The sequence below is a fragment of the Triturus cristatus genome, chromosome 9 (assembly GCF_964204655.1).
Source record: "Triturus cristatus chromosome 9, aTriCri1.1, whole genome shotgun sequence".
Classification (NCBI taxonomy): Eukaryota; Metazoa; Chordata; class Amphibia; order Caudata; family Salamandridae; genus Triturus; species Triturus cristatus.
The window spans coordinates 166,621,471-166,909,828 of NC_140592.1; the positions used below are offsets into that span (position 1 = coordinate 166,621,471).

Sequence of the window (288,358 nt, forward strand, 5' to 3'; positions counted from 1 at the left end):
CTTGCAGCAAACCTAACAGCCATATAAAAAAAAAATACGTCCATATGCGGTATCAGTACATTAAGGGCGTTTTTGATGTCAGGGGCCCCTAAAGTTACAAGACACACTTCGAGAGAGTTTTTCACCTTGTGATTGAAATACATAGCACAATGTGTGTTTGCCAACACTGGGGGGGGGGGGGGTGGAAATAAAATAGGATAGAAAAAAAAAAATCAACCAGAGTGCAAAAGAGGAGTTATTTGTGTGTTTTACTGTGGGAAGCACATGCTTTGTGGCTATTACACAAGACAAGGATGAGACTTTCTAATCATGTGTTCTTCCAGTAGTAGTGTAGAAATTCCATAAGACTTCAGACTGGTAAGCATTTCAGTCCTGGATGGAGTCAAAACATGTCTCTGCACACTTTGAGGGGTCCTATTTTGTGTCATGTGTTCACGTTTTTATATTCACACAAAGTAAGAGGTAAAGTGGCAGACTGCTTTTAAGTTTCAAAATCCAAACTCAATGGGCCTGAATTAAGATAGGAACAATATTCTCTAAATCCCCTGCTGCACATGCAGTTTAAGAAGCGGATCCATTTCATCATGTGAAGGAACAAGCAAGAATCCTGGGGTGGCTACACGTATTTATCACTGACAAGCACCCTCTTCCGCTCTTCCAACTCGAGGGAGAACATTTTGGAAACAGGACATCCAACTCTAGGGAAAACATTTTGGAAACAGGACATGTCTAAATTGCGCCTGCGCAAACATCTTTTCAATCCAAAACACTGCAATTATTTAGCTGGGCCTCAAGAGCTGTTTTCTGGATGAAGAAACCCCTGTATATTTACATGTTTGTTTCACAGAATTCGAAGTATGAGCACTCATTTGCTGTACATCTTAAATAGCATAATTTAAAATATTCTCAATAATTTCTTTTAAACACTAGGATAGATTCATATGCAGAATGTACATACTTTATAATCTTTCCACTTGTGGTTAACTTAAAAAGTCACTTTGGTTACCCCAAGGAACAAAAGCCACGCAGGTCTGTACTAGAATTTGCAACGCGAAAGGCAGGTAATTTGCGTTTCTTGTTTTTTCCAAACCTTATACTAATCAATTTGGGAACCCAGATTTCCTCTAAAAAATAAAAGGCTACATCGGAATCCAGTAATTTTCATTAGTAAGCGTGGGCAGCTTTGCAGAAAGTTTTGTACAGCATTGAAGCACACAGTTATAAAGGGGCTGGCCTACAAAGTCTTTACATCTTCAAATTATATTAGTTTGAGTTGTTGGCTTTTTTTTAAAAAAAAAATTTTTAAGGAAAAGCTACCTTTGCAGTTTCATTTGGAAATTCAATAGCATGCCAACCACCAACACTGCGGTACACCCATCTCCAAATATAAGGGTTTGTGTGGTCTACTGAAAAAGTTTCAGGCACGCTGCAAAACGTTTCTTTAGATGGTTAATCATATTTTCCTAGCATGGGTGCAGAGAAGAGAGAGAGGTCCTGTGTTTGATAATTCACGATCCCATTATAGAATTATTTAAAAGGTTGAGGCCTGAAATGATTTGGACTTTCTTAATGCCAAAAATTTTATATCAGTTTTTTTAGTTTAAAAAAAGTAAAACCATTTCCGGTTTTAGACAGGTTACCAAAAGTTGATATTATTTAATTCCTAATAGTTTTCTTTTTAGTAGAAAACTAAGTAATTTTCATGAAGTGGTGATACAGCCTTAGCACAGTTGTTCATTGTTAAGAAGTAGTAACATAATCACTTCAAAAACGTCTCCAGGATAATTCTTTCATGTAGACAACGAAGCATGCACAATCTGTTAAATGCTGCTATAATTCCAAAACAGCTAAAAAAAAGTCCAGATGCTAAGACTCAACATCACAAATGCAACATTGGCAAAAGATGCCAGCTCAGAACCAGTTTTCTTAGGGACCTGACAGGTGTCCATTTAACTAATCCCTATTTTAGGCATCTACACAGTAGATTTAAATCTTCATTTCTATAAAGAAAAGGTAACGTTTACTACCTACAAAAGTTATATGTGTTCGAAGAGATAACATTTATTTACAATTACGATTATCCAACGTGCAGTGGTATGAAATGTATATCCTTGCAATAAAAACTTATAAAAAAGCTGAAGTTCCAGCTTCAAGTGGCAAAGTGTTACAGTATAGTAACAGAACAGAGAAAATGAACAGATACAAAACTTTTTTTTCTTTTTTAAATAGTAAAACCATTTGGTTGAAGTAAACTATTAGGTCAGCCATGGAAATATGACGACAACAAAGTCCCATACATACACACTAGAAGGTAGGTTCCACAAAATCTGCAGAGCAAACCAACTGCATAATGAAACCAAGCCTCTGAATAAGATCTTCACTGCTTGTGTAACTGCTGAAATCGTTGACCACTGCCCATCTTGCTCAAGACATGTTCCTGATTATTAAAAATCTCAACATACTGCTTCAACATGGATAGCATGGAACATGTTACAGGACATGTTCCAAAAAGACTAATAATCTATTTTTCATAATATACAACCTCCAAGTACAAAAAGTACCCAATTCCTTTTTTCCTAATATACTCTTTCAATACAAAATAAACAATTCTGTGCATTTTTAGCATATTCATTAATTAGAACTAGAAAGAGGTTGTATGGTCTTATCACTTTCATAGATTATTGGGTATATGTGGCCAATAACAGGTGACATCTGAGAAAGTGTTGGACTGTCTGGATATTTGGTTGATAATTCTGCACTATAGAAGATTACGCTTTTAAATGCTTTTGTCAAGACTGGTAATGTACATACACCAAGCCATCTTATTTTAGCCATACCAATGTTGCGTTAATGTACATTAGCGGCTAAACGAAGACAATTTATACATTATAAAAAAGCAGTCACAAAAACCTTTTTCCATTTTTTTTTTACAAAAGTTTGCTCTATGTTTAAATAACTTGTACAAAAATATGATTCTGCAACTTCTACTTTTGATACATGTGTGTATAGCTACTTGCCACTGGATTCTTTTTTTCATACAAAGTTACCCACATAAGGCACATTGGCTATTGTTTTCCATAATTAATAGATGAAACAGATCCTTCTTAGTTGTATGGCATGAAATTTGGCACAGAACTAAGACTAAAGGTATCGGACAATTAAAAAAAGAAACACTGTTTAAAAAAAATCTGATCTGACAAATGTCCAAATTAACATTAAAACTGAGAAAATCAGATGTACATTAAATATCACTAAGATCGTCTGCCCATTAAAACATTTGATGATCCTTCATCATGAATTATGAAAAAAATTAAAGTGAATGTTTTTGTACATTCTATTTTGAAACTTGCAGTAATTTAACTAACAAAGGTTGCAATTCAGCATAGTGGTGTGTTTCTTGGCAAATGATCGTGCGCATTAATTTGCACCACTCGTCTGAGACAAGGTAAAAGTCAGCCAACTATATTGCCCAGTATGTATCAACTTCCTTGGAGTTCAGTTCCTTCAAGTAACCTGGGGAGATGTTGGCATATAGATACAAACAGAACCTGTCTGCTAAAGTGGCTATGCATGTCAAACTTGAAAGGTGTGCTATAAAGGTGCTATAGCTTGCAGTGCTTCAGGGTGGATGTGACACTGTAGTTCTGCTTTACACACATCAGGATCCAGGGATTTGCTGGAAGGGAGTACAGACAATTCTTCTTCTCCTAGAAATCAGAGGGATACACATTATAAATAAAATCTAATTACTTTGAATTCAGTTTTATATTTTGTAAACAAATCAGATATAGAAACAAACAAACAACTCTAAAATGATGACCGGTCTATTTATTCTTGACTGTTCTTAAAACATTTCTTTTACTTTACGTTTATATCAATTACGCATCAATTTGCAGATTTCTATAACTACACTTCGAACACCTAGGGTAGAGAAAAAAATATAACCACTCCTACAAAGACCCAGTATACATCAGAGGCAACGGCAAAGGGATGGCAGACGTCCGTCATTATCACTGCTGCACACAAATTAGCCAATCCTTCCACTACCACGGGTCCCACACAGGACAGGTGAAGCAAAAAGATGGGAGATGGTGGGGTGTAAAATGGCACACACTGGGATCTGTGCCATAGAGCCACTGCACCTGCTGCACCAAAGGATATAAGTCCCGGGCACACCTCCAACTCTGATGCCCGTCTTAGAAGTTGCAGCCACCAGCAGTGGGACAAAGTCGAAAGACATCATAGGTGATCTACCCTGGAAACTGGTATAGACTCCAAAAGGGTATCAGGAATGCAGGAGGGGCAAGGAGCCTCAAGAACCTTGAGATAAGGAGGCAGCAGCACTTTACCACTGCTAACCAGTAGTAAAATTCCTGTGCTCCTTCTTTAAACATGGTTGAATTGGCAAACTCCTAGTTAGAAAATTTAACTTGCCTACAAATCTCTAGTATATGGTGCAAAGGGTACCTAGGATCTGGATATTAAATGTCACTACTGGACAGCAACACCAACTGTGCCATCCATTACAGTGACAGTGCAAACATAGCTTCGGTCCCAACATTGTAGCGAGACTGTAGCAGTGTCAACATAAACCCTTATGACCGGTCAAACCCTCCATTTTAACCATAAGTAGGCCTTGTAGTCCACAAGACATGGTGCGTGGTGCATGGTATTTCAAAGGACATTTAATATTAAAATGAGCTTACAGTGAGTCACACCCAAAAGCTATGTTCACTGTTAGAAGGCTGGATGGCCCATAAAGAACCACTGGAAAGTGATATTGCATGCCAATACTGTACCTCGACAATGGTGCCAGCCAGAAAAGGAATTAAACAACTATTTAAATAGGTATTGAAAATCTAATTCAATGGTGAAGTTGGATTTTTAATAAATATTAAGGAAAACTAACTTTTAGAAAGTTACCTTTTCCCTGTCTGAAGTTCCTGGAGGCTAATTTGCATTGTTAGTCCAGCTTCTCCCAGCCAGTGATTAGCCTTGAATAGGTGTGAGAAAAGTATGAAATGTTTCTCAGGAGTAAACTATAGACACATTTGTGTGCTGTTCGACAACTAGAATCCCCATGGAACTCCCCCTCACCCCCCAAAAAAACTATGGCCCTTTCTAACTGAAGAAAGAGGAGATCCAACTGGCTGGTGCTGTTCACAATCTTGGGGTCTTATTTAATGACAAGTTATCTCTGGAGAGCCATGTCACAAAAGTTGCCAGCACTCCTACATGGTCTTAGGACGGTGCTTCTTCTACCTACTCAAGCTAAATCACTCTGTGTGTGGCATCACACTCAGTAGATTGGACTACTGTAACACCTTAATAATCGGAGCTCCCTAGTATTTGATTAATAGACTGCACAGAGTCCAAGTGGCAGCAGCTAAACTTGCTCTAAATAGACCTCACAGATCCTTGGCATCTAATGCATTGTGGGATCGGGACTGGCTGCCACTGGGGCAGAGGATTATCTTCAACACCATGTGCATTGTGCATAAGACTCTACCTGGCAAAGGTTCTGTGCTCTTGCAACGTAGACTGAAAGCTTACACTCCTTGGAGACTTCTCCACTCGAGCATTGCAAATCTTGCCTGAATGAATACATTTCACAAGAGAAAAACAAGGTGGTTGTGCTTTCACAGCTCAGGCTGCCCAACTGTGGAACAAGCTGCCACCCTCTCAGGCCAGCTACAGATCAGCTGAAATTTAGGAAAGCATTAAAGACCTGGCTCTTCCCTAAGTAACAGCCCTTCAAGTAAGTGTTTTTGTTTTTCGATGTGCAACCGTGTTGTACCTATTTCTTATGCGGTCAGTGCCAGGATACCAGCATGGTGACAGCTGCACTTTATAAATAAATAAACTGACCCAAATGGGCAGAGATGACTCCTCTGACCCCCACAGAATATGTAAGGTGGTACCTGTGGGCATCCTTTTTGATATTACAGTGTCAATTCTGCTAGACAGCTTTTTAGCCCACATGTAACAGTTGGGCCATTCTTGAAAGGGAGAGAACAGGATGCTCAGGCAATTTTTGTGTATCCACTGTCTGGCTGCTGGAGGACCCTGCTTTCTTCCTACCAGATACTGTCTCTGGTTTTATTGTGGGTAAGGTGCCTGCCTCTACCTGGATTCAAGTGCTAGATATGGAAGAAAACACACACACACACACACACACACACACACACACCCTCCCCCTACCCCGCTCAGAGCTCAAGTTGAGTGTGGTCAAAGAGTTTGCCATCTTGTATTTGCCTTGACACATTGCATTTTGGGCATGTTTGCTGGAACGCAAGCAGGAACTACTGCAAAAGTTGATAGGTCAGATCCTGGGAAGTTTTACCCCACTAGCTAGGGAGGGGGGAGGAGTCCAGAACACTTTCTGGACTTGCAGAAGATCAGAAGAGGAGTGGACCTGCTGACTGTGACCTGAGAGGAGCCCTTAAGGATTAGACCTTCTCCCATTTGTACCCAGGACAAAAAAGTGGATACCAAGAGCCATAATACTGCCTTGTGTGGCTACACAGACACAAGCTGCAATTGTACCTAGACTGGACTTGCTGTTCACCTCTGCCTGACACTTTCGGAGTCTCCAAGTGTCTCCCTTAGGTCCTGGGGGGCTTTAGAAGTATACACATGTGGTCGATTGGGAATTAAATGGCTAAATGAGAAGGGAAAATCTTTAACCAGTACAAAGTTGCTTGGTCTGTCCGACACGCACTCCATTGAAGTCAGTCGCAAAGTGTACCTAGATACCGGTATAGCGGGCAATAATTGACTATCATTGGCGCTTTGTGCTTTCTGGCACTATTTCTACTTTAAACGTAAAAAATGTATCTCTCTGGTTCTCCTTGGTTTTTTTCACTGTCATTTTGTTAATTAAATGTTACTCTCTCACTACTGTATCTGCAGCATACAATACAGATTTAACACATGCATTTGCAATCTTCTTTACCTCTTCAACCACTGCCTTCCTTCTCTTCTAAACCTCTTCTGGCAGATGCCTCACTATTTGTCCACCTAATATCTCCACTGATGGACATATCGGTTTAAAAGTACATTAAAACTGGTTATTTCCTGCTGACTGCTCATTTGTTTTTTAACTCACTGCTTCCAGCCTTTACTGTTAGTCGAGGGCTGCACCATGTGCAGACCCGGATAGTGCATTCTAGATGGGATGTTTTGTATTGTGGGCCTTGAATAACAGCTTTGTATTTATTTTCTATTGTAGGAGTTACAGCTCTTGTTGTGGTTATTTTGAGGTATACCTCCCTTTGTAGCTGGAAGATTGCCAGTAACGCTGTTAAGTGATGATACTTGCTACATTGAAGTGTTAATGTAGGAGAGTAGGGTCTGCTATCCTATGGTCACCCCAAATTTTTGCTTTTTGCTTCACTGGTTTTTGACATATTGAGGCTGTGGGCCTGCTAATCAGACCCCCAGCCTGCTGTTCTCTCTAACTAAATTGACACTATGCACCCTAGGTGCATAACCAATTGGAAGTGGATCACCCTGTGAGCCCCTGTACCAGTGTACACTAGGTACCCAGGGCATTGGTGTATCCAAGGCCTGCCAGGGGCTGAAGCATGTATTATGCCACCCCAGGCTTGGCCTAACAAATTTGACACAACTGGCTGATCACTCAGGTGGGGTAAGTTGGTGTAACCACCTCTTACTTAGGTGTAGTATACCTATACCTAACCTTAAATGGGACACATGTTAACCTATAAGTCACTCCTATGGCAGGCCTTGACAATCCTGAAGGCAGAGTGCTTGGTTCCATGTGAGATGGTGCTCTGGCATGAGCTGAGCCTGTCTGCAGTGGTCGGAACAACTTCCTTCTACCGTTTCCAGATATCGTCATACCATATACTCTTAAGTGCATTATGAACCTCGCGGTTGAATGCTATCTTTGGTTTGGCTTTATCAAAACATGTCGAGTAAGGTGTCATACGAATTGGAATACTAACCCCTCGCCAATTCTGGCGACGGGGTTAGCATTCCACCCTTCTAGAGGGACACGACATGTACAGTACCTGGAACCCGGGTAAAATCAGACATAGCCTCAGCTCCACAAAATGGATGCTGCCACCACAGACACAAGCCTGCCCTCCTGCTGCTGGGAGTCCTTCCAGCTTGGGAGACGTGGACAAAGGGTTTCCTGCCAGGGGAGGTGCGAGCACCACCCCAGACAGGATTTTGTGTATTGGTCAGGTAGGGCTTGAAAGAAACCAGACATGCCTGAGGCTCACAAGGAGCCTCGGTGCATATGCCAGTTCAAACCGGTCCTGGGGCACACCAGCCCCGGACCTGGGGCGAGCTGGACAAAGGATTGGGGGTGTAACCACCCCCCTTCCTGGTCCCACCCTTAGGGAGGGACCTAGCAGGTAGTCCGGCCCCTAGAATCCGCTTAAAGCTAGGAGCTGTGTCCTAAGACTTCAGACATCCTGGAATCAACTTACTACAAAGAAGAAGACGGGAACTTCGATGCTCTGCTGCACAGAGGACTGAAGGAAATCTCCCCTATGGTCAGGGAGTGACCATCTTGCTAACGCAAGCACCAACCAGCTATTGAACGTCTACTTTGCCGCCGCCTCCTACCGGAGCCTGAGCCCAGAGCCCGACAAGACCTGGACCTCCAGACCTCTCACCGCCCGATCCACAGTCCCTGAGAAGAAGGAACCCGTGGAGGCACCGAGACACGTGGAGCCAGCCATCTTGGAAGACCGACGACAAGCTGCAAGCGCGACAACAGAGGCTCCCTCCAAGTTGTGCTTTGGGTCCTGAGAAGCCCAACCACCGAGCAGCATCTGCACCAAAGGTGAGCCCTCCAGCATCTCCATGATCTGCGTGGGGCCCCTCTGCACTTTGCATCTTGACGCGCCTGCCCGGTCCCTGGCCCGTTGGCTAGTGGCCATTTTGGCGACCTATTTTAAAAACAACTATGCTGGTCTGGTTGCTCCAGACTGGCCCTAGCTGCTCTCCAAAAGAGCAGCCCCTCTGACCTTGCTGGTCAGAACAATCAGCTTTCTTGAACTTCCACGACTCCTGCCTTTGCCAAGGTTTGTTTGCTTCTTTCGAGTCGCCGACACCGCCGACAGCGAGAGCCTGCGTGGGACAGCTCGTGAACCGACTCCTGGACGTCGTCGACCTCCAGGGACCACGTGGCTGCGGAGACAAGCTACACCTAACCACCTGTTTGCACCCGACATCGCCTGGTACCTACCTGGTGCCACGCCAGTCACTGGCTAGTGACTGTGAACACTGACCCCTCTGCTTTCAGGTCTTCTACAACTCCGATCCACCCTTGGATCCAACACAGCTCTTCTGGACCGACCGCCTGCAGCATCTTTGTCATCAGGCTCCATTGAATCGATAGAAGAAACCCGACGCACTTCGAGACCTATGCACCCGCTTCCTGTGGGTGAGGTAAAGCTGGCACTCCGGTGCCCAAGTGTAGAGAAACATCTCTAGTGTCTGTGTTTTGAATCTTGAGATCGTAGTCCACCCAGAAGACCCTTTCTGCAGTAACTTTAACTTTTACGCACCCATTGAAAACCTATGGGAGCACGCGTGTGACTTTCCGCACTGCACACGCAACACGTGGACCTCCTGGTCACTAACTGAAGTTAGCTCCTTGTAGGCCCAGCGATTCTAGAGGCCCTAGGCCTTTTCCCTTTCCTGTTCGTGGTACTTATACCACTATTTTAGTATATGGTTTGAGTGGCCACCTGGGCCCATCCATATAAAGTGCAACTTCTGTATATTATAATGTTGTCTTGTTTAACGATTTGTGCTCCTGTGCTCATAAAGAGTCTAGGGGATACTTTGAGAAATAAATACATATATATTTTTTACATCTAGGCTGGTGGGAGGAGCAGGTACTCAAAGGGCCAAATTTGGAACATTGGTTGGAACATGTTTTGATATGGGTACAGTTCATAGACGACATCTTCGTGCTGTGGCAGGGCACGGAGAATCAAGTCGAGCGATTTATGAAAGATATAAATGACAACGCACTGAACCTAACATTCACCGGAAATTACAGCAAAACATGTATAGACTTTCTGGATATCAGGGTAAAGGTGAATAAACGGAAATTGGAGACAACAATTTTCCGTAAAACAACCGCAGGAAATACAATCTTACACGCAGATAGTGCCCATCCAGCCCCACTTATTAGGAGCATTCCTTTTGGAGAGTTCTACCGAGCTCGCCGAGCATGCAGTAATGATGAAGAATATCTAATCATTGAAGGGGAGATGACTGAAAGATTTGTACAAAGAGGGTACTTATCGAGTGTGATTAAGAAGGCCGCTCTAAAAGCTAGAAAAATAAATAGGAGAAATGCATTATTTGAAGCCTCGAAAACAAGCAGGAGAATGAACAGTAAAGATGGCACAAATAATTGTAGGTTCATAACCACGTTTAATACAAGCCATGCAGAAGTTCGGAAAATTCTGAGCAAACATTGGCATTTGATTAAATGTGACTCCGTACTAGGCCCTATGATGAAGAAACATCCAGATATCACATTTCGCAAGTCTAAGTCATTGAAGGACAGAATAGTTAACAGTGAATTCTCAGAACAAAAGAAACAGGGGCAAATAAGCTGGTTAAGTAAAGTGGGATTCTTTAAATGCTTTAAATGTAAGGCGTGTCAACACGGAGTGAATTGCACGCAATTTAAAACTAGCTTTGGTAAAATTATAAAAATCAAAAGGACATTTAACGTGTAGATCAAGTTTTGTAGTATATCAACTTCAGTGCCCTTGTAAAAAGATTTATATAGGGAGCACCACTTTACCAGTTTTTAAACGAGTCCTTCAGCATAGAAGAGCAATAGTGAATAAGGATAGAACATATCCTATTGCTAGACACTTTGAGAGATATCATCAGAGTAATCCTGAGGGACTGAAGTACAGTTGTATAGCAGAAATCCCTAAGAAGAAACGAGGAGGAGACAGGGAAAAGGAACTAAGAAAATTAGAAACCTATTATATACTGGAATTTGACTGTAAAGAGCCCTATGGACTCAATGTGGATGAGGATCTGTTCACTTGTCTCTGAGAAAGAAAAATGAAGAATGAGAAATGTAAATTGTTAAATGAATAATGAATTGATATCTACTGTAGTGAGAAGTTAGTCATTGCCTATTGAAGAAAGTGCCGTAAAAGCAAGATTCGTTTTTAATTTTTGAGAAAGGAAAGGATAGAACAGAGAAAAGTTTTTATCCATCCTTTTCTTAATAAACATTTTTTTAAAGGAAGCTCAATGAGGGACTGAGGAAAAGGAGTGGAATTAGATTATAGTTGTGGAAATAAAACTCTTTTTAAAATAAACCCCTTTTTGTTTACATAAGCACTTGCACTTTGTAGCCAGAAGGAATATAAACGATCACGTGATTGAAACGGTGGCTGTCTTAGTACTGTTTAAATTTTGAAATCTTTTACACAAGCACTTGCATAGTGTAACGATTTCAGAATACTGGCTTATATAAGCACTTGCACCTTGTAACCAAAAGACATGTGAATGGTTAAAATAAAGGTTGTTGTAGTACTGTTTGAATTCAGGAATTGTTTACATACGCACTTGCACTTTGTAACGATTATTGAAAGTTTAGTTTACAGAAGCACTTGCACTTTGTAACTAAAAGAAATATATAAAGAAGGGTTATGTGATTAAAAACAAATTGTTATAGAAATTGAGCATTCGCCCAAAAAGTTTTAATAATAGTTTTATTTCTCAACTAGCCCTTGGTTTTTTGTAAATAATGCACTTGCACTTTATAATAGAAGTAATTACGTTTTTACTACTTACAAGGGAGAGTCTGAGATAATATAAAACTAAAAGGTTTTAATTGTGTAACAAATGATTGTTGTTTAGCACTTGCATAAAACAAAACACAACATTTAAGCCACTCCAAAATGGCGCTGCATTTGATTATATAATGAAACAAAGGTGAATGCACATACCATGTAAAGCAGTCCCTTGTTGCTGTTTAAATGTTTTTTAAACCAATCACAAACGAAAAAGCAATGTCGTGAGCAAGGTAGCGTGAGGCTATCGAAACGCGTTGACAAAGCGTCTCATTGGAATAAAGGAGACCCGTTTGAAAAGAATCCTTTGGTGTGCTGCGTGATTTTTCTGGAAAGAAACAATCGGATATCTAATATATTTTGAATATATATCTGTGTGGTGTCCTTTCATTGGTATAAAGGGGGGTTACATTTGGTAAAACAGCCTGCTTAACACGCTTTAACGAGTTTAGCCTCAAAGACTGCTTAGCCTACGCTACCACTAGGGCAGCTAGTCCGAAAAGGTTGACTTACAACCACACCATAAGGGTTGCTTGGCATGGTACAAGGTGGTCACTTTAACTAGTGAACATCATATACCAGGCCAACTTCTCACAGTTAAGGTCTGTAAAAGAAAGATGGCGTCTTCCTACGCTAAATCCATTTGGACAGCTAAAATGCCAGATACCCTTTTGGTGGAATTGCGGCAAATGAAAGGTCATTTGTTGGGAAGGTTGCTTGGGTAGAGTTCAGTTTCTTCCTAAGTTGAGTCTCGCTCTACAAACTGAGTCTTCCTCATCTTTTTAATCACATTGCATCTCAGGGTCCTTGGTGCCTGAATCAACTGTTAATCCTTTCTCCATTAAGTGTTCATCCCCTGTATTCCATTCCTGTAGAAACTATTGTGGTATCATGGCATAGGTGGAGCTGTAAGACTGTCAATGTCCTTTCTTGGTCTCTTTATCCTTAAGGATCTTGGACCCTTAGAAGAAGCTAAAGCCTCCTCAAACTCCGCCTGTTTTTCATTAACTCAGCTATTTCAAAATTATATATATATATATATTCTTTTTAATTCTTCTAGGCACAACAATTCCATATGGTTCTGGGTGCTTTTTACCAGTGTTGATGGTTTATCTTTGTGTTTTCAAACTCAATCTTGTTCTGAACTCCAGTCTTTGTGTTTCCATTCCTCATTGTGCTCTGTCCTCAATGCTATTGATTTGTCTCCATTTCTAAACACGATTGTGCTCTGAAGTAGAGTTAGGGGTTTTGCTCTTTAGACTCAATCGGTCTGTGAAGTTGAGCCCAAAGAGAACTTCGGTCAGCCTCAGCGTAGTATCCTACAATGTTAACTGCTAAGCTATGAAAACTACAGAGAGGGGGGGACGGGAGTCTGGGGCGGTCGAAGACTAAGAATACTTCAGGGAAGAACTGAAATAGGATCACCCCAGAAGGCCTTTAACAGAAACTCTGCTCAGTGCAGAATTCCGTTGGTGCATTGCCAGTTCTCTTGGCTGAAGGATTTCAAAACTGGATTGGGGCTGCTCTTGATATTGCTGCTCCTTTGTCAAGTAATGCATAGTTTCTTACTTGCCGGTGTAGTTCTGCAGCTGGAAAAACTTTCTGGATTCACATGCTGTGCATTATTCCGCCATCTAGTGGTTGGGTCTGGAATGGTTGGATTTTTCCTTTTATTTTCTGTTAGTAAGTGGGTGTCGACATCCCATCATTTGGTGTTCTCCTGTGACATCGACGTGCTTCCTCCGGAAGCTCCCACCCTTAGTCGCCATCTTGGGATTTTTTTTTCATCTTCTCTCATCTTTCTTGGTGGAGGAGGGTGGGTTCTCTAGTAAATACAGAAAATTGTTTAAGGTGCAAAACTACACCGACAGGTAAGAAACTATACGTTTTGCTGCGTGAATCTTTTCTGGATTCACATGCTGGGCATAGATTTTGTAGCGGTTTGTTAGTCTTGGTGTGGCTGGGTGGAAGATGAGCATTGGTTTGTGAATAGATGTAGTAAGATCTTTTGTCCTACTTGTGCTTCCTTATTCATTTCAATGTCCACACAGTAATGTTTTGTTAACGTGTGCACTGAAGAGCATGTTGCTGCCATGCAAATGTCCTGAATTGGAGTATTGGCAAGAAAGGGGATTGTTGCCCCTTTTTTTTCTTGTTGCGTGAGCCCGCGAGGCTCCTTGTAATGTGTGTCCTGCTTGTTTGTGGCATAACTGTATGCCCTGTGCAATCTATCTTGCAATTGTGTTCTTGGTTACTGACCTTCCAAGAAAACTGTTAGCAAAAGATACAAAGAATTGCTTTGTCTTTCTGTATTCCTTTGTTTTTTCAATGTAATACAGGACTGCTCTTCTAGCGTCAAGAGTGTGCAATGCTTTCTCTGCTTGTGTCTTTGGATTTTGGAAGAAACTTGGTATTTTTATGGATTGGTTTATGTGGAATTTTGATACCACCTTTGGCATGAAATGTGGATCTGTTCTCATGACAATTCTGCCATTATGCATTTGGAAGTAGGGTTCCTGTAATGTTAGTGCTTGCAACTCATTAACTCTATGTAGTGAAGTTATCACCATTAAAAAAAGGCTCTCTACAGCATGAGCATTTGTGGAGTTGCCTTGTGTAGTGGTACAAATGGTGCCTTCATCAGCTGAGCAAGTACTACATTTAGATTCCATGTGGGTCCTAGCACGGTGTTTAGTGGGGCAATTCTCTTTGCCCCTTACCACATGAGAAGTGAAGAAGCTCTTCCCTGTGAGTCCTCTTGTATATGCTACAATTGCTGCTAAGTGAACTTACAGTGATGCGTAGGTTAGTTTACTCTGCAGTAGATCGTGCTAAGTACCTTAGAACTGTTTTTTTCTTTTGTGATTTTTTGGTAAAGACCTTCTTCGAGGCACCATAGAGAGTATCTTTTCCATTTTGCAGTGTAGCATTTTCTAGTGGTCAGCTTTCTCGCTTCCCTTAGGACTGCCATAGTACTTTCTGGTAGATTTAGGGGCGCAAATTCTATGTCCTCAGGAGCCATGCTGCGAGGCTCAGGCTTTCTAGATCTGGGTTGAGCACTCTTCCTTTGTTTTTTTTTTTATAAACTTTTTTTATTGATGAACACAGCAATGCATCTGCAATATGTCATGCAGGACATGAACATGTACCGGATCGTCATTAATTTAACAGTATTACATTAGTGACCACAATAGTAATTACAACAATTACATCACGATCCCCCGCTCAGAGGTGATCCTACTGTCAGAGAAAGCATCAGCAAATCTCAATTTATCACGTCGTAGTTCAACTGTTGGAGACACATATATATCCCCTTGGTACTTGTTCCACCCACCCCATTTGCGGTCCCACTTCTTAGGGAATCCCCTGTGTTTAAAGACATCTTTTTCGGCTATCATGGCCCTGTCAATGTCGGCAGCCCATTTACGATTAGTGGGCATCACCCCCACCCCCCATTTCCGTGCGATACTGCGTTTCGCTATGGCTCATCCCACCCAGGCCCATGATTTCTTGGTCTGTGTGAGGTCAGTGGCGTCCCATACATTAAGTAAGCAGAGTTTCGGAGTGGGCGTTAGTGTCTTACACCCAGCCCTTCACATTTGTTTGGTGATGGCGTCCCAGTACACTCTAGCCACTGGGCAGTCCCATATGATGTGAAAATTGTCCCTTCTTGGCGACATTGTCGGAGACAAAGTGGGTCTGTCCGGCTGTCCATTTTAACTAGGATGCCTGCATCTAAATGTACTCGATGGAGGATCTTCAGCTGGACCTATCGCAATCTCATGGGGATGACCACCTCTCTAGGGTAGGCCAATGCATCACGCCAATCATCCTCCTTGAGAACACCCAGGTCCACCTCACAATGTTGTCGCAGACGCCCCAGAGGGTCCGGGCGGTTATTACACTCTTCCTTCTTGCATAGTTAGTAAGTCTTGTCTGTTTGGCAATTTGTGAATTGTCCCTTGAGATATCTCCCTTATCTCTGAGAACCATGTTTGCCTCGCCCATTGTGGGGCAATAAGAATCATTGTCATGTGGCTGATCTTGCATTTGTTGATTACTTTGTTGAGTAGTGGTATCAGGGGTAAAACCGTAAGCACATCTCCCTGACCAGTTTATCCATAGTGCATTCCCTAGGGACTGATTTCAAGGTTGCCTGGACGAGAAGCATTGGCATTTTGCATTTTGGGGTGTTGCAAAGAGGTAAACCTCTGGAGTTCCCCATTTGCGAAAAATCTTGTTGAGATCGTATTGATTCATCTCCCACTCGTGGGATGACTAAGCTTGTCTGCTCAGTCTGTCCACTTCTACACTGTCCTTGCCTGGCAAGTGGATTGCTATTATGTTTATGTTCTGTGGAATCGCCCATGTCCAGAGTTACTGAGCAAGAGTCGAAAGTGTTACAGAATGTGTTCCCTTTTGTTTGTTTATGTAAAACATTGGTGGTTGTATTAGAATTGTTTTCCCGTACAACTCTTTCTGAAAGGCTAGGAACACGGTCTTTAACTCTAGGATGCTGAGGTGCTGTACAGCTTCCTGCTGTGTCCACAGTCCCCTCACTGAGGTTGTTCATATGAGCTCCCGACAATATTTGTGAGGCATCTGTTGTTATGGCCACTGTTTGAGTTGGTTGCTTGAAAGGTCTCCCTTGGGATATGTTCCGCTTGTTCCACCATGCTATTTCTTTCTATATTTTGTGTGTGACAACCACTAGATTCTCCCGACTCCCCGTTGCTTGTGACCATTGTGCTTGAAGCCATTCCTGGAATGGTCTCATGTGTAGGTGGATGTTTGGGATTAAGTGAATGCATGAAGCCATCATCCCTAGTAACTTCCTCACGGTCAGAGCTTGCCCCTTCCGGTATAGCTGTGTCTCCTTCAATAGGGCTATTGTTTGTTCTCGCTTGGGAATACTTTCCCCACTACTGTATCATGTCTTGCTCCTAAGAACATTTTGTCTTGTTCCGGCTCTGGTGAAGATTTGTCCCACTTTATTGAAAAAGCAAGGTGGATTAGTGTATCTATTACCTGGTGTATGTGCTGTTCGCAGACTTCGTACGAGTTTGCCCTTACTAACCAGTTATCTATGTACGGGTATACATGTATTCCCTGTCTTCTTAAGTGTGCAGATACTACTGCTAGACACTTATTGAACACTCTTGGTGCGGACTTTAGACCGAAAGCTAGCACTTTGAATTGGTAGTGTGTGTCGTTGACTACAAATCTTAGTAACCTTTTGTGTCTGTTGTTCATTGGGATGTGCAGATAGGCATCTTTTAAGTCTATGGTAGCCATGTAGTCTCCCTTTTGTCCCTAGGATATTACCTCTTGCATGGTCGTCATCTTGAATCTTTGTGTTTTTATGAACTTGTTGAGGAATCTGAGATCTAAGATAGGATGTAGTGTTCAGTCTATCTTTGGGATTAGGAAGTACGTAGAGTAATTTCCCCTGTGTGGTATGTGTTCTATCACTTCTTTTGCTTGTAGTTCCTGTACTTCTTGGAGAAACAAAGTAGTTTCTCCTTTGGAAAGTATTTGCCTCTTTGGTCTTGTTTGGAGGTGTTTTGACTAGTTATATGCAGTAACTGTACTGTAATATGTTTAAGATCCATTTGTTGGAAGTGATTTCTTTCCATTTTTGGTGGAAATTGTTTAGTCTGCCTCCTACTGGTGTAGAATTTTGGAGGAACGGATTTTTTGTTGTTAATGTCTTTGATTCTTTGTGTGCCCCCCCCCTCACCCCCACCCCCAGGGGTCTTTCAGGAATGTGTGCCATGTTCGCAATGCAGTCATTTAGCCTGTGTGGCTGCTCCCCCGCCCCTGCGCCTCCATTGATATGTCCTCTCCCTCACAGAAGGTCATCTCCACCATGGATTCGGCCTGCTTTTTCTGCCCAACACAGACTGCACCATACTCACTTTTGCCCAGTGCGGCAAGATAATTTTCTCTCCATTAACTAGTCTTAGGCCTGAAAGACAAGCAAGCATTACAAACCTCTGAAGTACAGCCTGTTGGGAGGAGTAATCTACATACCAGATGTTCATCCTTTATGGTGCACTTGCAGTTAAGGCAGAATTTAAAGAGTATGCTCATAATATAAAATTGTGTTGAGGAGACTGCAAGACAAGACCCCTCCTTGTATAAATTCTCTGTTCCAGTCGAAGCAGCACGTGCAAAAACAAAAATACTGTTGCCTCGATCGAGTGATGCCAGATGTCTCCCAGTTCCATCAAGTTGTTCCTGACTTTTTCAACAGAATCTTTTCCTCTGGAACTTGCCATGTATACCTCTGAGCCCACCAGAAGTTTAAAAAAAAAAAACATCTACGATGCAAGCTACATTTGGGTGCATTGTGGGTCTACAGTCAAAGTCAGAGAGAGTCATACGACTCCACCCAAATCAACGCCAAGTAAAAAAAGAACACATTTTCAGACAGCATGTGAATCTAGAAGATTTCAAGCTGCAAAATGCGCAGTGTCCACCATGTAAAGTGCTACTGCCATTCAAGACACTCATAGGGCCCAGGTATATAAAGCCCCATTTCAGTAATCCACATTGGAACCAGCATGAAAAGCACCAGTTGCATGCAATGATCCACAGAGCACCTAGCATATAGTGCACAGTTGCTATCGTAGAAGTAAGAGCATGGATTCAGGGTGGTTGATTCCTCAGCCCTCCACCCAGTGTTGAACTCTCAACTTCTGTCTTCACATATCAGGCAAGGAATAGCAAAGGCTACTGCTTGTTCACGCCATATCATTTTTGTTTGGGAGTCCACCACTGCCTGCTATCTTCTGCTGAGCTTTGATGGCCATCAAAGCTATTCTCCACCAGTTGCCAGACAGAGATGGTTTACACTGCAAAGCATGTCACTGTTTGCAGGGTTTGGTAGTGCACAAAGAGCAACATGCCCCACCCATCCCCTCTACCCCAAAATCTGGAACATTTCACAAATCAGCTATAACTTGGATCCCTACACTTCTCTGGACTGTGCAAGGAGCGCTGGTGCTCCTCTACCCCAGTGAGCCATTCCCATTGCACGTGCTACATTCCGGCAACCTAGACAATTGTTCCCACTGAACCCGTGCTGACTCTACATTCAAGTAAACTGTTCCCCCTGCAGTTCTTAAAACTGCATGTGCACACGGTGCACCTATAGCACTAGGTATCACGCTCACCCACCGATCACAGGTAGACCGCCCTTGCCCCACCAAGCCACACAGGGTGCAGCCCTCTGGCTCTTGGCACAGAGGCAGCCTTCCTCCGCGTACCACATGCACAGAAAATAAAGCAAAAATGCAGGCCTGTAAAGCTGCTGACGCAACACATGCGTAAAAGCAGCAACACCATGAATTATGTATTTTTCTTATTACAGGCCAGCCACAAAGTGCTCACACTATATTGACTGCCACGGATGCAAAAATATGACAATAGCCTCATAAAGAAAGGAACAATCATACTTTACCTAATCCAGAGGATGAGGAGACACTCTCTGTGATAGAAGAAGTTTCTATGTGGTCTTGCAAAAGCCCGTCCATTAAGGGAAGGGAAATTTCTGATGACGGAACAGAAGAATCGTATATTCCGGAATCTCGTGGCATATCTGGAGGATTGGTCACTTTCACCACATGCAACAAAGGCTGAAGCAGCACACCTTCTGCTACCATGTCCTGAGAATCACATTCACTCATGTTCAAGTGTTGAATTAAAGATCGCGAGTTTGAACTAATAGCATTGACCACAACGCCATCTGAATCACCTTCAGGAAACTGTTGGCTTGTTACATCATTTAAAACCAGGCCAGAGTCAAACTTTACCATCACGGGCTCGTGCGAAGGAAGAGGTGGCGAAGATGATACTGGGGTCAATTGCTTTTCAAACCAGTCAGGCTCTTGGTCGATATACTGGTGCATGTTGCAGATTGCAACATAAAGGGCGCGACCAGACTTGCTTCTAAAGTAGTTCCTCTTGCTTATGTTGGCCGGAAACTGCTCGGGGTCCTGCAAACTCTGGTCCTTGGAGTGTAGACGAGAGTAGAGCTGAGGGAGATGATCCATAAGCTTGAACTTGGTAGTCATATCCAGGACATTCGGAATGTCGCTCTCGCAGGAGAAATCAAAGTACACGGAAATAAACCTGCAAAGCTCTTCTGAGTTCTGCTTCATCTGACGCAGCTTCTCAGCCATCATTGACATAGCAAGTACAAAAAGATCTTCCTTCTCAGGTTCTCTCTTTGGGCCTTTCTCTAGCTTCTTCATCCTCTTTTCCACAAAGTACTTCATGCCTTTGGAACACACGATGATGAAGTAGTGGCATTCTTTCATTTTGCGCTTCAGCCAGTCCTTCTGGCCACTTTTACGGATTTTGATGTGCTCCCACATATCCAGGGTGACCTAAAAAAAAACAAAAAATACAATAAAATAGTTTATCCAATATTCAATGGTATATGCTCCATATCTAATGGGGTTGTGTTAGCAGAGAATATAATAAATCTATGCATATCTTTCTATGAGAGATAGAGATATATAAATGAAAATAAATATATGTATGTGCAATTGTAAGTATAACAAGTTATTCATGGCAGATGTCCTCATAAATGCACATTAACACATTTGTCACTGTGCACAGGTCAAAACTGAGTTTACCACAGTACAGCAATCCGTGAGGCAGTAAAACAATTACTTCACACAAGGAGATCACTCTCCCAATAGCCATAAGGTCTTTTCACTTGGGGTTGTACCATAATAAACACCATGGTTGTGGATCTTTTGATACAACAAGTATGCATGAGAAAATACGGCACTAGCCATATAAGCAGATGTGCAGACTATAATTAATACGCGACTTGGCTCTTTCTCCGAAGTGTGTAGTATTTGCAACATTTGATCGAGTCACAGACAAACTCCCAAGTACCTCTGGAGCAGATGATGAACACCTACAGATCAGGTTTTGTCAAGGTCCAGATCCTGGCAAGGATTCATAAAGCTTGCTCGCTATCATCCAAGAATCGAGGCGTTACAATTAAATTATCAATCAAAAACTGAGCTGATTAGCATTGGAAGCAAAGCCAGATGAACACTCTCTACTCTTGATATTCTCAATGTATGCGGTCCATGCCCTGAGCTTGCAGGTAAGCAAAAGAAAAAAACTTGGGATTTTTACTATAACCCTCTCTCATACATATTAGAAGTGCCAAGAAGTTATTTCCAAATTAAGCACTTTGGTAGGAATGAGGGGCACGAGCCCCAGGCACAACCTTGTTTTAGCTGCAAATGGTGATGTACTAATCAGCTGTACTTTGTGCGGTAAAGCCAGTGCCACTGAAATTGAGATTCTGCGTCCGCTGCTTTTTTTTTTGCATAAATATAGATCTGCGGCATTTGCCACATTATCCATCATCTGCTCCATAATCTGCAGGTTTTAACCAAAAATCAGTTGTTTCTAGCTCAGACAGATCAAAAGTTACCACGAAAGTGGTGAGGTGTTTGCATACAGTGAAAGGCCCTTCGCAAAGTTTATCTGGTCATCTTTCGGTTGCTTATTTATTTCTGCATCTGGTTGTTTAACTGGTAATGATGAGGTGACATTTTGCCCAGCCAGCATTACCATGTGTTAAAAACGACAAAATAATAATGAAATGCTATCAAATAACGTGATGCATCATGTTATATAACTTGTTTTCATACCGCATAATTTAGCCAACCCTGTAATAAAATGTGGTGCTCGTCCACCGCATAATTCCAGTGGCCATGGGTAAAGCCATCCACACAATAAAGAAACTTAGGTTAAAATGTTCTAACCCCCACCCCTCCTCCGGCCGGTCCGAGGTAATTGACAGGGCTGGTTTGCATTCCCAGTCGGCCATGCCCACAGTGTCATCACACGATTCACCCCTCCCCCCGTCCAACCTCTGACCCTCTGCTTACTTGCAGCTGAGGGACTACCTAGCGGGCCTGCTACGAGTGTAAACAAGACACTCAGCCCTCTCCTAGCCCATCACATCCACCAGCACTTGAGCTCTCTGAAACAGGCACACCTACCGGCGGGTTAAGCACTATTTGAAACAAAAAACTCAATTTAAGTCTGGAGCCACGTTAGCAGGGATACTTTACAAATATGAATAAAGTGTAGTGTTTAAAAATGGGAACAGATAAATCTAAAGGTAGATCACAGAGTTAAACTTTATCAGTCAACAGCACGCGCTCCTTATTTCTGCACAGAAGTAGGAATGGCTAAAGTGATCTCTGAACACTAGGTGTCGCCCTTGCCGCATTTATACAACGCTGTAGAATGTATTGTCTCCATCTTGCGAAACGCGTTCACGAAAGGGGAATCAGCACGAAACACGCAGGCGGCGTTATAGTAGCAACAATTACAAGCTTTCCTAGATCATGGGCAAAAATTGCCTTTTAAGCAGATGTACACACTATGTCTGAGCATAAACAGTTTCGGAAATCAAACAATACAGCTCAGGGCCGCTGCATTAAAACATAATTTAGAAAGATATCAGTACTCTATACATTGCTTTATTCCATTTATATTATTTTTCGTGAAAGGAACGTTTACCCAAGCTAGTACATGCCAAACGGGCAATTTTCTAAAAAAATATGTAAAATGTGCTTTTAATGGCTAGCCCCTTATGTAGTTGCTACTAGGATTAAAATAAATGCCCGATCCTAAGTGCCATTTCTGTTTGAGCATGATTTGGACAAACGTTCCACTGCGGCAAACTGCACACCGAGTAATAATGTAGCTACCTCACAACCGCAGAAGTCCTGCAGAAAGGACGCGAAGCACTGGATGACGTTGACGTGCTTGGGGCAGTCTCGGCTGGAATAGCAAATGAACACTTTGGGCCGGTGTCGGGGCCTCTCCGCTGGCAGCGCCGCCGAGTACGCCGAGGATTCGGAGCTTTCTTCGTCCAAGTGCGAATAAATGTTTTCTACAATGGAAAGGGAGAACATATTAACTATTCAAGCTCTTGTAGAGAAATACTACACGATTGGCTGAGGTCCTTTTTGGCGGGAAATTACTGGTGGGACAGCACTGTTAAGCCTTGTATAGACCTAAAATGGGGAACCCTGGCCTGGAACAGGTGACCTGTGCGGGAACGGTCACTTTCCCCGAGAAGAATTTCCCTATTAAGGCTGTTGCGCTACCTTTACAGCAAACGTGTTTATAGCGCCAACGTTATTACATCACTAAACTCATTAGTACAACGCTTGATGCAACTCACCTTCACCGGCAGGAAACTGAGCTCGAAGATAATGGGGAGAAAAGTCTTCTTTAGTACAAATTAAATTTCATATACACAGTTTGAAAAGCTGCAAATGATGCAGTGGAACTTTCAGAATAAGATCGATCACAGTGCCAATCTTGCATTTCTCTGTTGCCCGTTTGGCATCTTGTCCTTTTTAGGTCGAGCCTAGAGCCGGCGCGCATGCTCTCCTCTTGGAGACTTGTTGTAGTAGAGTATGTACTTTAAGCCCCGTCCACTCTCCGCCCATATTTTTCATTGGCTTGTGTCATTGTCCTTCGGAAATGCTGGCTTCTGATTTGTTAAATAGACTTGTTTGTAACCTCCCATGGCGACTGGCCCTTTTACTTCGGTTGTTACAGGGTATGTGTTCCTAAGTCAGTAAGCACTACTTTTATTGAGTTTGTCTTACACATGGGCGCCCGCTTTCAATAAGAACAAGGGCGCCCACTTTAACACGGGCGCCCAGCACCTTCTCTGTCACCTCCTCTTCCACCCTCCTTCCTCGCCCCACTTTAGCAGAAGCCGCGGGGTGTGGGGACATTCACACTAGCATCTGATGGCACCAGGGTGCAGTTCCTCACCTCCCACGCCCCGGGGTGGGCTGTGCTCAATTAGCGCCAGCCTACCATGGCACAGCCCTCCCGCAGCGAGGGGGTGGATTATGGAACGGAACATCTAATGAAGGCCTGGTGCTGAACCGGAGGCCGGGGATGAGGTCTGTCTGCTTCTATTTGTGTCCGGCACGTTAAGTCTGGGCATGACCTTTCATCATCTGCTTTTGTCAGGCCCTCCCTGTACCTCAGCCATCTGCTATCGGCTATCTTCGCCACAGTCCCTGGACATCCATTCTTTAGAGTCCCGCAAATGGCCTTGAGCGGCCAGTTAATAGCAGCAGAGGGCAAGCTTCGATAAATGATTGGTGGGGTGTGTTATGTTATGTGAGCCGCAGGGCATATGATCAGTTCCGAGGGGAATCTGTATGTGGGGCAGAGGCCCTCACGCACTAGCATAATAATCCATGCAAAACACATTGACTTAAAGACCTCACCCTAACTCGAGAACAATAACAAGCATTTGCAATGCAATAGGTCTCGCATTTACACAAGTTTGAGCTATTGGCATTGTTAATAACAATGCCTTTTATTTATGCTTTGGTTCTTAAAACATAAATAAAAGGGATTGTCATTTACAATGCTAATCGCTTAAACTATCGCAAATGCAAGACCTATTGCATTGCAAATGCTTGTTCAGGTCTGCTGAAGTTTCATTACTAATTATATATATGGCCCAAAACCGAGTCACACAGGGGAGAAGCAGACAGAGCACGGTTGTGGGCACGGACTTCTTCCTTGCTGCCAGCAAGCACTAGTACCTACAAATATATTTTGTTTCTGAGCATCTGCTGTGTCTGGTGTGTTTCTTTCATTGCTCCTGGGAGGGTGTAAAAGTATTTCACTAACACTACCTAATTGTGGGGGGGAAAATACATGAAGACCACCAGCCTGAAGACTCCAGTCTGGTGAAACTCTATTTCAATGACATTTTCAAGATGAGGAAAAACCCCTTTGGCTGGAAACATTTGAGAAAATTGAACAAGACCAGAAAAAGAGCAACAAGAAAACAGCAGAAGGAAACAAGTGATGGAGAAAAAGGAGCAGAAATAAGAGTAAATGGGGCAGAAGTTCTGGTGTAGAGGCATGGGAAGAAGCACCAGGGCCTGGGCAATGTCCGAGGTTCGTGGCTAGAGGTACTAGGGTATAGGCAGAGTAGAACTTTAGGGGCACAGGTAGACAGGTCATACCTAGGGGTAGAGGTTCTGGGGTGTACACAGAGGGGTATAGAGCTGATCTAGTATAAGCAGGAGTAGAGGAACTAGGCACAGGTAGGAGTAAAGGTACCGGTAGAGGTCCCAAGGTGTAGATGAGTATGATGTTAGGCTATAAGAAGTAGCAGAAGTAGTAAAGTATAGGTGTGGATAGATAATTAGGGTTAAGAAACAAAACATTTGAGGGTGCAAGGGGACAGGAAGGAGTGAATAGAAAGGAGGGGGATGGGTGTCAACATCCTGCCATACCGTTCCCAAACAAGGCGAGAGCAAAAAAGAAGGCGGAAGTATGGACGGGGTAGTCCCCATGTAAAAGGGAAGCAAATGATCCGAGAGACACTGGAATAAAGACTGCAGGTAGTTTTTTGCAAGAAGGGCTTTCACCAAGATGAATTCCACATCTTGAGAATGGTATTCGTTTGGAAATTTTCGAGGAAGAAGGCTAGGGGAGAAAGCTTCCAGAACTGGCTGTTTTTTTTCTACAATAGGTCGGTTTTATATGCATTTATTTGCACTCCAGTCCGTGAATGGTCCACCAAAGGTTCCGGTGTAAACATTATTTAACCCTTGGTTGGCTAGCTTCCTCAAAAGGTCAATAAGCAGCTTCTAAAATATTTGTCAGAGAAATATATATGTTACTCTGAACTCTACACCAGAAACCCAAGAGAAAGCAAAGGCAAAGATCACAGAGGGGTGACAAAACCTATTCCTAAGACTGCCTTCATTTGTGGCAAGTAAGGCTATGACTGATCACTCATTGGAAAAAATCAAAAACTGATCACATGAAAGCCACAGGGTTTTAAAATGTTGATAGTATGGCAGTATTAAAGTCTCTGCAGAGGATGTGTAGGCAAAACATTCAGCAATGGTTACCGACTGTACATCTGTCTGCCTTTGGGACCAGCACAAAAACAATGAAGATTATGTTGCCAGGGATTGTCCAATATTGGTCCAAAATGGCAAAATCAGTGCCAGATTTTCAGAACAACCACACAATACATTTACATGAAAGCGTATTAAGGAAACGGTGGATAAGGTAATAATTGGGCAAGGGTCGATCACTCGCAGACTAACACTGGACACTCATGGAGAAATCCTCTTTAAATATACAGCAGAGCACAATTAAAACCTCCTTGTGAACGGCAACCTCTGCAGCTTGCTATGTACCTTCACTTAAAAAAAAAAAAAAAAAGACAGCTTGTTACAGACGGTGAACGATAGGTTATTACACAAGAAAGCCGACAGCTGTACTGTAACCTTTTTTTAAATGCACCTTAGGTAGTGAAGATATAGTACAAACACAAGACGAAGAATATGTACTACCTTGTTGCTTTTTCCGGCACATCACAGTGAAGAGTGTTGCAAATGCGGATATTAGCACCAGCGGGACCGTGATGGCAATCGCCCGTATTGGACCAGCCCAGGGGGAATGCACTGCCAACAAGGAACATAGTTAGCAATACATATAGGTATGGTTCATCACAGATTATTAAAGGTACATCAACGCTACTGGAATTATGCAATTGTGCGGCCGGTGCGATGTTCCCATAATTATACATTTGCCGCATTAGCCACATAACCCATCATCTGGCACATAAATGCAGATTTTAACCAAAAAACAATTTTGTTTCTGGCTGAAACTGTTCAAAAGTTACTAAAAATACAGCGAAACGTAGCAGGGCATAGGAAGGCCCTTTTCAAAACTTGACTGGTCCGCTTTCTGTTGCTTATTGCTACATTTGGGCATTAAACTGGTACGAATTGGGTGCAACCAATGCCCAGACAGCGTTACTAAGTTTAAAAAAGACGAAATAATGAAGTGATACTATTACAAAATGTTCCGCATTATTTGCCTTTTCTTGCTGCATAATTTAATCAACCCTGCCGCATTATTTGGCCCTTTCCTGCCGCATAATTCCAGTGGCCCTGGGTATAAATACTAAAAAAGTTGAGCAACAGAAATCAGTTCGCATGCCAATAAAAACATGTGCATATCTAAGAGTTAAAATGCAATAATAAGAAACATAATACTGAGAAATTCTCAAGGGGTCAGGCTGAGCCAGCCGTCCAAGTGTTTTTCCAGGCTCCTTTTAAGCAAACTCTGAATGAGAAGATAGTTAAAGCTTGAACTACAGAACGTGACAGGGCTGGGCCACAACACCCTTTTTGTAGATGTGGCCGTTTCCACCATGATGAGCTGCGCGCAGCAGTGCGCGAGCCAAAACGGAACCTAATCCGCTCCAACACTTTCAAATCTCAAATAATCAACTATTTTTCCATGCTGTGCAAATCTCGAACAAGGAGGAGTCCTCAAAACGTGACTGGGCTTTGGCCCAAGACCTGGTAACAGATATCCTTTCCCAAAGTCTCCTTGCGCCTACAAAGCAGAAGCCTGCTTGACACTTTGCTGTGGTGGAGAGACAGAAAAGAGTCAGGCATTCAACAAGTAAAACTCTGAACTGATGTGCCATGAAGTTTGTGTGCAAAATACGAAACGGCTGATCAAACTATCGACAAATAAACAAGAAGTTCCCGCAGGAACAAAATTCCAAAAAGAGAACAAACACCACAAACCAAACAATGAAACAAAATAGTCTCCGAAAAATGAAAAAAAAATGTTTCGAACCCAAGCACCTCAAAGGGGTACAATCTACCTCAGAATCAGATGAAAGAAAAAAGGGGTGCAATTGAGAGAATCCAACTGCAAGCCTACCACGCTAGCCACAAAGGCCTGCACCAGATCTAGAGTTCCCCACCGATGCAGCGGGGCTTTTTGGTTCAGGGGTGGATTAGGGAGAAGAAACTGCTTCTAACTCCTGGCATGGCCCCACCTTACATGCCCCCCACTATAGCATGGATCGCTACCCCCTCTGCATCACGGAGATTCTGCTCCTTTTCCGCAGGCACCCTGGAGGTCTTGGAAATGTACCCCATACTTGGGGGTATGCTTCCAGGACTCTCATTCAAAATGCAGATGATCCACACTGCGTCAGGCACATTTCTTCAGATTTCTACGCAAGACCACCATGGTCTTGTACAGAACAAACACCAGTGCAAATGACATTCAATGGACCATCCTCAACTGGGCAGTTCATCCGATACTACATCAGCTGTCCTGGTAGTTGTAAAATGGGTGTCCTCTATGGAGTCAACTGCTACTGCTCCATGGAGAACACTGGCTCAACCGGTCTTCCAAAAAGAGCAGCAAAACAAGGGGGAGGGACTATGTCCTGTTACCATTCACCTTTAAATGAAGACCAAAGTCAACGACCCAGTAACTGTCAGTGGCGCGGAGTGGAAATGTCGCTCAATAATTCACCATCAGTCTGAACAACTACTAAAGCTCCTATATAAAGGTACCAACATTCTCTTCTGCTTACAGAGATAACTAGTGTGCTACGCAAACAAATGACGGACGGAATGCTGAATAAATCATACATCCACCCCCAGGCAAGAGATCTGGGTTAAATCCATCGTTCTTTTGCTCACTATGCCACCCCTGTTTAGACCCAGCCATATGCAAATCAGTCTTGACCCTGTGCCTCATGGGAACAGTCCAGACCGAACTGCCAAGCCAGGTCCTCCCTGGACCGGAAACAACCATCCCAGGACCGATTTCTGGGTATTACCCTTCATCAGCCAGGTTATCTTGATTCCAGTGGCACAGTGAGCAAGGGACCCACATCCGGGCATATAACCATCCCACTTAGGGTGAAAAGTACTATTGGCCTGGCAGTTCGGGCTGGACTGTTCCCATTGGGCGCAGGGTCAAGACTGATTTGCATATGGCTGGGTCCAAACTGGAATGGCATGGTGAGCAAAAATACAATGGATTTAGGCCCAGATCTCTGTACTGGGGTAAATGTATGCCATTGTTCTGCATTATATCCTTCAACTGTTTTTGCATTTGTCACCCCGAGTGGGACGGGTGTGCCCAGACGCGAGTCCCGTGCTCTCCATGCCACTGGATTCAAGCTATCCTGGCTGATGAGGGCTAAAAGCCCGAAACTGGTCCTAGGATGCTCGTTTCCAGTCCAGGGAGGACCTGGCCTGGCAGTTCGGGCTGGACTGTTTCCATTGGGCGCAGGGTCAAGACCGATTTGCATATGGCTGGGTCCAAATTGGAATGGCATGGCGAGCAAAAAACGATGGATTTAGGCCCAGATCTCTGTACTGGGGTGAATGTATGACATAGTTCTGCATTCGGTCCATCAATTCTTGTTTTTGCATACAGAGATAACTATGGATGCTTGGAAGCAACTAAGCAGTGCATACCTCGCAACAGTACAGGCATGAATGTCGGTAGATGAAATATGAGAGCTTACACAACATGCAGGTATTTATAAAACTACAGTGGGAGCATTTAAAGGTGGTGGTGAAAGCATGGGATTTCAGGCAGGTGGTCTTCGAAGGTGAGGAGGAGGGCTTTGAGAGCAGCGTTCAATGCGGGTTAGGAGGTTGAACCTCATATTGCATAGGGGAGGGCGTGCGAGCGATGGGGACCTAAAAAGGTCAAAGGACTGAAAATGAGAGGAAACAGGGTTCTGAACCAAAGGCTGATGTGGAATGACCAAAATGTGCCTGGAGTTGGGTGTCGATAAAAATGCAAAGATGGTAGAGAGAAGACCAGAGAACATCGCTTGCAAAGGTCTTCCATGGCACAAACCCCACTCTGTGCTTCTGCCTCACTCAAACGAGCCTTGTTATCTTCAAGTAAGGGGCCGGTGCAAGACCATCATTTGCAATAGTACAATAAAGCAGTCAACTGGTTATAGAATATCCATCTTCATAGCCCAGCTCTTGACCATTGTGAATTATAAATATCTGAAATATGAAGTAGATAACCTTTCTCACAAATAAAACCTAAACCTGCCCTGCCATTAACCTCTCAAAAGGATTCCTTTCTGTAATGGTTCTACTAATCATCCGCCTCTTGTGAAAACCCTGGCAAGTGATCTCAGTTCACAAGGCAGAGCTTGGAATTGATAATGGTTGCCCAGGCCACAAAGAGCAAATGCTTCTTGTGCTTCAAGCTGGTGGTCACCATAAACATGCCAGCAAAGCAGTATAATTACATCACCCAGTATGTCTTCAGATATCTGTTGAATGGGGTCAACGACCACTATTAGCTGAAGCATCCCATCTCAACTGGGAATCGTTTTCTATTGAATCTAGTCTTACTTACTTCTTTAGTGTTTAAGGAGAAATTTCATCTAGTTTGCACCTTTGCTAATATTAGAAGGCGGGGACCATGTTTGTGGGTCTGTGCGTTGGGGGTTGATTTTTTTACTTGTGTATAAAATCTGTGCAGTGTCCAAGTGTTATGATCACATCACCCCACTGTGGGAGCAATAAGCACAGTATTTCCTCTGCTGGGTGTGCTGAAGGATGCCAGGGTATCAAGTATAACTGCATACTAGATTGTTCCTTCACTGTGAAAGGAGCTCTGAATGCTTTTGTGCCCAAGCTCATTGTGGAGTATTGCCTCCAAGATTTGATTGCGGTGGCTGCTGCTTTTGGAAAGGAAATGGGTGTATTGTCTTAGGTGCCCCTGCCCTGCGCAAAACACACAGCTGCAGCAGTCCCTTCCGTTTGGCACTTTTGGCAACCTCAACTTTCTCCCACGTCTCACCTCCTGCCTGTCCATAAAGATAGGATCCTTAAAAATCCTTATTCTGCACCTGTGGTTTTACCTCTATTCAGACCCCCATCAGGGACGAATGGAGCCAGAGCACCAGCCCCGTCATCATCGGCCAGCGGAGCCTCCCTTATTCAGAGGTTTGAGGTCACCTTCCCCTGTTTAACTGTACCGTCTGCCCACCGCTGATGAACGTCCAGATGATGCCCAACGAGGACCTCCACTCTCACTACAGTCTAGTGTAACAAGTTAAAATCCTGTGAAGTAACAATTTGCCAAACCATATCTTCTCCGCTCCCAAATTTCCTACCTGCAGCATCCATTCTCTTACGTTTTCTATCTTGGGATGGGAATTAGGTAGGCCTACTTTACAAGCAATCTTTACTACAACAACTAAATAAAGTGCAAGGAAAATTAACGTCTTCAAATAACAAATCAGTTTATCCATTTGAAATGATCACCGTTATCTGAGTTGATAATGAATCCAGTAGATCCTGGTGCTATGACGACGTATCTTTCTACAATAACGCATAACGGGGTATTTTTAAAAAAGATGCTTCTTACCTGGTTTCAGGGTGTAAATCATCATTTTCCTTGTGGTGTTTGTATCATCAACAAGCTTGAAATAAAAAAATATATATATTAAAAAATAAACATAGCAGTGACGGAACAATTACTCGATTATGTGAATTTGTACCAAATTACTTGTTAATTTTGTTTCAACATTTGTCAGTGAAGTTAACAAAAAAAATATTAAAGCCAACATTCTTTCTGCCATGGATCTCAGTAACCAAAGAAGCTTGGTTTTGGTGTATGAAACTGTTAACCACCATTCATCCTGCATAGGAAGAAATACAAAGATCCCGAGCTAAACCTCTTGCTTTTGAATCCGTCCACTACTGAAGAGAGGACATATTGCCTAGTCCTCAATATCAAGCCCCTCTTCAGGATAGGAAAACCTAGATCTAAATCTACAAATCACGCAAAGCTGTAAAAACACAGACATAATTAGAACCACGTGGCTAAAAAGGAGAACAGTAAGTACAGCAAAGAAAATAATCTGGGCGAAATAAACAAAAATGGAAAAAATTACAAGAGCAGCATTTTCAATTTCTGCTGTTTAATAATGTACTAAAACTAATCTAATTATCTGACGCATATCTTGTTCAGCTTCAAGTAGAATTTAGTCGCTGCCTAAGTGCCCCTATTTTATTAGACAACAAAATTGAATAAGGTAAAAGTGCTGAAAACATTGAAACATTTTGATTCAGCCTTAATTATAAGAATGGTAATTTTTTTGCAAATACTTTTAGGGAGAAAAAAAGGCCATTCTTAACATGGCTACTGAGTTCATTCATTTTTACCTCTATCACATAGTCACCAGGTGAAACATTCTGCAGAATACAGTTTGTCACTTCTACATTGTGGTCCTGAGGAAGAAGAATAACAAGTATTTATTAGTACTTAGATGCATACATCACAGCAAGGACAATGACATTACAAAAGTCTTTAATGACAGGGACTCTACTTTCCTGACTTCTGCTATCTTAAGAACGTGACAGATGACAAGATTCTGATTAGCCAGATACCCTGATCTCAACAAATATGGAAATGGCTTCTTTAGAATTTTAGTAAAAATATTGAGCATGGTAGATTTGGGCCAGCATTACACAAAATCTGTTTGTTGTGCAGCCTCTTCTGAAGCACACACTGCATAGACACAAAGGTAGAAACCACACAAAGGAAACTGTTTCCTCCCTTGCGTAGGTACATACTCCATGACTTTGCACATGTACCTTTACCATACGTGCATGATCAAAAAGATCTCTCTCTGCACCCTGAGGGACGCATTGGTTGCTATCCACTCAGGAGTTAGAGGAGCGGCCTTGTACCCCTTCATAGTGCACTTTAGGAGGGGTACCAAAATGCAAAATATATATATGTCATTCATTATATGGGTTTTGATTACAAGAATATATATATTACCTCGTGGCACACACCACTAGATAGTCGTAGTTAGGTCTGCTTTTCCATAGAAAGATAGTTTTTTGGTTTGCTAATAACTTTAGCCCTGTTTGCTGAATCTTCACAAAACTTTCCCAAAACAAAGTTCATCTACCTCAGTGCCTTCCTAGAAAGTTTGGGTGTGATCAGTCTAGCAGGGGGTGAGATAAAAAGGGGGTCTCAAAATGCTAAATCCCCATGCGTTTTCCATAGACTGCCTTAGACAAGGCTAGAGCTTAACAGAACTACACCAAATTTGGCAGGAAGCTAGCTCTTGGTCCGCAGAGTGTTCTTTTTGTGATTTAGTGTACATCCATTCAGTAGTTTGAGAAATTAAGGGACTAAACTAATTGTGCATCAGGAGAGTTGGGTCCGCAAGCATCAATTTAAAAATTAGAGTGTTCTAATTGGCCCAGGGATCTTTATTTTCCTTGGACCATCTCACCTCCGCTGGAGTCAGACTCCAGCAGGAGTGAGAGCTCTGATCTGCGGCCAGCAACATGAGAAAAATTTAGCTGGCAGCCATTATAGGATCAGGGACATAGTCCTCTGTCCTGAAGTAAAAAACAAAATGAAGTTGTTAGCAAAAATGAACCCCCTAGGCTCCATTGTGTTGGGGGGGGGGCAGAGGAAACCCAATGGGGGGACCCAGAGGACATTCCATGGTGGGGACCCAGAGGACATCCCATGGGGAGGGGAGGGGGGGGGGGCAACCCAGAAGACGCCCCATGGGGCCAGAACACGCCCCATGGGGGGGTCATGGGGAAACCCAGTGGATGCCACATGGGGGGAGGAACAGGGAACCCAGAGGACGCCACATGGGGAGGGGAGGGGGGTGTAAACCCAGAGGATGCCCCATGGGGCCAAAAACAAAAAGAGCAAAAAATGCTACAATCGTACGAGATCAAAAGAAATGTGTCAGCCAGGTCACATTTAGTAACCTTATGACCTAGGGAGTCCACTCTCAGGCTGTGTTCATAAAGGGGAGGGGATCTTTGTGGTCCCCCTCCCCAATCAGGAGAGGCCCCGGGGAACCCACCCTTGGGTCCAAAAATAGTTTATATGGGAGGGGCAGCCGCACGTCCCCCCCCAGTCCTCAAGCCTCCAGAAGACCCGGGGTGCTCAACCCCAGGGCGGAAATGTCTTTATATTGGGAGGAGGATTGTGCAGCCCTGAACTTTTAGCGGCCCTGAGGAGCCCCATCCCATAGTCGATTACTTTAAGCAATGGGGTACCACGTGGACACCCTCCCAGTGCCATTAATGGCATAGGGGAACTCCATCCCCTGGGTCATGCTCGCAAGCTATGTCCCAGAGAGCCCACCCCCTGGACATAGCGGTTTTGCTGCCTGCACTGATGAGGGCAGGAAAACCTGCATTTGCTTTCACTTGGTTGCAGCATTTTTAAATTTCCCGAAAGTGGGAGCATAAACCAAGTCCACTCCCAGCGGGCCAGGGCTTCAAAAATGCTCCCATCCAGCTGGGAGCGGATTTTTGATCTGTTTACCTGCCCGCACTGAAGCGGGCAAGGAAAAGGATAAAAACATTACTCCCACCTGGATGGAGCAGCATAAGGAGCTGTTCCCTCCAGGCGGGAGCAATGCCAGCTCCCGCTGTTTGTGGGGAGCTAATGGGGGCCTTGGTGGCCTAGGGGCTCCACTGAGGTAGCCAAATGACAGTATGATGAGTGCCCTGGGTGTTCACCAGGGCACCCACTACACTGACCGGGGCCCCGGGTGATGGGGTCCCAGGGACGAAATCGGCCCAAGGAGGGAGGCTGTGTCACCTCCTTCAGAATGATGCCGAACCCTGGGGATGGAGTCTCTGGGGCCAAAATTGGCGTGGGGGAACCTCGAGCCCCCCTCCCCTTTATTTAAAAAAAGTGTCTCTGGGGGATGGGGTCCCCTAGGGTGAGCCTAACAAGGCTCAGGGAAGTGGGGTGAACCACGCGTCCCCCTTTACCCCCTTTTAAAAAATAAAAAAGTAATTGGCCCCAGGGGATTCAGTCACCTGGGCTGTAAACTGCTTGGAGCTGGGACTCCTTCCCTTAAAGAAAATACACAGCCCTGGGGAGATGGGGCACCCAGGGCTTAAAGAGGCTCCGGGAGGAGGGCTGCAAGGCCCCCTTCCCTTTTATTCAATTAAATGGCACCAGGTTCACTGGGTTCATACCAGCTCGGGGGGGATTCTGTGTGCCCCCCTCTTATTTCTGGAAATGACCCTGGGACATTGGGTCCCTACGGCCTTGAAAGGTTCGGGGAGTGGGGGCCCACGCAGCCCCCCTCCCCTTTTAACTTGTATGTCCAGCCCTGGGGGATGGGGCCCACAGGGCCTAACGAAGCTGGGGGGGTGGGGGATTCAGCCAACCTCCCCTTTAATAATACAAAAGAAAGTCCTTCGTAATGGTGTCCCCAGGATCAGGCTATATGGCCAACCCCCTGCCACGCACAGCCGAAGGCCATGTTCAGTGTGGAACTGGCTGACTTTGGGGGAGAGTGTAAGGGGGCCGAATAGAGGGGGGGTTCATTTACTTATGGTTATTAAATATTACTTTACATTTTTTTTAAACGATAAAATCACTGAAAAAGACAATGGTTAAAGTATGGCTATAGTTAGGTGAACTTGTCAATGATGATAGTAACGTTTTGAACTAAAAAAATAAAATAAAAAAAAAGACACACAATTACCAGTTTTAGTTAGGAGAGCTAACTATAACTTACTCCCCCACCATGCACAGCTTATAACTTCTTATATGATATTACTCATTACATATTCTAGGACATCATTTAGGACATCATTTATGACATCACTGATGGCACCCCAAATGATTCTTACCGGTCTGCAGGTCTTTTGTTTAAACGGACCCTCATGCTTCAGCTTGTAATGAAGATAATACGACTTGAATCCATAGGTATAAGGGGCGTGGTCAAATGACACGTGCATGTTGAACCCTTGCTGGCTCACACTGAGGTTCTTTGGCTTCCAATCTGAAAAAAATAGAGAATTCTTTTTTAAGCTACAACCTTAACACCATAGTATTTTCATAATGTTTGTAAAACCACGACTATACTCACAAGGTCTGCAGATCAGACTGTCGGGCTGTAACAGCATTTCACAAGCTGGAATGACACAAGTATAGATAGATCATAACTTTTGCAGCATCACTTAACAATGCGAAACATGAAGAAATCAGAGGCAATCCTTTATTGTCACTCGTTATTTCGAGCAACTGTACAAATAAAGACACACTCACATCACTACAGTGCAAATGTCAAAATCATATTTATAACCATAGTAAATCAAAAGTGACATGAAAAAAACACTTTATTGCCTCAAAGACGGCATGTAACAAATACTTTTCACATGGAAACAACTCTCCAAATAATCACAATATCTCTCCTGTGTGGTTTTATTTGCCCTCAAAACTTGATGAACCCTTTTCATCATGAACTTGGTTAAATATCTTTTGTTAAAACAAGTGCACATGAAAAAAAAAATACGGTGTCATAAACCTTATCTGCAGATGTGTATGCAAAAGGGAGTCATGGCACCGCCACACATTAAAAAAATGGTAATAATTACACTCTGTACAACAGCATATTTAACTTATATAAATACATATAGACAGATACACACATACGTCGAGTTTCGCTGATACTCCTGTTCTTATGAACAGATGCATGTGTACTTATGCAAGGAGATCAAGAAAATTTTCAAAAACATTAAATTAATGATATTTCTAACATAGGAATAGTGTATTTGAAGTGGAAAGGAGCAACCAAGTGAGAGAATGGCGAAAAAACACCAGATCAAACTGCCCGAGGTCTTTGGTAATTTTAGATAAACATAAATTAAAAATATAAATTAAACAAAAGGAATTTAAAAAAAAATGATATTAAATTCCTTTCAGGCTGATTACAATATAATACTTACAAAGCCATGTAGATGGATGGTGCTAAAAGCCATGCAGAGAAAAGGTGCAAAAAGGCAATAGATAGAGAAGGGGCAAAAAGCCCATACGGTTGGCATATATGTAAAAGACCTACCAGACTGAAGATGGAAATAATACCATTCAGTTTTAAGGCAATGAAAATGTCACCCAAAAACAGCAAAAGGTAGCATAAATAGGGGACATAAAGGACAAACAAATCGCACAGATCAAAATGATACACATTTTTATAAAGTGATAGAAGAAAGGTGTAAGGAATAAACATTCAGAAACATAACAGAACACTGAAATGTGTGAGAAAATGGACAGGAAAGACTAAGAAAGGTAAAAAAACAAAAAAAAACGGGGGTGGGATGGGGGTTGGGAGAGACTAGTAATAAAAAATATATGAAGAAAGAGCAGTTGAACCAAGGAGAGTATAGTAAGATGTTAGGGAAGGGAGCATAAGGAAAGTGAGTTGCAAGGGTAAAAAAAACCGCAGAACTTGTGAAAGTAGACAGGAAAACTGAAAAGCCTGAAGACTAAGTGGATTAGATGAAGTAGGAAGAGTACTAGAGAAATAATAAAAAAACAATGGGGACTGTTCATGAAGGGTGGGGAGAGAGGAGAATACGGGAAAAGGAGAAGTAGAGAGATAGAGAGGAGTAACAGAAGAGAGAGAGGGAGGGAACATAGAAAGGGATAAAGGATAATGTGGATAGAATGGAACCAATAATGAAAGAATACATTAGGACACGAAAATTGAGACATGAAAATTGAGATGAGAAAATGGAGAATAAGAACATTTAGTAGGATGGAGAAAAATTATGAATTTGAGGAGAACTGGATTAAGGGAATTTTGGAGTACTGAAAAATCTGGAACACAAAGAAATTATAGGGCAAACAGAAATTATGGAAAAGCAAAGAACTTTAAGCCTGCAAATCCAAAAACATGAAAATGGCACATCGCAATATCTGCTGCCTTAGCGACAGTGCCCTAAGGCAGAACCACGTCATAAAGAGTTGCAAAAACATTCCCGAAGAGTTACACTTACTTCGACTTCGGAAAAAGAACGGGTGGTAGTTGCTCTCATTTTTAACAGAAGGAAAAGGAATAACCTTTACAAAATAATCGGTTTCGAATTTCAGGTTTAAAAATGGCTGAGATTCCATCACCTAAAAAAAGAGCAAAAAGACACATTTTTTCAAACTTCAAGCCATTTAACAATAGCTTTGCACAATCAATATCAAACATATCACAACAATGCTCGCCACATCAGTTCATAACATCTACTTTTCCACTTTTATGCCAATGTGCAGCACCACAAAAAGGGAGTAGAACAAACTTAAAATGCAATATCTGATGCCCGATGCACAGATGAGAACACAAATTACAAATGCTGTGGCAATATCCTGGAGCAGTAGTCTATTGGAAAAGATCGGTGCTGCATCTTCAGGTATAACGTGAGAGGAACACACAATTTAGAACTACTTTTGCACCTGTAACTGGACTTCAATAACAGTTCTCCCATGAGCCCTTTGCTTCATGACATTTAAAGAACACACATAACAAATACATATATAGATCGATATATAGATAGATAGATATATATCCTTCCCTTGCCATGATGACTCACATCAGTAGGCATTTCATAAATTCTCATGACAAATACTCTCCCGCCTAAAATTCTAAAAAATAGAAGACAATCATTTTCTCCTAAACTTTGTAAAGTAGGTTTTTATGTTCCCATGTGTGAATACAAGAAGCCCACAGCCATATGAAGAACTACAGAAGATGCTATCACAAAAGTTTTTGTGTGTGTTTTTTTTTAAATCTGATAGTGTGTATGAAGACAACTCCATTGCTGTATCTTCTTTCACAAGCCGATTTCCTGTAGTAGATGGTGTCCGATTCTTACCTTTTGTATTTCACTTTTGGTGGTAGAGGGCAAAAAAAACTTTGTTGATTCAAAACCAATGCCACAATCTACTTACCGATTTATTGAAGCTAGCATTGAGCTGCTTTGGATCTTTTAAAACCATTTGCTGGCATAGTCTCCCTTCGGACTTCAGCTCCTCCAGGATTACACGAAATCCCTTCAGAAATTCCAAACCTAAGAAGTAGAAAACCCATTACAGGTGGGAGACAATATGCAGGCACTTGTGAACCTTTCAGTAAGAAGGCATTAAAGGCTAGGCAGGTAAGTATTACCGGAGTCCAGTTTGTCTCACAAAGTCCATTCGATAGGGTCTCCGGATAAGGTTGTATATCGGATATATGAGACAAAAATCCGCGACATGCCAAAATATTGACTACTAATAGAACCTTGTTAAAGTTAGTATACATAGCTAAGTATAGCTCAACTATTATTAACCATGCATTTATTTAACTTAAATACATTGAGAAAGAGAGTGTGTCAAGGTACATACATGTGGAGTTGAGAATAGTAAATCTAGACTTGCTTAATGATAGTCTAGTAGTCGATATAATGGCCATGTTTTGTTTTTTTGCATGTGTGTATTTCGGTGGGAATATTCTAGTAGTAAAACCTGGATACATTTCTTTAATATTCAATGCTCCTCCATCAGTAAGCTTTCCTGACCACTTTAGTTTTGAAGTTCAGAGAAGGTCAAAATACAATACAAATATATTTCATATTAACTATATGGTTTTAAGATCTTACAGATATGTTCAAATTCAATTTGAAATAGTAGGGAACAATAATTGCAATAAATCGATTTAGGAAGGGACAGATGATGTAGTGCTAGGATGTGAATTTGACCTTGGAAAATTAAACTAACAAATAAATAATAGTGGGTACGATACTGGGTGGACCTCATAAGTCTTCTCATTGTCCATTAGACTCTGAATAGGGTCTTTTTTGGTATTTGAACTTATTCCATCCTAACCAAGAACAATGGTCTGAGATACCACATTCTCATATCTTTAATGATCTTTTAGTGGTATGAGTCGTAATGATGTGTCCGTAACTTAAAAGCCAGTTATTAACCTGCATTTCTTATGGAACCAAATTAAAGTTGAGACAACTCAAAGGTCTCTAACCAATGAGCTACATTTAAATAGAAGTATACATAAGAACAAAAGTCCTAAACTTCTTGAGATCTACACCTGTGGATCCTATTTTCGAAAGAATCGGGCCTGGTGGCGCAAAGATATCCCAGAGGACATAGTCCTCACTGAATTATGGATTTGTATCTGTAGCAGTTACACGCTGTGTCTCGGTTACATCCTTTCAGCTTCAGACATTGATCTATATTCCTTCTCGGCCTCTTTGATTAAAGCTGAGAGAAATGTAAGTCGACTCACTAATTTAATGACAGAGGTTTCATCTGTCAACAACTGGATTCGCACTCATCTGGCAGACAAGTCCTCATATCGGGTAGATGTCTTACTTTGGTTCACAAAGGTTTTATTTTCTTAAGAGCATGAGTAAGTCATTGAAGGGGGGTTCTCAGTGGCGAGAATGGCAGCAGAAATTAACAAGCATTGGCAAAACCAAGAGGTCTGGTTTAATGCCCTCATTCAGAATGAATTTACGGGAGGAAGTCAACAGGAGCAGACAGAGGGCTATAGTAGTAAAGTAAGCCCTCATGCAGTTTAATGCAAGTGCTCTACTAGAAGCAGAAGCATACACCCAAACAAGCCAAGACCATTACATGAGAGATGAACACTCTACTGGGCTGAGCCAAGACAGGATAGAGAAAGTCACAAGCTAATGGCTGGAAGAGGCTTGCCCAAGACAGTCATTCATTGATTAGTTGAAAGGGGTATTTTGCTTAACAAATGTGGTGGGTTAATGGGGTTGAACAAGGAAACACTACATGAGCTTATCCGCGATAAGAATGGATGCAAGAGAAGCCAAATCTATGATTATTTGAGTGGCTTTATGTTTGACGATCTCGAGAAGCAGCCTTATAAGTGACAGAATAGGCTAGAGACTAAAGACAACAGTTCCTTGCTTCACTTGAACTTAGTCGTACTCTATTTTATCAGCGGGGCTCCAGATGCAACACTAGAAGACTTTTTAATTTATACTGCACGCCGCCAAAACTAGCGAGCTGGGGGAGGAGTGCAGGTGTTTGTTGTCCGCACTCTCAAAGCAGAGAGACTGATCTGGCAACCATGCTTTGCACCAGGCCTGGGTGTAGTTCGCGGAGTGCAGTGCGAACTGCAGTCAGTGCTGGTATTCCTGCCGCTCGGGTAGAAATTCTACCCGAGCGGCAGCGTGCAAACTTACAGTTCGCGAGCGGGGAAAAAAACTCCGCTGCACATGGAGTTTTCTGCACTCCGCGGACTCAGCGGAGTGCAGAAAACTCCACGAACGAAGCAAAGTTCACCGCCTAGGCCTACTTTGCACTTGCCCAGCGCTTGACTCACTTAAGCAACAGATATCTAGCTTTCTAAAGGAAAAGGGGGCTGCACAACAATGCAGGTGGTATCACTGGGCAGCAGTTTGTTTCTGTAGCTATGACAGTATCTCATTTTCGCACTGCCGTGGCTTTACATCAACAGAAAGGCAAAAAAGCCAAAAAATTAAGAAAACTGATTTTGGCCCCTCTGCAGGGGTAGTTAGAAGGGAGGGTCTGTAACCATGTGCCACTTGTATAATTTGGACATGTGCGAGCGGACATAAATCTCTCATGGATTTATTTTTATGATTTTTTTTTTTTACATATATAAATGGATTTATGTGTAGACCCACCATAAGTGTGCATATGTATCCATATGAGTTTGGAACTCTGTATTTAATCTAAATCTAACACGGAGTGATGGAGTCTTGGCTTTGAGGCAACTTTCGGTCAAGTGATTTACGTCGGTGCTGAACGGTGTAATTCTGATCTTGTTTATTATGTGATTTAACATGGTCCTCACAGGAAAAATTTATAAAAATATTTAAAGAGAAAAAAAAATAAAAGATCGAACTAAAGCCCTCATTATTTTTTGTTAGTGACAGGTTGCTCGTCAAAACACAGACCTATGAAGGTATAGAAGATTATTGCTAATGCAGCGGTCCTCCAATATCTCATGTCTAGCGATAGAGTTGGCAGTAAAGTACTTGGAAGGCTATGTTACCAAACCCTGTACCAATCAGTGAACTTGCACTTAGAATTAACAGCAAACTGTACCAACATGGAGCTTAGACGATTAAGGTTCACCCAATGCTTGATTTTTTATATAATAAGTGCAAGTGTTTAAATTATTTCTCAGAAGCCCATAGTCCGCGCTGGCCAGTATTGGAATTGCTGGATGCCAAACCAGCGTAGTTTTGAGTCCACCTTATGCCTCTTTCTTCCCCCGCCAGACACACCCTGCTCCATTATTTCACTCTTGCAGGTTCGTTTTCATCACTGCTTACGCCCTTTGTCACTATTATTCAGTCTTCCTCTTCTCCTCCTTTACTCCTGTATTTTCCTTGCTCTGGGTTAAAGTCTGATGAGGAAAAGTGAGTGCTGGTCTCCAAAAAAAAGAGTACTGTGGGCTTCACCTGAAACCACCAGCTCAAAATAAGCACTGAGTTCACCCCAATAATCACGTAGAAGGATGAGATTTTGACAGAGAAACGTACTTCAACTTTTTATGAGAAACATTTCAAAACGTTGTGAACTTATGTGAATACCCAAAGGTTATCCTGGGTCATAGCATCATCGTAAGGATTTTGGGGGCCGCTGTACAGAAGAAATTTGAATTTTATTACCCATTTCAAGCCCACATGATGAAAACTAAATTATGTTAAATGTTAACAGTCACAAAGACAGTTGAAATATGTCTTGCCAAAAATCTTTAAAATTTGAGAGAGAGAGAGCGCGAGAGAGAGAGAGAGAGAGAGAGAGAGAGAGAGAGAGAGAGAGAGAGAGAGAGAGAGAGAGAGAGAGAGAGAGAGAGAGAGCGAGAGCGCGAGAGAGAGAGCGCGAGAGAGAGAGCGCGAGAGAGAGAGCGCGAGAGAGAGAGAGCGCGAGAGAGAGAGAGCGCGAGAGAGAGAGAGCGCGAGAGAGAGAGAGCGCGAGAGAGAGAGAGCGCGAGAGAGAGAGAGAGTGCGAGAGAGAGAGAGCGCGAGAGAGAGAGAGCGCGCGAGAGAGAGTGCGAGAGAGAGAGAGCGCGAGAGAGAGAGCGCGAGAGAGAGAGCGCGAGAGAGAGAGCGCGAGAGAGAGAGCGCGAGAGAGAGAGCGCGAGAGAGAGAGCGCGAGAGAGAGAGCGCGAGAGAGAGAGCGCGAGAGAGAGCGCGAGAGAGAGAGCGCGAGAGAGAGAGAGCGCGAGAGAGAGAGAGCGCGAGAGAGAGAGCGCGAGAGAGAGAGAGCGCGAGAGAGAGAGCGCGAGAGAGAGAGCGCGAGAGAGAGAGCGCGAGAGAGAGAGCGCGAGAGAGAGAGCGCGAGAGAGAGCGCGAGAGAGAGAGCGCGAGAGAGAGCGCGAGAGAGAGCGCGAGAGAGAGCGCGAGAGAGCGAGAGAGTGAGAGAGAGAGAGCGCGAGAGAGAGAGAGAGAGCGAGAGAGAGAGCGCGAGAGAGAGAGCACGAGAGAGAGAGCGCGCGAGAGAGAGAGCGCGAGAGAGAGAGCGCGAGAGAGAGAGCGCGAGAGAGAGAGCGCGAGAGAGAGAGCGCGAGAGAGAGCGTGAGAGAGAGAGCGCGAGAGAGAGCGCGAGAGAGAGAGCGCGAGAGAGAGAGCGCGCGAGAGAGAGCGTGCGAGCGAGAATGGATATAAGTCAAATAGAGTGAGTTCAGTTCACCAGGCGAACCTTGGAAGGTGGGGGCCCTGTGCAATTGCTTTAAAATGTCTCTGCAGGGCCACCCATTCCCTCCCCTAATCCTAAACACATAATCCAGCATTTTCCAAACCTGCAGGTAATGGTGGCAGTGACTTTCATCTCAAAACGTAACCTCAGATGGGTTTTTCCACGAACCCTAGAAGTACTTTGACACACAAAACTTTTGGAATGGGCCTTTAATGTTCAAGAGCCTAAATACTTATAAGCAAATTACATACATCCTTATGATTCCAATTGGTGCGGCCACTAAACGGGAATATCCCAATCAGTGCTGGAATGTTGGGGGAACGGGCAGTATTCCTGTTCCCCAAGGGATTATTGCTCGGGAACCAGGTTCTTGGCTGGTGTCAGCAGCTTCTCCCAGCTCTGTCCCATTAGGGAGATGCAGGCTGTCCTTGGCAAATACCGCAGCCTCACACACACTGTGTGGGTCTTGCGGAGCAGCTGCCTGCACAGAGTTGATGAGGCCATTTTCCTCCTCTTCGTGGTGGTGAGCTGCATTGTTAACTAAAGCAAAAAGAACAATCTACAGACAGAATGCAGAACAATATCATACATTCACCCTAGTACAGAAATCTGGGCCTAAATCCATCGTTTTTTTGCTCCCCGTGGAAATCCAGTTTGAACGCAGCCATATGCACATCAGTCCAGCCCGAACTGCCAGGCCAGGTCCTCCCTGGACTGGAAACAAGTATCATAGAGCTGGTTTTGGGGTATCACCCCATATCAGCTAGGCTAGCTTGACTCGAGTGGCATGGAGAGCAAAAGAACGATAAATGTAACCCAGATCAATTGACTGGGGAGAATGCTCTGCATTCCGTCCATCATCTGTGTGTCTTTTGCTTTCTCGCCATAAGTGCACCAGGTAGTCCAGACGTGGGTGCCGGGCACACTGTCACTGAATTCAAGCAAGCCTGGCTGATGAGGGGTGATGCCCCGAAACCAGTCCCAGGATACTTGTTTCTAGTCCAGCAAGGACCTGGCTTGGCAGTTAGGTCTGGACTGTTTGGACCTAGCTTGGCAGTTTGGTCTGGACTGTTCCCATGAGGCACAGGGTCAAGACTGATTTGCATATGGCTGGATCTAAACTGGGGTGGCATGGTGAGCAAAAGAACGATCGATTTAACCCGATCTATTGACTGGGGGAGAATGGTTGATTTGCTCAGCATTCCATCCATCATCTGTGTATCCTTTGCTTTCTCACCCTAAGTGCGCTGGTTATGCCCAGACGTGGGTCCCGGGCCCCCTGAGCCACTGGATTCAGGCTAACCTGGCTGATGAGGATGAATGCCCCAAAACTGGTCCAGGATGCTTATTTCCGGTCCAGGGAGGTACTGGCTTGGCAGTATTGTCTGGAATGTTCCCAAGAGGCACAGGGTCAAGACTGATTTGCATATGGCTGGGTGTAAACTGAGGTGGAATGGTGAGCAAAAGAAATGGATTCAACCCATATCTATGGACTGGGGGAGAATGGTTGATTTACTCTGCATTCGTCCATCATCTCGGTCTCTTTTGCATTGTTAATTAAAGGCACCAATATTGAAAGAGGTTTCCTTTCCTTTCAATCTGGCCTGGGCTCTCCACATCTGTGTAGTTGGCAGGCAATTAATTCCTTTTCAATAGGTTGTCTCTGGGCTTGGCACAGGTACGGCATTTCATATCTACAGATGGAGCAGCGGATTAGAGGTACAATGAGGCAGTTTATCAGGTAATCTGCTGAGAGATAAACTTATGTTTTAGCGTAGTGGCTTTTTCTTTTTTTTTTACTTTTGGTCGTTTGCATCTGTATTCACGTTTATTTATGTCCGCCATGAATATTTATGTTAAGCAAAGTGATGGAGGTTGTAAAACGCAGTCTATATGAGGCAAATAAAATATGTCACTACAACTTTAATATTGCTTCTTTAATTGTCAATTCCTTTTGGTGCAGAGTTTATATTAATTAGGCATATGTATGGATGGGACCCTAGTGGCTGGGGATTAGACGGGCTGGTTTCTTACACTTGCATTTACAATGTGTTCCCGTGCTGGCACCGACTGTAATGGTGTTGGGCAGAATGTTTAATTTGATACACGATTGCTCTTGCATATCGCTGATGCATAATAGATAAAAAGGGTGCATGTTGCGCGGAACTGTCGAATTCGGTTTGTTGTTTCATGCATAAACCACAGAATGCATATCTTTCGATTCCGTCTTGCTGGACTCCGCCCCCCTTTAATCCTACCTCTGCAGCGTCCCTAGTTTAGCATTTCCAGAGTTATGTTTTTTCCAATTCCAGTGCTGATCACAAGACATTGATCCCATGTCAGAAGCGCGTTCTAGGGTGAAGATCACTGTAGCTGGAACTTATCAGCAATGCACCAGTGTGGGTAGAAGCATTTTAGTAAATTTTGATCAGTTGGAGTTCAATTCAATTTTCTTTTTTTTTTTTTTTTAAACTAAACCAGTAGAACACAACCGAACAGCATGTGTGTTCAAACCATGCGTTGTGTCTCGATTCTAGTGTGAAAAGTGTTAAAAGCGGGAGTGGGTTGGAGTTGGCCTAACGGCTAGGGCGGTCGACCTCAAATCTGGGGAACCGGGTTTGAGTCTCGGCAAGTACTAGCAACATCCTGTGATACTGGGCAAATCATTTAATCTCCCCGTGCCTAACAAAAATGAATGTGTCCTCATGTAACGCAACTGGTGCCCGTGTAAAGCGCTCCGATACCTCATTCCCTCGGGTCACGTTTGCGCTATATAAATCTTCGTTAAAAAAATGACGCATATTCAATTTTCTGAGCAGAGGGAAATGCATCTTTCACTCGCGCCAATACACATGCTTCTGTTCAGCAACTTTGCGCTGCACATCCACCACGTAATTAAAATGCATATAGTTCAGCATGTTGCATGTAAGCTGAAAGACTCCAAAGGATGTCCATAGACCCAATGTACATGGGAGCGCTTCACAACCTTGCCCTGGGTATTAAGCACTATATACAAGTAATGCAACCAGAACTAAAAAAAAAAAACATGCTTCGGGGGTATGACAAGGACTATATAAATAACAGAATATAAATCAATTTGGTAGCTAAATGATGTCTTCAAGATCCCATTAAGAGCCTGGTCGAGGTCTCAGAAAGCAGCTATTCTATTCTATTAACCAAACTCTGCTTTTCGAGCAAATTACATTTACTTCCCAGGTTCTCTCCTGCTGGTTTAAGCAGCTCTGAATGGGCGCTGCCGCTGCCTTTGTAAGGTCTATCAGGTTGCACGGAGGGCCCCGGTGAACAATTGGTTATTAACATTCTGAGGAACAAAGGCCCTGCTTGTGAGGCCCGGCGGACCGTGAAAGGGCGGAGTCGGATCTCTGGGACACCTGAGAGGCCTCAGCTGCGGCCCTGCTCCGTCCTTTCTGAAGGATTAACCTCTGAATGAACGCCAAGCTTTGTATCCCAGGGAGAGCTCATTCAGGCCTGGCTGCAACCTTAGCGCGCCAGGTTCGGAACTCCAGTGCTACAGAAGGCCTCCCCTATCGATTGCACATTCCTTCCTAATACCGGCGAGCACGCCACTTGCATTCGTTTTTTCTGCTCATTTTTAAACCCAAAGGGGGTAATTACAGATGGAGTCGTTTTTACCTGGATGATACTGAACAATGGTTTCCAGGAGAAAACTATACATTGGTTGCTGAGCCTTACAGAGGTGCGTTAAGGCCAAAGCTTGCACCACTTGGGCGACAAATGCTTCGCTTTTCTGACTGCAATCCTTTTATCCTGCGGGGATGTTTAATGGGCAAACCTACCCTCACCGACCCATTTATCCAGCTTACACAGTGGTGTCGCTACTGTTGGGTTATAGTTAGGTCAGAATTTCCATAGAAAGAGCGTTTTTGTTTTGCTAATATATTTGGCACCAATTGACCATTTTTTAAATTTTTTTTAACTTTTTATTGACATTTTCAAAACATAGGCAAAAATCACAGGCATTGCATATAATGAGATTCGATCCGATGACAAATATACGGACATTTTGCACACGATATAATATTTCGGTGACATTATTCTTGCATTGGACCCCACCCTAAGCCAGAGTCCCGCCACACATACTCAAATTGTGTAATATCATACATTCCAGTCCATTGGTCACATCAGTCGCTTACTTCTGATTCTGAATCTTCCCTCGGGGGCTCGAACACATTCCCTCGATAGGCATTCCACCCTCCCCATAGCAGAGACCAGTTTTTGGGGTATCCTCTATGAATGTATACTGTCTTTTCAACAATCATTGCATTGTCCATAGCCTCACTCCATTGGGGAAGGGTAGGAGTTTGTCGGGATCCCTATTTCTGTGCTATATTTCGCTTCGCCAGCATCATGCTCAGTGTTACCCAAGATTGTGCTGTGCGGTTCAGATCTGTAGGCTCCTATATGTTAAGGAGGCATCTCCTTGGTTCTGGGAGAATCGTGATCTTCGTAACCTGCGAGAGGGTGCGCATGACTGCCTTCCAGTAACGGACAATTGCGGGACATAGCCAGAGGGTGTGAAAGAGAGTCCCCTCTTCGCCTCATTGTCGGAGGCAGAGCGGTGAGTCTGTCCGATGAAGTTTATGTAGGAGTGTTCGGGTGTAATAAGTACGGTGTAGGATTTTTATTTGTATCTGCTTTAGTTTTGATGGTATCGCTACTGTTTTAGGGGATGAAAGCGCGTCTTGCCAATCTGCGTCATCTAATTCTCCCATCTCTAATTCTCATTTTGATTTAAGGGCTTTTAGGGGGTCCGGCTGGTTATTTATTATTTTCCGATATGTTTGAGATATGGCTTTTTTGTTGAGATGCTCTGTGAGAAGTCTATCTTCTAGCGGTGAGGCTTCCGCAAGCTGTGTGCCCAGTGTGATTGCGGCCATGAGAGCGTGTCGGATCTGTAGGTAGCGATATTTTTCAGTATTCGCCAGTCCATATGTAGCCTGTAAGTGGGCAAACAGGACTACTTCTTTTTTCCTCCACAGATCCCCGACTCGCGAGATTCCTATCAAGTCCCATTGTCGAAAGCCCTTAGTATTGCGTAGCATTCCTAGTTGTTTTGTGTCCCATAGTGGCATAGCCTGCGCTATCTTTCCCTCCCATCCTAACGCTTGTTGAGTCTCAAACCAGATTTTTACCGTATGGGCAGTCGGGCCCGAGAGGTTATGTCTTCTAACCTTGTTGTACAACGCACCCATAATTCCTATAGTGTCTAGCAGATGTCTATCCATGCAGTATGCCAGGTCGTCGCCGGGTACGTGTAGCCATTGGTTTATTACCATGAGCTGCGAGGCCCAATAGTATACTTTGACGTTGGGGAGGGCAACACCCCCATCGTACCAGCTCCTTGTTAATTTATGGAGTGCTATCCGCTGCATTTTCCCATCCCATAATAGACTGGTCACTTCTGCGTTTATTGCTGTTATGTATGCTGGAGAGACTGGGAAGGGCGTGTTCTTCAGTACATACAGGAACCTGGGGAGCGCCATCATTTTAAAAAGGGCCGCTCTTCCCAGAAGTGTTAGTGGTAGCCAGTGCTCGACGTCTCGACGGAACCGTATTAGGGGCTGTGTGTGATTTTCAGCAATGAATTGTGCTCTATCAGGTGTTACATATATCCCCAGATATTTAAATCCATTTTCCGCTATCTGTATTACACACCTTCTTGGGAGCCGCGATGGGGAACCCTGAAGTACATAAAGGTGAGACTTTGCCCAGTTAATGGCATATCCAGAGACCCGCCCATACGACGTACATATATCTAGGAGACAATTAATTGAGCGCGTCAGAGACGTCAGGTACAATAAAATGTCATCCGCATACAAGGAAATGCGGTACTCCCCATCCCATTGCCCATCTCAACCACGGATTACCGGGTCTTGACGTATCCAGGCCGCCAATGGTTCCAAAACCAGCGCAAACAGAAGTGGCGAAAGGGGGCAGCACTGTCTTGTTCCCCTCCCCAACGGGAAGTCGGTCGATATATGGCCATTCACCACCACCTGCACCAATGGTTGTGTGTAAAGTAGCTGGATCCAGGCGCAGATCTTGGGTCCAAATCCCAAGTGCCGTAGAACTGCAAACAGGAAGGGCCATTCTACCAAGTCAAACGCCATTCTAGCATCAAGTGACAGAATGACGGCATCCTCCTCTATAGTGGAGCGACGCACGATGACAACATGGAGTCGTCGCAAATTAAGGGCGGTATTACGATTCGGCATAAACCCCGACTGATCCACTGTGGCTAGATGTGCCTGCAGCCTCGTTGCCAATACTTTAGCCAAGATCTACGCTTTGGCATTAATCAAAGAGATCGGTCTGTAGGACGTACATTCGTGCGGCGGTTTATTGGGTTTATGAATAGCCACTATAGTGGCTAATCTCTGATATCTGGGGAGGATCCCCTTCTCTAAGCTGTCGTTATACATATTCAGTAAGTGAGGAACAAGCTGCGTTGCTGCTTTTTTTTATATAATTCCACCGAGATCCCGTTTGGTCCCAGTGCCTTCCCTGTGTGGAGCGCGGCTATTGCAAATGTTAGCTCTTCATGCTCTAAGTCTTTCTCGAGGGCTTCAACCGCAGATGGGGCTAATGTGGGCATTTTTATATCTTTGAGAAATTCTAGATTTTCTGCAATTGTGGTTGGGGCCTCTGGGGTATATATCTTTCTGTAATGCGCCGCTAGTGCCTCCACGATCCGCTGGGGCTCCGCCGTTAAGCTGCCATCTTCTAATTGGATCTGTGCCACCCATCTAATAGCCTGTTCCTTTTGTTCCAGCCAGGCTAATAGCCTACCTGCTTTATCACCTAGTTCGTAAATAGTGTGTTGTGTCTTGGTGTGTCTAGTTTTCGCCACCTCCCACATATATGACTTGTATTCTTGTTGCGCCATGCACACCCCATGCATTGTCTTTTCGTCTGTATGCATCACATGGTCTGCCTCTGCCAGGGATACCTGTAATTCAAGACCATCCATTTCCTTCTTCTGAGACTGTTTATGATTCGTCACTATCGAGATGGCCTGTCCACGAAGGAATGTTTTATAGGCTTCCCACAGTGTCGTCAGGGACGTCACGGAGTGCTTGTTTTCCGCGAAATAATGCTTAGTTGTCACGAGGAGGGCTTACTGATTTTGTGGATTTTCAAGTATCCAGGATGGAGTGGAAATAGCCTACGCTTCTTCAGGGTGAAGGCAGCGTATGTAATAAGCACTGGTGAATGATCTGAAATACCCCTGGGTAAGTGTGCCACCTCTGTCACTCCCACAAGCCCCGTCGCCAATGTAAAGATGTAATCTAGCCTGGAGAGGCTGTTGTGCGCCCCAGAGTGTAATGTATATTGCTGCTCTGTCGGGTGTATAGTTCTCCATACATCTATTAGACCTAATGCCTCAGTGAATTTGTGTTATTTAGGATTATTACTACTGGGTTCTCTAGGGGGCTTTCTATCTACAGAAGCATCCATTGTCGTATTGAAATCACCTCCCATTATTAATTCTCCGTGTGGAAGTGACAGGAGGAATTCCCCCAGAGCCTGGAAGGTAATCTGATGTAGAGCCAGAGGGACATATACTGACACCAAGTTATAGGTTTTCCCCTCCCACTGGCTGGTCATTGCAGCAAATCGCCCCTGGTCGTCTTTTCGGGAGTCGGTTATTATCAGTGGGAAGTGTTTATTAACTAGTATGACCACTCCCCGTGACCCTGACGTAAAATCAGAATGTACCACCATTTTGAAGCCCCATCTATCTAGGGCTCCACAGGCCAACCCTCTCAAGTGGGATTCTTGAATAAGTGCCACTGCCGGGCCTTTACGCTTAAGGTATTGTAGGACCAGCCCCCATTTTATTTTGTCCCCTAATCCATTTACATTCCATGACAACACTTTGAAGGGGGGGGGGTCAGGCGTCCAAGGGGTCGCTATCATTGGCCCCAATTCGTCAGTTGGGGCACCAATTGACAAATCTTCACAAAACTTTAAATAAAAAAAAATAAAACAAGCATTTGCAATGCAATAGGTCTCGACTTTGAGCTATTGGCCCCGCAAATGTCAATAGCTTAAATTCTCGCAATTGCAAGACCTATTGAATTGCAAATATTGTTTGTTTTCAAGCACCCCATGCTGTGCTTGCACTAAATAGAGGCCACGCCCCTTTCTTTAGACGAGTCGCGTCTTAAGAAAGGGGCATGGTCTCTATTAAGGGCAAGCGCTGCATGGGGATCTTGGAAACAACCCACCCCAAAAATATTTGTAAAGCAATAGGTGTCGAATTTGCTAGAGTTTAAGCTATTGTCATTTAAAATGGCAATAGCTCAAACTCTCCTATTGCGAGATCTATATCATTGCAAAGAAGCAGCCGCCATTGTCCTGGTTGCTTTGAAAGTGAAAGCACGCATGCCGCCGAGTATAAGGAAAGCATGTCATGCCTGCAGTATGGCAAAACCCATTAAAGAAAACAGTACTTACAGAGTAAATAACACAGATGGTGTAACAACCAAAATAAAAGAGCCAGTCCTCATGGCAGGTTACAAATGAAGACAAGGCGGTACTAAGGAGGGACTAACAAGCCGATTACCGAATCAGACGCCAGCATTTACAAAGGACAAAGACACACGCCAATGAAAAATATGGGCGGAGAGTGGGTGGACTGCAAGTTCATACTTTAATACAGCATGCTTCGCAGAGCTGCACATGCGCTGCCCAGGCTCGACCTAAAAATGATAAAAAGATCTAACCTTATGTTAAAAAAAATACCCAAAATATCAATAAAAAAAACACAAAGGTCAAAGTGATGTCATAGTTAGGTACGGTAAAAAGATTTTTGTTTACATTAAAAAAACGAATAATTCACTTAAAAAAGTAAAGGATAAAGTGATGTTATAGTAAGTTGGTGAAATAAGACAAACACAAATGTATAAAAACAAAAAAAAGAACCATTGAAACTCATAACATATAGTTTACTGAGCTAACTATAACTTGCGCCTTTGCAATGCATGCCTTACAACCTTGCATATTACATCACACATGACATGTTAAACAACATCATTGATGGCATCTCAAATGCCAATTGATGACATCACTAATGATATATAATCATTGTGACACCATTGTAAAGGGTTTGTGGACTTGAAGTAGTTCAGCATGCTAAACCTGTTGACAATTTTTTCATTTACCTTAATGGGATTACCCTCTTAAAAGACATCATATGACCCACGATTTTAAGTCGAGAGTTTGACAGGTACACATTTGCCACTGAAAGGATACTTTGTCAGGCCCTATGGACAACCCTCTGTAGTTTAGTAAAATACACTATGCACATTCCTGAGATAGGCACAATGGCATACCATATTAGAGCAAAGCTTACAACAAGGCGTCCAACTGTAAAAATATGTTTACAACAAATAACAAATGCACAGCAAGTACTGAAAGCAAATAGAGCGGCTTGGAAACAGAACACTTACCTCACGTCGAACATATTTATGCACGTGTATATATATCCAGGCATAGGAAAACAAGTGTTGCCCCCTGACAGGACACTCCGCCCATTACAGATGCAAATCATTGCAGAGTTCAGCCCAAGTAAACAACCACAAGGAAGCGCGATCCTGACACGTAAACTCAAGAGGCAGCCATTAAAATACATGCGCATGACTTCACGAGAAAGCAATCTACGTTAGATGCCTCAGTTAATGAAAACGGACTTATTGTCTGGACTGCGAACCCGCCCACGGTTTTACAACTCTGTGGGAGACCCCTATCCACCACCCCCATGGTTCAAATGTGTTTGTGTGCATTAGATATAGTTGGAAAAAGCCAGCGCAAAATACAGTAAGTAAGTCAACAAGCGAGCCGGACAAGGCCCATGATGGCGAAAGGTGACGCGGAAAAATTCAATTTAACCATCATCCGCAATTGACAAAATTTCAGAATAAAAAAAAAATCTTTATAAGGTTTCCAGGATAACGAGTACTGCTGTTACATTCAAAGCGGGCGGGAATGGTATTTGCTTCTGATTTGAAAACATGGGTTTGTGAATTTGGCATAAATTGTTCTTGCATCCACCATGATTTTGCTCACAGAGCGGGGTGAAATTTCGTGGGCAAAGGGGTAGGAATGGGAATACTGTTCTGTGAAACTGGATGCAAACTGAAGCTTAATAGTAATCCGTATTTTGGTGGGAAAGCTTGGATTCAGTTGAAACTAGCACAAGAGACGACCGGCTCTGCACAGGAGAAACCCAGAAACTTATCAAAGCATCACACTTCTTTATCTGCGATATCGATAACACATTAACGGACCTATTAAAGTTATGCCCATGAAGGGCAACATGCTGATAAACAAGCAAAGGGAAGCACTTCAAAAACATACCAGAGTCCTTGGTGCGGATGACCAGCGGTGGGCTGGAGATACGAGATAGGATAGGGAAGGGACGCCCGGCGGGAAACTGGCACAAACTGTGTTGCTAAAATAAACAAGCCCAGCGGAGCGTGTCGCGCGCGCGCTTGGGGGCGGGGGAGCGCATTCCAGGCGGGGCAGCGGACCCTTTGAAGTGCTCCCAAAAAGCGGATTGCATGGCGGCACGATGCGCGTGATTGTGCGCGTGCTAGCCATGCAATCCGCTTTTTGGGAGCACTTTTAAAAGCCCCTATAGTCTCGCTTTGCGATCGCTTACGCGATAGCAAGGCGAGACCTAAAAAGGGATAAAAATTACATTCACCAGGGCTCCTTCCTGAAAGATTTACGGGTGATCTGTCAAAGGGGGCTGTGGGGAGCAAGAAAAAGGAAGCTGTCGCAAATCTGTTAATTCCCATAGGAAATTTTGATAACCAATATAGAAGAAAATGACTGAACAGAACTACACCAAATTTTGCAGAAAAAAGGAAGAAAGAACTTTACTCAGAAAGCATGCTTTTTGTGATTGTGTAATTCCATTCAGTTGGTTTCATAAATTTGAGTTTAAAGAGGTGATTGGGGTGGGCTTGAAAGGGTTAAAAACAAAAACAAAACACTAGGTATATCTGATCCAGCAGGAGTTCTTTAAAATAGAGCTATCTGACAAAGGGAGCACTTCCCTCGTCCTGTGCCAAAAATGAAATTTTGTGCTGTGGGTAATGTGTACTATGCTGGACACAGCACAGCCCTGGCACAAGCAGCACCCCAGTGGTAAGGCAGGACTTTGCAAGCTTCAATAAGCTTTCGTGGTTCTGCAGTACCATGTAGGTGGTGCTTGTGCAGCGGTACGGCAGGAGAACTGGAAAACAATTGTTAAAAAGTAAATGTGAAAAATGTGGAGTGTGGTCTGCAGAGGGTTGGCCTCGGGTGTGGCTGGGAGCAGGCGGAGGCTCAGGGGAGCAAAGCCCTCTTCTCTGGGATTCACAGACATGGTCTGGCACTGCGAGGCCTGGAGATAGTCTTTCTTTGGGCCTCGCATCTATGACCTAGAGCTGTGAAGTCCAGAGGAGGGGGCACTCCATCCATGAACTAGCGTTGTCAGGTCCAGCAAGGAGGGTCCCCTGTCCTGTGCCTCACAGCCAAGAACTAGTGCTACGAGTCCCCGGCACCACTACTTTGCGCCTCGCGCTAAGAGATAGCTAAGATCCAGTTCTTTGAGACCCATGGGGGTGGGAGCCTGGGGGTCATCACTCTCTTCTGACCCCCATACACATCACCCAGCACGTGGGACCCAGTCCAGAGTTACTAGGCCCTGGGGGAAGAGGCCCCACTCTACTGGGCCTTGCAGCCATGACCAAGTACCACGAGGCCAGTCCAGATTTACTAGCCTGGGTCCCACTTCCCAGGGCCTCGCAGCCATGATCCATTGATGTGAGTCCTAGAGCCAGCACAGCGGGGCACAAGGTAGGGGTGCCCTCTCCTGGGCCTCAGGGCCATTGTGTAGGTCTCTGAGGCCAGAGTGTAGGGTCCCTGTTCTTCAAGGCCTTGCAGCCAGTGCCTAGTGCTTCGAGGCAGCCATATCTCTCATACACCTACGAGGTTTCTGCGTTCGGTCCTCTACCACTAACCTTGGAAAAGTCAACATGCCTTAAGAGTGCGAGAAGAACTTCTGCCAACTTTTAGTAAGATTAGATATGGGAGGTGGCACATGAGTAGTGTGGGCAGGGTGGGTGGGGAGAGAGAGAGAGATCGAGAGAGAGAGAGATAGAGAGATCGAGAGAGAGAGAACAGAAGAGAGAGGAGAAAGAGCTGTTATCAGTGGTGTACTGCCACAGCACTTCTTGATGGTGAGCGGAGCATCGGACCCTGGGCAGCTGCTCATACTGTCCATGCTTAGCGCTGGCCCTGATTCCAGACACAAGTTACAGAAAGGGGGTGGGTGACCAGAATGGAAGAGGCCACTGCTGCCCTGCTGTTGTCCCCATGAAACTGCTACCAACACGTGTGCAGTGAGGTGCTAAGAACCTGGTCTGGAGCGGTCAGCCAACGCACAAGTCCTGCGAGGAGCAGAGCACTGCATGCACCTATCAGGGTAAGGTGTATCGGAGGCAACATGCAATGCACTGTGGGTGTGTGTGAGCAGCAACCCTCAGTGTGACCACACAGACCACAGTACAACCTACCAAGGCCACCACTAGCAATAAATCATGAAGATTTAGACATGCACATCTTGTGGAAAGAAAAAAAGGAGTAGTTTCTTACCTGTAACTCCAGTTCTGTAGTAGGGGTATCTCTGTTATAGTCATAATCTATGAATAGTCCCGCCCATGTGCGGGGACCCCGGAGCAATCAAAATATCTCTTAAGCTGTCCTGCATTTGCAAACCTGCAAAGACACTTAAGAGACAGACAAAATAATACAGCCTAATAACAATATGGCTGCACTGGCCAGCACTTCATCTGAAGTGAACACAAAAGCCAAAATAAAGTTTAAATGTCATTTTTATTCACATCTGACATGTTCCTTTATTGTATCGCACTCCCTTCACCAAAATCCCTTTAAACAATAGAGAGGAAGGGGTGGACAGACAAGCCCTATAGGCTGTCATTATGTGTCTGCTAAAAAGGATACCGTGCCTTTAAGGAACTCTCCAGAGACCCCCGGTATCCCAGGATGCACAGCCAAAGCAAGTTACTTTCAGTTCTTTTTGAAGGTGTATAACAACAGGCCTGATACTGTCAGGTTACTCCACCGGGGAGGAGGGAGGGTCGCTTATGACTATAACAGAGATACCCCTACTACAGAACTGGAGTTACAGGTAAGAAACTACTCCTTCTGTAGTAGGGGATCTCTGTGTATAGTCATAATCTATGAATAGAATGGCAAGCCCATCCCAACCAACAAACAGCGGTGGAGTAAAAACCGAACACCAACAAATTACTGTGCAAACAAATTCCTCAGCGAAGCCTGTTCAACCTGCGCATCTGCCCTAGCATCAGAGTCCAGGCAGTAATGCTTAGTAAACGTATGGACCGACTTCCAGGTGGCAGCCATACAAATGTCAGCAATTGGAACATTCCTAAGCAAAGCTGTAGTCGCTGCTTTGCCCCTAGTCGAATGCGCTGTAGGCTTACCCCCTAACGTCTTATTAGCTTTCTGATAACAGAGCTGAATACAAGACACAATCCATCTGGAGATGGACTGTTTCGAGGTAGCTAGACCAGTTCTTACTGAACCATAATTTAAAAAAAGTTGATCCGACCTGCGGATGTCTTTTGTCTTATCTAGATAGAATTTCAACACTCTACGCACATCTAGCGAATGCAGAGACCTCTCCGCCGGAGAGGAGGGATGCTGAAAAAATGTAGGCAAAGTTATCATTTGATTTACATGGAAATCAGATATCACTTTAGGCAAAAACTTAGGATGAGTACGCATTACCACTTTAGAAGCATGGAATACAGTATACGGCTCTTGACAACACAGAGCCTGAATCTCACTTACTCTCCTGGCCGATGTAATGGCCACAAGGAAGGCAGCCTTCCAGGACAAATGCTGTAGAGAAGCCTTATGAATAGGCTCAAAAGGCTCCCTCATTAATCTGGACAACACCACGTTCAATTCCCATTGTGGAGAAGGTCGTCTAACAGGGGGAAACACCTTACGCAAACCCTCCAGAAAATCTTTAATCACAGGGATTTGAAAAAATGAGGTTTGGGAAGGGCCCTTTCTATACGCAGTCAAAGCTGCGAGATGAACTTTAATAGACTGAAAATTAAGCCCAGATTGAGCTAACTGCAGCAGATAAGGCAAAATAACATCTTTACAGGATGTAGGGTCAATGTCCTTTGCCGTGCACCATAAGCAGAATCTCTTCCACTCATAGGCGTAAGAAGTCCTCGTAGACGGTCTCTTCGCCTCTTTCAAGATCTCCATACAGTCCTGAGGTAGGTTCAAGTGTCCATACTGCACTAGCTCAGGAGCCATGCTGCCAAACTCAAGGACGAGAGATTGGGGTGAACCATCTGTCCTCCGAATTTCGTGAGAAGGTCCGGCCGACACGGCAGGCGCCGGTGTGGCAGAACAGACCGGTGAAGAAGGTCGGTGAACCACCATTGCCTCGGCCACTCCGGAGCAATCAGGATCATCCTGGCTCTGGATTGCGACAGCTTGATCAGCACCGCCGGAATCAGGGGAATGGGTAGAAAGGCGTAGAGAAAGCTGTTGGACCAGCTGATCCATAGGGCATTCCCCAGTGTCCCTGGTTGGTAGTACCTGGACGCGAAGTCGCGCCATTTGCTGTTTTCTGCCGTAACGAACAGATCGATATCCGGAGTGCCCCACTCTGCGAAGACGTCTCTTAGCACGTCGTCGTTTAGCACCCACTCGTGATTTTCTTGAACGAGCCTGCTGAGCGCATCGGCTTGGGCATTCTGCACTCCCGGCAGATGGGTTGCCGTGATCGTTAGGTTCCTGGCCACCAGCCAAGTCCAGATCGTCTGTGCCTCCCGAGACAGCGTGCGTGAACGGGAGCCCCCCTGCTTGTTGAGGTAATACATGGTAGTAGTATTGTCCGTCTGAACTAGCAGGGAGTTCGTCTTGAAGGAGGAATGGAACGCCTTCAGGGCCAAGTGTACTGCTCTGAGTTCCAAAAAGTTGATGTGGTAAGTCATCTCCGTCGGTGACCATATCCCCTGAATCTGAAGAGGGCCCGAATGCGCTTCCCAGCCCTGGAGAGACGCATCGGTCACTATGGTCTGGACTGGAATATCCTTGTGAAAGGGAGTCCCCTTGCAGACATTCTCTGAGGAGCACCACCATTTCAGAGACTGTAGAGCGTGTTGGGACAGATGAATCCTGTCTTCCCAACGCCCCCGCCTCTGGTCCCATTGATCCTCCAGACATTCCTGCAGAGGCCTCATATGCAGACGGGCATTGGGGGTGAGAAAGATGCATGAAGCCATCGACCCCAGTAAAGAGGACACCGTCCTCACTGTAGGAGAGTGGGCTGAGAGGAGGGGCAGGGCCTTCCAACGGATAGATAAGCGTCTCTCCTCCGAAGGACACATGCTTGCGTTCAAAGTATTGACTGAGGCCCCCAAGTACTGGAGACACTGCACAGGGATCGGCACTGACTTCGTCATGTTGATGTGCAGTCCCAGGCGATGAAGCAAGGCAGCTGTCCTGTTGAAATGACACTGGGCTGCCTGGTACGTGGAAGCTTTGATCAGCCAATCGTCCAGGTATGGATACACAAACACTTTGTTCTTCCGCAAGTGTGCCGCCACCACTGCCATGCACTTGGAGAACGTCCTTGGTGCAGACTTCAGACCAAACGGGAGTACTGTATACTGGTAATGGTTGTTGCCTACCAGAAACCTCAGGAACTTGCGATGCTTTTGTGCGATCGGCACATGAAAGTAAGCGTCCTGCAGATCTATGGCGCACAGCCAGTCTCCTCAATGCAACTGAGGGTAAATCTGATGCAGGGACAACATACGGAACTTTTCTCTGCGGATCCACTTGTTTGCTTGACGCAGATCTAGAATAGGCCTGAACTCGTTCTTGTCCTTTTTTCTGACGAGAAAGAACCTTGAGTAAAGACCTTTTCCTTTTTGCCTCAAAGGAACAGTCTCTATCGCCTTCTTCTTTAACAGAATGTCCGCCTCCCACTGGAGCTCTCGCACCATGTAGGAAGAGCGCACTGGTGGGATCTGTGGAGGCGGGCTGGTGAAACGAAGACTGTACCCATTGCAAACAATATTCAGCACCCACTTGTCCTGAGTTATTGTTCTCCACTCTGCCAGGTAGTATTGAATACTTCCCCCCCCACCGGAGCGGGTAACGGATGAGGGGGAAGTGACTTTTCAGGGCTTCGACCCGGCCGGGCCTTTGTTCCCCGACGAGGATTGATGCTGGCCTCTGCCCCTCTGGCGCTTTTGAAAGGACTGCCTCGGGAACTGTTGTTGTTGCTGGTGTGGTTGTTGGTGACCAGACTGACGCCCTTGGCCGCGTTGTTTAGAATAACGCCTGCCATAGGAACGGAATGATCTCTTCTGTTCCTTGGGATTTTACAACCCCACGGCCTTCAGGGTTTCTGCTTCGGCCTTCATGCGGGTCATTTCATCATCCGCATGAGACCCGAACAACGTCGTGCCAGAGAAAGGCAAGTTAGCAATCTTTTGCTGCGCTTCAGGCTTTAGAGAGGTAAGTCTCAGCCAGGAATGTCTCCTCATGTGTACTCCATGACAGTACCCATGGGCCGCCAGCAATGACACATCCCCTGCTGCACTGATGATCTGGTTGGAGACCATCATGCCCTCATTCAACACCTCCTGGAAGTCTTCCCGTTTATCCCTAGGCAGGGATTCAGCAAACTGTTGCAGAAGTCCCGGTCGGTCATAGCGACCCAGCAGAGCGGAGGCGCTAGCAGCCTTCATAGTCGAGGCCGACGTAGAGCACATCCTCCTCCCCAAGGAGTCCATCTTGCGACTCTCCTTATCCGGAGGAGCTGTGGAAGAGGGCGACGTGGCATGTTGCTTCCTAGCCGCAACCACAATGACAGAGTCCGGGGGAGGGTCCACCCTGAGGAACGCCGGGTCCGAATCAGGGGCCCTGTATTTCTTTAGCAACCTTGAGGGGGCAGACTTCACCACGGCCGGTGTCAAGAAGACCTCCATGGCTGGTTCCTCCAGACCTGGAACCAAAGGGAGGAGAGGGCGTGATAGATGCGCCTTGTGTAAAGTCTCGAATATCACAGAGGTAGGGGGAACTGGTACTGTCACTGAGATTCCCAATTTTGCCGCCCCTCTCATCAGAACATCTTGGAAAGTGGCAATATCATCCACTGGCAAGATTCTAGTAGGCGGCGTTCCCGATAACGTGGGGGAAAGCCGGCCAGTGCCAAAAGAGTCCGAATACCTCGTGCCTCTGGATCGAGATCTATACCTCCATCGTCCATGCCTTGTGTGAGTGGACGATCTGTGTCTGCTCCGTGACCTCCGGCGCGATCTAGAGCGTGATCTCAGTCTCTTAGGAGCCACTGGTCGCCGAGGAGAAGGCGGGAGCTGTGGCACCGGAGGCGGAGGTGGCGGAGGTCGCTTAGGAGGCGCCACTGGGAGCCGGGGGTCAGGTGGAGGAGGAGGAGGAGGAGGCGTGGGCGGCTTAGGTTGCGGTCGCGGTAGAGGCAGCGGCAGGGGGTCCATTGGAGACTCTCTCCCATCACTCCTTGCGGGAGAACCCGGACTAGCCCTGCCCGGACTTCCGTCCACCCTTCTCTTCTTTGCGGGTCTACTCCGTGAAGAGGCTGAAGTGAACGAGGGGGAGCGTCCCGCTCTCCTAGATCCACGACTGGAGATCGTAATCACTGAAGAAGTGTTACCAGGTGATCTCGTCCTCGACGTCGAGCCGTGCGTGGACCTCGTACAGCTTCTCCTCGCCGTTGAACACAAACGGCGCCCCCTCGACGTCGAACGGCGTCTTCTCGACGTCGAGTGCCTTCGTCCCGACGGCGAGCCTCTCGACATCGACTGCGATCTCCTTCGCCTCGACGGCGGTCTCCGTCGCCTTGACGGCGATCTCCTCCGCCTCGACGGCGATCTCCCTCGACTCGACGTCCGTCGCCGGTGGCTTCGCGTCGATGTCGTCGACCCATGCGTCAACAGCTAAGGAGGCGAGCGGGCTCGCCTCGACGGTGAGCGGCGCTGGCTGCGGGGCTCAGTACGACGTCGATGGAGTGTCGACGTCGACTGTGAAGCCTTCGACGGCGACCTAGTCCGAAGTCTCGCCGGCCCCTCTCTCGACTGCGAACGTCGAGGACGCGGAGATCCAGAGCACTGGATCGACGGCGAACACACCGGTGCTGTACCTTTCGCCGTTGACGTCGTAGTCCTCGACGTCGAACGGGATCTTCCGGCCGGTAGGCGTCGTTTCTGCTCCTTTTTCTGCCCGGAGGTCCCTCCAGTGGCTGAAGCATGGGCAGAGGATGGGGAAGGAGATCCCCCATGCCCAGAAGTCCCACTTGTTCTCTGCTTCTCCTGTCCCTGAAGGCGAATCTTCTCCCTGTCCCTCAGGGTCCTCCTGGAGAAGGTCTTGCAGATGTCACATGTAGCAGGGACATGTGAAGATGATAAGCAGAGAATACAGACACCATGTGGGTCCGTCTTGGCCATTTTCCTCCCACACTCAGGGCATTTATCAAATAAAGCCATGCTAAGAGTGGGTCAAACTGCACTAAATTGCAGGATGCAGCAGAGAAAGGCTCTAGACGTCGAATGAACAAACTTTATTAAAAAAAAACAATTTTTATCCAAAATATCCACCCAAAAGGGTAGAGCTCAATGCTCCAGGGTCCTGCTAGCAGGAGCCGGAAAAAAGAACTGAAAGTAACTTGCTTTGGCTGTGCATCCTGGGATACCGGGGGTCTCTGGAGAGTTCCTTAAAGGCACGGTATCCTTTTTAGCAGACACATAATGACAGCCTATAGGGCTTGTCTGTCCACCCCTTCCTCTCTATTGTTTAAAGGGATTTTGGTGAAGGGAGTGTGATACAATAAAGGAACATGTCAGATGTGAATAAAAATGACATTTAAACTGTATTTTGGCTTTTGTGTTCACTTCAGATGAAGTGCTGGCCAGTGCAGCCATATTGTTATTAGGCTGTATTATTTTGTCTGTCTCTTAAGTGTCTTTGCAGGTTTGCAAATGCAGGACAGCTTAAGAGATATTTTGACTGCTCCGGGGTCCCCGCACATGGGCGGGACTATTCATAGATTATGACTATACACAGAGATCCCCTACTACAGAATCAGATTTCACAAGGCAAAATGTTGAAAAGCCTAATATTGTCGTCAATGGCTGAGCTACACATCTATAGCAGTTTGTAACATGCCACAACTTTCACAAGCTCAAAAAAGCAGCAGACATTTGCCTGTGAATTATTGAGGGAAGCTGATCTACATCTTTCAGCTGATTACAGCCCAACAAGCCACTGATGCTCATGCATAGACAAGGAATAACTAGGCAGGATGGCCGGGCAGAAGCCAATGCAGCAAATATGGCAACAGAGAGTGCCAGAAAAAGTGAGCAAGCACTGCAAATGTCAATTGAAGCTAGCAGGATAAAGGGAAAAAAAGATGTGGGTAGATAAGCCAGATTGAAAACATGTACTACCCTGTGGCCAGTCAATCATGACAGCAGGCCCTGAAGAACAATGGAATATGGATGCCATAAGGTCAACAATGAAAACTATTTCGAAGCAAGTATTGGTGAAGCCAATCGATCTTGCTTCTAATAACCAGACAGAGCTAATGGCATTGAGAATGCTCATCTAAAATAGCCAAAAGGGCAACACGTTAAACGACATGCGCCGGATGCGGTCTTGCTTCAGGAAACACATCTGGTGGGTAAAACCTGCAAGGCTTTCAACAGGTGGGGGTACAAGCTGGTGGCCCACTCCAGTTTTACCACATGCTCAAGAGGAGTCGGCATAATGCTGAAAAAGTCCTTTCCCCTTGCTGTGCATTCCACATGGTCAGATGACTTGGGTAAATATATAGGATTCACGGGACAATGGGAGGGGAACACATTAACACTTATGTCTGTATATGTACCTCCTGGCTTCCAAAGTCGCACTTTCACAGACCTGGGAGCCATATTGTTAACAATCCCAGATGGTCTCCTAGTAGTGGGAGGAGACCTCAATTCAGTGGTTTCAGGCATACTAGACCGATACCCACCCCGCGAGCTTAGCCCATCGAATCGCTGGCTACCAGACTTCATAGAATCCTTAGGCTTTATCGACGCCTGGGGAGCCTATCACCCAGAAAGCATTCAGCACACCTTCCACTCAGGGGCCCATCACAGCCTGTCCCGATTAGACTATTTGCTAGTTCCCGCACCTCACATCACGCATGTCCAGGAAATACTACACATGGTGCGCGGCATCTCCGATTACTCCCCGATATGGGCCCACCTAGCTAAAGGTCAGCACAGAGTGGGTAGAGTTGCCCCAATAAATACTTGGCATCTCTGCAACCCAGAGGTCCGAAAGTCGAGAGAAATGGCAACAGACCTCTACTTCCAAGAAAATTAGGGCTCGGTACAGTCCCCCCAGATAATATGGGAAGCATACAAAGCAGTAATAAGGGGACACACACTCTCCCAGATAGCCGGGATCCAAAAGGAGAAATTGAAGAGGGTGGTCGAGGCAGAAAACAAAATCCTTAGACTGGAGGAAGAGTTGGGGCAGCAGGTAACTCAAGAGAAGCTCCATGTCCTGCAAATGAAAAGGGACGACTATAAGGCGATCGTTACTGAAAGAGCCAGAGAGTCGGGGAGGGAGAGACAAGCCAGGGTATATGACCTGGGGGATAAGGCAGGGAAATTGATTGCATGGCTTGACTAGAAAGAGCTTGCAAGTAGATTAGTTCCAGAGCTAGTAGATGAGGCAGGTCGATCGATCATCGACCCCCAAGAAATTGCGAATGGATTCGCAACCCATTATGATGAGGCGTACAGCTCAACTACGACATACACTGAAAGCGATTCTCTAATGCTACTTAAAGACATAACCCTTCCAACCCTCTCGACCGACTACCTAAAGCTGTTGGAGGACGACTTCAGTAATGATGAAATAGCCTTGGCAATTAGAAGCCTCCGTTCTGGTAAGGCCCTGGGACCCAACGGTCTACCGACGAACTGTACAAACTCAGGCCAGACAAACTTGCCCTGTATTTGCGAGCCATGTACGGATAGAGTAAGACGCTGGGGGTGCTTCGGCGAGACCTAAGAATTGCAACACTGGTTACAATATATAAGGAGGGGAAGCCCAAAACGGACTGCACCTCATACAGACCAATCCCTCTATTGAACGTAGAACCTAAGCTACTGGCCAAGCTCTTGGCCAATCGACTTGTCAAAGTAATCAGTGGGTTAATGTACCCAGATCGGTCGGGCTTCATGCCCCAGCGTACCAACGCATTAAATTTACGCAGAGTGCATGGAGTTATGGGAAGGTTGGCAACGATCCAGGAAGCGGCTACAATAGTTTCACTGGATGCCACAAAGGCATTTGACACTGTTGAATGGCCGTACCTTTTCGCAGTCCTCGCTAAGATGGGGTTTGGGCCTAAGTTCGTCCAATGGATCAAGCTCCTTTACTCTGAACCCCTAGCCCAAGTTGTAGTCAATAACAAAAAGACTGAAATATTTTGATTAGGTCGGGGAACTCGCCAGGGCTGCCCTCTGTCCTCCCTCCTGTTTGCTCTGGCGCTGGAACCATTGGCATCCTGGATTCGCAAGGATCCGGTGATATGAGGACTGCGCTGGTCAGAAACCTGGGATGACCGCAGTTCAATGAATGTGGATGACATCCTCCTTTTCCGGGCCTCCCCAAAATCGTCACTTATAAAGTATGTTGGACATTTTTGCCAGGTACTCCGGCTATTCGATTCACTGGAGTAAGTCTATGCTGTATGTCCTTAAGGGACCCCCACCTGCCTTACCAAGGGGTTGCCCAATGCAACCCACCACAGTGTGCTTTAAGTATCTAGAGATATTCATTACAGCAGACCCTAAGCGCCAGTATGACCGCAACCTGCGCCCTCCCCTGCAACGTCAGGAAAAAATGAGATAAGAAGCTGAAAAGCACTCCCGCTCTCATTGCTGGGCAGGGCAGTTCTCTTTAAAATGATGTCCCTGCCCCGCTTTTTTATATGCATTGCAAAATTCTCCCGACTTGGTCCCCGCGAGATACTTTAGGGAAATCGAGATTCAGCAGAGAGCTCTGTTGTGGAACGGAACACCCGGTATAGAAACAAGCGAAACTCAACCTCAGCTGGTATGACGGAGGAATCGGCCATCCAGACATCAAAAAATATTATTGGGCAGAACATCTTGCGGCCATCAACCAAGGTACCTACCGGTGCACTGATGACCCAGGCTACGCCATGGACAAATGGCTGCTGCCGGGAGGGAACTACAACAGAGCACTGTACTCTAACCCTCGACGACTCTCCCTGACAGGGCTGACTAAGCATGCGGTTCAAATATGGCATGCCGCGACCAGAAGCTTGGGATGGGACCAAAAACTCAACCTAGCGACCCCCTTTTGGGATTCCGAAGCCCTGGGTAACTTATGGCAGTCAAAGGGGTTTAATAAATGGGACCTCATTGGGATCTCGAAAATAGGGGACCTATGGGTGAAGGGGGAAGTTAAAACATTTTCTACCTTACAACAAGAATACGACCCGGCAAACTCGAAACATTTCCGATACCGTCAGGTGCACCATGCCCTGCAGTCGCAACTGCCGAAGGGTGTCATCCCTCCGGAAGCCTCACCCCTTGAAGACCAACTGCTGGACGGATGCCTGCCAATGAAAGCCATTTCGTTGACTTATAAAAACGGATTAATAACTCTATTGACCCTCTCCAGTGCACGAGAGAAAAATGGGAATGATATGGAGGGGTATTGGATGATGAGGACTGACAAGAGGCAGTAGCCTCTCACCAGGAGGTAGCCATCTAAGCCAGATTGCGGCTTGTTCAACTAAAGATCCTGCACAGTGTACACATAACGGGGCCGTCTCTGGTGCGTATGAGCAGGGTCGGAGAATGAGGGTTGCAGGAGACAGTGTGGCCAGGAAGGAACTTTCATGCATATCCTGTGGGAATGTGAGCAGATTCAGCACTACTGGCGCAAAATACACAAGGTCCTTAGTGAAGTTCTCACAATCACCATTGGCCCCGAAGTGAAGAGGTGCCTCCTGAATGTGTGGGACCCCCCAGACCTTAACATCAAGCGTGTGCTCTGGGTGACACTAGGCTTAATGATTGCGAAGAGAAATACTGCACAACTGTGGGGAGCAGCGCACCTGCCCAAAGTGGAGGCCTGGAAGACAGACATGGATTGGTGCATGTTTAGGGAAAAGACAGTTTATGTGGCACGGGGATGCCCCCGGAAATGGTCCTCCATCTGGAATGATTGGAATGTTTATCGTGGTAATATCTGTACTCCCTCAAGCGTTCCCACACAAGATGACCCTCCGTCACCGTCAATGATGTAATCATTTATGAGTAATGATTCGTAACTTGATTGCATATTAACCTCTCTATTTATATTTGCTATTCGTACTTCATGCTGTACTGTGTAACGTTGATTCTTTATGTTTAATAAAAAGAAATAAAAAAGAAATAAAAATAGCCAAAAGGTATGTTAGTATGAATGCGTATGCACAGTCAGCCATCTAGGAATGCTTGAAAGGGCTTCTGTGCATGTGCGCCATTATGCTATCTGCCATCTTGGATTTTTGCCTATACCATTCACAATGTTCAAGCATCTAGGCTTTGGAGAAGAGATATATATATATATATATATATATATGTTATTATATATTTGCCTTTCCAAGATTCATTTATCATTTCAAATTGACCTACGGCCATTTTCTAAAGGTAAATTAACAAAGCCTTCATGGGATGTCGCACAAAGAGATAGAAAATATCAGCCAGGTAGCTCTATGCACCTGCACAATATTATTTGTAAAAAAATTAAGTGAGGGGAGAGTGGGAATAGGAGTCACCAGCCATCATCAGATCAGCCTTTGCAGTGGGAAGAACGAGAGAGTGGGGTCAGGGAGGACAAGAAGGAAGACAGAGAAGATACACTACTATGGAGAGGTATGAGTGAAACAAAAACATAATACAACAGTGAATCAGAAACTTTGGGAAAGGAATGCATGCAAGGCCATTAAATAAGGAGCAGGGAAATGAGATAAACAAAAAGGTCACCTAACCATGAGCAAGGAGGTGACCCAATTACCATTTTAAGTATTTTTTATAGTATAGTATGCAATGGTGTCTGCAACAGAAAGCGAGATCACAAAAATATGCAGGTCATGGATTGGGGTGGAGGATTGGGTGCTGTAATAGCACTATGGCAGGACAAGAGACATGACTGCACCATGATTAACAGAGAAAGAAATGAACAGGAAAATCACAATAAGAAAGCAAGGCAGTTGAGGGATTAAAAATATTAATAATGCATGACCACCACAAACACTGTACTCACTACCAAAGAGGTAAGCATGCTATCCACAACCGGGACATCAAAATGACAAAAATCAAAGGACCTGGGTGTGTGGCTACATGATTAAATTCAAAGCGGAAAAAAATGTATCATGCGTGCCCTCCAATAGGAAAAATTGAACCAACCTGCTACTGTTAAGAACTGATATTTTTAATGTGATGGAAGGACTCCAGTATTTAACCTAGGACAATTTCACAAGAATTACTGATATGGCTCCTAACATTTAAAAAAAATAGATACATCTGTTAAAATCCAAAGTACTGTCTCCATCCTTGTGCCGTAATGTCGGTGCACAGATCTTTGCTGGTCTATACGCTTCCACCTGCTGCCAAGCAAGAGGGAGAGGTAAACTGTTTGAGACACCGATTCTGAGGGAGGCATGGTTAGAATTTTCATACTAGCTGGAGTTAATTCTAGATATTTTGGTATTTTCTTCGCCATGAGGGTCTTGACAAGGTTTCGGTCTATAAAGATATCTAGGGAAGTTTGGTTTGGGTTCAGTTAGTGCAGGGAAGAGAATTCATTCATGCTTATCTCGAAAGACCAGCCCTGATTCTGGGCTGGTTTAGAGCTGATGGCTAGGAGTATGAATCTAGGCTTTGTCAAGAGTTCAATTTGAGCTGGGTGCACGACAACCGGGCCCAAGTGAGGATGCAGCGGTATGACTAGGCCAATATCAGCAGCTGAGGAGACCTAAAGTTAAATTGAAATCGACGTACTGGAGGATCTAGATACCAATGGTTGGCTAAGAGGTCTTCTAGAGGCTTCTTTTAGAGAGGGAGGAGTTTTGTTCGGAGGATATTTCTTTAGAATGCTTGCAAGTACACAGGTTGTCACTTGGGTCTGGATCATTCAAAGGGCTACAAATTTAGGTCAGTGACTTCAATGAGAGAAGACAAGACATCCAGCAGGTCTGATCAAAATGAATGTGTCACTATTATTTTTCAAAAGAAGGGTAAAATCCACAATTTGTATAGATGACATCACAACGCAACAGCAGGGCTCGAAAAATCCACTGGCATTTGTGAGCCAGATTGAATTAAGACAAGCTATTTTTAGGTCCTACCTGCCCTTTCTGGGAAGTAGGAAGACAAACTGACTTTTGACCTCTTTCTCTGGAAAGCAGAGCAAATGTGACAAGATAGCATGATTTAAAGGCATCGTTATTGCTCACAAAAGGAATTAGCAATAAAAATGCCTTTAAATCTTGTTAACTTGTCACATTTGTTTAGCTTTCAGAGCATTACAGTTAGGTCGAGTAGATTTTTTAAGTTACTAGACCTGTAGGTCTTGTAACAATTGTATGATTTTTCGAGCCCTGTACAGTCTTATTGAAAGCCTTGCTTGGTCGTTTTTCCAAGGAAGGATAGGTGTGTGATTGACGAGTAGTTGTTTAAGTCATCTTGGTTTAGAATTTGAGCAGAAGAAGCATTTATTCAGTTTTGAGCGCACACGGGAAAATGCCCTGTGCAACAGAAGCATTAACGATGCTGCACAGTGGGATAAGGAATTCTCAACTGAGGCTTTTTACAGTGGTGGTAGCCTGGAGGCAATACAGTACCTAAAACAACCAAACCCTTCAGTTCTTTCTATACCCCAGAACACAAATGCATACATTTCCCAAACTTTGGAACGAGATAGAAAGAAATTCCGCATTTTTCTAGTTAAACAAAATTAACAGTAAAATGCTGACTTCAATGGCGAATAACATACAAACGTTTAACACAAAATTTGTATAATGTAATTACACTTGGACATAAGCAAACACTCGAATTAACCTATTGTAAAAAACTAGGTTAGCTTAAATGTTGATGTCATATTAAATGGTAACTTTCACGTTTAGAGAAAGAGGCCTGTTGAAGCATTTAAATAGTTGTTTTGGAAGAGATGTTTCTCTGTTTCTTACCACTGCAGATGATGTCATTTTCCAGAAGACGTTTGTTAGCTAGCGAATAGGCATTTGTTATATATCAGGTACAGATAAAGAGGTTCACACCAGGAGGAGAGAAGATAGCAGGCAGCGCGCCTCGTGGGAAGAGTTATCTGATCTATAAGATTCTGTTCAAAGTAACAAACCAAGGGCATAGTTCTGTATGGCCCACCGTAAAGACATGGGGAACAGGGGAGCTTACCTGTTCCCAGCCTTTGGAGTAGAATGATTAGTTACTGAAAGTAGGGATGAGATGCAATGTTGCAACTAGAGTTTTGTTGAATTTTATTAGCATGTGTTCCTTAGACTAGAGAGGAGTCCTTGCTGTTCAACTTAGGAGGCAGATCTTAGAGATGATGTAATCAAACTGAACCGACCCTTTCAGTCTCTGCTAATCTCCACTGCTTCAGTGCTAAGGCTTCATGCCTATGCATTCCTATTCTCTCATCAGAAACCTTCATTTGGTTTTCTGAAGCAGACACCTGATCCTACTTTGCTTAAAATAAAATGCCATTTAAGCCCAATTTTCCTTAAGTTAGACTAGGAAATTTCCTTTATGGAACACACTTGCTGCATATTCTGCATTGTATTTGTAATTCTTACCAATGTACTAGTTACCTTATTTTGAAATATCGATTGCTTGATTATTTGAATTTGTAATAATGATTACTGAATTTTGAATACTTAATAAACTAATACTCTGATTTGAACTAATTTGTTAAATAAATCCCTTTAAACTCCATCTAAATGTCCTTGTTGATTTCTGTGAAGTCCCCATTGGTCTTCATTGTTATAGTAACTAATGTAAATGATAGATCCTTATCCCCTTGCCTTGTTGACTAATAAAAGGTCTACATGACCAATGGCGGGGGTTATTTGAGAATTATACCCGTTTGAGATACAAAAATCCTTGCTCGGGCAAAAGCAAGAGGACAAGCATTTGCAATGCAACAGGTCTCACATTTGTTAGAGCTATTGGGATTGTAAATTACGATGTTATCTATATGTTTCGGTTTGGAGTGTAGTGGATTTATGAACAGAGACATAGCTGCAGCACTGTCTAGAGGACTAAGAATGAGGAATTACAACTGGAAACTGAGACACAGCTGCAGCACTGGTCTAGAGGACTTAGAATGAGAAATTACTGATGGTGTCCAGAGAAGCAGCTAGCAGCACTGCCTAGAGGACTAAGAATGAGAAATTACCACAGTGACCAGAGACGCAGCTGGAGCACTGTCTACAGGGCTTAGAATGAGGAATTACCGGCGAGATCAGAGAAGCAGCTGCAGCACTACCTAGAGGAGAAAGAATGAGGAATTACCACTAGGACTAGAGAAGGAGCTGCAGCACTGTCTAGAGGACTAAGGAGGAGAAATTACAACTGGGACCAGAGAAGCAGCTGCAGCACAGTGTACAGAACTTAGAATGCGGAGTTAGCGACAGGACCAGAGAAGCAGCTGGAGCACTGTCTAAAGGACTAAGAATGAAGAATTACCCACGGGACCAGAGAAGCAGATGCAGCACAGCCTAGAGGACTAAGAATGAGGAATTACCCACGGGACCAGAGAAGCAGATGCAGCACAGCCTAGAGGACTAAGAATGAGGAATTACATTGGGACCAGAAAAGCAGCTGCAGCACTGTGTAGAGGACAACAAATGTGGAATTACCACTGGGAACAGAGAAACAGCTAGTAGCACTGTCTAGAGGACTGACTTCGAATGAGAAATGACTATGCGGACCAGAGAAGCAGCTAGCAGCACTTTTGAGAGGACTATGAATGAATGAGGAATTACAACTGGGACCAGAGACACAGAAAGGGACATTCTAGAACAGTATTGCCGGTGGATGTGGGGTGGGGGGAGGGGGGGGGGGGGGATGTGGCATTAGTGAACGGGAGCTTGGCACATTTTACGTTGGACGGTCCCTGAAGAGAATGCCCCCCAAAAAAAAGAAAAAACACCACGAATGTAATTATCTTCGTCTACGAGAGCACACATTATGCCTGTGCACGCAGGTGCAGTCCTCGTGTATGTTGATAACTTAAGGCACTTCAACCACCATCTCTCCTCCCTCCCCTCTCAAAGGGCAGCCAGGCTGTCCCCTTTCAAAGGCACCATCTACTGCGACCCGCCCCCCACATCCCCCCTCCAAGGTACTATTGGCTCACCTCCCTTTACCCCTGCAAAAGCACCATGTAAGACAGCTTTAAACGGGAGGGAACCGAAGCTAAAACAAAAATTCACGTACACGCAGCCCCCACCACGGTACTATCGGCTCACCTCCCTTTACCCCTGCGAAAACACCGTGTAGGACAGCTTCAAAAGGGAGTGAACCGAAGCTAAAAAAAAAAACAATAAAAAAACACGTACACGCAGCTGCAACAGTCAGCAGCACGTTTCCTATAACCAAGACGTTAAACGGGGAGGGGCCGTTCAGCCGAGAAATGGGGATAAAAAGTGTTGCAAACAGTACAAGTATAGGTGACAGGACAGAGCCCGGGGCAAAGTAAAAGTTACGGTAAGGCAATAAGATGAGCATAGGTGGCAGGAGAGAGTGCGGGCGAGTTTTGAACATTAGGATAAAAGTTAGGACAGAGCGCGGGGCAGAGGGTTAAGCACGGCGAGTTTTGAACATAATAATAAGTGTTAGGACAGAGTGCGGGGCAAAGGGACAGGCACAAGTAGTCAAAAATATGACAATAACTGTAAGCACAGAGTGCGGGGCAGATGAAAGGCACGGCGAGGCAAAAACATAAAATTAGGTGGCAGAACTCAGTGCAGGGCAGAGAAACAGTAACTAAAAGCTAAATCAAGCGCGCAATGGGAGCGTGTGAGCCAGAAAGGAGCCGCAATGCGGGCCGCACATGTACTGAAAGCTAAATCAAGCGCACGGTGGGAGCGTGTGAAACAGAGAGGAGACCCCATGCGCGTGCACACCGCCTGTCCAGGCGCGCACGTTTTGTCTCCCTGCACCAAACCCACAACAATAGTCTTGCCCAGGCGAAGCAGCGCATGCGCTGCGTTCGCTAGGCGAGACCTAAAAAATTAGAAAACAGGAGTTTACCTGAGCTTTACATGGTTTACTCCCCAAAGATTTGGAAGTTATAAGGTTGCAACAAAGCGAACTACACTTACAGAAAAGACATCCACAGTGTGGCAGTCACCACCACCAGTGCGTTCTTTGTGGGAAACTGTGGTCCCTGCAAATCTTCCTAAGCAACTAAAAAATAAAATAAAAATAACACTCCACGGGGAGCGCTAGGTGGCGCCTGACCGGCATGGCCGCCTTTCACTAAGGCTCCCGGCATCGGTCCCCGCAAATCCGGCTTCCTCCTTTCCTGGACTGCCCTGGCCGGCTCCCTCGGAGTGCGGGGGTCCGTGAAGCTGCCCTGCCGCCCCGCACCGAATCTTGGGGCGCTGCGGGCTCTGGGAGCCTCCCTAACCGTCGCGGAGCCAGACCGACGGCGTGCAGTGGCGGCTGTGGAACCGCGGCGCGGCCACGCTGAAGAAATTTAGCCCGCGGCGCCCACGAGGGGAGCAGGCCTGAAACTGCTGGCTGAGGGACGCGGTGGCCGCGGGGCTGCCGCGGGTGCTGCTGACACTGGCCCGGTGCTGCCCTGCTTTGCTGACGCCATCCGGAGCCCCGGGGGTGCTGGATCGGACCCCCCCGCGTGACGCAGAGCGGCGAATCAGGCGGTGAGTGGGGCTGGCCGCGACCGCTGCATCGGGGCAACTGCGGGGTTGGCTGTCCGGGGGAGCCCCCCCCCATCGGGCCGTGTGTCGGCGGCCGGGGGGGCCCGGGCCCCTGGCTCCCCCCCCTTCTCCCTCCCCTCTCCTCCTGGTGGCGGCGCGGAACCGGCTCCATCGACCCCAGACCGGCTGCGGACTCCGGGTGCGGGGGGGCCCTCGCGGATTCGGGCCGCATACCGGCGGCCGGAGGGGGTGTATGTGCTGTCCCCCCCTCCCCCTCCATCGCTTGGACTCCCGGCTGCGGACCCTGACGAGTGACACTTTGCCCCTCCTGGGCACTGAGGGGAGACCCGGCTAATTGTTCCCTTGGAGACCTGGGCTGCGCCGGAAGTTGCGGCCCTGCGACGGCCGGCTGGGGGGCCCCCGAGCGACGGCCGGGGGCCTGGAACTGAGACCTACATTGCTGGATCCCGCTTTGCTGAGATGCCCGGCGGGGCTTGACCGCTGAGGCTGGTGCTCCCAAGCCGTTCCCGGCCGGTGGTCCTCCCGGACGGGCCTCCTGTTGGTCCCGCGGCGGCCCGGCTGCCCGTTGCCGTCCCACGGGCGTGTCACCGGCTAGTTGCCCTCCTTCGCTGACGGACGGCCCAGAAATGGGTAAGGACAGAGCCGCCAAGCCGGTGTCCGGGGCCACCCAAACCAGGATGGACAAATTCACAACCTCCGACAAGGGGCCCGGCCCCACGGGCGAACAGGCCCCGGCCCCTGCTGCAGACCTGGCTGCCATCCTGCAGGCCATCAACTCGTCCCGCGCCTCGCTCGAGGGCATGGTGGGTGAGGTCAAAGTGGACGTTGCTCTTCTCCGGCAAGATCTGAGGAACGCCACTGCCCGCATTTCGGAAGCCGAGTCCCGGATATCCACGGCCGAGGACGACATCCGCCATCTGCAAGACCAGGTTCGGGAGTTGACCACCCACTCTAAGGAGTTGCACCGCCGGGTCGAGGATGCGGAAAATCGCGCCCGACGCAGCAACCTGCGCTTGGTGGGTTTCCCGGAGGGAGTTGAATCGGGCCGGGCGGACGATTTCATGGAGCGCTGGTTCCGATCCTGGATGCCGGCGGACAGCCTGTCGGCTTCGTTCGTGGTGGAGAGAGCCCACCGCTCCCTGGCCCCCAGGCCCCTAGGGGCTCCACCCCGGCCATTCATCCTAAAGCTCTTGAACTTCCGTGACCGAGATGCCATTCTCCGTGAAGCCCGGCGCAGGGATGCCCTCCACTATCAGAACCACAAAATCATGGTCTTCCCGGACTACACCCGCGAAGTCCAGGAGCTGCGCCGCTCCTACATTGAAGTGAAACAAAAACTGCGCTCCCTGGGACTCCAATACCAGCTCCAATTCCCAGCCCGCCTCCGGGTCATCTTCCAGCAAAAGACTCTCTTCTTCGATACACCGCGGGCGGCCTGGACCTGGTTGGCGGAGGAGCACCCCTTGCAGCATTCTGGGCGCGGATCGCCTCTGGGTCCACGGGGGAGACGGGGGAGACCCCGGACATCGAAGACCCGTCGGCGGCATCGGACATTGCCCCGGGAGCGCACAACGGGGGAGGCGATCACCACGCGCTCTGGGGGCCGGCCAAGCCAGAGATCGAGAACCTCATCGGCCTCCTCAGCCGCGCACACCAGTCCCGTGGCGGATGGGCGGCGGGCCGCGTCACCTCGGCTTACAGGCCCTGCAACCCACCCGGTTGAATTGGCGGACACTTCGGACCTCTCTCGCAGCCCTACCATCTGACTTTCTTTGCTTACCTTTGGGGTGGGGGGGGTGGGAAATGTTTGGGCGGGGGTGGAACCTCCCGCTGTCAGTGTTGCTCTAGGCCAGGGCAGGTAAATCAGGCTTCACTTTTGATGTATCAGGGGTCCACTAGCGCTCAAGCCCAAGCGTTTTAGTTTGGTGGTTCTTCCATTTGGTTCGGGCGACAGATGCTTCCGTTTTTGAAGTATAGGGCGGGGGGTGGGGGGTTGGGGTTGGTTTGGGGTTGCTTCTTCCTCGTTGGGGAGAATTTGTTGGTGGGGGGTGACTCCCCCTTATCTGTTGTGCTAAGGTATCATGTACTGTCTATTCCGCTCTCTCACCCGGCGCTCCGCTGTCCCTCCTCTCTGGGAACCTACTCGGACGCGCCTCCACTGGCCCATTCTTCTGTCCTTGACTATGGCTGACCCACCTGTCCCTAGGGCCGCCATGCGCATACTTTCCTGGAACGTCAATGGCCTCCTGGACCGTTTCAAACGCATGGCGGTCCTCAAATATGCACAACGGGCAGAGATCGATGTACTCCTCCTCCAGGAGACTCACTTGTTGGGTAACAACTGCCCCTTCCTTGGCCGTTACGGTTATGACAGGGTATGGCACTCAGGTTTTGCTCGGGGATCCCGGGGGGTGGCCATATTGCTTCGCAAGTCTTTTCCCTTTGTCCTGACTCGGGTGCTTTTGGACCCCCAGGGTATGCTACTGGTAGTGTGTGGCACTCTGGAGGGCCGACCCCTTACCCTGATGTCCCTCTACGCAGCGCCGTCCCTCCTGCCGTCAGCCCTTTCCCACGCAGCGGATATCCTCCCGACACTTCCTGCAGGGGCCCTGATACTCGGCGGGGACTTTAACGCTGTCTACTCGCCCCATATGGACTCGACGGGTCCGGTCTCTTCGACCCGCGTCGCCCGCGCAAAACAACTCTCCTCTTGGGCGGAATCCCAGGGCCTCTGCGATGTCTGGAGGATCTGGCACCCGCAGGAGCGCCAATACACCCACACGTCGGCGGCCCATCACTCCCACGCCCGGATCGACCTCATCTTTGTGCCCTCTACCGACTGCGTGGGGGTGCGGGACGCACGCATTCTTCCGAGGGGCCTTTCGGACCACTCGCCGGTGCTCCTCGCTCTCGGTCCCCCCCCCCTCTCTGCCCGTCCGATATGGCGTCTGAACGCTTGGTTCCTTCACGACAAGGCTTTTCGGAGGGCGGTCGGGGGCGAGATAGTCGACTACTACTCTCATAATGAGGGCTCTGTCGTCTCCCCCGCCGTCCTCTGGGAGGCTGGCAAGGCGACTGTTCGGGGCGCCGCTAAAGGGCACCTGCAACGTCAACGACGGGCTCAATCCCAGAAGCTCGCGGACTGTGAGGCCCAGGCCTTAGAACTGGAGCGTAGTCTGGGAAACTTAGCCGATGCCGCACGGTCTCGTCGCTTGGCCTTCCTGCGGGAAGAGATTCGCCTGCACTCCCTGGAAGCGGCGAAGATCCTATGGCGCTCCTCGGTGGCCCGGGTGTACGGTTGGGGAGACAAAAACGGCACTCTTCTCCACCGCCTGGCGACCTATCCCCGGGCGGGCAGGATTATTCCAGCCATCGCGGACCCTGCGGGTGGAGTCCACACGGTCTCAGTGGCGATAGCCCAGGCATTCGCTGACTACTACTCCCGGCTGTACCGTCTCCGACCGTCCACGCTCTCCCTGAATGAGTTACTGGGAACAAACGGGGCGACACTAGCGCGGCTGCAGCCTGAGATTTCTGAGACCCTGGATTCGCCGATCGAGCTACAGGAGATTGAAGAAGCGATCGGCCGCCTGGCACCCGGGAAGACCCCGGGACCTGACGGATTCCCCCAGGAATATTACGCTCACTACCGTGAGACACTGGCCCCGAGGCTTCGAGACCTCTTTGCGGCCGTGGTGGAGACGGGCTCGTTCCGGCCCGAAACGGATACAGCAACCATAGTTGCACTCCCCAAGACACAGCCTCCCTCGCGGTCCTGTTCCGACTACCGGCCGATATCCCTTATTAACACAGAACTCAAAATCTATGCCACGGTCCTGGCACAACGGTTACGCCCATCGCTCGCCTCCCTGGTCCATCCGGACCAATGTGGCTTTATGCCGGAGCGGGGGACCAGACACTGTCTACGGCGCCTCCACCTCGCGATGGCGCACCGCGGCCGCCTCTCCCCCTATCTGGCCCTCCTCTTGGTCGACTTTGAAAAAGCCTTTGATTCCGTGGGATGGGCGTACTTGGGTGAGGTCCTGGAGCGTATGGGCTTCGGTCCCCGGTTCCGAGCCATGGTAATGGTCCTCTATGCGCGCCCGCGGGCCCGTGTGTTGGTCAATGGGGCACTTTCACGCCCATTTCCCATAGGCCGGGGGACGCGCCAGGGTTGTCCGCTCTCGCCCCTCCTTTTCGCTCTGGCGATGGAACCCCTGGCGGTGCTGATTCGCGCGGATCCTGTTCTTCGAGGATGGGAATGGCCGGATGTGGCCCCCGACAAGATCGCCCTATACGCGGACGACGTCCTCCTCTATCTCTCGGACCCAGCGACCTCGGGACCCCGGGTCCGTCGGATCCTCCATCGATTTGGCCAAGCGTCGGGTCTTCACCTGAACCCCAAAAAATCCGTCCTAGTCCCGCTACACCCGTCGCGGGAATGTTTCGACTGGCAGTCGGACATCCCCCTCCGGAGACTCTCCTTTAAATACCTGGGGATTTGGGTCACCCTCCTTCCGGAACTATGCTGGGCCCTTAATGTGGCTCCGGTAGTCAACAAAACCAGGTCAGACATGCTCCGGTGGCAGTCCCTCCCATTGAATCCGCTAGGGAGAGTCGCTCTATACAAGATGATGATCCTCCCCAAATTTCTTTACATACTACAAAATACTCCATGCCCTTTTCCGCGCCCGTGGTTCCGAGACCTGGATAAAATGGTGACCAAATTCCTTTGGGGCGGCGGTAGGCCTCGGCTGGCCTTGGATCGATGCAGGGTCCCCTCCTATGATGGCGGTCTGAGCATGACCAATCTATATCTTTATTACCTGGCCACCCAGTTACTGGTGATCCATGACTGGTTCTCGGGAGGCTGGGGCGACCCGGCTTATCGCCTCGAGGTGCAAGGCCTTGGGTTCTCCTCCATCCAAAACATGCTCTATGGCACAACGGTCCCCCTATCACTCCCCGACGTCGTGCGGGCTCCTTTCCTCGCGTGGCGCGCGGCACACTAGATGGTCGGGGACGTCCACACAACTCACTCCGCTTTGGCACGGGACCTGGCTGCGGGAGGTGGTGGGATTGGCGGGCTGTCGGCAGTGGGATCTTCTTGGTATCTCCTGTCTGGGCGATTTATGGCGTGGGAGCCGCATGTGTTCCTTCCAAGAGCTTCAGACCCGCTTCTCGCTGCGGCCCTCCCAATTCTACCGCTACCTTCAACTGCGCCACGCGGTCCGGGCTCACGTCCCTTTAGACTCCAGACTGCCTCCCCATAGCCCACCTGAAGCTCAGGTGATGCTGGGGTATCTGGGAAAGGGGGGTATATCCCGCATTTACAAATCCCTGATTAACAATTCCCCGGTGGACTGGAGCGGGCTCAAACAGCGATGGGAGGCCTGGGTGGGACCCCTGGACGAGGCGGACTGGAGGGACGCCCTTATGGGCCCTCGGTCGCTTACCACCTCCGCTAGGCTGCGGCTCATCCAAATCTACTACCTACACACCGCCTATCTGACCCCAGACCGCCTGTACCGGGCGGGTCTCCGTGTGGACGCCTCCTGCACCCGTTGTGGGGTGGCTCCGGCAGATTTTTTCCACATGGTGTGGTCTTGTTCCCGTCTACACGATTACTGGGCAGCGATTGAAACTGAGCTAGCGGAGGTCTTGGGTTGGGAGGTTCCCCATGAGCCTAGAATGGCCCTGCTGGGCATCATGGATGGGATCGACGGATCCCGTAACGAAAAGTACTTCCTCACCACTGCCCTTATGGTGGCTAAGAGAGACATAGCGGCAGTATGGTCACAACCGGACCCACCCAGAGTGGCTACCTGGAGTAGAGGGGTGGACTGGTGTGCGGCCCAGGAGCGGTCGTTGTATGCTGCGCGAGGCTGCCCCAAAAAATTCCGCAAGATATGGGGGAAGTGGCTGGGGGGCATGATTTGAAGGGTGGGGGCGCAGGGGGTGGGGACGGAGGATGGGGGAGGGTGGGAGGGTCTTTGCAATGGTTTATTGATGCTTATCCAAATGCAGTTACTGATGCCTTGTTCAATGCACTGCTGTATCTTACTCTTGATACTGTCTTTTATGCCGCAAAACACAATAAAAATTTGTTTATCAAAAAAAAATAACACTCCACATAACCCCTAGATGTCACAGGAAAAAGTACGATCCTTTCATAAGCAATAAAGAAATACTCATGCAATTTCTCACCCGCAACATTGATTAACTAAGGCTTCACCAACTGGATGGCACCACAAGCGCTTGTATAACAGAGTATTTTAAGCCCAAACACATATTCACCATCTTTCCATTTAAATCAGTAAATGCTAGACGCTCAACCTCAAGACCACAAGCAGCCACACACAATTATAAAGTATGAGGAACTTATCTTATAGGTTTACTTTATTACTTACCAATTGTATTGGCTGTCCACAGTATGGTCACTGCCACCTGGTCATTACAGGAATATTGAGCGATTGTTATATTCAGAACATCAGCAATCAAATTCTTTCCAGCAGAATTAAGATATGGTGTGCAGTCTGAAACATTAAAATAAACAAAATGACAAACAAATCCCAAATACCATCAATACTCAGCTCAACGTGGTTTCATGACTGCCACCCTCTGTAGTAGATACAGTTTTTGGAGTTCCTGAACAAAAACCCCTTTGCCCAGACATTGAAACTACTAGTTGTGTGAAGTTTTTCACACTTGGAAATTGTCAAATGTGATTATATCCAAACCCTCAGTTCAAACACACCGAAATCTAGAGAGCCCAGTAAATAGCGGGACATACAGAATCTAGTAGAGGAACCATTTAAATATTTATAGTATTTCCCAATTGTAAGGAGAAAACTTGCCGTTTATCGCACCCCATACATTTCACTCACTGTGGGATTGGATTTTATCAGTGCGATATAAAGCACAGCAACCAACCCATAACCAAGGCTTGCATCACTGGATAGAGCCCTGTCCATATTTGGGAGTGTTAGTAAGGCATGTGGGGGTTCATGGCAATGGCCATTCCTCAGACAAGCAGGTCTGTCAGGGTTGTGAGGAATTTAAAGTGTGAGGTTCCCCATATCAGGTCTACAAATAAATGTACATGACAGGCCTTGTGGTCTTTTTCCGACCTCCAATGGCAACGAGTTCACTATTTATTACGCATGTGCTATGCTTGCGATTAAATTTCGTGAATATATAGTGATGTAAAAGAACACATACACTTTGAGCAACTGGCAGTAGCATGGACGGGCAAAATAAACATGCACACTTGAATTTTCGCTGCATTTTTTGTTTCCGTTTACTTGGCCTTTCCATGGAGAAAATTATACGACACCATAATGCAGGGAACGATCAAACATTCCTGTGAATGCAAATCAACTTTTGGCTCAAAAATTTTTTCCCCATGCCTCCTAACTACTCCGAGCACTGCAATAACGCATGTAAATCCAAACAAAGCATTGACAAAAAGTTCGAATAAATACGAACCTAAAAACAAAAAAAAAAAAAAAAAACAGCAACATGCAGAACACAACCCCTACGTGGGTCGTTTTTAACTCATCAGAAATGCATTCATCGAGAACTCTGAAGAAACTCGTCCCAACAGAGCCGCAATTGTAGCTTGGGGTTGCCTGGCTAATTTAGCTGTGAACCAAACACAGACGAAGGCGCACCCGTTGTTGGACGATTATTACATCGGATCATCATTAAAAATAAATGGAATATTAAAAGACTTACTGTCATATTTAAATGTGATGTTTGGCAGATCATTGTTCTTGCTGAAAAATGGCACCCCCTGTTGGAGGAAAACACTCATTACTCCAAACATTCCAGTTATATGCCAGGCAGAGAAACAGCAGATATCATGTAACAACATGCGCTAACCCAGGGCTTTGAGTGTTCTGGGTCCCTCCGGGTCTCAGACCAGTTAGTAATTAAAAACAGACATTTAAAGGAGTCCCTATTGAGCCTTATATTCATGTCCTTATCTTCACTGGAAATAACATACACATTTCTGAACAACTAACGTAAACAAAGTTAAGGTAATCCATATCAGCAATTTAGTTCCGGGTTACATTTTACATGTTTTACTTAATCTTGCACCAAAATACCAATCAGGTGGCACACTAAATTACAAAGGCCTCACCCTTTTTAAAGGCCCCCCCACGCACACACACTTTTTCCATCCCACTTAAAGCCCTGCACTAACCACACAAATGATGCATTAGTTTAACCCTTTCGCGGGCTGTTGCTAACAAATTCTAAAATACATGACTGACCAGATGATAATACACAAAATACAAATATTCTCAATTGTTACTTGTGAGCGAATCAAAAATGTGTGCCTTCCACTAAAACCAGGCACAGGGCCACACCCCAAAATTCTGCATTAGTTCTCTAGCGAAACCACTCAAGAAATGGTTTAAGTGTCGTTGTCCGGTGTACACATACTGCCCCAATGCTCTTCGAAAGTAAGAAATAGATGAAGACACCTCTTTAAAACTCATTTGCAATACAATAGGTGTCGCATTTACGTTCGTAAAACACGCCCATGCGGCGCTTTCACTTTAACGTTGACCGCGCCCCTTTCTTTAGACGAGCCATGTTTAAAGAAAGGGGCATGGCTGCCATTAAAGTGAAAGCACGATATGGGGCACTTTTACAAAAAAAAGGATGTGGCGCACCCCTTTCCTTAGACTCAGCTCGTTTACGGTAAGGGGCCATTAAAGTGTAAGTGCGTAAGGGGCAATAAAAAAAAAAAAAGAATGCAATAGTAAAAAAAAGAAAAAACATCATTCGACAACGTTTAGCGCAGCAAATAAAGCAAAGGCACGGCTGCCACTATCAGCGTGGTGCGCCGTGCTATGTTAAACAAATAATAATAAAGCGTTGCGAGAGAGCGTGTCCTGCCTGCAACAGCACCCATTTTAAAACCATTAAAACGAAATTGTGCTTGGAGGCTGTAATTAAAGCCTCCCGGGTAACACACGTAACAGGGGGTGTCGCCATGGGAGGCTACAAAATGTGACAAGGCGGTACTAAAGTGTGACTAATAAACCTTTTGACCAATGAACAGCCACAGTTTACAGTGGACAATGACAAAAGCCAATGAAAAATATGGGCGGAGTTTCAAGTCCCTACTTCAATACGGCATGCCTCGCTGAGCTGCGCATGCGCTGCCCAGGCTCGACCTAAAAACAATGCATCAAAATAGCATTTTCCACAAACCAGCTACCATTCTTATCACCCCTTGACGCTGATGGTCTTTGACCCAGTACAGTGCTCTGTTGTCTAGGTTGACTAGGTTTGTGCTATAGAAATACTACATTAATATGCAAACATATGGAATTGATTTTTTTGTATTGTAGAAAAAACAAACATTTCAAATTACTGAAGCTAACAGGGGTGCAACATTGATCAAACGTGTCTATTCTATAACCAGCTGTTATTATACAGGTTGCACGAACTACGAGATTCACAATGCCACCCTTGAGGGGAAACATGAAGTGCACTTCAAAGGCACTAGCTGATTTGCTGGAGTGAGGGCCACATTCTGATGTGGGAAAGCTTTTGTAATTTCTAGGTTTCAGGTTAACATATAATTTTCCAGCACTGAGTTTGTGTGCTAGTCAAAATTATAAGTAAACAGGCAGAACTACAGCTGCATGATTTACAATGAAATGTTAGATCTGTGACAGTGAGTTCTTTATCAAATCACAAGTATATAATATATAATAATATATAATGGAGGCCTGCAGATCCGTTTAAGAGAATCAAACTAACTACACAAAACAGCACGCTTGTATTTCTATTCACTGAAATTTTCAGTGTTTCACTCACAAAAATTCTGCATAAAAAGTGGAAATGAAATTCAGTCGGTCCATGACCAGTGGCTGCTCGTAATTAGGGGGGGGGGGGGCGTTCGGGCCACACACACACGGACATACACTCACACCGCCCCCATTCAAATCATGCACTCACAAATACACATGCATTCATACAGACGTAGGCACCAAGCAATAACAAAACCCACTTGCAGCTTCTCGGGAGGGAAGCCTCAGTGGTTCCAAAAGCATGGGGACTGACACCTTCTCCTTAGCTGCCTATGAGAGGAGGCTCCAGTCACTCACTCACTCGTCACAGAGTGGGATGGGGTCAGTGAGACAGTTGACCCAACCCAACCCCCCCCCCCCCCCGCCCCTCCTGTAACGAGGCATCAGTGATACACTTGACCCGTGGCACTTTAGGGCTTAAAAGTGACAGGCCCAGGTCTGAGGTCATCAGTGTGGGGAAAATCCTTGAGGCACTTTACCAGGCTGAGGTCACGTCCACCTGTGATGTCTTCAGCTTGGCAAAGTTCCATTCAGTACCTGATCTACACTTCGATAAAATCGTAATCACTATATAAAAGCAGTGCATTATACCAACTTTCCAAGCAAGGACCTAAGGAGTCATTTGTAATTCCCCCCTTAACGATATCCTGTTCCTACCCTCATCGTTGAAATGCTGCACTGTATATTTAAATAGATTCCCTTATTTTGCCTTGGTCAGTGTTTTTTTTTTCTTTCTTTTTTGGCATTTTTAGGTATCGCCTACAGACAGACCTATTGTGGACAATTCTCAAAAACTTACAGTGGGCTTACCAGCGATTGGCTTTCATGTCAATTTTATGTGGTTTATTTTTATTCAACTGCTTTCTCTTTCTTTAATTCGGCCCTCCAATGAAGCATAGATTTTTAAACCATCCTTTTAATTGGACGCTTTGTATCCTTCCACTGCTTACATTCACGAAACAACTTTCTTAGAGCATTCTGTGCAGCTTTAAGTGCTCTCTCCCCTGTGCGCTGTTTCCACATTTAAATACTCCCCATGTTGCTCCTCCGGGCCCCTTGCAGTTAGTTTTTTGTTTCTCCCAACCCTCTTGTCCTGCACCCCTCATGCTCGCTATATTGCTCTCCTCTCGCTGTTCCACTTGAGTTCCTGTCTATATTTTGCCATTTCTTACATCTTAAACACCCACCCACTAAGGTCCTTCCTTACTCTTCTCCCATCGCAGCTAATTATTTCATCCTTTTGGCGTGTTTTATTTATTACTCTTGGAACAGTAAATACAAACAAAAAAAAACTATAATGGCTGCTGTGTTATGATGCATGTGTGCACAAACGTGGTGACACTGGGGGTCACAGTGTAATGATGGACGCACCCGTCTTTCTACGGCGGTTGTCCTCAGATCATGGAAGCAAGCCAGGGTGGTCCCTCTGTTAAAAAAAAAACCCTAATCTTGATGCAGCAAAACCAGAGAGTTTCCGTCCCATCTCCCTTCTGCTCTGGGTCTCCAAGATCGGAGGCCTATATCAACTCTATCTTGACGGGTTATCTGGAGGAAAACGGCATACTGGACCCTTCTCAGAATGGTTTTCATTCTGGTCACAGCACGGAGTCTGCTCTCCTAGCTGTGACCGAACATCTGAGGGGGGCACTAGACGAGGGTTGTACCTCGGCACAAATCCTATTAGACCGTAGTGTAGCGTTCGACACGGTGTCTCACCAGATCCTGCTGAAGCGGCTGGAGGAGGTGGGCTTCACGGACTCGGCCCTGGATTGGTTTGCCTCTTTTCTTGTGGAGAGGACCTTCAAGGTAGTCCCCCCCCCCCCCCTCCTTGTCTCCAAGAGCTATACTATCAAACAGGGGGTGGCGCAAGGCTCAGCCTTGAGCCCAACCCTCTTCAACCTATATGTCCAGCCACTACCTACGGTGGCTAAGAGCAGAGGGCTCACGGCAGTATCATATGCGGATGATACTCAGTTGGTAGTCGCACTCTCGGACGACTTAACTAGGGGCACATGTAAGTTCACGAGTGACCTTGAGGCCGTCGGAGTGCCAACTGTTTCCAGCTCAACACCAGCAAGTCCAAGGTATTGCTGGTACGGAAAGACACTGAGCTGTGGAGTGAGTACTGGTGGCCAGCCACTTTGGGGCATGCAACTGCCACCAAACAGGTGGTAAAAAACCTGGGTAGACTCTGCCCTCAGCTTCCAGACTCAAGAACGTGGCGGGGACCTGTTTTGGTATATTGCGAGGGCTCAAACCTCTGTTGGGGTTTTTGACCCCTCGATTAGGCAGGTTATTGTCCAGGCTTCCATTTTGTCGAGACTTGACTATGCCAACTCACTTTTTCTGGTGTCTAACAAGACTGAAATCTTGAGACTGCAAAGGGTTCAGAATGCTGCGGCCAGAACTCTTCTTGGCCTGCCTAGGACCTGCTTTGTGTCTAGGGCTATTCGTAGGCTTCATCGGCTGCCTGTGGCCAAATGTATAGAGTTTAAGTCCCTTAGTATCTCCTTCAAAATCATGAACTCTTCTTCTCCAGCTATTCTGGCCCACCTACTTGAACCATACACCCCTTCCCGTCAACTTCGGTCAATGGGACAGAATCTGGCGGCTATACCTCGGGTGAGGAGGGTACGCGCTGTGGGGGGGGGGCGCTCCTTCCGTACTTTGGCAGCCAAACTTTGGAATGCGTTGCCCACCCCCATTCGCAACTTAAATAATTATGTGGCATTTCGTAAAAGGCAATTAAAACGTACCTCTGCCCTACATTGTAGGCCTCTTCCAGGGATGTGGAATTCCTATAGCTCGACGCCGAGGACATATTGTTTGGGGTCAAGGGCAACAAGTTGTAATGTGTATTTTGTCCGTGGGACAAGTAGGCCCAAACCCCTGCAGCACAAACCCTTTGGCTGCCAGTTTGCAGTACCACATTTTAGAAAAGGAAAGGGCATTGTCTACAGTTTAGGTAATGTGTGTCCATGTGTTGATGCTGTTCAAACTTGTATTTATGGTTCATTAATTGAATGCCTTTATTATTAGAGTGAGCGCTCCAAGTAAATGTTGTAAGCTCGGACTGCACTACTGACAGCGGTTCCAGTATAAAATTGAACACACGTTTTCAAAGTTTAGTAATATGAGGCTATGTATAATGCTCCCAGAATGCTCTCTGATTATATGTAAATATTTGCAGAAGCTTGAAAGCAAGAGCGATTCTTTGCTTTCAAAAATAAAATGTTCACAAAAAAATGCAAGTAGGAAAAAACATTTCGATAAACTACTGTAAGATTTTAGGTACCATATCTTTGCAGCATCATTTAGTAACATGTTGATGTATGCTAGTATTTCCCAAAAATATTCATAATGGAAAAATCAGTGTAACCAGTTTAAATACAATTATGGAAAACAAAAATAAACAAGCATTGGCAAAGCCAGTAGGTCTGAAATTGGATGTCAGTCATTTGGTTTTGTCAATGCGTGACTTCTATAGGCATGTTTTTTGTAAAACCTTATCGGTGAGGGAGCTGCTGGGCCCTCACCCTTTTAACAAACATTGGCAAAAGCAAAAAAAGATTTGGTCTCAAAAAGTACACATTGCCACAGCAGTTCTGGGCACTGAACAAAACTACTTTGTGTGCCAATATGCTCCATGTGAAAGTGCAGAAGACTTTCACTCACAGTGAAGCCACCTGATAGAGAGAGAGACCACATTTTAATAAACACAAAAGGTCATGGTTAAGGCCTGGCCTAATTAGAGGCCCAATTATTAAAGAAAGTCTCAAAAGTGCATTCATGGTATATATCCTTGCATTCGGTGCATAAATACGGTTTCCGTGAATTCACAAAAATTCACAGAAGTAGGCCAAGAAAAAGTACTCCTAGAAAATATTTGTGAACTGCATTTTACCATGAGCAAATATTCATGTGTAGATTTGCTCATGTGAAAATCTGAATGTTTCAAAGTTCACTTTTCCTCCACCCACTTTTTTCCTAACCCTGGAAGAAGTTTTACATCTGCCACTGTCAGAAGTAAATTTCCAACCTTTCTCATTATGGGAAAAGATTAGAGAAGAGTTGGTGAAAACCCTTAAAACATGACATGTGAGTTAGTAGGTTTGCACAGACTCCAAAGGGCGTTCCAACCCTGGAACTATTGCTTACCACTATATTCAGCCCCAGTATGTAGACCTGCAGAAACATGGCAACATAAGGGAATTGCTAGAATTCTAACCCTACTATGGTACGAGCCTTGTCATAGTCAGAGAGGCAATTTCAGAACTCTTTTATGAGATTGCTGCCGTAAATTGTCACCGCATTTTGCATGCCACAAAAGGAACAAGTGGATTTTGTTACAGGACAAGTAGATATAAGAGGCAACCTGCCCCATGGACAAGTAGATATTTTATAAAAATTCCACACCCCTGCTCTTCCCTGTTAGAGGCTGCGCAGTTTATTGCTGTCAGCGCCGGGACGCTGCTTTGCTGGGCCAGCTGGGCGCTCTATAAAACCGCATAACATATGCAGAGGTACAACTAGAGCCAAATTTCGGGGGGCTCCTAAAAATTTCGGGGGGAGGCTGATTCTTTCAGCAATGTGGAGATGCAGGGGCTCTAAGAAGGGGTGAAAACACAACAAAGCCTTGTTAGCAAGTAAATGGTCTTTTAAAGACCTGTGGAGTACTCTGGTGCGGCTGTGTGTGTGCCCGGGAAGCTGTCTCAGCTGGGCTGCAACACACGACGGGGCAATGGGTGTTGCGCGCCTGCCCATATGCATCACCGCACTTTTATTTTTTTATATGATGCTGTTTGGCATGAACAGTAACTTTTTCCCCCAATGCTGAACAGTGTTGGAAATATGCATAAACATAGCCAAAAGGTTTGCTTCGGCAAAGCCGAAAGGCTTTTGTATGGCGGTATAAATCACAGTGGAGGGCGTACAGAGACCTAGCCAAATCACCCACCCAGGGATTCCAAGTACCCCCTCAAGAGGTTCCCTCTAGCGTGATAGAGACAAGCTAACGACATTCCTGCGTTAGATAATATAACAATTCTCAGACCGTATTTATAACAAATTCATAAACACAACATTAAAACATTACACAGTATTCTTGCATCTTATTTACAATATGTACATCACATTTTTAGGGGATACTAATGCATGGTATCTCCAAACCACAGATCTTAAAGGAGTCATGGTTGACCACCCCCCAGGCACCCATGGCATCGACTATTCCAATTAACTCGGGGGCCATGACCAGTCTACAAGTTGACCATCACAAGGCAAACTTGCCTGCCCCTTTAAGATAGAGGGAGCGAGGGCCAGCATGAAATCTGGACCCCCAAAAACACAACCATGCCAGCGCCAACCCAAAAAGGGATTCCCCCCCCCACCCCCCCCCCCCCCGGCACCCAATGGGAGATGGGCCAAGGTTGTCCTCCTGCTTTGTGTCTAAACATGACTCTTTCCCTGCCAGAACACCTCCCAAAAGAGACTATCTACAAGGATGGGAGGGTGGGAAAAATAAAATCCTTTGAGGGTCCAAAGGCAGCACAGTCCTGAATGCAAGAGAGTCTGTGGTTGTACGGGGCAGCCAGGCAAAACCCAGGTAAGGTGAGTGGGGATGAGATCCCCTTTTAACCCGCCAGGCTGCCCGTGCCACTTGTCCAGGCATCCCCATTACACACCTGCCAGTCAATTGCTGGCATTGCGGGATGCCCGTGAATATTCAAAATAAGGCACCTAACGTTGGTCGCCGCCTGGAACCGGTCCGTTCCGGCTAGCACCTGCCTAGGGGGGCCCGCCATCAGCTTGCGTTGCTCCTGGTCCAAAATGATCAGATTTAATTTGAATAAAACGGATACCAGGCTTCCAACTGAAACTACTGGAGTTGCTCCCGTAGTTTCAGTTGGAAGCCTGGTCTCCATTATTTTGCAGCTTTTCAGTTATGACAAAAGTGAATTCAGGAAATCGTTGACAAATGGTTGAATCAAATTATTTTACTTATTAAAAAATGTAAGTGGATTTTGTTCACTAAGTTTTCTCACATAGCCCTTACAAATATTCCACTTTAAAAAATTCTCTGTGTTTTGAATTTATACAGAACTAAAAATTGATCAAACATAGCAAGTGTTGGCAGATTACTAGACACAAACGTGTAGTCTGTGAAATGTTCTTAGTTCCTCAGCAAGAAGGTACTGCTTTTCAATTATTATTTAACATTTTTTTTAATATATTGTAAATGAATGCACAATTAAGTATGAATGATTTGAAACACATTTTTAAAAAAAGTATTACCATAAAGAATACAAATAAATTGCAATACTATCATTGCAAAACCGAGTTAATATATCATTAAAACAGGATTTGGCAAAAAGTATGTCTGGCTTTCATGTAAGCAAAGGCACATACACATGCTGTGGAGGAGTTAATGGTGGTACCAAAGGGGTTAGTGATGGTGTTGGTGGTGATAATGGCAGTGACATTATATAGATAAAGCTACTGCAGTAAGAACAAACATACAAAAAGGACTGTTTTGTAAACTTACCAAATATGAGATAAAGAAATGTGTGATCGTTGACTTTTCACAGATGTCAAATAGTCACTTGTGCATTACAATGTATGAACTCACTCCATAGAGGGCAGAATGAAACAAACAGCAAATAGCATGAAGGAAGAGATCAATGCTCCTTCTATTTTATTTAAATAACTGGTAACAATAGGTCTGAAGCCACCTGCTTTTTCAAATCACACAAAAAAACAAGAGTAGAGGATGTTGAGCTCTACAACTGTGGCACAACTGTGCGAGGAAGCAGACACCCATGGTGAAGCTCTGAAATCTTCCTCTCAACTTTAAACACATTCCAGATAGGAGCTTCAGAGATTGCCTCTTCTTTGAGCAGCACAGAGTGGAAGAAAACGATGCAAGTAAAAAGAAATTGAGATCGTGTTTATTACAAACCACAGCCTGCGCCATCATGGAAAAGTATTCTTCAGCAATAACTGGTTTACTCTGACAAAGGAGATAAAGTTGATGATTTGCTGTTTACAATGCTGATAATATGCACGGCTGTCTGTACCAAGTTGAGAACCAAGAAAAACGCTAAAGGACTCCAATCATTCCGCTAATCGAGTTACACGCTCATGAGCAACTTCCCAAATGATGGGTCTTGTCGAGCATCACTGGGAAGACATTCTAAAATTACTCAGTGATTAAGTCCTCAATGAATCTCAGGTACTACACGAGGAGAACGAGACCTTTATTGGGTGACAACTTCAAAATTATCACGTACACGATAATGAACAAATCTCCCAAAAACTTCATATAAAGTGAATGTGGAGACAACTCCTTGAGGTACATTGAAGCGTAGGTAGACAATAATTGCCACCTGAATTGTTCCCATCCTAGAATAAAGATGACAATAGTTTGAACACGAGGAATACTAGTCCAGCATCCTGATTTCTTAACCCACTTCAACAAATGACCCGAGATAAAGCAGGTGGGCACCTCCAATTCAGAAGGCGGAGGCTGTCATCCTACCCCATGACAGGGGAGAGGTTTTCAAACTACAACCCAGCCACAATCTTGACTGGCTAGGTTCCAAATGTCTATGGTCTGGCAGAAAATTGCCCAAGTTGTTTGTGAACACCACTCAAGTGGCTTTGCTAAAGAATGATCGCACTGGGCCACGGCTGTATTCAGGTCAGCACTAAACTAGTCTTTAAAGAATAAATAGTCTATGGGGTGGACCCAGCTGCCTAGATTGGATTTAGGAGATTGCCTGTGTGTCCAAGGAAAGGGAAACCACTATAAACGCAAGCCCCTAGTAAATAAAAAAGGACAGCACTTAAATATCTAGTCTAATTTGGACAACTAGATCAGTGAAAAATGTAAACGGATTATCATCATGTTAAGTATGCCCAGAATTTCGTTCGGTTTGGCAGCTTTCTCCAATAACAAACCTGCTGTCTAGTTTCTACATCCGAATGATTGGTTTTACATCCGAATGATTGGTTTTTGCAGTGGTCAACCTTTGAGAAATAAGAGTTCTAGTCAATTGACAGACTGTGGATTAAAAACGTATACCAATTTGTTACTTATTTAAAGGTGTTTAAATAAATTGTCTTAATGTGAGTGTGTCAGCAGAGTCAATTCTGGAACACTACTCCATCCTGGAATTACGTTATGCGTTCCACATATGTACCTACCTCTACTGTATCCTGCTGATCAGATTATCGTGGTTGTTAAAGGCTCTTTTTTTTGTTGCAGAGTTTTATATATCGCGAACTTGACCCGAATCCAATCAGGTATCAGAGCGCTTTACATAGCACCAGTTACTTTACATGAGGACACACATTCATTTTTTTGTTAGGCACGGGGAGATTAAGTGATTTGCCCCGAATCACAGGATGTTTAGCTTCGTTACCGAGATTCGGACCCAGTTCTCCCAGGTCCGAGGTCGAGCGCCCTAACCGTTAGGCCAACTCCTCTCTTCCAGAGTTATACTCCCGGTCAGTGCGCCTCCGGAGAGCTTCCTTGCCTCTGCGCCCACATCTATAATACGGTGCGGGTGCAGCAGCAAAGAGGGGAGCTATGTGTGCGGGAACACTATCTGTATTACAGAAGGGGCCGCGCAAGCGACCACTTTGGTAATATAAAGGTGCACAAAGCGGGCACACATGCCCGTTACAGCCCCTATTGATTAAATACAGAAGGCATAAAGGAAACCGCAAAACTAAAGAATATAAATGAAAACAACAAGTAAACATTTTTGGGCTGAAGACCAAAAGGTATTAGGTGGTCTTAGAATACGCATTTTTTTTCTCAAACAGACTTGTGTCACTTGATGACTGGAGGCGCAGTGTTGCATTTATTTTTCCAGAGTCACAAGAAAAAGGTGTGAATGGTAATCTTGCGGCAAGGTTGGGTAAAGGGCTATGCTTCACATTTGGAAACTTATTTTCAGTTGTCAGTATTTAAGAAGGGTTTAATGATGCATGACTTGTTTTTGAAATCCTTTTTAAAATAAATGATAAATTTGATATCTTTCCAATCTAGATTATTGTAATTCGGTATATTACTGGGGAACTATATCCACTCCATTAACCGATGTATACACATAATGGCGTCTTCGCCTTAAGGTTTCATCCTAATTTATACACAGCGGCAACAGCTATTACATTTACATTAAACATCTCTGGGAAAGGTGTTCAAATTGACATGGAGCAAAACGTACTGAGTTTTGCGTGAATTCCCCTATTAGCACAAAGAGGCTACTCCAAAACGGCCAGTCTCAAAAGAAATTCTTGGCAAAGAAACACAATGCAATATCCACCTTTTAGCACATAATTGTCGCCATCTGCCTAAATAGGTTAGAACGTGAGAGTCTGAAGAGGTCACAGATCATTGGAAAAGTCTAGACTGGGGTTTTACAGGAATTGGAAAGGGAACTGTTCCCCAGAATGCACCCTCCGTAGCGTGATTGCGTCACAGCCAGCACCGTTGGCACAGGGCGTGAGAAATTCTTGCGGAAACGCTGCTGCTGGCCGAGGCTTGTAAAGCTTTAAAGTGCGCTGTTAAAGGGAAGGCCGGTAATTTGGATTTTAAAAGTCACTGATTATGTTTGAAGAACACAAAAGAGCGGGCGGGTGCGTGCGAGCTGCAGCGACTGGTTGGGTGGGGGTGTGAGGAGGGGGCTTCCTCGGCCTTTTCTGGCGCATAACCATAAAATGTGCGCTAGGGGTACCTCTACCAGCTGCCCATCTGGTTCCTTAACAGCAGGAAGTACTCCCCGGGAAGATTAGAGTTTAATTATTGGGCAAACAGCCCTGATTGTGATCCTCGCATTCAGTGCGTGTTTACAAAGTCTATTCCGCAGCTGCCTCAGGCGGCCAAGTGCTGCTTACACGGCGTGAGCACTGATTCCTCAAACAGGCCCGACACATCACCCCCCCCCCCCCCCCCCCCACCCCTCTCCCCACCACCACCACACACACACAGACACACATCTTTAGTAACAGTTTGGCGAACAGTAAATGTGACCACATAGTATGTCGTGAGAAGATAAATATTTGTTGTTAGTTGACTGCTACAAAGTTTTGGACTAGTTTAGACGACCCAAAAGACAGGTATGACCCGAGGTAAATGGCGCCAAATACCCGGCCAAAGTTCAACAAAAGTATGCGGGTATTACACTACTTCCGGTGCCAGCTTGTTCAGTTCGCAGCTTTCTTCGAGAACCCCTGACCTCCCCATGCAATCAAAGGGAGACTCTTTGGCAGAACCTACTTTTATTTGCGTTTTGCAAACCACTGAAAATGAGGTTGGCCGGTAAGGTAAACAAGCCCTAGTAGGTGGCTGTACTTCTGCCCTGCTTGGACAAAGGACCTAAAGAGAGGACGGTTGTTCTGAATTGGGAGCAACACTAAGGGAGATGTGCTAAAACTTTGGAATTCTTTCCACTGTGTGATCCCGCAGAGGAAGCTTAGATGTGACGGGCCCAGGAGAAGGTGGAGGGGTTTGATTCATCCATCTTGTGTTAGTTACAGATTTCCTAAGCCACCCACGGCCAGGCCGACCCATACCAGCTTCACAAGAGGCACTAGCTACACTGTGTCCTGAAAAGACTGGAAGCCCAACAGACACTGTTTGCAGTTATATACAGATAGGATTTTGTTTTTCCAAACTTGGACTTCTTGGTCTTGCTTGCTTTCAACAAAAACTGATGAACTACAGACGAGAACTACAATTGATCCAGTAACATGCATAAGCTGCATGCAGTGCTTAATTTGAGCCAGTGGTTTCCGGTGCTTGGCACCAACACTTATGACAGTCAGATGGCAGTGTTTGCCTAATTTACAGACGAGCCTAACAACTGTTGTTTAATACAATATATATTAAAAATGACTAATATGCGCGTCCCAATTATTACCATAGCTTTGGGGGCCTAGAACAGTCTGAATTGTCACACTTGTAGGAGTGTGATGTTAATAGTTGTGTCTATACTGTCATTGGCAGAAATGTCAGGGGCAATGTGTGGTGCAAGCTACAGTGGTCTCCCAACACTTCGACTTATTTTTTTGTTTTATTGTATTTTTTATACAAATTAAGCACTAGCTACTTGTGCACAACTCTTAGTGAAATACAGAGAATGAGGGCCCCCCACTAACGTGGAATATAATGTAACATCCGTCTTCACACAATCAGAAAGGTGGCAACAACTGCTGAGACGAAGGCACTGTGCATAGCTTGGAAAAGCTGTGCTGCCATGCTCTGTATGATTTTTTATAGACCTGCCCCATGTTTTTTCTCCAGCAAACTCTACAATCTGAGAGTGCACTGGCGATGCACCATGTTTTTGTAGTACTGTAAGTCATTCGAGATTAGTTCTTCTGTGCGGGTGAGGGTGTTCACCCAAAGTGAACATCCAGAACTGCTTGATAATGCTTACTTGTCAGCATTACTAATATCCTGCCACCACGTGGCCTCGTGTGGACTGTGAGCTCCTGCCTTCACCAGGGTTTACTGCAGAACTCACTTTGGCACACAGCACACTGTCTTACTGCCAAGACCCTGCTAGAACCTGGTCTGACTGTCTGCTTGAAGGCCTTTATCTGTGTAATTTGCATATTCACAGTACTTTGTTCCTTTCCTTGTTCGCTGATTCTTTAGCTCATCACCTTTGCGAATTTGCCCAGAACCTCCCCCCCCCCCCCCCCCCCCCCGAGTTAGAGATTGCATGGGCTAGTATTTCACCCCCTCTGTCTCAAAAACCATACCCCTTCCAAACGCCCCCTCCCGCCCCAGAAGATATTAGACCTACCTGGCGTCCCAGGATCTCTATGACCTCACAACTCTTACTCTCCTAGGTCCAACACCAACAGAGAACCCCTGCACAATCTTAGTCATCAATAAAGAACCTCACAAGAGTGAAGGTCATCCCGACTCCTTCCCCCCCTTAATCCGGTGTGACTTAAATGTGTGCTACTCAGTTGCAGGTCAGCCAGTAAACACGCCTCTGATATGTTCGAACTCATCCAACACAGTGATTTAGACATGATCATCCTCACTGAAACGTGGCTACATCCCGCCTCCACTCCTATCCTAGACCTCCTACACAAAACATTATTAGGCTAGACAGAGCTCGGATGCTGGGTGGTGGCCTGGCCTGTATTCATAGGAACACTCTCAATCTTGGAGTCCTCTATGCCTTCCTCCTGCGAATACCTTGGTCTCAGTATCTCAAGTAATAACTGGCCGGTGTGTAAACTCCACACTTTTTATCACCCCCCTCCCCCCCCCCCCCCTCCCCCGAGACAATCGCCCCTTCATCCAGCAACTAATGGAAATCATCTCTGGCAATGTTGACTCATCAGTGTCCCAAATCTTCCTGGGTGACTTCAACCTCAACTGGTCTAACCCCAATGACCACACTGTAACTTGCCTTAAATCATTCTTAAATGACCAAAAATTGATTCAGCACTGTTACCAACCAACTCTTAATAAAGGAGAAATTCTAGACCTCATCATCTCGAAAGGACAGACCATCGCATTGGACACCCTTACCCCTTGCGATTGGTCCGACCACCACTGCATCCTCTTTTATATTAACTGGGAGGAAGGCTCAACCAAAGAAATCAAAGATCTGGAAAAGGGACCTCAGATCAATAAATTCAGATGAACTAGCAGCACACTGTAAATCTGCCCTCTCCTCCCAAGCTGACCTGGTTGAGGTTCAGTTACTCACCGACTCTTACAAGTCGACCATCTCCAACATCATAGATGACATTGCACCACTCCAACAAAAAAATGCCTCAACAAAAATATCCAAACTTTGGTGCAACGACAATTTAAACACGGAACACCACAACCTTAGGGCAGCTGAACGTTCCTGGAGATCCAAACCCTCCTTGGACAAACTAAAACTCCTCAGAGATGTTAGGAGCTTCTACAACAAACAAATCAAGAGCTCTAAGGCAGACTACTTCAGACACCAACTTGATCAAGCTGCAAACCGCCCCAAGAAATTTTTTGAATTGGTTAAACAGCAATCAGTAATAGCTCCAAAAAACTCGGCTTCCGGCGGCAGCCCACCCTCATGTGATGAACTGGCTGCTTTCTTCACTGAGAAATCAAGACTCAGCAACATTGACCTCGCCACCAAGAAGGCGCTTCTGCCATCCTCCGGGTCCGCACCACCCTTGACCTCTTAGAAAACCGCAAACCTATCAGCCTGAACACCAAGAACAATGCATCATGGGGCACCTTTACCCCTTTCAGTGAAAAAGATATCAACAAGATTCTTCAGAATATCAACCCTTCTAACCATTTCAGCAACCCCCTCCACCCGGCCATCTTCAGAGAAATCAAGAAAGTCCTCATCCCCACCTGGACAATGATTGTAAACGCTTCACTGTCACAAGGCTAGATCCCAGATTGTCTAAAAGCAGCTCAAGTATCACCGATACTTAAAAAAAATAAAACCTTAACGCAGATAGAGCTGACCTCAATAACTTCCGCCCTATCTCCAACATCACCACCCTAGCCAAACTCCTGGAAAAATGTGTACAATCCCAACTTTGTGCTCACATTGAGAATTTCCAACTCCTGGACAAGCATCAATCTGGCTTTCGGAAGGGGCACAGTACTGAATTGGCTCTCACTCACATTATGGATGTCATTTTAAAACTGCTTGAGCAAAACAAATCCTGCCTCCTAATCCTCCTCGACCTTTCCTCCGCATTCGACACGGTCAATCACGACAACCTCCTATCCATTCTGAAGAACAGGATGGGTTTCTCTGGTCGGGTATTACAATGGTTCTCACCCTTCCTCCACCACAGATCACAAAGAGTTAAGGCAAACCACTCTCACCCAGCCCTCCCTAGTTCTCATGGGAGTACCACAAGGGTCCTCCCTGTCTCCTATAGTCTTCAACCTTTTTCTCGAACCATTAGCTAACTCACTAAACTCCATGAACATTTTCTTCCATATGTATTCGGACGCTACACAACTTTATTTGAAAATCTCCTCCCTGGATAACATCTGCTCACTCAACTCTACCCTATCGTCTACTCAAAATTGGTTGACTGAGAGCCATCTCCTGCTCAACACCTCAAAAACTGAATATCTTCTCATCTCTCTTCCGAACCACATCCCCAAGCTATACCTTTGGTTGAATCACCTCACGGCTTTCAACTGCACCCCCCTCATTGTAGACTCAGCCAAATCTCTCAGAATCACCCTAGACAAACACCTGAACATGAATAATCATATCAGCAACGTGTGTAGAGGAACAAATCACTTGATGAGGACACTTAGAAATATCAAACCATTCCTTCCACAAACTGATTTCAAGCAGGTGGTTCAAGCTCTCGTCTTACTGAGATTAGACAATGGCAGCGCTACGCTCTGTGGCCTTCCCAAATGCACCATGTCTCCACTAAAGGCATCACTGAACGCTGCAGCCAGACTGGCTACAGGTACCAAACAAAATGTGCTCATATCCCCAGTCCTAAAATCTCTTAAATGGTTGCCCTACGAAGATCGAATCCAGTTAAAGATTGCCGTTCTGGCGCACAAAGCCCTCTACTTAAAAACTCCCTTGTACCCAGCGCAAAAACTTGAATTATCCTGCGGGGGTAGAGCCTCAAGAAGCGCTAACACCTTCCTCTTGAAACCACAAATCTTTAGGAAAAAGAGAACTTGCCAGCGAGCCTTCTCCGGCGCCGCCCCAAAGATATGGAACAAATTCCTACCTTAATTGGGCTAGGTTCACCTGCTCAAGGTCAATGATCCTACAACCATTGGCCCATCAGTGGATGCTGCTCTTTTTTATCTCATAGTGTGCCCCCCGTTTAGTCCGCTATGTACCTGCTTTTTGTATTACTCTCCTTTGACCCATTTGTCTTGTAGTTATATGATTATTCTTGCTTTTATTCCTACTTAATGTCGATATTGTATACATTACCCTCCTTCCATCCTTTTTGTAAAGCGCTCCGATATCCTTCGGGATCTTGTTCGCGCTATATAAAACGTTATAAATAAATAAATAAATCTGTTCTTGCTTGTATGTAGATTCTTTGTACTTTATGCCTATCTGCGGAGTTCAGCCCAGTTATTGATCGCATTGCAGATTACTTGCTTTGTACTCCTCTGTTCCTTGTTCTAGCTGCTGTAGTGTTGACTGCGTTAGCAATGTCGTGTGAGTTAGCAATGACTGAACTCACGTGGCTCATGATGGACTCTGTAAAACTAGGACGTAAGCGTTAAAGGGTAGTGCTGTGAATGCAGGGTTAGAATGTTGATTTTGCAGTTACATGCAGACGAAAAAAGACGCATTATAGTAAGCTCTGTGTGTGGCGTAGTCATTGACGAGTACCCAGGCTGGGGAGGACGCTACGGTTGCATACTGCCAATTCTGGCTGCAGTTGCTTATCTGTGTCTCATATTTTTCAGTGTCCCTAGTGCCTTGCCAGTTTGGTTAGTTTCTACTGCCGGCACATCTGTATTCAGTCATGCTTTCCACATTTCAGGCTTATTAAAATCCAGTTTTGCCTTTCATGAGCCCGGTTTCTGAATTCTGTTCCTCTTGCTCCAATCAGTTTGCCATTCCTAGTCTTCAAATCTTAGCTATTACCAAACAGTATCAAAATGTTCTGAGGCTTGGGGCCCTATGCATAGCGACTCACTTTGTACTTTTCTTCAATAAGAGCTGTTAAGTGTCTCCCACAACCCCGTAAGAATAACTGCTCCTTACGCTATTGTGATATCTTTTTAATTACATACATTTCATTTTAAACTATTGCTTATGATGGTCTATTGTTGTACTCCATTCTATTCTACCAATGCCTTTCCATCGTGTGTTGTACTGTATATGTGTTGTCTTTATAGTTTGTCTTTTGCAGGTATTTCCCAGTTTCTATCCACCTACTCTTTTCTTCACCTTCTGTCTTGTGCAGTTTTCAGGAGCTCCCTTCTATATGCAAAACCCCCTCCTCCCAAATCCCTGCAGAAAGCATCTCTCCTTGCAATTCAATCCCCGTTCTCAGCGGGCGTCCTAACACTACTCTTGACTAGCCCCAGGCTACTAGAACACTGGCCATGATGGCAGTGTAATTAGAGTACAAGGGCACAAGCCTTTTTACTGGTACCCCTCTGGGGAGACTTCATACTAGCTCTGCCCCGTCTGTCGAGTACCCCCATATCTTAGGTGTCTGGCCTATCATGTCTGACCCATTTGTAGGCCTGTTTTTAATGGAAAGAAGTGACTAGTGGTGTTCATGTAGGACACTGGTGCACAAGATAGGAGCCTCGCCGGTTGGGTGGAAGAGGCTTCTCAACCTTTTCCTCCACAGGTCCTTTTATTTTATTACACTAGGTTTTCTCTGATTTGAAAAAGTAGACCCTCTGCTGCTTACTTTGTCGCTCCCTCTTGGTCAGCATTGGTGGTGTGCTGTTGTACTGTGAGGCCAATCCATATCGCAGACTGATTAGGCAAAAATGGTCTGACACTGTTTTTACTGCTTCAGAGGCCAGAAAAAACAAGCGAGAGGAAGAAACGCTTATTCTGGCTTGCTAAAGTGCCCGAAACTTAAAAAAGGCTGCACTTAGATTGCAGTGCCAAGAACAGAACCTTTGCTGAGCAGCAGTTAATATACTCAGGTTAGGATAAACCTGGACTCCTGAAAGAAACCTTGCTGCAGTGAACGAAGAAGAAAACATAGGTGCTTACATGACCTGCAAAGAGATATGGTTGATTGAGTGGGGAGAAGCGATCCTGATCCCAGGAAGACCTACAAAAAGCAAAGATGACTTAAATATAAAAAAAATCTGTATGAAGGGTACGTCAAGGGACTGCCTAAATGCCCAGGGGATGAAAAGACAATTGGAAAATATTGTATGGTCATGAGGTTGGCAAAGACACCTCTTCTTGAACAGGAGAGCCTGCACTATCTAAACCTTTCTATATTTTTAAGGTGCCCCCATTAGCTCTTACCTAGTGCCAGAAAGACCAGGTCGCCTTGCTATCACACCGCATACGTGGGCGTCTAGTTGTGGTGGTTGGGAAGGGTCTTCTTAATTCCAGAAGCATCGTTAGTTATTAGGAAACTGGAGACCTCTTCAGTTGTAGTCACAGTTGCTCCGCAGTGCAAAGCCCAGTTGCCAGTCAAATGCACAGATGCACAATAAATCTAGTAACTGATACCTGGACGTCTACCACACCTCCACCTGTTCTGCCCTTGTAGTTTAAATCAGTGAAATCAACTGCAATGTGCCACATGACGAAGCTTTTGCTGTTGGATGACAGATTGCAAGCAGTGTCTATACCTTTAGGAATTCTTGACAGAGTACACCTATGGAAAACTCTCTGAATTGTACCCTTGACAATCAGTGTCCAAGCCATGCAGCGCAGAGTCTGTATATAAGAACTTACCTACCAATAAGTAGATCAATAGATGCATGTAGTGTCCCTGGGGAATAACTGGAGAGCAATTAGGACTGTGTAATGTAGTAAAATTGCTGGTGTCAGAGACGCTGCTTAAAGCTCCATTTGTTTAAAGAAACAAATAGACGGTAATTGAAGGTAATCACCTTTGCAAACCAATTTTACTAAACAAAAGTTCAGAGTGACATCTTAGGGCCTCACGTATGCCCACTCAGTGCTTAATTTGTGCTAGTGTTTGCCGGTGCTCAGCACCAGCACATTTTTCTAAAAACCGCCACGTTTATCCACCATATGGTGGTGCTGTGTGCCTACTTTTTTTTTTGTAGAATTCCTCAGAGGTGATGTAGTATACTTTTTAAAACTAGCACGTGGGTATGGGTGTCACTAGCATTTGGCAGCAGTGTTTGAAGCGGAGATGGCTTCAGGCGCATTGGACTCACAAAAAAACACTTTGGGCCCTGGCGCTTAATTTTTTTTTTACAAATTAAGCATCAGGGGTGGCTCCTCTGCAATGGCGGAGGAGCGTCACCCCACTGGCTCAGAGCCAACAGCTAAAAAAAGAAAACGATATTCATTATAGTTTACTTTTTCAGCAGCTGGCTCAGCCAGCGTGTGTAGGGAGGGGCGGGGCTGGGCCATGGGAGGGGGGGGGGAGGAGGAGGAGTGGAGTGCACTCTAAGTGCGCATTTGTGTTTGGCCAGCCATCTCAGGCTGGCCAAACACACAAGCGCACTTCGGTTTATCTAACCCGGCTGTAATAAACAGCAGGGTTAGAGAGAGACAGCACAGACTCCCTGTGCCTGAGAGACCATTTTTTCAGCCATCTCAGGCCAATCCCTGTGCTGCTCTCAGCATAAGAGCATTGAATGATTGTATAGGGAGTCTGTGATCCTGTCCCAGTGTATGCTGGGACCAGGAAGAAGAACGCCTGCTCACCATATGTAAATCTACCCGCACAGTAATAATTTTTAGACTGAAAGTGCAGACAACGGAGCAGTGGGACCAATTGTTGAAATGGAAGCATGGTCGGCATTTTTATTTTTTTATTTTTTTTAACGCCAGAAAAACACGAAATGGAAGGTCCATATGTGGAAAAAAAATTAGCCCTGGAAATGGTAAATTTTCCTCCCACTGCGTGCGGGGCTGTGGTGCTTTTATTTTGGGCTGCAACGCCATGATTTGACATATAGTCATAAGCAGGAAAAAAAATACAGCATTGGTAACTCTGTACCCAAATAGGGTGGCCGTTTCAATGCCATAGAGTTAGCGGTCCTGCCGTTGCTGGCTATTCTGCAATGTATTTAACTGCAGAGCCAGCAGGGGCGTAATACAGGCCCCTGCAGCCCCTTTGGCGCCGGGGGATGGGGGGGGCATGCCACAATGGTACCACCAACCCTTCAAGAGGGCCCCCATTCAGCCCAAGACCAAGGAATAGCTGTTTAGCCCAAGACCAAGGAATATCTGTAAGATATAGGAGACTCTGGGGCTCCTCATCTCATTCTGCAGGTGAGCCCCATCATTTTGCATTACGCCACTGAGAGCCGGCAGAAGCTCTGCTGACATGAACTATGCGGTTTCGCTACCTCTAGATGAGGGACTTAGCTGCTTACTTCTGTAGAAAGGTTAGTGTTGAGAGGCGCAAGAACTGGAAATCAGGTGGAAGAGGGGAAAAGTCCTCATCACATATCACACACCAGAAATTAGTTTCAAATTAAAAAAAGGTCTTGAGGTTAGTGCTGTCAATGGCGAAAAAAAACACAATCCTGCTAAGACCAATGAATGAAACTCTCCCTAGGGGAAGGTATATTTACATCTAAAAAAATGTGCTCCCAAATTGCACTAAAGGAACCCATAAGGGATAAATTCCTTGGCAGTTATAAAAACATTGCTCTTTTACACGAAAGAGAGTGAGAGAAGAGCAGATCAGTTGCAATCTCCCATTTACAGTCTTAACACCTATAAGTGACCGCTGCCTTGTGAATTCTCCTTATGAACTCAAGGCTTTTAAAACAAGGTTTCTGACAGGATGTGATGATCTCCCACCGCTGCCACAACCACCTATGGCTTAAAGTGCAGCTGATGTCAGAGTCTTTTGAAAAGGAAAAAACCCAACTGGAATACTCTATCTGGTCAACATCAGGCAATACTCAATTCAAATGACCGCAATGTGCAATGTCCTAGAGAAAAAAGTTTCAGACCACGCCACAAACTTGCTGCATACACCCTCCTTTCACAGTGCTGGTAAATAGTCTTAAGAGCAAAACATTTTACCTGGTGCCCATTTCCACAACCTGGGGAAGAATCATGTGAAAATGCACTGTCCAGATAGTAATTTAAGTCACACACAGCAATCACAAGTGAGACAATGTCCAAAGGCATTGACGTTTTGTGATGAGGGGGCCCTCTGCCATTGCAAGTACCAATGGTGCAGTTGAACAGTTTAGGAGCATGCTTGCCTTTTATTTCTATTCTAAGAACCATGAATGCAATTTGTACACCCTACAGTTTTTTAAGTTTACATTCATTAATCAGGATCTTCGCTCAATAGCTTTAAAAAGCTCCAAGTACCCCGATTATGCCCAGTCTCACAGATAGCGATCCCAGTGAATCTACCCTGAAGACGGCTGCCATTTTATTTTGGGGTTTTCTTTTTATAAGTTTGCCACTGCTGCAAACTCACAATGGCTACAGCATTTTTAGGTTGAGCCTGGGTAGCGCATGCATTTCTCTGTGAGGCATGCTGTATTTAGGTATGGCCTAGAAGCTCCGCCCATTTCCCGCCCATCTATTCAATTAGCTCCTGTTACAGTCCTTTCGAAATCGTTGCTTTTCATTCGTGAATAAGCTTAGTAGTCCCTCCTTGGTACCGCCTTGTCTGCATTAGTAACCTCCCATAATGACTGGATTTTTTACTTGTGCTGTTACACAGTCTGTTTTATCTAGACGGTGAGCACTATTTTCTTTAATGATCTTCCCTATTCCACCAGTGATGTCACAGTATGCCGCCATCTTTTATATTGTTATTAGTCATGTATTTTTTAATTTCCAGCGCGGTCTGCTTTAACAATAGTGGCCAAGCTTATTTATTTAATTTTCAGCCCAGCCGCTTTCACTTTAGCGGCCGCATTACAAAAGCTTTCTTTATTTATTTATGTTTACACTTTGTGTAAAAGCGCCCCATACGCGCGTTCACTCCAATGTTGGCCGGATCCCTTTCTTTAGACGCTGCTCACTGTAACAGGACTACACCGAGCAGCGTCTAAAGAAAGGGACCGGGCCACCATTAAAGTGGTCTCACATTTGCGAGAGTTTGAGCTATTAGCATTAGAAATGACAATGCCTTTTATATAATGTATTGCTTTGAAAAATAGAAAATGAATTATCATTTACAATGCCAATAGTTTAAAACCGCGCAGGGGTTAGGTGAAAAAACATTCAACTGGAATTCCCCGTTAACTAGCGCCAAAGGCAACTGAGTTACACATGTCACTTCCACAGGTACACATCCGTTTCTGGGCAGTGAAACAATAGCTACTTATCCTCGAATATCGAGCAAAACTCCAAAGATTTAAAAATAGATCAGAGCACAGCGAATGAAGGGACCACCAGTCAATACACAAATCCAGCTTCAACACAGTACTGGATTCTAAATTGGGGGGTTGGTCCAGTTCAAAAGCAATTGAGATTTCAGTTCGAGGGGGTGAAGGCACTGGGCAGTGTGCATCCAGGTGTAGGCACTCCAGACACCTGTGTGGTATTTCTCCAGACACTGCTCACTGAAGGCCCCTCCAACAGCGCAGTGGTCGAGGTGCGCATCTACACCAATGATGGTGGTCTTACAATGCTGCATGGTGTGTACAGTTTCCACCTATCACGAGCCGGCCTGGGCCCCTCCCCATGTAGAAAGCAGGTGTACGTATGATAATGGGCCCCTATTTTCGTAAAATCCTTTTGAACAGCCAAATGCCACAAATTCCAGAGCTGTTGAGGATGACGGATGGATGACAAGCCAGAGAAGCCCTCCCTGCCGGTGCGTGCAAAGAACTTGTTGCTCGACCTCACAGATGCTATCGAGGCGTGCCGCATACATCACCGCACAGGTCTGACGAATGGGGGCGGCTACGGATGCAGAGACCGACAAAGGACTTCAAAGGGATTTTAAACAACCCATTTCAAAGACGTCAAAGGAGAGATGAAAAAAAACAGATACAATCTGTGACGTAATTTTCGGCTACTGCAATAAATAAAAAGTCCATGCTTTGAGAAAAAGAGTAAAGCAAAGCCAGCACTAGACACGAAAAGGGCTCGAGTATTCATGGTCCAATGGAAAAGAAGCAACAGCAGGCTGGAGTCATCTTACAGCAGCCCCAGCATGGATCAGGGACACTCGATCCTACAAACAAGGCAAGGGTTCAGGGGTGCCAAGAGTCTGAGAAAGTAAAGAGACAAGCGGAGAGCAACGCATTGGACACATTGTCTTCTAGCTCAAAGTGTGAAATCAATTCAACATGGACACATATGGAAGTTAAGGTGTATAAAGCGGGCCTCAGTATTGTCAAATACATCACAGAGAGAACAACAACAGTGGTACCATTTGTTAGATGTAGGCAATGCCAGTTAAATTAGGAACCCCAGCAAAGTTAACCTCAAATTGCATGGACCACTGACCGCCGCGATTTTCAGGTCTTACTTATGGCATAGCTGCCTGCAAACAAATTGTTGTAAATAAATAAATTGAGTTGTAACTGCACCCAGAGGAGTGATACGCACATCAAATGCGGTTTGGTATATAATTCCACCTATGGTCTGGTGGCTTAATTCGTCCACTATAGGGGTCCATGTTTGACCTCATGGTCACAGGGTAAAATCAAGGCGGGTCCACTCAGCCTTTCATCATTTTGTGGTTGATATAAGTATCATTGAGTTGGGTGGCAAACATCTGCCAAGAGGCCCTCAAGGGTGAAAGTGCGCTTCACAAAAACACTTTATGTAAAGTACACCGAAACATCTCATGTTAAATTCTTTATCTCACAGAGGCAACCTGCCAATCTTTTTTTGTGTTTCACTGCTGTAGGCTTTTTATTTTAATGTTTTAGTCAGGACTCCATATACAAGCCAGACCTTTTTCTCTTTACCAGTGTTTGTTATCTATTTGAGATTACATTTTTTTCCAGACCAATTAATTATTAACTTGGCATTAAAGACATCACTAGAAAGGACAAAAAGGCAATTTTGGTAGAATTTGAGATGTCTTACAACTATCGGACAGTATCTTAATTCACTCCTGTATACAGAATTGGGGGGGGGGGGGGGAGAGTAATGGAGGGGGCGCAAAGTGAATCCACTTATTCTCAGCTCGGCTAAGCACACCCTGGTGCCAGATTGCATCAGTTTTGGCAGTCGTGCAGTGCTGGTTGTGGCACGTCTAAAATTCAGTGAGGGTGGCCCGGCACAAGAAAGGACGCTTGTGCTGAAGGCCACCTTTCGAAGGGCAGTAAGGAGTCCAACAAAGTATAAAATATTCAACTATTACATGATGCGTAATTTCACAGCACCTTAACCCCGCGCGTATAGCGCAGACCGGTGTTTTGATGCCACGCCAACCCAAACACCCGGAATCAATCCAGTTTTGAGATGTCTGGTCAAGGTGGACGACTCTCAAGCAAAAGCAGCCATCTATTGAAAGTCATCGTCAGCTGTGGAAGTTCAATGGAAAGCAACTAAGAAAGCAGCTCCCAGAATGCACTACATTGTCAAATGAAATCTGAAGGCTAGGCACAATGGGGCTAATGCACAAAAACGTTTAGGAGAAAGGTACCTAGTACTGCAAGGGTACTCTTAGACATAAGCTTTCATGGCTTTGTGAATCAGCCCAGGAACACTTAACTCCCAATTACTGAAGTGTAAGGTGGACATAGTCCTTTCTGTTTGTACCATCTTTATAAGAATATTCCCTGAATATACCAAATGTATTCCCATTTTGAAAGTTTTGAGTCCAATGCACAAAGGCATGTACTAAAAGAACTACAGGGGTACTACTTTACATATCTTAAATGCCTATGTGAATAGGGCCCACGGTGTAGCCCAGAGAAGAAGCTAGCCGGAAACCCGAGATGGAACCCTCTACGAAGACCTCGATAACCATTACCAAGACATCCCTAAAGACTTGAACTGGTCTTTACATATTGTCAATATCTGTGGCGGGCTCCAAAGATCACCAGCTCAGATTGTTTATACTTCTTAACATCTAAATGGGTAAACCTTGCATTTTTGTACACACTTCATACACAGCAAAACAGCATCAGAGAGCCTGGTGACCAGGAAGGACTTGAGGACAAACCGCTCATGTTGGCTGCAGTTCAGCTAAAATGGGCTAGAGCTGGCACCAAACTGTAGGATGGGGCTACCAAACGTACAGCAGATCCTACAGGATCTGATTCAGATCATAATTAAGAGTAAGGGTTAAAAGAACATCCCTTCTGAGGGATCCCTTTTTTAACCATAAAAAACACTGTGCAAAATAAATCTACTTTCTACTTGTTTGATAGATTAATGAAGCACCGCCAGAGACCAAGAGGTGTGCAGAACGCATACTTCTTATGCACAGATTTGGGGGCTAAAGATAAGGGCCTTTGCCTGCCAGGCCCCCCTGCAATCTGTTCTACTGTCCCTGGGACAGTGGCGTACTATCGCCAAAATAACAGTTGTTCTCCGTATCGCCTAGGTGTAGTTCTTATAAATAAAGTTTGGGAGGTTCAGTAATTTTGCTGAATCTGCAACTACCACAAACTGCAACAGACACAGCCCCCTCAGAAAGCGCAGCTGTATCAGAGAGCAAGTGCGAACTCGCAGCACGTGTCACCAAAATATAGATTGCAGGTGCAAAACAGGCTAAATAATTATCACTGAGGAAATTCAAATAAAGCTCCCTGCCAATTCCTACCAAGGTGCAATTTGCTAATCCAATAAGATCTCCGGAGATAGGAAAATGAAGGCCTCCAGCAGTGAACCTATTCGCAGCAATAATTCTCACCAAATTATGGTCGTGTTAGTTTTTCTCAGAAATTTCAGAACTATGTTGCACAAGCACAGCCACGGCCCTCATGAATGTCCCGATTGAATTCCGGATTAAATTCCCCCTCTCCTCCCAAAAGTTACAGATAATGGGGACACTGATAGTTCCGCAGGGAGAGAAAGAGTATAAGTGAGTGTGAGAGTGTGTGTGAGTGAGTGTGTGAGAGAGAGAGTGTGTGAGAGAGAGAGTGTGTGTGAGAGAGAGAGTGTGTGAGAGAGAGAGAGTGTGTGAGAGAGAGTGTGTGTGAGAGAGAGAGAGAGAGAGAGAGAGAGTGTGTGAGAGAGAGAGAGAGTGTGAGAGAGAGTGTGTGAGAGAGAGTGTGTGAGAGAGAGTGTGTGAGAGAGAGTGTGTGAGAGAGAGAGTGTGAGAGAGAGAGTGTGAGAGAGAGTGTGTGAGAGAGAGTATGTGCGAGAGTGTATGTGCGAGAGTGAGTGTGCGAGAGTGAGTGTATGTGCGAGAGTGAGTGTGCGAGAGTGAGTGTATGTGTGAGTGTATGTGCGAGAGTGAGTGTATGTGTGAGTGTATGTGCGAGAGTGAGTGTATGTGTGAGTGTATGTGCGAGTGTGAGAGTATGTGCGAGAGTATGTGCGAGTGTGAGAGTATGTGCGAGTGTGAGAGTATGTGCGAGTGTGAGAGTATGTGCGAGTGTATGTGCGAGTGTGAGAGTATGTGCGAGTGCGAGAGTATGTGCGAGTGTGAGTGTATGTGCGAGTGCGAGAGTATGTGCGAGTGTGAGAGTATGTGCGAGTGTGAGAGTATGTGCGAGTGTGAGAGTATGTGCGAGTGTGAGAGTATGTGCGAGTGTGAGAGTATGTGCGAGTGTGAGAGTATGTGCGAGTGTGAGAGTATGTGCGAGTGTGAGAGTATGTGCGAGTGTGAGAGTATGTGCGAGTGTGAGAGTATGTGCGAGTGTGAGAGTATGTGCGAGTGTGAGAGTGTATGTGCGAGTGTGAGAGTGTATGTGCGAGTGTGAGAGTGTATGTGCGAATGTAAGAGTGTATGTGCGAATGTAAGAGTGTATGTGTGAGTGTATGTGTGAGTGTATGTGAGTGTGAGACTATGTGTGAGAGAGTATGTGTGTGAGTATGTGAGTGCGAGCGTGTATGTGAGTGCAAGCGTGTGAGTGTGAGTATGTGAGTGCGAGAGTGTATGTGAGTGCAAGAGTGTATGTGAGTGCAAGAGTGTATGTGAGTGCAAGAGTGTATGTGAGTGCAAGAGTGTATGTGAGTGCAAGAGTGTATGTGAGTGCAAGAGTGTATGTGAGTGCAAGAGTGTATGTGAGTGCAAGAGTGTATGTGAGTGCAAGAGTGTATGTGAGTGCAAGAGTGTATGTGAGTGCAAGAGTGTATGTGAGTGCAAGAGTGTATGTGAGTGCAAGAGTGTATGTGAGTGCAAGAGTGTATGTGAGTGCAAGAGTGTATGTGAGTGCAAGAGTGTATGTGAGTGCAAGAGTGTATGTGAGTGCAAGAGTGTATGTGAGTGCAAGAGTGTATGTGAGTGCAAGAGTGTATGTGAGTGCAAGAGTGTATGTGAGTGCAAGAGTGTATGTGAGTGCAAGAGTGTATGTGAGTGCAAGAGTGTATGTGAGTGCAAGAGTGTATGTGAGTGCAAGAGTGTATGTGAGTGCAAGAGTGTATGTGAGTGCAAGAGTGTATGTGAGTGCAAGAGTGTATGTGAGTGCAAGAGTGTATGTGAGTGCAAGAGTGTATGTGAGTGCAAGAGTGTATGTGAGTGCAAGAGTGTATGTGAGTGCAAGAGTGTATGTGAGTGCAAGAGTGTATGTGAGTGCAAGAGTGTATGTGAGTGCAAGAGTGTATGTGAGTGCAAGAGTGTATGTGAGTGCAAGAGTGTATGTGAGTGCGAGTATGTGAGTGCGAGTATGTGAGTGCGAGTATGTGAGTGCGAGTATGTGAGTGCGAGTATGTGAGTGCGAGTATGTGAGTGCGAGTATGTGAGTGCGAGTATGTGAGTGCGAGTATGTGAGTGCGAGTATGTGAGTGCGAGTATGTGAGTGCGAGTATGTGAGTGCGAGTATGTGAGTGCGAGTATGTGAGTGCGAGTATGTGAGTGCGAGTATGTGAGTGCGAGTATGTGAGTGCGAGTATGTGAGTGCGAGTATGTGAGTGCGAGTATGTGAGTGCGAGTATGTGAGTGCGAGTATGTGAGTGCGAGTATGTGAGTGCGAGTATGTGAGTGCGAGTGTGTGAGTGCGAGTGTGTGAGTGCGAGTGTGTGAGTGCGAGTGTGTGAGTGCGAGTGTGTGAGTGCGAGTGTGTGAGTGCGAGTGTGTGAGTGCGAGTATGTGAGTGCGAGTATGTGAGTGCGAGTATGTGAGTGCGAGTATGTGAGTGCGAGTATGTGAGTGCGAGTATGTGAGTGCGAGTATGTGAATGCGAGTATGTGAGTGCGAGTATGTGAGTGCGAGTATGTGAATGCGAGTATGTGAATGCGAGTATGTGAGTGCGAGTATGTGAGTGCGAGAGTGTATGTGAGTGCGAGAGTGTATGTGAGTGCGAGAGTGTATGTGAGTGCGAGAGTGTATGTGAGTGCGAGAGTGTATGTGAGTGCGAGTGTGTGTGAGTGTATGCGAGTGTGAGAGTATGCGAGTGTGAGAGTATGCAAGTGTGAGAGTATGCGAGTGTGAGTGTATGTGAGTGTATGTGAGAGTGTGTGTGAGAGTGTGTGTGAGAGTGTGTGAGAGTGTGTGAGAGTGTGAGTGTGTGTGAGTGTGTGTGAGTGTGAGTGTGTGTGAGTGTATGTGAGTGTGAGAGTGTATGTGAGTGAGTGTATGTGAGTGTGTGAGAGTGTATGTGTGTGTGTGTGAGTGTGAGTGAGTGAGTGTGTGAAGGAGATTGGTAGGTGGAGTTTTTCTGAAGATTATGCATAAGAAAATCCACTAAGAAATGAGGACCTGTCAGATGAATCGAGAATACCATACTTGAAAATACCAGACTACCACAGTTTTTTCTGCCAAAGATTCAGCCTGTGTCTGTGGTAGGGGCGGGCGTGCCACTAAAGGCTTGATCCAAGCTCGAACGAGAGGCCTGGCTCTGGCCCAGCTCAAGGGCCTCTTGGATCCTCGAGGCCAAAACGAGCAGAGCGTTCCCGTGCCTTCTGGATCCCAGCACACTAACCACGTGCTTTGAGAATTTACAAATAAAGAACAAACCTTTCATGGTAAAAGAAAGAGAAAAAGAAAGCCATCTAGTGGTGAATTGCATAATGTGAAACCAGAAAGCCTGGAATTAATCCTGGCTTTCCCACTTGATTAAATTGTGTAATACCAGGCATTTATTTTACTTCACCGAGTCTTCTTTTTCTTAATATCATATATGCGAGGCGCATTAAAATCCATGAGTTGAGAATGCACAATGTACAAAAACCTCTTGTGTTTGATTTATTCAAACAGAATGTTGGTCCAAGTATCGTATGAATATAGGTCACATATTGGGTACGGATAAAAACTGACTTGAATATTTGTCCGCTAATGGCATTCTAGTCAGGGTGGGAGGCAGGAATGTGGTTAAGTTCATGTTTAATAATGATCTTTTTTTTAATTACCTCTCAATGCAGTGATATAATTTGATGTACTAATGTGAAAAGCTTATGCATGTTTAACAAATAGACGTTTAGAATTTTTAAGAAATGTGTTCATTATTTTGTATGATGTTTGCTGCATGATTTGTACGCCAACTTTTTTCAGGGCTCGGCTCATGCATGGGCTCTTAAAAGTCAAGTCAGACCGTTGGCTTGGCTCCCCCTGTTAATTTGTTGGCTCGCCTACCTCTGCTCTGCGGTACACCCATGGACCTTGCAATTGCAGATTCCTGTTACAAACACTGGGAGGAATTCTGCAGGTCTCATAATGAAACCATACGTGTGTTAAAAAAATGTTTTTTTTTAAAAAAACATACGTGTTTATGTAGAGTGTAAAGGATGATCTTCTTAAAATCTAACACCTCAAAAAAAATACACAAGCTATTTTGAGCTCTTTATCTAAAGCTCAGATATACATTTGTTTGGTTCCTTTACTTAATGGACATGTTTGATAAAGTAATTTTCTAAAAATGACTCCAACAGGGTAAAGTATGCAGTTACTCGGTCTTTCCCAAGTTATCTTGTTTAAATAGCAGATAACTTACTGAAGACTGGGCATGCAACGGGTGAGGACATTGGGGAGGTTAGTCGCAAAGACGGGGGTCTTAAACTCAGCACAGCATCCCCTTCCAACAATCTCAAGCAACAGTAAGCAAGGGAAAGGTTTTTTTTCTGAATATCAGGATAATGGAAGTCAACAAAAAATTAAGAGGGTATCACATTATTAAAAGGCTGATTGGCAGCCAACAAGGGCCCTGCTTCACATAAAATATGTTTATGTAGGTGTGTTTTCATAGATGCAAGTCTTTTTTGTTGTTGAGAATTCACTAAAATCTCCAGGAAAACATAGTAAACCTCCACAAGTCCTGTATACATCTGCTACCCATGCTTAAATCCTATGGATTGCTTGCAATGCAGAAAATTGTGAGTAAATGTTGCAAAATGTACAGATGCAGATTTTACTCAAGTCTTCCCCGCCGGTAAAGTATTTTGCTGGTGGATAAAACTTTTCAACCAACCATAACCGAAAAGTGTGGTGATTTTGAATCATGTTCATGTGCAATTTGGGTATTCCTTTTACCACATAAGTTTAGAATTTGGATGCGAAAACATAGTGGGGATGTTTCGGAATACCCACAGTGCTACTTAAGTGTTCGATACGCATGCCCTCCACTGGTAAAACATACCAACTCTAACCCTGAAATTACCATATTTAAAAAGCTATCATCCTTTGTAATTTCACATGTCTTAAATAGGATGTATGCTCAGAAAATTCCTCAAATGCGGATTCCAACTTCAAAATGAATTTTTGGGGGATTGCAGCTACAAAAGGGTTATGAATTAGGCCAACAAATGTCTCCAAAATATTTATAACATATTAGCTTAATTAACAATATCACATGCACACAACATTCCCCAAAGCTTTACAATTGGCTAGCAATAATGACCCAAAGAAAAGAAAATCCAAACTGGGCAGCAGACAACCTTTCACCAAGTTCGAGCTCAGTTCAAAACAAAGAAAAAGAAAAATTGATGGACAGAATGCAGAACAATGTCATACATTCACCCCAGTACAGAGATCTGGGCCTAAATCCATCGTTTTTTGATCAACATGCCATTCCAGTGTGGACCCAGCCATATGCAAATCAGTCTTGATCCTGTGCCCAATGGGAACAGTCCAGCCCGAATTGCCAGGCCAGGTCCTCCCTGGACTGGAAACAAACATCCTAGGACCGGTTTCGGGGTTTCACCCCTCTTCAGCCAGGATAGCTTGATTCCAGTGGCATGGAGAGCACAGGACTCACGTCTGAGCATACCCGTTCAAAACAATACACTAAAAAGGTTTGTGGCAGGGACAGACACATCATATTCTTCCCACTGACCAATATGACCCAATAGTTAAGAAAATATATTGGACAGACGTAAACTTCAGGAACCAAATGCGATAACAGCAAAGCACAACGACTCCTGTCAATGACAATTACCAGAACTGAATGAAAAGGATGTCCCACAAACCGAAAGTGTTATGAGGCCATTTTCATATTGCAAAAAATCCATAAAACACGAACTGTGCTCGTTTTTGCAAGCCTCTTTTACATATTACCAGGGCCACCGGAATTACGCGACAGGGAAAGGTCAAAGTATGAGGCAGGGTTGAGTAAATTATTTCAGCAAGCAGCAAATTATGCGGCACATTTTGTGATGGTACTACATTACTGTCATTTTTAAGCTTGTTGACAGTGTCTAAGCGTTAGTTGTGCCTCATTAGGACCAGTTTAATACCAAAATATAGCAATAAGCTAAATAAAGGTATTTAGTCAACCTTTGCAAAGGGCCTTCCACTGCACAGCAAACACGCGTCTATGTTTTTACAAACTTTTAAACTGTTTGAGCTAAAAACACATTTTTTTTGTTAAAATCTGCAGATTTCAGCAGATGATGGATTATGTGGCAAAACCATAAAAACGGCAATTATGTGAAAACCGTCACGGCTGCACAATCGTATAATTCCAGTGGCCCTGAATATTACCCAATATTACATCTGGGAAAATCATGCATATGCATAGGAAGGTTAGTACTCTATCAAGCTGTATTAGAGAACAAGACACAATAGCCTTATTTGCCTAACATGATCGTGTCCAGTATTATTGCCAAAGTATATGTGGGCAGCCTGATGTATTCATGCCTTATTGTGTTTATGAGATCCGTTGTGTGAACGGGAGATCAAGGACACAAAATGGCACTAGAATAGGAGCCTTAGACTACAAGAACTATTCATTCGGACCAAACTAAAAGGGATTGTTGATATGACTATAGGAAGTGAATAAGGAGGTTACAGAGTGAGTCTGGGTGGGGGTCCTATGCTTGTCTGCATATTCGAATCACATCAAATCACAGCGACAAAAACTCCTCAACAATTTAGCAGATCCAATTAAATGAAGTGGCTTATTTATAAACTTTCAGTCTACAAATATTGGGGTTGGATGGAGAATGTTCTTGGGTATCCCAAGGAAGGGGGGGCTTTCTAACTCTCAATCTTGATTAAAAAAAACAAAGGGAAAAAAAGTTAGGGCAAGGGTCAGCTATCAAGGGTCATCGACAATGTGGAAAGCATGTGTATAATACAGTTTTGGGGAGGTTTAATACTTTCCAGTCCTCCTCATCGGGCCCCTCTCCAAGAAAAAAATGGAAGTTAAGCAAGCAAGCAAAGGAACACACAAGTAAAAAGCTGCAAGCTATGTCGGCACAGAGGGCTGTATCTGGTTTAAGATCACAGCATCTGCACATACGTTTGCAAACTGTTGTGGACCAATTAAGAGCGTCTGCCTGAGGCACTGGACATTGTAGGTTTTAGTTTTGCCTATAAAGATTTACTATGAAACCACTGGTTTATCCGGGATGCAACTGGGTGTAATTTGCTTGTCTCGTTTTTTTTTTTAATAGAAACAATAGTTTGAGCATAGGGCTGGCTTTTCACCAATATTATAAAATAAAGAGCCGCATATGTAACCCAAGACTCTATTCTCCATATATCAGACGACAGTTTTTAGAAAGATGGGCGACAACTTGTAGTGACTATGTACTGGAAGAGGTTTGATGTGTATATGCGCAATTTGTATTTTGTTTCCTATTTGCTGGCTTTCTCTTCAAACAACCATTGCTGTGAATGCTTTTACTCTACAATAGCACAAATTATTTGTCACCACTGTTAACTTACTTAGCAGGGGAGTAAAATGTTGCAATGTTATATTCACCCACAATTTACCACAAAAATGAACTACGGCCACAGAAGTTTAGCAAATTGAGAGTTCTAGTGCACATACCCTAAAATGTTTTGGGAACTCTTACATAGGTAGGAAAATCGATTTTATTCTAGAAAAGCTGAATGAAACTGGAACAAGCAAGTACTGCCATAGCCAATCGGACTTTCTTTATCAATGCTCGTTCTCTGGTATTGGCTTTGCCAATCCGTACAACCACTGCCAAAGCCAATAGCAGCGCCAGCTTCCTTGAAATTATAATATGTAAACTTCCAAGATGGCCATTTTGTTAGGGGTAGGAAGAAAGTGCAGTGATAAACTACAGGAGAGAGAGCAAGCATTAAGAGAGAGGGGGAAGGCGATGCACTTACATTGAGTACTAAAGCTCAAATGACGAAATAGTTCTCTGCAGCCAGCAGTGGAAGGATGCACTTAACCAATCAAAAAACATGGCGAAAAACAATGCTCCAGAGCGAGGACAGATCCAAAATTAGGGAGGAAAGCCACTGAATCAGGAGCAAGGGTTGGAACAGACACACAAGCCATTCAATCATGAGCAAGGGGCGGATTCAAAGCCCAATCTATGTACGAATATATATGGCGTTGTCTGCGACAGACATCGGACACCACCTACAGTGAGACCATACAAGCCACAAACGATCCCGTTCCGTGTATCTAATAAAATCATCAATGTGTACACCCATTTCTGCATGAATTCTATTGCTCATTTGGGTCGCCAACTAGTAGGCATGCAAATAAAAAAGGCATACTTGGAAAGGATGGCATTCTGCCTTTCCACCGGACGGCAGCTTGAGACATGGGGAGGGATGTCAAGCAAGCTCAGAAGAAGAAAATCGTCTTTAGAAAAACTAAGGAACAAAGGCCCAGATGTACGACACTTTTTAGCGTGCGCAAGCGGGTCTTAAACTGTTTGCACACGCTAAAAAGCATGGGCCCAACTCCAAACAGTTTTTTGCGAGTAGCAAATAAATTGCGACTCGCAAAATACTATTTTAGGAGGGAGCGTTCCCTTCCTAATAGCGACCATAGAGCTATGTCCCAGTGTTTTGCGACCGCAAATTACCACCTACTTCAAGTAGGATGTAAGGCATCCGTAAATGTGAAGGTGTCCCCAGGGGACCCCTTTCCATTTTGCAAATGCATGCAATATTTTTTAATGGCAGGCTGTGGTCCCAGGGACATTAAAAAGTTTTTCTTTTTTTTAAACGCATCCCATTTTCCTTTAAGGAAAACCGGCTGCATTTAAAAAACACAAAAAAGCTGCTTTATTCGAAAGCAGTCCCAGACATGGTGGTCTGCTGAGCCCAGCAGGCCACCATCCCTGGGAGGGCCTGTCATTTCTAATGGGCTCGCAAATTGCGAGAGGCTCATTAACATTCATGAACCTCGCAATTTGCGACCCCATTGGGAATCATAAACAGTGTTAAACAAGCTGTTGTACATGCCAAATAGCGCCTCGAAATTGCGAGTAGCAAATGCGACGCAATTTGCGAGGCACTATTTGGCAGGTCGTACATCTGGCCCAAAGCATATTAATTTTACTCTCAAAACATCAGGCTTGTCGCAGGTTGGAGCAGCATAGACTGGTTGAGGAAAGTCCTCAGAACATAATACTGGTACTAAGAAGCAGGCATCAGAGCGCTATTGATTGTGATGTAGGACGCATACCAGAACACGCTTTTGCCACTTTGCTTTTAAAGTGTCGATGGAAATCTTCAAAATCGAAGCGTTCTTGGTCACAGAATACCCTGTGATGGAAAGTGATCGGTCTCAGTGTTTCATCGACGATTATTATGGGTTCTCAACATATATCTCACTCAAAATGCCTAGGAGTCTTAGTAGCCTGGAAGACACTAGCAAGCCCACAACAGTCTTGGTGATGCCGATCCTCCTCGCCATTGGCTCTCTGGGCTATTACCAAACTGTATTACAATAGCCCCAGTGTGTTAATATAAGGAAGTTTTGGTCCATGGTCGGTCATGCCTCAACAATACACAATTTCACTGTCATGTTAATTGCTTAACCCTCCAAATTTGGTTGTACAATCTAAAATAGGAACCCAGTGCCCCCAAACACTGTAAATTAAGTCAACTGTCTTCAGATACTGGGTGAGATGGCCTAAAATGTTACAAAATCCTCTTCACGCATTCGATTTGTTCTTGAATACAAAATGATTTTCTTGTGCATGGTGCCAACCAGGGCTTTAAGTGGGATAAAAAAAACTGTGTGTGTGTGGGGGGGGGGGGTCTCTCAAAGGGGCGTGATCAATGTAATTAAGGGCATGGCTTAAAAACACGCAAGCTAAAAATCTGTGTTTAGCACACAGTGCCGCCCAACTTATATTTTGCTGTTCCTGTCATTGCGTCCAGATACATGATACAAGTCACATCATTCCTACAAGTCAGGACTGTTGGCTTTGTCAATGGCTGCTAGTTGCATAAGATAAATGAACAGCAACGATGGCTTGTATATAATATTGAAAAAACTTCCACTTAAAGCCCCGATGACACCACAACAATGTTGCTGTTCCTGAGTTTCAAAGAGAGAAGGGAAATCCAGGGAGAAAATGACTCTTTAAAGGATTTCCCTCCCCTACAACGCTCACCTCCCGTGACGTCATGCCATAACTTCTCCACTAGTGGGCAGTGCGCAGTGTGAGCAGCGCACATCGATGCGCCTGCTGTCACTGCAGTCCGGGAAAAAACGGGCCACCTGTGCCAGGGCACAAAACAGAGCCTGATAAGAGACCCGTTTCAAGGCCCCCTTTAAAAAACTACCGGTGCTCAGACCCGGCCCACTTAAAGCCCTGGTGCCAACTGGAATTGAGTTCCAATTCCATCTTGGGTCTCGGCCCCCACCCAATCTGACGAAAGTATTATTAAGGTAGTGCAATGTCTTTCATGCAGACTAAACGTGGCCTACTTGGCAGGGAGCTATGCAGCGGTGTAGATAGTCAGGCCCTCGGTTAAGCAGATCTAGAAAGGATCACATTGGGCCAGTAATGGGAATAGAGAAGGGGCTGAGAATGTCTCACTAAGTGTAAAGGCCAGGAACCCAGGCAGTATCATCCAGTTATAAAGATGGAGGCAGTTTGGTTGATGGTGGACTTTTCCTGCATATGATGTTCACTGCCTTGCCAGAACACACTAGGACACTGGGTGTCCGCGGTCACCACAGGCCAGGTACAAGAGCTGCTCCAGCTCCTGCATGAGCATCAGCCAATGATATAGTTAGTGTGGCATTTTGGCTCAAATGGCATAACTGGAATGCATTAAAAAAATTATATAAAGGGACTGCAAACAACCAAACTTGTCTCACCACTTGAAGGTCCTTTAAAAGCGGCCTATTATTTTGTAGCAGCCATACGCAGAGCAGTTCGAAGGAAGAATGGATTGTGGACAGATATACGTGGCATATCTTGTGCGGTATTAAATGCTCCCATACTGAGTCGCCAGAAGCTAAAGACAGCCCACACAGGAGTCGAGAAGAGGAAACCAGGACAGGCAGAAGTGGGAGGGTTCAGTGAGGCCTGGCCAGAAGAGAAGTGGGGAGGAACTAGCAGCAGAGAAAGCGTAATAAGTGAGTAAAACAATACATACAACTTCAAAGCGCTACAGGAAGCTCTGAATTAACTGGGCAAGATGGCACATACCAGACCGCACACCCACATGTTAATGCAAAAATCTACCAAACTAGGACTTTACCAGGACAGGTCTGCATTATCAATTTAAGTCACTAACCTCACTAATACCAAAAATACATCTAAATCCCCTCCCTTGAGCCTCACAGAAAAGTGCTCCAACAGCTCACTCAAATACCTTTCCTCAACTTCCCACCGTTTTTTTTTAATCCTGCTACACCATTCATATTAAGCCCAAGTTTCTCCCCATAACATATTACCATTCCCAAACTCCCCCAAAATGTTGACCTAGACCAGCAACTTCCCTCCCACTTGGGACGCAGGTGGATCCACCTGTACGTGACTTACAGACTCCCCAAAAATAACACTGACCACAATCATCTACCAGCAGCATGTCCTATTGTGGCAAAATTAACTTCCAGACCTGTTCCACAAAAAGACCGCAACACACAAATAAAACCCCGTCAAAACTAAGCCACCAGAAACCAACCAACTACACAATTGACAACCAAAATCCCTTAAAAAAAGACCATCAATAGGGTGGGGAAAATACCTTCTCTAGACTCAACTGCTCATGGGTCTAAGGAAGCAGCAAGAGAGGGTAAATTCCATACCCTCCCATATAAAATACTCTCTGCTCAGGCACCGCCCCTTACACTGCCTTTGACTTATCCCTAAGCCCCCCATCAGTAATCAGTGCCATTCAACCAAAGAAACCCGGGGAAATAATGGTCACCAGGCCAAGCTCCCACCTGGCGCCCAAATTAAAAGTTACCACGCAGCACATTTGTTTCAGAAGCAATATAGAAAGAAAGAAAAAAACAGTTGCTACGGAGAAAGAGTTCCATCACTGCCAGTAAATGCAGGGAAACATTAGGGAAAGACCAACTTTACATACATCTTGATGACTGAATCCCCGGGGATAAACTACCTTGGAAAATAGTGTTCTAGTCACATTTTGTTAAAAACGTGTGAATCAGAACTGCGGTTCTGTACTCAAAATTGTAGCATAAACAGGAGTGTTTCATAATCTTTCACTGCTTGCTTTGTGTTTTTTAATGCATCATGACTCCTCTTCCCCATGGCACATCCAGTGTTTTTTTCTGTTCTTACATGTAACTGATTGCCCATTACTTTATATGCATAACTAGTCTGTGTTCAGCGCTCCGATACCCGGATGGGTCATGTCCGCGCTTTATAAAACCCTTCGAAATAAATAAATGCCTTTTTAGTATTTGCATTGAACATATAGTTTCTATACTTAAGTCCACGCTCCTTTGCTCCAATGACTGACATTGCTCTGGGATCAGAAGGTTTTTGTTAGAAAATTAAAGAGCTCCAGCGCAGGAGGCAATATATCACCGCCCAGAGCAAAGTCTTGCTCAGCAGACCAGAACAGCAATCGCGCTACAATCTTTCACATGCTAATTAGCGCACACATGGTCCTAATTTCACGTCGCCTGGGGGAAACCCCGAGCAGACTGCTGCAGAGCCCAGCATTAAGCTGAAGCCGATGTTATCACACAAATCATAGTCCTACTAAAGCGCCTGTCCATCGGAGCTTTTCTTCTACCAACATACATAAGCAATTAAATCGAACAGAGATCAAGAAGAGACTGCGAAGGCTCACTGGAGCTAAATGCCAGATGTGGCCACAGATACAAGTATCAAGGATTGGGGCTGGCTGGAAGGGCTTTGCAGACTATCAGCTGCAAATACTTTTGGTTCATCACCAAAGGGTGCTGGCATGATGGGCAGCATGGGGCCTATTTTTATGCGCCTGCGGAGTGTACAGTGGATTCATTTAATCAGATATTTCTCAATGTTTAGATCGTTATTGTAGACCAGAGGTTGGAGTCGGCAGGATCTATTGAGAACGGCACTACCAAGCTTCAATTTTTCAAAACAGTTCCCATACTTTCTATGAAAGAATTACCATTTTTGCAGGGTTAATGATGAATTGAGTTGCCTCAGGCTAAAAGGAAAGAAGGGTGTCTCCTGTGCTGTGAAGAGGACTTACTCTTGCATTTGTTTTCCATTTAATGTGTGCGCATTATATTCCATATGCAGTCACCTCTAGATGAAAGTCTAACAATCTAGTTCAGAATATTTTGCTCGTTTTAGTTGTCCATCCAACCTCGTCCCCTCCCAACTCATAGATCCAGCCCCAGTGGCGGTTCCTCCACTATGGCGAAGGAGCATCACCCCACTGCTTTTAGGCAGTGCGAAGCAGAAACATACAATGATTATTATCATTTTATGCTGCTTCGTGCTGCTTTGCAGGCGGGTGGATGGGCGGGACTGCTCTGCTCTCTGAGCAGAGCAGGGGAGGAGTTGTTTGCCCACTCCTAAGTGCTCAATGACTGTTTGGTCGGCCCTCTAGGGCCAGCCAAACCAGTCATGCACACGTTCCCCGTTCTTCATGTAGGCTGCATTACAGCCTGCATAGAGAACATGACCAGGCCCCCATTCACTGGTTGAGCGCCGAACCAGGACGCTCAAAACCAATCACAACGCTGCATTGCAACGTTGCAACTGGGCAGTGGGGCCCGCTTCCTGCTCCTCAAGTTCCACGAGGAGAGCAGGAGCAGAGGCGCGGGACCCGGCGGCAAGGAAAGTTTATTTTTTAATGTAATTTTGTGAAAATAATTAAATTGAACCATGCACGACACACCCGCCCCAGGACCCCACCCGCGTGATCTCCACCCCCCTGCACGTGCCACCCACAAGCCATGCCGGCCGCCACTGTCCTGCCACCATTGTGCTCAGGGTCACAGTTTACAAACTGAACATGGTGGCAGGCTAGTGGTTGCGGGAACGCTCAACACAGGAGATGCACAATCACGGATTTCAAGTAACGGCAAATCTCATAGGGAGAGGAGATAGGATTGTATGTACTAAAGCCCCCATCCCCGCACCTGTCTTAATGTGAAACCTTTGTAAATGCTATCTGGCATGGCATCAGTACGGTGCCAGCACAGAGCAGTCATGGCGGACACCGCAAGTCCCGAGCCCAAGGCAGAGCATTGGTCGAGGGCCGCACTCGAGTTCTACAGGGGGCAGAGAGCCTCAGCAAGGATCTCCTTCCGGGAGAAGGGAGGCAAAGGTGATGGCAGCATTTGCAAAGACAGAAGGCACAGTGACGAGCAAAGGGCTGATACCGGCTACCCTCCAGAGACGGAGACGTTTGCAGACTCGATACCTCCGTTCAGCAGAGTGGAGCAAAGCACAGGGGTAAGGAGACAAGGGGTTTCAGGAGAGTCCGGGGGTAAGATTAAGAACATGGTGCATAAGGATCTGAGGGAAAGTCTGAGAGTGCAGGGCAAAACGACCAGACATGCTTGGAGACGCATATATACACACAAGGGGGGGGCCTGAGGAGATTTGAAAGACCAGCGAGGGCAAACTCCACAATTGAAAAGCTCAATACACACTGAGCCCTCGGGTCTGATGCAACAATAGAACGTCAAAAATGGAGGCCGACTACAGGGGGGTGGGGGGTGTTCCCTCGCACACCAATGGTGTAATGCTTCATCATAGGGAATCCTCCTCGCACCATTAAGCCTAGTCATGATGCGGTCTACAACCCCCTCGCTGCGAGGGTGGTGCTCACGGATATTTTTTAGGTTACAGGTGTTATTATTAAAACCCAATGTGAGCTGATGGGGTGATGGGAGAGGTGCAGTGCAAGTACGTGAGTGAATAAAACTAACTACAAAGTTAGCGTACTGACCTTGATTCTTGCTACCTTGTGCTAGGGTTAAAAACAGAAAATGAAAAATAAGACTGCAAACATTAGCTTTAGTCGTACTGGATAGTGATCGACATGTATCATCCTATAACCAAATCAGTGTTATGGCCTTCATCAGGATTTCTATGATACCTACTGCTGTGTAAAGTGAACAATTAAGAAGAAAAGTACCAACGCTTCTGGCGTGTTGAATATGAATACTAAACCAGTGATCCAAGCATTTCAAAGGAACGGGTTCACCGGTAGGACCTGTGGGTGAGACGCAAACATTCCCACATAGATCAGTTAGAAAATATGCTGTACATTATCCCATATTGGACATTTGAAAGTGCGCAGAACCAAAACATTTAATACATCGACATCACTGGCAAAGGAAACAATCAAAAGGCTATCATTTCACAAAGGATGTGTGTAGGAGTCTGATATATGCACTCCCCAGCATACACGCATTCGCCGGTGATCATTGTCCGAGGGCACACGGAACGGCGTCGCCGCAACCCCTAAAGTTGACTCCCAAGCTATTAAAAACGGCAGTTTAGCAAACTGGCAGGGGCAGAAAGTAAAGGGAAGTCCACCTATAGTGTCTGTGTTTGTCAAAAAGCCTGTGGCCAGCGACAACACTTTATTCTCTGTTGCAGAAATAGAGGCAAACCCTTTTCACTGTTTCCGAGTTGTACTGTCTGTGAACTCAAGCCCTAGCTCAGAGAAGTATCAGGTTAGATTAATTCACTTTATGTACTGCAGACACATAAAAACAAGGGCTTGGCTCTGCGATGAACCAGTTTATCCCATCATAAGGCCGTCGGATTCAGGCTGATTTGCTTTGTGCATATTTATTTTCTGTGCAATAAGAAATAGTATTCATATGCATTTTGTATCCTTTTCAAATGTTTTAAATTATATTCTAATTTCCTATTCTGATAAAACGGTTGTATGGCTTGTTTGATTATTTTTGTCTGCAATACTTAAGAGAAGTGATTCTTATCCTTTTGAATTCTCTGGACCCCAATTAATCATTAGCAGAACCTGTGGACTTCCCTTGAATCATTATTGGGATCCACGGGACCCCCACTGAGTCATAACTGAAAGCGGGAACCCGATATTAAGCAATTTTGACGATTTAAACCTCAAAACAAAAATACAGTAACAAGCATTCAAACAAATACATAAATGATTAACTATTTAATTGAAGTCAGTAATATCAAAAAATCTAAATGTCAATTTTAAATGGGATGGTTGGGCTTTTCTAGATTCCACCGATGCCACCGATCATCCATATACTTAGTTTGATACTTTTGTACTTTTCCCAAAAATAAAATCACCTAAAATAAGGTTAATTTTTGCCTCCAATTGCAAATTCCTTCACAATTAACATTTAAAAAAGTTTAATTCTACAGGTTGCTTCTTTATTTGCATACACTTTAATAATCTGTAAATAATATTTTATTTTTTAGCAGGTGCAGAACCCCTGAGAAGGCATTTTGGACCTCCAGATATCGGGGGACCACATGTTAACAACAACTGCTTTGGAGTAATGAGACTATCAGTCCAAATAATAATACAATTATTTACGTTGTAGTTTAATTTTGATTTCTCCTTATTCAATCCTCGTGTAGTTTATAACACCTCAAATTCATGTACTGTACATGGCTCATCACCGAATCCACAATGCCTACGATTTCTCATATGTATGTGTAGCAGTTGCTATTCTGATGACCATACGACAATTAATTATCATCTCCACGGCAAAAGGATGCGTTTATATTTACTAAAATACAATAAAATACGTTTTTAAAAAACAACTAATAACCTACTATTGTTACTGCACAGTCTATTGAACATTTGAGCGTTTTTCTTTTACAAATCATGTTTGTGTCTGTTTCATCATAGTTCATAATTGAGAGGGCATAGCATGGATTTAAGCAGCATTGAGTTCCCTCTTTGCTAAAAGCAGAACACCACATGGATATCACACTATCATACTTAAAAATGCCAACCAGCTGGAAATGAGGATTTAACAAAAGTGCATTTGAAAGGTAACCAAAGCAAGAGTCCCTAGTTCCATCCATCGTGACAGGCCCGCTATTATTTAACAATATATTTTATGAGAAAAGACGGTCAGCCTTCAGTCGACGTCATATTCAGGCTTTGCATACGTCGATATCAACCAAGAGTAAGAAAAGTTATTTAATCCGGGACTTCCGGGCCATACCGATAAACAGTATGTGAATGAAAGATTCCATCCTAAAAAAACAGAATACACGCCTGGGCTGCATTATATCAGGCGAGGGAAACCAACTATGTCTATAGGTTGATAGATCCAAACCTGAATAGTTACCCCCTTTCTTTGGAAGGAATATAAACATCTGTAGAACGCACATTTATTTTATGAGGACCCTCTCTTAAAATAAATGAGCTACAAGATATTGTAAAAATATTAAAGAAAAATAAACAAAATGTTATGATGCATTTAATCGATGGCACCCTTTCAGAAAAATAGTAAACTAACATTGAGCAAGATACTGCTTAAGGTTGTAAATCAGTGGCATGTATTTTGTTACATTTAATCTCACAGATTATTTTAGCGTTTACTAACCCATCAATAAATCCTAGCGGTAAAACGGTAATAATTCTTGCTCGGATCTCTTCTGAAGACGTGGCAGTTAGTCGGCGGACATGATTTTGCAATAAAAAAAACATTAAAAATATAAATACATACACAAAGGGACAGTGGGTCAGTCCTCTTCCAACACTGGTCTGTAGGAGTGTAATTTAAGCTTGGTCTCCAGGCACAGCAACATGAAGCATGGGCAATGGGTCGGCCCACTTCAGCCATTGGCTCTCTTGCTCTGTGAGTGACAGCATTTGTCTGATCACATATGCACATTTTCCAGAAAATTAGTGCTTCAGTGACAGGGCTAAGGGGGCAGTTTTTAGGTCTCGCCTGACCCAGCGCATGCGCTGGTCTGGTGAGACTTAGTGAGAGGGCTCCAAAAGTGCTACCAGGCCAGCCTAGAGCTACAGTGCATGTGCGCGGGCGCCGCGCTTTACCCCAATTACTTTCACGGCCGCATGACCGCTTTGATGTTTGATCGTGATCCCGATCACTTTAACTTTCACGGCCGCGAAAGCATAGCCAATAGGTCTCGCTTTTGGGACCTTATAAGTATTTAGTTATGCAACTGTTGCATGGCTAAACACTTATAAGGTCCCAAAGGCGAGACCTATTGGATATGCCAATTCTTGCTAATTTTCCTTTTAATAAGTCCTCTTTAATTTCTTTCCTTCTCCTCATTCTGATTTTCATTTCTTAGACCATAGTTCAACTCCCCAGACTGTGCTAACTGACCACTTGCTTGTCACTTACTTCATCTGCAGTGCGTCACAAATCCTGCAAGAACAAGAACAACAGTTCTGTGGATCACAATTAAGAATCAAAACAAGGCTCTGATGCTTAAACGAGACCCACGGGACGGTTGTTCTTGTTCTATGTTGTACCCTGGTTTCGTTATTGGAGATAAAGAGTGTTTGTCCTAGTGGCAGCTTGATATAATGGCGCTCTCTGTATTGATAGTTGGCCATTCTATTACAGCTCCCTGGCATAGTTATGAGATGTTCGTCTTGTGGCACTTTTACTAATCATGATCACGGTCACCCTATATAGTAGGAATATTACAATCCACTGTGTCCACAGTATGTAATTTTTATTAGCACCAATTAGCCCCTTCGCTACCAGGCCTTTCCCCTCCCCATGCCATGCCCTTTTTTTGGCTATTTGGGGGTAGTTTGAGCTTAGGCACCCATACCTTTTTGTCCACATAAGATATCCACGCCAAATTGGCGTCCTTTTCTTCCAACATCCTGAGGATTCTAAAGGTACCCAAGGTTTGTGTATTCCCATGGAGGGGAACGGAGAAATTAGGCAAAATACAGCTAAATTTGGGGGTTTGGGGGAAAAATTAGAACAAAGTGTTGCAGAAGACAGCATCTGTTTTTTCCCTGCAAATGGTATCAACAAAGGGTTTGCAGTTCTAAAATAACGATCTTCCGAGCTTTCAGGAACAGGCAGACTTTTGTCAGAAAACTGTCATTTTCTACACAGTTTTGACATTTTACTGGGACAGCCTATTTGTCCTATTATTTGTGCTTTCAACCTCCTTTCAGTTCGTGGTAGAAATGGGTGGGAAACCAATAATGGATCCCAAAAAGCTATACATTTCTGAAAAGACAGATAACTGAATTCAACAAGGGGTCATTTGTGCAGATCCTTCAAGGTTTTCCTACAGAAAGCAACAGTTGAAATTAAAAAAACATTTGTGCTTACATTTTCACCTGTAACTTTTTCTAACTATGCCACATTTTTTAAAGCAATATAGTTATGTCCGCGGGTCCCTTCTGGTGCGGGGATATATTGGGCTTGTAGGTTCACCAAGAACCCGAGGTACCCAAAACCAATAAGTGAGCTGCACCTTGCAATGGGTTTTTATGGTGTACCGGGTATTCAGCAATTCATTTGGTAAAATATGAAGAGTGAAAAAGAGGTATCAAGGAAACCTATGTATTTCCGAAATGGGAACAGGATAAGGGGGTTTAGAAGTGGTGATTATTTTCAAATCTCTGAATTTGTGGGTAGCCATACTAGCACGTGAATTAGGGGGCATTTTTCAAAATTCTTTACCACACAGTCTTGTATTTGGAAGGCAGAAATGCATAGAAGGCCAACTGGTATATTAACATGTGTTTTACTATTCTGTATTCCCCTAAGTTTCCCGATAAAAAAGGTACCTCACTTGTGTGGGTAGGCATAATGCCCGTGACAGGAAATGGGTCAAAACGCAACATGGGCACATAATATTTTTCCACAGAAAACGGACCCTTTTTTGGCAAAGTGCCTACCTGTGGATTTTGGCCCCTAGCTCAGCCAGCACCTAAGGAAATCTAGCAAACCTGTAAATTTTTTAAACTAGAAACCTAGGGAAATCCAGAATGGGGTGACTTGTGTGGCTCTCACCAGGTTACGCTACCCAGAATCCCTTGCAAACCTCAAACTTTGTCAAATAAAACATTTTCCTCACATTTCTGTGATGGAAAGTTCTGGAATCTGCGGCGAGCCATAAAATCTCCAAACCCAGCATTCTCCCAAGTCTCCTGATAAAATTGGTACCTTACTTGTGTGGCTAGTCCTAGTGCCCGCGACAAGAATTGGCTCAAAAGGTACTGTGAAGAATGGAAAATTATCGATCACAAAAAGATCTGGTTTTCCGAGGGAGTCACCTGCGTTTTAGGTCCCAGTCTCTGCAGCCATGTAGGGAAACCTACCAAACCCAGGCATTTCTGAAAACTAGACACCCGGTAACTCCAGGGAGGTGTGGCTTGCTTGATCACTCAAAGTTTTCTTACACAGAATCCCATGCAAACCTCAAACTTTGCTTTAAAAAGGTTTTCTTTTTTTGTTTTTTTAAATAAAATTTTCCGCACATTTCAGTGTAGGAAAGTTGTAGGATCACAGGACTGACACAAATTTCCTACCACCCACGGTTCCCCCAGGTCTCTCAACAAAAATGGTACCTCACTTGTGATGGTGGGCCAAGTGCCTGCTACAGGGAAGTGCTGAAAATGTATTTTGGAGACATCAAAATTATCCATCATAAAACCACCTGGCTTTCCAAGGGGACACCTGTGTTTTGTGTCCCTGGCTAGGCGGCCATCTAGGCAAACCTACCAAACCGAGACACCCGGTGGAATCCAAGGATGTTTGCGTGATTCTCCCAACGTTTTCCTACCCAGAATACTCTTCAAACCTCAAATTTAGCTGGAAAAGAAAAATCACATTTCTGTCTGGGATTACAGTGCCGGCACAAATTTCCCACCATCCAGCGTTACCCTTAGTCTTCCGATGAAAATGATACCTCACTTGTGTGGGTGTCCAATGCAAAGTCTGCCTAAAAACGTATATAACATAAGCATTTGCTATGCAATAGATCTTGCATGTGTTCAAGTTAGAGCTGTTAGTGTAGAAAATAACAATGTTTTTTACTTTTGTTTTGTAATTTGCAGTGGAGTTATTATATTTGCAGAGCCCTATTGCCAATGGTATAATTTGTTGGAGTTATTTGCATTATAAATGGCAATGTTTTTTACCTAGACATCTTTTTTTTTTGTTGCATATTCATATAGCGCGAACTTGACCCGAAGGTATTGGAGCGTTTTTTACACAAGCACCGTATTTACATTACACATTTTAAGTGATTTGCCCAGAATCACAGGATGTGGGCGCGACCCCGAGGCTCGAACCCTGGTTTCCAGCACCGAACTCAGCAGTCTAGCAGACGGACCACATCCCCTCCCCATGTTGCAGGGTGCACTACCATATGTGGCCAAAAGGGTCCCAGGGACCTCTGTTGGCCACATATGGTACTGTATCCTGCAGAAGATATGGTAAATCCACCCTACACATAATGCATTGCATGCAAGACAGTACCATGAGTACATTCAAATAGCTATGCCCATATATACAATTAGTAGCTTTGAAATGTAACAAAAGAATTGTTAAATTAAATCCCAGATTAGGTTGTACTCTGTGTGGAGCTGATGAAGGGAAATTTGTAATAGGTCTAAAAAATGTGAGATGTTATTAGGGAGTAAAATAACCACTGCCGGCCTTGCTTAGAAGCAAGCGCGTGTCCTGCCTGAAGCCCTTTAGGAAAATAGTGCTCTGAGGCTGTAATTAAAAACTAGGGAGTAACAACACATGTAAAAGGGTGTGTCCTAATGGAAGGTTCCAACAAGAGACAAGGAGGTACTAAGGAGGGACTATTAAGCATATTGACCAATGAAAAGCCACCATTTACAAAGGCCAGGGACAGGAGCAAATTAAAAAGATGAGCGGAAAGTGGGCAGAGATTTATGCCCATAGCTGAATACAGCATATCTTGAAGAGACAGCACAAGAGCTGCATAGGCGACACCTAAAAAATATAGCGCTTAGAGCTTGCTTAGCTATCTCCTTAATCTCTACGTGTTTGGCTTTTCCAAGTCGCAGGCCCTTGGCACCCCCACACAAGTGAGGTATCAATTCACTCGGGAGACCAAGGGGGACGCTGGGTGGTAGGACATTCGTGGTTGCACAGTGATCCCGGACAGAAATGTGAGAAAATGTTGATTTTTTTAGCTAAAATTGAGGTTTACAGGGGATTCGGGGTAAGAAAACATCGGGGGTCCACACAAGCCGCACATCCTTGGACTCCCTCAGGAGTCTAGTTTGCAGAAATGTCAGGGTTTGGTAGGTTTCCCTAAATGGCCGACTAGCCTGGGATCAAAAGCGCAGATGACCCCCCTTCCAAAACCAGGTCGTTTTGTGATCGATAATTTTTTATGCCTCCACAATACATTTTGGGCCCTTGTCACGGACACCTCGCCCACCCACACAAGTGAGAAAGCATTTTTACTGGGAGATGTGCAGGAATGCTGGGTGGTAGGAAATTTGTGCGATCCCACCATTTTCCCGCACAGAAATGGGAGGAAAACTCGACTTTTTTTTTTAGCTAAAATTGAGGTCTGCAGGGGATTCTCGGTAAACAAATGTTGGGGGATCCATGCAAGTCACACCTCCCTGGATTTGACCCACTGTCTACTTTTCAGAAATGTTTGGGTTTGGTAGGTTTCCCTAGATGGCTGCCGAGCCTGGGACCACTAAGTAAACCTAACAAACCCAGACATTTCTGAAAACTATACACCGGGGGAGTCCAGGGATGTGGGGCTTGCGAGTATTCCCCAATGTTTTCTTACCCAGAATCCTGCAAACCTCAAACTTAGCTAAAAGAATTTTAAAAAATTCAATCACATTTTGCTTCCATTTCTCTCTGATCACCGCGCCGGCACAAATTTCCCACCACCCAGCATTCCTCTCAGTCTCCCGATACAAAAATGATACCTCACTTGAGTGGGTGTCCTAAGCAGAGTCAGCCTAAAAACTTAAGAAAAAAAATGCCCTTTTGAACCCACTTAGGTTCTCCCTCAATTTTTCATTTTTAGGTTCTCTGCTTTGAGCACCCACATAAGTGAGGTATCATTTTTATCAGGAGACCAAGGGGAACGCTGGATAGAGGGAAATTTGTGCCGGCGTGGTGATCCCACAACGTTTCTATACAGAAATATGAGGAAAGTGTGACTTTTTAGCTAAATTTGAGGTTTGTAGGAGATTCTGGGTAATACAATGCTGATGGATCCACGCAAGCCACACTGCCAGTCAAGCGCCATCCATGCACACCACCAACTAAGTGCATTAACCAACACTACCAGCCAAGCGACAGTCCACGCACACTGCCAGCAAAATGCAGATTCCCACACAGTCAGTCAAACGCCTGTACACACAGACTGTCAGCCGAACTCCAGTTCTCACACACAAACTTTCACTAGTGTCTAGTGGTTTTCTGACCCCCTTGGGGACAGAAGAGCCTACAAATATCGCTGATCTGCCCCCAAGGGAGGCAGAAGCAGCCAAAATGTGTGCACCAAAAAAAGGGAGATCGACCCCTGCCTGAGGGGCCGCTCCCTGGCATGCCCATAAACATCTCTGGGGCCTAGTGGGCTTTCTGAAGGGGGCAGATCAGGGGCTTTTGGCCCCATCTGCCCCCCAGGAGGGGCAGAAAGACAGTGGCTATTTTTTGTGGGGTGGGGGCATTCGCATGCCCATTTTGGGCAGCCCCTACCCCTCTGAAGTACCAAAAAACAAATTCCCTAGCGGGCCTTCTGACCCCCCCCCCCCTCTCAAGAGGGCAGATCGGGGACTTCGTCCATAATCTGCGCACCCGGGGGGGGGGGCAGAAAGACTGTGCCAATTTCTTAGTGGGGTGAGGGGATTACAATGTCCATTCAGGGCAGCCCACGCTGCTAAATTTAAAAAAATCCTTGGTTCCTAGTGGGGGGGGGCAGATTGGGGGCTATTTCCCCGCATCGGCGCCCAGTGGGGTGGGGGGCAGGAGCATGGTCTTGCCCATTAAGGGCAGCCTCCACCCCTCTTAATTTTTTTAAAGCCCTGGTATCTAGTGGGATTTCTGCCAACACCCCCCCCCGTGGCAGATCGGGGGACTAGTGCCCCCATCTGCCCCCCCTGACTTTCTGGGCAGGCCCAATCCTTCTTTTAGAAAAAAAAAATCCCTGGTGTCTAGTGGGTTTGCTGCCCCTTCTGGTAGGCAGAAAGAATTTCCCTTTTCTTTCTGGGGGAAGTGGGGGCATGCTCTTTTTGGGCAGCCCCTACCCCTATTTTTTCTTAAGAAAAGAATCCCTGGCACCTAGAGTGGTTTCAGCCCCCCCCCCAAAAAGACTGAATATGCCCAAGTTATTATGGGGGGAGCAAGGGCCCTTGCTCAAGCGGCTGCTCCCTGCCCCCCCTCCCCCCATGTCTAGCGGTGGACCCCGGCTTGGGGATTGCCTTTTTGCGGCGATCCTTAAGCAGGAATCTACTAGAGTGGTACCACTGGAAAGGGGAGATTCTCCCCTTTTCAATGGCACCTCTCCCATCTGGCTATGTGCTCGGGGGCTGAGATAGCCTCGCGAGCACTTAGGCTGTGAAAGTGAAATGAGTAAACTTTCACGTTCAGTGTAATTGCGTTGGCACGGCATGCGCCCAGATCCTCAATGCCTCCCCCATCTCCCGAGGCTGAAAAAACAGAAAAGGAAATCGCTCCGTATTTTACGGAAGAGGGATTTCGCGGTGGTGTACCGAGGACATAACAGTTATATCCTTGGCACACCAGCGCAACAGCCAAGAACATAACTGTTACATTCTCGGCACCGTAACGGTTTATGTATTACAACATTCTCGGCACCGTAACGGTTTATGTATTACAACATTCTCGGCACCGTAACGGTTTATGTATTACAACTAGACAAACAGACAAAAAGCTTACAAACCCACTTTAGTTCTCGGGCGGAGTCCCACCATCCCGTCATGCATAGCCATTATTAAATGCACAGTTATATTTCTTTGGGGGTAGGTTCCCTTTTCTATTTCTCTGGTTTGAAACCTTTGTAAATTAGTATTGACCCTTTTTGATGGCTAAAGTCTAATTTGCCAGGCAGTGATGAAGATTCTTTTAGCCAAGTAATTTAGCGAGGTCTGTTGCAGCCTTTAGAGAGAAAATTTGCTCTACTCAGCCAGACCGGTTTTTCCTATATGATGTTATGGTTTTGGGAGCCACAAGCACTATTCTAGTCTTCAAGCTTTGTCATCTTGTTCTTCTTAGCAGCAGGACTGTAATTTGGGATGAAAGTAATTGAGGAAATGTTCCATGTTCTATTCCATCAGTAGTCCTGGGACCCTCAGGAGTCCACAATGCCTACTCAGTGGGTCTGTGACAGCTTAAAAAATTAAACAGCATTAACAGGTTAATAAAGTGTATCTAAATAAAGAAGCAAAACGTCAAACTGAAATTTATAAACTGTGAAGGAGTTTGAAATTGGAGGCTAAAAATCAAGTTGGAATCTTCAGAGTGATTTGTGAGAGAGGAACAAATGCATCAAATAGTATACACAGTATTGGTGACGAGTGGCCATAATTGAATTTAGAAAAGCGGTAACCTCAAGTAAATTAAAAATGTTGATTTATTTTAAATGTGTTTGTGAATTCAACAGAACATTTCATAATTGGTCTAAGTATATGATGACTGCTTCTTTATCTATATTTTTTTTTTCTGTTCAAATCATTGACATTGTTTATTGGAATCCAGGGACCCCCGGCCCTAGCAATCGGTATTTGTTAAGCGGGACTACTCACCCGCTAGGGTTTCAAAGCACTGGAGGGGGAGAGAGGAGGGGCTGCGGATCCTACTGGGCACTGAGGTTCAGTCAAAGAGCACGGTCTTGAGATCCTTCCTGAATTGGGTTAGTGACGGGGATAGCCTGAGGTGGAGAGACAGAGTGTTCCAGGTTATGGCGGCAAAGTAGGCGAAGGATCTTTCTCTGGGCCTGATTTTGTGGATTAAAAGGGACAGTGGCGAGGGCCAGTCAGGTGGAGCGGAGGTCTCTGGTGAGTACGAGAATGAGAGGCGGTGGTTCAGGCATACTGGTCCAGCATTGTGAAGGGCTTTGTAGGAGTGTGTGAGGAGCTTTAACGGGACTCTCGTTGAATGGGAGCCAGTGGAGTTCTCGCAGGTGTTCAGAGATGTGGCTGCGGCAGGGGATGTTGAGGACCAGTCTGGCTGCGGCGTTCTGAATGTTCTGCAGTTTCCCAAGGAGTTTCTGAGCAACACCTGCAGAATGTGCGTTGCCGTAGTCAGGTCTGCTGCTGATGAGTGCGTAGGTGACAGTCTTTCTGGCCTCAGTAGGGGTCCATCTGAAGGTCTTTCGAAGCATTCAAAGAGTGTGGAAGCATGTTGAGGAGAGGGCGTTGCTCTGGCGGTTCATCATGTGCGAAGAGTCCAGTTTGATGCCGAAAATTAGTGCATGGTCCATGTTCCTAACGCAGCGGGCCACCAGGAGTCTCCCCAAGCAGAGGGGTTTGGCCCCAGGATGAGGAATTTGGTCTTGTCCAAGTTGGGCATGAGGCAGCTGTCTCTCATCCAGGTAGCGACGGCCTTCATCTAGTCATGGATGTGTTTCTGGCAATTGTGGTTTTGTTAGTGGAGGAGAGGATCAGCTGGGTGTCCTCAGAGTAGGAGACTATGTTGAGTTTGTGGTTCCCAACTATGGCGGCGAGCAGGGTCACGTAGACGTTGAAGAGGGCGAGACTCAGGGACGAGCCCTGGGGGACTCCGCAGCCTATCCACGTGGGTTCTGAGAGGAACGGTGGTAGTCTGACTCGCTGCGTGCTACCGGTGAGGAAGGAACAGATCCAGTCCAGGGCTTTGTTGCGGATGCTGGTGTCATGGAGTCTCAAGCTTAGGGTGCAGTGGAAGACTGTCGAGGGCGGCTGAGAGGTCCAGGAGGATGAGGGCTGCTGTTTCTCCCCGGTTTAGGAGGGAGGAGGATGATGTCATTAATGGCGGCGAGGAGGGCATCTCGGTGCGGTGGTTGCTTCGGAAGCTGGATTGAGAGGTGTCCAGGACATGGTCGGCTTCGATGAACTCAGAGAGTTGGGCGTTGATGGCCTACTCAATGACATTTGCAAAAACAACAGTTGGACAGAATGCAGAACAATGTCATACATTCACCCCAGTACAGAGATCTGGGCCTAAATCCATCGTTTTTTTGCTCACCATGCCATTCCAGTTTGAACCCAGCCATATGCAAATCAGTCTTAACCCTGTGCCTCATGGGAACAGTCCAGCCCGAACTGCCAAGCCAGGTCCTCCCTGGACTAGGACCGGTTTCGGGGTTTCACCCCTCTTCAGCCAAGATAGCTTGATTCCAGTGGCATGGGCTAAACTGGGGTGGCATGGTGAGCAAAAGAATGATGGATTTAACCCAGATCTCTTGACTGGGGGTGAATGTTTTGATTTGTTCTGCATTCCGTCCATCAATTGTGTGTCTTTTGCCTACTCAATGACATTGGCTGGTAAGGGGAGCAGGGAGTTAGGTCAGAAATTCTTGAGGTCTGCTGAGACTGCGGACGGTTTCTTCGGCAGGAGGTTGATCTCGGTGTGTTTCCAGTTGTCAGGGACGGTGGAGGTCTCAATGGATCAGTTGATGGTGCAGCGTAATTGAGGAAGCGATGGAGGTGGGGGCTCTGTGGAAGATGTGGTGCGGGAAGGGGTCCGAGGGTGCTCCAAAGTGAATACTCTTCATGGTCTTGAGAGTGTCGTTTGTGGTGAGGGGGGTCCAGTTGAGTAGTACTTGTTGGGGATGGCAGAGTAGCATGTGGTGGTGGGAGGAGTGATGGGCGGATCTTGGGTGTTGAAGCGGTCGTAGATCTGCTTGATCATGGGGTGTTAGTAGGTGTCGAGTTTGCTGCAGAGGTCTTGGGAGTGTGGGACTTCTGTGGTCTCGCTGTTGGGTTTGGCGACTTTGAGGATGGTGAAGTGTTCTTTGCTGTTGTGTGCATTGACGTTGATTCGGTCTTGGAGGGCTGTTTTCTTTGCAGTTATGAGGAGGTGGTGGTGGGGGGTGACGGCGGCTTTGAAAGCTGCCTGACCTTCTGGGGTTTTCTTGTTCCTCCATCTCTTCTTGAGTCGTCTACAGGTGTGCCTGGACTCGTGGAGGTTGGCAGAGAACCAACTGGCTTTCTTGGAGTGTTGCTTAATGGGGGCTTTCTTGAGGGGCGCCAGCGAGTAGAAACAGTTGAAGATCCATCAGTGGAGGGTGCGTGCTGTGGTATTGGTATCTGTGGATGTCGATGGTGTGGTTGTGCTGAGGGAGGCGATAAGATGTTCTTCTGTGATCTTGTTCCAGTTACGGCAGAGAAGGGGGGGCGGTGGTGTACGGTGGGTTTGGTGAAGGCGAAATGAACGCAGTGGTGTCGGTCCAGAGGAGTTTGAAGATGTGGCTGTAGTTGATGTTTTTGCTGGCGGAGAAGATGGGGTTGAGCGTGTGTCCTGCTGCGTGGGTCAGAGAGGTAACTAGCAGCTTGAGTCAGAGGTTGGCGAGGATCTCCAGAAGGGATGCGGTGTTCTCATTGGGGCTGTCCAGGTGGAAGTTGCATTCGCCGCCTAGGATGTAATCGGTAGATGCAAGGGCCTGGTGTGCGATGAAGTTGATGACAGCGTCTGTGAAGGGCGGGGGCCAGGAGGTCTGTAGACTAGGGTGCCGTGGCGGGTGTTGTGGACCTGGTAAGTGGAGATGTTTTCATGGTTGTCATTGGGTCCTTCAAGTGGGTGGTCAGACAGAGGAAAATCTTATGGGCGATGCCTCCTCCCAGTCGCTCGGTGCGGTCCTTGCGGGTGATTTTTACTATCGGGGATGACGGTGACTATGTCCGGGCCAGAGGTGGGGTTCGTCCAGGTTTCCGTGATGATTATATTGGGGTCCCAGTTATTAGTACAGTTTAAGTTATGGATCTACAGTAGTCAAATGTTAACAACCACTGTTTTAGACACTTGGTTGGATGGCGGGAGTTAAAAAGTGTCGCCATTACCAAAAAAAATGAAGAAAAAAAATGGTGAAAGGCAAACAAGAAAGCGACATTTTCCCCAGAACACCTTGTTCTATCTCGGATAATATTTTGAAAATTAAAACTGAGAATCTTTAGGTTCTACGCAGTCCATTTCCCAAATGCAAGTATCCTTAGAGGTCCACTTAACTTTTACGCACCGGCACGGTTATGAACCGAATATTTAATCGTGCCTCATTGCGCGTGTGAATTGCATCTAGAAACTTCTCAACCTAACACCGAAGAAACCGATCAAATAACAAGATACGGATACATAAAAGAAAAGGAAAAAGTGAAAAATGCTTAAAAAACAAAAAACGAGTGGCTTCTGGAAATTCATTCTAATGCGGGCATTTAAAAACACAGGATGAGGTATTTCATAACACAATATCAAGTGTCATTCGCGCCATTTCGTCGTGAGTCCTAACGGGTCGAGACAGGTTGGTCAAACCCTTGGGAAGTGGCACCTTTGTTCGTCGCGTGAGCCGCGGCGCTCGGTTCTGCATTCCGAGCTGAATGGCTGTATTACATTTCTGTGGCATGAAAATGATGTGCTTAAGCTATTATTAAGGCTATGAGCGCTAACTGTAAGCCCCAGAATGGAGCTCTTGCCTTCAAGAGAAAGGCTCGTAAAACATGAGCCATTAGGACAAGAAAGGGGCAACCCGTGAAACTGGCCTGGCGTGTCGTCAAACGCCTGACTGCACGACCAACCGCTGCATTTGTGCAGCAAAACATTCTGAAAAACTAAAGAGTTGGAATTATTTTACTAGGATTTCATTGGGGCGTTGTATCCAGCTAATCGACTTGGAGATAAAACATTCAAATATGAATGGGGGGGGGGGGCGGGGGGGGGGGTGGAGGGAGTGGGCGGGGTATTAAAATGTGGACTTCAGAAAATAAATGCAATTTAAAACAAAAATTACTCATCTGTGAATCAGGTATGTACCCAGAGTTGTATAGCCAATTCGTCAACATTTTACAGCTGGATTCAAAAGGAATGCTTATATTTTTGTCGGTGACCCAATAAAGGGGTTCGGTGGCAGAGGGACTAGGAGTTCAGTAGCTTTCCAATAAATATTCATTGTATTCCTCAAGTCAGAGCACAGTATGGAAAGCTATGGTTGTGTTTTTGTGGGCGATGAAATATATTGAGAGAGTGGCGTTTATGGGGGGACCAATCCCAACTCATCGGGGCAACTGCACCCTGTAAACAGGTGCGTCTGGAAAGTAGTACACAAGGTTTCATTTAAAGGAAGTAGGGTGGCCGATTCACTCCATGTCACGATTAACCGTCCTGGGCCCTTTACCTACAAATCACCAAGCATCGGGCGTCCCAAGTCTAATCTGAACAATGGAAACAAACACGGACTACAATAACCAGAATGCATTAGGTTGCAACCGTGTCTGCGATGAGGTGAGAACGCCACCCTAGATGGAATGCATCTTCAACACTCCCATATACAATAGTTTGGCCTATTCAGTGTGTACAATTGCAGAAAAAGCACTGGCAAAGCCAATAGTTTGGGCTTGCACTTTCAGTTATAAGCCACACCCACTAGTTTTGCTTCGGTTTTAATGTGCTAACAAAGTCACACGGGAAGGCCCCTCTGCTGTGACTGAGGCGCCAGATAGGCATAAGGGAGGTAGTACAGCAGAAGGGGGGCTTGGGGGGGGGGGGGGGGGGCAGACGACCGCAGGGAGTTCCCCCCCCCCCCCCCGGGCGGTTTGGGAGGGGGTGTGTGGGGGGGGCGTGGCTGGCCCTGCGCCGGCCATTTTGCGTTTGGGCTACAAATTTTGTAGCCCAAATATAGCCAAAATATAGCCCAAGCTATAAAGGATTTTGGCGCCCCTTCCCAGCCACCATTTTAGTTTGTGGTGACCTGGTGGCTGGGATTCAGTCGGTGTGTTTTTTGTCCTCGGTGAGTGAGCGGGGCCGCCAGCATTGTAAAAGGCGGCCCCAGCTTTTGTAATGCAGCCGCGGGTGTGGGCGACGGGTGGTGAGGTGGGAGGAGTGAGAGGGGAGGGTCGGGAGATCTGGCACGGTGAGGAGTTCGTGGCGTCGGAGTCGGCTTCAGCGGTGCGATTGTATTCCTCCCCCGCGGCGAGAGCCAGGCGCGGGGGAGGGCGTGTGTCAACGAAGCATTCCTCTTCTTTGCCGGAGGCTCCTCTGCGCGTTCAAAAGGAGGCGGGAGGTGTCACGTTGCAGGGTGCCGGTTGAGCGTGTTATGAGGGTAGTTTTGTGGAGCGGGGGGAAGTTTCCCCTCGCGCGTTTGTTTTTAGTGAGGCAGGTGGCAGGACCGGCCGCGTGGGGGGTGTAAGGAGCCACTTGGCCAGTATTGGTTTGTTGCAGGGGTTTTTGTCAGGGCACTTGGGGGACGAGCAGGATTTTGGAGTGCTAGGCATGGCTGACAGAGCTGGTGAGGAGGGGGTGGTGGGCGGTGAGAGTCCTTTATTGTTTTCTTCCCCTCTATCTTTGAGGGGAGGGTTGGGGTCTGTGGGAGCGAGCTCTTTGGGCGAGGGGGAGTGGGTTTCAGGTAGGGGGGGGTTGGGTTCCCAGCAGGTTTTACTTTCTTCCAGGGAACTCGGGGGATCTACGGCTTTTGGGTGGGGGGGTTTGCATTCTACGGTATTTGGGGAGGGTCAGGATCGGGTAGAGGCAGGTGGGGGCGGTAGTGGGGATGAGGGTTTGGTTTTGGCGAGTTGGAGCCGTTTGGTTTTGGCGAGTTGGAGCCGGCTGGGGGGGGACAGGGCTTGGGAAGGTTTGGACATATTTTCCCTTGTGGACTGTAGGTGTTCGGGGCCTTGGAGGGGAGGTGGCATTGGGCTTTTCTCACGTTCAGAGGCGCGGCGAGGGTTTGGATATAGGGGTGCGGGCAGGGGTTGGTGTTAGAGGTCAGGATCGCGTGGGGCAGGAGGCTCGCGGGTTCGCAGGGTTCCGAGAGACATGGGTTCTGCGTCTGCGGGGGTTCGGGCGGTGTTCGTTTGGAGTGGGGATGAGGAAGGTGGGGCTTCGCCGTTTTCGGGCGGTGTGTTTCACGCAGGGGGTTCTGGAAGTTGGCAGAATAGGGAGGTTTTTCCGAGGGGTCGTGAGGCAAGTGGTTTGGTTAGCTTGCAGGGCCCCAGCACACCAGTCCACTATTTTCTTTACAGGACAAAAAGCGTAGCAGACTCGGTAGGGCGAGGTGCGGCCCATTTGGGCCGAGGAGAAGGGAGGGTGAGGCCTGGCGCGGCACATCCGTACCAGCGGTGGATCCCGTCGCGGCTAGCGCACGAAGGTCCGGCGCGACCTCGCTGGCCCCAACGTCACTACAGTCAAGGTGGACAGCTTTTTGTGATATATGGTTTGTGATGCCAGTCATAGGAGGGGGGAGGACCGGCGTGTACAGTCGGCTCCCCCGCAAAGTGGTCATACAGGTCATGTGGGGTCTGGTAAGGCCAGCACGGTGGATCCTGTCGTGGCTAGCGCACGAAGGTCCGGCGCGACCTCGCTGGCCCCAACGTCACTACAGTCAAAGTGGACAGCTTTTTGAGATATAATGGTTTGTGATGCCAGTCATCGGAGGGGGGAGGACCGGCGTGTACAGTCGGCTCCCCCGCAAAGTGGTCATACAGGTCATGTGGGGTCTGGTAAGGCCCACACGGCGGATTTTGAGGAGGTGTTGCAGGTGGAAGAGCCACTCTTGCTTGATGATGATGAGGATACCCCTGTGGAAGGGGAATTGCGGGATTATGAGGACGGGGGGCCCTCTCATGTTTCTTGTAGTTTTTGCAGGTTTCCAAGGGAGCGGTACCCCTAAAGCAGCCGTTGGTGGTGAAAGGCAAAGGAAAGCGCGGCCCATCGGTGAGGGCTCTTCCTGGAAGGGAATATTATGAGAGACCGGCGCGGAGATCGGAGTCGGTCCGAGCGTCCTTTTTAGAGCCAGGTGAGAGCGTATTAACACGGGCCAAACCTATTATGGTGTCTGTGGGGTCGGCGGGGGGGGAGTGGGGGCGGGACGGAAGTGAGATTATATAAGGGTAGGTACGTAAGGGACACGGGAGTAGGCACAGAGGATGGGGGAGTGGTTTTGGACGCTAAAGTGGAGAGTGGGTCTAACACAGTGGCTCTGGGTGGCAAGGAGCCGTTGGTAAGTGAAGACTTGACAATTCACAAGCTCCTTTATATGGGGGTGAGTAAGCCCTTAGGCGCACACCTAATGCTCGCATCAAAGGAGCGCATATGGAAAGGGGAATATGTTGAGATTTTGAAGGTTTTGCACAGGGAGGTGAGATCTAAGGGGCTCTAAGGAGGAGGAGTATGAATTGGCCAAGCGCCCTAAAGTACCGTTGACAATTGAGAATTGGACAGCGGCATTTTTAATTTCCACCAGTGTGTACTGCGAGAAGTTCCCTGAGCGCTGTGTGGCTATATTTAAGTATATTGATGTCATACGGAAGGCCCAGATTACAGGTAGTGGTTTTGCATGGGCACAGTATGACGGAGAGTTCAGGGCTCGGATGGCTTGGGACTCAGAGGCAAAATGGGGTGAGTTGGATAAGGATTTGTGGCAACATACCATGGGGGCGGCGCCAGGGGGTAAGACCTTCTTTACAGCTAGTGGGCTGCCTCTAGTTTATCGGCCCTTTCAGGGAAAGCCCACCCGTGGTGGGGTGGGAGGCTCAGCCGCGTCACAAACTGGATTTGGGGCATGTGGGAATTTTAACAAGGGTTTATGCACACAGTTTTGCAAATACCGACACGAGTGCTCTAGTGCGGGAACAGACATCCTCTCGTTAACTGTTGGGGCATCAGACCGTCCGGCGGACAGCAAGGGCAGCAGGCAGGCGCAGGGATGTCTGGCAAGGCGCAGCAATCTCAGGGTGGACGGGGGGGTAGGGGAGCACAGGTTTCTGGGCCGAAGGGCTCCTACGCTAATTAATTGGGTGGCGGATAATTTGAAATCTGCATCAGAGCATAATTTGGTTGTGCGTGGGAAATCGAACAAGGAAGTGCGGGAGGGGAGGATGGCAGGCCCCTTTTGATGAGTGGCCAGTTCACAATTTAATCAATTCACATATTGGTGTGGTGCCTAAAAAGGAGGAAGGGCACTTTCGGCTGATACATTTGTCATGGCCTGAAGGGTCATCAGTCAACGATTTTATTGATGAAGATGCTGCATCGGTGTCATATTCCCCAGTTGATGTACCCATGTCACTTGTAGTGACCGCGGGCGCAGCTGCAGGCATGGCATAGTGTGAGATCGAGGCGGCTTTTAAGCTGCTCCCGGTTCATCCGGATGATGGGTATTTGCTGGGGATACAATTTGAAGGCAAATGGTATGTGGACAAGGCCTTACCAATGGGCACTACTTGGATGATTTATTTTTGTGGGTTTCCCGGGCTCCTCGGAGTGCCAGCATGCTCTGGACACTTTTCATGAGTTTATGGAAGAGCTTGAGGTGTCGCTAGCACCGGAAAAGACAAGAGGGCCTGATACTGTTATATCCTTTTGGGTATTGAGCTTGACTCAGTGGCAATGCAGGCCAGTCTGCCTGAGGATGAAAAATGCAGGATGTTGGCTTTATGGGACGGGATGTTATTAAGCGGAAAGTGACAGTGAAAGACATTCAAGTGTTGTTAGGTCATCTGAATTTTGCCTGTAGGGTGGTCAGGGCAGGTAGGATTTTCTGCAGGCGCCTGGGCCGGGCTTTGGCGGGTCAGCATTTGCCTCACCATCACGTGCGCTTGTCAGCAGGGGTGAAGGAGGACCTGCGCAGGTGGTCTGTTTTCTGGCACTCCCTTAACGGAGTACCACTGGCTAGGGACGAGGATGTACAGGGGGATGTGCAAAAGTTTTCGGACGCGGCAGGCAGTGTTGGTTTTGGTATTTACTGGCAAGGGCGGTGGTGTGTAGAGAAGTGGCCGCAGAATTGGAAGAATGGAGGGCGGAGCATTGCTTTTTTGGGGTTTTTTCCGCTCTTGGTGGCGTTGACCATTTGGGGCAAAGAGCTGGAACATGAGAAGGTGCTTTTCCGTGTAGACAATATGGCAGTGGTGCATATAGTCAACAGGCAGTCAGCAAGGGATGAGCAGATTTTGAAATTGTTGAGAGTGTTTGTGCTGGGCTGTTTGTGCTACGACATTTCATTCGGGGCTTTGCATGTACCAGGTGTGGACAATGACATTGTGGATGCTTTGTCGCGTTCACAGTGGGGGAGATTCCATGGGCTGGTCGAGGGGGCGGACAAGTCACCGACCCCGATGCCGGAGTTCCTTTGGGATGTTGGCAACGCAGGGTATTTCAACTGGTGGTAGGTTCTCTGTCTGTTTCCACTTGTGTGGCTTATTCTTTGGCGTGGAGGGAATTTTTGGCGTCGGGAGCTTGTAAGAGGGAGGAGTTTTGGCACAGTTCAGAAGATGTTGTGCAGTTTATCTTGGACCTCATTTAGAAAGGTTTGTCTAGATTTACTATTGCTGGGAAGTTGGCGGGTATTTCCTTTATGGGTAAGTTGTTTTGGGGATATTCCCCTTCTGCTGGGGAATAAGGAAGGAGGATGCTTGAGGGCTGGGCTAGGGAGCGGGGAGGGGCTCTTGTGTCTCGTTCACCTATTTCTTGGCAGACGTTAGCACGTTTTGTTGGAAGTTTTGCCTGTAGTCTGCAGGGATGATTTTGAGGCATCGTTGTTTGCTACCTTATGGTTTTTCTGTTTTTTGGGCCTTTTCGGGTTTCGGAGCGTCTTGGGACCAAAGTAAAGAGGGGCTTTGTTGGCAGGAGGTGTTTTTTACGGACACAGGTTTGAACATTTGGTTGTCCAGTGCAAAGACGGATCAGTGGGGTGTTGGTAAGGGGGTGTGGTTAGAGGCAGGAACCCCCAGTTGTACTTGTCCACTGCGATTGGCAAAAGCAATGGAAGATCCTATGGGAGGGATCTGGTTTTCAAGCATATGAATGGCTCTCGTGTCTCGGATTATCAGCTGCGTATGGTTTTTCGCAAAGGATTACAGAGAATTGGTTGGATGGGGCTCGGTTTGGGACTCATTCTTTTAGGATCAGGGCGGCAACTGCAGCACATAACCGGGGTTGGTCCCAGGGTGACGCCATGCGGCTAGGGCGTTGGTCATCAGACTGTTTCCATAAATATGTGAGAGCTAATGCAGCAGAAGCGCATGCGTCAACCCTCTTTTTGTGAGTCTCATTCTTGTTTCTCTATTCAGGTTCTGTGGCTGGGCCCCACGCGGGGGAATTGACGGTGTGGATTGTGGGGCATTCCTTCATCAAATGGGCACATGTACAAGCGTGCAAAAGTTATTTTGGGGGAATGTTGGGATTTAATGAGCGCCTTTTCCGGATTATAGGGAAAGGTAAAGGGGGAATGCTTTGGAGGGAGTTTATCCCGTGTTTGAACAATGCCATGGTGAGAGGTCAATGCTCGGATATTCCGTGGGTACACTGGGGCGAAAATGATCGTTGTGGCGTCAATGGGGTGGTCTTGTTGCGGGCAATGCAGTGGGATTTGGTTTTGTTGTAGGAGCATTGGTCGGGTGGTCATGTACTTTGGACGGAATTGGTCCCGCGGAGTGTTTGGAGAGGGGCGTTGAACCCCAGAGCCATTGACAGGTCTCGGAAGAAGGTGAATGCAGAGATTTTCAGATTTTGCCGCAATCTGGGTTGTGGGAGAGTGACTCACAAGGATATTCGTTTTCAGGCGGTGGAGTTTGTTGGGGGTGATGGTGTTGGGGGTGATGGTGTACATTTGTCTAGGTTGGGCATGGACCTTTATTTGCTTGCAATTAGGGAGGTTCTGTCTTGGTGCGTACACGTGCAGAGTCATGGTTTTATGGGTCTCAAAGTTTTCTTTGTTGGGGGGCAGAAAGATGGGGTGGTTAGGGGATATACCACCCCCTGTCTTTCTGGGTGGCGGGGGTTATGCGAATTTTGACATTTTTGCCGGAGGTTGGTTGATTTATTTGTTGAGTTGGGTTATCGGCAGGGAAAGGATAGGTTGGGTAAATTTAGCTCGGTTACACAGTTTGGTTGATCGATAGCTGTAAAGGGGCAGGCAGGGGAGTTTGGTTATCGGAAGGTTTGGATTTAGAGATTGTTGATGGGTTATACAGGAATGTAATGTTTGATATTGATGTAATGTACGGGCGGGGGCGGGTTTGAAGAAAATTTAGGGGAGGGGGGTGGGGTTAGGTATATGTTGTATTTAGTGAGGTTTAGTTTTGGAAGGCTGTTTGCCAAGGTTTTAAAATTGTAAAGTGCACCTGTTCCAATAAAGCGGCCTTTTTCACACAAAGTCTTTTGTCAGTGGCCTGCTTCCCCCCCCACCCCTCCCTCCCAAGGGGGGCTTGGGGGGGGGGGGCAGACGACCGCAGGGAGTTCCCCCCCCCAGGCGGTTTGGGAGGGGGTGTGTGGGGGGGGCGTGGCTGGCCCTGCGCCGGCCATTTTGCGTTTGGGCTACAAATTTTGTAGCCCAAATATAGCCAAAATATAGCTCAAGCTATAAAGGATTTTGGCGCCCCTTCCCAGCCACCATTTTAGTTTGTGGTGACCTGGTGGCTGGGATTCAGTCGGGTGTGTTTTTTGTCCCCTTCCCTCCCTCCCACAAAAAACAAAAAAATTTCTATCCGGTGTCTACCTTTTGCAGTTTTCTATTTTCTTTTTGTTTTTCTTTCAGAGTTTTCAGGTGGTTTTGTTTGGGACAGGTGCGCAAGGGTTTGTTTTATGCTATGTATTTGTCGCTTGGAGCAGGTGCTGTGCGGGGGTTATGCGAATTTTGACATTTTTGCCGGAGGTTGGTTGATTTATTTGTTGAGTTGGGTTATCGGCAGGGAAAGGATAGGTTGGGTAAGTTTAGCTCGGTTACACAGTTTGGTTGATCGATAGCTGTAAAGGGGCAGGCAGGGGAGTTTGGTTATCGGAAGGTTTGGATTTAGAGATTGTTGATGGGTTATACAGGAATGTAATGTTTGATATTGATGTAATGTACGGGCGGGGGCGGGTTTGAAGAAAATTTAGGGGAGGGGGGTGGGGTTAGGTATATGTTGTATTTAGTGAGGTTTAGTTTTGGAAGGCTGTTTGCCAAGGTTTTAAAATTGTAATGTGCACCTGTTCCAATAAAGCGGCCTTTTTCACACAAAGTCTTTTGTCAGTGGCCTGCTTCCCCCCCCACCCCTCCCTCCCAACCTGGACATCACCTCGAGGCTGCGGCCGCAGAGTACCAACCGTATGAAGCTTCTTGTCTGCAAATGCCACAACTTGTGTTTTTCTGCCAGTGGTAAAAAGAAAGGAGCAGGGGCAGGCCCATGCACATCAAAAGGCTGCCTGTCAATACACTGTCGTGTCAAGGGGCATGCAGGATGCGTGTATTGACGCCTTGCTGTACTTTTATCAAACAAGAGCCGTCTGACATGTCAGGAGCTCTGCTTTGCTGCTGGCGCGAGGCGTGGCCGCTGCCTGGCAGCCTGCCCCGCCTCTCTCATGTCACTGCACTGAGGTGCCTTCACTTCCCATCACTGGAGTAGCAACAGTGCCACGGGGCCACAGTGCAGGCAAGGCCAATGGGTGGGACCCCTACCCCCATTTGGATGATAAATGGGATGTAGTGGCCCCCTAGCACTTCATGCCGCGGTACAACTGCACCTGCTGCACTCATAACTACTCTGCTTCTGCAGCCATCAATAGCTAATTACCTACCATGGATGCCATTCATGAATAGATGCATTGCACTTCGCCAACCCAAACAGCCTCTACATCTCCATGAAGCATCATCGATTCCGATTTGGTTGCCTCATATAAAATAAGCATTTGCAATGCAATAGGTCTCACGTTTACGAGAGTTTGAGCTATTGGCATTGAAAATGGCAATGCCCTTTATGTGTTGTTTTTGAAACAGATAAATAAAAGGCCTTGTCATTTACAATGCCAATAGCTTAAACTCTTGCAAATGCGAGACCTTTTGCATTGCAAATGCGTTCGGCGCCCGGGCTATAAACTTTTTAAAAAGCGTTAGGAGAGAGCGTTTCCTGCCTGCTAGAGACAGAGTAGGCAGAAGAAAGCTATTTGAGAAAATAGTGCTCGGAGGCTGTAATTAAAGCCTACCAAGTAACAACACACGTAACAAGGGGTGTCGCCATGGGAGGTTACAAAATGAGACAGCAGTACTAAGGAGGGGCTACTAAGCCTATTGACCAATGCACAGCCACAGTTTACAGTGGACAATGACACAAGCCAATAAAAAATATGGGCAGGGAGTAGGCGGAGCATCAAGTCCCTACCTGGATACAGCATGCCTCGCAGCACATGCGCTGCCCAGGCTCGACCTACCAACACCTTCATTTCAAAGTATGTGGAACCCAATCCTAATTGGGAAGAGCTAAAAAGTGGCCACAATGAAACATGATGGTCACTATAAATAAACAAGTAAATTAATGCAAGCTTTTAGGGGCAGTTGAGAAAGAAAGTGTACGTATATATTTGCATGAAAATAATGATACTGCAGATTACATATGAGTGCACATAACATTGCTGTGGTGAAGGTTAATTTATTTATAGGTTAATTAAATTTATTTACACTTTTTTGCAGGCATTTGTAGCTTTCTTTGCCTGACAGGCCCCAGGGGCATTAATGTACTCTGGAGAGGTGTACAGGCAGAACTGTTAAATACACCAGGAAAGAGGAGTTTACACACCACTTCTGATATTTACAAGGTAATACAATGTTCGTAAAGAAACAGGTTTTCCTCAAGCAAAGCCCTCTTTGGTAACCACCACTCCTCTAACTGCTGGCAAAGCTGCTCTCGCCATCATCATGTAATGCCAACCTCCAAGACCAGCACATGCAGAAATGCCAGTTTTTGAGCAATCTGTGCGTGCTCTATGAACAGAAAATGGTCTTAAAAAACAATGTGCCTTTTGGTTACAAAAAATAAAGTAATAAAAAATAAACACGCGTTAAATACGAGCCACCGGCCCTTGAAATCTCCTGCAGGTTTATCAAAACATGCTGTGTTTTTGGCTCATAAAAATACTAAAGGGTTAAATTCCCAAGGTGTCCATAAACCTCTCTGGAACCTTATCTGGATAATAATGGGTCTGAATGTGTGCTATGCTGTGCAGCTACACTGAAGCCTTTCCCAAAGCCTGCCCAGCTGTTTTTTTCCAAATTCCAGCTACTTCATTACTGTTCTTGCCAACACTGGCAGCCATCATGTGAAGACAAACAAGGGTAGCGTGAGCAAGGCGAGACAACACGAGAGCAGTACATGGCATCTTAGGGAACCACTGCCAAACCAAGGGAAAGAAGAGAGAACGTTGTTACCAGAAGACAACACACCAAGATTCAACATCTCCAACTGGTGCAACTTGCACGCGAGATCTTGTATGATTTGGACACACTACAACCCAGAGAGCCTTGGAGAAATAGCTACACATTTGAATGGATCTTTCCAAGTCACAAAATGCCTTCACACCCAAATGCAAAGAGCAGATCGATTTGTCCTTCTGAGGAACTCTCGGGTTTTACATTTAAAACGAATAGGGTTTTTGGTAAAAGGTGAATAACCTTGATATTATAATGATGTGTAGCAATAACAACTTTGCACGGCTTTTGTGTAATTTCCGCAAATCTTTAAAGGTCCCATTTGATACTCTGGTGACAGTTTGCTTAGCTAGTTTTCAGTGCGGTGTTTATAGGGGTATCAAACTATGTCCACCAGTAAAAAGTGTAATGTCACTTCCACTGCATCGCTCTGTGTGGATTTGGGGGTCTCCTTGGAAGACCACACAAAGGTGCAGGGTCCAACCTTCGTCCACGGGTCCGGGATATAAACTGAGACCAACACTGGAGCGCCGAGAGAAAGGATATTTATTGCAATCTCATGAGATGGAGAGAGAGCATCGGCAACAGACACCCGCAGGTTGTCTGAGGAGGCAATCTGCCAAGCACTTTGGTTCCACGTCTTATATACCCTTCATCCCCAACGTGTACAGTAAAGAAAGAAAACCATGATTATGCAAAGGGGGGGATGTGTACAGTAAATATACACCAGTATGGTGTACATCGCTGGGGCAGCTATGTGCTATACAAGCCCGACAAATAAATAAATAAAAAGTGTAGTGTCACTTCCACTGCATCACTCTGTGACGGATGGCTTTCAAAGATCACTTCTTTCTGTTGTGGGGTGAAATGAAAGTGTTAAAACGCTGACTACATGTACACATTTCACCACACAAGTGCTGTTTTATGTCTAGGTCTGGCAGATATTAGGAATCCAGAGTAAACAGGGGGACAAGGTATGAAGCCGCATTCGTTGTAATATTTGCCTAGCAGGTCTCACCCAAAAGATGTGACAATAATTAAACCAGTTTATTTTGCTTTATTTTGAGTGGGGGATGGGAGAGGTGTGTTCCGTGGTTCTTGCCAAAAACACAGAACCCTTTTAGAACAGCTTTGGAAAAAATGTAATATAAATGTGCACAATAGTGTAACATGTTTCACGTGTCCGTGAAATGATGTACGCATGATTCAAATTGCCAATAAAGTTATTTTTTTTAAAAAGTGCACTTGGGATGCTTAGAAAATGTCCCAGTGGCGTTGTAAGGTTGGCTTGAGCCCCAAAGCACAGAAATAGGTCAATTTATCTGATGGTAGGGGATTAAAAGGCACCTATAAACTGTGGTGCAGAGGGCCCTTTATATCTCTGTGGCACTGCACCTGCTGCACGAGTATCAATCAATCAATCAAAGGTAGCTTCATTCGGTTACCATAGAAACCATAAAAGTGTCACGTATTGTACAAGAATACAATAAATAAGTACATTAACACTTATGAGAAATAATAAAAACAGCAAATGTAAGAAACAACCACCAAGTCTTCCAGATATACGAAAATGCATTCAATCATCCATTGAATTCCGTGATCTCAGAGCAGCATTAAAAAAGCTAGCAACATTAGAAATGATATAGTCAGTAAGCAATTGTAAAAACCAGAAAGCGGGTTGAGCTTGTTTAAAATAATGAGCCTTTAAAAGAGGGATAATGTAGGCTTTCCTGGGACTATCAAAGCATCTGCAAAACATAAAAAAATGCATAGTGTCTTGCGGAGACACCTGGTTGCAGATGCAGTGTGCTAATGAATGCACATCCTGCCAGCCCCGTGGAGAAGCTAGAAACTGAGTTACCCCAGTTTAGCAACACATATCCCCTTTCCGACTTCTTCTGGAGAGCAACATGCCCTCTGTTGAAAAATGTCCCTCTCTGAGGGGTCACCCAAAACTTTTTGCCTTCCTCCTCCCTTTCTGACCTCACTTTTGTTTGCTTTAGGACTTTGAACACTTTACCACTGCTATCCAGTGCTAAAGTGGTGCATGTGCTCTGTCCTCTGAACATGGTAACATTAGCTCATACCCAATTGGCATAGTTGATTTACTTATAGTTCCCTCATAAAGTGCACTACGTGTGCCAAGGGACTGTAGATGAAATGCTACTACTGGGACTGCAGCACTGCTTGTGCCACCCCGTTAAGCATTCCCTTAACCATGCCTCAGGACTGCCGTTGCAGGGCCTGTGTGTGCAGTTTAGTGCCACTTTGACTTAGTATTTTAAACTACTTGCCAAGCCTTAAACTCCTCTTTAATTATATACAAGTTATCCCTAAGGTAGGCCCTAGGTAGCTGCAAGGGCAGGGTTCTATGCAAGTAAAAGGTAGGACATGTATCTTTATGTTTTGCATTTCCTGGTAGTGACAAACAGCCCATTTTGTTTTTCACTAACATGAAGCCTACCTCACTCATAGGCAAGCATTGGGAAATCCTTAATACACTTTTAAGCTGTAATTCCCAATCAGAGTGGAGTAGCTTTTCATATATGTTTGGAAAAGTAATGACAAATCCTCCTTACTGGTGAAGTTGGATTCAACAATACTGTTTTAGAAATGCTAGTTTAAGAATGGGGACATTTCTCTGCGCTTAGAACTCTTTGTGCTTTGCAGCCTGTCTCCAATACACATCTGGGCTGGGTGACAGCTACACTTTGTGCATTCCCTCTACACAGCCACAACACAGGAAGGTGAGTAATCATCTGCAGTCTGAAGGGTATTCCTGGGCAGGGAGGAATGGGAGGGACTGACACTTCTATAGGTAGTGTCCTGTCCATACACATCACTGATTTACCCCGCACAGATAGCCTAGTGGGCAGGACTGGGTTGAAATGGATCCTTGTGAATTTCAAAGAGCTGCTTTGGAGTCACCCCCTACATCAAAGGCACTTTTGGGTACAAGTACTGTGTTGCCCCTAATATAAGAAACTTCTGGATCTTGAATTGAAACTCTGTCAGAAAGACTGTTGTGCTGCTTAAAGGATTCAACTGGACTATCTTTCTGGAAGGACTGCTTTTCTGCGTGTTGCCCTGCTGCTCCCTGGCTCTGCTGAAGGAGAGCTGGACTCTGCCCTCCCTATAAGTGATCTCCAAGGGCTTGCTGGATTGCTTAGTTTTCTCAAGTCTCAGGGATACAAAAGACTTCCTGCAAGTCTGCTGGAGTCTGCCTTCTGTGAGTCCTACCTTTGCCTGGGGTGCACTCTCCAAGTTCTGAGCCTCAGAAGTGGGTTCTGCAGCTGACCTCTACAAAACGAAAGCATTGTCACCACTGCGCTGGCCCGACGCATCACCCTTCAACGCAGAGGCTGTTCAACCACAGTGGTTTCATAGCCTGGGATGTTCAACAATGATTCTCAGTGTGGCTCGGCGATGACACAGAGCCTTCACTTCAGCCAAGCTCGATGACAACACAGCAACCAGACAACATGTAAAAGAGCAACGCATCGAGCCTTAAGAATCAACGCATTGCTCCATCTAAGGTACTTTCTCAGCTGGCCTTGCATGGGTCCTATAGCCGGCCTCCCCTCCATCACGGTCGGCCTGAACTTTTGATTTGCACCGGTCACTCGCGACTGCCAGTAACCTTTTGACCACTAGTGACTTCTAAGCACTATTTTTGCATTTAATCTTTAAAAATTCATATCTCAACTTTATACTGATTGGATGTTCGTCGTTTAGGCTTTATTTTGTTCAGATAAATACTCTCTATTTTTCTAAACCGGTTTGGAGAGGGAGAGAGTGTGTGAGTGTGTGTTGCACAAATACTTTACACACCGCCTCTTTAGATAAGCCTTACTGCTCTGTGTCAAGATACCAGAGAGTGAGCACATGTTATCTTTTAGTGTGCATCTAGCTTACTCGGAATAGAGTGGTGGTTCCTGCCTGGCCTAGTTGCATACCTCAGCATACCAGGAATCACATTTCTAACACCATCTACTGATCACTGTTGGAAAAAACATTTAATAACCCAATGATGATCTGCTTTAACAATCCCCCCCCACACAAATTGATAAACATCTCGCCCCTTCCTATATTCTGCAATGTTACCTTCATGTATTTAAACCAGGGGATACTGTATGCAGAATCAAGACAAAGGCAGTTAATGAAGACCTCTTTATTCAACTGAGCTCCTCTGGTCCAGATGTCAATCCAGCATAAAAGAGGGTAAACAGCTATTGTGCCTGAAAGATAATTAGCCTCCAATTCTTCATGAACTACGTAGGATGGTATTATTTGGGGGACACAATGAAGACGACTAAAACATTTATTTTCAATTATGTGGATTCCTGTTTTATGTAGCCCCAAATGTCACTCCCATATGAGGCTTTCAAGACACATTTTGCCAGATAGACTCACATTAGTACCCTTATTGGTTTCCTGCCCCCTCTGGAAGCACCCTTCCATACTGCAGCATTAGTCCCAATGAGGTCATCCGTTTTCCCATTTAACAAAGAATTCCACGCTACTCAGCATCAAACATGACCCCCCCCCCCCAGATACGAGAAGACTTTAAACCCTGATAAGGCCTAGGTTCCTGCTTTGTATGATTGCATTTTCGTAGTACTGGGTACTACCACCATCAGGTATAATTTACAGATATTAAAGCTTAAATGCTTAACTCCTCCACAAAGCTTGAGAAGGCATTAAAAAACTTGTAGACCTCTTGCGGTCCTTGGCATTAACACAGCATTGTCCGCGTATAGTAGGACTGGCAGCTACCAGGCTCCTATCTTCGGGCAGTCAGTCCCCTCATTCACCAAAACCTGTTCAAGCTTCTTAATATATAAAGGTGAACCAGAAAGGTGCCAGGATACACCCCTGTTTGACTCCCCTTTTAGTTTTAAAGCTGCATGTGCAGTGTGAGTCGTCAGTGTATCTGACTGATGCTTCGGTGTGGGCATAAAGGTCCCTCAGGAAACGAACTATATCTCAGTCAACCCCCATATCTAGACTTATCCTCTAAAGTTTATTGCGATTTACCTGTCAAATGCAGAGGTAAGATTCATGAAGGCAAGTTGGATAGAGCCTTTATGAGCCACTGTGAATTCGGTCAAGACCATGTATAGTTTCAGGCACTAGTTGATAGTCAATCTACCGTACCTGAAGCCATATTGGAGATTAGATACAATGTTACGTTCAGCAGCCCAGGATGATAATCTATCCAGGAGGACAGAGCCCACACCCTTAATGACAGAGCTGATCAAAGAGAACAGTCGGTAACACTAGGAGTTGTCCCGGTCACCTTTTTTGAAGACCATAACAATAATAGAGGCGGCCCAAGAGGCAGGATGTCCCCCACTAATTGCAGCATTTAGTACATGCACCAATAGTCAGTCATGCTCGGACAGCCGTGGTGTCCTTTGGCACTTTAAAGCATTTTGAAGAGAAGGGTCCCCTCCTTACTGAGATCGCAGCATTCTCCCTTGGTCTCCTGGTAGATGGAGTCCTCCAAATAGAATAGCGGTGGCGGCAAGGAGTGGAAAATAATGGCCGCACTAGTAAGTTACTTCCCTGAAAGCAGGTTCTCTGCCTTGCCATGAATGTGACAGAGCAGCACTTTTAATGCTATTTCAAATTCATATCAGAAGCGGACACTGTATTTTCCTTCTCTAAGTAAGAAGGAAAAGACAGAGTCCTGTTACTTCTCTGCCGCCCGTGAACCATGTGAAATGCAAGCAGGAACAACATTGTTACCTTAATGCTTTTACTCACGTCCCGCTCCGACCGCGCATAAATACTCGAATCTTCTGAGGCAAAAAAAAAAAAAACACGCCCACCACGTGTAAAAGGGGCGGGGCTTCAAAAAAGCGAAAGAATCGAAAAAACACACCCACGAATCCAATAAAGACGGGGCTTGTTTGGAGAGGCAAAGCTCTTCTCCAATGGCTGAACAGCATTTAAGAGGCCAGCCAATGGAGAAGAGGGAAAAAAAGGGGCGGGTTAAAGCCCCACTCCTGAAAACATTAAATCTCACGAGCAAGATCGCTAGCCGAGACCTAATAAAGGGGTACAACCTGGTTTAGGGTAGCAATTTTAAGACCTTCCTAAAAGATTCTATTAATTTTTCTGATTCAAGGTGAGCAAACTTCATTTACACATAGTCTTTAAGAAAACTGCCTAAGAAATAGGATAATGAGTTAGATGAAAACGAGAAGCACATAAATGCATTCCTGGACACACTTAGAGATGTACAAGAACTCAGCTCAGAGACTAAGAAGAATGTGCAGCCAGACTAATTAAGCATTGGCTCCTTACAAACCATGATTAACAGAGGATACCAGGGCAGACTTGTGCTTAACACTCACAGAGTTCAAGTTGACACTGCAACAGTTGACATACTTTGCAAACAATTTTACAACTGTTACTGAAACCACAAGTGTGTAGATACCACCTCCTTCAATAAAAATAAGTTTGAGTCAGTTTGTAATACATTGGTTAGAAAAATTGGCTGGTATGGTAGGCAGACCGACTATACCTCTGGATGACAGGAGACAGTGGTGTAGCGGAAGTGCATAGGTTTCATATTCATAGGGTCTTTGAATCTGTTGCCTAAGGATACTGTTGGATACCATCAGGGTGGCAGGAAAAACAATGTAATTTAGGTTTTAGGATGGCAACCTCTATAGTTTTGCAAACTATCCATGTGATCCGAGCCTCTAGCACCAACAGGAATGGATGCACAGATACACTGGTGCACCCCATCGCACAAACTATCAGGAAACAGATGAGCATGCATTTTGTAGCCAGGGACAGTGTCAGGCCGGTCCTAGGATGCTTGTATCCAGTCCAGGGAGGACCTGGCCTGGCAGTTCGGGCTGGACTGTTCACATTGGGTGCAGGGTCAAGAATGATTTGCATATGACTGGGTCCAAACTGGAATAGCATGGCAAGCAAAAACAGAATGGATTTTGGCCCAGATCTCTGTACTGGGGGAAATATACAACATTGTTCTGCATTCTGTCCATCAATTGTTCTTTTTGAATTTGTCACCCCGAGTGGGACGGGTAAGCCCAGACGTGGGTCCCGTGCTCTCCATGCCACTGTAGTCAAGCTATCCTGGCTGATAAGGGGTGAAACCCCGAAACTGGTCCTAGGATGCTTGCTTCCAGTCCAGGGAAGACTTGGCCTGGCAGTTTGGACTGGCCTGTTCCCATTGGGTGCAGGGTCAAGACGGATTTGCATATGGCTGGGTCCAAACTGGTATGGCATGGTGAGCAAAAAACTATGGATTTAGGCCCAGATCTCTGTACTGGGGGGAGGGAGGGGGGGTCTTTACTGTTGATTTCCCTACTATTGCCACAAACATTGGCTGCAGATAGCACAAATGCATGCAGTCGCTGCTACCTTACATCACACTTGTACAGGTGTTAACACATCCAAAACTGCCCCGATTTGAAAATGTGGGCTAATTTAGCTACTTTATTTACTAATTAGAGCCACTTTTATCTGTGCGACCGGGCTATTTTCTGTCCCTACCTGGCCCTGGCCAGGGATTGTAACTGAGAATGTAACATTTTGAATTCGAAGTGGCTTCTTCATCGACGACATCTTGAACTTGTTTCCTTGACCCATGCAGGAGTTTTTCATACAGTTTCTATGATTTCATTGTGTTCAATGGTGGTGCAGGCAAAGTCCCATTGTGCCAGTGGCGCCAGTGCCTTGGACTAAGTTAGACTATTCTCCTCTCCTCTGGGTAAATGGCAGGGTGCCAGAAGGCAGACCGATCCATCACTTGTACGACAGCATCGACAGACATGGGGATTGTATATCGACATATTTCCAGACAGGTATCACTACATGCCCCAGGACTTTGTGAAATCTATAGTTCTTGCTCGTGTAGGCAACGGCCAGCACTCCAAGTGCTTTCAGCAAACATTGGGTGTCTGAAGTCATTCCAGCACCACAGAGCCAAGACTGTTAAGAGGAATGGAGGTTTCACTTGAACTTAACAGAAAGAAACAAACTGTGCTGACAACTTTAGAGCTAGATTCAGAGAGTTTCAAGGGACTGAATCTTTTTGTAGCAACTTCTAAAACAGAAGACAAACTGTCCTATACTACTGCTCCAACTTTTAGACTCCTCTCTTACTTACCTGGTGAGCTACATCAAACCCTGCGAAGGAGCTTAACACCAACCACACTGTAGTTTTACGATAGGCAAACACATTTTTTTTCTTTAGGTCGAGGTCTTGTACCTCCTCAAATATGGTTAGGAAATGTGTGATTGAATACGGTTTTGGTTTAACCTCAAGCCCAACAACTAGGAATGTGTGGCGTTGTTGCATTTTTCACAAACACTCCACCTAACAAAAACAAAATAACTGTATAATAAACTAAAGGAAACCGCATGAATGCATAAAGCTTTGAGGCATTTAAGACTGCCAGCTAATACAGCCACTAAAGCATTTTTCTCTCAGAATGAGATTTATTGTTCATCCGCTATCGACTTTTCAAAGACTGGGGGGAGTTACAGGAAGCATCGTGAAGGGAATCCTTCGGAAGCAGTGTGTAGAACAGCTCCCTGTTGGACAATGTGGGCCAAAAGCGAGTGGTATTGAATTATCAAATTATTGTTCTGTAAAGATAAGAAAGGTAACTGAATCAAGCAGGAATGTTTTTACAAAAAAATAATTGTATTAGGGGAAAAGAATTTCAGTACCTTAAAAGGACAGCGTAATACTTGCTGGTTCTGAGGTTTAAACCCTGCTCAAGAAGTAAACTTGCTTGAAAGTTGAGTCTAGAGGAAAGTACACCCAGGCGGGGAACTCCACTGAACTGAATGTACAGATACCATATCATGAACATGTTTTTAATATGGAATCATTTTTACTGGGATTTAAGCAACTTACAAAGTGCCTTTGACAGAATTATTTAAGCCCCGAGAAATCAACATTCCGTTGCAAAACAGCCGTGTTCTTTTTTTTATGGCTGTATGGTGCGGATGGATACAAAGAGGAACTTTTGCAAACTGTTAAAAATGTTTTAAATAAAATGAACAATTTAATTACGTGTCTTTAGAAAATCTTTTCCCCATTCCTTTAAAATATGAATGTTAAATTCACCAATTTGGGGACTGGTGATTAGATTAAGCGTGCACCTTCTGAATCAATCCACTTCTCCGTTCCCAGGAAAAATTTTGCGGTCCTCCCCTTTTTCTCGAAGGCTCACATCCAAAGTTTTTGACGACTCCTTTTATTTCTGCCTCTATTCCTCTTTCGCGGTGTCCCAAGGGGTCAGACCGTTCCATCCACCTCTGTAATAACTTTGGCAAAGTTCATCCGCTCTCCTGCATTTGGCTTCTATGTGTACGTTAACGATAACCAGCTGTGAAGCAATGGATCATGAGCAGTTTTTTTTTTTTTTTTTTTTTTTTAACTCTGCATGAACCAGGTCTCAAAACGGATGAGCGGCCACGGGCTTGGACTAAACACAGACGAAACCAAGTAGTATGAGGATCGACTGACCTCAGGTGGGATCCTTACTGGTCCACAGCCAGGGGTCTCCCCATGCCCTTAGTCCCTGTGAAAGCAGTAAAAAAAATCTTGAGTTCAAACTTTTTGATCTCTCATAAAGTCTGTTATTTTCTCTTCCATCCGCGTCACCTGGAAGAAATGAGGCTCTTCCTCTCCAAGTGTACTAAGCATCTAGTCAACTAAGCCATCATTTGGCCCATTCTTGAGTAAGCCATTGGGAGGCATTTAGGCCTTCCACCATTGCAACACGTTCAAAGCCTTCAATATCAGGCTGTCTGGAAGATTCTTGGAACTCTTCAATGTTGTCATGCCACACCACTTTTGCATCATCTCTACTGACTTCCCACCCAAGCACAGCTTTTCTTTAAAGTCCTCTGCACTAGACAAGTCCGCCCACAGCAGTGTCCTGCCATTTTACAACATCACCTTCTGCTCAATCAACCTTTTCAGATCATCCAAACGTCTACTCCTTACTGAAAAAAAAAAACATGGTGGCTTTAAAGAAAACAAGACAGAAGTAGGTGTATTTCAGTCAATACTGGAAGTGCCCTTCTTAGTACCCTTTGTGTCACCTGTATCACTGCTCCCTCGGGCAGTTCAATGGACACCCGTCTATCTGCTGCTCATATATAAAGATGATAAAGATATTTGTTATCTTCAGCTATGATCCACCCAAGCATCTTGAAACCATCACTAGTGAATGTGAACAAGACAAGCTAGCGGTAAAAGCTACACCCCCAAAGAGGTGTGTAAGACTTCAGTAAAGTCATTTTGTTAATTAAATAGAGGGGCTTGGCTCTTACACTTTTCAAAAAAATAATAAAAAATTATAAGCCGAGTATAGAAGGTAGAGCAGCTAATGAACCATTGTGAACAGAAGACCTTGTTGCAAAAGCTGTTCTTTATATTTAAGAAATTGCTCCTACATAACAGAAGAAAACATTACACAACTCCTTCAACCCGATCTGATCATAAAGGTAAAGGTATTCCAAGTTTTAGCCTTCATTATGGAGAAAATATCGACAAGATGTACCTTTGAACAGGTAACTTATAAAGCGCCACATTACTATCCTTGCTGTGCACCACATACACCTGTATACATTTTCAAAGTTGGTGGGCAATGCACTCCTTGTTTATGACTGGTGGTAATCCTAGTTTGTGAATGTAATTGTGTGCACTAGGGTATCGCCTTCGGATCCTAGGTATTGCTAAAATGCCTGAGTTGCGCTTCCCCGTGGAGGGAGAAACGTACCCTTCATGCATTACTATAATCCTGGAAACTGAAGTAATTCAATTAGTCAAAGTGCCTTTAAAAATTTAGCAGATGCTGGTTCTTTTCTGTATTCATTTGAATGACACTGAATAATGATTTGTTCATAGATACATGATATTGGAACATTCCATATGATCCCAATTTTGTATACAAGGAGAATTCTTTATTCCAAAGTTCAAATGTCCCATGCATTTCAGTTTGAAGCCTTCCTCAGGTGGATTATTGTGGTGCGAAGTAACAATGACGAAGTTGTAAACCTCAAGCGCATATTGCAAAATGATAAATAAACCTATAGGTGCATACTCAAGATGCTTAGATGGTGAATACAATCAAGTACAAGAATACCAAAACCAGGGTAAAGAAACAAGTAAATGTGACGATCCACCAATTCCAATCTTGGCTAAATTATGGTCTTGTCTGTGTGTGACCTTGGATATCAATGTGGTGATACGGTGTGTTACGAGTGAATACAGTCATGCACTGTGTGTAAACCAATACGTGAATGACCGCAGCCAGGAAACTTAAAAAGGAGAAAAAAGGACGCCGAGTATATACAGTCATGCGCGTGCATAGAAACCAGTAAGTGAAGAAATCATTATTCAGTGTCATTCAAATTAATTAAATTGGAAGAACCAGCCTCTGATCGAAGGAGTGTTTACATTTTTAAAGGAACTTCGACTAATTGGATTACTCCCGTATTCGGGATTTTAGTAGTGCGTCAAGGGGACGCTTCTCCCTGCGTGCGGGTGCGCAGCTCAGGCCTATATACATTTTGACAAAGGGTGGATTTGCGGATAAAAACCTTTTTCAGCAGTTCAGTTTAAAAGATTTAGTGACAAATGGCCCCTTAATTCCTATGACCGGGTCCCTTCTTTCCATCTCATCATCCCCCACTCAGAACTCGAGGCTACCTCAGGGTGGAAAGAAGAGCCACGCAAATAACCAAGCTAAAGGGTAAAAAATGTTTTTTTTTCCTTGCCATGTATGAAGCAACTGCATATGCCCAAAGAGGTGGCAAATTGTTTCACAGCGGAACCTTCCCGTGGCCTGCCCACCAATTTGAGATATGGGCAACACACGCATTTGCCTCAAGACATTCATCCCAATCCTGCAGGAATGCATCCTCTCTAAACAGTACCCAAACCACCCCAGGTAGTAATTTGCCTCTTTGCCCTTCATGAGTGTGATGAAGCTGGAGCCCAGCGGAACAGTCCATGTCTAGATGCTCCATTTCCCAAACAGAAAGCTTGCAAAAAATACCTGCAGCATTGAAAACCATCTTTAATATATTGTACATTATATTTCCTCACCTCTATTCCATTGTCCTTTCCTTCCTCCTCACCCCTTCCCTTATCCCGATTGGTACACCCCGAAATGGCTGTTGGATTGTTCGGAGAGTCAGTTACGAGCAATGAAAGAGTGAACCATGTGACGAAAGGAATAAAGGAACTGTTCTGAAATAAATACTTTATTCTTTACTTAGCTATTTGGATTTCTTCTTTTACCCTCTGCGCTACCTTACGTTACTTTCTAGGATGCTTTGCTGCGTCTTTGCTCCAGATTAGTCTGAAGCAAGGTCACTCGTAGGGCCCATACCCGGTAGCATGCCAGTCCAAATCCACCATTTTCATTACGACTTTTGAAATTCAAAGGTCTTAATTCATACAGTGAAGCTGATAATTCCTACAGTGATGCTGAATTGCGCTGAATGTGCCGGTTTAAGATTTTGAGCATCAGTTTTGGGATTCTACCCCAGAATCTCTAGTAACAGGAATCAATACACGCATCATATATGTTGCACAATAGACAGGTCTCATCTTGTGTTTTGATGGTTGACTTTGTTTTCAATACATGGAAGCACTAGAGAGACCCGTCTATGGCAGTCAATATACTTAATTCGCAGTGCATTATTTAGCCAACATAAAGTGAGTAATAATGAAAATAAGCTCATTTATTCTTACAGAACAAGTTAAGATTTGGGAAAGGTCATGTCCATGCACAACAAATGCATCTTCTCCAGGAAATTCCCAAACATACTCTAGAAGCAAGATGGTCCTTTGTGCATACTATTTTCTTTACAGCCAGGATTAACCTAGATACCCAGTGGAATACCAGGGTAATCAATGTGTTTTTTCAGTCATTTACTTAGCTATTCCGTATCCTCGTTATAACATATACAATCTATGTCGCTCTCCTGCCAGCGTCAACTGCAGCATATTTTTCCCTCCTGGTATACAGGCATAGTTTCAGCTGCCACGCTGATCTCGCCGCAAGTCTTGTAGCATCTGTGGAAAACCAATAAAAAAACTTTAAAGAACTATTTCAAGAAGGACCTTCTGGAGCACCGATAGCGCGTCGGAAAGTTCAGGTGGTTGCCAAATGCTCAAGAGAGACATCACCGGAGAACATCTGCACGATGAGGTAAGGCGCACCAGTGACAGCCCTGCAAAGAGTGGAGCGGGGCTTGACTGATGTGTCTAGTAGGGATCCAGATGTGAGAGCCTCAATATCGTTAGGAGGTGGCAACGGAGAGACATGCATGTATGAGGACCACTAAGCCCGAACCCAGGGCATAAGATGTGCAAAGGATGCTCGATTCAGTTAAAATGACCGGAGCCACGCACATAGACGCTACTCCACCCTGCTTTATACTGTCTCAAGCAACAGTCCAAAAAACTTTAAACGTGTGTGTGTGTGTGTGTGTGTGTGTACGTGTGTGTGTGTGTGTGTGTGTGTATACGTGTGTACGTGTGTACACACGTACGTGTGTACGTGTGTGCGTGTGTGTGTGTGTGTGTGTGTGTGTGTGTGTGTGTGTGTCAGAACCAACTCTCCAAGTTCTAAAAGTGAAAGGACTGCAACATTTAGCAGAGAAATTATTAAGAGCTGGTTAATATCTTTCAACCTGTCCGACATTTTCCCACTTAGGGGCATAGCTTCCACTGGTGCAGAAGGTGCAACGGCACCAGGGCCCAGATTTCTGGGGGCCCACTGAACCCCGATTATTGCAGAATTTTACATTTAGAACAGCAGCCAGGGGACCCCATTTCCTTGCTTGCACTAGAGCCTGTGACAGACTGGCTACGGTCCTCTCTCCAAAGGCTCCGTGGATTGTTATTTTGGCATTCTGACGTAGTTGGAGGGCGACTAACAGGTTACGTTTCTGCCAAAGTCGTGACCTGAAGGGAAAGTGCTGCTAGCTCAGCCTAACGAGAAACACATACGACCGAGCAGCAGTCCAAGCCCTTCTCATGAGAGAAACCCTCGCGATTGCGCGCGAAGAAACAATGCAGTTACCTCAACGAAATAGTCCCTCCGCGGTGTTCCGCCAAACTCCCTGTAACCGGACACTCTGCCCTCGCCCACAGGACTGAAAGGATGTGAAATGGAAATATTTCCTGTCTGCCGCTTGCCAGCTCCTGCGCGCAGAGTGATGGACCAGATGACACCCCGAACAATAAATTCCTTTATTAGCCATGCTTGGGAGAGCGCTTTAGGGAATTGAAGCGTTCAAGTTTCAGGCTGGAAAAGCGTAATGTTATCCGCAGACTGTCCATGTGCAACAAAAACAGAAGCACTGGTTCTGGAATGTTCACCACACGACGAGCAAACTTGTGTATTAGTAAAGAAACCGAAAAAAAACGTGCAACCCTCAGTAGCAAGCGGAAGGAATAGTAGGGTGTTTCTACAGAGACGGGAGTGCTAACCAATAATCATTCACTGGCTAAGTGACGTTCGGGCGAGGTGGGGGGGCGGCGGCTTTAAAAATCCCGTCAGGATTGCAGCAGTTGAAATTGGAACCTTTTTAATAAACACATTGGTAGAAAATGAGTTGGTTATGCTATGTAAATAGTTTGCGTAGCCCATTCTTAAAACACAAATTTCGTGCCAAGACGAAGGCAGGAAAGCGGGACAAGTGTGTTTAGTATGTCTTAGGCTGGGAGAAGCGCGAAACCGAAAAGATGGTGACAACGTTACACAATAAACAGCCAAAATGCGCATTGTTTTGCGGCCTAAAAGGCAATTGTACAGAGTAATAGGCCACATCGAACCACGCTTAAGAAAAGAAGAAAAAGTGCGTGCTCCAGTCCTTAGTATTGCTGGCAGGGTGAACTGCAAAACGAGTCTGGTAAATGTCTGAGGTAGTGTAAAATGTTGATGGCATATGGCGAAAAGCCAGGGGTAAATTTAAACAAGAAAAGTACAGGGATTAAACTTTAAGTGAAGACTGACCCAGCTTGTCATCCATTATAACTGAAGTGTGTGGTGTTGCGGTCTAGTCCGCGGCGCGCACGACGCGTGACGTCACCGGACTTCCGGCGGCGGCCATCTTGGGCTCGCATTAGCGCGCCGATTCAAAGGGGATCGGAGCTCCGTACCGGCGCTCCTGCTGGCATTTGTATATTTGAAATAAACACCCTTCTACACCTCCACCACGACTACTATCTTCTGTGGGGGTACCACTTGTGAGAAAGGGGCAACATTACAATGGCGACGAGGAGGTGAAACGGCCCAGCGCTGCCTCCAGGGTGAGTGCCACGTGGGGAGCACGCTGTCTACACCCACGGTCACCACCCCAAACCGGCAGGAGCGCGGCAGTGTCACGGAGAGCGGCAGAGGGCACGCATCAGGACGGAAGGGCCCCGACGGAGCCTGGTTCAGGGCGGCAGCAGCCTGGCGGTAAGAGACAGCGCCAGGGAGAGGCACGTGGCCAGGCAACTCCACGCATCGTGGCGGGGGTCACAGGAAGACGCGCGGGAAGCGGAAAATCCGACCAGGACGACCCAAGCGGGGGGAGCTCCAGCGGCACCAGTGCGTCGAGAGGTTCGAGCCCACGGACGCGGCAGACGGAGGCTGGGAGTAAGAGGAGTACCACATCGACCGGGTTGCCGAACCCAGTACCCTTCCTAACGAAGGCGGGGGTTCCGGAGATGCCGTGGGAGGACTGGAAGCGGTATTTCTTGAACTACCTGTTCGCTTTAGAGGAGGAAGGCGGCGAAGAGTTCGCGAGCACGCGCAGGAAGAGGATATTCTTACACCATCTGGGGCCGGCAGGTCAGAGAGTGTACGACGATCTGGTGAAGGTAGTGCAGCCCACAGGAGACGATGATGTGTTTCAGCACGCGATCGACGATATGGATGCCCATTACCGGCCGACTGTGTGTACAGCCGTCGACAGGTACAACTTCTACCACAGAGCGCAGCATAAAGGGGAAACGATCGACCAGTACGTGGCGGCGTTACAGAAGCTGGCTCTAACGTGCAAATTTGGGACCTTCCAGGAAGAGTTGATCAGGGACCAAATAGTAATGGATGCGGCGAACACGTCCATCCAAGACAAGCTGTGGGCCAATGGCGACGAACCCCTTAAGACAGTGGTGGCCATGGTAAAGAAAGCCGAATTGTCCAAGAGGTGTGCAGAGGTGGCGAAGAAAGACCGTCTCCCGGAACAAGCGGTGTGCAGGATAGAGGAACAGAAGAGCCGCGAGGGCCAAGCGGCGGCAGAACAACACAACACGCGACCATACAGGAAGTCCACAACCAAGGGCGCGAAACAGCAAGTACAGGGACAGGGGAGCACCAACACGTGCTACAGATGCGGCAGCAATAGACACGCCGCCAACGACACAGGGTGCCCAGCGTTCCGGGCCAAATGCACGTACTGTGGCCTGATGGGCCATTACGAAAGGGTATGCCGAAGGTAAGCGCCGAGGCAGCAAGTGAAGTATGTGGCACAGGAGACGGGCAATGAGGAAGAAGTGGAAATCCTGATGATAGAGGATCAGATATTGGGGATTGACGGGGCGGTCGACAAGAAACCCAGATGCGACATGAACATCGGGGGAGTGAGAGTCACAATGGTCGCAGACTCAGGTTCCCCCTACACGATCATAAGAAGGAAGATATGGGAGGAGGACTTCGATCCGGTTACAACACACCAACTGCGTCCCACAGACATCCATCCTGTGACATTCACCGGGGAACCCATACCGATGGTCGGGTATTGCCCCCTAACCTTCGAGTTCAAGGGTAGAACGTGCGAAGGGAAACTATACGTGGCAGAAAAAGGGCCATCAGTATTAGGATGGAGGGATCAAGGAAAGCTTGGGATAAAATTGAACCCGGGAGGTCGTGTCCAAGTACTCATGATGGAGGAAGACCCTGGAGTGGGAGCAAGGCAGTGGAAGGAGGAGTTTCCAGAAGTCTTCAGAGAAGATATAGGGAAGTTAACCAAATTCACGCACCGAATAAACCTGAAGGAAGGAGCCCGACCGGTGTCGCACAAAGCGCGGAACATTCCGTTCCGCACCAGAGAGGCAGTACAAGAGGAACTGCGGAGGTTGGAGGACAACGGGATCATTGAAGCCATCGACAATGCGGAATGGTTGGCCCCCTTAGTTGTGGCACAGAAGCCGAACGGGAAGGTGAGGTTGTGTGTGGACCTTAGGGAGCTCAACAAAAACATCGTAGTGGACAAGTTCCCTCTACCCCGCATCAACGAGATGCTGGCCAAGACCAAGGGCGCCAAGTGGTTCTCCACGGTAGATTTAACGTCCGCCTACCACCAGATTGCACTCCACAAATCGTGCAACCATCTCACATCGTTCATAACGCCGTTTGGGTGCTACAAATTCTTACGGATGCCGTTCGGGCTGGCCTCTGCTGCAGCAGTGTTCCAAAAATTGATGTACCGCCTGTTCAACAAGATGGAGGGAATCCAGTACTTCCAGGACGACATCTTGGTGATGGGAGCCTCCAGGGAAGAACATGACCGGAAGCTAGCGGACGTACTGGCAGTACTCAAGCATAATGGTCTCACAGCCCAGTGGGACAAGTGCAGGTTCGGAATGGAGAGTGTCACGTACCTGGGGCATGAGATCAGCCAGGACGGTATTAAACCCAAAGCATCAAACGTAGCGGCTATCAGGAACGCACCCACACCGTCGAACAAGGAGGAGGTACGGACGTTCTTAGGGATGGCTGAATTCTACAGCAAGTTCGTATCCCACTTCGCGTCGAAGACACACCACATGAGGTCGATCCTGAAGGACAAGACGGCGTTCGCATGGAAGGAAAACAACAGCAGGAATTCGAGAGGATGAAGGAAGAAATATGCGGTGCGATACCCATTCAAGGATTCGACCCAACGGCTCCCACGATCCTGACCACAGACGCGAGCGACCAAGGCCTAGGCGCAGTACTAACTCAACAGTCCGCACAAGGAGCGGCGGCCACGATCAGCTTCGCATCCCGCACGTTGGCAGACAATGAACGCAAATTCAGTGTGATAGAAAAAGAGATGCTGGCCGTGGTGTGGGCGGTGGAGAGGTTCCGACAGTTCCTGTGGGGAGGAAGATTCCTTTTGCGAACAGATCACAAACCCCTGGTGAAAGTCCTCACGTCCAACGGCCATGAGCACGCAACACCGAGGATCGCCAAAATGACGCTACGCCTCCTCGACTACGTGTACGACGTGGAGTACATACCCGGTACCAGGAACAGAGTAGCAGACTACCTAAGCAGGGCAGCAGCGAAGGAGTCTGCAGAGACACAAGACACAGAAAAGTGGGCAGAGTACGCAGTGGCGTTCATGGGTGATCACGAGAAAGCCGTCAGCAGGCAAGAGTGGGAAGAAGAGTATGAGGCTGACGAGAAGGTGAAGGCAGTCAAAACGTATGTGACGCAAGGGTGGCCGGAGAAGAGGCTACTCGGAGAAGAACTCAAACAATACTGGGAAATCAGAGAAGAACTATCGTTGGGAGACGACCCATGTTTCCTGTTCCGGGGTAACAAGGTAGTGCCTCCGATGGCGTTGAGACCTAGAGTGGTGGCCTTGGCCCACGAAGGGCATTTGGGAATCGTGAAAACGAAGGGAAGAGTGAAGGAGGACTACTGGTGGCCAGGGTTGGACCTCGCGGTGGAACGACACGTCAGGGCGTGCGAACAGTGCAGCAATGCAGACAAGACCCAAAGGATGCTGCGTCCACCACTGGGATGTTTTGAGTGTCCGGAAAACCCGTGGGAAGAAATCTCAATAGACGTCCTAGGCCCCATACAGGACGCCAGTGGTAACCAGAAGTACCTCACCGTGGTCGTGGACAGGTACTCGAAGTGGCCAGAAGTCCATGTGGATGAGAATGCGGAGACAAACACCATCTTAGGATTCCTCACGGACATATTCATCAGGGAAGGGATCCCCAAGGGAATCCTAAGCGACAACGGCCCGCAGTTCACGTCGACCAAATGGGAGGCCTTCATGGACAGAAATGGGATAACGGTCCGACGTACCCCCGTCTACCACCCCGCGGGGAATGGAGCAGTGGAGAGATTCAATAGAGTAATAATGGGGTCGGTGCAAGCTGCAATCGGACAAGGGGCAAGCTGGGAGAAGGAACTTAAGCGTTTGCTATGGGCGTACAGGATAACTCCCTCTTCTACAGGCTACAGCCCGTTCCGAATACTGAGAGGAAGAGAACCGTTAACCCGAGACAACGTGGCATGGAAGAGGCTCACCGTGCAGAGTCATTGGTCACCGGCAGTGGTGCGCAAGAACTTGGAGAAGGCGCAAGCCGTGTACACGAACAACTATGACTCAAGGCACAACACCAAGGAAGTCGCACTGGAAAAAGGGGAGTGGGTTAGGGTGAAGCTCCCAACACCCGGAAGAAAAGGGGACAGCAAATTCACGCCACCATTCCAAGTAGTGGAACCTACTCCACATCGGCCTTACTGAGCGATGGGAAGATTTGGGCCCAAGATCGCATGGCAAGATGTACCAGGGCAGAGGAAACAGAGCACAGTACGGAACGGAACAACAAGGACGAAACCCGGTCCACACCGGCGACGAAGGGAGAAAGGAGAAGGTCGGAAGGAGAAGCGGGAGGCTCTCCTCAAGAGGCCTGGCGTCCAAGAGGAGGGGGAGTTGAGACACCAGGACTTAGAGACCGAGAGACAGCGATAGAGACAGAGTTGGGTGGTCCTGAACTCAATGGAACGAGTGGAGCAGCATCCCCGAGTGGGGGGGGCACCACTCCAACAGCGAGCACAGGAGGTAGGAGAACACGCTGCGGGAGGAGGATAATGCTGCCACGAAGATTCGAAGAGTTCAGCCTGGACCACAAGTAAGACTGTACGCGTGCGAAGGGGGACTTGGCATGTTGTGTTATTAAAGGAGGGAGATGTGGTGTTGCGGTCTAGTCCGCGGCGCGCATGACGCGTGACGTCACCGGACTTCCGGCGGCGGCCATCTTGGGCTCGCATTAGCGCGCCGATTCAAAGGGGATCGGAGCTCCGTACCGGCGCTCCTGCTGGCATTTGTATATTTGAAATAAACACCCTTCTACACCTCCACCACGACTACTATCTTCTGTGGGGGTACCACTTGTGAGGAAGGGGCAACATTACAAAGTGCAAAGCTGTAAATGTATTTGGAGGTGTGGGACATATACATGTCCGTGGGGAGTTGTGACGCTACATGGAGCATCGTTGCTGTAACTAGCAGCATATTAAAACATCACTTACAAGCACCGGCAATGCCAACAGTTCCTGTTTACTCTGGTAATTCGCACATCAGGCAATAGCACACCAGAGTGAAAGGAGAGACACGGGATGGGATACACTCAAAAAGCCAAGAACATTATGGGAGAGATGAATAGTCCACTGGGCTGAGGCAAGACATGATTGGCCCAGTGTCAAGTAAATGGTTCAAAGAGGCTTGTCAAAGAAACAGGGATGTGGAATTCCTATAGTCCGACGCCCAGGACATATAGTTTGGGGTCAATGGCACCTAGTTTTCATGTGTATTTTCAGGGAAGGGCATGTCTGCAGTTAAGGTAATATTTTTGCTCATATATTAATGCTGTTCAAACTTGTATTTATGGCTCTCAATTGAAAGCCTTTATTATTAGGGTGAGCACTCTACAAGTAAATGTTGTAAGCTCCGACTGCACTACTGACAGTGGTTCCAGTATAAAAATGTGTACACACGTTTTCAATGTTTAGCAATATGAGGCTATGTATAATGCTCCCAGAATGCTCTCGGATTTGGTGCAAATTTTTGCAGAAGCTTGAAAGCAAGATTGAGGATTCTTTGCTTTCAAAATAAAATGTTCATAAAAAAACAAAAAGCAGGAAAAAAAAAAAACACATTTTGCTAAACTGTCAAATTTCAGGTACCATTTCTTTGCAGCATCATTTAGTTACATGTGTTGATGCATGCTAGTATTTCCCAAAAATATTCATAATAGAAAATCAGTGTTACCAGTTTCAATAAGATGATGGTAACAAAAATAAACAAGCATTGGCAAAGCCAGCAGGTCTGAAATAAGTGGTGGTCAGCTTTTACATTTTGTCAATGTGTGACTTGTTTTGGCATGGTTTTTGTAAAACCTTATTGATGTGGGAGCTGCTGGACCCTCACCGTTACAACAAACATTGGCAAAAGCAAAAATGGTCTTTAGGTCTCAAAAAGCACGTACTACCACAGTGCTGTCACTCAGAGTGAGAGAGAGAGTGGAAGGTGGTTTACGTCTGCCATTGTCAGGAGTAAGTGTCCAACATTTCTCAGTATGACAAAAGATTAGAGAAGAGTTGTTGAAAACCCTTAAAACATGCAAGTTAGTAGGTTTGCGCAGACTCAAAAGGGCATTCTAACACTGGAACTATTGCTTACCACTACCTTCTGCCCCAGCATGTAGATCTGCAGAAACGTGGCAACATAAGGGGATTGCAAGTATTCAAACACTACTATGGTATGAGCCCTGGCATAGTCAGAGACTGTATCAGAGATCCTATATGAGATTGCTGCCATAATTTGTCGCCGCATCACATGGCACCAAAAGGGCAAGTGGATTTTGTTACAGGACAAGTAGATTTATGAAGCAACCTGCCCCATGGACAAGTAGATATTTTATTAAATTCCACACCCCCGAAGAAAGCAAATGGTTGGAAGGAACGGACCCAAAGCACACTTTGTATATTTATAGCAAAACATCTCCAAAGTAAAACAAAAACATTTGTTTCATCTGTACAATATCTGTTTTAGGGCATTATACTGTAACTTCGTAGCTTCTTAGAGCTTTGAAATAACAGACGTTACCATAACAATGTGTTGTTGCTCAGTTTGTCAACCTTTGAAAGAAGTCAGCCTTTGCGGGATTCTAACTTGCGCTCAGATATCTCAGACATTACAAATTTAGGGTTAACTCACTGAGCTTGTGGAATCACTCACTTTAAAAATACTGCAATGGAATGATAAATCATTTCTAAACACAAACTTTATCTCGAACTATATAAAAATGTAATTAGTGAAACTGTCATATTAAGAGAAGGGTAAAATCACCCACCAATCAATTCTGGATTCAACGAGGAGCAGACACAATTTGCCATTCACCATGGCAACTAGAAATAAGCATTGACATAGGCAATAGGTCTCTCAAATGCCTTTGACTATATATTTTAGCCATGTTGTACACTATTGTGGTTGAGATTCAGCATGGCTATAAGTTATTAATGTATAATGTAAGACGTGGAGTGTTGTGGAGTGTAGTGTTATTGAGTGGTGTGGCAAAGTGTAAAGTTGAGTGGTATGGCATGTTATGGAATGGCGTGTAGAGCTGTGGATTGTAATGTTGGGAGCATAGTGTCATATAGTGAAACTGAGTAGAGTTCAATAAAGCAGATTGTTAGAGTGAAGGAGATTGTTAGAGTAGAGTGTTGGGTGTACCACAAAGAGAATACACTGTGTGATTACAGGAGGAGAGTGTTGTTCTTGAACTGTTTGTACTAACGCGCTCCATAAGAAACCATTTGTATTAGAATGTAGGAACATATTCATCTTTCGGTTACATGCCAGCACTGGTGATGATGATGATGATTACATGTAGCAGCTTTCCAGGGCAAAACGCATTTGGTATTTCGAAGAACAGATATTGTACTATCTTGGTTTCTGAGGGCCACTGTATGCACTAAAAGTTTAGTTGGTGCTCCCTAGTTCCTCTGCTGTCTTAGCTCATATGGTAGCAGGCCCCCTTGCATGTCCGTTAGAACATGGACACACGCCTTATGGCTTGGTAGCACCTTCATTTATGGACCCTCCCCCTCACGCTCTCTGCACTTGTGCACAGTGTGAGCTCTGATAAAGTGTCTGCTTTGACGTGGTACAGCTTTCAAGGGGACTTTAGCATATTAGAAACATACAGTGAATCCCAGGGGCTTTGGTTTGGGGCAGATTGTTTTGGATTGGAGTAGGCCAGTTTGGAGTGAGGCAGATGTTTTTAAATTGGAGAGGGGCAGATTGTAGTGGGGTGGGTTGGAGTTTGGTGGATTGAAGTGAGTGGTATGTATTGGAGTGGGGCAGATTGGACTAGAGTGGGGCGGATTGGTGTGTACTGCACGATTATGTGTTAAAGCATAATTTCAAAATTACACTGAAAAATGAAACAATGTCGCTTTGCAATATTTATAATAATCGTCTTCTTTTGAGAACAGCGCCCATGAGCAAATGCAAAACAAAAAACGAGTGCAAAGTGAGAAAAAAAGACTTAGCAAAATAAAAAAATAAAAAACTATAGAAAATAAAACTTGCAATTTTGTTTGTCCTACTGGGCATGTTTTGGCAGTCATACGCCTTCTGTTTAAAGAGCACTAGAAGTTAAAATAAAAAACAAAACAATACCTCAATCAAGTAGGGAGCAGTGTGACAAAATAAACATCAAATGGAGTGTAATTTCGCTTCCGCTACCCCAGGCATTTTGGTGAATTGACGTCTATGCGGACAGGGAGCACATAGTGGGAGAGAAGTACAGGAGTATTTGTAGTAAGGCTTATATAGGCTATGTTGGGCGAGATCTGCTGCAAGGTTTGAAAGACTTGTTGGAAGAGTGGTGCTCTGGGAAGCATTTTGGTGTAGTTCTTAAATGGCCAGCATGCTATTCTCAACATTTTCGCAATGCTGAACAGTGTGAAGAAAATTAAAATCAGGAGAGACGCACTTTACATTCATTTGTTGTTTTGAGCACTCAGCTGAATTACCAGATGCCTTTTGTCACTCATTTTACAAACGTGGACTTTGCCTAATGACACGTCAGTCCAATTGGTCTTGAACAAGACTACAATTCCCCAAATTTTCCTAACCCCCACAGGGAACAGGCTGAAATAGCCAGCTAGGGCTCTAGGAGGCACATGCCAGGACACAGGCATCTTTGCACACGTCACTGAGACAGGGGCTTCACAGCAGACATTAGAACAGGGCACATGGCCAATTCTGGCGTACCTACAGGACTGCGGCCAGGAAATTTATAAAGCACCTGAAACCTTTATGTAGTATTGTGAGATACCTTTAAAATTTCTGTTTTACTTGTAAAAAAACACACTCGAGGCTAGTGCCTCAAAGTACTAAAAAGGCACAGCCAAAAGGCTCAAAACACTACTAACGGAAGTGAAGCATTCGTATACTCAGTACGGCAAATGAAGGTGCCTATAACCACTTATGAAGACAGAGAAGTGCAAATGTGCTCCGAGCAATAAAGTCAAGCAACTCTAGGCACTCGGAAAGTCTAAGTCGGATGACTAAATGTATATGGAATAACAAATGTAGGAAAGTTGGATCTTTCTGGCAAAGATACCCCCACTTTTTGCCTGGTGTCAAGTGTGTCTTGACTATAGTTCACGGAGATCCTCCTAATCAGGACCCCAGTGACAGTGCTCTCTCCTCTAAATTTCCTGGTAAGTACTTTGTACTCCCCACAATCGGCATACTGGTGTACCTCTGTAAGCTCCTAGTATATGGTGCTGAGGTACCCAGGACATTGGTGCACCAGGGGTCTCCCATGGGCTGCAGTATGTATTATGCCACCCATGGGAGCACATGGAAACTGTGCATGCAGAGCTGCTACCGCAGTCTGAGTGAAATGGTGCATGCACTTTTCAGTTTAGATACAAGGTTTTCCATATAACCCGGTCACTGCACTTAAAACTTATAAGACACCCCTAAAGTAGGCCCTTCAGTCCAAGGGCAGGGTGATGGTTCTAGGTGCGAGGGTACCACTGCAAAACTCGGAGTCCATTCTCTGGGCTTTGTAAGCGTGAGGCAGCCATTTTAAGGGATGAAGTGGACACTGGCAAGTCGAGATGTCCAACTACATAATGGCTACCCCAATCTGGTCCTGATTTGTATCAAACATGTTGTAATCATGCAAACAATACTGAAACCAGTGTTAGTTGCATGTTACCGTGTACTGGGGTGGCTCCTTGAAGGACCCACAATACCTACTGTGTAGCCTTGCAGGGTCTGCCTGCTAGCCCGTGCTGCTGCCAACCTCAGACACCGTTCTGCCCACCTGCTGGTGAATTTAACTCCGGCAGGGGAAGCTGAACAAAGGATTTCCAGCAAAGGAGAGGTGTGACCACCTCTAATTTACAATTAGGTAGGGCGGGGCACTTCAGAGCACCAACAGACTGCATTGAAGGGCGCATTTTGTGCCCTCCTTACATAAACCAGTTTTGCCCAGTTCAGGAGCCCTTGGCTTCCTCTCTGGCACGAAACTACACAAAGGACAGGGGAGTGTCCACCCCCGTCCAGCTTCACCCTAGGGAGGTGCCCAGAGCTCCTCCTGGTGGCCACTTGATTCTGCCATCTTGAATCTTGGCTCCTGGGAGCATCAGACTGGCTAGGCCAGCTGAGTAGCCTCCCTGACCTCCCCAGATAGGTGGTCACAGCAGAACACGTCCTTCCCACCCTTTTAGGGTTACTTAAGGGCTCCCCTGAGGGTGGGTCCTTCGATTCACCTGGACTTCATCAAGATTCATTAGGACCTGTCTGAAGACACTTCTGCTGCTGAACACTGGAACTCTGCTGCTGGATTGAGCCAGGACCAAAGACAAGATTGCTCTTGGTGGCAAGACTCCTGCTGCAACTTCCATCTCCGTGCTCTTTCAAGTTTCTGCAACTCAGTGGCTGTGCATATTCCGAATTAGCAAGGACTCTGCATGCATGCATCCATCCAAACAAGAAAGAAAGGATCTTCCTTGGAGTGAAGGAGTCACTTCCCTGCATCCACAGGCACCTCAATGTCGACGACCGGCTTGCTGATCCTGCTGTCCCACGAACATCTGCCAGCTCTGGAACACAGATGGTGGCTTGTTGGCTCTTGAAAAGCCTTGACCAGTCTTCCCTACAACTTGGGAGACTGTAATCGCTCTCCAGCTGACCTGAACCACATCCCTGTGCACCGCGTCTGTCTGCCGTTACGAAAGCATGTTGACTCTCCTCACTAAAGATCTTTGAGCTCCAAGAAGCTCAGCCTCAAGCACTGCACAGCTCCAAGAATGACGTCCTGCCTGCATCCTCTGCACCATGGGCCCCATCTTTCTGTGTGCTGCTGAGGGTTCCCTGTGACTCCCTGTGCCTGCTGCCAGGGGGTCCTCGAAGGCGCTCCAATGATTACTGCTGGCTCTCCTGCGTGCTGAGGGCCAACCCTGACATACCCTTGCTGGGTTAGTCTCCCAGACCTTGCTGGTGTGCAACAAATCATCTTTTCCTCTGACCAGACCGTTGCAGTTGTCAAGGCTTGTTGGTGGACCTGGTGGCCACTGACCCTCCTGCATCCTTCATCCATTGTGGCATGGCTCCTGTGCTCCTGGGTTGTTGCCTGGGCTCCACAGCTGCTTCATCAACACAGTCGTGCTACAGAAAGTACCTCGGACAAGGTGTGGCATTGTGTTCCTGCTCCTCCTGGACACCTCCGGGTCGTTTGAACTCTGTCCCCTCTGCTTTCAGGTACTTCTCGTCCAGAATCCACATTTGGGTCCCACCATCCTGGGCAACGAGTTGCTGTAGCCAGCAGACTTCCAAGATCCCCCATTGGCTCCTACGGGCGTTTCCGACACCACTTCGTACCTATGCACCAGGGACACCTGGTGTAGGTATCCTGGTTCCCATGGTATCCACAGGTGGGGTGGCTCTCCAACCTCCCTTGATCCAATTGCTGTCCTTGAGGATTTTTGGGAAGGGTCTTGAAACAAGAAAATCCCAACCACAACTTGCCTTGTGTTATCCTATGGATGTTTGACCCCGGAGTAACCACTCTGTACCTGGGCGCCTTGGCGTCCTTAGCTACTCACCTTCAGAGGTTTCCTGCTTTCCCTGGACTTTTCCACCCTTGGGTATCAGTCTAGTTTTTGTACTTCTTTCACATACCACTTGCTTAGTATATGGTTTGGCCCCCCTCATAGGGCCACGTGCTCTTTTCCAAGCTACTTACCTGTTTTTTAAAGTTTTTCTGGTTTGGATTTGATATTTCCGGGTAAGAGATAAACCAAGTTAATTCTTAGTGTTGTGATAAAAAATACTAAATTAATTTAATAAACAACTTGTGTCATTCTTTCTAGTGTGAAGGTTTACTGACTGGCTAATGAGGAAAATGCACCCGCTTTACACTCTCCTGGATAAGACTTAGCTGCTCTCCACAGCTACCCTTTGAGAGCTTTGGTTATCAGGGACCTAAACACTATCACTAAGGGTTGCCTGGACTCAGTGAACAGTACCTCATTCCACCCACCATAAAATCTCTTCTTCTGCTACCTGTCTGAAGGATATCTTGCACTGGATACAGAAGAGGTTTCTCCCATGCTCTGCAGACAAAACAGATTCTCTGGTTTGGTAAAGCAGGAGACCTCTAGAACAATTTTAATTGGCTTCAAGATATTCTTTCTCTCCCCTCTCCAGCCACGACAGCTACGCGAATTTGGGAGTAAAATTTGATGAAAAGCTATCCATGAACAGCCAGATTAGGTCAGTAGTTGAGACCTGTTTTGGTCTGCTGCGTTCCATCAGGAGTTATTGGACTTGTTACCAGTCGAAACCTGCAGGACAGCAGTTCGTGCTTTGATTACATTAATGGCTAGACTACTCAGATTGTCTGTATATTGGGGTGCCCGACTAAGGTAAAAAAACTTCATATAGTCCAAAACGCTTTGGCTCGGCTCATTTTGGGCCTATCAAGAAGGCTTCAGTCTCCTCTTATATGTGGGAACTGCACTCGTTACTCATTAAGAAAAGGGTCTGGTTTAAAGCCCTCATTTTGTTTTCCAATCAAGGGTTCTATAATCGAGTCCCTAGCACCCTGATATGGAGAAGTCTCCATTATACTCCCTCTAGAGCTCTTCAATTGGCCACGGCTCGGTTTGTGAGAATTCCAAAGGTTAGTTTTGCATGAGGGAGAGGTCACTCCTTTTTGGTAGGAAAGGTTTTTGCGTTCTATTGAGTTTATGGCTCGTTTTAGGAAGGAACTAAAGAGGCACCTTTTTAAACTCTCTGTGTGTGGCTGTTCTGATTCAAGTAGGGTAGCGCCAGAACACTCCCTCACAGTAGCTTTATAAATCGGTTCATTCATTCATTCATTCATTGTCACAGTTTGGGTTTCAAGAGATTGCTAGTCTTTTCAAGGATTGTCCCTATGTCTACCTTGCTACTATAATTAACATGGGTCTCTGGGGTGCATTGGTTCAAGATGGAGGAAGTTATCCACCCACCAAGGGACGATCCTTTAGCTATCTCTTCAAATAGCAGATTACCAGCAGTCCAAGCTTTCCTATCTGCTTAAACTCTACCTCAGGTTACTGGATACTAGCTACTTTTTCAAACGTAAAGTCTTACTTTCCATGCGTATCCATTAAAAAATATAATTTACTTCAGGCCCTGCTCTCTGCCCATCCAAGAATGCTACCAGCATTTAAATACAAGTTGAATACCCGTATCAACATGGTAACAAAAACGCAATTTATTCCCAGACTTACCGTGGTGTGTGGACTATCGAGCAACTGTAACTGACTGAAATGCCTTATGTCAATACCATTTATAAACGAGGGGCCAGGAAACGAATCTAAATGTTCTTGACACAAGCTGCAACATTCTTTAAGATGGATTTCCCGAAATAGTTCGATGTTGGCGCTTTGAATGTATTACTAAGGGCACCCTGGGCTCTTGATGCCGGTTTCTGACAATCTAAGTTTACAACTAGGCTTCCACCACCATAAGATATTGTGGCCCCCACAGATGTGTGCCTTTGGATGGATCTTTCCTCAACACAAGAACTTGTAACCCCTTTTTCCTTGACATTGTTTCCAGCTCCTGATATCCTAACCCCCAAAACCTGGTCTTACCACAGCGGTGTATATCAGACATGAACGTCAATTAGGGCCAACAGTCAGCCCGACTTCACTTTCTGCCTACGGTATCAGAGTTTACAAGAGCAATTACAGAAACTGAAAATATAAGGTTCCGAGAGAACCATTTACTTTCCGTAGTTTGCACTGGCCAGCCCTCTCCTACCTTCTCCGGATTAGCAGCTGAGAGGCCAAGCGTGGAAAGTGGTCCTCCCTAGAAAATTATCAGTGGACCAAGAGCGGGTGATATTGCTTCTGCTATCCCTGGCCTTTGGGTCAATGGACGACCATGACATCGGCCTCCTACTTTCAAACCGCTCCATATTCCTATAGGAGTGTGAGTAGTGGAGCTGTGGTTGAGGCAACAAGCAATCAGTTTATTTTCATCAAGCAAGGATATATGCATTTCTACCCAAACTTCTGCGTGTGCCTTTCGACGCGAAGTACATCGGCGTGGAGCATAAAAACTGAATCCAAACTGCAAACGTATTGAAAAATAAATAAATAAAAAGGGAGGAGGGAGGCATAAACTGGAAGATCCTAATCAAACTCTGCCTGTAAAGAGTATTCAGAGAAAGACGTGGTTACAGCAAAAACAAAGACCTGTGGATTAGAGAACAAATACTGCATTCTGTAAAAGCTGAACCAAACTATATAAAACATGCTGACTGCAGCCCGCTCCGGCCTGCATTCAATACCCCTCTATTCAGACTCCGCATGACATTTCACGGCCAGTGGTCCTTCCTCCAAAGAAATCCGCAAGTGAATGGCATGATAAGAGAATTACTTTCAGAGAAAGCCAAGCCTAACCCAGCAGCACTATGCCAACTTCATACATAAAAGATTAACAGTCTGGGTGCCGCTGCAGTCTGTGCACAGCACTGGGGAACAACCTTTTACCTGCTAATAGCCAGTAAGTGCCAACATCATTAACTTTTATTTCCGTTTCAAGAACACAAGGGAACTAGGGGCTGAATTCCATAACTCATGTGCGAGTGGACTTATTCTCTTATCCAGCCAAGGGCTTGGCTTTTAAAGGAAAAGGTTCACTTCCTACATTTAGCACCGCTATACCAACAGGATGTGGGCGCATCAAGCCTTTTAAAGGTCTTTTATGGTTGTACATCCTTTTTTTCCTGGTGCCTCCGCATTATGGACCATATTGTTCTATGTAGAGTTTACAATTAATCTGCTACCTCACGCTTACAGGAAGCCTTCAGTTTATTCACCTGTATAGTCAGGTCCTGTGTATTATGGTCATTGTAGTTGTTCATATTGTACCACAGCACCTCAGAAAAAAAACTAGAAGGTCCGCAATGCAAAGGGAGACAAGAAAAAGAGAAAGTGCTATAAAAAAAACTAAGGCACACACCTGAGCATTATTAAGGCTGGTGTGAAGGGCACTCATTAGGTGTATGTGGGTTTCAGCTGGTTAGGTCTTTTAAGACTTATTTGCCCATATATTTTGCAGCTTGCCTCAGATTCACATGCCATATACATAATTCCTGCCTGGGCTCGGATGCATCTCAGATGGTCTTCCGCTCCACAATCTGGCTCCAGAGCGGGCCTTGCAGACCCACTTACATACTACTCCGATCACAGTTAGGTCACTACTCATGGATATGTGCATCCTATCTGGTCCCAGTTGAGACCCTAATCATAGGTGTGTCCATACTACTTATTCCAGTTGACACAATACTCCTGGATATGTGCAAACTACTGATGCCAGTTGGGACACTACAAATGGACATGTGCACACTACTTTGATCCCAGCCGGGATGCTATTCATGGGTGTGCACTTTCTACTCTGGTCCTAGTTAAGACACTACTCGTGGGTGTATCTGCAAGCGGGTGTGCAACAGGCAAAGAAGTCCAAGAAACTCTTGTATTTTGAAAAGTCTTTATTCTCCAATTAATTTGTTCTAGTTTTAATAGAACATTAAACTCAGCCAACGCGTTTGGCTCTCAACAGAGAACTTCATCAGGGCTTAAGTCAAGTAAAGCATCATTAGCGAGAAAGGCAGGTCGATGTGGTCCAGTAGGAGTGCCCCAGTATAATAAACTGGAGACTCCTGGGAATTCCCAGGGACAAATAATGCCCAAAGACGGAGATCTGTATAAAAGGTCCAAGCGCGGAAGTCCGTGTGTGTGTACGTACTACTCCGATTCTAGCTTTGTTGAGACTCACAAGGGTAATACAGCCTCACACTGTGGCAGAGAACAAAAAACGAAAATCAGGGCTATTTCTGGTTAGCCACAGTCGGGGTTCCATAGTACAGACAGTGTCCCTAATATTAATGCCAACAATATTTCGCACAGTGACATTCCCAAACATTAAATGGTGGTAAGGACATTCCTGCCAGGCAGTAGCATTTTGCACAAGTTAAAGGACGACCAAGAGAGGGCCAAAATGGGGTGGGGTGGCAGAGGGAAGAAATTCCTCAAATCAGCTCACCACTTTCCAACTTCAGTCTGAGACACTGAAGAGAGTGATACTAAAGCATAGTTACAGACTTTCACAAACCTGTCACTTCAGAGCTCTTTTTAGTTTCTAGCCAGGCACAACTGCTTCCTCACTCGACAGTGTATTTAGAGGATCCAGCACCATGTTTAACAAAAAAAACAAATATCAAGCTTGTGCGTCGACTAAGCCAAAACTTGTGTCCGCACTACTCGTGCCAAACATACATACTGGCCACTCAAATGGGTATACTGTAAATTATGTTCTCAATTACAAACAAGCATTGGCAAAGCCGATCAGTCGCGTCTATTTAGGAGCTAGTGGCTTTGCCTCTGTGGTTTCGCCACGTTGCACACCAGCGTGGCTTCTGCTCAACATGGCTAAAAGTTAGTGATGAGGCGTGGCGTGGCGTGGAGTGGGGCGGCGCCGAGTGGAGTGGACTGGGGCAGCGCAGAGTGGAGTGGACTGGGGCAGCGCAGAGTGGAGTGGACTGGGGCAGCGCAGAGTGGAGTGGACTGGGGCAGCGCAGAGTGGAGTGGACTGGGGCAGCGCAGAGTGGAGTGGACTGGGGCAGCGCAGAGTGGAGTGGACTGGGGCAGCGCAGAGTGGAGTGGACTGGGGCAGCGCAGAGTGGAGTGGACTGGGGCAGCGCAGAGTGGAGTGGACTGGGGCAGCGCAGAGTGGAGTGGACTGGGGCAGCGCAGAGTGGAGTGGACTGGGGCAGCGCAGAGTGGACTGGGGCAGCGCAGAGTGGACTGGGGCAGCGCAGAGTGGACTGGGGCAGCGCAGAGTGGACTGGGGCAGAGTTGCCGAGAGTGAAGTGGCATAGGGTGGAATGGAGTGTGGTGCAGTAGAGTGTCATGCAATAGTGTCGTAGAGTATGCATAGTGTGTTAGTGCACTGCCGTTACAGACAACACATTTTCAAGTGAAATGACGATTACTTTTGCGCAGGCAGTTTTACTGATAATAATATACAGGGCACAAATGATAATGTGTTGAAATTACATCACCTACAGGCACATGCAAAGCTTTTTGCGATCGCAAACGGAGCGAATCTTAAAAATCGTCCGTTTGCGATCGCAAAAATAGCTTTTGCGATGCATGAAACAACTTGCCACTCGCAATTTAAGAAATCGCTAATTTTTGTGATTTCTTAAATTTCGATTGCATTTAAGGAATCGCAAATTGCGATTCCTTAACTGCAATGCAAGATGCCTTTAAAAATAGTGATTTCGCTATTTGGGCCAGCTATTTACCGTGGAATCATACCACATGGTAAATAGCAAAAACTTTGAAAAATGCACTAAAGTGCATTTTTCAAAGTCGTAGGTTACACACACACGTCCTTTGGACATGTGTGTGTGCAACATTTGTGCACAGATCGATTTCAGGGGTGCAACAGGGTGTCTGTCGTCTTGACACCCTTGCATCCTTGAAAATGCATTCTCAATTTGCGATTCTCTAATTGAGAATCGCAAATTGAGAATGTCTTCCCATTGATTCCTATGGGCCTCTTGGCCCATAGGAATGAATGAGGAGGTATTCCTTAACCCGTTCCGTGCTCATGACGGAACCACTCCGTCATGAGCCACGGGCGCCGTGTGCTCATGACGGAGTGGTTCCGTCATGCTGCGGCCGTTGGCGGCCGCTCCGCCCACGCGGCGCTAATTCCCCGCCTGTGCGGGCGATTAGCGCAGTGGGCGGAGTCGTGACGGAACCACTCCGTCATTAGCACAGCTCGCCCGTGGCACGGCGGCACCGCAACTGCCCCCAAACCCCCCCAGCGCCGCGGCGGAATTCCTGCCGCGGCGAAGGGGTTAATTGCGACTCGCAATTTGGGAGTCGCAATTAAGGAAGGTTTAGAAATCGCTATTTTTCCAGCGATTTCTACATGCATAGACTTTTGCGATTCCTTAATTGCGATTCCTTAAAAATCGCAATTAAGGAATCGCAACAGCCAATATTGATGCATGTGCCTGCTAGTGTACTGCTTTGTTTTGATCGTATTAAAATATTTGTCTCCCCCACACTTCCGAATTAACAAAAACATTTGCTTCTTTTGTGTTTTCCTAATTCGGATATATTCTGAAATATTGGAACAGTTCATTAACGGACATTTACATTTTGTGGAGTGTCTCAGAAAAAAAGCCTTTTCGTTCCGAGTACCTGGCAAGATGCTCACATACATCCTTTCACTTTGAAGTTAGAGAAAGAAAAGTAAACACAGAACCGGACATTAGACCTCGAATTTACCACGATAAAAATAAAATTTAAAGGCCTGTTTACAGAAAGTGAAGACTCGATGGTTAATAAGCCTGGCTCCTTGGGAGGAACGAAGACAGGCTGGACAGCCTAAAACATATAAAGCCAGCAAAGAGAAAGCCAGTTACAAACCACAAAGCCAATGGTAAGCAATGGGTGAAATGCATCCCAGGGATGATTTTAAAAGACCCACAAGAAATCTTTTCACAACCAGGCAGCTGCGCTGTCTGGTAGGTTTCGACCTAAAAAGGTTCTGGCATGTTGAGTACTTGGACCATAGCATGACTGCGCCGCAAACTGTAGCCTGATTTGTGGCACGGGTGTGTACATTTCAAGCCAGAACATCATAACAAGTAACAGATGCTGCTTTTCCATTTGGCGCATTGTTCCTTCAGTCATTTGCATCATTACTTTTTTTTAAAAGGAGACCTACAAATAGTGCATTTCATAAGCAGTGTCAAGAAATCGGAGGACCAAAAAGACATGATCAAGAGGGTATCTGGGGCTGACAAAGGTTACAGCCTGTTTAGGGTCTCACTGTTGGACGCAAATGTGTCACTGAAGGCTCGTGCCGGATGCCTAGCTCTGGCTCAACCCAAAGTCCTCGTGAATCCCAGAGCCCAAAACGAGCCGAGCTTCTGCCTGCCATCCACCTTTTAACCTCATGTGCCAAGAAGAAGAAAAGAGAGGACATTAATATTTGATGTAAAACAGGAGAAAGAATCAGAACCTGGAATCAATCCTAGCTTCCCTGCTTGACCAAACTGTGTGATGCTAGGCAAACATTTTATTTCACCACAACTCTTTTTTTCTTCATTACTGCATACGAGAGAGCTGTGAAATACGAGAGTGCAGGATGAGCACTGCATAGAAATATCGTGTGTATTTAACTATAATGTTGCCCCACGTGAATAGGAATTTAGGCCAAATATGTGGCGCATATGAAAACTGACTTGCCTCCTGGCTCCTAATGGCAAGGTCGTCAGGATGGGAGCGAGCATCAGTCTTTCCAAATTCATGTTCAAAAACTACCACTTTAAAGCGTTACTTCTCAATGCAATGATACATTCAGATTTAATGAGGTGAAACAGTTCCGCATATTAAACAAATATACGTTTTTCCAATTTTGAAGAGGCAATTTTTTATTTGATTTTTTAACATGGTGTTTGTTGCACATTTTACATAGCAAGCATTTTCTCTGCTTGTGCACATTCCCGTTGAGTGAAGGCAGACCCTTGGCTCGGCTCTGGCTCTGCTGTCCCTGCTAATGTATCTGCTCGAGCACCTCTGCTTATTGCTTCCTCCAAAGTTGGAGTAGGAGCAGCAAACAGCATCGAGCCCGACCATTCGATGATCTGATGGTCAGTACATGGTGGGGAGAGGACTCCGCGGTGAAACAAGGGCTTCTGCTTTTTACACCCCAGGACAAACCGAGGCTGGGAGGAGACAAGCTACACAGAACATGTGAAGGGCTAGAGGAGTATTCCGTATCCACCGGGCATGGCCATTTGCCGGTTGCTCTCAGAAGGAAGATTGAAATGCTTTTTCTCGCTGTGGACTCCAGCATAGTGGTAACAAATCCACTGAACATCAGAGTGGGAGGAGAATCCTTTATTTGTAGGTCTTGCTTACCAGACCGCTTTTAGCTGTTGAAGAGCCTTTGTGCGTTATACCAAGACCTTAGTGGTCTTATAGATGGCCTACTGCTTCCACTGGTTGACTTGATTGTCACTCATTTGCTTACTTCTTATTCGATGGCTTGCCTTCCTATTCTGGAGTTTATCCCTCTCCGTGAACACAGCCTCTTTAGCATCTTCTTCAATTGGTTTACTTGTATCCTTCCACTGCTCACTTTGAGAAAAATCAGTTTTTTGGTTAAAAACTCCATGAGCGTGCCTGTTTTCCAGCTCTTTCCCTCACGTGGTTCTCCTATCCCAAACATCCACCATGGCACTCAGCAATGCTTTCTTGCTTTTGGGCTTCTCCCAAGCCCCCTTAACACCCCCCATGTTGCTCTCTCCCTCCAATATAGGCTTTATCCTCTTACCCCACCTGGTTTCATTTTTATTCTTCTCCCCTGCCCCGCTCCCTCTTAACCATTTCTCCTTTGCTCTCCAAGCCCCAACAGTCTTCTTTTTTTTTTTTTTTTAATATATATTTTTGGTTTATGAAGCAGTGCTAGTGACAGTTCCTCTTTCTGAATTTACCAATATATCTCGGCTCAGTAAATTATATATAAAAAAAAAAAGGGGTGCCGGTGTCTTTTTGTAGGCATACGCTGACGCACAAGTCATCACGCATGCATTTGCATATGAAATGACACGACGGAGGTGGAGTCATGACAACCTGCCCTGTTTTTCACATTTTATTTTGGGCAGTGCTGCTCTACATTGGCAAACAGCATTGGGTCCAAAAGGCGTGACTTATTGCCAATGCACGTTTACTGCTGCAGGAGGCAAACTGGAAACTTTATAGTATGTGCTTTTTTTTATTCTTTTGGTTTCAATGAGAAGTGTAGATAATGAAATACTTATTTTGTTCTTTTAGCAGTCTTGGGTGTACAGCTCAAGGTGTTTTTTCAACCCAACTTGGGCACTGCAACCCGTAAAAACAGCGCAAAAGGGCTAGCTTGGGGCATAGACGGCGTTAACAGCACCTGGGCACAGAGTGTCTGTTCTTTAACCTCAAAATGGTGAGAATCAACACGGGAAATGCACGTAAGAAGCGTTTTCAGTAAACATGCACCAACATGGAGTACGCTGCAAACGTTGATCATTAGCGTTGCGTCGCTAGCATCCATGCTGCAATAATTCAGTCATGGCTGCCCTTACTTTAGGCAAAAAAGAATTGCAGGTTTGTTAACTTTGGGGTCGACTGACGCATCTGCCCTACTATATAGAGCACTGCTACATTTACTTGCTGTTAAGTAATGTTTTTAAGGACGCAAGCATGCATGAGAAAGGCTGGACACCAACAGGCATTAAAACCAGCAACACACACACCAAGTATAAAGAGGAGACAGAAGGACGAAAGAAAATAAATCAACCAGAATGTGCTTAATACCCAGGAGCTCCATGGCTCGAACTGCACATAAGGAGACACAGCCAAGTGTGACCCTTTCCCCAGCTTTAATTCTGGAAAACTCCATGACCTCCCTTTTAAATAAAATAAAATAAAATAATGGAGCACAACTTTCTTTCCTTTTTATTACAACACCACAGGGGCCATCTTTAGCTAGGCACTCTAAAAGAGTTTCATTAATTCGTAGTCAGCCATCCAGGAATTTTCTCACAGTGGTCCTCGACAAAAGTCATGGAAGTCCGGATTGCATGGCTGAGCCTGAATGCCATCTAAGAGAAGCTGCTGCAAGCCTGCGTTCTCGCGGGGCCCAGAAGAGAGAAAAAGAATGCCACCACAGGGGCCAGAATAACAACCAATCACACACTCGCTTTATTAAGTGCAAAATCTGAAATAGAAAAACTAATTTTCGCACAATGTCAATCTTGTCGAACAGGAATTCACTTGCAAGGAAAATAAGTTAAACTGTATTTCCATATGGTAAAAAGGCAACAAATCTTAAAAGAAAGGTTGCTGAATTCTTCCCAAAAGCTTTCTAAGCAAGTTATCAAATTACAGATGTATATTTCAGGTTTTTGCACTAAAGCATGAAAGAAACATTAAATACTTGTGGTGCAGCTGCGGGGCTGGATTACACGGGATATTAAAGTCCTGGTGCAGGGACATAAAAACCAAAGCTGCACATACAGGGAGAGGAAAATCACACCTTGACCTCAAAAGCACTAAATATGTGCTGTCTGCTAGCTATGACGTTGTGGAAGGCCAAGAGCAAACAAACTGTTTACAAACAGCCATTTAAACTCATTGGACAGATTTCAAATTGCATGTTATAGTCTGTATAAAGAACACCAAATACTTTTGGCACAAGGAAAATGGCAATTTACAGCAGGTATTGTTCCTTCTGTTATACTGGAGCCAAACAAAATCAAAGAGAACCAAGTGTGCCAACTTCCGGTACAAACTCCATAAGATTTAGAGACTTCCTGGCACTGAAGACATTCGCCAGCACAGTTATATACCCGGTGTTACTGACACCTGCAGCTCTCAAATGCATGGATCCCAGGGTTCAATGCCAAAAAGCAGGTCACACGCATGGCGATCGCTTTACATTATGAAAATTGTATATTCTTTCTGAAGGGCTTATTACACATAAGCTGGAAAATGAAATTCAAGTTTAACAAATCCAACAACTTCAGATATACCAAAATGTGTGACCGTGTACTTATGACATGGTTATTCAGACCATCTGGTTAAACAAAATATATAATTTCCTTAAAATTGTGCGAAAATGGGCACAGTACCGTCCCCAAAAAGTAGCAGGAGAATTCAACTGTGAAATTTAAACAAAACAAAGATGTCTGCGGTTGAGCATGAAGTTCTGAAAATAATTACGCAATGTCATCATTTTAGGGGTACTTTAGTTCATTACAGTGTGGACAAATCATAACCATTATCCCTTTTCTAACCAGAGGCCAGTATTAAATAAAATTAAAAAAGGGAACAAAATACATAAATTATAAAAATACAATTAATATCCTTTGTTTTTACTACAATGACTAATGGAAATATATATATACACACACACACACACACACACACACACACACACATACCCACACACACACAAACAAACCTTAAACATGTAATTGTGGCAGAGTATTGTAATAAATTATTAACTGCCAAAAAACACTCGGAAAACAAAATCCTGCACCTTATGCAAGTTCTGTATGCACCCTCAAAAAGTAAGTATATGTACCGAAGGAAAAAAAAAGTTTCTTCTCAAGTCATTCCAGTTACCATAGAAAAAGGTGAAAGGCTTTGCTCTCAAAATAGTTTGTGAATTACAATCGTTTGCCATTTTGAACAGATTCTAGTTTAATATCATACATATTCTCGTGCGACTGACCAAATAACGCGGTATTCAATTGCAAACCACTAGCCATAGCCTTCCACTTTTCACCATTTTGGTTACATTGACACTGGCATGAAGCCCTGTAGCTTCTAACTTCGGATAAGCTTTGTGCGTGGAACAAAAGGAAGTTTAATTAAAAGATTAGCATAGAAAATGGAAACTATCAAGCCCCAACTAAGAGAAGGGAAAAATATGTAGAGCATACAACTTACAAAAGAATTACTGCTTTCCAATGTATAATAACCTGGTTTGTGTCACACACGCAGCAATTCGTTTATTAGGTGTCTAGAGCTGTGTGATGCTTGCAGGGCAGTTCAGGGGACTTTGTGAGCACTGGAAGACGATTTAGTCACCAACATCAGGACCGCTTGGCTGATCACATGTGACCGACTCTGGAATCACATTTTTGGGCCTGCTGCCTTGGAGACTGAAAGAGAAGCGCCTTAAGATCTGAACATATAGCTCACAGGAAGAAGCGTCTATGTCTATCCTTTGAGCACCATGGGAATAGAATGCCATGGTAGGCAGAGTCCCCCAGGGGTCAATAGCAGGTTGGATTTTTATACTGCTACTGGCGACCCAGAGGATTAAGCAGAACTCGTAGGGGCAGAAAAAGCTATGGAAAATGATGTTCGAGCCCCTCTCTACTAAGAGAGCACGTGCATGCAGTGACAAGTCACTGGCATGGAGCGTGAGCTGGGTTTATGCTATTTCTCGACTATTGATATACGAGGGAGGCAAGATCATCCATCAATCCCGAAAACCATCTCAGAGGGCAACATGGCCTTTGACCTGGAAGGCAATACCACGCAGAGGCACAGGAGGCAAAGCAAAGCGGGACAGACATGCAGGTAGCACTTGTGTCACTAACCCTCTGAGTGGGCCATGGAGTGGGCATGCTCTGCAGAACGGTTGTAGGTAGGATGCTAGGTGGTATGTCTCGTGAGAGCCAAAGTGTCCGAGATGGGAGCCATGGGCCACACTAAGTTTTTTCCCATTACAGCTCGGAAATATTCGAGAGCTAAAAATCCCTTCACTTGGTGGAAAATCTGCGATTCACCTACAATGTCTGAGATGGAAATGATTCAAGAGTTGTGAGCCATATCAATAATGTAATTCTATTAGAACATTACACTATGTTCTCTCTCTGAAAATGGGGCCTGTAACTTCATGGCTTGCTTAAAAGGCAGAAGGGAATGGACGCAGCATGGTTTCATCCTTCAATGCATGCAATTGTCGAACTCCGATACTTAGTTTTGAGAACTTTAGCACAAATGTTGCTATAACAGATTTTGAATATTTCTCACCAAATGTAAACTTACCAAGGATATGATCTGGATATATCCAACTTGTGTGCTCAACACTTCCTCCGAGCAAAAGAAGGTTAAGTGGTATTTATGCATTTGGGAATTGGCAATTACCAGTATCCCCCCTCCTATTGCTACTGTATCTATACATGCCTTCGTGAAAACCGGATAGTTGATCATCAATAGTTGTGAGGAGAACACATTCTGATACAGAGTCCAATAACTTTATCATACATGTTTGCTTCTTGATTGAGCAACTACATAAAACAGGTAGCTGGTTCTCGAACGCATAGGCCCGATGTCTCCACTGGCTACACACCCCTTCTTTGAATTCCTTGCTCCCCGCCACCCATGCGGGCATGAATACTTGTGGTTCTAACCTGTACAGGACCACAAATACGTCCTTGTACATGCGTTAGATATACTGAAAGAACGCTATTGTCATCTTGTAAACTGTGCAAATACAACCATTGTGGAAAGAGGTCCAGAAAAACCTCTATTATGTGTTCTCTTCGTAAGAAACGCACACATAAGATCAATGGGTGCCAAACTCTATAAATGTATTTACGTGACTCATGATGGAGTGGAGCAAAATACAAGAAAACAAACTGTGCTTTCTGGAAATACAGGCACACATTCTCTCAGAGTAAGCACACGGTCTCTCACACCCATGCCTTACTTGGACACGGACTAATCGGGTAACCACATCTTTTCACATGCAGCAATACCTCTACCATCCCCAAAGGTATTATTCATCTAGAACTCTTGGCTAGCTTGCTTCTTTGATGTTCCCCCAGTTCATCCTATTCATTCCAGTCCATAGCTTGTTCAAGAGCTTGGTTACTTTTTGAACGCTAAAATCTTACGATTCTGGTCTGCCAGTGTCTTGGACAAAAGCTTGAAGATGAAAGCCATCCTCACGTTCAGGCCCATTATTCACAATGGAGATTTATCTTCAAATTCCTTTTCCCGGCTATTCATGGATGATTCCCGGAGAGGTTTCCCTCAAGCTTACTTCTAGCTGCCTGGGCCACGGTGATCTTTAATGCTGGCTCGCTCTTGTGCCTTACCTTTGTCTGCTGTTACTGCAGAGTTTGGACTGTGTTCCACTACAGCAAAGATAGACCACACATATGAGAATCTCCTTCTAGAACCACGACCAGCAGAATAGGAGAATCAGGACAAAGAGGATCTTCTAGCAAAGCGAACCACGGCACAGAAGAGCTTTGTTGTAGAAACCTCCTAAAATCAGGCATAATACTGATTCTACATCTTTTTATCCATGGTTGCCAGTTCAGTAAGACCTTTATTTGAGAGAAGAAGTTAGGGGTGCAGGCAACATGAAGAGAACTTAAGACACTGTGATGCTCAGTGTGCAGTGACTACTGTGACCCTTTAAGCTTGGTCTTGGCAGAGACAAGTAGCTGATGATGAATGGGGGCATTAAGGCAGATAGACCAAGATCTCCAAACATGGCACAGTTTTGCTCAGCTGAAAAAAGGCATTTCCTTAACCTCCTAAAGCAACGAGGTGCACCACTTTCAGGCCCGCAACAGTAATACTGCTATGGCATCTGGCTAGAGGTATGATCTGCACTTTTGAGGGTACGCTCACTCCCAAGATCAATCAATTGTCTCGTCAGGATCAAAGTCTCTGGTAGACCTATAACTGGGGAACATTCCATCAATTCAAAGGTTCTCCCGATAAGGGAAGTCTCCTCATAATTTCTGAGATATGGTAAGAAATTGGTTTATCAAGTACTACCAAGGTCCCACAAAACTGCACGCATACCAAAGTCTTCTCACAACCTCAGTCCTCTGCTATACCTCCAGCTGCGGCGTTGCTTAGAAAGTGACAACGGGCACCTCAATACCCAAAGGCAGTTCGACAAGAAAGGAGGCTACGGACAGGAGAAGACTATGGGTGGAGCCGTGCATGAAGGACTTCTGAGGGGCACTTTGTGACTGTATATCCAATCTCAAGCAAGTTGCACATATTTCAGTGAACCCGCTGCACAGTCCCACCTCAGGCACAAAAGGAATGCCAGTCTGCATTGGGACGCTTCCTGCCACCACCCTAGGTGACTATTTGTATCATTCCACCGCTCGAATTGAATTTTGCATCTTGGGTTTTGTGAAATCTGAAGAACCTACTGGTTTAAAAGCAGTACAAGAACTATGCACCAGAGGCACAGAAGGAAAAGAAGTGTTGGGCCCCATGGTACATCTGAGATGCAGACCAAGGGAGAAAGCTATGATGCAGGCGAGGTTGTGAGCAGGGTCAAAAGAACATAGGATGTGTGGTAAAGTATATTTTCTCATTTTGGGAGAAACAAAACATGAAGAACATAACTATGCAGTGCCTGGCTGTTGGAGGCAATCTGAGAACAAAGCTGTAAGCAACTTAACTGTAAGCAACATAATGCAGATTACAAAGCTTTGTATACAATCAGTATGCAGGATTTGTTAAGATTTTTGTGTTCTGCATGTTAATAATGCACAAAAATACAAGAATGTATTTTCACATTTGATTAAACATGTACACACTGATATTGTACTGTTGCTTTTGAAAATAATTATCTTTGATGTGTAAAAAGGTTTTCCTGATAATTCTTAACTAGGCCTTAATTTAGGTATTAACGCCATCTTGTCAAAGATGGACGAGTTACCCTTGTGACTTGTCGTCTGCCCCCCCCACCCACATCTCTCCTCGCAATTTCTGCAGCAGAGAGTCAGGCTGAAATTTACTTGTCTCTTTTCACTGTAGTTCTTTGTGAAGCTCTCGAACTTTCCTCGGGTTCAGTCACAAACTGCAGCTTTGACCTCAAGGTCCTTCCACTAGTTCACTGTGCCCTATTTACTCTTATAACACATCATTGTTCATGTGTCTTATTTATTCTTGCATCTCTGGATGACATTAGCCAAAAGAGGAAAAAATAATTATTCATGTTTTTTGTATAGTGCATAGGAGTTAACGTAATATGATGTTTAGTTTTCATGGGCTCTGCTTTGCTGTTGAAATGATAAATTTGCTCACACCACAGTGATTCTGCTTATAAAAACACTTGATTTTGGAGTTGGGCCAGAAGACTATCCTGTTCTACTAGGGACGCTGTCCACTACTATCTCCCTATGGACGTGGTCCATTACTCTCCCTAGGGATGCTGTCCATTACGCTCCCAATTTTGCTGCCCACTTGGGACTTATCATTTCCGATTTTGCATTTCTCTGCATTATCCTTTTCATTAAGAGCCTTCATGGCATGGACTCTTTACCACTTTACTTTAGAATTTTGTAATAAAACCCTTTAACCTTCTGATCTGAACTCAATTATTTAGTGGGTTCATTTACTTAATTCATTGTATTCCTGTTTTTTGTGGTGCATTAAGAGGTGCCTTAACGTGGGGACACATTATCTTCTGAAACTGAGGTTTAGCACGGTCTCCTATCCTAAACAAGCATTTACAATGCAATGGTCTCGGCATTGGTAAAGTTAGAGCTATTGGCATTGCTCATGACATTATTTTTGTTTATGTTTTTGTTTTTAAAACATTTAAAGAAACGGCATTGTCATGAGCAATGCCAATAGCTCTAACTTTAACAATGCCGAGACCGTTGCATTGTAAATGCTTGTTATGGCAGCCATGTAGACGAGTCTTTTTTAGCTTCCGTGCAAAGCCATCTTCGATGTTAGTGCCCTATATTTTGTTGTGGATAGGCCCCCCTGCCACCCTCCGCGAAAACTGTAGCTCGCCCATTGTTAAATGTATCTTTAGCAATCCCCTTCAGACCATGATTATGCAGCCATAGCTTTCCTGCCGTTGACCTTCAACGCTCTGTGAGCGACAGCATTTCTGACCTACATTCCCAGCCCCTTCCTTTCACCTCCTGCGGTAACCAGGTGGATGTCTGCGGCGAAAAGCGAGAGTCACAAAAGCATACTTTTTCAAGGGTCCTTTCGACACGCGCTGATGGTTATTCTATTTATTGCTTGGATGTCTGTGTACCACAGTACTGTAAATATATTCGCCTCTAGGCGCTTTGGGGGTTGGCTTTCGATTTCTCAGTAAGTCCCCCGAGCCTTTCTTAGAAGGCAATATGTTAGGAAGTTTACCAAGATAAATAGTAAAAAAAAATAGGATACTACTCGAAAAGACAGATGGCCAAACAGTAAATGAATGAAAGTATCCAAACTGCACTCTGGTGGAGAATAAGGCTTCTGAAAAGAATCGGACGGGGTAAGATTGCTTAACCAGTTTACACGCGTGCTTTTCACAGCATTGGGAGGAAAGAATCCGGGCCGTTGGTATGGATTAAAAAAACAGTGTGCAACTCGGCACTATGCCTGGCTAGCTCTATGGAAAAGGACGGGCTGAACAGGCTTGAATTTATAGAAGGGACATGTTCCAGCACTCCCAAAACCCCAGATGAGTCGAACTGTGTTGCCGTATTCGCGTATTGTTATGTCCGCCTTGATCCTGCCCAGAACCACGAAGCCTTGAGAGCGGAGCAGAAAGAAAAGCAACAAGTAACGAGGAAGAAGCCGAGGGCACCGGAAGACACCACCGCCTTTCTCCGAGGCAGAGCAGAAATGCCTCGGAGAAACGCAGCGTCCTTTTCGGATTCGGGGGCGTGTTTTGCTGTTGTCTCCTCCCTGAGACTTCTCGCAAAAAACACGCCCCCCGATCCGAAAAGGACGGGGCCTAATAGGAATGACTGACCTCTTCTCCAATGGCTGGCCAGCATTCAAGAGGCCAGCCAATGGAGAACAGGGGAGAAGAGGGGCTGGTTCAAGCCCCTCTTCTCCAAGTCATTAAATCTCGGAGCGAGACTGCGCAAGCGCAGCCTTCGCAGCCGAGACCTAAAAAGTGGGCATTTTGATTGAGATGAAATTGGGGTGTCTAAAATTTCGGGCTAGCCCACTCCCACAGATGAAAGTCTAGCCAACCGCTAAATCAGGGCGCACACATGCAAGTCCACTATCAGCACCCCAATTAGAGAATCCTTTTTGGTCCAACAACTAGATTATAGGAGTCAGTTTTCCCTGTTTGCAGTAGGGCAGTTGTTTGACAAAAACTGATGGGCCCCAAGCAGAAAGTGGGAAGGCCCCCTCCTCCCCCCGAGTCTCCAATATCTCACAAATATTCATAGGCTTTGTGCTGAACGGGGGCCCCATGATGGGTTGGGGCACCCTTCTGCCAAAGAGGCACGTGTTTCGCCCCTGCATTAAAGTGAATACTACACCTATCTGACGGGTTAGGGTGACAAAACAAAGGTGGAGGGAGAGAGGGAGGGGGACAGATGAAAGAGGAGATGGGCAGGGTTATATGCTTGCGAGGGCTGTCGGGGGCGATGGGGAGGGGAGGTCTTTGGTCTCTGCTTACTTGACTACATTCAAATCAGACCCCACAATCTAACTCCAGGATGTATGTAGCACGCTGGGTGGGGAGGGGGGTTCAGTGACAGTATGAACTCTGTTGTCATTGTGTAGCTGGTAGGTCAGAGGCCCCCGCGGGATCACCTGAAAGACATGTCTCGAGGGCAGGTTAAACCAAGGGCCACCATCCCACAAAGAGATCCCTGTTCTCTCCTGGTAGGACATTCAGCTTTAAACCCACCGGCCACACTTCCGTTCCCAGTCCCCACAGCACACCGCGGGGCCTGCCAGGCGTCCTAATGGAAAACCCTTACTATTTGAACAAAAGCCATTATATTTCAAGCTCCTTAAAAATGAGTTGCACTCGCACACTGCCTGGCGATAACCTCGAACACCACTGAAACACCTTTGACGACGACCCCTTCCGGTTCACAAAACAGCTCGGACATTTCTTACAATGGACCCATAAAAGTAAAGCTACAAAAAACAGAGGTTTAAAAAAAAGCCACGCTAAAGTTTAACAAGGAAAGCAATCTTTTAACTTTGTCGTTTTCATTGCAGTGCAACAAATTGCCACCTTCAGGACAGACAGATGTTTGGAAGAATTCAACCTGTGTTCACTTCAAAGCAGGACTTCCTGGCCCTTGGACTAATCGGCTTGAAAGAGACAGCTGGCTCCCATAAACCACACTTAAAATAAATGCTGCATGTTTAATTAGCAGGCCTTCCACGCTGCACTCAGCAGCAGGGCGAGAGGGGCTGCGATCTCCTGATCAGAAGAAACGAGCCCCTTTGCGAATTATTAAACGAAGACGTAAAAACGTCCATGGAGCAACCAACTTCCGGAGGATAAAACGGTCTCCAGACGCTAACAAGATACGAGTAGATTTTTTCAACTCCGCGTGGCATGTTTATTCTGCAGGGAGCAGTAAAGCGCAGAGTCATTAGGAAAGTAACAGAAAGTAAAGCTTAGGCAATGCGCCCTTCGCCAGTTCTGGCAATGGGCATCCACTACAGGTGAAGAAGGGGACGTGCTGAACCCTTTAACTCAGAATTTTAATTAAGAATTTTAGATAATATAATGTTCCAGGATTGTTAAAACATCACAGTGATTCTATAACATCCAGACTTATCCAAACCCACCTTTAAATCCCACAAACAAGAGCCCAAATGGCCAACCGGGAAACATTAATCTGTGCCAAATATCAGTCTCAGACTTGACTCCATTCAAATTAAAAGTGACCCCGGAATTTTTTTAATTTTTTTTTTTTTTTTACATTGAACAGCTCTTTTTTTTTAAAATGTCTTTAGTCTTTAAAGATCAGACACATCCCTTAAAGAAAAAAAAAGTTATAATCTCAAATTACGGATATGAACATTGTGAGCTGCAGATAACCCTTATGAAAATGAGATGGTCCTGATCCAATCCTACAATGTCCACCTCTATGTCTTCACCCCATTATTTGATGTCCTGAAGTTCCTCAAAGCTTCTACCATAACTGAACCCATTACATTACCACTGATGCTACACCTGCTAGGTCAACAAAGACACCTCGAGCCCAAGTTACTCAAAGCCTCTATCTCCTCATTATTACTAGGGATGCGCAAAATTCACAATTTGCTGTTGCACAATTATGCAAAATGTTGGTAAAACTGAGTGATGTTACATGTAATATTGTAAAGTGCATATCCATCATTTTGTACTATATTTTACAACAAAATCCACCCTTGCATCAATTTTTGACACAAAGACCGATTTAAAGCTTAAAATAATGTGTCGGAAAACAAAAGCACAGTGAGCAACAGGCAATAGTGTTCTATTGTTCCCAGGCGTTTGTGGTAAATTCTTTCACAGCAAATGGCGGGTAATTAAGCCAAGTGACATATTGGCATAATTTCAGGAATTTTGCGTAATATGAAATCCTCAAAATTATGCCGGTGTAACTTAAATTTCGCCCAGGACTAATTATTTCCTACACGCAGTCCTCAGGGAATGAAAATAGACAGCAAAATACCCACGTAAATCAAAGAGGTCTGGACCATAACATGGAGCAGAGCTACTCCTACACCAACACAGTGTAGAATACAGTCCAGACCCAAACTCATAGCCCTGCCAGTAGCCACCCTCCCTTAATACAGCATTCCTTTATCAACCAACATCCCGGTCCAGTGCAGCTACACCAAACCAACAGCACACAAACTGACTCCCCATAGAAGGACATGACCACCTATAGGCACGAGTCACATGAGAAGTGTAAGAGCTCGCCTTATAATTGCTTACAAACACTTACTACTAACTAGAGCACAGATCTCTTACCCACTTTCCAAAATCAAATGCTTGACATCATACTGAAGCTGTATTACCTCCATGAGATGATACAAAGTCTGCAAACCACACTCTCGCTCACAAGCACGTCCATCACATTGACGGCTTTATTATGCCCCTCCCAATTATACTTCATTTGAAACAGCCAACTGCTACGGAGCATTCCCCTATGTACTTAAATATTTAAAGCCAGCCATCTTATTACTTAACAAAAATAAAACATTTAAAATGCACTAGCAACATAAGGAGAATCACATCCTCGCCACCAGCCACTCTTCTCCTAAGCATCACATCAAAGCTTCTGTTATAATTTGGAGGTCTCAGGTATATAATGCAACTTCCATATCTGCCCTCTTTAAGACTTTGACTGCACTGCACTAGTTTACCACTAGTGATAAAACATCCATGAACTCCACTGAACATAAATCACGGGGGTTAGGGGTTGCCCGTATGTGCTAGGAGTCCCTTTAAAACGCAAAATAATTGTCCAAAACTCCTTCGTTCAATATCTTATTGAGGGATTACAAAAAAAATAACTAAGCCAGTACAGCTGAACTACTAATGCCATCGGCCTGGCTGTAAAAAGAGTTTAATTGATGGTTTCTTTGATTATAGCACCCAACCTCCACTTATGATCACATTTCTTGGGAGATCTCAATCTCCAATGGGGGGGGTGGGGAGAGGGGGGTGGGGGGGAGAATATAAAACACAGACACCCGCAAGTCCACTTTGACTACCCACAACAAGGGCTCCATCTTGGACCCGATTTTCAGAAAGAAACTTGACAAACAAATCTCCAAGTCTCCCGAATTTTAATGGTCAGACCACTTCATTTTCCCCCACCAAAATCCTGACCTTACTGCTCTCTCCCCGTGCTAAGCCGGAGATTAAAATGTAAAAACCCACAGTCCTCAAACATAAGCAAAGCCAACTGGTCTGGCTTTAATGACAAACACAGGTATGCCCAGATATGCTCAGAGTATGGATGCCGTTTCTCTATGCAACCTCTCTTTCTCCGTCTTCTGTGTCTGGGTACAGACAAGGCTGTGCTTGTTGTTTTATACAAAAAACAAACATTGGCTGTACGTGCTAATTTCCCTTAGTTTCCAATGTGTTCCATACCTAATGTACTCCCTGTTCCTTTCACCCAGGTCAGCATACTTGAAGTACTTTTGGGGCTAAAATATCAATCTGAATTGCTTTAATTTTGTACCTCATTTTTTTTTTATTTTGAGATTTTCACTATCTGCCTGTTCTCAAGCCTAAGAGAAAGGTCAAGAGCACAAAAGGCCCACACTGGTGCAGGATGAAGCATTCCATATTGCAATACAGAGGTTCAACAAGGCATGCTCCCCCTGCTCAGCACCAATTTACATGCCTGCATTATGAGCTTCCCATGCTTTTGTACAACATTCGTTAAGATTTAACCTCAGAACCAGCTGCTAAAGCCACTAAGCCACTGAAACTTCAAACACCCTCCAAGTTCAAAGGCGGCTCAGGCAACAAATACGAGTCTAGAATTGTTTTGTCCAGAATAGCACGCTTAAAGTGGTCTGCCCAGCTTATTTGTTTTGTTATTGGCTCCTACGCAATATTAGTCAATGAATGAATGAAAGAATGAATGAAATGGCATTTATATAGCGCATGGCTACCCGGGAGCATCCCAACGCTGAAGCAGAAACTAGAGCAGACAGACACCCTATGGAAAGAGCCAGGTTGGGTATTCCAGAGCCTGGCGGCATTATACGAAAAAAATCCGGGCGCCACTTCTGGCTTTCTTGATCCTGGGAACCACTACTAGGTGGATGCTTATCTGAGCGGAGTTTTCTGTTTGCCCTATAGGGGCGAATCATAGCTTTATGAATAGGTGGTCCGCTCCTTCCAGAGACTTATAGAAAACACTGAGGGCCTTAAAGTTGATTCTCTCCTGCACTGGAAGCCAATGGAGGGAGCATAACGCCAGCTTTGCTGACCAACGATTGGGGATCACCATAAGCAATCTTGCAGCACAAATTTGTACAGCCTGCAGTTTCGCAACCACTGGGTTTGGGGCACCCAAATATAGGGCATTGCCATAGTCTATCCTCGAAAGAATTAGTGCCTGAATCAACAGTATTTTGGCTTGAAAGGGTAGAAGGGGAAGCACTTTGCGGGTCATTCTAAGCAGGCCGTAGCATGAAGCAGCAGTCTTCCTGGCATGAGCTTTAAAGGTGAGGTCCTGATCTAGCCAGATGCCCAGACTTTTTATCTCGGTTTTTGGGGCCGGCACCGGGCCCATACACGCTGGACACATAGTGCTTAATTTAAAGCTCAAAGGGTTGCCGAGAATCATGAGCTCGGTTTTTTCACCATTAAGTTTTAAATGTGACCGACTCATCCACTTGGCAACTTCCTCGAGACAGGAGTGGAGGCCATTGGACATCTGGTCGGCACGGTTCAATGCTACAACCAGCTGTGTGTCATCTGCGTATGTTACTATGTGGATACCAAAGGGGGATACAATATCCGCCAACAGGGCCATATAGACATTGAAAAGAGTGGGGCTCAACGATAAACCCTGAGGAACTCCACACTATAGGGGGATAGGTTTTGAGATGGTGTCACCTTCAAGTACCTGGAAGAATCTTTCTTTAAGAAAAGATTGCAGCCATAATAAAGCTGTGCTGATCACTCCTGCGCTCCGGAGACGGTGAACCAAAATTAGATGGTTCACCATATCCAAGGCCGCGCTCAAGTCAAGGAGGATTATGGCTGATGATCCTCCTGAATCAATAATCTTTCTAGATTCTTCCACCACAGCTAACAAGGCGGTTTCAGTACCTTGGCGTGGGCGAAAGCCCATTTGAGAGCATGTGGTCAACATATTTCTCCATCATCTTACTGACTCCAGGGAGGGGCGAAATGGGGCGATAGTTGCCCAAGTCGGCAGGGTCCAGATTGGTTTTTTTTAGCAGCGCTTTCACCATTGCCCTTTTCCACTCGGGGGACCGTACCTGTGGAAAGTGAGGCATTGATCAGGCCAGTGATAGTGGGGGCAACTGCCGATGCTAACAGTTTCAGGATGTCGGGTGGTGCAGGGTCTAATCGCGACCCACTTTTGACTGATGACAGGATGGTTAGAAGTGATTCTTGGGTCAACGGAGTGAAGGTCTCCAAAGAATTTTCTGTTTCACGCGTACCCGAATCTGCATGCTCAATTATAGTGTCACTAACTTAATGGGGCAGGCACTTGAGGATGTTTTGCAAACAAGCAAAATAGTTAATGTGGCTGGTCTCCGACACAGGCAGATTTGTCAACCAAGGTGCCTAGATTCTGTCCTCTGGGTTGTTTCTTATGGAGGAAAGATCAAAAAAACTCAGTGGTCCTCGAACCATTTCCAGAGGGATTGTGGGGGAGAGGGAATCGTTAAAACACTCCAGTGGTGCAGTAACAGTGCTCGAGTACTGTAGCGCTCTGGCACTTTAGAATCCCTGTACCTATCTCCTTAAAATTCATTACAGATGCGCTTGTGGCTGTACTCGCATGGGAGCAAGATAGATTTGCGAGCACTGTACAAAGTTACATACATGGTTTTGTTTTAGTCAAGCTCCCCTTTTGCACAATTAGGTGGCTGTACCCTACTATCAAGTAACTTCAAGGGACGTCCTTGCAACAGCAATCCGTGTTTCGTCATGCGGTTGGCACCCAAGTCTGTTCTTGTACCTCTATGATTTTATTCCTGGGCCCCTGCACCATGAACATAACTCTTCTTGGTTTTACAACTGATTCACTAACCTAAAAGCAAGAGCCGCTCCCTACAGTAGGCTTTCATAATTTCATTGCACTCTTTGGTTCACCACTAGCCATCACCTAGCTGCTAGAGGTGAGAGGAGGTGGCGCAACAGACTGAGCCACTTGGAACCAGGTTCGAGTCTCGGCGTACTGTGATTCTGGGCACATCACTTAATCTACCCATGCCTATAATTCAGCGGCTTGAGACTCTTACGGGTGATTTGCCACACATAACAAATTATGGATTATTATTGTTAGCTTGTCCAGATGTTCAAGAACCTGGTCAATCTATGAATGGGCATTTTTGCAGAATCACTGCTAACTTGCCGGGGAAATTCAAAACAATCTAGTGCATCTGGATGAATTTCCTAAAAGTGATATGTGCAAATGACTTTTAAACACTACAAAAGTCAATAAAAAAAGATGTCAAGAATGTTGCATCTTGAAGGTGTGCGCAAGAACGTGAGGAGTAATACCTTAAAACGAAAGAACACAGGCCTCTGCGATTGATGGAAAGACAAACATCAGGGGCTGTTGATGCTATGGTCTTAAAAGAAAGGAGGCCGGTGCAGACAGGAAGGGATAAAGCAGTGGTAGGGAAAGCTTAGCAGCAGGTTTACAGATGTTACTTTACCTCACAAGTACAGACCATTGTGGGTACCAACTCTGCAAGCACTGAACTCAGGCTTAGGGTCAGCCAAAGACAGGAGATCTTTAAAAGGCTTGCAGAGGAGGAAAGGGACTCCCATAAGCAAACAGGCTTTCAGAGTTGAAAGGGTATTCCTTTAAGCGACCACCAAGCTCGGTCCGCTCCGTCTACAAGAATACCGAAAAAGCAACACTTTGTTTAAAACAAATTGGAAGGAAACAGAGTCCTTGGGGACAATGGACGTACCCCTGAAGATCTCAAGCTTCAGACTTTGCTCATATGGCCCCCAATAGCCATCCTAACATATCCACGCAGGACTCAATAACACATTAAGACACAAAGGCTTACCCAACAGTAGACCCTCTTGTGCTCCATGCGCATCTTCCACAACGAGCTCCCACTCCCTCCCAGAATATGGCCCTTCCAGAAAGCGGAGGATTTAAAGGGCATTACCTACCACATAAACACATAAAAGTGGAATTACAGAGTCCCATCATTAGACTATTCTCATCCACTAGCAGCTTTCCCATATGTATAGTTAGTATCCCTGACTTCACCAAACGAATACTGAAAGTCCGAAAGCATTGCCAAAATGACTGGCTTGCAATATGAACTCGGTCTAAAACATTAAAAAAAGTGTGCTGTAATTAAAGAAAAATGTAAAAACGACTGTTTTATACATACAATACGCCTATGAGATAAAGAATTTAACATGTGACGATTCAGGGTACATTTGAGATGTAAAATAGTCCCTCAATCATTGAAATACTATCACATCATAGGAGGTGGAGTGATGCACCACACAGGCAAGTGCCTATGGTAGAGAAATGTTCTTATGCGTGGAGTCAAAGCCCATGCTCTATATATTTTAAAGAACTGGTAATAATAGGCCATCAGACAGCTGTGCTGTCAAGCCACATCTAAAAACGGAGGGAGAAAACGGCACCAAACAGCACAGGGCAGTAATGAGAGCCTGCATAATGTGGAACTGCAGTCCGGCACAAAGAGAGAAGCATGTGGATACCTGGATGGGGCCTTGGCTGGAGCACTTTCTTTGAAACCAAAACTTCTCACAAAGAATAATTTTGGGCGCAAGGCCACAGTCAATCACACACTCATGCAACTATAGTACCACAAGCAGTAAAGCGCCTTGTAAAGAAATGTATTTAGAGATTAAAAGTTGCTATGAAACTTTGAACTCTATACATTTTTGTGGTCAAGAATTCTTATCTGAAAAAGCGGACAATGCAAGTATTCTGACGAAAATCAGAACGCTGCATGTGTCCAATAAAAAGTAAAAGCTCTGCTATATAGGCCTCAATTTTAGGGCCCTTGTTGTGCTATTTAACAATTGTTATTTCTATAAATTACCACTACCGTTTGCGTGATGCATAAACTATGCATACACTATTTTGGCAAACATGTTCATAGGCATGACCATTGACCATCCAAACAGCTAATTTCATAAACAATGGAAATAAAATATAGTGTAACAAACGTCCAAATGAGACAAGGAAGAAAGAAGCAAGAGACCAAGGGATCGAATGCATGGTGCCCAATGTGCAGGTGGTACCATAGCTGGAGCCGTAAGGAATAAGCATAATGAAGTATTTGCCACTGAAACTGGTAGCCAGTTAACTCTCCAGAAAGAGAGGGGTCTGTCACTGTGCCATGACCGCCCACAACTCACATCTTTATGCAGCAGGTTATGGGAGAACCACTTTTTCCAAAACAATGTAGTGAAGTGGAACACTGGAGACCCACTGGTAACTGAGGAAACCAGGGTCTGCCCTGAAGGCACGTCAGTGCTGGGCAGAAGCCAATTGCTCCAGAAAGGGTGCCAGAACGATGAACGTGCATTGCATCTAAAACATTTATTCTTACTTAATTTTAGGCTGTGTGAAATTTAAATTACACAGGCGCACTTCGCGTTATTTTGGGAATTTCAAGTTATGCTTGTTACGCAACATTACTCAAATTGCGACACTTCAAGTAATGATGTTCCATCCGTGCTAAACATTTACCATTAAAGCAGGGGAAACACAGAAGGCGAGCAAGCAAGATTAGCATTTGCTGTAACTTATCATCCTTTAACCAAAATTTGAATTTTTTTTGTTTAAATCTGTTTTATTATTTTCAGACAGTACTGAGCACATATATGGTACATACAACTCTAGCAATGACTGCACAAATTGTTGATAGAACTGCAGATCGTATCTGTATACACTGAGCTACCCACATTACCATGAGGCAGAATGTAATAGTACAGTGCTACTACGTACGCAATAATTGCCGTTGGTGAACACCGGCAAATGCTCCAGGCTTCAGCATATTTTGATTACAGAGCTAAACAATTTTTTACTGTTAATCAAAATTATCCAACATACACTTTTTATACGGCTAGCAAAGAAAGCCTCTTGTTCCAAGCAGTCAGTCGCAGCTCTCCAATACTGCATGCGTTATACACACATATTTAGGCGAGTATAAGCACCTACAGTGGTCATTTATAGGTGGTTCAGTACAACTAAAAAGTGCGCAAAAGGGATGTACCCGTTGTCAAGAGGCACATCATGGTCCCCATCCCCTGCAATGCCACCCCCATCAGCATGGGAGTCATGAGCCAGTGAGGCAGAGGGCATTTCAGTGTGTAGGTCTGCCATTAAAGCGCCCCAATGCGTGGCAATAGGGTGTTTCCTGAGACCCAAATTGTCCTGTCTGTAGGGCCATACTCTGCACCTGCGCCCAATTTATAAAGGAGCGCAACCAGGCCGTAGAACAGGAGGAAGGGGTGGAGGTATCGGGGGATTTCCATCTACGGGTAATGAGGCGTTTGGCCAGGATTAGCCCTAGGTCGATGACTTTGTATTTCTTACCCCTGCGATACCTCCCTAAGAGGCACACCTCCCATGTGAACGCAAGGACCATTTCCGTACCATGCAGCAAACGATCCGTTACAGCTTGCCAATAGTGCACGAGTCAATCTGACAAAATGTTTCGTAATTACGTATATTTTGCACACCCAAACTCAATTTCATGATTCTATGTAGTTGATGAAAAAATAGGAGTAACCGCGTGCCTGCTTTTTCAGGTCCATCCTCTGCTTATTTCGTACTGCTCCCTTCTTTTTTCCTAGCCCAAAGGCCAGACACCACTCCAGAGGCTGGACCAGGCTACATGTGGCCTATGGCCTGCTTTATCTGTCCTAGAGGAAAGAGTTTAGGCAGTATTGATCCCAAACGCAACCTTTGAGGCTGGATCAGGCTCCATGTGGCCTACATACACGGTCCTAACTATGCTGGAGGGAAGAGAGTAACCCTAAAGGCCGGCCTGGCTTCTTGCCTTGCGACGCCTTTTCAATATTTTATGCTTTGCACAATATTTACAATTCAGCTGCACTGCACACGTGCATTTGTAGAATGTGATTTTCACATTAAAGATTGGCCATAGTTAGTGTAGGCCTTGATTTAAAATGGTTCATGGCAAGTGAAATGTTTCTCTGTCTGCTGTACGTTTTTCCTTTCTCTTATTTCAGGAGCCAAGTTGCTGCAGCAAGTGTTAATTAAATTCTACTATTATCGCTTCGTCCAGCTCAAGATACTCCACCGGGTTTACATGACGGGGCCAAGGCTTCTGCGTATGGGTTATGCTGAGGATGGGTTGTGTAAGCGTGGGTGTGGTGCTTTGGCGACTTTTTTGCATATTTTGTGGGAATGCCCGAAGGTGGAGCGATTCTGGCGTGGTGTGCATGAGGTCCTGCGTCTGGTTACGCATGTCGCGCTGTTGCCTGAAGCGAGGAGATGCTTGCTGAATGTGTGGGAACCAACTGATTACTCGGTTCCGCAGACGCGATGGGTGACTCTGGGATATATGATAGCTAAGCGTGACATCGCTCAACTGTGGGGATCCCAGCGGCCCCCGGCGGTGTCGGCCTGGAAAGAACATATGGATTGGTGCATGTTCCGAGAAAAGGTGGTGTATGTGGCGAGGGGCAAGCCAGGGGCGTGGGTGAAAATATGGGGCCCCTGGAACGCCTACCGCGGGGGTATCTGCGAGCCACCACTGCTGCCTGCTGCCTCACCGGCTCCGTCCCCCTAGTTGACCCCCTCCCCCAGCCCCGGGCACAGAGTTCCCCCAGTCCTGGACTTATTTCCCTTCCCCCTCTTTAGATTCCTGTGGATGGTCGGGGTCCCTCATTTGAGGAGCACGTGCGGTTACTCCTGATTGCGGGTTGCCTTGCGGGTGTGGTTTTTCTATGTTGTTGTGTTTGTATAAAATGAAACCGTATTGTGGGCTTAGAGTCATGTGGCCCACGTCGTTGATGCCTCCTGATTTACTTCTCTGCAACGCCAAGTGCCCTTTTGTAAGTTTGTCAGGTGCTCCTGTCACTCTAGCGGCCGGCCGGAAGGTTGTAGGCCCATACTTGTATATACTTGAGATTGCAATAAACGGTTTCAAAAAAAAAAAAAAAAAAAATTCTACTATTATGTTTTTAGTTTGTGTGAATGTTTATCTGTATCCATGGAGAACTGAATAATGAACCTCTAACACAGGCAAACCAACCTTCTCATCCTACTACAAAGTATCAGTTGAAAGTCATCAGCAGAGAATTCCATTGTGTGATGACTGAGAAGGAAGCTGAAACTAGTTTATATCAGAAAGTGTTCAACTCGGGTCAAGTTCACGCTATATAAAACTCTGTAAAATAAAAATAAAATAAATAAATCCTGATTGGTTCTCTTCATGGGAACCATAAGTAGTTGCTCCTCATTGTAAAGAATTATATGGATTTAACTGTGCATTGCTGAGTTAGCTAAATTTAGATGCCCTTTACCACCCTTCTCAGGCGGGATGCTTTCTTTTCTCCTGCCCAAAGAGCTAGAATACTGGGCAAATACATTTCCCACTAACCTCACCGAATCTTCATTTGATCAGTGGCGTAGCTAGGACTTAGGCAGTTCATGGCGCCCCCTGCGTTTGGCACCTGCAGAGCCAAATGTACGGGGGAGGGGTTGCTGGCGATTCCTGCCGCCGCCCACCCGCAACAGCCACAGGTAAGAGCGGGAGGCTGCCAGCCACCACCCCCAAAACTCGTGCCGCCTGGGGCGGACCGCCCCCGCCCCTCCCCCACCCTTGCTATGCCACTGCATTTGATTCTGCCTTTTAGAGGCTTTACTTGCAGAAACCTTCTTAGAAACCAACTTAGACTTGTTAGCCTGCCCTATTAGGGAACTTCTCTTCATGGGAAGCGGAGTCTGCTTGATTTGATTTACGACAACTGTAAGCAGTTTGCCTTTGTATTTGCTATTTTTAATTGATTTGAATTATGTTAACTGATATATTCATGCATGGACTACTGACTTTCGAAAACAAATGATTTGAGTTTGTAACCTTGCTAATCTGCTAATAAACATTTATGGTTTGCACATATACTACTCTCACTCAGCATTGTGAGGCCTAATGTGATTCACTGTACTTTGTGTGTGTGATTTGTTAAGTTGCTCCTCAATACGGGACTAAAGGTCCGTTCGCTTTAGTGCAGCTCGTACTTGAGTTTTCACCGAAGATCACCTCAGTGCAAATCCTGCTGCATCACTGCCTGTGCTGGGGAAGGGAGCAGCAGATACTGACTCCAAACACATCCCTCAGGACTGGACCAAACCCCAAGGGGTCTACATCCCTTCTTACCTGGCCTGAATAGAAGACAGCAGCTGGTATAACCCTGGGTCGACCCGTAAAGTAGTTTTGTACTCCCGACACATGTTGCAAAGCTGAAAATGCAACAATGTGGAGTAAAACCTATGAGAGCAAGCATGCACATTTTCAGAAAGCTGCACATTTTCACAAATGTTTTCAAATTGCTATGTGACTAAAAATTTGCAGGGGGAAGATAAGCAATCTTCTTAAACAACTGAAAGTGTATATTGTTTCTCAATGTAATGTCAAAAGCAAGCAAACAAAAACAAACAAACTGCATGTACTGCATATAGGCACAAATCATTTTATTGAGCTCCATGGAACGCAAGCTATGAAACACACATTTTCCACTTTGGAGTAAACACAAAAGATTCCCCATTAGTCATAACTCTTAGCTCCACAATACAGAGCCCATGTCTCCATAATAATGCACATCTGGTACAAGCAGGACCATTAAGAAGGAAGGGGCCGAGCAGTAAAGCATAAAAGATGTAATGTTGTCATCCTAGTCACCAGAACACATGTCCCCTACTAAACTCATCCACCACCCCCACCCCATGTGAGGATCCCTGGTCCATGTGTCCATGAACAGTGTCCCTTATCAAAACCTCCAAACATAGCCTCAGAAAAAGCATCTAACCATCACAATACAAAACCACACACTATTGCGAAGGATAAGCTAACAAGAGAGTTGCTGGCAGAATCCAACTGGGTAAATACATATTTTTTCCTGTTTAAAGTTTACTCCTAAAGATTTTCCCGGAATCTAACAGAGGCTACAATGCCTCTCCATCCCTCCAATCCTAACGGCCTTCTTCCTTGATAATGTCTCTGCGCACAAATCACAAAATAGATTGAATCGGTCCTCTCAGAATAGCACAGTCTCCTTTTCACTGCCACCTTCAGCACATCCTCCCTCTACTTTGAAGTTCTTGTGGTCACCATCACCAGAACCGTTGCCCGTTCTCAAGGTGTTCAAGCTTAGTCCCCACCAGTATAAATCCCTTTACCATATTGGACTTGAAAGATATCGAGTCCTGTACCTCCGTACAACTTGCTCTTGATCCCCGATTGCCACCCTGCCCATCAGCAGGGCTCGTTCCCCTACCGCCAACTCCTTACCATTAGCAGGTTCTGTGATCAGCTTTCCTATGGAATTTGTATCCGATAAAAAAGCTTGGTGCGTCATCTCCTGCCTGCCATGGAGGCATGAGGTTACAGTATCAGAAGTACCACTTGCAGGCATGAGGCCACAAAGGGCTGTCCTTGTACTAATTGTCCTTGGTCCAGGTGTTCGTGTATCACGTATTCATATTCTACATTGGGATCCGGCATTGACTGGAGGAACAGTGCCCTTCAAGACACTTACCATCTCAGCCAACGGTTGGCATGGGGAAACAAAAAGCCCATGTCCTCTACTCCCTCCAGCCGCCACCAACACCGTGTGGATCCATGCACCGGGGGTAACTTTGGGCTCTCTTAATGGGCCACTAGCCGCTTCAGGGTGGTCACCGCTGCTCCTGTCCTCTGCCACTCAATGCACACGTTGTGCTCCTCTGTTAGGCCAGGTGGCACCACGAGATACCTCTGCTGTTGACACCAGCAGCGAAGTACCAACAATGACTTACACTGGAGGCCCTATGCCCCCACAGCTCACAGCCCAATTTAAAAACCCTCTCTCAAATCATGGGGAAATCGTAATGAGAGAGGAACTGTGGCCGAATTGAAGAGCTTCAAGAAACCCCGCCATCTTGGTTGGGCTAGGCCTACCCGCCCCTCCTGATGAAGCACATTTAATACAGCATTCCTGAATGTTTGGAAAACAAATTAAAGGAAATATGCAGGTCTCTCCAACGTCTCGCATATCTTTCATCGAAAGCCCCCATTCGTGCAGCCAGATGGCAAGATTTTAGCCCAGTCTCACGCATCGCTCAAACGCTCCTGTATCCCAGTGTCAGGGTCCCTGCTTCAAGTTTAAACATGCGCTGTAGGGGCACAAATACAAGCCAAACTGAGTTATAGGGGGTGGGCAGCTTCCAGTGGGGACTCTTGCTAGGCAGCTTCCCAACAATACATGCCTGCAAAGGACTACTGCTCCATTAATCTAGCTACTCATCTGAGCTCCTGTTACACTGATTTAGTAATCTGAGACTGCCGCTAGCATTGTCTTTGCTGAAAGTTGCCATTCTAATCCCACCTCCTTGGGCCCAGTCCTTCCTCCTCCTTTCAGAAGCTTCAACACACGCTCTGTGTGGAAATTCAGGCCAGGCTAGAAAATCAATGGGGAATTAACAAAACTCTGAAAAAATGAGAAGTTTGCATTTCTTCCTGAACTATCTACCACAGACTTGGACAGTCCATTCTCACAAATCTTAAAAACATGAGAAAGCAGAATGTGCACTCTTGCAGGGGTATGTGTGGCCCAGTGCATTAGTGAGTGTTTTATCTAAGTGAAAATAACCACGAAAGGTATGCGAAGAAAGTAATTTTCAGCCTGGAAAAGGGAGTAGGAAGGTTGACTTCTGTCCCAACCATGAGGCCTAAAGTAGAAATACAGACCCTCTTTCTGGAAGAGTATGGGGGTCCTTAACCCCTCGCAGCTCTTGGTCCAGAAGGAAACCATTCACAACCCTCCACTCGTCCAGGAGGTGAAGCCTCGTCTGGAAGTACCTGGGTAACTAACTCAGGAACGAACCCAGAAGGACATTGTTAAATTAAGTATAGTCTAGATGTCATTGGAAGCGGAGAAAGAACTGACGGGACTAATGATGTGCGGTCATCGAAAGAGAACCCGTTGTGTATGCTGATTTCCAGAAGTGAATAACCACTCAGAAGTAAAAGAATGGCTGAAGGCTACAGTTAGTGAGCAGCTACCAGTGGTAGACGTAGTGTCCTCCAGGAGGGTGTAGCCACTCAGTATGCTTGAGCACTGAAAAGGGTGACTGGAGGTGTAAAATAGCCAATTTTTAGGTTTGGTGTGTAATGGGGCACGCGCCATTCTTGGCGACCATATTGTACAGTATTCTACACATGCTCTAATGGGAATTGGTTCACCTTCTTTCAAACATTGATTTCTTTAGCTCAAGTACCTTCAGCTACGAACTTGAGACACTGTCAATCACTTCTTAAATAAGGCCCCAGGCGCATTTTACGCTCCTCCATTCCATTGCCTGTGTTGGGTGGATCCTTCGGCCTCATTTGAAATGCGTGAGGAACTACGTTCAATCTGGAAAGTACACTGTGTCACCACGCATTTCATTATTTATTTCACTAATGCATTGTATGCACAATACAGTCATTCTTAAGTACTGTGCACGGAGGCAAAGAATTTTTTTTTTCCAGAGCTCAAGTGCCATTGTAAAACCCATTGGAATTTTTCCAGTAATGAATGAGGATAAATTAGTGTCAGAGTAGGGCTCGTTGAGCTGAACTCAAGATGCCAGGTAACGGAAGTAAACAGATATTTTCCTCCCACTGCCGAGAAAAAGAAGTGACTAGTCTCCCCAGACCACATTAAATAACCACTTTTACTCATTCTATTCTTCTCCCAAAATATCCCCTACCTCCACTGACTCATCGCAAACCTTTACTACTATGAACTCCCAAATAACTCTTTCCGAACGCTTACCTCCTCTATCTGTCCTTTATCCAACTAACCGACCCTCTGACTCATCCTAAACCTCTTTTACTACTATGAACTGCCAAATAATCATTTCTTAACTCTTCCCTCCTCTATCCTATTCATCCAACTAACAGGCTCACTTGTCCACCACCCCCAATAACTTATATTTCCCTCTACTAATCCACCACTGTCCTACCTTTGGGTTCCGGAGTAACGTGCTACTCGCCGGAAAGCACTTCAACACCTCGTCGGGGGTAGAAAATGCTACATAAATACAACAACAACTATAAGACAATAAATAGCAGATTAGATGTTGTAAGTGATATATGATCATCCCATAAAGACAGCAGCAGAGGTAGGCAACCAGAAGAGGCATTTGCCGGGTAGGGAATATCCATGGTCATCTGGTTGAGTCTGTAGCATTAACGAAGACTTTTTTAGGTAGTACCACTGACAACAAACCTGCTCCGTTTGATGTTCCAAAATAACCACGTGCAGTGCCCATTATTGCTATCTGGAAGGATGACCAGCTCAAGGTGGTACCACTGAAGGAATCAGAGGGGAGAGAGGCGAAATGGAGAGACTTGGGCATCTAGTCTTCAAAAAGATTGCAGGGGCCTGCGCATGGGTCGAACATATGGGGAGTTGAAAAAAGAAGGGACTCTTGGACAGATCTGCCAAATACAACATCAACAGCAGCAATTCAACGAGCTGGCAGAGTCTATCAAGTCCATTTCATGTGTTGCACAGTGGAGGCAATTTCATGAGCCCAAGAAGCTCAAGGGCAGCCCATGGGCAATCGAGGGATGCAAATGTACAGGCTGACCTCAAAAGTGATGTAATAATGCAAGGGCAGGGAACTTCTGTGGATGTGAAATTGAAAGGTCCACGGTTACTTTGTTAAACAGCATGCTTTATTTTTAAAGCACTCTTGGGTTAGATTAGATTAAAGTTTTGCCTCGAATCTTTCTTTAGTCTCCTTTTGGTTTAGGCTCACTAACCACCCCCTCAAGCATGTGTACATTTTAGCAGTGTTTATCTGAGCACATCTTTGAGGCAATGTCGTCATCCTTCTAATAGCAAATGTTTTGGTGAAGTTCTATTCAACACTTTTTTGGCCCTGAATCGCCTGCAATACAAAATGTTAGAATTTCATATTTATTTTTTTAAAGCACATAACTTGGGTCACTTTTTTCCAACTTTTACAGCTGAAAGTTACTACCTGGCAGTGGCCATCTTTCTCCCTCTCTACAATTCTCTGACACATTGTAAGTGAAAGAGAGAGGTTGTGTGTGTGTGTGTTTAATCTGGCATGAGTGTTTTAAAAGTAAAAAGTTGGACAAGAGGAAGACAGTAGTAAATATATGGAAAACCTTGACTAGAGAAATGGGCTTGTAACATCGTCTGACTCCCAAACACCACTATGGGAGGGCTCCAGACTGCAGTCAGTTAACGGCTGTTGGACTTGGCCCTTCTGGCAGGTTCACCCCTGAACTTTTTGCTTTTACTGGTGACCTGGTGGTAGTGATTTTTGGTTTCTGCGCACTTTCCCTGTGTCCCAGAGTAAAGTGCGTGTGCACTCTGAGTGCATGTGGTGAGATAGGCCTGCCCTCCCATAGGAATGCATGGGGAATGTATGTGTCCCTGGTAGTTCCTGATGCATGGGGTGTGCAGGCTCGAGTTTGGTATGTGCGGACTCGGGTGATTGAATGCTTCGCAATGATGTATGATGCGTGATTATGTCATGTGCGGAAGTGCCACTTCTAGGAGTTGGCATATTAGTGTAAAATGTGCAGTGACTGCCTGTCGCGTGATTGGCTGGCTGAGGTCATGTGACGGGCTAGGGAATACCCAGAGTCAGGAGGAGTCACCCAGTGGTGAATAGGGAGATCAGCACCTAGATGGGTGGGAGGAGTCCACCTGGGTCCTGAATAGGGCTGGGTTTTCCCCACACAATGCTGGCTCCGCCCCCTGTGGTGCGACTGATGACCCTGGCCTGCACTCTGAATAGGGAGAGGGGCTGAGCAAAACAAAGTGCTCAGGAACCAGTTGTAACTGGTTCACCCCTTCCCTGCACCCTGAGACAAAGGGTTTTACTGTATAAAAATGGGGCTGTGTCCCCACAGAATCTGTTCTCTTCCAGGATCCTAGCAAAACCAAAGGAAATGATGGACGGAGTGTTGAACATTGCAAGCACTCACCCCCAGTCAACTGATCTGGGTTTAATCCATCACCATTCTTTAGCCCACTCTGCCACCCCAGTTCAGACATGGCCATATGCCAATCAGTTTGACCCTGTGCCTCATGGGAACAGTCCAGCCCGAACTGCCAAGCCATGTCTTCCCTGGACCGGAACCAAGCTTCCTAGGACCGGTTTCTGGCATTTCAGCCGTCTTCAGCCAGGCTTGCTTGAATCCAGTGGCAAAGTGAGCAAGGGACTCACGTCTGAGCATACCCTGCCAACTTATGGCGAACAAAGCAAAACCAAAGGAAATTATGGACGGAGTGTTGAACATTGCAAGCACTCACCCCCAGTCAACTGATCTGGGTTTAATCCATCACCATTCTTTAGCCCACTCTGCCACCCCAGTTCAGACATGGCCATATGCAAATCAGTCTGACCCTGTGCCTCATGGGAACAGTCCAGCCCGAACTGCCAAGTTTGCCTGAGGGGGGCTGCTGCTGCTGCTGGACCAGAGGACCGCCACTTGGACTACCTCCCTGCCTGGAGGCCCAGTGAGCTGGCTCTGGATCCAGCCTTGCCCCCCCCCCATCCCTGCCTTGCTGTATGCAGGGGAGAACTTTGCTGGACTTTGTTTTTTTCCTCCTCTAAGCGCTGGGAGCGCTTTATTTGTATCCCTAAGCGCCTGGAAGCGCTTTTACTGGACTTATAGCGCTAGGAGCGCTTTATTTGGGCCCCCAGCATCAAGAAGTGCTTTCCTTGAAAAGCGCCTCCATTGGAGCCCGTAGCGCGGCGCTACGATAATCAAGGAGGGAACCCCGACGTAGGGATTCCCCCGCTTTTGCCGGATTTAAGGCGGGTGCCCACCCCGCATTGTGGCACTCGGTGGCGTGTGCCTACCCCGCTTATTTAATTATTTCATTTACAGGTGCCCACCCCGTATCGCCGCCGTCACCGGGAACTCTGGGCTGCCGCGCTGCCTGCGGCGACCCGGAAGCAAAGGGAAGTCCCGCCTGGTGGTGGGCGGGGCATTGAAGCCGCGCTCTGGGTGAAGGAAGCGGACGGGAGCATACCCCGCGCTTCCCTGAGGAGAGAAGGAGAGCGAGCCAGTCTTCACCCCCGCCGGAGGGCTACCGGCCACAGCAGAGACGACGCTGGAGTCCCCGGAGAGCAGCCCGGTAAGTGTGTAGGGCTGGGGGACTCCGGGTGTGTGCTGTGGGTGCCGGTCCCGGACCGGCATACTCCTTGAGCGGCCCCCGCGCTCCAACGTGCAGGGACCTTGTTGTTGAGAGCCTCGCCTGGCTCTTCAGCGTTGGGGGCAAGTAATTTGTGCACAGAGCCCCCGAGGCTCCAACACATACGGGGGCAGTTCTCTTGGTGTCCAGAGCGGCCCCGGAAGGCAGCGGGCCGCTCCGACGTACGAGGACACGGACAGTGATACTGCCTGAGAGGCTCCAGCAACTCGGGAGCATTCTTGTTTTCAGAGCCCACGAGGCTCCAAAAAGGCGAATTCTTTCAGAGCCTAGAAGGCTCTAGGGGGCATTTCTAGTTGTTTTGAGCCCACGAGGCTCCCCCATTGTCGTAGGGCATCCCCGAGCCCAGAGAGGGCCCAGGAGGCACGCCAGTGCCAGGTTCATTTTCCCAGCTGCCCAGCACTTAGTGGGCGGCTGCAACGTTTAGGTTGTGGCCCTCTGCGTTTTGGCTTGCACAGCCTGCGCAGCCTTGCCCTGACTCTCCTGGACAGGGCATCCTAGCCCCAACAAGGCCAGTTGGCCTAGAGACTGCCACAGCTGGTGGCTAATGTGAGTTTTGCGCTATTGTTCCTAAACCTGCACCTCTGAATGTGTCTTTATGCGTCATGTGCCTCGTGTTTCCACCTCTGAATGTGTTGTGATGCATCATGCGTAATGTATGTGCTAGGTTCTAAAGTATTATTCCTATGTTCTAAGTGCTAATTTCTACAAAGTGCTAATTCCTGACGGTGGTCCATGTGGCCCTGTCCCCTGTACATATAATCCCTTGTAAACTCTGCCCGTGCCTGTTGGCACATTGTAAAGTGTGTGTTTTTATCTAATGTGTTTTGGTAATACAAAGGCTATTTTTATATAATACCTTGTGTGGAGTTTCCTTTGTGGTGGGCCTTGGGTGTTGTTGCTGGGTGCGCGCGCAAACGCTTTACACATCGCCATCCGGGATAAGCCTGACTGCTCGTGCCAAGCTACCAAGGGGGTGAGAGCAGGGGTTATCTTTGGCGTGTAACTCCCCAGCCCTGACTAGAGTGGTGGTTTCTGCCTGGCTTTAGCGTAAGCCCTAGCCAACCAGAAATCCCATTTCTAACAACGGCACTGCCGAGATTTCGGTGCTGGGACGCAAAATGGCCTGTCTGGTTTCGTGGATGTCTGGGATGACACCTTTTCACACCCAAGGGAAGACTACGACATGTCCGATCATCAGTGGCTAAACTATGCGAGAATAAGACATGCACTTAAGTAATCAGTGTCCTTAGATGAGGAAACATAAGAAGACTCCCATCTAGAGTATAGACTCCTAGATGGACAGGTGGTGAAGAATCTGATATTGTTAACTTATGGCATACTAAGGAGAAATAACCAAGAGACTTCACGGTAAATGGGGAAAGGACCTAGAAATGTTAGAGGAAGATGACTGGCAGGAGTTGTTGGAGTTCCCTGAACAGGAGGCGATAAAGGCCAGTTTTAGATTGATTATATTACACAGAGTGTATTACATGTGTGCCCTGCTGCACAAGATAGGAAGGGTGGATACAACGGATTGCCTTTGAGGTTGTGGTCAAGTGGGCACTTTCATACACACACTCTGGAGCTGCCACCGCATTCAAACATACTGGGAGGAGATAAGAATATCACTGGAGACGGGAACAGCGTGAACGTTGCAATGAACGCCAAAACAGGTACTCCTGGGATGTGGGACCCAACTGATTGCTCCAGGTATCAGAGGCAACTGAAAGATTTAGGATGTTTGGTTGCGAAAAGGGATATTGCACAGAGATGGGGAGCCCGCGCCGTCCCGACGCAACAGACCTGGGTAACCGGAATGGAATTTTGTAAAGTGATGGAAAAGGAAATCTATAAAGCACGTGGGTGCATGAAAATATTTGACAAAATCTGTGGAGGGTGGGAAGGGAATGAGGGATGCGCGTAAGGGGAATAACTGTATAACAGGGAGAAAGTATCTCAGGTCCCCTCATCATCAGGGAGAAACTATGGCGGGAACTTTTGATAGACCCTTGTGATCTGTATAATGGCCCCGGAGCAGAGGGTGGCCCATCGGAACATGTTTAACTTATCACTGTACAATCAATATTTAAAGCGGTCATAACACAGTATGTTTATTGTTATACCAGATATAACAAATACAAATAATTATTTTAAAAAGTTGGACAAGAGGACAGACGGTACACTGGAAAAAATAAAATACAATTGTTGCCTTATTCTGGGCTTTTGTTGTAGGATGGTCCCTGCCCAATAAAGTGTTAAGTGAATTTCCCCGTTAAGGTTAGTAGGCTGTCAGATTTTTTAAGGAAAGCAATTTGTCCAAAAGTGGGACTTGGGTGGCAGTACTCAGGAAAAAAACGAGACGTGTGGAAAGAAAGTAAGAATGTCATAGGTAGGGATATCTCTATGAATGACAATAAGAGAAGAACCTGGTGCAGTCTGGTCCGGAAACATGAGCAGGTGGGGAAATTGGAAGTCAAAGGCTAGTATTTTTGTGTTCCATTAATTATAAAAATGAATTGCATTTAAAGCGTCTTTCTTTCCCTTTTATAGATATATTTCCTATTTAAGGGCGATTTGTTAGGTTGAAAGCTAAAGTTTGTTGAGTCGCGCCACTTCTAAACTGCTGCGCGAAGGTTATGTGTGGTATAAAGTGGAAACATAGAAGCGTTTCCAAGAAAACTTTCGGCTTGTGTACTCTAGCTGCAAAGTCCAAATTTTAAATAAAGGATTGCTCGCTTAAAAAAAAAAACAGCTAAACGTAATATATCACTTGTGATTTGTTTACAGCGCGTCTGTTGCAGGTAAAGAAATTGGATTTATATGTAATCGGTGCAATCAGGAAACTCTGTGCGCTAATTGCCAACAGATCATCAATTATAGCATATTTACGTCATGCCATCAAAAAATCACGGCATGATTAAAAATCAAAGCAGAACCCATGTGCAGGCCATTACATTACTCCTGCGTAGAATGAACAAGTCCTAAACTCCTTTAGCTGCACAGACATCTTGCCAGCGCTCCAAACGTTCCTTTTGTTTAATTGTAGTTTTCAAGTTATGAAACGGTAAGCTCCGGACCGGTAACAAAAGCCATTTGAGCGGGTTGCCCGGCAAGCATAGCCCCAGGGCCGGTGTCTGTTTAATCAGCCAGTGTCCTGCGGTGTTTAGGGAAGTGGCCTGTGGTTAAACAGAGGAAATGCCAAGGAATTTTAATAGCCCAAATAGGCCCCGTGCTTCCTACAGGGGCTGACATCAAAGGCTGGCCTGCCCCCGAGCAGACAGTGTGTCACAGAGGTCAGCAGTCACCTCACAGCGCGGCAGCCGTGTGACAGCCGACACAAAGCCCGACAAACGCCGCACAATGGGCACCCTCTGGAACTGGCCTGGCAGGTCCGTTCGCGGATATCTGGGACGGCTTTGGTGGTAAAAGGATGCGCCACAGATCGGTAACTCGGCACCTGGAGAATGTGGCCGAGACCCAAACAAAAAGGGTTTGCCCGGCTATTGTGCCAACCCCGAGACGGGTAGAGTTTCAGCAGGCGAGGTCTCCGCTTTCAAAGGGCTCTCTGTGCGCTGCGGAGCACAATAGGGCCAGGCCCTTTGAAAACAGGGCCCGGGGGGCAGAGATATTCGCTGTACACAGCAACTGTACTTTGCACAAAGAGGAGCGCAAAATACGAAGGGAGCCCTGTCCCTCTGACGGCTCCGGGTCAGGGAGAATAGAAGGGCGGTGAATATTGTGAGAGGCTTGGCGTATACTTGGTACTGCACACACTGCGTAACCCGACCCCTCCCCCGACAGGCCGTCTTAAACTTCAAGCAATGATGAGGCTACATGAAAAACACCTTGTGAGGGGCAGCTAACAGGTCACTTTGGTGAACCACCCCACATACTTTTTTCAGTCGAGTGGAGTCTCCAAGAAGGCGGCCTCCCACATCCATCTAAGGGTGAACGGGCTTTACTACTCGACTTGGAGCGCAGAAGTGAGAGCTTAGCACGGATATCCAAGAGATGCGATCACATCTGGCTGGTAAAAGAGGGCGCTCTTGGCCAACACAATTGTTAAACGAGAGACGCTGAATAAGGGCTCCGCAAATTAGGGGGGCCCGAGATTAGGCCCGGGGTGTCATGCCCTATCTGGGTGACGCTGTTGCCAATTAGCACTGGATTTATTCCCAGAGAAAAGGGGCCATGGGTGCGAGCTGCTGTACACTGGTGGGGACACAGGGCTTTCTGGCCCTGCCCTCACTACTGGGCTGACCATCCCAATCTGGCGGTAGTTTTGGGGGGTGGGGGTTGCAGTCCAGGCACCAGTTTGGGTGATGTCCTTGCATAGCCCCCCATGGGTGTGGATGGTTTCGCCCACCAGAAAAGCTGCTGCAGCGTAAAAAGTCAAATTCCCCCTTTGTCACAGACCAAACATCGCATTAACACACTCACTCAAATACATTCATTGGTGGGGCCCATAACACCAATAAAAGTCTGATGGAATGGAAATGCGTGGATTGGCTCTAATGCTGTACGGTCTCCTGCTCTCCAATGTGTAAATCCTGTAATGTGATTTGATTGGTGTTGGAATATATTATTATTTTAGGTTCGTGGGAATACGGATTACAATGTATTAGCATATGAGGAATCTGGATTAACCTGGTCTTGGGTGAAGTACGATATTGGGTGTACTAAGGTGTTGCATTTTAATAAATATGACCGGTGGCAAACGGCCTAAGACAAACGGCTCATTGGTAGACAAAAGCAAGGAGGAGACCTGTCCACTGGAACAGAGCAGTACCCAGGAGTCTAGTGTAGAGCGCACACAGAACCTGAAAATTAACACCGGCATGGCCTCTTTGTGCCACGCTATCTGCGGAATTGTCTAAGCCACACAAAAGGATTATAGACGAAATGCTGAACATTGTCAAACATTCAACCCAGTCACAGATCTGGGTTAAATCCATAGTTCTTTTGCTCACCAGGCCGCCCCAGTTTGGACCCAGCCATATTCGAATCCGTCTTGACCCTGCTCCCCATGGGAACAGTCCTGCCTGAACTGCTAGGCCAGGTCCTCCCTGTAACCAGAAACAAGCATCCTGGGGCGGGTTTCTGAGTATCACCCCTCATGAGCCAGGCTAGCTTGGATACAGTGGCATATGTTTCAGCACTCCGCCCATCATCTTGTTGTGTTTGCTTTGTTCACCCTAAGTGGCCAGGGTATGCCTAGATGTGGGTCTCTTGCTCGCTCTGCCACTGGATTCAAGCTAGCCTGGCTCATAAGGGGCGTTACCCCGAAACCGGTCCTAGGATGCTTGTTTCCAGTCCAAGGAGGGCCTGGCAGTTCGGGCTGGACTGTTCCCATGGGAAGCAGCATCAAGACTGATTTGCATATGCATATGGCTGCGTCCAAACGGGGGAGACGTGGTTAGCAGACGAACAATGGATTTAACCCAGATCTCTTGACAAGGGGGGATGAAAAGTTTCAGCACTCCGTCCATCATCTTGTTGTGTTTGCAAATAGTCTAAGTCCTCAATTCCCAACTGCACCTCCTCTTATCACCATCACCCATGAGAACATAATGAGACCACATTGAGGAGGACAAGTGCCACTGAAACACACATCAATTCACCCATGAATCCAATGGTACGGACAACGTATTCCACAACATGGGTTGCTGAACAATCACAAGAATTGAGTTCCTACGGAGATATCTGTGAAGACAGCTCTCAACCTGCAGATAACAGTAGGTGGCACAGAGAACACACTGAGATCAGAGGGTGTCCTGAAGAAGACCGAGAACGGTAGCCAAGAAAAAAGCTGGTGCTAATTGACAGCCGGGTGTTAATGGGAGAGATGTATGGCAACAAGACACCAGCACAATTTCAACATGTACACAAATTTAGAGAGATGAAAGAATCATGCCCATGACACAGTAACTTTACTACCACAGCATGATAGCCTTGTGCAAAACATGCTTTAAATACAGTTACCACATGTTATGCCCCATTCATTTGTGTGATATGAAAATATGGAAGAACTAATAAGCTAGAGTAGAATTACTACTAACAGGATGTTGTACCACATTTTGCACGGGATGCCTGTTGCAGGACTATCTGGGATAGAGAGCGGCCATGATTAGATAGCACAATGACACTTGGGCCTCAATTAAAAGTGCGGGTTATATTGTGACACCTGTGTATGTTTGCACCGTGTCGTAATTATGAATGGGTTGGAGTTTTGCATCTGGAGACGAATATCGGCAGGTCAAACTAGACAATATTTACTATGGGGAAAAGCCCAGAAAATACAAGGATGTGCTGATTGGTGTGGTAAGCACTAAAACCCACATGCTAGTCGCCATTTTCGCAGCAAAGCTTTCAATCAGCATTATTTGTGGCATCCGATCAATAAGGGTCTCCAATGTATCATTAATTATCTGGCATGATCAATAACCCATCACCAGGTCACTTGTAATCTAGGTCTAATGGTAAAACCAGTGAGGGGGTTGGGTTAGGTGGCCATGAAACTGACCACCCACTCCTTGGTATGTGGAGCTATTAATGGGACAGGCCATCACCAGACTCTGAGTTCACAGGATGCAGGGACCTGAGGAAGGGCACTGCAATACCACACACAACAATGAGAGTGTTGCTTGTTTCTTATCAGAAGAGGTTTCTCGAATTATAAAGTTGTGTGATGAAATATCATACGTATAGTTGTGTACATTAATAGTTAAGTACTCGAGTCTGCGTGCTTGCAGAAATTTAAAAAGGAATAGTCCCATCCGTTTGTTAGGAAAAATATAAGACAGGCAGTCAAACACATTGCCTACTCTAATGCAAATACATATTTTGATTTTAAAAATCACAGCATTTCAAGGTAAATGGTAGAGGTTCAACCCCCACAAACTGTTTCTACAGAATTCAATTACAGCGTGGAATTTTGGCCACTTCATTGTGCATGTCCAACAAAATAAATATGGGAAACCCTACTTAGTTAAGTAAAAATACTAACAGGATCATCACATACCTTCCAAAAGGCCTGCGGAATCAAGCGCAATTCCCCACCAAAATTCATGTAATGTCCACAACCAATGCGGCAGAAACCTTTTGGAACTATGCAAGTGGAATTTCAACAAAAAAACGCATATGTTCAACAACACTAAGTTAAAAAGCTGCCTTTCAAATATGTCGACAACACGAAGCTAACCTTCTGTCTTCAAACACGCCGATGTCATGAAATGCTATACGAATGATGCAGCCGCGAAACCTTTCAAGAGGGACTTAGAGTTCCCCAAATGCACCTTTTAAAGTTCAGACCACAGACTGCGGGGCCCTGTTTGATGGAAAAGACAAGGGCTGCTCCTCCTCCCCTTCCGAATCAACAAACAAACCGGCGTCTGGTTTCCTGAAAACAACAATCTAGGAAGCAGCCTTCCTGAGGGATGAAAGCGCTTCAGGAGTCCCGCCCCCCCCCCCCCCCCCACCGCCTTAGCTTGCTATAAAGCCAGGGGTCTTTAATACAGAATCCCCCTACACAGTGTTTTTCTACAACCCTTCCCGGGGTGAGGGGTTGGGGTGCTGGCCCCTCGTATTTCAACCTGTAAGGTCTCTGCATGGATGTCCCCCACGATTAGGGTCGTGCCCACCACGTTTAGGGTCGTGGCTACAATTAGCGCAGCGGCATCAAGGCCCCTTCCATCCCATCCCAATTAGTGACTGTTTTAGTACCAAACAAAGAATTGTTTTTTGGGGGGGTGGGGGTATATTTCCATGCATTTGGCCAAAGGCACTCTTTCCACGACACAGGCCAGTATGAAACGATAGCATGAAGTGAAAAAAAAAAATTCTGAACTGCTCCGCGACAATGCATTTAAATTACATGTATAGCGCTTATTGATTCTAACGGGGCGTTATAAAGAGGGTAACGTCGGAGCTTCTCGCGCACCAGCGTGGTGTATTGGAAGGAATTCATTTTGGCTAAATGGACCCGGTACGAAAGAATCAATATAAGTAAATGCAGTCGGTAAACAAGTCCAAAAGTCAGACAAGACAGTGCTCAAAAGGATTGTGTCTTGTTAAGACAGATTTCATAAATCCAGGTGCCCAAGTTCTTTCCCCAGAGTGAGCTGGGGATACTGAAAAGCGCTGGGGTAACTGGATGCACAACTGGCAGGTGGGCGCTGCTCCAGGGGAGGCCGGGCTTTTTACAAAAACTAAGGTACTGCGCTCTACAAACACCCTCTCGTTACCAGCAAGCTGCAGTACAAGGCGTTAATCAAAGATGCAGCGCGCAGGCAACGGGACTGACTATTGTGCGTATGCGTGCGTAAGGGGCTTCCCAGACCACTACAGTGAGGTGACAGGACGGGTCCCCTGCTGCAGTCTTTTAACAGGCTACAGTCCAGGTGTTCTCTGCACAGCCGGGGTACAGAGCTCCCCAATACACCCTTCTAACAAAGCGCTATGCACAGCCGGGACCTGTGGACTTCCCCAGGTGATCCAAGGAAGAAGGCATGCCCGGGCCAGCGGACTTCCCCAGCTGGTGCAGGACAGACATGCCATAAGGTGCCAGCGCACACCCAGCCCGGCTTACCTTCGGCCCGCACTGCTCCGCTGCGCCCTTGCGGGGGCTCGCTGCCGCCTGGGACACCCTGCTGCGCAAACAACATAAACTGAGGAGAACCAGGGAGACGAGCTTCAGCAAAGGTGCCATGGTGCGCAGCCTTCCAGCAACTGCTGCGATCTGAGGAGCTCGATGCGCATGCGCGCAGATTGCATGCAACACTTCCAAACTACTCCTGCTTCTTCGCTGTCCGACACGCCCCCAACTTTATGCCACGCCCCCTTTTCTTAGGCTGCGACTCCCAAACTTTTCAACACGACCCCTTCACCGCTGTGCCCGAATCGTTGTCCCCCTCATTCTCAAAGTACTGCTTCGTGCCATTACGGGTCATTTCACGCCCCCCTTAGGCCCCAGGTGCCGCCTCACTTTTCTGCTGCGGCTCCCTACCGCGACGCCTCGCCAGCCCAGTAAACTTCTTCGCGAATACCTTATGTAACTTACTTCGTTCTATTGTTAAGCGCTCTGACACCTTTGAGTAATGTTCGCGCTATATAAAATTGCATTAAGTAAATAAAAATAAATACATAAGTCATGCACCACCACAATACGAACATACTGAACCCTGGTCCGTTGCTTTGCTCTGCACCACTCTTCTTTCAATTTTTCTCCACACTTGTGTTTTTTATTTGCACCTTGGTTGGTGTTTATTTCCGGGACATTTAAATAAATAAGTACTTTTTTTTCCTTTGGCTAACTTATAATAATACTTTTTTCATGTGCTTTCACCAGCACAATGTGCTTTTGTCCCCATGCCTTTTCTTGTATTTGCTTTGTCTAGGCGCTAGTTCGGCTTCCCCTTCTCCAGTCCTATCCCTTTGCATTGTGCATCTTAAGTGCCTCTTTGTGGGGTGGGGAGAGGGGGGTGTTGGCTGATCTCCTGTTGATGAAGTATCAGTGGCGTCACTAGGGTTGGTGTCACTTGGTGCGGGTAACTCATGGTGTCACCCCCTCACGACTTACCGCATGGACCTTCTCCGCTCCGAGTCCGCCAGTGGCCTATTAACCAAAAGTCAAACTTAGTTCCAATTAATTCCGAGTAAGGCGTTTGCCTTGCTGCTCGCTCGGCTCTCACCTCAGGAACGACCAGCTTGTTCTGCGGCGACATCAGTCGTCTGTCGACTGTCGAGCATGGTAGAGGGGTTCCAAGGTGGGCGGGCAGCACGGGGCTCACATGAAGAAATCCACTCGTGATAGCTTACCTAATCTCCCTGATGGCCCCCAGTGCCTTGACACCCTTAAGGGGTTGCTATGTTCGAGCTTTACAAATACCTTGGACTGCCCCACTTGAAGAAGTCTTGGACTGACACCCTGAGGAATCTTTGGACTGCCCCCTGAAGAAGTCTTGTACCACCCCCTGAGGAAAGCTTGGACTACCCTACTTTACTGCCCTGGGGGTCAATACTAGAGGGCTTTACTTGATGCACAGGCAGCGCAGCTTTGGGTCCGATACAAGGTCTCCCCAGAACACTGGGGATAAAACTCTCTCTTTGACACAGTTGAGCCTAGTAACCCCTCAGTGCCCCTCCATAAGTGAGGACAGCCTGGTGTTGGGTTACAGGGAGTGCCCCGCTGCAGAGACAAGGCCGCATGACCAGGACACTGGGAGGGAAAAGCGCCTATGAAATAATAAAGCGCTCTCCGCGGGTCTCAAAGTGCTCCAACGGCGCAGGCACGGGTAGAGAAGGCAAAATGGGCAAAATATAGTACATACCCTAGCATTGGAATACAAGGGAAGGTACACTAGAAGAAAGGGGTCTGGGTGGGGGAGAGGGTAGCGCCACCCCCGAACAACAGTGTGAATCATTCTTTAGCCCGCTTTTATCGCAGCAGCACTACTCTGCTGGCTGTTTTTGGTGGAGTTATTGTTTCTGGCCTATTAACCAAAAGTCAAACTTAGTTTGCATTAATTCCGAGTAAGGCGTTTGCCTTGCTGCTCACTCGGCTCTCACCTCAGGAACGACCAGCTTGTTCTGCGGCGACATCAGTCGTCTGTCGAGCATGCTAGAGGGGCTCCAGGGTGGGCGGGCAGCACGGGGCTCACATGAAGAAATCCACTCGTGATAGCTTACCTAATCTCCCTGATGGCCCCCAGTGCCTTGACACCCTTAAGGGGTTGCTATGTTCGAGCTTTACAAATACCTTGGACTGCCCCACTTGAAGAAGTCTTGGACTGACACCCTGAGGAATCTTTGGACTGCCCCCTGAAGAAGTCTTGTACCACCCCCTGAGGAAAGCTTAGACTACCCTACTTTACTGCCCTGGGGGTCAATACTAGAGGGCTTTACTTGATGCACAGGCAGAGCAGCTTTGGGTCCGATACAAGGTCTCCCCAGAACACTGGGGATAAAACTCTCTCTTTGACACAGTTGAGCCTAGTAACCCCTCAGTGCCCCTCCATAAGTGAGGACAGCCTGGTGTTGGGTTACAGGGAGTGCCCCGCTGCAGAGACAAGGCCGCATGACCAGGACACTGGGAGGGAAAAGCGCCTATGAAATAATAAAGCGCTCTCCGCGGGTCTCAAAGTGCTCCAACGGCGCAGGCACGGGTAGAGAAGGCAAAATGGGCAAAATATAGTACATACCCTAGCATTGGAATACAAGGGAAGGTACACGAGAAGAAAGGGGTCTGGGTGGGGGAGAGGGTAGCGCCACCCCCGAACAACAGTGTGAATCATTCTTTAGCCCGCTTTTATCGCAGCAGCACTACTCCGCTGGCTGTTTTTGGTGGAGTTATTGTTTCTGGCCTATTAACCAAAAGTCAAACTTAGTTTGCATTAATTCCGAGTAAGGCGTTTGCCTTGCTGCTCACTCGGCTCTCACCTCAGGAACGACCAACTTGTTCTGCGGCGACATCAGTCGTCTGTCGACTGTCGCTAGAGGGGCTCCAGGGTGGGCAGGCAGCACGGGGCTCACATGAAGAAATCCACTTGTGAAATGTAACATAGGCAAAGCGGCCTTCTGAGGCCTAGTCGGGCAACTTCCTGAGACCCTGTGACAGTGCGCTGGTGGCTGCAGGAACTTACTGCGACTGCGCTCATCTGTTGATCCGATCCCGCTCAGCGTGAGCCCATCAACATCAATTAACCAGCAGTGGGGGCATGGCTGATACTCAGTGATGACATCAAGGAGCCTGGGAGAGCAGCCTCTGCGCTTGTCAGAGAGGTACAACGTTTCATTAGGCTCAGGGTTCCTCCTGATTATAAAGCAGAGCAGAGGCGAGGCTGCAGAGCTGTGTTACACAGCTAACCAGATTGGTGTCAGTACTTAATTTGTAAAAAAACGAAGTGCCGGAGCTCTCATCAGGAGGCAGCATGCACCAGCCCATTTCTCTGGTTAGCGCCTGCGCCGCCTACAACAAAACCATCTACTAACCATGAAAGTGGAGTGAGGACGTGGCGTAATGGCCAGAGCTGGCGATTTCAGAGCACGGGAACCAGGTTCGTGTCTTGGCTGCGGCTCAACATCCTGTGATTCTGGGCAAATCACTCAATCTCCCCCTGTATATGAATATGTCCTTAACTAGTGCTCCTGAAAAGGGCCAGTGCTGAGCACTGGAAAACACCGGCTCAAATTAGTCACTGTTTATAAGGTGCAGATTAGAAGTGAGATGCAGTTTTCACTTATTTGTATGCCATTGTAACTGAAAATAAATATAGCCAAAAACGTTATTTAGTGCCACTGCACTAACAGACATACATCACTACAGGGCAAAGGTCAAATTCAAGTTTTTATCACAGAAAGTTGAAAAGATGAAAACATTTTTTACTTTGTCACACCCTGGCTGTAACAATTACTTTACACAGGTAAACAACTGTCCTAATACTCATGTATCTCTTCAGTGCAATCTTACACCATTACATCTGGGTTTTAGTTAAATACCACCTTCCATATTCGCCTCTTGTGAGTCATGGCCCTCCACCAATCTCAACTCTGGTAATAAATAGCGTATCACGCGCTGCATACCTACTCCGCATATATGCACAAAACAAAGCACAGCAAAGAATTAGAGAGGCAACCGGGCACTTTTTCATCCACATTTCAAGAATGGTGTGCACTACTTTTTCTCCGGTATCATCTATGTGCTAAACAGAGGGAGTGTGATTCTATCCCACAAGTAAAATGGTAATAAAATACATTCTAATGAGACCCCGGATAATAAGTAAGTTTCTGTCTGTGAAACACGCAGGTGGCCTGGTGCTAAAATAGCACCCTGCTTAAGAGGACACTGTCAGACGCATGGGGCTCGAGGCGCTGTTTTTGCAGACTCTGGGCCACTCAGTAAAGCGGTCTCTTCCACCTTCAATAAATCCGTCAAGCCGGCTTCACTTTTTTTCATACATCATAAACGACGGCCCCACTGAATCTCTAGAATTATCAAAAGAGAATTTCCTAAATGTGAGGGCCTGGGACACCACTACATTGTCACCTTTTGCCCCCTCTGTAACCCAACCCGAGCTCGGAGAGAGCCTGGGCTAATCACAAAATGGGACTTCGTATGAGCAGATCCCGCGAGAAACTGGTGGCGCTGAGTGCCCACGAGCCAAGGTGCTTGTGCACGTGTGGCAGAGGGGTCGGAGGCTGCTGAACAGATTCTGAGAATTCAGTTTCTAGCAGAGAGATCATCTCTCTGATATGCATGGAAGATGGTGCTAACAACAGAGAGACCAATTAAATGCAAGTGCGGTCTCAGGAAAACTATGAAACCTTACGTAGTCTGCCCGGCCTGGGACAGGAGAAGGCTTGATGCAGAGCAGCAGGAGCAGGTGCAGGGCCTTTAAAGTTTAGACCCATTACCCTGGACTTAATCGCCGAGCCGGAGCTAGCCTACCACGCATGTGACCTTCGTAGACAGTGTCATGCCACCCAACACGCTCCCCACCAAAAATAGCAGCGTTGATACTTACAGTTACTGCTGCTGCTGGTGGGCAGCCGGGCACTGGCCGTCCTGCCTGCCTGCCTTTATTCAATAGGCGGCCTAGGCCTGCTGCTGCCTGCACTCGTCGGGGTAGTTGGCGGGCACTTTGAAAAAAAATCTACGCACGCTGCCTGCTTCAAACAACAGACCTTCCCTTGCAGAACCAAATCCAGCCCCCTACCCAATCAGTGTGTCCCGGCCGGGCCTGCCCAACGCAGCAACACTGAAGGGCTGCAGCCCGCCCCCTGCCGCCTAACGCAAATTTTAAATGCGCATCGTCATTAGAATAAATAAATAAAATGAGTTTGACAGTCTGCGTGCGCGGAGTCTGAGCCTGCCTGCGGGAATTTAATTTTATATACTGACTACTGTAGAAGTCTCCTGTCTACCCACATTCAGAGATTGCCTGCCATATGACGTGCAGAGCCAGAGTTGAAGTGGCGTGGTGTTATCTAGACCCGGCCCTGGTAAATAAGTGCCGGTGCTAAGCACCGGCAAGCACTGGTGGTGTCACCCCATGATGGTGTCACCAGGTGCGATCCGCACCCCCCTAGTGACGCCGCTGTAAAGTATAACAACACTGCGCTTACTAACCCTACTGATGTAGGCAGAGGGCTAGTGTTTTTTGCGTCACACTACAGCCTACAGATTGACCCGGATCTGTCATGGAGCTTAAAGTTTGAACCTGTCAGGTGACCTGAGCTACCTTCCTCAGCAGGAAGGGTATTACTAAATGCACGTAGGAACATTGCACCTGTAGTGTCCTGCTAGACAGGTTCTAGTGTTCTGCCTGTGTTTGCACCCCACACCATACACCCACCGATCACAGGCGTCACCGGTCGGGTGACCCTGCAAATAAAAGGGTCCGGGTGCACATGCCCGGGGCCAGTTCCTGTACCCTACAACTGTGTCAGTGTGGTCATTCATGCGGCATGTGGGCCTAGGGCCACAACACCACAATGGCGACGAGCGAGTCGATCCCTGCGTGTGTGCTGTCAGCTGTTTTGTGGTTCGTCGGTGGGGTGTTATGGCCTGAGTCTGCGGCACCCCACACCTACTGCCGGCACAAAGCAACTGACGCCCAACAGCAGTGCCCTGCAGCACCCGCCTTCACGCCCTGCAGCCCCTGCTGTAGTGACCAGTCGGGGGGCTGTGATCCAGAGAAGGGGGTGGGACAGCATGGTCTACGCTGTGTTTGTTGCGCGTCTACCCATCAGACATAGACCGCAAGAGACAGACCTCCGACCCTGAAGTGTGTGGGCGAATCATGGCACCGACACCGAAGCGCCCGCAGTGCATGAAGGGGAGGGGAGCAGGGATCAACTCTGCTGCATAGATCACTAAAGTTATCCCCTGCAGCTATGTACAGTGAGCCGGGAGCCCACGAGGAAAGGCATGACCCACAGCAGTGGGAAGGCTGCCGAGGCCCACACTTCAGAGCAACGCAGCTCGAACATGTACTTGAATCACATAAGAGCAACCCCTGTCCACAAATTGCCTGAGAGGCGGCGGCAAGCCTAACCAGAGGGGTAAAGGCCAAAGCGTGCTGCTAGCGTGAGAAGCCTAAAAACGAAAGTCAGCGATCCGGCTCCCAGCATCAAGAGGAGCCGGCAGTGCCCACGCGACCATGCCCAAGCAGTGGCACCAAGGAAAAAGCGAGCACTTACCTTCACTCCTACAGCTCACCCTGCACGAAATGCCCTGACATCTGTCTCCACAACACCCGCGGGACAGCACGGCCTGCAGCATGAGGAAGGCTGCTGTTGCCTCGTGGAAAGCGTCTACGCGATCTAGTGGTCAATTACAGCGCCGCACCACGAGCTGTGAGGGAAATGAACTGGCAAGTGCAACCTCTGCACCGGCATTCCCTTGACCCACAGCACCGCTGTAGGGCACCCCCTTGCACACAGGTAAAGCCCAGGAGGGACACAAGTAGCGTTGCACCAGCCAACACTCCTCCGCAAGAGCCTCCAGTTCCAGGATAAAGTGAAATTGCCAAGGTGATGAGGCTGCAGCGCCACCTAGGTGGTTTGCACTACCGCATGTCAGCCCTGACCCAGAAGACGAGCAAGTGACCCCTACAAAAGGAGCCAATCTAGTGAACACATTTTCCTCCCACGCTGGTTTCACAGAGCCAATGTTGCCCTCAGTATTGAGAAGGTGAGGAACAGTTAGGGCAAGGGCTGAATGCACCACAAGCCCCGAGTGGCAGTAGGCCGCTATTGCACTACCACTACAGCAGGCAGCAAGAGAAAAGCCCTCTACCTCCCACAGCAACTCTATGCACAAATGAACAGAGCAATATAGCCTGCAACATTGCCCCATCCCCCTACCTACAGCCAGAGACTGGCCAACAGAGTGCTACCCACTCCCTGTTGTCTGTCTGTTTGCTCGAAGGGGAGAAGGACCAGGAACCCTTCAGAGGGCCACAAGACGCTCACAGCTGCCAGGACCTAGAGAAGCATCAAGTGGCCAAGCAATGGCCAGAGAAGGCAATAAGACTGAGGGCAGCCAAGCCCAATGAAGATGCAAGAAAGATGTGCGCTGAACATGCAACCCCCAGTTGCTGTCTTATGCCACTGCAAGTGAGAAGAGTGCACCACCTACCCCAGTGGTAAATAGCCACCACCACAAGCCAGAAGAATGGGTATGCAAGTGCCAGAAGAAGGCACCTTTGATAAGGACCAAGAACGCAAGATCCGAGGTGTGCGGACCCATACACCCAGAATTTTGACCACATGGGCAGACACCTAGGAGAGTGAGACCTCTCCACAGAAAGAAAGCAAGGTGGAAGGCAACACAGATAACCTCCACATCTCCAATACACCAGCGAAGCCCCACCTTGGGCCAAAGACAGCACAGAGTGTCCTCCCTCACACTGCCTGAAGACAGAATCACCAGAGGTCCAAGGCAGGCAAGAGGAGAGTCGCACACTTCACGTGGCAAGCTGCCACCGCCACATCGCACCGCAAGCAAGGAGCACATCACACGAAGTGACCAAACCCGCCAAGCATGCCCGAATGGAGGCAGGAGCAGGTGCCACGATGGCACAGTCTCGAGGCGCAAGCACAACGCCCTCGAGCAAAGAGGTAACTTGCCACCCTGGCAGAGTAGTACGGCAAAAATCCCTGAGGCGGGGTTGGGGCCCACGAAAGATCCTTAAGGAGAAGAAGCATGTCCTACTGACATGACAGACCTGCGACAAGTCTGCAGCAAGGTAAGAACAGTCCCAAGAATCGGACACGACCAATGAGATGTCTGTGTGGCGCAAACATGAGACATGTAGCAGGACACCATATCCGAGTGAGGAACCTGGTCAGAAGCAAAGAAGAGCGTGGCAGGACGCCACTTCACGAAGGAGCAGAGGAGAGTGGCACGATGCCACAGGGCGAACAACCCCCACAGGCATGCAAGAGAGAAAACGAGAAGAGCGATAGGACAGAGGACTCGTACCAGCACTGGAGAAGGTGTTCATCAACACAAGCCAGCCACCAGGGTGCAGAGATGTCACTGGAGACAGCTTTGCGGGAGGACCAACTGTAAGCCGCTACCAAGTGCGATCTGCGTCCAGGCCCCACGCTTCACAGTGCGACCGTCCACTCACCTGTCACCAGCTGCTTAGCATCGATGGCATCACGTCTAGCAAGTGCACCTGCCAGAAGATCAGCATAAGTGGCCACGAAGTCCCTCCAGTACTCCACACTCCACGAAGTCACCTACAGCAAGAAATCGCCGCCTGTTGCCCAAGTGTAAAATAAACAAATATCATTGTATTCATCACCCAGGTGCATCATCACCAAGAACATCTAAGGAGCATCGCCCCACCAGAGTGAATCCAAACACCCACGACATTCGGTCAACGAGGCACTCCTGGCGCCGTGGGAGGCTAGCCACCCAGGAACCTTCTGTGTGCCCCCGTAAACCTGAAGTCTGCTGAAGAAGAGCAAACCCGACCATTGGATTATCCACCCTTGGGGTTACACAAGGCTTGGCTGTGGCCATGTTTGGAGTTCTGCAGCAACCCCTCAGCGTGGCCTACGAAAGGCCCACACAGCTCACGCGGTCACGTAGCAATCCAGGAGCAAGGGCCTCAACGGAGTTCCTGTGAGAGGGGAATCCGAACCGGAGAAATGCGTCGACAGCAGCTCCACGACAGGCACCGGGAAGCATGGAGGTCGCAGATGGAGACTGGTCACCCAAAGACTGTCTGAGGAAGGCTTAGAACCTGGGTCCTGATGGCGAGAGCACACAAACTCTGAGACACCACCCCTAGCGGCTGAATGAGCAACTTGGCTGTGGTCCTGTTGGCAGTTCCTCAGGGACACCTTCGAGCGGCCTACGAGGCCCACACAGACCACACGGTCCTATGGCAGCCCGGCAGGAAGGCCCACGAGCAGACTCCTGTGAGGAGGGAGTCCAGGCAGGAGGGGCAATTCTGAAGCTGCTCGGCCAGCGGGACCTGGAAAGCATCATTGCCTCCAAGGAAGGCCATCATCCACTAAGGTCATCCGAAGTATTTGCAGGTTTGCCATCCACTGGAGCCTGATCGCCTGCAAGTAGATCTCCAAAGTGGACTAACCACCGCTCCAGAGGCACCGCTATTTGAACTGTGTAAATAGACTCCAACACAGCGAGACCAGGCCGGTTTGAACTTCATCACCGAGTCGGACCAAAGCTTCCTGACTGCGTGGTCCAGAGCTCCAGCACCGCCCGGCAGATGGCCTGAAGAGACTCATTGGTGCTGTGTATTGTTGTTTGTTTTCTTCATATGTTATGTTATGTTATGTTATGTTAAAAGAAATTTATATAGCGCACGTACACCGGGTTGGTTTCATGGCGCTGCCCTGATAGATACCTGTGCCCTAAGAAGTTACTCATAAGCCTGTCGAAACAGCCAGGTTTTAAGAAGTTTCCTGAAACCTAAGAGGTCGCTGCAGATGGGGATTTCAGAAGGAAGCAAATTCCAAAGTTTGGGGGCCAGGATGGCAAACCTCGCACCGCCTACACGCCTCAATTTAAATGAGGGAGTGGACAGGAATAGCTTATGGGCCGAGCGCAGGCTGCGTCTGGGTTCATGTCTTATAATCAAGCTGTTAAAAAAAGTGGGACTTCTTCCATTAAGAGATTTGAAAATGAGGCAGCAAACATTGAAGGCACAGCGCTGAGCAATCGGGAGCCAGTGTAGTTTCCTCAGAAGCGGAGTGAAATGGCAGTTCTTGGGTTGATTGGAAATCAGGCGCGCGGCTTGGTTCTGTACTAGCTGCAGGCGTTTGAATAGGTGTAAAGGGATGCCAAACTACAACTAGTTGGCATAATCATTATGGGACATAACCATGGCAAGTGTCACCTGAATCAGAGCTTCCTGGGTTAGTAGTTCATAGGTTGGAGGTTTTGTTTGTTTCTCTATCATTAAAGTTTGGGAGGGATGTAGTGTCTTGCTGGACACGTTCTAGTGTTCTGCCTGTGTTTGCACCCCACACCATACACCCACCCATCACAGGTGTCAACGGTCAGGTGACCCTGCAAATAAAACGGGCCGGGCGCACTTGCTCGGGGCCAGTTCCAGTACCCTACAACTGTGTCAGTGTGGTCATTCATGTGGTATGTGGGCCCAGGGCCCCAACACTACAACACCCAGGTATGATTGTCTGGGAAGTCGTTAGGCCTGCCGCAGCACTCAAATGGCCCTGATTCTAGGGTCACCAAATTTTAGCACCATAACCCTGCACATTATATAAACATAAATATTGCATTGCAATTGCATTTATATACCGCTTATTACCACTTACAAGGTGTCTAAGAGCTTTACGCATGGTTAGCGTGAGTTAATGCAGATGATTGAAGGGGTGGGGTTAATAAATGAGCTAGAAGATATTGTTAGGTGACAGGCTGTAAATTTAAAAGAATGCAAGGTTGTAAGTGTTGAATTTAAAAAAATGAAATGATGACAAATTGCAAAAATAATAAAGATTAGGGAAACATGCCTGTGACACAGCGTAGACGGTGCTCAGATAGAGTCATGTAGAGAAAGGAAAGTAAGGAGAGGGTCATTGAAAAGAAAGAAGAAGCGACAATCAGGTTTGTGAAATCACAGTGAGTTTTTCATGCAGGATTTAGGGAATGTAGGGAATGCTCTTTGAAATAGCATTCAGTTTGAGAATGCAAAACTGTAAAACAAGCATTGGCATAGCCAATAGTCCGCGCCTATGTAAGAGCTATTGGCTTTGCCTATGTATTTTAGCCATTGTGTACACCAGCTTGGCTGCTGTTCCTCATAGCTAAAAGTTAGTGGTTTAGAGTGGAGTGTCATAAAGTGGAGTGCAAAAGAGTGACGTGGAGGGGCATAGACTGGAGAGGCACAGAGTGGAGGGGTGTAGAGCAGAGTAGAGTCGCGGAGTGGCGTAGATTAGAGTGGCCTGGAGTGAAGTGGCATAGAGTGGAGTGGAGTAGAGTGGGGTAGATTGTCATAGAGTAAAAAGTAGTAGGGTGTCATGGAGTGGAGGGCCATGAAGTGGAGTAATGTGTTGTAGAGTGGTGTAGAGTGAAGTGGAATAGCATAGAGTTGTATAGAGTGGAGTGTCATAGAGTGGGGTAGATTGCCGTAAAGGGGAGTAGAGAGTCATAAAGTGGAGGGGCATATAGTTGAGTAAAGTGCTGTAGAGTGGAGTAGAGTGGTAGGGTGTAGAGTGGTGTAGAGTGGGGTAGCGTAGAGTAGAGTGGCATAGAGTGGGGTAAAGTGGCATGGAGTGTTGTAGAGAGGTGTAGCCTAGGAGTGTCATAGAGTGCGGTGTCGTCGAGTGGGCTAGAGTGAAGTAGTGTAGAGTGGAGTGGAGTGTTTTGGAGTAGAGTGTCATAGAGTAGAGTAAAGTGGAGTGGCTTAGAGTAGAGGGGCATAGCGTGAAGTAAAGTGTTGTGGAGTGTAGTGTCATAGAGTGGAGTGGCGCAGAGTGGAGCATGCATGGTGTGGTTATTCACTGCAATTACAGGCAACACATTTCCAATTGAAATTACCATTACATTGCGCATACAATTTTACTGATTAAACAATACAAGGCACAAACAATAACGTGTGGAAATGGCATCACCTAGTGTACTGATTAATTTTGATTGTATTTAAATATTCTTTCCACCACACTTTCAAATTACCAAAAATGTGCTTCATTTGTACTTTCCTAATTGTGATATATTCTGAAATATATACACAGTTCATTTACAGACGTGCTAGAATTGTTTTTTTTCTTTTCCAGTACCCAGCAAGATTGTCATATAAGTCCTCTCAATTTGAAGTCAGAGAAAGACAAATAAACTCCCAGCTCCCTCAGAAGACAGAGCCTAACATTTGACCTCTGTCTTTGACTGCACAGCAAATGTGACAAGACCTAGGGCGGCTCCTCCACTAAGGCGCAGGAGCGTCGTCCCACTACTTTCAGAGCAGTGCAGAGGAAAAATAAAATGATAACAACAGCATGTTATTATCATTTTATTTTTCCCGTTCCTAGGTGCGGGGAGGGCGGGGCTGACCAGAGCACGGGCCAGGGGGTGGAGTGGTGAGCACACTTTTAGTGGGCATGACTGTTTGGCCAAACAGTCCTGCGCACTTTACATCTTCCCCACCAAGCTGCATTTCACAGCCTGGTGGGGAACATGCCCAGGCTCCCTGTCCCCGTCTGAGCACCGAACCACGGTGCTCAGACAATTGGATCAGGGGAACCAATCACGAAGCTGCATTGCAGCGTTGTGATTGGAGGGGAGCCCAGGTGCTTCCTGCTGCAACGGAGGCAAGGCAGCGGAGAGGCAGCGGCTGGCGACGCGAAGTGTGAGTTTTCTTTTTTTTTCTTTTCTACCCCCCGCCGCCGTTCCCTATCGGCCACCACTGGACAAGACAAGAACAAGATTTACAGGCCTGTTCACAGAAAATGAGGACTCCTGGAAGAATACATGGCGCAATGTGGAAGAAGCTTTGCTCCATGGGAGGGACAAAGACATGCTGGTGAGCCTAAAACAAATAAAGTCAGCAAATAGATAGCCAGAAAATGTGAGTTACAAACCATAAAGCCAATGAGAGGTATGCATTCCCAGGGATGCTTCCAAAATGCCCACAAGTCTTTTCCCTACAGCTGCGTTGTCTGGTAGGTTTCGATCTAAAGAATCATTATTCACATGTGAGATTGTGCTATATTAGGTACTCTTGATACACACTAGTCAGACAAACAGTCGTTCCACTGCTAGGCTATTACTAATACTTAACTTCAGTAAGGACAGCTGACCAGCTCACGGGATGGAAGCATAAAGTACTCAATGGGTACATCGATATTAAAATTTAGAGAGCTTTATGCTGTGCTGAAAGAAAGAATTAACCTCATGATCATAACAACATGAGTAAATATACAGGGTAAATAATACAAACATCTAAAATGGAGATTCTGCAAATACTGGAGAGGATATCTTCTGATGCTCCACCTTAAAGTAAGGCTCCCGGCGTTAGAAAAGTAAAGAAGGATCCACTGGGATGCGCCTGGGTTATTATCACACAAAAAAGGAGCAAGCCCAGCTCCCCCAGACAGTGGAAGTGTATTGCCTGCATTCCTGTGGCTGGAAGGAGAAGACTCAGACACTGAAATGAGGAGCTTAGAGGAAGGGACACATTTATACATTTCATGAAGACTTTGTTATCAAGGGGCTGATGAACACTTCTTGAACACTGCTCTGTGGTGGGTGGTAGGGTTGAAGGTGGGACTTCAATTTCACTTGATGAGGGTGAGGACATTTCTAGGTTAGACAAAACCTTTTCTTTATCCTTGGTTGCTGCTTTAGTAAGTTGGATGGCATCCAGATGCAGAGATCTCACACCTCATAGAACATATAAGTCAGACTGCAATTTTGCATCAACGGAGGGGGGAATACGATGACTTAAGTAACAGCGCTCGACAAAATAGTAAACACAGACAACAAACAAGGATGGGAAATTAAATGCCACGTCTACACACAGAATCTTCTGATAAGGGGTACTATTTAACCCTGCACTGTATCACATAAAATACACTCAACCCTGTATGAAAACTGGAAAATGTGCTAAATATGGCAAAATTTGCAGGGACAGATGACGAAATCTGGGTCTGTCCCAGCAAATCCAGCATGATGATCACTCTAACTTATTCATGTTATAAAAGCATCAGCGCAGTAGCCCAGCTCCAAGGGTAGCAGTACAGAATATTGCACGGTACATATCCTTTAACAGAACATCAAGGCCTATATATCGAAGACAAACATTTCAAGGTAGGTAAGTGCATGCAGGTAAGCATAGATTCACTGTTCCTAGCTCCACATCTACATAACCTGAAGACAGATATATTGTCAAGGAACATTGATATTCTTTTACTCATTGTCAGTAGCAACTCATAAGGCAGTGTGGATTACTAGGCCTTATCTAATGACCCTTCATTTTGGCGTATAAGCACACAGCATACTGCTGCACATGCAGCTAATCTGGTTAGTTTTTATTTTAATTATAATGTCATGCCTGTCTCTCACATAACCTCACCTATCATACAACCAGGCACTACGTCCATTGTCGCACCACATGACAACGCTTCCCATATAGTCATGAAATAAAAACAACGCCTTCCTAACCATACACCCGACAGAGTGTAGCTTGCTGTCCATGTAAGTAAGCACTTCAGTGTCCAACATATGTGTAGTAAGGGCCATTCAAAGTAATGGCTCTTCTAGGTTTCCATCAATTAACGCCTTGAACATGTAGGAAAAACAATAAGCTGTTAAAAAATATCAAACAATGATACGATAAAAGACCAGCAAGAAAGAAACAAGCATAAATCATGTAGTAAAAATATACAATTTTATATAAAGGTATATAGTGTTTAGTGAAATAAAACTTGGTTTAATATGGTTGGGTCGAAACATTGGATGTCAACAAGTGGCGTGACGATACAAATTGGACATGGCCCACCCTAAAGCAACAAAGTGTGTTACACTTTTCTGCACTCAGCATTGCACTATTACACATGTGGTCACTCTATGCTCTTAAAAAGTAAATGCATTCATTGATTGAAACATAGTGGAACCATTGTCTGTGTTGCAACTTGCTAACGGTATGTCATTTATATAAATGCTCCCACATGTTGCATTTGTACTTATTTTTACAGACCATATATATAGAGAAAACGACCTATTTTGCTTTTGTAATTCACTTTAATACATGGATAAAAATAGAATGAGTTATGTTATTTGCTGATTCTCTGTGTTGTCTGTCAAGACTGCCAAGCTAATAGTTAGGCAGACTGACTGCTGAGGAGAAGTTTAACAAGCATTGTCAAAGCCAATAGGTCTTGCTTATGCAAGACCTATTGGCTTTGGCAATATGTTTTAGCTATGATGTACACCAGTGTGACTGCTGTTCAGCATGGCTAAAAGTAAGCAGCGTGGAGTGGGGTGGGGTGTGGTAGATTGAACTGGAGTAGATTAGTGTACAGTGAAATGGGGTAGATAGGGGTAGAATGGAGCTGGGTAGATTGGCATAGAGTGAAGTGGGGTACAGTTGAGTAGAATGGAGCTCGGAGGATTGAGCTATATTGGAGTGGGGTGGAGTGGAGATGGATAGAATGGATGGAAGTTGGGATTGGAATGGAGGGTGGTAGAGTGGGGAAGAGTGGATTTGGGTAGATTAGGGTGGAGTGGGAAAGATTGGGTGGATTAGAGTAGGTTAGATTGGAATGGAGTGAGGTAGATTGGAGTGCGGTAGATTGAAGAGGGATGATTGGAGTCGGGTTGTTTGGAGTGGGGTAGACTGGAGTGGAATAGGGTGGATTGGAGTGGGGTAGAGTGGGGTGGGGTAGAGTGGGTGGGTGTGGTAGATTGCAGTGGGTTGAAGTGGGGTATTGGGGTAGAGTGGGATAGAGTGGAGTAGAATAGATGGAGTAGATTGGAGTGGGGTAGACTGGGGTGGAGTGTGATGGGGTAGATTGGGGTGCAGTTGGTTAGAGTGGAGTGGGGTAGATTAGAGTGAAGTGGAATGGGGTAGATTTGGGTAGAGCGGAGTGGGGATAGATTAGTAGGATTAGAATAGGGTAGATTGAAGAGAGATAATTGGAGTGAGGTCGATTGAGTCGAGTGGGTTAGATTGGAGTGGGGTCGATTGGAGTAGGGTAGAATGGGGATAGGGTAGATTGCAGGGGGTGGCGTGGACTGAAGTGAAGTGGGGTAGATTGGGGTAGAGTGGGTTAGATGGAGTGGAGTGGAGTAGATTGGTGTGGAGTAGATAGGGGTATATTAGAGTGGGTTATAATGGGGTGGGGTAGATTGGAGTAGGGTAGATTGGGGTGGGGTAGATTGAGTGGGCTAGAGTGGGTTGAATTTGGGGTGGAGTGAGTTATATTGGAGTAGAGCGGGTCGATTTGAGTGGATTGTGGTAGATTGGAGTGGGTTAGATTGGCATGAAGTGGAGTGTGGTAGATTTGGGGAGAGTGGAGTAGAGGTAGGTAGATTGGGGAGTGGGGTAGATTAGAGTGATGTGGGGTAGATTGGGGTGGAGTGGAGTAGATTGGAGTGGGGTAGATTGGGTAGAGTGGGATAGATTGAGATAGAGTAGGGTAGATTAAAGTGGAGTAGATTAGAGCGGAAAATATTGGGGTAGGTTAGAGTGGGGGAGATTTGAGAAGGGTAGATTGAATTGGGGTACATTGTGGTGGTGTGGGGTAGATTGGAGTGAAGTGGGATAGACTGGAGTGGGCAAGATTGTAGTTGGGTAGGTCGGGTGTAGTGGGAGACATTTGGGTAGATTGGCGTGGAGTGGGGTTGATTGGTGAAGAGTAGAGTCCAGTGGAATGGGACCGATTTGAGTGTAGTGAGGTAGAATGCAGTGGAGTGGGGATAGATTGGAGTAGGGTAGATTGGGGTAGAGTGGAATGTGATACCGTGGGGCCTATTGGAGTGGCATGGGGTAGATTGGGGAAGAGTGGAATGCAGTGGATTTCGTCAAATTGGAGTGGAGTGGGGTTGATTGGTTTTGGAGAGGAGTAGGGTTGAGTGGGGTAGATCAGGGTGGAGCAGGGTAGAGTGGAGTTGCGTAGATTGGAGTGGGATAAATTGGGTGTATTATGGTAAAGTAGATTGGATTGGAGAGTGGTAGATTTGAGTGGTGTAGATTGGAGTGAATTGGAGTGGGGTAGATTATAGTGGGGTGTAGTGAGATAGATTGGGAGAGTAGGGTAGACTGGAGTTGTGCGGGTGAATTGGGATGGAGTGGAGTAGATTGGAGTGAAGGAGTGGGGTAGATTAAAATGGTGTAGATTGTGGTGCAGTGGAGTAGAATGGGGTGGAGTGGAGTAGATTGAAGTGAAGTGGGGTAGATTGGGGTGGAATGGGGTAGATTGGAGTCAGGTACATTGGAGTGGGGTAGATTGGGGTTGAGTGGGAAATGTTGGGGTAGATTGAGTGAAGTGGGGTAGATTAAGGAAGAGTTGAGTGCAGTGGATTGGGGTGGATTGAAGTAGATTGGAATAGAGTGGGGTAGACTGGAGTGAGGTAGATCAGTGTAGAGTGGAGTGTGGTGGATGGGGTAGAGTTGAATGGGGTAGATTGGTTGAATTGGAGGGGGTAGATTGTATTAGGGTAGATAGGGGTACAGTGGGTAGTGGGTAGGGTAAAGTGGGGGAGCAGAGTTAGATAGATTGGAGCAGAATCAAGATTAGAGTGGAGTGAGATATATTGGGAAAGATTGGAATGGGGTAGATTGGAGTGGGGTAGATTAGGGTGAGTGTAGTGGTGTAGATTGGGTAGATTAGAGTAGGATAGATTGGATTGGAGTGGGGAAGATGGAAGAGAGATGATTGGAGTGGGGTAGATTAGTGGAGTGGGGTAGATTGGATTGGATTGGAGTATGGTAGAATGGAGTTGGGTAGATTGCAGTGGGGTGGGTGAATTGGGGTATATTGGGGTAGACTGGAGTGGAGTGGAGCAAATTGGAGTGGATTAGATAGGGGTAGATTGGAGTGGGATATATTGGGATGGGCTAGATTGGGAAGGGGTAGAAAGGATTAGAGTAGATTGGGGTGGAGTGAGGTGGGGTAGATTGGAGTGGGGTGGAGTGAGGGGGAGTGAGCTAGATTGGAGTAGAATGGAATGGGGTGGATTTGAGTGGAGTGTGGAAGCCTGGATTGGGGTAGAGTGGGTACATTGGAGTGTGGTACATTGGAGTGGAGTAGGTTGTGGTAGAATGGGGTAGATTGGAATTGAGTGAGGAAGATTAGAGTGGAGAGGAGTTGAATAGACTGCAGTGGAGTTTGGCGAAGAGTAGGGTAAATTGCAATGGAGTGTGGTAAATTGGACTGGGGTAGATTGGAGTGGAGCTGAATGAAGTGGGGTAGACTGGTGTGCAGTCAGGTAGATTGGAGTAGAGTGGATTGGGTTGGGTATATTGGATTAGGGTGTATAGGGAAGTTTGGAGTGGGGTAAATTGGAATGGACTGGAGTGGGGTGGGGTATACTGGGGTAAATTAAAGCAGAGTGGGGTAAATTTCAGTGGAGTGCAGTAGATTTGGGTGGAGTGGGGTAGATTGAGTCGAGTGGGGGTAGATTGGAGTGAAGTAGTTTGGAGTGGGGTAGATTAGAGTGGAGTGGGTAAAATAGGGGTAGAATGGTGTGGGGTTGATTGGAGTGGGGTAGGTTGTAGGTGAGTAGATTGGAGTGGGGTAAATTAGAGTGGGATAGATCGGGTTGGAGTGAGATATATTGGGGTAGATTGGAGTGGGGTAGTGAAGATTGGGGACGAGTTGAGTGAGGTAGACTGGAGTGGGGTAAATTGGAGTGGGGTAGTTTGGAGTGGAGAGGAGTTGAGTGGAATGGGGTAGATTAGGGTGTTGTGGAATAGATGAGGGTGGACCGGGGTAGAGTGGAGTGGAGTAGATTCGACCAGGGACGGCTCCTCCGTTAAAGTGGAGTAGCGTCGCCCCACTGTTTTTCAGCAGTGAAAGGAAAAAGAAAATGATTATAACTCAATGTTGTTATCATTTAATTTTTTCCTGTTGCGGTAGCTTTGTGGGCAAGGCGGGGCTGCTCTGCTGACTGAGCAGGGGAGGAGTGGTGTGCACTCGTAAGTGCGCATGAATGTTTGGTCCGCTGCCTTGTGCCGCCCAAACATTCATGTGCACTTAGCATGTTCTTCACCCAGGCTTCATTACAGCCTGGATGGAGAACCTGCCCAGGCTCCCATTCCCTGGCTGAGCACCGAACCACAGCACTCAGACCAATCCCATGGCGCTCAGACCAATCACAGCACTGCAATGCAGCATTGTAATTGGATCAGGGGAGCCTGGGTGCTTCCTGTTCCGGAGCAGAGGGACGCGGAGAGATGCAGCGAGGAGGTAAGTGAAATGTTATTTTTATTTGCCCTCTTCCACCCCCGCCAGCCCCTGATCCGTGCCTGCCGCCACTGGATTGGAGTGGGATACATTTGATGGATTATGGTAAGGTAGATTGGAGTGAAGTGGGGTAGATTGGAGTGGAGGGGTTATGTTGGAGCGAGATAGATCAGAGTGGGGTAGATTGGAATGGAGTGGGGTAAATTGAAGTGGAGTCGGTTGGAGTAGAGTTGGATAGAGTAGTGTGGGTTAGGCTGGGATGGGGTGCGGTAGATTGGTGTGGGATAGATTGGAATGAGGTAGATTGGGTTAGGGTCGGGTAGACTGGAGTGAGTAGATTGGAGTGGAGTAGATTGGGGTGGGGTAGATTGGAGAAAGGCATATTGGATGGGGTAGATAGGAGTAGGGTAGTTTTGTGTAGAGTGGGGCAGGGTAGCTTGGAGTGGGGTTGAGTGGGGTGGATTGGGGTGGAGTGGGTTTGATTGGACTGGAGTGGGATAGATTTGAGCGGCATGTGGTAGATTGGAGTCATGTGGAGTGGGGTAGACTGGGTAGAGTAGAATGGAGTGTGGAAGATTGAGGAAGAGTGGAGAGGGATAGTTTGGGTGGATTGGAGTGGGGTAGATTGGAGTGGAGTGGGGAGGAGTTGGATAGATTGGAGTGGAGTGAGATATGTTGGGGAAAATTGGAGTGGAGTGGGGTAGATTAGGGTGGAATGGAGTGGGGTAGATTGGGTGGATTAGAGTAGGGTAGATTGGAATGGAGTGGGGTGCATTTGAATGGGGTAGATTAAAGAGGGATGATTGGAGTGGGGTAATTTGAAGTGGGGTAGATTGGAGTTTAGTAGAATGCAGTGGAGGAGGTGGATTGGAGTGCAGTAGAGAGGGGTTGGGTAGATTGGGTTGAAGTGGGCTAGAGTGGGGTAGATTGGAGTGGAGAAGATTGTGGTGGGGTATATTGAGGAGGGGTAGATTGAGGTTCAGTGGGGTGGGGTAGATGGGGTGAAGACGGTTTGTTTGGAGTAGAGTGGGGTAAATTTGAGTGGAGTGTGGTAGATTGGAGTGAGGTAGATTGGAGTGAATAAGAATGGGGTAGATGTGAGGTAGATTGGGTGGATTGGAATGTGGTAGAATGGAGTGGAGTGGGATAGATTGTGGTAGGTTGGAGCGGGGTAGATTGTGGTTAATTGGAGTGGAGTAGATTGGAGTGGAGTGGGGTAGATTAGAGTGGAGAGGAGTTGGATAGATTGCAGTGGAGTTTGGATTAGAGTGGGGTAAATTGGACTGGGGTAGATTGGAGTGGAGAAGAGTGGAGTGGGGTAGAATGAAGTGGAGTCGGGTATATTGGAGTGGAGTCGGGTGGGTTGGGATAGATTGAAGTGGGTTGATTGAAGTACATTGGAGTGGGGTAAATTGAGGTAGATTGGAGTGGGATAATTTGGAGTGGAGTAGACCGGAGCAGAGTGGGGTAGATTTGAGTGTAGTGTGGTAGATTGGGGCCAAGTGAGGTAGATAGGAGTGGGGTGGGGTTGATTGGGTTAGATTGAGTGGATTCGGGTACATTGGAGTGGAGTGGGGTGGATGAAGTGGAGTCCAATCGATTAGATCATAGTAGAGTTGATTGATCTAGATTGGGTTAGAGCGGGGTCGACTTGAGAAGAGTAGGGTAGATGTGGTTGAGTTGTGTAGGGCAGATTGAAGTGGAGTAGATTAGGCTAGATTGTAGTAGGGTGGGGTAGTTTGTGTACATTGGTGTGGAGTCGAGTGGGATAGATTGGAATGGAGTGGGGTAGATTGAAGTGGGATAGCGTGGAGGGGTAAATGGTGTGGAGTGGAGGGGTGTATAGTGGAGTGGAGTGGAGTGTTGTATCATGGAGTGAGTGGGATAGATTGGAGTGGCTTGAAGTCGAGTGGTGGGCGTGTCACAGAGTGTCTTAAAGTGGAGGGGCATAGAGTGGAGTGGCATGTCGTCGAGTAGAGTGTCACATAATTGTTGCATACAGTGGAAGGGAATAGAGTGGAGTTACATAGTGTGGAGTATGCATGGTGTAGTAGCGCACTGCCATTACAGACAACACATTCTCAATTGAAATGACCATTCCATTTGCACCGAAATATGTTTTTATGCACACAAACAATGTGTGCAAATGTCATCACCTAGTGTATTGCTGTGTTTTGATCATATTCAAATATCTGTTTCCATCACACTTCAGAATTACAAATAAAAATGTGCTTCGTTTGTGTTAATTCTGATATATTCTGAAACAACAGTACAGTTCATTTTTGTTGTGTGATAGAAAAAAAAACATCCTACACCTGCTCCTCTTACATGGTACATAGCAGGATTGTCACATACATTCTTGCACTTTGAAGTCAGAGAAAGAGAAATAAATACAAAGATACTTTGAAGAGAGAGCCTGGCATTTGACCCCTGTATTTGAATGCACAGCAAATATGGCGAGATAAGAACAAGATTTAAAAACCTGTTTACAGAAAGTGAGTTTGTGGAAGAATACAGTAACTAAGGTTTGGGCAACAGGAGGGGTGAACTCAAGCCGGACAGCCTAAAGCAAATAAAGCCAGGCAATAGAAAGCCATAAAATGTGAGCTACAAACCACAAAGCCAATTGTAAGCAACGGGCGGAATGCGTTCCTAGGTCAGCTTTCTGAATGTTTCCAAGATGTCTTTAGCAGACCAGACAGCCGTGCTGGCTGGTAGGCTTCGACCTAAAAAAGGAGAACATTTTCTAATAATGCTCAAACAACTACAAATATAAATGAGTTTGAGCTAACATGCTCGTGTTTTCATTTGAGTATTTTGATGTATTAGATATGGAGAAATGTAGCATCAAAACCCATCAGGCATTCGAGTATGAATGTATTTATCAGTTAAACATAAGCAAAAATATATTACTTGCAGACAATTTTTTTCAATAAACCCAAAATAAGTATGGGTAACCGCAAACAAAAATGAGCAAAATATAAATATGGATAAATAGAAGAGGGAAAGATCCAAAAAGTAAACCATTTTAATCTGAGAGCCTTATTTATATAGAACTTCTACTCTCATTTATTCTGAGATGGATCCTACGACATGAGATGTGGTCAAGGTCATGGGGGCAACTCACCATAGGATCAATCTGACAAAGGCCCCCTCCTTTTCCAGCACCACTCCAAAGATCTAAAGTTGTGCAACATTTCTTCCGCCACACAGTTCCCAAACATCTGAGCAACAGATAGTAAAAAACAAAACTGCCCATTTCAATAAACCAAAGGCCAAAGCCTTGACCATCAAAAATTCACAGGCATCTTGGCTTTTTGTGGGCATGCGAGACAAGAATGGTGTCCACTCTTGGTAAAATGTTGGCCCAAGTATAAAGCTGGTTATTCTTGGAACACGGTGGGCAACTAGGGCACAGCGGTGTCAATCATTTTTATAATGCTGGTCCTTGCATAAAGTTGGCTTGGACATACCACTGTCCTATTAAAATCCTTCAAAAATGCTTCCCATATTCTCATTCCATGGCGGACCTACCCTTGTCAGCCTGGTATGATGGTGCTTCAACTTTAGACCAGACACGGCCTATGTAATCGACCTAGAAAATGGGCGGCCCATGGGTATAATCCGAAGTGCAAAATTCAACTGCCCTACTACCACCTGTAACTGATGCAGCATCACCTTTGGGGCCTTTAGACATTCTTCCAATGCCTTCGTGAAATCTCTGAACTTCTCCTGTGGGAGCCTGGATACCCCTGCCCTTGAATCCAATTCTATGCCCAGGAATTCTATTGTGGTTGCTAGTCCACAGGTCTTTGCTTGCGTCAGTGGCACCCCGAATATACCCATCAATTCCTAAAAGCACTGCAAAGCCCTCCCACAGTCATCTGTGCCATGCGCACCCAACAACAGGAAGTCATCCAAATAATGGAGTGCCCAATGGTGTCCCAATCTCCTCTTAAATACCCAGTCCTAGAAGGTACTAAACCTCTCAAAGTAAGCACAGGAAACTGAGCAGCCCTTGGGCATACATCTGTCAAAATAGAATGCACCCTCAAACTGAAAGCCCAACAAATGAAAATTCTCAGGGTAAACCAGAAGCAGCCAAAAAGCGGATTCTATGTCTGCTTTTGCCAGCAAGGTCCCGGGTCCCAGCACCTGGAGCATTGCAATTTCTTGATCTAGCGAGGCATACCTAACTGAGCACAATGCTCCATCGATAGCCTCATTGACCGACTGTCCCTTAGGTGCTGAAAGGTTATGTATCAAACGGTACTCCCCACGGTCTTTTTTGGGAACTATCCCCAAAAAGTGAACACACAAAACTCTCAAAAGGGGGGAACCAAAAGGACCTGCCACACTCCCCAAGCTCTTCTCTCTTTTGCTTTTTTAAACAATTTTTATTGAGAAAAGAAAATGAAACATACAGGCAATGATAAGGCAGTAGTTGGGTCCACAATACAGAGCTATATATTATGATACAAATGGCATTCGATAAGCACAGTTCACTCCCCCATGTGTAAACAGAATAGCAATAACCAGCATGTCCAGTAAGCAATCAGTACACGAGTGGACTAGTGTGTGGCCTAGGCAAGCACACCCATCGGCATCTAGAAAACAAGCAATCGCTCTATACAGTTTAGGGCGGGAGCACAACTTCAGTCTCAGGTGCACCCAACAGTAATCATCTTTCACGCTATAATTCAGTTGAAGGAGATTGACAGATATCACCTCTATATTTATTCCAAATCCACCACTTGTGGTCCCATTTCTTAGGGCACTCCCTGTGTTTGAACACATCTTTCTCGGCGACCATCACCCTATCCATGTCAATAGCCCAATCACGCAAATCCGGGGCCGCCCCCACTCCCCATTTCTGTGCAATGTTACATTTTGCGATGGCCCACCCCATTGACGCCCATGTTTGCTCAGTTTGTGTTAAGTCCATGGCTTCCCACACATTAAGGAGACACAACTGGGGGGAGGCCTTCAGAGTCTTGCCACCCGCTCTCTCCATCTGTCTCATAACTCTGTCCCAGTATTGTCGGACTATTGGGCAGTCCCATAAAATATGGAAGAAGGTGCCCCGCTGGTGGCACTGCCGGAGGCACAAGGGGTCAGGCTTCCTACCCAATTTAAACAAGATCTTTGCGTCTAAATATACACGGTGGAGGATCTTCAGTTGGACCAGGCGCAACATCATTGGGATAGCCACTTCTCTGGGAGAAGCCAGTGCGTCGCGCCAGTCCTCCTCATCTATGTTCCCCAGGTCTGCCTCCCAGTTCTGTCGCAGACACTGCATGGGGTCTGGACCATTATTCAACAGCTTTTTATAGGTAAGGGATATGTTTTTTTGGGGCATAGGGTCTAGTATCAACCTGTCCTCCAGTGGAGAGGACTTAGGCAGAGGGAGATCCTTGGGCAGGGCAGCACCGACTGCATGACTAATCTGTAGATACCTAAATGTCTCAGTTTGCGCTAATTGGTACTTAGTCTGCAGGTCTGCAAATGTGGCCAGTTTACCCCTCACCCACATGTCCCCCACTGTCGAGATGCCTATCATGTCTCACCTATCAAATCCAGGGCATTTGCTAAGCTGTCCCAGTATGTCTGGTTCCCAGAGTGGTGTGGCTTTCGAAAGCGTATTGTGCCAGCCCCATTTCTTATTGACTCCATGCCAAACCTCCACCGTGCTTGCAGTGGGTCCCATGAGGTGAAGCTTGCAGGGGTTTGAGTAAACTGCCCTATTGTATCCCCCATCCCAAGAGCCAACGGTTTGTCCGAAAATTGGGGTAGTCGTGTTCCCCATGCACCCATTTGTTGATTGCGACCAATTGGGACGCTTGATAATAAAGCCGCATGTCGGGCAATGGAATACCCCCATCATACCACCCCATCGTCAGTTTTTTCATTGCGATTCGTGGGGCACGGCCCTCCCACAGCAGCCCTCGCACCATGCTGTTGATACTAGCAAAATAGGTGTCGGGAATCACATTTGGGGTGTTCTGCAGTGCGTACAGGAAACACGGCAGCGCTAACATCTTGAAAAGCACTGCCCATCCCAGGAGAGTCAGGGGGAGAGAACGCCAATGTTTAGTGTCAGATCGAAGATGAGTCAAGGGCATTAGTAGGTTGGATTCATAGAAAAAAATCAGATCCGGGGTCACAAAGATACCAAGGTACTTGAATCCCTGTGATGCCACCGGTATATTGTAGCCTCTAGGATTATGCGGAGGTGCACCCCACAGCACGTAAAGTTGGGACATAGTCCAGTTAACGGTCTACCCCGAGTGAGCGCCAAATATATAAAATATTTGAAGGACTCAGCCGAAGGACCGCGAGGGTGAGGCCAAATAGAGGAGAATGTCGTCCGCATATAATGAAATGCGGTCCTCGTGGTCCTCTGTCCATCTCAGACCCCTGATCTCTGGGTCTCCCCTGACCCAAACAGCCAAGGGCTCCAGCATCAGGGCAAAGAGCAGGGGCGATAGAGGGCACCCCAGTTGAGTGCCCCTCTGCAATGGGAATCGCCTAGAAACATGATTGTTGACTGCAACATGTGCGGTCGGTTGGGCGTAGAGCAGTTGGATCCACTTGTTGAAATTGGGTCCAAAACCCATCCGTGCCAGCACTGCGAAAAGATAGTTCCACTCGATGATATCGAACGCCATAGATAAGTCCAGTGACAACAGGACTGCGTCCTCCCTTGTCGTGTCACTTTTGCCCAGGACCCCATTCAATGACCTTAAGTTCAAGGCTGTGTTCCGCCCTGGCATAAACCCGGACTGGTCCGGGTGTATCAACTCGGTAATATAAGGGGTAAGCCTGTTGGCCAGTAGTTTTGCTAGAATTTTCGCTTCAACCGTAAGGAGGGATATGGGGCGATATGATCCACAATCCTCTGCTGGTTTGCCCTGCTTGTGAATGACCACAATGGAGGCCGTCCTGACGTCAGCCAGCAGGACCCCAGTGTCATAGCTATCGGTGTACATTTGTAGTAAGCGAGGAGAGGGCTTAGAGGCTATTGGCTTGAAGAATTCAATTCGGAGCCCATTGGGTCCCATAGCTTTACCGGAACGGACATCCTGAATTGCTTTCTGAATTTCGGCCTCTGTAATGTCACTCTCCAGGGAGTCTCTGTCTTGTGTGGACAGGCAGGTGACTTTAATAGTTGACAGGAGGTCCGCAGCCATGGGGGACTGGGACGTATCTGCGGACGTATACACCAGTGAGAAGTAAGAAGCAAACGTGTCAGCGATCTGCTGGGGATCAGTGAATAGTTCTCCGTCAGTCCCAGATATCGAATGCACCCACCTGGATGCTTGCTCCCTTTTCTCTAGCCAGGCTAGAAGTTTACCTGTCCGCATGCCATGTTCGTATATCTTATGACGGGTGGCGTTATATCGTTCTTTGGCCACTTTCATCAGTAGCTGCTGATAGTCAAGGCGCACCATCGTTAATGAGTGCTGTGCATCTGAATCAGGGGTACATGCTAGGGCTTTCTCCTTGGCCAGGATCTCCTCCCCCAATTACGCTAACGGCACCAAATGCCCCCCACAACACACAGGCTGAAGTGACCGACCCCACATTTTCTGTAAAATAGTAGTCAGCGTCTTTGAGTAGTGCTTCTTTAATGTGGGGCACCTTGAGGGCCCAGGGATTTATAGTGAGGGTAGTGCGGCGCTTGGTTTGTCCAAGCGTGAGCGTCGTGAGAACGGGGGAATGGTCAGAGGTTCCACGCGCGAGGCACCTGGATTCAGAGAAAACATGGATATCCTGAGCGTGAGTGAACTCGTGGTCAATCCATGATTGACTATTGTGGGCCCCAGAGTGAAATGTAAATTGAATGGTGGTAGGGTTATGCCATCGCCAGATATCCCCCAATCCCATAGCGGACAGGAACCCAGTTAGTTGAGATCCCCCAGGGAGGGTCCCTGTGAGGCGGGAGGCGATCCCTAGAGCCGTCTACAGCCAGATTAAAGTCTCCCCCCAACACCAACAACCCCAGTGGCAAGTCAAGTAAGAGCGCTCCAAAGTCCCGCAACGTGGGTCGTTGTAGTCCAGGGGGGACAAATATAGATATAAGATTGAGAGCCTGTCCCTCCCAGGTGCCGGAGAGTGCTACATATCTACCCTGTTCATCCAACCAAGTCCTGTGTATCATGTATGGACATCCCCTGCGTAGGAGCACACCGGCCCCACGGGAACCCGAGATAAACCCTGAATGATATCCCCATCTATTCAGAGCCCTGCATGAGTTACCAATTAAGTGAGTCTCCTGGAGAAGGATAATATCTGGCGCCTGGCGCTTCAGGTACTGCAGAACTACTCCCCGCTTAATCTTGTCTCCCAAGCCATTAACGTTCCATGTGAGGAGTTTAAGAACTAGGTGTGGTCCCATGTGTGTACTGGTGCGTGTGTTTTATAGAATCGAGAGGCAGAAGACAGGCCTATGCCAGGGCCGCTGGAGCAGCGGTTGCAGGCGGGCATGTAGTGCGGCAAGGATTCAGACCGGTTAGTTATAGAGTCTGCTAGTGGACCAAGGAACACACCCCTAAGCACACCCTGTGCCCCCCACGGTGACGCAGCAGAGTCCTGAATGCGAGCATTTTGCAGGATAGGGAAGGGAAAACAAAAAAAATCATTGCACAAATACAGAAAACAAAACAATTAAAACGAACCCCCCTCACCCCAATACCCATCTTCCACCCCCCACCCTGCATAACGGGTAAAAAACCACCCGCCACCCCAACTTGGAGAGCGCCTGTCGCCCACCCTCAACAGATTCGGGAACGTGGTTCAACCCCACTCCCTGGGGCATCAATTCGTGAACAACAGTAGCAACCTCGGCCTTCGACCCCATAACGTAGTACTCAAACATAGTGAATAATCTGTTCCTAGAAGCAAAAGACAGTATTATCATGTCTACAGAAAACCCATAAGCAAATGAAGGTGGTTCTGTATTAGCACTGACATGCCGGAGCCCATTCAAAAGGTGGCATAGTCTAGAGGAGTCTGCATCTAGCAAATGTGTACTCAAAAAGTCATCAAACCCAAGAGGCAGTCTCTTACACTTGCCGATCACCGACCTTTATCCCTTCTGACTCTGCGTCGCTGAACCACGGCCGGTCAGGGACTCCTGCCGCTGGTGCCGCCTGACAGCATCACCATTGTCTCCCCTGGGCTTATGGGAATGTTTGCCATCAGTCCGCCAGCCGTCGAGCCAGTCCCATGCATCCTCCGGTCTGGTGAAGAACCACAGTTTACCCTCCGACTCAACCCGCAGCTTGGCAGGAAACAACATAGCGTATTTAATTTCCTGGTCCCTCAGCGCACGCTTCACGTCCAGGAAGCGGCGACGCTGTTTCTGAACCCTCAGGGTGAAATCAGGGAAGAAGGTGACTTTACTGTTGTCGATTACCAGCGGTGGAGCCGCCCTCGCTGTCTGGAGTATAGCATCTCTATCGCGAAAGTTAAACACTCTTGCCAGAAGAGGTCGGGGAGGTGCTCCAGGTTTGGGCCTACCCCCGGGTCCTCAATGTGCTCGTTCAGTCGAGAAGCATTTGGAGAGACCCCTTGCGCTGGAGCTGTTGGAGTATCAATTCCTAGAAAAAGAGATCAGCTGCCTGCCCTTAGGCCCATTCCGACACTCCTAGGATACGTATGTTTTTACATCTCATGCGGCCTTCATAGTCGTCAAGTTGCAGGGTCAGTGACTCCTGTGCGTTTTGAAGTTCAGTTACGTGTCGTTTGAGCAGATCCGCATCATTCGTCAGTTCTTTAGTAGTGCTTTCGACGGCACTAATGCGATCACACATCTTCCTCATGTCTGCCCTAATCAAGGAAACCTCTGTGGCGACTGTATCAATGTGCGGGCTTCCAGCGAGGTACGCACTGTCGTTATGGCATTTCAAATGTCCTGCAGCGTGGGGTCTCATTGCTCCCCATTTGGTTTGGGGCTAGACTGCTCCCCGTCCTGGCCCTTCTGCCAAGCAAACTTCTCCAGTTTAGCTTGCACTGCATTATGACCACTCCAGCTGCTCGCCATGATGTAGCCGGTGGGTGCGGTCTGCCATAGGGGGGCGAGCCGCGCCAGACACTCACCGCCACCTGCCGTGTGCACGAGCCCACACCGGCCTGTCGGTTTCTGCCAGCAGGGCCCAGACCGAAGGAATAGGATAGAAAAAAAGCACCACACCGGTAGAAAAAAGGAGGGGGGGGGAGAAAAAGGGGGGAATGTAGAGATGTCAGCGGTTGGCCGACTTGCCGCACGGTCTTCTGCGAACACCAGGCAAATGAGATGGAAGTGGGTGCCGGAATCCAACTCTCCCCCCCGTGCAGCGGGTTTATGTGGCCTTCAGTGCTTCAGTGGATGCAATGGTAACCAGTCAAATGCAGACGGCGCCACTGCACCCACGACCTGGCGCACAGAGCGACCAGGGCCTCCAGACCGCACCCCAACACCGGGTCACTGTAGTCTCAAGGGTTTCAGCCATCCGCAGGAGGCCTTTTATAACACACCCCTGGCCCGGTGTGCCGTGCCACCGCTCTAATTCCCTCACGGCGGCGGCGGCGGAGACACCGCAACTATGGCGGATGGCGTCACTTCACAGAGGCCCAGGGTGAATAATGGGCCGGAGGTGGTGAGCTGGGTAAGGCTGATATGTCTCTCATGGCACCCTGGTACACACAGAGCTGGACGTGTCACCAAATGCAGTTAGGGCCAGCCCCGCGCCAGCCCGGGGATTACAATGGCGAGGTGTGGAGGCCGCCGATGTCTTGCGGGACACAACAGCTCCCGGTGATCCCAAGCAATCCGTCCGCTAAATGCGAGGTCAGCAGCGAAGGCGGCGCACTCACTGCTGGAACCGCCGATGCGGGAAACTTAGCGCGGCCTCCCCAGTTCAGGTGCCGGCACGTCCAACACGCCGTGGCGTAGATTAGTGCGCACGGCCGGGAAGTGACGGGGCACGCCCAGATCCGCCGGAGCCACCGAATCGCCAAGGGCACTGTTTCTTGTCGCGGACGCCTCCAGTCGAGGCCGCCCTTCGCACAGCTATGGGCCACGATGTCTGGACCAGCGGGGCTCCACCACAAGCAGTTTTGGCCGTGGCACGATAATTTATTTCGGATTGAGCGGGAGTGGCGCAACTGAGCTCGGCTACCATGCGGCCATTTACCTCGGCAGTTGGCCATGCCCCCAAGTTCTTCTCTTTCACAATCTTATTTCTGTCAATGTAAGGATTAGCCCTGAATGACTTCTGCAATAGGCCACACCTACACAACCCTCAGCTGGAATCCTGAAGCCGTTCTTAAATCCTTCATGGAAAGACTGTGCTGCCGTTGTGTTGCTGTAGATGTTCAACAATTACACCATTGCTTGCCAGCTAAACAGGAAGTGGGCCTTAGCCAATGATGGGTGTTCACTCAAGCTTTTTGGGGCCCCCATCTTTTGTCTTCTTGAAACACTTGGACTCAAGGTGTAAAGGCAGGCCACAGAAGGAATAACAGTGCTTGAACTTGCACATTTCTGGAGATCTGGAGCAAGTTCTTCAATTGAAGTCCCAGCATGCACCCTTTCTTGCTTCGCCCCCTGAATTACTGTCTGCCCCCCGGTGCCCGCCTGAAAGTGCTGGCTGGGGCTGGTCACCGCCCTCTGCTGATACATGTAACACAACCATGTGTTCACATCTATCTAATCCCACCACAAAGTGAGTCTAGTAGCCTTAATACACCTAAATTCCTTGTCATGTTCCCTCCAAGTCGTGCCTCCAAACACGTCATGCCACTAGCTATCCTATTTTGGTAACACGCCAACTGCCCCCTAGAGTTAGTAACCTCTCTGCCATGATTGCCTGGAAAACAGAGAAACCTCTGACCCAATTCATGATGGTCTCTTCCATCCTCTTTTTGTATGGCCAGTGACCTCACTCCCTGGCATGTGATCACTCCTTGCACCATTTACTCTCCTTCCTGTCAGGCATATCTACAAATAAGTCACATATATCCAAGTAAGCACCTATCCAGATCTTCTCCTTAATGTCTGGGTGCACATGCCTGCCCAACTCATCAGGCTCAGAACGTACCTACCCCAAACCCATGCTTGGCCATGGCCGCAACGTACCTACCTCTAGCCTCCCAGGAGCTCACAAAGCTTAAACTCCAATATAAATCTCTTGCACAGGTGAAAAAGCCGCCTTATACAACAATAAGTGGGAGGAGATGCAGGGAATTATCCTCTGCAAAGATCAGCAAAAGGTTTGGGCTAAAGTTAATGAGTTTAGTGCCTCAAATAGGAGTACCCTTGCTTATGTGATCCCGGAAGAGCAGTGGGCTATTTATTTGACAGACCTGTATAGGGGGTGTTCTGGCTCAGATAGATTCCAGAGATATCCTAGGGTAAAACTCCCTGTCACTTTGTTTTCACTTAAGGAGGTAAAAGCTGTCATCGAGAGAGTAAAGCTCTCCCGTGCTGACTGCCCCCATATATCCCGGCAGTAATAATCAAGACAAATAGTGGATGGTGGGCCACGGTTTATTCCTCCCTGTTCAGTTGGAGTGCCAAGTCCATCTTTTACCCTTCTTCTTGGAAGGGGTCTATAATAAAACTTAGTTTAAAAAAAGGGTAGTGGTACATCCCCCTAAATATTATAGGTAGGCTTTCCTATTTTCAGTTTCTATTTTTGGTAAATTCTGGTGGAGTTTTTTCAGTGTTTTCAATACCTTAAAAAAACAGTGGTTATCAGTGGTTACACATTTTTGTGCCATTACAAACAATAGAAACAGTGTTTTTCCAGCCAGTGTTTATGGAATGGTTTGCTTTTAATTATTGCTTACGTTCTGCACTTATAGTGCATGTGTATAGACAATGTGTGTACAGGGTATATGAGATCCAAATACATTTTTACAAATCAAACTTATTGTAGTATACCATACAATACTTCTTTAGTGAGTCTGTGGTCATGCGCGCTCGCTCTTTCCTTCCTACATAAACGTTTATTTGTGAAAAGGCCCTCTCAACATTGGCGCCTGAGACGGGCAAAGCCAAAACAGCCAGTACACAATTTGCTAACTCTGGCCAATGACATAACTTTCCATGCAAGTACTGGTGCACCTGAAGATTGTGATTCTCTAGGACATGTTCTGCAACATATGCATTGAATTGGGCGCATATGCCCTCAGTTATTGAAGCAGTCAAAAATGAAGCTGTACTTTTCAGGGTCTAGAGAAAATTCGGAAGGGATCTAGAAATTGTGCAGAGTACCTCAGTGAGGCTTCATTAACTTCAAATGCCATGGTTAGGGAAGGACTGGGAGAAAAACAGCTGTGATGCACTCAAGAAAGTCCTCTAGTTCAAACCATATATCGTTGCTTTACATTTTCAAATTAACTTTTAAGGTTATGCGTGCACCAGGATGAGTGGCTCTGCGGACCACTAGATACAAACGTACTACAGATAACCAGAGGTGTGTCTGGGGGTACCTAGTGCACTACTAAAATACACTATCCAGTGTACGTATTTCAAAAATTATTCAATCACATATAACACGTATATCTCACTGTTATCAATGAACCAAAACATTTATCAGTGAATCAAATGAAATCCAAAACAGTCGTTTGTTGATTGTGAAACAGTTCTTTCTTTACTGTCACAAAAGGTCGAGATTCATAGCTTTGTTACAGCAAAATCCCACTGTAATGATCACATTTTCAAATAAATGGTCGCAATTTCACAATTTCCCAATGTATTTCGGGCTGAAAACGCAAAGCCCTTCGTCAGGGGAATCTACAAAACATAAATAACAGCAGTGTACACAATTGTTAAACCTGTCTAAATACACAACTTATATAAGCATTATGGAGTTAACAATTAAGGCTCATAAATTCGGCAGGACTAGTGCCTTGTTTTAAGAATGTGGCAGTGAAAGTGTCAGAATGTCAAGAATGAAAAACAAAGAAAATTATAGAAATAGAACTGTCAAGTAGATTAAAGATTCCTATCACCACGAGTGCTGTGCGACTGAGCGTCAAATATCAAAATAAAGTGTCAAAAAATAAATAAAAAATTGCCCTCTCCCAGCTTCATGCACGACGATAAAATGAACACCAACAATAGCTGATATCGTACCAGGAAATAGAAATAACCACGCTATTAAATGCGTGCCAGTTCTTCATGTACAGATTGTAGGGAGCCTGAACGTAAGGCAAGATGAAATTGAACAACGTTAGTGAGAACCTTGTGAAGTGCACGACTAAGAAAACCAAGTATGTTAAAGATAGTCTTACCAACACGAGTCTGTGCCGAGTGCGGCAGTTACTCAACGGAAACCAGATAACTGAAATACGAAAAGAACACGCAAATAAGTACGTGACTCGGGAAGATTTACTTTGTGCACCATGCTGGTGCATGAAAGAGAAACGTCAGTAGCTTACCCTTAGTTTTGAAACTAACAGTCCGTCACCAAAAGTGTCGACTTCACCGAAATAAGAGGTGCTTCGTAGTACGGAGCATGCGCGTTATAAATAAAATTCAAAGCAATCGAAAGAGGACTACGTCAGAAAACCACCGCAGCCATGTTGGAAGATAAGTGACACGAATAATGCAAATAAACATACGAGTATGGCTAAAAGATCACTTGTTAAACTATCGCTACCATTTGTAATGAAATAAGCGGTACAACAATAACATATTTCACTAAGAAAATATCATCGAATAGAGAAAAGCTCATGCTGTGCAATAAAGTTGACAAGTTCAAGAAATAACAAAACAATGTATCTTGACATTATACGACTCTTTAAACACTGTCCCTGAATAGCTGGAAAAAATTGTAACAACATACATACAGCAATCAATAAATATTTAACACAATAAACAATATAAACAATAGAGTACCAAGCAGAGAGATGACAGTTATACACAAAGATGACAGTGTGCAAGAACAATCAGAGGAAACATGCTAATTCGAATTTGTCATTTAGCCCCAATGGCGCAAGTGTTTGTAAAAGCCAAATCCAATGTGACTCCCTTTGTGCAAGGATTTTAGACAAGTTTCTCCCTGGAATGTCTTCAATAACTTCAAGAACCCCAAATTTGAACTGAGCTAGTGAATGTTTGGAGTTAGTCCAATGTTGTGCAAGCGGGGAACTAATAGTTTTAGTACGAATCCGGCTTTTATGCTCTGTTATCCGTGTGCGGAGAGCACGTTCTGTTTTGCCTACATAGCATAAATCGCATGGGCATTTAATAATGTAAACTACGTGATGACTATTGCAGTTAGCATTAAAATGTAAATCAATCTTTTTGCCTGTTCGTGGGTGGGGTAGGCTACTGCCTACCATTACATTATTACAATGTGAGCAATTCGTGCATTTAGACATGCCTTTGTAGACCTTCTTGGGTTCGATTTTACGTTTGGTCAAAAGTTCTTTTAAATTCCGTGATCTCTTATATGCGAACAGTGGAACTTCAGCGAACAAACCTTGAAGGTCTGGCTCACATTTTAATAAATCCCATCTTTGCAATATGCTTTTTTTTAACAAGTGAGAGTCCGTCGAGTAGGTGGAAACGAAAACCTCTCTCTTTTTCTCAATGAGTGGCATTCTCTTCTTAATCAAATCTTCACGATTGGACACTATGGCCCTTGTGGCCGCCTGTTCAACAATTTGTGAAGGGTATCCTCTGTCAAGAAATTTACTCTTAGAGGCTTCAATCGCCTGCTTGCCAACCTCCAGATCAGACGTGATACGCTTGATCCTGAGGAACTGTGAATACGGAAGGTGGCGTTTTAATGGCCATGGATGAAAGCTTTGGAACAGCAAAGCATTATTTCGGTCTGTCGATTTTGTAAAGACAGTGGTCTGGATAGAAGAATCCGATAGAGTCAATTGCACATCCAAGAATGCTATACTGAAACGATCAATCAAATGTGTGAATTGAATTCGAGGATTAATCTGGTTGAGTGCCAAAATCTTAGTTTCCAGGCTACTCTGTGACCCTTTCCAGACAATCAATATATCGTCGATATATCGACGGTATAAAAGGAGATTTGAGGTCCATGCAATGTCTGTAAGAATGTGCTCCGTTTCAAATTTAAACATAAAAATGTTCGCGTAGCTGGGAGCCCCGGAAAAACCCATCGATGTGCCATTGGATTGTAGAAAAAATTGGCCCTTCCACTGAAAATAACTATGGAACAAGCAAAAATTCAAAATTTCCACTAAGAAAACTTTACTTGCTCTAACATCATTTTGACGCAATAAAGCCCATTCAATGGCATCAATGCCGTCCATGTGAGGAATAGATGTGTACAAAGAAACAACATCTACTGTACATAACCACAATTGTTCACCTTCGGGAATGTGAATTTCTTGGAGTATTGTCAATAAGTGAGTTGTGTCTTGAACGTAAGATGGACAACTTTGAACAATTGGTTGAAGGAAAGTATCCAAATAGCGACCAAGAGGGTCATGAATGGAGTCACATCCCGAGACAATGGGTCTCAAGGGAGGATCGTCCAAGTTTTTATGAATTTTTGGGAGCATATACAGGCTCGGCCTTCTTGGAAATTGAGTGAATAAATAGTCTCTAGTTTTAGTGGTAATCCATTGCATTTCTAGTGCATGAGACAAAATAGAATCCAATGTCTTCAAAAATTCATCTGTAGGATCTGACTCTAATGGCAAATATGTGGACCGATCTTGTAACATCTGGTCTACCTTCAACTCGTATTTGCTGAGGTCCATGACCACTAGAGCACCACCTTTATCCGCTTTAGTGAAGTGTAACGTATTCTGAGATTGCAATGATTTCAAAGCAAAAATCTCGCTCTTAGATAGATTGGAATTGCCCTGGGGACGAGAAGTGAACTTGGATATATCCTGTTTGACAAGAGTCTCAAACAAATCTATAGCCTTGTGTGTAACGGGGGACACAAAGGTGCTACGTGGCTTGAACTCAAGATATTCAACCTCTGTATCTGACTGCGATTCCGTGACAATTGTTGAGAAGAAGAGTCTTAGACGTAACTTCCTGGTGAATTTGTAGAGAGCAATCAAAGAATCTAAGTTTCTGGACTGGAAAGTAGGTACAAATGAACAGCCTTTGTTAAGTACTGCAATTTGTTTGTCAGTCAATGACTTAGAAGAAATGTTGACCACTAGTGTTTCTTTGTGCGGCGACTTGTCCCTGTTTTTGTGGAATCGGTGACCTCTACGTGTTTGAGTTGTTCTGTGGGTGGCTGTGTAGGTGGTTGATTTGAGGCCGGACTGGTAGCCAAAAAAGACACCTTAGATGTGCTAGGGACCGAAGATTGACGCTCACCCGAAGGGGGTGGAGGTGGATCACTTACAGTAACAGGTGGTCGAGATAATTGAGTGTCACTAGTGGAGGCTATACTCTCTTCGGAAGATGTAGTAGTTGGTTTTTGCCAATTTCGTCTCTGAGAATAGACTTCCGCCCAAGAACAAACTTCATCCAGCTTATAATCAATTGTGTCACGGCGGAATTTCCTCACTTTTCGCTCATGTATTTCTTTAGCGTATGCATCTAGTTTCGTGTTGATATCTGTGAGGGTAGTAGACCATGCTTCATTCTCCATACGTAACACAAGATTAGCCTGAAGTTCCTTGATTTCAGTTTCTAAACCGCTAAGGACTAGTGAAAGTTCTTCTACAATAAGCAAAATCAAATCAAGGGAGCATTTATTCAAAATGGTGTACCACTTCTCCATAAACTTTTTATTCATTTTAAATAACATAGGCTTAATTGCTAAACGCAGTCCCCTGGGTATGCGACTTGCTTTATGGTATTGGATTAAAGTGGTGGCATGCAGGCGCTGGTTAATCTCTCTGCGCATCAGGTACTCTAACTGTCGAACTTGTTGCTGTATAGGACCAGAATTCAAGTCAAAAGTCCTAACCTCCTTGATGAGACCATAAATGTCAGCTGCTTCAGCAGCAGAATATGCTTTAGTTTGTGCTCTATTCTCGGTCAAATGTGCAATGTCGTCAAACGACATGATTGCTTAACGGTAAAACACTTAAATTTATGGTGCAACTGTAGCTGTGTGCAGAAAAATTGAATAACTGGGAGAAAAACAGCTGTGATGCACTCAAGAAAGTCCTCTAGTTCAAACCATATATCGTTGCTTTACATTTTCAAATTAACTTTTAAGGTTATGTGTGCACCAGGATGAGTGGCTCTGCGGACCACTAGATACAAACGTACTACAGATAACCAGAGGTGTGTCTGGGGGTACCTAGTGCACTACTAAAATACACTATCCAGTGTACGTATTTCAAAAATTATTCAATCACATATAACACGTATATCTCACTGTTATCAATGAACCAAAACATTTATCAGTGAATCAAATGAAATCCAAAACAGTCGTTTGTTGATTGTGAAACAGTTCTTTCTTTACTGTCACAAAAGGTCGAGATTCATAGCTTTGTTACAGCAAAATCCCACTGTAATGATCACATTTTCAAATAAATGGTCGCAATTTCACAATTTCCCAATGCATTTCGGGCTGAAAACGCAAAGCCCTTCGTCAGGGGAATCTACAAAACATAAATAACAGCAGTGTACACAATTGTTAAACCTGATATACACAACTTATATAAGCATTATGGAGTTAACAATTAAGGCTCATAAATTCGGCAGGACTAGTGCCTTGTTTTAAGAATGTGGCAGTGAAAGTGTCAGAATGTCAAGAATGAAAAACAAAGAAAATTATAGAAATAGAACTGTCAAGTAGATTAAAGATTCCTATCACCACGAGTGCTGTGCGACTGAGCGTCAAATATCAAAATAAAGTGTCAAAAAATAAATAAAAAATTGCCCTCTCCCAGCTTCATGCACGACGATAAAATGAACACCAACAATAGCTGATATCGTACCAGGAAATAGAAATAACCACGCTATTAAATGCGTGCCAGTTCTTCATGTACAGATTGTAGGGAGCCTGAACGTAAGGCAAGATGAAATTGAACAACGTTAGTGAGAACCTTGTGAAGTGCACGACTAAGAAAACCAAGTATGTTAAAGATAGTCTTACCAACACGAGTCTGTGCCGAGTGCGGCAGTTACTCAACGGAAACCAGATAACTGAAATACGAAAAGAACACGCAAATAAGTACGTGACTCGGGAAGATTTACTTCGTGCACCATGCTGGTGCATGAAAGAGAAACGTCAGTAGCTTACCCTTAGTTTTGAAACTAACAGTCCGTCACCAAAAGTGTCGACTTCACCGAAATAAGAGGTGCTTCGTAGTTCATTTGTACCTACTTTCCAGTCCAGAAACTTAGATTCTTTGATTGCTCTCTACAAATTCACCAGGAAGTTACGTCTAAGACTCTTCTTCTCAACAATTGTCACGGAATCGCAGTCAGATACAGAGGTTGAATATCTTGAGTTCAAGCCACGTAGCACCTTTGTGTCCCCCGTTACACACAAGGCTATAGATTTGTTTGAGACTCTTGTCAAACAGGATATATCCAAGTTCACTTCTCGTCCCCAGGGCAATTCCAATCTATCTAAGAGCGAGATTTTTGCTTTGAAATCATTGCAATCTCAGAATACGTTACACTTCACTAAAGCGGATAAAGGTGGTGCTCTAGTGGTCATGGACCTCAGCAAATACGAGTTGAAGGTAGACCAGATGTTACAAGATCGGTCCACATATTTGCCATTAGAGTCAGATCCTACAGATGAATTTTTGAAGACATTGGATTCTATTTTGTCTCATGCACTAGAAATGCAATGGATTACCACTAAAACTAGAAACTATTTATTCACTCAATTTCCAAGAAGGCCGAGCCTGTATATGCTCCCAAAAATTCATAAAAACTTGGACGATCCTCCCTTGAGACCCATTGTCTCGGGATGTGACTCCATTCATGACCCTCTTGGTCGCTATTTGGATACTTTCCTTCAACCAATTGTTCAAAGTTGTCCATCTTACGTTCAAGACACAACTCACTTATTGACAATACTCCAAGAAATTCACATTCCCGAAGGTGAACAATTGTGGTTATGTACAGTAGATGTTGTTTCTTTGTACACATCTATTCCTCACATGGACGGCATTGATGCCATTGAATGGGCTTTATTGCGTCAAAATGATGTTAGAGCAAGTAAAGTTTTCTTAGTGGAAATTTTGAATTTTTGCTTGTTCCATAGTTATTTTCAGTGGAAGGGCCAATTTTTTCTACAATCCAATGGCACATCGATGGGTTTTTCCGGGGCTCCCAGCTACGCGAACATTTTTATGTTTAAATTTGAAACGGAGCACATTCTTACAGACATTGCATGGACCTCAAATCTCCTTTTATACCGTTGATATATCGACGATATATTGATTGTCTGGAAAGGGTCACAGAGTAGCCTGGAAACTAAGATTTTGGCACTCAACCAGATTAATCCTCGAATTCAATTCACACATTTGATTGATCGTTTCAGTATAGCATTCTTGGATGTGCAATTGACTCTATCGGATTCTTCTATCCAGACCACTGTCTTTACAAAATCGACAGACCGAAATAATGCTTTGCTGTTCCAAAGCTTTCATCCATGGCCTTTAAAACGCCACCTTCCGTATTCACAGTTCCTCAGGATCAAGCGTATCACGTCTGATCTGGAGGTTGGCAAGCAGGCGATTGAAGCCTCTAAGAGTAAATTTCTTGACAGAGGATACCCTTCACAAATTGTTGAACAGGCGGTCACAAGGGCCATAGTGTCCAATCGTGAAGATTTGATTAAGAAGAGAATGCCACTCATTGAGAAAAAGAGAGAGGTTTTCGTTTCCACCTACTCGACGGACTCTCACTTGTTAAAAAAAAGCATATTGCAAAGATGGGATTTATTAAAATGTGAGCCAGACCTTCAAGGTTTGTTCGCTGAAGTTCCACTGTTCGCATATAAGAGATCACGGAATTTAAAAGAACTTTTGACCAAACGTAAAATCGAACCCAAGAAGGTCTACAAAGGCATGTCTAAATGCACGAATTGCTCACATTGTAATAATGTAATGGTAGGCAGTAGCCTACCCCACCCACGAACAGGCAAAAAGATTGATTTACATTTTAATGCTAACTGCAATAGTCATCACGTAGTTTACATTATTAAATGCCCATGCGATTTATGCTATGTAGGCAAAACAGAACGTGCTCTCCGCACACGGATAACAGAGCATAAAAGCCGGATTCGTACTAAAACTATTAGTTCCCCGCTTGCACAACATTGGACTAACTCCAAACATTCACTAGCTCAGTTCAAATTTGGGGTTCTTGAAGTTATTGAAGACATTCCAGGGAGAAACTTGTCTAAAATCCTTGCACAAAGGGAGTCACATTGGATTTGGCTTTTACAAACACTTGCCCCATTGGGGCTAAATGACAAATTCGAATTAGCATGTTTCCTCTGATTGTTCTTGCACACTGTCATCTTTGTGTATAACTGTCATCTCTCTGCTTGGTACTCTATTGTTTATATTGTTTATTGTGTTAAATATTTATTGATTGCTGTATGTATGTTGTTACAATTTTTTCCAGCTATTCAGGGACAGTGTTTAAAGAGTCGTATAATGTCAAGATACATTGTTTTGTTATTTCTTGAACTTGTCAACTTTATTGCACAGCATGAGCTTTTCTCTATTCGATGATATTTTCTTAGTGAAATATGTTATTGTTGTACCGCTTATTTCATTACAAATGGTAGCGATAGTTTAACAAGTGATCTTTTAGCCATACTCGTATGTTTATTTGCATTATTCGTGTCACTTATCTTCCAACATGGCTGCGGTGGTTTTCTGACGTAGTCCTCTTTCGATTGCTTTGAATTTTATTTATAACGCGCATGCTCCGTACTACGAAGCACCTCTTATTTCGGTGAAGTCGACACTTTTGGTGACGGACTGTTAGTTTCAAAACTAAGGGTAAGCTACTGACGTTTCTCTTTCATGCACCAGCATGGTGCACGAAGTAAATCTTCCCAAGTCACGTACTTATTTGCGTGTTCTTTTCGTATTTCAGTTATCTGGTTTCCGTTGAGTAACTGCCGCACTCGGCACAGACTCGTGTTGGTAAGACTATCTTTAACATACTTGGTTTTCTTAGTCGTGCACTTCACAAGGTTCTCACTAACGTTGTTCAATTTCATCTTGCCTTACGTTCAGGCTCCCTACAATCTGTACATGAAGAACTGGCACGCATTTAATAGCGTGGTTATTTCTATTTCCTGGTACGATATCAGCTATTGTTGGTGTTCATTTTATCGTCGTGCATGAAGCTGGGAGAGGGCAATTTTTTATTTATTTTTTGACACTTTATTTTGATATTTGACGCTCAGTCGCACAGCACTCGTGGTGATAGGAATCTTTAATCTACTTGACAGTTCTATTTCTATAATTTTCTTTGTTTTTCATTCTTGACATTCTGACACTTTCACTGCCACATTCTTAAAACAAGGCACTAGTCCTGCCGAATTTATGAGCCTTAATTGTTAACTCCATAATGCTTATATAAGTTGTGTATTTAGACAGGTTTAACAATTGTGTACACTGCTGTTATTTATGTTTTGTAGATTCCCCTGACGAAGGGCTTTGCGTTTTCAGCCCGAAATGCATTGGGAAATTGTGAAATTGCGACCATTTATTTGAAAATGTGATCATTACAGTGGGATTTTGCTGTAACAAAGCTATGAATCTCGACCTTTTGTGACAGTAAAGAAAGAACTGTTTCACAATCAACAAACGACTGTTTTGGATTTCATTTGATTCACTGATAAATGTTTTGGTTCATTGATAACAGTGAGATATACGTGTTATATGTGATTGAATAATTTTTGAAATACGTACACTGGATAGTGTATTTTAGTAGTGCACTAGGTACCCCCAGACACACCTCTGGTTATCTGTAGTACGTTTGATGGTTAGGGAAGGGACATTTCTATGCATCATCGCAAGCAATTTCCCATAGACTGTAAAATAACATTTCCTGAATTGCTCCTCCACATTTCTTTGCTTACCTAGAGGCACGAATTCTAACATGCAGCATGTTACAGTGCCAAAGTCACTAAACGTGTCGCCCAGCCTACTCTCAAGGAGATGTTTCAGATCTACACCAATTACGCTGAACTCTTGGTAGATAAGGGTGTTTTCAGAGTCTAATATTTTGATCATGTCCACTACATCAGTCATGTATTCCTGTAAAAACCTAAGCATGCAGTAGACTGTACTTTTTTCATATCACTATCAATATGTGACCAAAGATCATCACATTTCTTGCCTTGGCATCATTACTAAGCAAAGATTCTGTAAACAGTCGCCACATGGACAATATAGCATCCACAGCCTCTAGGACTGAGAATCACCGGCTAAATGACAGTTAAGATGACTCTTCCTTAGATGCCGCACAAAGCACAAAATGAGAAATATTTGCATTTTAGTTCCTGGGCATTATGAAACAGTGCACCAGATTGGACTGCAAAGTCAATGGCATTATTCATTAACTCTGAAGATTGTAAAGATGCTTTCAGTATACCATCTAGAAAGTGACAAGGATCTCTTACAGGAAAGCACTTCAGCTCAGGTATCGATTTTGACAGGTCATCATACAACTTTTTCATATACGTAGCTGAATTACTGCAAATACAAACAATATCACTCCAATCTTTATTAAAAGGAATGTTTTTGCAGCAGCATTCCAAGTAACAGTGCGTTCCATGTTTACCAAACGTCTGGTGTCATGTTTTCACCACTATCTCAGATGCTTGGCGACAGCACTCTTTTCACATATACCTGTCACTACACCTTGCATTGAATGTTTAAAGCCTGGAGTGTTTGTCAATTCATGTACAATCAACAATGACTCGCTAGAAAAGGGGGCTGATGTATCAAAGGATTTCACCCATTCTCTGTCTGAAGGTAAATGTGATGGCATATATTGGGAAAGATTCTTATGAAACTAGCCATTTTACCTATCAGTGAAATCAAATGAAGCCAAAATATTAAATATGATTTTGATATTTCCTGATTCTCTACAGTTTATAAAATAACTAAATAAGATCTAAAACATGCTTCTAAACACTGCATCTTTAGATCAAAGACCACATAATGGAAAAAAGCAGATGGAAGAAGAAACAATATTTTAGTGACATTCCTAAACAACAAAACTCAAGCAGAATAATGTTAGCCCAGTTCTGCTCCCTGCTGCCTTGTATAACAAAGTTACATTGTATTGGCCCCTTCAGGAAGAAATAAAAATGAATCTTTCACTCATCTTTTCCTTTCTTTGAATGGCACTTAGTTTGTGGTTTTTAACGTATTTTTTCAGTGTTTATGTGTTTACACTGGTGATGGCTATTTTCCTTTCGGTGGGGTTTTATCAGTTCTTATAGGTTTAAACCTAAAACCAGACAGCCTAATTATAGGCTTATTAGCCTCCTGGATTTTTGGCACCTTGAATCTAAGGGAATACCAATAGAACTGGGGGGTTTCCGGGAGGGTCACTCCATTATAGATCACTGTTTTGCATTATGGGCCATTATCCAAAAGTCAATGGAGGTAAATCAAAGGCTGTGCTGTTGTTTTGTAGACTTCAGGACAGCTTTTGACTCAGTAGATAGGAATATCCTTTGGCGGAAACTTGCTGCCTGGGAGCTTCCATCAAACCTCCTGAGTGTACTCCAATCTATGCATCCTGGTAATTGGACTCAGGTGGAGCTAGACAAGTCAGGTCGGTTATCTCAAAGAATTTCCATCGAGAATGTCCTCCGGCAAGGGTGTGTTTTAGCTTCCCTGCTTTTTAGTTTATTTTTAGCTGACCTTCCTGCTGTCAGACCAACCATGCACTCTTACCTTTAATGTGCGCAGTTGAGTTTCGCAGAGACACTATGGACCAACTTCCCTGTACCCTATCCGATAACCAGTGTATTTACGTCCACTAGAACTACGTAATAGGGTTCACGGAGGAGGGCCGGATATTGGACGCTGGTGGGCTCTTGTTGTCGACCTGTGAGGCAACACGATTTAATTAACTTTAGTGTATGGGCCCTATTTTGGAGTACAACTCGTTTTTCCTTCCTTCTAATTTGAATAATCACACTGCTTAGCTTTCCTACCTGTGAGCTTGAGCTGGTAAGAATCCGCGTCCCAGTAGTCTTGTGATGGCTGAATTTCACTGTGAGGATGTTTTGACGGGGCGTGTATGAAGTGAAGAATTTCGTAATCTTTTTCTTCTGAAGAAATAAATTACATTTGTTTCAGTGACCTTAGTATTACTATAATGTTTTCATAAATCAATGTTTCTTTATACTTTGTCCTATACAACATTTATTTCACTTACTTTTCTAAGTTGCCCCCGATGTGTTCCATCACTAAAAGAAATTATAACAAAAGGCAAATACAAACAAACTTCTACAATCTCACATATGACACTAATATTATGCCAAGTCTTAATTGCTAATAATCTTTATGACGATAGATGTAGTTTGTTTTTGACAATTCTTTATACTTCTAATAATTGTTCTAACATGCTTTTCCAGTTGTGTAAAAAACGGTCCAAAAATTGTCTTGAATATTTATTTCGACCTTTTAACAGGCATTGCTGTCTTGCGATGGGCGCCGTAAAATAACTTAAATCACTTAGCTTTCACTTTGTCTTTTCTCCACAGGTTGACAGCTGGCATGGAACCAAGATGCCCCAGTATCTGCGATGATCCCAGAAGAGAAGTCAGGAAGCCGAAAAACTGCTACGTCGATTGCAGGTAAGCGTCCTTAGACACAGGTCCTTCCTTGGAAACGGGTGGAAGGCTAAGCATTTTCCAGAAGTTGGGTGTGGCATTAAATAGTATTGCTACACCCAAGATGGCCGCTACGCTGACGCACACTCTGCGTGGTGCGACGTGCGTCGTTGCTCAGCTCTTTTCTTTCGACCTGAGCTGTGACACAGACGTGAGGCTGCCCAAGACTCTCTTCCATAAAGAAAAACGTTTGTGCTCACTTAAACACTATGGATCTACAAACACTTGTGCTCATGATAAAACAAAATTCACACAGTACTTAAACACACAGCAACACACATTGTTAAATAACATAACATATAAATCACATATATCGGTCGTGCTAGTTGCACGGGAAAGGGGTGGGCATTTTTGCAGATTGATGACTCTGCGCTCTGCCTTTATCTCCCAGTCCAAGTCTTTCCCCCCACAGTTGGTAAACATCATATTGACTGCTTGCTATACGCAGACAATTTGGTATTACTGGATTGTACTCCAATTGGTCTGCAGAGGAAATTATATGCTTTAGCAACTTATAGTAAGCAGAACCAGCTCTGCATCAACTTGGAAAAGACCAACATTTTGATTTTTGGGAAAAAGGTAAAGAAATTCAGTTGGCACTTAGATAAATGGGAGGTGGAGCAAGTTGACCAATATAAATATCTGGGTCTGTCTTTTAGGAAGAACCTGAACTGGGAGTTGTGTCAGGATGATAATTAAGCAGAAGGCCCTATTGCAAGCCAGTTGCCTATCAAGATTTAATAATAGTTTTGGGGGGCTTTCTCATAATCCACTATTAAAGGTTTCCAAAGAGAAGATTCCCCCGAATTGTTTGTATGGGGGAGAGGCTTTTTCCCTTGATCCAACATATAATAGGATAGATTAGAAGGGGAAGAACTTAGAAGGATTTTATCTCTCTCCCAGGTTACTATGGTATAAGCCATAAGGAGAGAGTGTAAGTTGGCTTCCTGGAACCTGATGGCTTTTACTCGGGCCCTAAGATATTTGAACACACTCTCTGCTGATGACGAACTGTCCAAAAGTTTCCAATTTGTATTGGGTAGAGATCCAAGGTAGCGAAAGAAGGTGAGCAAAGGACGTAAGAACCAGATTAATTGCCCTTAGGAACCTTCATACAGATATTAGTACAATTACATCCTGGTACCCCTGCCCAGGCAAGCAGGTACTACAAGAGACTGTTGCCTTGGTGTCCGAATCCACCTACTTATTTTACTTGAGCTAGAAACAATCTATCAGCTATTCACTTCCTACTCTGGGCCAGGATACTGTCTTTCCTTTTTTGTTACAGCTACCAGATCTAGGGTTGCAAAATTAAATATTAAGGGTCAGGGTGGAATGTAATCCAATCTGCTCATCCCGCCCAAACAGGGCCTGGGTCCAGGATAATAGTGGCCTCTGTCCCGGCCCCTTGAATGTAAAATGTTCCTTGCTGCATATATTAATGGATTGTGTTTTTTATTCGGCAAATCGAATTAAGATTTTAAGATCTCTGTTTTTTAAATATGGCACTCTCCGTAGGGGGAAAGCTGTGGAGTTATCAGAAATGCACTATTTAGATGTTGCAGTTGGAATTGCTCTGTTTTTACAGTCAGTTAAATATAATTGTATGATGAATTATACTGTGAGAGCGTTGCCAGGTAGTAAAATGGGACTTTTTATTGATTTTAATTGTTAACTGTACTTTTAGAATATTTTATGGACAATTGTCTAAATAAACTTTTTTTCTACCTACCTACCTGATGGCGTAGCTTTTTTGAGGGGAGGTCGGAGCCTGGCTGCTGCCGGCACTGTCTGCAGCCTACTACCAGTTTGCGAGGTGCCAGCCACTACTGCTCCCTGCACTGCTGAGACACCTGTTATTCCTGCCTGTCCTTGCATACCCATGCCATCCACATTCGCCACCATCCCCTTGGCCCTTTCGACATGGTCGCTCTCTACTACCCCTGCCAATGTACTTCCCAACAACGTTGCAGACCCCACGCCTGCCTTTGAAAGTCAAGGCAACACACTGGCTAAGCTTGTCACCAATTCTGGCTCCCTTGCCATCCCACTGGTGCTGCCACACTTGCAATAACACAATTCCCAGTCTGAACGCTTCTGCCGTTCGCTGGCGACACTACAAGTGTAGGAGCGCTGACGTGCCCTTCAGTACCACTCCCTCTACCCACTGTCACCACCTCTGTTGGAGCATTGCCCCGGTCGCAAGGATGGCCCCCAGCTCTTCGCCATATCGTCAGCTCTCCCGAGGAGGAGAGAGCCTCTGTCAGTGTATCGCTATACAGCGTTTTGCCAACAAAAGGCCCAGGGTTGCAAGTCTGTGGGGCTTTTTCCCTGTTTGGACTTGGGTACAATGCTGAGTAGGCAGTCTTGTAATGTTAAGTGTAAGGGCACCTTTGACTCTTGGTGAGTTTAGACACCGCCTCCTTCCAGTATCCCACGTACTTGTTACATGTCCAGACCACGTGCAGGAAGGTGGCCTCACGCGCTTCACATTTAAGGCGATCCAATGTATTCTATTAGGAGCCAAATATATACGATGCAAATAAATGAAATCTGTGATTTTGAATCTAGCCTTGCTAACCACCACTTGAACTTGTGTGCACGCCCTAGGCCATTCTGCGACAAGGGGGTCTGCAGCCCTCTGTCCTAGGTCACCATGCCCTAAAAGACACAGGTGGTTTACGGTCTTCAAGCGCCTAGTATATGCGTAGCTTTTTCCAAAGTCGCACCAGCTTAAGGAGATACTCAACACCTTTCATCTGCATGTTAAGTGGAAGGTGGCAGCTTGGCTATAGAAATGATTTTTTTACGCACTTACAAAAGAAATGAGAACTATTCACTGCATCTAGTCCATGACAGATTACAAAGTCAAAAAATTATAAGATCTTCTTTAGCCATTAATCTGTTTTAGGACCTGCCTTAGCAGTTAAAACAAATCCATTGGGGAGGATACACTTTTAAAATAGACTTTAGCATTAAAGTCTACAGATAACCCTGTAGTCTCTTGCGTCGTTCCATTTTTTTCTGGGGATCCCAGGATAATTGAGGGAGAATTTGGATTCCCCAACAGTGCATTCTGTTTTCGCCCCACACACTTTTTCATGTTCAGGCCAAAGTAGGATACTTTATTAACAGTCGTACTTTATGTACTTTTGCTTGGGTTTCAACTTTAGTAACATATTCTGTTCTCTTAAATTAAAAATCAAAAAATTGGTAGTAGCGTTCCCTAAAGGGAAAAACCGCACATCAAAAAGAAGCAGTGTAACACATAGCAAGTACAAGCGTGAATAGTAATCAAATGTAAATGTATTGGGGTGCTAGAGTAGCTAGGGGCACCTACTACCAAACGGTGCTATCAGCAGGTTACAAGTAACATGCACATCCACGGACACCTTCCGTTGAAAAATTCTTATTCGGATATTTGGAGACGTTTTGTAGCTTTACACTCGCCATTACCCTTTGTGAATTGCGGCCTGAATTCAGGATTGTTTTGAGTGCATATTAGATCACCACTCGTACTGATCATCCGTTGTGCCTCGGACCTTCTGCCTACAATATTGCCATTGTGCCTTGAGAAAGTCTGAATACAGATTTGTACAGACGAAACACGTGTTGGCTTCAGTCATTGCTGGGAATCTCTTTAACAACAATAAAAATAATTTTTCAATGGAAGGTGTTCGTGGATTACCTCTGTAAACCTCTACAAGATTGGAATATATTACGCTCGCTTTAGGACTTTAGGGATTGATCATTTTATGCTATTGTAACTAATAAAGGTGTGCTGTAACAGCTTCTTCGTAAAGGATTCTGTTCTCTATCTGGAGAGTTACGCTGCATTTGTACCTGCTTTCAAGAAGATGAGCATCCTGATATTGAGCGATCCGCTCAGGAGATAATATTCATCAAGTACTTATGGATGTACTGACTTATGGGACTCCTTTTCACCAATTGGCCACTGAGACTACTTGAGTTGACAGGACCGCAATGTCATTATTTTGATGTGGGGTAAAAGAAAAGATGAAGAATGAATTATTTCATACTTATCGTCCTACTTCATTGTCTGAACTTATTGACATAGTTTTGTTAATTTATTTGCACCGCGAGAATGACATAATTTAAGAACCAAGTCTTAAGTTGGGGTTTTTAAACATTGTAAAAATTCACTAAAATTAGAAAACAACAGTGGCTTGTCCCTTTCAGAGGAACCAATGCACGTAGAGGTGGCCAGCGCACTTTTGACAGAGAATGAAAAAAATAAAATGACGAAAAGCTGGTTTGTGACCCTGCTCAAATTAGAACAGTCCAGCCCTGAACTGCCGGGCCAGGTCCTCTCTGAATTGGGACACAAATAACCCAGGAACTGTTTTGCTCTTATCAGTGCTCATCAGCCAGGTGTATGCCCGGATTTGGGTCCCATGCACATTGTGTCACTGGAACAAAACTACACCTGGCTGATGAGCCCTAACTAGGGTGAAATCGGTCCTGGGTTGCTTGTGTTCCGGTTCAGGGAGGACCTAACCTGGCAGTTCAGGCTGGACTATTCCCAATGGAGCAAGGTCAGGACTGATTTGCATGTGGCTGGGTCCAAACTGGGGTGGCATGGTGTACAAAATAACAATGGACTGGGATGTGGCCCGAGTGGTTACCAGTGGCTGAGATTAATTTAAGCATTCCATCCATCATTTTTTTGTATACTTTCGTGTGTCGCCCTTAGTGGGACAGGTATGCCCAGATGTGGGCCCTGTGCACACTGTGTCTCTCGAACCAAACTATACCTGACTAATAAGCCCCCAAATAGGACTAAACAGGTCATCAGTTTGTCTATGTTTTGGTTCAGGGGAGACCTGGCCTTGCAGTTCGGTTTGATTGTTCCAAAATAACGATGGACAGGGATGTGACTCTGAGTGATTACCTTTGGCTGAGATTAATTAAAGTATCCTATCCATCACTTTTTTGTATACTTTATTGTGTCACAATAAGTGGGACAGCTGTGTCCATATATGGGTCCTGTGCAGCCTGTGTTACTGGAACCAAACTAAACCTGCCTGGTAAGCACTAGATAGGGTTCTGAGTTGTTTGTGCTCAGGTTCAGGGAAGACCTGGCCTGGCAGTTCGCAATGGACTGTTCCCAATGGAGCAGGGTCAAGATTGATTTGCATATGCCTGGGTCCAAACTCAGGTGGCATGGTGTGTAAAATAACGATGGATGGATGGGTGCGGCACTGAGTGATTCCCAATGGCTGAGATTAATACAATCATTCCATCCATCACTTTTTTAGGTACTTCAGAGGCAAACAGCGGGGCTCAATCTAAGTTCAATTGCTACTGCTTAGCTGGGCAATTGCAGGAAAGGCTCTTGTAGCTTGTTGTATCCTTGTGGGTTGAGCCGGAGGTCAGCCATATGACCCTTGCAGTTCTCTTCTTTGTCCGTGGTGCAAGAGGAAGTGGGCCCAGTCCTTCAGGGCTCCTCTTAACTCATGGACAGCAGGTCCAGTCTTCTTCTGATCTTCCGCAGATCCAAGAAGTGTTCTGAATTTGGTGCCTGGAGATTCCACATTCAACTCCTGTGCATGCCCTAACCAACAGGGTATAGGTTCCAGAGTCAACCCTACCATCTTTAGGCATTTGCAAGATGACAAAAGTCTTTGTCCACACTAAACATAGGCTCTGAGGACTGGGTGTGTTTCTGAGGAGTGTACTATGGCAATCCTAAGTGCCTTCCCACATCAAACACTAAAATCCACTTTGAGGCAGCCACTGTATCCACAATAAATCCAGAGGGAGAAGTCTGGTAGGACAAAAGTTGAGGCTCCCAAGTGTCATATATGAACCCAACAGACCTGCCAAGCAGGATTTTGCACTAGTATAACAAGCAATTGCAATGCAATAGGTCTCGCATTTGCGAGAGTTTACGCTATTGGCATTGTAAATGGCAATGCCTTTTATTTATGTGTTTTGAAAACCAATACATAAATAAAAGGCATTGTCATTTAAAATGGCACCAGCTCAAACTATCGCAAATGCGAGACATTAAAGTGAAAGCAAGGCATGAGATGCTTTTACAACAAAAATAACATTTGTTTGTGAACGTCATAAACAAATGTTTTTTTTCTAAAAGCGCGGCGTGGCCGCCATTCACAAACAAATGTTCTTTTTGTTGTAAAAGCGCCCCATGCTGTGCTTTCACTTTAATGGCAACTGCGCCACTTTCTTTAGACGAGGCTCGCTGTAAGCTGAATACGGCGAGCAGCGTCTAAAGAAAGGGGCATGGGCACCATTAAAGTGAAAACACGGTATGCGGCGCTTTCACAAAAAAAAACAAAGCTCAGTTAAATGAATGCTTCCAGAGTGAGGCCGCTATACTTAAAGTGGACTGAACTGGCACATAAAATAAAGAAAGGAGAGCAGCCGCTATAGTTAAAGTGGACCACGCTGGCAAAGAAAAAAAAATAATGTTCACAAAAAGTTGGAAGTTGGGTGAGCTGCGCATTTTGTAAATATGTCGCGGCCGCCATTACTAATAAAAATATAAAAGCATACGACGTGCTGCATTGAAGGAAAGCATGTCGTTGGTGGAATAGGATAAATCATTCAAGAAAATAGTGCTCAGAGACCAAATAAAACATACCGGGTAACAACACAAGTAAAAAGGCCAGTCCTTATGGGAGATTACTAATGTAGAGAAGGTGGCACTAAAGGGGGACTACTAAGCCTATTCATTAATCCAAAGCAACGGTTTAGAAAGGACAGTAACAGGAACCAATTGAAAAGATGGGCGGAAAACTGGTGGAGCTTCAAGTCCATACCTGAATACAGCATGCCTCGTAGAGCAGGGCATGCTCTGGCCAGGCTCCACCTAAAGAAGGTTACCCATAGCACCCGCCCTGCATATTCTATGGAGTTCAGAGGAGTTATCTCTGCCCATTCAGGTAAGTCTATTGTTTGCTCCCTGGAGGCATTTCGCACCTATTCACACATATTCAAGGCAAATTATTGTCCTGGAGTTTGCAGAGACTTATGTCAATTCATCTTCTGACAGTTTCGGCAGGTAAGGGGTAACTTTCTAAAAGCGAAATTTCCTTCATATTTATTAAACATCTGACTTCACCTTTGATTTGGATTTTTAATAACTAGTAAAAATAGTTTTTTTAATTATTTTCATAGTTGTTCCCATTCTGGTACTTCCAGCTATAATCTGGCATTCTACATAGGATAGCTAGGCCTGCCACAGTGAAAATAGCTTTTGGGTGCTAATTATTGTTAAATTTCTACATGTCCTACTTTTAAATACTATGCACCCTGCATTCTAGGGTGCAAGGCCTACATAACGGTGACATACCAATATTTAAAAGGAAGGATTTTACCTATCAAAAAGGGTCTATTTTGATAAGTCGCAGTGCATGTTTTGCACTGTTAGAGTCAGGTACAGAGGTAGGCCTGAAGCTATGTTTTGGGTCCAAAAAAAGGCAAAACATCCGGAGTGACCACAAAGAAAAGGAGAATTTCCTTCAGATGTCCTATCACTTTATTTCATTTTTTTAATCCTGCAATTTCCAAGTAGATTTTCAATCACATTTGAATATTCACTTGAAAAGGAGAAGATGACAAATAGAAAAGGTACATAGATCTTACAATCTCAGGCCAAAGACAGCAGAGTTATAATTCTCAGGCTTAGATACCTGCTATTCCAGTTACATAGACCACTCGGACAGAGAGAGATACCTCTTAGGATACCCCATCGTTGCAGACACAAGACTGAGACTGCAGTAGCGATATTAAATAATGTGGTAAAATTCCATTTGAATATAGACGATGTAATGCTTCCACATGAGTTACTGACTCAGATACTAATTGCATAACATCAGCAAATATTACCTCAGACTCAACATGAATTATCACTCAAAAATCAACTTTACCTAATATATGGAAACAGAGTATTTTACAAGTGTTGTTCCCAAGCACTAGCTTTATAGTTTAGGCAGATAAACTATCCCCAAAACTAAAGCCTGGCATTGTCTCTAAACAACCTTTTGCCTCCAAATACCATGTTTAATTTGAGTAAATATGTATTTGGTCCTCATTTCATCCAGTACCTGCATGTACTGTTAAGTTGTATTGATGTATTATGTCTCACAAGCCTATATATGTCCATTACATGCCTAAAATATCTACATAAAAGAGGCGTTTCTAGCACCTAAAATAAAATTAGTACATAAGAAAAAACATTTTGAAGGTTGCAAGCTCTGAATTGGAGCATCTGCCACTGTTAAAATGCTTAGTACATCTGGCCCATTACCACTGATTAGAAACCCAAATTAAGATAAACCATACATCCTGCAACTGTGCTTAAATCCACAGCACTGCTGGTAACCTCCAATGTTGCTTTGCATGAACTGCAAAAATGTGTGCAGTGACACATTGACTGTGAATTGCATGGTGATGCGGTCAATGTATACATTCCCGCAAAAAATGCTGTTTTCAATCAAATTTAAACTCAATTTAGCTTTGTACTGGAGTGCAAAGGCAAGCGAGTAGTGCCCTGCACAAGATTTGTACTTGACGCACACCCTCCAGTACAATTATCTATGTGCAAACCGAGTTGGGAATGTGGACTGTGGGGGGGGGGGGGGGGGTGGCTTGACTCATGGCATGAGCTTGCTGCTGGCCAAGATGGCTGTTTAACACAGGACTCTTCTTTGTTCCAAAATACTCGCTTTTTCACACGGTGTTCGTGCCTGCTATTTTGAGAGTTGGTGTTCCTATTAATTGTACAGTGTGCTACCTTTAGGAAATTACATTTTGCACAGTTTTGTTCATTACAGTGTGTATTCAGTTATTTGTGATTGCAAATAATTTACACACTTCATACATTAGAGGCATGTGTTTGCACACAGTGGAAGTCTTTTCGCAATGCTTAACCGGTCATCTTCCATTTGCTTATTTCTGTATTTGGTTGTTAAACTGGTATTAATTAGGTGAAATCTTTACCCAGACAGTATTAAGATGCATACAAATAACAAATAATAATGAAGTAATACTGTAATAAATGTGTCACATTATGCTGTATAATTTGCCCTTTCTTGCCACATAATTTATTCAATTCTGCTGCATAATTTGGTGCTCCTCTGCTGCACGATTTCAGTGGCACTGGGTATAGGGAACAAGGACAGCATAATTAACAATGCGCACATCTACTTAGTTTATAGGACACAGAAATTATAACACACCCGGGAAATATGTGAGCCTGTATTAGAGACAGTGCAGAGTAGGGTTAAGACCCCGAGGCATTCACAGAAACACGATCAGTGACAGTGGCTAGTGTCACCTAAATCCTCCCCACTCATAATAGGGTCTCGGAATGTAGCATTAGCTTAGGAAAATCCTTTGATGCGTTAAAAAAACACACACGTGGGTGAGTGCGTGCACACACACGCCCCACCCGTGTGCACACGCACACACAGACACACACACACACATACACTCTCTCTCTCTCTCTCTCTCTCTCTTACTTTTTAGGTCGAGCATTCGAGACCTCTTGTATATACTTTAGTATATACTTAAATGTGTATGTACTTTGTGGGCTCTGAAGATTAGTCCAGGACTTGTCTGCTTCCGCGTAGGGACTTTTTTTCTGTTCAACTGCCTCTATTTAACTGTCTTGATAGAAAACGACCACTAGAGGTCAGTAAAAAACCAGAATTGCTTTCTGCTGAGGGACTTTGTTTTTCTTATTTTTCTGGCAACTGCCTCTATTTAACTTTCTTGATAGAAAACGACCAGCAGAGGTCAGTAAAATACCAGAATCACTTTAGCATTCTCTAGGTTCCAGTCGATAGAAATTGTCTTCCACGAGCAGCCGTAGACAATATGTTTTTCAAATCTTGTATTTTCAGTGATATGACCACTGAGGCCATGATTTTATATGAAAAACAGAGCTTTGGACTATACCATTTCCCCCTAAAAGGCAATATTTCTCTCCATGTGTTCGCATACCTGGCGTGTCATGCGGTTTGGCGCTTACTTTCCCTCCATGTGAAAGAACAGTAGATGTTTCAGCACCCAGGCTAATGTGCTGCATAGCTAAATACATATAAGGTCCCAAAGGCGAGACCGATTGCATTGCAAAGGCTTGTTTTTCATGAGTGTCCGTTATAGGCGCCCCCAATTGTATGGCCCTCATCCATCCCCTCAGTGATCCATTCTGGACACGCTGGTGTAGTTCTTCCTACAACCAGCTGTGCTGCGGTATTTTGCATTTTTCAAAAGCCAGATTAAGTGTTAGGGAACCATTGACTAATCAAAGAAAGCAACAATAGCGGCTCCTACTCTTAGAATTCATACCCCTGTGTGATCTCCAAGTGCAGGAGTATTTAGAAGTTTGTAAACAGATTTAATAGCAATTTGCACTTTGGCATTTATGAACAAAAGGCGATCATTCTGTCGATTTAATTCATATACATCAGTCTGAGGCTTCACTCGATAAATTCTTAGGAACTAGTTATTTTAGTTCAACTTAGTTGCCGCTAGATGGCAGCAACAATCCTTGTTGAAATACTAACTCATTTTCCAAAGTTCATTTACTTAATCGCAACGGAATTATTTTAAACCGTAAAAAGAAACTTTTATCATTTGTGTGGCCACATTATTAATGTAGTAACATAGTTTCATCACTAACCTTGTAGTCAGAAAGATTTGAGAAACAGATGTGTAAACGTAGCAGGTTCTGTATTGTAACAGTTTTGTCAATCCCCACCGATGTAGTTTAGTCAGTAAAATTGGAGGGAGGGGGTGGAGGGGAGGGCTTTCAGATTTCCCAACAATGATGCATATCATATAAAAATGTATTATATTAGAAGCAGGGAATGAGTTGGACTTAAGCAGCAGGGGAGAAGGAGAGGAGTGCGGATTGTTAGGGGTATTTAAGACACAATATTTTGCAAAATAAGCAATAATTTTTAAGACCTTCAAAAAGGAAAGAGAGAGAGTCCATGTGTGTTTGTAAAAATCCTAGGTGAATTTGACAGACATGCATCGCACTATACCCGACTGAGAGCACATGTACCCAACTACTTACTAGATAACACATTTATTAGGGGGTGTAGCACCCCCAAACTCCCACGAAGCCCCCCCTCCGCCCGAAGCTACGCCCCTGTCAATATCATACACAGAGCTGTCACCCGCAGTGTACAGATTTTCAAATTTGCTTTTCCCTAGCTTGATACCATGCATGTTTTTATCAGTTCTTATAACAGCAGAAATGTTTCTAGTCAAAGATTTAACATTATAAGTGAAAGAGGATATCCTTGCAATGCCCCGTTATACATCAAAATATTATCATAATCCCCACAATAGTTTCCATTATGCGACCCTGTTTAAGGTTTGTTAATACTTTAGTAGAAGTTGTTTCTGAATCACAGAGTCGAGCTGCCTAAAAAAGTTCCAATTTACATAGTCAAAAGCCTTCTCTGTACCCAGGCTAATGACTGATTTTAGGTAAATATGACTATTTCGTGTAATGACATACTTATGAGCTGATGAATATTACTGTTGCCATAGCCACCTTTTACCAAGCCACATGTTTCCCCCCCCCCCCCCCTAATATCTGTTAGGCAATTAACATCATCCTCTAGGCCAAGGTTTTTGGCTAAGAAGTTATGTTTAACTGAGATATTGGTCTATAAATTTTGCAAACATGACGGTCTATTTCTCCCTTCAGAGCAGATAGGAGATAGCCTTTATTTCCCATGCCTTTAAGTGGAGTTGTAAGAAGAAGAATCTGGCGAAAATGTGATCTGTGTCTAGAGATTTCACATCTTTTAAAGAACCAATTGTAATCTAATTTTCTTCTCTTGGTCTTGATTTCATTGGGTCTTTTTTGCTATTGAACAAATTATGATAACATCACTTAAACTAAGGAGTGCCGAGCCTGGCCCCATAAGAAGGCTGCTCTTTCAATGAGTTCTGGGGACTGGTACCTGCCTATTGTAACTCTCTCATGACTGCTCTCCCCAAAACAACTGTAAAATCGATTTACACTTGCCAGTACGCTTCGTCTACGGGGTCAAAAGGAATTACCACATTACACCTATGCTGGTCGTGCGCCGCTGGTTGCTCATTGAAGCCAGGTCCGTATACAAGACTGCTTGCATGACTAATAAAGCCATACACACACCCACTCCTCATTACGTGGTGGACAAACCTAAGCTTTCAGGGAGTTCTAGACCATCGCGGAATGCAGAAGCGTTTTTGCTAGAACTCCTAACCTTTAAAAAAGAACGATTCTTGGCACAATCATTTTGGGTAGCGCAACCAGAGTTTGGAACTCACTACCTCCAAACCTTTGCACTACCACCTCACTGGTGACCTTCAAAATGCAACTGGAAGTCCTCCTTACTCAAAGATACGTTAGCTAAGACATTGCAGCCAATTCCCTTCCATTGAAAACATGTCCACTCATCTCTTGGAATCGAACTACACTACATCTACTTCATCAGGTGCTTACAAATGTTTCACCGCTGTATACACCTACTTTATATCTTGCTTCCTTTTTCTATTATGATTTGCCGTTTTGTGATTCTAAAGCTCATGTAACGATATTTGGTCATTCTTTAACCCACGTAACTGTACATGTAAGAAGATATGTCCACTGTAAAGCATCCTGGTACCTTTGGGTAGTGATGTATATAAATGTGAAATTAATAAACTTTGCGCAGCCACCGATACTCATGAGATGGATCAGTACCTGAGATCCGCATGCCATGGAGACACCAAACTACCATCAAACTTTAACCACAAGGATTGACCAACAACGATCCTAGAGTTAGCGGCAAGGCCAAGATTGTGTCCCATCCCCTCCCCGCTAACTAGCCTTGTTAACCTGGGGCAATGTTCACACAGCCGTGTGAAAACAAGATACGGAGAGAGGTGCTTTAAAGACCACATAATACAGGCGGTCCACACCCAATTCAGTGTGGCAAAAACACAGGGTTTTAAGCGGGATGAAAAAAGTGTGGGGGTGAGTCTAAAAGGGGCATGGCCTATGTTATTAGGTGAGTAACTTAAACACGTAAAGTAAATTGCTTTGATTTCCATGGTGCGCAATCGAACTGGTATTTTGGTACCTCTCTGAGCTTTTGGTTATTGCTTCCAGATATATAACACTACAACTGACTTCCACCTAAAACCAGCCAAGACTACTGACTTTGTCAATGGTTGTTATCTCTTTGAGACTGTAACAACAATGATTTTGTTGTAAATACTTAATATTGAAAATGTTTCAATTGTGAGACTGAATTAAACATTATTGAAGCCTGTGCAAGGGGTAGTAGTCTTCAGAGTGTCTCACTCACTCAAGTTATGGTCACTCCATGTTAGATGTCCTTTTTAGGTCGAGCCTAGGCAGCGCGCATGCGCTGTATGCAAGACCTGTTGTTATTTCCTCTATCAGCGTTTGGCATGCCCATGAATTGCCATTTGTTCGTTGTTGTGCCATTAAGAAATACGTGGTTTTTATTGAATGCCCGAAACAGGCATTAAATCACCAGGGGTGGTGGGGGGAGATGGATCAGAGGGAGGCAGAACCCCGTGAACAACGCCAAAAGGCGATCCCTAGCCCGGTAGCTCCCAGCCGGAGCTCCTTACTCGTCGGTCATCTTTGCGTGCTTGGGTCACACCCAGGCGATTTCACTCATTGTTTGCTTTCCTTGGCCATCCCAATACGTCCACGGTTCTTCCTAGTCATCCTGATCTGCCTTTTTATTTTGTAGGCTATCAACATCGTTTTAGGCTGTTAGGCTATTTCACGGAGCAATGCTCTCTTCGGCACCTGCAAAGTGGCAATTTCTGTCCGGTAGCTGTTGAGCTATGTCAATAGCACTACTCAAAATAATGCGAGACCTATTGCATTTCTAATGTTTGTTTCCTTTAATTCTCCTTCATCTGGATATCTTGCACCTCATCTCTTTCCTCTTCAGTGTCCTATTTCACTCTCTTTTGAATGCACTTCCTCCCATCTTTCACTTCAAAAACATGCAACACACCCATTTACCTGTAAGCGTTGCATTTTATTTTACATTCGCTTGTGAATATTTTGGCAAGGGTGTACCTCCTTCACACATTTGCACAGAATCAATGTAGTAACTGGAGTACATGACCTTTGCTCTGTGGGCTTTACAGAGAGGCCAAGGATTGGATGTCCATGTATTAATGAAATCTGGAGAAACATTATTTTCTTTTAATTAGTTTAATTAAAATTAATGAAATATTTAATTAAAAATTCAGTTAATAATGCTGTAGTATTTTTTATTTTGCTCTACATTAAAAAAAATATTTTAAATTAATTTACATTAATATTTAACATTAACATATTTTACTATTTTTTAAGTTTAATAAGAGTTTTAACTTTTCCCTATACTTTACGATAGGTGGTGGAAACCTCTTCCTATATGACAAAATTTACAAGCAGTGACATTACTAGCAAATTAGACACCACTCTGTTATGCTCATAAATGGTGAATTGCCAAACATACATGTGTAGATTTACTCATGTGTAAGTTTACCATTGTCAATAGCCCCCTCAGCGTTTAGATGAAATAAGGAATCTCACCTACCCGCTTCAAAGTGCCAGAGAAAGCTAACTCAGGATCTCATTGTCACGAGCTCCCACTGCCCAATAGAAAAATTCTTCTTCGCAAAAAAGGTAAGGGCCTCTCTGTGTTTATCCATGTTGTGTATTATCAGTGTATGACTGCTGCTGCAACATCCTGCACCCTTCCATTTCAGTAGTTTAATATAGTGTAATGATTGACATCCTGTTTGGACCCGCTACAGGAGTAATAGACTGCTGATAAAAGATAGGCAGGTGTAAAGAAGTGACTCAAGCTACATACACCTCATGCAGGAACTATTGCTATTCCCCCTAAAGGACAGGGAGGAACTGATCATGGGAAGCAGAGGCAGTGTCTGTACAGGGCACGAGCAAAAGGGTTACTGAGCATCACTACAAGCAGACCTGAATAAAGCTCTATTTTCTTTTATTGGATCTCCCCACTATTCATTTCCTCCTTCCCTCCCTCCATTCTCCCGTCCCTTTTTACAAGTAGACAAGCAATCTACCTATGGAATAGGATATGGACAGACCATGGCACTAACAACCCAGTCCACCACTGGACATCCGTAGGTAAGGTACTGCACTCCTACAGATAATACTACTAACCAATCCACCATGCTGCATCCGACCAACAATTGACACATTGCAGGAAACACTAAAGACCGAACATTGAAACTGATCCCTCCAAAATGTCGATGAATTGACACATTTTAACAAGCGCAAAAATAGTTTTAATTACTGGAAATCCAAGCACACCGATATCGCCCTTCTTCAAGAAACACACTTGAGTGATTCAGAATGAGCCATACTAAACATGACTGGGTATGGACGGTAATACAAAGTCGTTGTATTGCCAAAGTCAGGAAAGAGACTGTACAGACAAAAACCAGAGGAAGCGTGAAGTAGTGATGTGAATGAGGAGTTCACTTCCGCACAAAATCTTTAACAAAATGACCAATCCCGAGGACAGGTTTGTGTTAGTCAAAGTTAAAATATTAGACACGTTCCTGATTGTTGGATCCATCGACGTCCCCAGTACTGACAATATATCTTATTTTCCCAAGTTTCAAGATTATTCAAGGAGGTTGGACTCTCATGAGTAATAGTCTGGACCCTGACACTAGGCCCCAAACCAGAATAAACTGGATATGAAGACAAGAATAATGATAATGAAGGTGGTACTATAAGTTCATAGATACATGGAGACTGTTATACCCAACCAATCATAAATCTACATTGATTTCGAAGACCCATGAAATCTCGTCACGGATAGATTATTTCTGACCTGTGTATCCAAATTTGTTAGTTAGAATAGCCTTTTGTTTATGCTGAGAAACTGTTCGAAAATATTATGTTGAGGTGTATTTTAAAACTTTTCTCATATGTGTGCTGTATAGTGTAGCACACGTGCAATGTGGGAAAAGTTTGGAGAAATAACATGCTTTCTCCTTTTTAATGTCTGCCTCGAGATAGAGCAATTTTTTGGCACAAGCCGCTGACTACCCTTGTTAGTAGATAGGGCATTGCATCAGAAAACATGGGCGTTAGCATGGCACAGCTCATGTACCATCCATGGAATGCCACCTTGAAGCAAAGCAGCACCAACACTACTCTGCATAACTTTAGGGCTACTTCCCCGTGGAGATAAAGATTTGCGCTGGAAAGTAAATCCCATTTCTAAACTTTGCACAGGACGATTTAGAAAATCTGCCCATTTAGGGCCCAATTCGGATCTCGCTAGGAAAGCCCTCCTTACGACTCGGATCCGGAGGGCTTCCTAGCGAATTGCGCTCCGCGAGTCCGTGTGACCAATTCCGATGCACCCATATGGTGACAGACTTGGTTCGCTCAGACTCCCATTGAACTCTTTGGGAGCCTGTATACCGAACGCGTACACAGGCTCCCATAGCAAAAAGGGATGAGTGGGGAAAAGCGTACACCCTGTGGTGGGCACCCCACCGTGGCCACCACACTGTGCATGCATGGACAGGGGGGACCCATGGGTACCCCATGGTATCGATTCTGAGAGCCCTGGTTGAAGGGAGGCCCTCTACGGGCCCCCAAGAACGATTCTGGCAGCCTTTTCGTTCCGGGCAAACCAATTTGGAAAGGCTGCCGAATCGTTCATCGTACTTGCTCACTTGGAAACCAAGTCCATAGAGCTGTACGCATCTGCTCCGGAAAGGTTCGATCTCTCCGAATGCTTTTCGGAACCGATTTGGTGAGCACTAAGGGTTTCCAGACATCATACTTGGTTGTTCGGGACTGGCAACCAGTCGATCGGAAACAAAGGCTCCAGATTGGCTTCGGCAAAGCCAAATCTGATTTAGAGCCCTTCCAACTGAGATCGGAATCAACCCCTTAGTGTTTAAGATAAACCAAGTGTGTTAAAAACATATATTTGTAGTAATCTGCAATCCCACTGTACCTAGCACAAACCTTTTTTAAAAGTTTCATTTGAAGAGCAACCTACAAACCTCAGTTGATTTATTGTCACCATGAAGCCTCAAATTACCCCATTAATTAAAGACATATACCAGCTCCCAAGCCTCCTTTAAATGAGCAAACTAACCAATTATTAGACACTCTGCTTTGTCCACAAAGCCTAATATGAAACAGACCCAAGCTGCTTATCTCCGTGCTTCCAACTCTAAGCCATCCCTTCATTTTGGCTCTTCCCTCCTATCAGTCCCCCGATTTAGAACAACTCAGTTGGAGTGGGGATGTAGGGAGCAACGTTTTTTCTCTATTGTTGTTTAATCTATTTGAAATGTCGTCCGCCGTGGCCTGCGCAAAATAGAAGACAACTGGAAAAATCGATCTACTTTATTGAATTTTTCCATTTCTTTTATGATGTTCTTAGTTCAGCTTCAAGATTTCTTTATAAGTGACAAATCAACAGAACTTTCATCCTGGATGTATAGATTTTCAGTATGTTTAATGGGTGCATCCAGACACTAAATGACGGGGCTGGAGCAAATTTAGATCAAATTTCGCAGATATGATGGGTTGTGGCTCTTTTCCTTTAGTAGTGGAAAATTGTCACCTGAGGGATCGCTCAGGTTTTTAAAGACTTACCCAGTGGGTAGACTGACAGATAGCTCAGCTACGTGAAGCCTGAACATATCATTTTTCTAACCAGAGGCATACTTCTGCGCATTAAACAAATGCCTCTATGATAATTTCTCAGAAAGCACTGTAAGACAAATGTAGAATTTGCTTTAACGTATGCCTATTGTGGTTTTTCTCCAGGATGGGGTCTATGCAAAAGCAGGACACCTGCACTTCCTTTATGAAGGCATTGCACCGCGGTATCCTGAATTCAAAATAGTGTTGTTTGAGACTTTGGGGGAAACATGTTTGGGAAACCAAATTCTGCGGAAAAAGGAAGTCTCCTAAATATGAAGTGTCAAAAGCAGCATAACTCTCACATTGTGTATCATAGGCTACCAATGCAAAAGCACTGCTTTGTGGCCTACTTGTTCCAAACTGCTAACTGTGTTGTCAGCGTGGTCCCTCTCTTGTGCCCCTTTCTCAACCCAAGCTAGGCTAATTTCTGTAATTAGTAAAGACATTAAGGAACAACCACTACAGAGAATATGATCAATCTTCTCAAAGGAGTCTTGGCGAAATTCATAAGCAATGTTGCATTTTAAAACGCAGATTAGCACTACAGGATTTAAAACCCCACCGATATTTTAGCGTATTTGGCGCTTTATGTGCTGTTCGCGTCAGAACAAAAGTGAAAGCTTGTTTGTTGTTATGATCACATATGCTTTTAGGAGGCACTGTTTCTTTTGAAGTCACCTCTTTGCAGGACATTGCCCATCACATTCTATGTGTTCTGGATCTTGAAGAAACATTTGTATCCGTTGCATGCTAGAACACCATTCATTACAAAGGTATTTCAAGGCAGCTACCTTTGTTGCCAATTCTTTAGGCCAGGTGGCTTCCTGTATTTACGTGTCTCGGTCATCTAATTTGAGAACTGCTCAATGTGGGGCAGTGGTAATATTTCCAACTGATTGGCACTCACTTATTCAATCTTATGAGGAATGCAAGATGCTTTAGGGATCAAACTTTGGACTTGCCAGTCACACATTCCAAAATCAGGTACTTTTACCCACTAAGTTCAATATTCTTGGACATGTTCATATGCATGGCCTCCAACAAGCATCTGTTGCAACTTCCTGAAGAGCAGAATGACAAAGTACCTTTGGTCAACAGTCACGCAGGAGCATCTTTCTGGAGTTGGAATTAAAAATATTTCATGAGCTTTTTGTCATTTCACATAAGTAATTTTGGGAGAATTGGCAGAAATAGTCGTCATCTTGAAATAACTTTGGGAAAACTGGTTATTGAATGATTTATACTAAAATTTGTAGAAGCTGCTTTTGAATGATCGAATCACTCATCCCCCTTTGTAAAGATCTGCCAGTAGCCTAAATGCATTGTCAAATCCACAAAAACAAGTTTCTTGTAAATAGTATTGGGCTTGACCAATATTTTCTTGTGTTGGCTCCAAGGATAACTCCGCCCCATTAGTTGAAGTGTTATCCTTACCTCTAGTGGTTGATCTGCTAGCCCCTGCCAAAGTTTGAGTCTAGTTGCACCCCCAACACTATGCATCCTCCGTCACTGCAGAGCTCAAACTGTACCAACAGCAGGCGAATGGCATGCTGAGATCACGAGGATCACACATTGCGTGAAGTGATATTCTAACTCAGTGAAATATGGGGCAATTCTTAACAGACAATGACTACCCGAGTGGAATGGTGTGGCTCACTGGTTAGAGGCAGCAGACCCGGAAGCAGAGAACGGCCCAGGACCAGGGTTCAATTCCCGACACGGCAGGGTCGTGGATCAGGGCCAGCGGACTCGATAATTCTCGTCTCGGTGCCTACTCTAACCAGGGATCACACTCGGCAACTCTGGGCATTAGCTTGCCTCATCTCCACAACGGCCCCCCACATTCGCTGGGGATGCCTGGTTTCACCTTGGAGATACCCAGGAGGGATCATCTCACAGGGATAGCCAGGACGGGTTTCCCAGCGGTCTACAGCGCCAGGACGCCTCAGGGCAGCAGTGCGCTTTACAAGACGCATACATTTACAACAGTGGGTAGGAAATATTAGAAAACTCGATTACATCGTATGAAATGAGTACATACCCTGAATGTACCCGAAAAGCCAAGTAAAGTTTGTAACAATTAAATCAACTGTTATCCTTAATATTATTCACATACCATATCCAGCCCTCCCATAACCACTTTGACATCTCCTTTTAAAAGATCTTTAGCTCAAGACCTATTAAGTACGCTACACCCAAGGGGGAAGTAAGATGGAAAGATGGGCGACTTATTCATCCAAAGTACTACTATCTAATTAAGAATTATTGTAAGATCGAAAATCGTCTGCTTAGTCTAGAATGCTCAATTCTTAACACATAATGCTGAATACTAACATTAGCATTAATGTTACACTTATATTGCTGCAATTCACTCAAAAGAAAAAAGTTAGAATGAACTTTTCTGATTCAAGTAATATTGGGTTCACTGTTAACTTTAGTGCAAGTCAGGATTAGTATGCAATGTAAATTGTATGGTAAAGTAGTCAATTACAGTTTTGTACCTGTGAGGGTGTGTGAGATTTGCTTGTCACATTAATCGTTCATGGAGTGGTACTGTAAAATACTTTTAGAATAAAGGAAATAAAAAATGATGCATAAAATGCACACTTAAACCAGGGATGTCAATCGTAATTCTATGAGAGCTGAATTAATTGCGTACATATTAAAATATCCATGAGGTATACATTTACATGCAAGTCATTTAAAATTGAACTTGTTTACATGGTTTGTTTTTATCGCATCAAACTGACACGGGTCCAGCCCTCCTGGACCTACAAAGGAGAGGCTTGATCCAAGCAGATCTTATTTTCTCCCTGCTTTCCTCTCAAAATCTCTTTTGCCATGTACAAATATATTGTTTTCATCGTCCTCAACTTATGTTCCAGTCTATCTACATTTATCTTTATTTCGCAATGTATGACTTCGACAAATACATAAGATGTCTGTTTATTATAATGTTTGTATATTGTGTCCTTTGTATTTTCAAAGGATACAATTTTTCCATTCCTGTTGTTGATGCTCGTTCTCATGAACGCCTATGTCTGGAATCCTACTACAATGCTCTTGTTTCTCTTCATTGGGATATTTGTAAAGTGTAACTGTTGTGGGCTACCATGTCTCTTTTGTCCACCCTTTTCTTGTCCTATCTTGCTTTCTCCTCTGGGGTCTGGAATGCATGTGTACATTCCAGGTGTCCAGGGATGAGCTGCGGGGGAGGTTCTGGAACTTGGGGAGCTTTGGCAGTTGGGGAGCTGTGCCACTGCTGGGATGCTGTGTTGCTGTATAACCGTGGTCCAATTCTTTGTATCCTGATTAAACTACTGGAGGACTTCTACACGTCTTTGTCATCTTTTCACTGGCGACGAGTTGTACCTGTGTGGGGACAGGTGTCTGGACCACTGGTTTCCCCACCGAACCCACAAGAAACTGAAGAATACTGATCTCAGTTCTGCTTGAAATGCGAGAAAAATCGTTCATGGACACCTAATCGCACCCGGGTTCTGCTGCTCACACTCTGAGGAGTTTTTAAAGATTAAGACACTAGGAAACCGGAGGCAATTGAAATGACGGTTAATTGAATCGTCGCTCACCTCGGTTGCCCTGACAACGTTGCACTGAAGATCATCTGTGCCGTTAGATCAGCTCGGGCCTTGCGATTTCTCGTCACTCTCGCTCCTTGAGGCTGCGGACCGATGGTGGATATTGATCTGGAAGGTTAATCGGAGCGAGGAGTCACGGAGCTCTGAATTTCAGTGTCGGCGCATGCGCACTGCAACCGGGATGGAGGCTGATTCTTCATACATGCGCGGTGGTGTTCTTCCAAGCGCTGATCTCTGGAGCATGCGCGCTGATGCGCACAATTCTTCTGAAGAGAGCTTGTAGACTGCCGGTACCCGTGCAACGATACAGGAGCGGGAGAGAGCCTGTGGAGTGACAGTACCTCGAGCAGTGACAGTACCTCGAGCCACATTACGAGAGCCTACACGAGAGAGATTGTAAGGTGACAATATACACAGCACCATTACGGAACTAGCAGAAGAGAGCTCTTTTTGCATACATGCGCGGTGATGCGCACACCTCCTCGTTGTAGCTCACTAAAATGTAGATGGATAGATCATATTCAAACCAGCAACATATTGATTTGTTTAAGTAAATACATGTATATTTAGGGATGAGACTATTTCCTATGTGAGCATATCTCTGGGATTATCGCTACTAGCATTTCCA

At 45.6% G+C, this 288,358-nt stretch overlaps 1 protein-coding gene across 1 annotated transcript; it reads right to left on the minus strand.

Annotated features, from left to right (window-relative positions):
• Window positions 1-2,208: 2,208 nt before the first annotated feature.
• On the minus strand, window positions 2,209-221,451 carry IL17RD (interleukin 17 receptor D). The gene is made up of 13 exons (XM_085624665.1): window positions 221,277-221,451; window positions 81,112-81,169; window positions 79,785-79,910; window positions 38,469-38,587; window positions 37,529-37,649; window positions 35,620-35,664; window positions 35,381-35,532; window positions 31,907-31,972; window positions 31,107-31,161; window positions 26,228-26,338; window positions 22,577-22,761; window positions 19,285-20,212; window positions 2,209-3,707 (listed from the first exon to the last, which is right to left on the minus strand). Exons 1-13 carry the CDS (start codon window positions 221,394-221,396, stop codon window positions 3,592-3,594), a joined length of 2,202 nt encoding a protein of 733 aa, XP_085480791.1. The 5' UTR covers window positions 221,397-221,451; the 3' UTR covers window positions 2,209-3,591.
• Window positions 221,452-288,358: the final 66,907 nt, after the last annotated feature.

Coding starts and splice junctions, on each gene's coding strand:
- IL17RD (XM_085624665.1), bottom strand. CDS start 221,396: ATGGCACCTTTGCTGAAGCTCGTCTCCCTGGTTCTCCTCAGTTTATGT. Junction 81,170..221,276: donor CGGAGCAGTGCGGGCCGAAG/GTAAGCCGGGCT, acceptor TTCCTCCAACAG/GGGGTGCCATTTTTCAGCAA. Junction 20,213..22,576: donor AGGACTTCTGCGGTTGTGAG/GTAGCTACATTA, acceptor GTTTTTTTTTAG/GTCACCCTGGATATGTGGGA.